Raw genomic sequence first — 283,953 nt, forward strand, 5'->3', positions numbered from 1 at the left:
CTGCTATAGACCCAGGTATGCATTTAACACCTCAAATGATCTTCAGAATGTTTATGTCTGACTTCAGAATTCTGAAATTTGGTTTTTGAATCTTGGAGGTTTCTTTCCTGACAGTCCAAGTTCTGGGGATGTAAAGCAATACAAAATGGAGTAATACAAGCGAAGGTAAGATGCCCCATCCCTGGCAGTGTTCAAGGCCAGGTTGGACACAGGGGCTTGGAGCAACCTGCTCTAGCGGAAGGTGTCCCTGCCCGTGGCAGGGGGTTGGAGCTGAATGAGCTTTAAGGTCTCTTCCGACACAAAGCAACCCGTGACTCTGTGATTCTGCGGTTTGACAGGAGCAGCCTGTAGGCTGAATTACGCATCAGACACACCAGAGTTGCGCTTTTCCACATCTGGGTCCAGTGGCTGCAGGAACAAAATAAATTTAGGGAGCAGCCATGTGTGTGACCCTTCCTCCCTTCAAAGTGTGAACTAGAAAAACCCTGAGACCGTTTCCTGCAAGCCTTGTTGTACAGTCTGGAAAGTACAAAATGGTCCATTTAATCAAGCGCTGGCATGGGCTCACAAAGCCCACTAGGATCCATCTCTGAGAAGAGCAGAGTCCATCCCTCACGGTTATAGAAGAGCTTTTAGGCAGCAAAATGCTACACTGCATTTAAGGGTTTTAATCTGATAGCATTTGGGGTTTTTGTTGTTTCACCTGCCAGTATTAAAAGCTCTTCATAAAGACCCTTCTAATGAAAGCATGAGCCGGCTAGTGAAGCCATAATGGCAGTGATGAAAAGTGAGTCAGATGTGATTAGAGAGGACTCTCACAACGGGCGTGTGAGTGCTTCCTGCACACGGCCAGGGAGCCCCGTCCTCCCTGCGCTGGCCTCTCGCTGCTGCACCCAAAGGAAGCTCTGTGTCCTGGGAACAAGATATCCCACGTTATGGGCACAGCAACATGGTACCAATAGCTAGTAACGTCTGCTTTAAAAACGTGAATTCTCTTCACCACTTACATGTTATCTTGTTCAGGACATAGATGCATAATTCAGCAGATTTTCTAACCAGAGTGTTTGCTTTTCCCAGCAGGGTGCAATTAATATATTATGAATCCTTTCAAAGGGGCCTACAAGGGTGCCAGAGAGGGACTTTTCATCAGGGACTGTAGTGATAGGACAAGGGGTGATGCGTCCAAACTTAAACAGGGGAAGTTCAGGTTGGACACAAGGCCACTGAAACCAAAGCTCTCCAGCCCCACAGTCCCAGCCATCAGCTCTGGGAAGGTATGAGGGGAGGATGATTGGGACTCTCAGTGTGTGCCCAGCCCTGCTCCCCTTCCCACCAGCAGCCTTGCCATCAGCCTGACTGGGTTCTCCCTGGCTGCACATGGTGCCTGTGTTGGTTTGCACTCTTCAGGAGGTGCATCAGGAGTTCTGGGATATCACACGTCCCTCCTCTGGGCCAATTTCAACCACATTTCCTATGAACCTGCCAATGAATAATGTCACACAGCTCTCTGTTATCTCACTTGTGTTTTATATGAGTAAGAACAGCTCTGAAAATATTGGTCAAAAATGCAATAGCCCAAACCTACAAGACAACTTTTCTGTGGCATCTATGCAAGCGGTGATGTTATTTTCCAAGCTGTGTAATGGAAATTCATGGGGCCGGTGATGCTAGGCACTTCCCTGACTCTCAGGCTTATTGTTTAAATTCAGCCTCAAGACCATCTTTTCCCTCATTGTGGCAAAGCTACTTAGTAAAAACCAACCTGATTCTTGAGCCCTTTTGCTCAAACTTAACATTCAAGGCAGGCACCAAGACTGAAAATCTTCAGACTATGCTGTTGGGCAAGTCAGCTCCCGGGAATCCTTTTGAAAACACTTTATAGATGATGCTGTATTTCATGTTCCTGTCTTCTCATGTTTCATCCACTCCTCTCCTTGAAGAAGACACAAGATTCACAGGCAGCAGCTCAGCCATCGGTCAGACATCGATTTATTCAGTGCAGTTGTGACACGTTTATGCTGTAGTACTTTCTCTGCCAAAGAAAATGGCCAAGCACCTCTGCGCTGCAGCGTGGCGATTGCCACCCGGGTTCCTTACAAGTAACGTGAGGTCTGCAGCCACTTCCTATTGTGGTTTCCTGCTCCTGAGCACTGCCAAACTTTCCACCTGGATGCCAGGGCTCGGGATCCCTTTCCAGCTGCGTGTGATGTGACACAGCTTTCTCCAGCACACCCTGACTTCGATGTAATTGCTGGGGGGCTGCAATTTGTGACTGTGCCAAAAACACAGCACCAAACGTTCCCCCTGCCCCTGGTTTTCCTTTTTCCTGTGTGTGAACATGTCGAGATATATCAGGACAGTATGTGTGATCAGCTCATCTCTGATACCTCTGATGGCTGCGTCCTGGTAGGTTCACAGTGCCTACAGTGCAACTTGGTGCAAACATTGTGTTGGGAGTTGCATAAAGCCTTAGAAGAAATTGTCCAGAGGCATCCAGGTGTCTCTGGGCATGAGCACATCCCACACTGCATCTACCTGTGTGCCACAGCCCACCGGAGCTCAGCAACTATCCCACACAGAAGGCATAAGTCTACAATTTCAACCTGGGTTTTATTTAATTGTATGTTTAATTTGTTCCTTCTAATGAAGAAGGGCAGCACTCACAATCGAGCAGAGCTTCTGTTGCTCCCCTTGCACCCCTACACCAGCAAGCATGCCACAAAGAGGAGACTTCACACAATGGACTTGCCAAGTTCAGCATCACTGGATGTGGCCAACTTCTTCTGCAGGTGCTGACCCACTCATCGACCTATCTGCAGATGTAATGCACTACTACAGTGTGGTGAGCATCACCATAGGACGGTAAGTCCATGCTTCCCTGGGTCAGCAGTACTTGGCACGTGGGTTTTTTTGCTATTGAATGCTGAGAATAATTTTGATTTTCCTTTATCTTAGAATCACAGAATCCCAGACTGGTTTCTGTTGGAAGGGATCTTAAAGCTCATCCAGTTCCAAGCCCCTGCCACAGGCAGGGACACCTTCCACTAGAGCAGGTTGTTCCAAGCCCCTGTGTCCAGCCTGGCCTTGAACACTGCCAGGGATGGGGCAGCCACAGCTTCTCTGGGCACCCTGTGCCAGCGCCTCAGCACCCTCACAGGGAAGAGCTTCTGCCTAAGAGCTCATTTCAATCTCCCCTCTGGCAGGTTAAAGCCATTCCCCTTGTCCTGTCCCTACAGGCCCTTGTCCAAAGCCCCTCTCCAGGTTTCCTGGAGCCCCTTTAGGCACTGGAGCTGCTCTAAGGTCTCCCCTTCAGGAGCCTTCTCTTCTCCAGGCTGCCCCAGCCCAGCTCTCTCAGCCTGGCTCCAGAGCAGAGCTGCTCCAGCCCTCACAGCAGCTCCGGGGCCTCCTCTGGCCTCGCTCCAGCAGCTCCACGTCCCTCTGGTGCTGTTGCCCCAGAGCTGGATCAGGACTGCAGGGGGGGTTTCCCCAGAGCGCAGCAGAGGGGCAGGATCCCCTCCCTGAGCTGCTGCTCACGCTCTGGGGGTGCAGCCCAGCACACGGGGGGGTTCTGGGCTCAAGCACACACTGAAGCCGGGTCATGGGGAGGTTCTCCTCACCCAACACCACAAGCCCGACTTTGCTTCTCGGGGTCAGTGACGCTCCCAAGCCCACCTGAGGCCGGGCGGTGGACACGGGGCTCGCGGCGCTGCCCCGGCGCCGATCGCGGGCGCGCTCCGCCCCGTGTGCGCTGCCGGGCCCGGTCCCCCCGCGGGCCCCGGAGCGCTCCGGTCACCGCGGGCAGGGCCGGGCGGGGGGCAGCGTGTCCGGCTCCCGCGGCCCCGCCCCGCCCGTGCCTCGCCGGCGGCCTCCCGCGGGGCTCCCCGGGCGCGGCGTTGCCCTTTTAAGAGCCGCGCGGGGCCGCTGTGACGTCGCGGGCGCAGAGCCCCGGCCCGCCCGCCGCCAGCGCCGGGAGCGGCAGCACCATCTGCGCGGTGCCCGGTGCCCGCCCCGCCGAGCCCGGCCCCTCCCGGGAGCGCCGAGCCCGGCCCCGTCCCGCCCCGCCGACCTGCCATGCGCCGCGGCCCGGCGCCAGCCTCCGCCGGCGGGAGCCGTCCCGGCAGCAGCGCGACGGCGGCGGCGGGCGAGCGCTGAGCGCCGCGGCCCCGCAGCAGCCGCAGGGCGGCCGGCCCGCCGCGGCGCGGATGTCCGCGGGCTGCCCGCGCCGGGAGCAGTCGCGCTGACGGGGCGGGCCAGGCCCGGCGCCCCGCTCGCCGCAGCGCCCCGCGCCCGCCCCCCGCGCTCCCCGCAGCGCTTCCGCCCGCCCGCCCGCCGCCGGCGCCATGGCGGGGAAGGGGCCCGCGGCCGGCGCCGGGGTGCTCCTGGTGACCGCCAACGTCGGGTCCCTCTTCGACGACGTAAGTACCGCGGCCGCGCGCGCCCCGCGGGGGGGAACCGGGGCCGAGGGGAGGGTAACGGGGGTCTCTGCGGGCGGCGCCGGTCCTAGCGCTCGCTGCCGCCCCGTCCCGCCCGCTCCGGTCCCGGCTGGCCTCAGGTGCTGCCGCCGCGGGCGGGTGTCCCGGTAGCCGGACGGTGTTTGCTGCGGTTGGGGGTGGCCCCGCTGCTTCTGAAGCCCCGAGCGAGGCGCCGGGTACGCGCCCGGCGGTGAGACATCCTCCTGGGAACGCCTTGTGTCGCGACAGCGACTTTCCGTGTCATTGCACGGTTTCGGTCGTGCCGGTGGTATGCCGCGGTCCTGGCCCCTCGCGGCGGCTCCTCCCCAGGCGCCCGGTGCAGGAGGACCCGGGGTCCGGTCCTGCCGCGGGCGGTAACGCTGCGGCCGGGCCGGGCTGTGCCCCGCGGTGCTCGGTGCGTTGTGGTGTGAAAACCCGGTGTAATTCCTGCTTAGTGCTGTAGTATGGTCGGAGAAACGTTTGGAATGTTTCTGGTCGCTGTAAGCAAGGCGGGTGCAACAGTTGGTGCTGGCGAAGGGAGAACGCTTGTACGTGTGTGAGTTAAGAGAGATCCTTACGGATACCTGGAGCAGCGGCCGGGCTCCAAAAGCCCCGGAGCTGTGCGCGGGTGAGGGCTGGCGCCCGGAGGTCTCTGGATCCGAGCGTGCGGGGAGGGTTCCCCGGGGTTTGCACGTCTAGCAGGGAGTTGCTGCCGTGTGTGTCGGGACCGGCGTGGCTCCGGGCGCCAGCCCTGCGTGCACATCTCCAGGCACCCTACAGCAAACGTGCTGTTCTCCTGCTCAGGGTTCGCTTTGGGTGCTGGAGGCTGATGCGAAGCACACGCTCTGGCTGGTGTGTGTGTAGTCAGCGGATGCAGTTTGTCATTTCACCAAGTTTAGTAAACTCTGACAGATTATTACCACAATATTTGCGCACGTGAAGTGTCGGTTTGTATGAAATGAACGCTGCGGAAATACTTGTAATTTTCCTGGTAATGGTGGTGGGCTTGTGCAGTGCCTGTTTGTGAGTAAAGCAGCGGGGGGGTGGCAGGACTTGATCAGCTCATCTCTGCTGTGTGTTCCCGTTGGGCATTGCTGTTGTGTGTTCCCCTTGATGATCACTGCTGTGTGCTCCCGTTACCGTGGCTCAAGCCTAAAGGCGATTCCTGCTCTGAGCGGAGCCCGCTGTGTCCGTGGCTGCGGTTCAGGCTGCTCTCCTGCCTTCTCCCGCTCAGAGTGCCCAAAGCAGCCACTTTCGAGCCCTGTCACTGACGAAATCCTGAGCTGTCAGACCAGACAGCTTCCTGGCTGCTGCTAGTTGGTGTTGGTGACTCGCTGACATTCCTGGAGCGTGTTTGTTGTTGGGCGTGCAGCGTGACCAGAGCGGGGAACGCTTGTGCTCTAACTAATGACTCTCTTGCCATGCAAAATGTAGCTTTCTACAGTAAAAAAACGAGGCTTGCTCGGGTGTGCTCTGCGGCGAGGTGGGGAGTGGAGGGGCTGCTCTGAGCGTTCCCGATTTCCCCTCTGGGTTGGTGCTGCTGGAGTCGGGACTGGCGACAGCGCGGTCAGTTTCTGGAGCAGTGCTGGTGCTGTTCAGGCACAGTAAAGATGGTGTTAGCTTGGTCTGTGACTTTTCTTTTGAGTTACGTGTTGGAGCTGTCAGTGGCTGTTTCTGCTGGTGGGGCCCTTCCTGTTCAGCTGAGGAGTAAGTTTCTGTGCTGTGTCCTGACATGATTTCAGTTATGAACAGGGACTCCTGCTTTGATAGACTTCACCTGAGCTGGGCTGGAAAACCATTTGCAGTTCCTTTAATCCATTTTCCATTTCCGATTTCAAATTTCAGTTGGAGATACATACTTAAATTACACACCCCACCTTTAGTCAAGCTTTGCTGGACCTCGAGGTAGGGTAAGGGTATGCATTTTCACAGTGCATCACAAGAGGACAGGATGGTCAGGTCACAGTGTCCCACACTAATGCAGTCCCACCTTCCCTTGCTCCAGGGATTGATCCATTGTGGCCAGCATCCCTCTGGGACGTGTCCCCGTTTGCAGCTCGGGGCTGGTCCAGGCTGGGGTCTCTGGGGATGGGGATGCTGCTGCTGAAGCTGCCCGGACCCTCCAGGGCCGTGTCCCGCTCCCCCTCACCCCACCAGCAAACCCTCGTGCCTTGGCTCTGCGATGGATCTTTCTCTGACGTGTTTAAAGCAGCCTGAACGTTACTGTGTGGCCGCAGCACGCATTGCACTTCAGATGCTCTGTATGGGCTCTGTTTACTTGTCTAGCACATGCTGTACATGCAAATGCTCTGTCGTGGAGACCAGTGTTTTACAGAATGACTTAAAATGCCTTTGGTAGGCAGTTTGCCTGGGTGGGATAGTCTTTCCTAGGTCCCTGGTGGTGTTGACCTGGCTACACTTCTACAAAGAGGAGAAAATAGCTGTTTTCCTTCTCTGGCTGCTAGAAGCAAGTTCTGATAACAGGCTGGTTGGCTCCTGCCAGCTATCTGCATCCACTAATAACCTGCTGCAGTGCTGACCTGGGAGCTCATGAATAAACATGTGAACAGTGGAGAGGGGCTGTGCCTGCGCTGCTTCGTTCCTCGAGTACTTTTGCTGCTTCATTAAAAACGTTAATGCAGTATTAGATCCACAAATATTCCTCAAAGTTTCACGAGCACGTGCATCTCATGAATATGAATGCTGTGATTTTTTTTTGGGTACATTTGTGTACTTAAGCATTCGTGCTGCGTAAACATTTCCTGTTTTTTATCACTGCATACTCTTGCTAACAGCAGAAGATGAAGTTCGGGTTACCTGTGGGTCGCTCTTTTTTCCCCCTCCTCTGATGCCCCTGTCCATGGCAGGGCATTGGACTGGGTGAAATGTAAAGGTTCTTTCCAACCCAACCCATTCTGAGACACCAGCCTCTCCCTGTTTCTTCCCCTCCACACGTTCCTTGCTCTCTGTGCTTCCTCTGTCTGCAGTGATGAAATTTCACATTGAAAACTTCACATTTACCTTTCCATGAGCCTACCACAGTAGTGGCCACAAAACCAATCTGCCTGGCACTTCACTGCTGTTACTGCATAGGATTTTAATGACTTTAATATGCTGTCTTTTTTTCCTGTCTGCTGTACCCTTTTCTTTCTCTCCAGTGAGAGAACACTTTAATGCTGTTTGGTTTTCCAACAGCATTTGATTTTTCCCCTGGGAGAGGGGTGTGAAGAGCTGACATTGAGGCCCATAGAGCTCGTCCTCCCTGGGGCTGTGTGTGGGTTGTGCTGACATGGGCAGGGAAATGCCTTGAACAGACCCATGGAAAACTCCTCGGGGGACACCCTGGGGCTCAGGAGTGATCCTGGCACTGTGTGGGGTGGAGAACCTTCCCTTCATTGCCAGTGCAGCAAGGGAGCTTTGGTTGGTTCTGCTGATGGAGGCAGATGGATATCCTTGCAGTTCAATTTCTGTTGTCTCAGTGCTGCTGCATGTTTAGCTGAGTTCAGTCACACATGCTGAGAGGCACCTGAGTGCCCACACTTGAAAACTCTGTCTTCCTCTGTTCCAGTTTAGGTGACTCTTACAATCTATGTTATTTAAACCTTTAGGGTGTTTAAATCTTTAGGGTAAAGATTTCCAACATGCCCATCAGACTTGGCCATACAAGTTCTGACACTTGTGCTTGGGTTGAAAATGGTTCATTTGTTCCAATTTCGTTTGAAATTGGAATATGAGAGCTGAAGTCACATAGGTGCTTCTGAAAACATTTCCTTCTGTCTTCATACCGCTGAATGTATATAGTTCTTCCATAATGGGAGGCTGATGCAGTTCTTGAATTCTCAGGACAAGCTTAGGCCAGGATAGAAGTATAATGATGACAAGAAAGAGAAAACCTAAACAGAACATGTAATTTTGTTAGTTTAAAAAAGGAAGGGAGAAAGTAGGTAAGGGAAGGAGTGTGGTGGTGCTGGAGTGCTGATACTCAAGATCTTTAAATGACTGACAACATTCCTGTCCTACCTGTATTTTCTTTGACCACACAAAATGCCTGCATGTAACAGTGCCAGGATGAGCCTTCACGTGCCCACGTGGCCTTAACCCACTCAACATCTGGTGAGAGTCTCCCTTTCTTGGACCGTATGCACCAAGGGCAGGGGTGAAGCATCTCGTTCCACGTCCTGGTTGTAGTGGTATTATAAGTATGCTTATTGCTTTAATTCTGAGTATGAACTTGGAACATCCTTCGCTTCTGTTTAGAGTTGAAGCCTATCAATTGAATTTGAAGTAGAAATACTTCCCATAACAACTTTTAAAACCAGCCTGGTGTTCTGATGGGTGGCAATCACAGTGTACATGTCTTTTTATCACCCCTGATCTTAATATTCCAATCCTGAAACAGTGGGTGTAGTTTTATTTTGATACTAGATATCTGTGGATTTGGCTGGTGTTGGGTGATAACGAGAAGGGGGTTTTGGCTTTGGGTTTGTTGTTTGTTTGGGTCTTTTTATATTTCTGTTCTTCCCTTCCCCCCTCCCCCTGCCCCAATTATTTGAGTTTTGTGAAATATTTCAAATGTGGAAGGGTGGAAAATGGATTAATTAGGGTTTGATTTTAAAATTAGTGCTAAGGCAAGGATGTTGCAAGTCAAGGCACTCTCTTTTCTTCAAGTCATAGCTGCTAGGTTGAGTGAAGGATAATGTTTGATTCCTTGTGACTTAAAAAAACCCAAACATTATTTCACTGCTAGGAAACACTTATTCCATCCTTCCTGTCCAGCCCTGTTGCTGTTATCTGGAGTGGAAGAGAAAACCAAACAAACGTGCCCAGCTGAAGGCCGTGTTTCTATGATGTATTTGAGTGCACAGGGAATATCTCTGCCTGATGTGGTGGGGCCGAGCCTGGGCTCAGCCCGGGCTGTTCATCGCCCTGTGTTGTGTGATGTGTAAAACGGTGAGCTCCTAACTTAAGAATTCCAGTTTAGGAATACATCCTGGTGTGCTTTCAGCCCAAAGAGAAGGCTCCTTAAGGGGAGGCCTTAGAGCAGCTCTAGTGCCTAAAGGGGCTACAGGAAACTGGGAGAGGGGCTTTGGACAAGGGCCTGTAGGGACAGGACAAGGGGAATGGCTTTAACCTGTCAGAGGGGAGACTGAGATGAGCTCTGAGGCAGAAGTTCTTCCCTGTGAGGGTGCTGAGGCGCTGGCACAGGGTGCCCAGAGAAGCTGTGGCTGCCCCATCCCTGGCAGTGTTCAAGGCCAGGTTGGACACAGGGGCTTGGAGCACCCTGCTCCAGTGGAAGGTGTCCCTGCCCATGGCAGGAGTTGGAACTGGCTGAGCTTTAAGATCCCTTCCAACACAAACCAGTCTGGGATTATGTGATACTCTTGAGTGATAATGTAGAAGGCCAAGGAAAAAGTATTTTCAGTGTTCTCTATTATGGGAACCCTAAAAATAAGTAATCTTGATTTTTCTCTTTATCTATTTCTGCACTCCTCACTTTATGTTTTCTGGTTATTTTTGTGTCATCTTCTGTCTCATTTTAATTCTTTGTTGTGCCAGTGCCACGGGTAACATTGTTGCTGCCTTCTGTTTGTTTGGCTTTCTATGGCAGACTCTCAAATCAACGTTTTCCTCACAGTTTCAGCTCTACTCATGCTTATGCTGTGTTTTAGCAGACTTTTTTACTCAATTCTAAACTCCCTCTGCAGGAGGTGCATTTTAGAGGTAGACCAGAATTTGGTACTTCCTAAAACTTGTTGAGCTAAGTGAAAATGGCAATGGGGAGGAGGAAAGTGCTTTGTTACCCTGTGCAGTGCTTGTGCATTTGAAACAAAAATATTTGTAGTAATTAAGGCATCTGTTGTGTCTTCAGAATGAAACCGATGGTAACACATTACCAGCAGCATACAGCTGTTGGGCCAGATGCGCAGCTGAGCAGAGCTGAGTGGTAGCCCAGCAGGGTGGTGTCTGGCTCTGAACTGCCCTCGCTTCGTGTGTAGTTCTGAATCTGCTGCTGTGAAAAGGTGTTTTGGTTTGAAACGCCTTCACTGCCTCTTGTTCCCTTTTAATTCTGCGGCTGGGGATGAGCTTGGGGACATGCATGGGCAGCTCAGGTGCGACAATGGAGTTACACCGGCTGTAGTGCTGTGCTGGCCTCTTGTTACTAGAGTGCTTTTCCTAGGTATACAGGATAATCTGCAACTATTCATACTCACCCTGCCAAAGACCTGCAGGATACCTGGGGAAGGATTGCACCCATTTTTGGTACTTTCTTCATTTCGTCTTTAAGTAGGTGATGGTGTCAGATATGTACAGTGAGAGCGATGTGCTCGCTTTGGTTTTGACAGAGGCTGCCTTAAATCTTTCTGCCTTGAAGAAGCTCTGAGTACTTGACCTGATTTATAGGTTCCCAGGTGTCAGCTTCGCAGGTAATTCAGCTCTTAGGACCCTGAGGTTGGGCTACGGAGAGCACACCAGTGTGTGCTGGTGGGGCTATTCGTAACCAGCACAACCACTTGGAGCATCCCCGTGCCTGGTGCTGGGGTCCAAGGGCGCTTCCCCCATGGGCTTGTATAGTGACTGCACAGGTCCTGCTCCCAACCAGCCCTTCGCTCTCACCCCTAAGGTATAATCAGTGATAGCAGAGAGTGGGTTGCAGAGCAAATTCCCCTAAGTATAAATGAGAATCAAGACCCAAAGCAGTCATAGAATCATAGAATCCCAGACTGGTTTGTGTTGGAAGGGACCTTAAAGCTCCTCCAGTCCCAACCCCCTGCCACGGGCAGGGACACATTCCACTAGAGCAGGTTGCTCCAAGCCCCTGTGTCCAACCTGGCCTTGAACACTGCCAGGGATGGGGCAGCCACAGCTTCTCTGGGCACCCTGTGCCAGCGCCTCAGCACCCTCACAGGGAAGAGCTTCTGCCTCAGAGCTCATCTCAGTCTCCCCTCCGGCAGGTTAAAGCTGTTCCCCGTGCAGTAAAGCAGTGACATGTTACTGTGCATCAGTGTACTTGCAAAATTTAAAAGCTCTCTGGTAATTTGCTGAAGACTGGAGCAGTGATGAAAGGGGCTCTGCAGAGGGTGGGGGTTTTCCTCCAAGGTGGAGCTGTAGGCTTAAAAAAACCACTTTTCTCCATAATAAAAAGTATCAAATTTTGTTTTTAGCAGATATTTTTACATTTTTCTAAGCAGCAGAGTTTGAATTAGGAGCTTGTACAGTGCTTGGCTTCCCTTAAGCAGGAGACTCAGAGGTGATGTGGTAGGCCATCTTTCCTCTCCTTTTGATTAAGTGCTATCATTAATAGCAAGAGCACGTATTTACATGAGGAAGTAATAGTGGCAAAGTGCAGTTTATAGTTACAGTTTTCTGTTTGTGTGGGTTTATGGCAGGTGGAGCAGAGTGAGTGTTTTGTAACTTGCTGGATTTCCACAAATTGCCAGTGTATCAGTGTGATGGTTTAAAAGGATTTAATTCCCAAAACATTTGAATGTTATGCAATAGGAGTAGGATACATTAGAAGGAATGCTTTACATGTGAATCTGTGGATTTATTAGCTTGGACAAGCATTTTCACAAGGGTCAAATCTTAAAGGTTTTGTTGCTGTTTCAAAGGTCTCATCATAAATTTTCTTACCACAGAGTTTGACTTCAAAGGGAGTTGCACACAGAAGAGCAGCCAAGCCCTCTGATTTCGTCATGTTTCTGAAAGGCTGATATGTTCACTACTTTTCATCTTTTTTCCCATCATTTATTTCATCAGGCTGGCTTCCGCCCCTGCAAATGTATTTCCTCTTTATCTCAAACACTTTCTTTTCCTTTCTTGTGCTGTGTATACTTGTCTCCTGTGCTGTGTATACTTGTCTCCTCCTGGAAGCTCTCCCCTCATTCCTCATTTGTTATTTAAAGTGAGGATAGGACTGAGAAAAGCGGTATTTTGGCTTGCAGTTTTGCATGTGCCTCAAAAAGCATCGAGAAGGTGAGTTTTTTACCCCCTGAAGCAGGAGCTGTTCGGCTGCAGCAGGAATTGGATGGATGCCTTCGAGAAGGATGTGATTTATTCATGCATGAAGAGCCAGGACAACTTCAGTGCTTCCAGTGAAGGAACTCCCTTGATGTTGCAAAACTATTCCACATGGAACTTTATCTTGGGCTTCAAAACGTCATTGTGATGCCTTGGATGCAATGAGCATCTTGTGCTCTGTCAAAGAGGCAGTTCCAGGAAGTTAAACTCAGAGTTTCTTCACCAGGATAGACTAACACACCATTCCCTGGCATCCATGTGAGAAGAAGAAATCAAATGACTGAGCTGCCATGGAGGACAGACTGGCTTTAAGCACATGCTCTGGGAGTTGTGTCCTCTCCACCAGCCACTTTGGTTGTAGGTTTACCTTGTACCTCTGCCCCTAAACTCTTACCTTCCTTTGGAAAAAAAGGAAGAAGGCAGGTCTGACTGCAACCAGTTGTACACTGTTGGTATGTGAAAGTTCTCAATGTATGTCTACATTAGCATGGTCTAATACTTCATTCACTATTTTCTAACCACCTTTTTTCACTCTCTTGGTAGAGAATAGGAAGTGGTCACAGAAAAACAAGGCTTTCTGCTTTTGGTGACTGCTTGGATGGCCTATGTAGTGATTTAGCATCCTTCTTGCATCTTTGATACTGAAGTGGCAAGGAGTCTTCCCCTAACGAAAATTCCAGGGAAGGATGTTATTTCATATTGTGGAAAAGGTCAGATTAAGCACAGTAACTGTCATACTGGGGAAGAGTGAGTATTAAAAGTGAAATGTTCCTTTTACTGCCTTTTTTCCATGGATGTATAGTAGTTACTTGACACTCTTAGTTGGTTTTATTATTCATATTTTTTTGTGTAAATGTGATACTTGATCACTTTCATTTTTAATACGTTGTTAGAGATTCAAGATTTATTGACAGTGATCATTGCTTTTAGATGATACTTTGAAGTCAGGTATAATTGATTGTTTTCATTAATGTCTTCAAGTTGTTAAGCACCTCTTCTCATGAGTCAGCCAGCTTTACCCACTGATATCCTTGAAAGCAGAAAATTAAAGCTAAGAGAAGGAATTCAAACCCCAGTGACAACACTGCAAGCTTTCTCTCATGGTACAGGTGGCTTACAGGCCAGTTGTTAGGTGATGTGATTGTTACTGATGCCAAGATATTTACCAAACTTCAGCTCAGCTTAAGCCCTGTGTGCTTGTGGTTCAAGGTGGCACTGACAACTGGGGGATGCAACAGCAAACGCAGAGCTGCAATGGGAAGAGCTTTCATTTCACATTGTGGTTTGTGGCTGGAAGGATTTTCACGTTGGATTTTGGTTTGTCCTAACAAGAACATCTTCTGGTCTCTTCTTGCACCTTTCCTCACCTCAATGAAAAGCCATCCTGCCTGTATTCCTTGTCAAATAGATGTTGTTAAATGCCCTGCTATATCCCTGCCTTTTCCTGACTCCTCGTTTTTTCCTGGTTTCATCTCAATTTCTTTTCTAATACCGCTTGCTCCCTGTGACCTTGGGGTGCAGCAGCCCCGGCTGGGGTGAGTGCTGGGCACGCTGCCTCTGGGCATGGCCTCACTGCCCGGTCCTGCCCCGCTCCACAGGAGCTCCAGCCATTGTGTCCCCGGCTGTTCCTGAGGCCTCGGGCCCCCTCGACTGTGTGACAGTGACCTGCAGAGGGGTGTGGCTTCTGGGGACAGGCCATGGCCTGTGGGACCCAGAGGGCCCCATGCCTCCAAGGCATTGAGGGGTGAATGGCTCCGGGGAGACCTTAGAGCAGCTCCAGTGCCTAAAGGGGCTCCAGGAAACCTGGAGAGGGGCTTTGGACAAGGGCCTGTAGGGACAGGCCAAGGGGAATGGCTTTAACCTGCCAGAGGGGAGACTGAGATGAGCTCTGAGGCAGAAGCTCTTCCCTGTGAGGGTGCTGAGGCGCTGGCGCAGGGTGCCCAGAGAAGCTGTGGCTGCCCCATCCCTGGCAGTGTTCAAGGCCAGGCTGGACACAGGGGCTTGGAGCAACCTGCTCTAGTGGAAGGTGTCCCTGCCCGTGGCAGGGGGTTGGGACTGGATGAGCTTTAAGGTCCCTTCCAACACAAACCAGTCTGATTCCATGATAGCCCTGGGCAGGAGGCGGGAAGGTGGCCACAACCTGATGTCAGGCCGGAGACAATCGCTGAGGGTGGCCGGGGGATGCAGCGATGAGGGGAGCAGAGAGGGAGCATCCATGTGAGTAGGGAGCACTGCGTGGCATCATCCAGGGCTTTCCTTCCCTGCAGAACCAAACAGGGTGCTCAGCTGAGGCGCAGGAGACCTCGGTGGGAACCTGTTTGTAAAGAGTCTAAAAAAAGACCTGTGAATTGCTTGCTGTTTTCAGAGCCTGTCAGCTGCGTGCTGTTCATCGACAGCTCCACGAGTGCTATACCAGCACGTTTGGTCAGTCTTCAGAGAGCCACTTCAAACCTGCTAATTTGTCATGGTTTGCTGATGCACATTCAGAAGCCATGGGCTTTTCAGAGGTGTAGGAGTAAAGGGTACTAAATGGCGCTGGAATGAGGTTGGTTGGGTGTTTTTCTTTGCAACACAAAATATGTGGTGTTAAATGAAGCACAGATTTGGAACCAACAGAACACAGAACTCGTGGCTGCAGACCGCTGTGTGGGGACTGTTCAAAGAGGCACCACGTGCCTGTGTTGTAGAGAAGTGGTGCAGCAACTGCCCATCCCTCAAAACAACCTGGAGGAAAAAATAACTGCTTCAGGGCAAAAGGTGTCCAGTTGTTGTCAGGAGGAAGGCTGGTCTAAGCTATGGAAGTCAGGGTTCAGTTTGCATTCAGCCACAGGCATCTTCCACAACCCTGGGCAGGAGGCTCTGGTTCCCCCAGGCAATTCCACCTCAAACTGCCACCAAAGGCATTCCTGTGCTTGTGACAGGCTCCGGACACGGTGTCCCAGTTCTCGGGGGATTTCTGAAGGGTGCTGTGGACATTATGAAGTTGCAGATGAGGTGGACAGTAGTAGTGGTATGCGGGCAGCTGGGGGTAGTTCCTTAGCCAGAGCTGTCTTCGTGATGCTGCCCTCTAACAAGGCTCCATGTCCATGCTGAACAGAGAGCTCTTGGGGTAACCGGCCAGCGTGGCTGTGAGTGAGAGCCAGGGTGACGGCTCATTCTTTCCCCTTTAGTTTGAGGAAGGCAGAGAAGCACCACGTACTGACTTCAGTGCGGCTTGTTTGGGCATGCACCACGTTTTATTACTGGAGACGTTCCTGCTGAACAAAGGCTTCGTTAATACAGTTTATGCGAACCTCCTGCTTAGGGAGAGGTGCCTTTGGTTTATGCAAGCTCAATGAATGACAGGCCTAGTAGACAGACTTCAAAAGTCTATCTTTACTTACAGGAGTAAGCAGAAGCTGGGAAAGGTGCTCTGTCTCAGTCTGCATTTTGGTAAGGCTTGCAAAGACTGTTTGCAGGATGTTAAGTAAGGTCACTTCTCTCTAGAAAGTTCTGATTTCACTTAAAGGCTTTGCTAGCACACCGCAGAGGAGCGGCCGATCACAGGCATTAAGTACCATGGGAACGTGCTCGTTTGTTCTACTGTGCACGAGGTGGTGCTGCCTCTACTTGTTCTCGCCTCATTTTCCAGTTTCCATTGCATTCTTGAAAAAAAGATTTATTTCTTTTATTGCCCATGAATGTTTTAGCAAGCCACCGCCTATGAATGGACGGGCTCTCGGGAGCAGCTGCGTACAGTGCTGTTAGTGCTGCAGCAGATGAAGGGTGAGCAGCAGGCCGGCTTTGTGGGCGGGACGTAATGCTGAATTCTTGCCTTAAAGCCTTTTCAGTGATCGTGTGGGAGCTTGTTTTGAAGGCTTTTTGTGTTTATTTTTTCCTGGTGTGGCAAAGTCTCTAATCTTAGAGGCTTTACCAATCCCAGTGGGAAAAGCGAAAGTAGTTTTCCCATAGGAACCTCTCAGAAATGTGTGCTGAACCCTCTTTGGTGGAGTTTGTTTACGTGTCAACCAAACAGTAGAAGAAATAGCTCAAAAATCACTTGAGGGACTTCAGGGTTCATTAGGGACCGTGAGCCAGCATTAGCTGTATTTCAGTTTCTTCAGGATTCTTGTTTGTTTAGGGACAGATTGCTGCTTTGCTTGGACTAACTGGGCAGTGAGGACCTGGGTGATGCTGGGCAGCAGCTGTGGTTGGAGCCATCATTGCAGCAGATGTGCACAAGGAAGGTTCCTTTTGACAAAAGCAGTATCTCTCTATGTCCCTGACCTCATCTTTCAAAATGTTGTGTAAAAGCAGCTATGCAAAGTGTGAGTGTTGCTCTAGAATTCCTGTGACACTTCTTTGTGCAGGAAGAAAAGGGGGAACTTCAATTTATTTTTAACTTCGGATGTTGCCAGGCACATGAAGAGCTGGAGGAACAGCGTGATGGGACCAGCCCACTCACTCCAGAGAACTGGACAGGACCCAGAAACCTTCTGCTAAAGCAAGTTTGTTTTCATGAACTGGCAATGTTGTTGTTCTGGGCCAGGAGGACAGACCTGATCCAGGCTTGGCTGCTGGCGAGAGCATGAAGCCAGTTCTCATTTGTCTTGTGGGATAGCAATTTTTAGCAAAAAGGAAGCAAAGCCTTTTCCCTTCAGCTATCCATACTAAATATTAAAGTATTTGTGATTTATGACCTCTGTGTACCTTCTATTTATCTCAACAAAGATCTGGAATATAATTTATGGGAAAGGAACTGATGCCATGTGGATCTACTTGTTCTCATAGGCCATCAAAGGCAACACAGTCTTACTGAAGTGAGAGTGTGGAAAATACACTGCATGCTGGGATCAGTGAGGCTGCGTAAGGCACATGAAGGGATGTATCCTCGACTCTGTAGGTGGAATTTTGGTGCAAGGCTTGCTTGTTTTGCTTAAAATAAGGCACTTTTGCCAAACTAATTGGTTTTTCATTTGTGTGTGAGTATTCAGTGTTGTTTGATGAAAGCTCATATTAATCAGGTAAAAGGTTGGCTGTGTTACGGTCGGATCAGTGCAAGAAAGGTGCATAAGGAAACACCTTCCTACTGCAAGGGTGGCCGAGCTCTGGCACAGGTTCCCAGAGGAGTGGTGGAGTCTCCACCCTTGGAGGTGTTTGGAAGCTGTCTGGAGATGGTCCTGGGCAGCCGCCTTGGGGTGTCCTTGCTGGAGCAGGGCTTGGACCAGGGGATCTCCAGAGCTCCCTTCCCCAGCCAGGCTGTGTGTGGCTCCCTGCAGCTAGGCATTATATGTGTTGGGGTTTTCCCCTTGTTTTTAGTTGCTGATGCCACTGCCCGTTGCTTTCCAGCACTTGCAGAAGGTGACTGCCTACTTCTCAGTTCACCTTTCTGTGACAAATCCTTGTTCCCTTTTTATCTGCTTTTCTGTTATGGACATAGGCCATTTCCAAATGCTTTGCAGAATGATTTTGGTCCAGGAGCTGAAACATGTGCGTGCTTTCCTGAAAACTTGAGGAAAAACATGCACGTTGTCTGTCAGCTTAAAAATGTCTCTAAATCTTCTGAAGGTTTCCTCATGTGCTTCACTAGTGTGACAAAACTGAAGCCTCCAAGTCAGGCTTCCAGCTCTGTTTTAGTTTTTGTTTGTTTGCTTTTCTGTTGACATTTCAGTGGCAAATAAATGTGCTGTTCTTGATTGCTTCAGAGCTGGGAAAGTGACAGAAGCACAGGAGCCAGTTTCAGGTGATTGAGGTGACAAGCAGTGGGTCTGCAGGGTTCACTGGCAGCTGATGATCGTGGTGTTTACCCCAAACAAAGTTAAAAGTGGAGGTGCACAGTGGGAGGTGATGCGATAGCCCTGCTGTCCCCGTCTGCAGTAACTCATCCGGCACAGTCGGGGTGCAGAGTACAGCTTCTGCTGGTATTTCAAACCTCCCTCCACCGTTTCCCTGTGCCGGCAGAGGTGGGATTCCTGAGCCGCGGAGCACATGGCAGTGGTGAGCTCGGCAGGACCGGGCTCGCCCGGCGTGGGGGGGACTGCCCAGCATCGCCTGCAGCAGCAGGGCAGGTTCAGACCCTTCCCTCTGCCGAGGGAGAATTCCACACCCGAGCTCAAGTCTGGCTGCTGCGTGGCTGAGCGATGGCCCTGACCCGCACCGTGTCCCGGTGCTGCGTGGCTGAGCGATGGCCCTGACCCACACTGTGTCCCGGTGCTGCGTGGCTGAGCGATGGCCCTGACCCGCACCGTGTCCCGGTGCTGCGTGGCTGAGCGATGGCCCTGACCCGCACCGTGTCCCGGTGCTGCGTGGCTGAGCGATGGCCCTGACCCGCACCGTGTCCCGGTGCTGCGTGGCTGAGCGATGGCCCTGACCCGCACCGTGTCCCGGTGCTGCGTGGCTGAGCGATGTCCCCTGAATGATGTCAGTGCTTCTCCCAAGCTGTGTATGACATGGTGTGGGTGAGATGTGGCCACAAGGGCCAATTGGCGATTTTTGTTATTTACCATGCCTTCAAATACATATTATTTGGGGGTCAGTCTCTTCTCCCAGGTAACAAGCAATAAGACAAGGGGAAACCCTGAAGGGAGCTTACAAGGGTGCTCGGGAGGGGCTCTTCATTAGGGACTGTAGTGGTAGGACAAGGGGTAACAGGTTCAAACTTAAACAGTGGAAGTTTAGGTTAGATATAAGGAGGAAGTTCTTTACAGTGAGGGTGGTGAGGCACTGGAATGGGTTGCCCAAGGAAGCTGGGACTGCTCCATCCCTGGAGGTGTTCAAGGCCAGGTTGGGTGGAGTCTTGGTTGAGAGGGTTTAGTGCAAGATGTCCCTGCCCATGGCAGGGGGGTTGGAACTAGACGATCTTAAGGTCTTTTCCGACTCTTAACTATTCTATGATTCTGTGAAACAGCCTCAAGCTGCACCAGGGGAGGTTTAGATGGAGCTGAGGAACAATTCCTTCCCCAAAGGGTGCTCAGGCATTGGAACAGGCTGCCCAGGGCAGTGCTGGAGTCACTGTCCCTGGAAGTGTTCACACACCGTGTAGCCGAGGCCTCCGTGCCATGGGTTAGTGGTGGCCTTGGCAGTGCTGGGAACGGTTGGACTGGTCTTTTCCAGCCTGGTTTGTTCTATGATTCTCCTGCAGGTTTTGCAGCCTCTGGCAATTGCAGGGCAGAAAGCAAAGCACCTCCTCAGGCTTCGGGAGCGGGGCTTTCTGCTGCTCTCACAGCACGTGTGAGGGGCTTTCCAGAGCCGCGCGGGATGGAGTGGTGCTGGGAGGAGAGGTGCAAGGGGGGCTGATCCTCCCGTGCTCCGGGGGGCTCACGCAGTGCTCCATGAGGCCTTGCTTCACCTCTGCCTTTTTCTGGTTTCTCTCTGTGATGGGCTGCTCGGGAGCAGGCGCACGGGCCCTGCTGCATGAGGGGAGCCAAGGCTGGAGCAGCCAGTGCTTCCCTGCACGGCTCAACCTGGAGCATGGCATTCCCAGGGCAGGTTGTGCTGGAGGCAGACAGTGGTCTCAACATTCAGAAGCGATTCCGAAGCTTGCAGGCCTTTCACAGGAGGGGATGTTCCCAAAATCTTCAGGAAAACTTGTAATACTTTTCCTTAGTGGTGAACAGCCTGCAGACACAAAGCATTTTGCAGCTATGGGAATTCTTGGTTGCAGGAATATGTGTTACCTGCTGCTCGCGGTTGACAGGCATGTTTTTATCCTGAAAGCCTGTGCAGGGCCATATCCTGAAGACACAGCAGTGGGGCGACCCCGTTGTGCTGTGCCCCATAAATGCACAGAGGGCTGCTCTGTTCTGAACAGTTTGTGATTTTTAGGTTCAGCTCCTGCAATGGGATCCAGAAGCAGGGACAGGGGCTGGAGGAGAGGAGGATGTTTGGCGTTCCTGTTTAGAATAATAGCCTTTTCACTGAGGTGTCACACAAAGATGGGAATCTTAAAAAATATCCTGGATAAGGGACATGTAAAATAAACAAGCGACAAATCCCCAACCAACCAACCCCCCCAACCAGTGAATGTTGCATAGCCTCGTACTTGGGAGGAATATTGTTACTGGGTTTTCTTCCAAATATAAGAATAAACCTGTGGTGAATTCCCTCTGGCATTGGTGAAAAGCTAGCTCTGCTGAAGAGCTGTAAATGCTTGGATCACTTAGCTGTGTTCCTTAGAGCTTTCCTTGAAAACTGGAGAACATGCTAGCTAGCACTTCAACTATGCTCGAATGCAGAGCTGCTGTCGCTGCCTTGCACGATGGCATCCGAGGGGGAAGCTCCACGGCTGCTCTGGATCTTCAGAAGGTTCAGTGGTATTTTAATTAGCTGTAAGCTGTGAAGACGTTATCTCGAGATCTCGGCGGAGCTTAGTTCTAACTTTGTCTTCACAGCTCTTCTTCCAAACCCTCTTAATTAAGTCTGTGAACTTAAAAGCTTTAAGAAAATGGAAATAGCAATAGCTGGTGGTGCTCATCAAAGGAATATATAAAGAATGGGAAAACTTCAGAAGTTTTTTTTTTTTTAATGTGGGGATTTCCAATACTGTTTCTGAAATGTGACATTCTTACAGATGGCTTATTAGACCAGTCCATGTGTTCTGCTTCACTTCACGCTTTTCCTTGCTTAAAATGGGTATCTTTCCCTTAATTGTATATTTTAAGCTAAAGAGCAGGAATTTTAGTGTTAATATATTAAATGTGTTTGTGGGCTTCCTGTACTATTTGCCTGGTGTTTCAAAACAATGTGTTCCTTTCACTTGTGTGCCCAGCCTGAGATATATATATTATTTTAAGTATAATATATTCTGTAAGATAACTGTGGGATTGTGCAAGTATTTTTCTCTGGAGCAATAAGCAAATCATAGTGTGAAAATACAGTGGGCAGATTCATCAAAACCAAGGCTGAGATTGGGGGATTTACTTTAGTAGGCTTTTCTATCTCTCTGAACACTACCTGTGACTTAGCACGGCAGCCAGACATGTGCTTTTTCCCAGGAATGTAAGTAATTGTGAATTCGGATGGCATTCTTGAATTCATTTTGGAAATGGATGCTGTCGGGTCTCTGAGAAAGGATGGCAGAACCTGCATTCCTCCCAGAGTGCTCAGTTCTGTATCTGAGGGGAAGATACCGTTTTGAGAGCTGTAGTCAGAGTACTGAGACCTTGGAATAAAAGGTCTCCTCACAGGTAAATGTACTCTGGAGCAGTTTGCCTTTTCAGAGACCTGTGGCCTTTGCCTGTTCCTGGAAGGTTTATATACTGCTTTACTTCCTTCAGAACTGGAAGGCAGCTGCATGAGTGCTGGGGGGAAGTATGTCTGCTTTTCTGTTGTGGTGGTGTCTTTGAGTTGTGAGTCTGCAACATTTTCCCTTGGATCACAGAGCCAAGGGATCTACAGGCAAATCTGCCTTTTAAAGAAAGTAGTAAACCAAGTAGGCTATGGGAAGTCATTTAAAAATAGCTGGAGAGGCTCCTTTGTGTAGATCTTGAGGTGACTGCTTCAGTGAAACGTTAGAGACCTTTCTTTCCATTCAGAAAACTCTGAATTCCAGCTATTTTGGTTACTGTTCGTGTTGGTGTGAGTGTTGTTGGGACTAACAGTGGACATGTGCTGTTGTGGTCTGGAATAAATGTGCAGAAACAGCCATAAGCCCAGCGCTGCTCCCTCCATTTGTGCCCTGTTATTGTCCTTCATCACCTTTTGCTAAGGCATTGCCCTGACAGCCTGGCACATGTGCTCTGGGTATGCCAGAGGACTGGATACCAGAAGTGCCTGTTCCCTGTGATGTGCTGACCAAGTGCATCAGTGACCAGGGGGATGGGAATTTATCTCCAGAGTTTAGAAATGGGGCTCACTTGGTTGTGTGGGGGTAGTTTTTGTGGTGGTGATTTTGGTTTTGGTTTTTAATACTGTGAAAGGGACTTGACTTCAGACAAGGAAGTTCAAGAATGTGAAGAGGTGGTGATAAATGCTGCCATGGTGAGCTTTATTTCACGTGTTATGAAATAAACATGAAACTCTTCAGTCCTTTTTATCCTCAGCTGGGTTTGAAAGGGTAACCTAGGCTTCATGGCAGTATGTTTCCTTGGAGCAGTGCTCTCCTGTCTGTCTGTTTTGCCCCTTTTCTCCTCCTTTTGTTGTTGCCTATACTTCAAAGATGGATAAAATTTAAATTCTCTTGTCTGAAGCTTGCATAAATATTTGAGATATATTGTAAGATCTACTACCTATTTAGAAATGGAAAATGGGAGTAGCAAGTGAACTGAGCTAAGTATAGTATTTGTGATTATTTAAGCTCCTGGCACCTGGAGAGCCTAGTGACAAGTAGAATTTGCAGTATAAATGCACCGTAAATGATAGGGTCTGCTGAGAAGACAAGGTCTTGGTATGGGAAAACAGAGTGTTTGTAAAACCTTCTCAAATGCGGTGCCTGATCCAGAGCCTGGAGTGCAGCAAGCGTTTACCTTGTGGAAAATGCAAAGCAAATGCCAACAGATGTGGCATAAACAAAGCTCATTTAAATCTGCTGCGCACCTGACAAGTGAGTAATTGCTGTGTGCTTGGTTAGCGAGCTGTAGGTGCTGAGTGCCTGGAAATGGATTTGTATTTATAGAGCTTGCTCCACAGTTGTGCTCTTTTCTTCTGGTAAAGTGCTGGTTTTTGTTTAAACAATGTGGGAATATAAGCAAGATGAGTTCAGTGGGTACCTGCACCGTTGCTGGAGTGTCCATGTCTGCACCAGTGCCAAACCCCAGGTAGTTTGTGCTGTCTGGTGCGCTCTTCCAAAATAACCCCAGTCTCCCACCTCAGTGCTGATAACAGAGGTGCTGTTTAGTGATGAGCGTGGTCTGAGGAGGAAATCCTGCCTATGGTGGTTTTGCATGTGAAAGCCTGGCAAGCACCAGTTCTTAAAAAGCCCATGTTCCTCGAAGGGCTCTGAAAATGAGTGTTTCTCGTCAGTGACCCTGAATATTGTACAATTGGTAGTGTAGTTCAACAGCTCAGTAGGTGTACTGATAAAAATGCGCTGTTGTCTCAAGTGGCCTATATCTAGACTGCCTTATTTCAGAGAGATTCACTCATCTCTGATAAATTGCAGAGCATGAAACCCAAGCAGGGGGCAAAAAGCTGCATTTAATAGTGCTTCAGAATCTCACTGGAATTTATCGCTCATCTTGTTTACTTCTTCGAGTGTTCTTCACAACCACTGGCAGCATGAGGCTTACCCTTGGGGAAAGAGGAGCTGTGCTGGTTCTGTTCTAGGTTTGTTTTGTGAATATTTCTTGAAATCTCTCTGCCCTCTTCCTTTGGCAAGGGTGGTGAGCTCTTCCCTGTGAGGGTGCTGAGGCACTGGCACAGGGTGCCCAGAGAAGCTGTGGCTGCCCCATCCCTGGCAGTGTTCAAGGCCAGGTTGGACACAGGGGCTTGGAGCAACCTGCTCTAGTGGAAGGTGTCCCTGCCTGTGGCAGGGGGTTGGAACTGGATTATCGAAGGTCCTTTCCAACCCAAAGCGTTCCATGATTCTCAGGCTCCTTGACGCTCCAGCTGTGGGAGGCGTCGCTGCCATCTGTGAACCCACTTTTCTTTCCTTTTTGCCCCTTTCTTTCTAAAGTTGCTGTTCTTTTTTTAACCTCAGTGCAGACGTTCCCAGCCGCTCTGGAGAAGGGACTTCATTCCTGACAGCAGCCATATGATGAGCTGAAAGCTGCTGCAAGCAGCTGGCTTCCTGTGGGCCGGAGCATTGGAGATAATATGGAAATGAAAACACACAAGTTTCTGGCTTTGCACCAAGTAACTACTAATTTTGGTAGTACAGCACTGTTCAGGACCAGCAGATCTGGAAACAGACCTTTCTGAATTTGTAAAACAGAATGGGTTGTTTTTAAGATGTTATTTAAAACAAGTTTAATGCTCTGCTAGTTTTTAAACCTGGCAAACAGCTAAAGAGAACAAATCCCCAGTGCAGTCACTGTTGGTTTTCTGCTTCAGAATGAGTTTCACTGGTCAGTATGTTGTGGCAGCGTATATCTCGTTCACACTGACGTCAGTTCTTCCTATCAGTGAGGAAGATGAACTCAGTCACATCCTTTTATTTAGTAAGCAAAAAGCTTAAAGTGCACTTCACTTCTCAACGTATTTTCATCATGTTTTGAACGTGGTCTTCAGTGGTTTAAAACTACTGAATCTCACAATTGCTTCTTGCAGCTTTTAGATAAAACCATGTGTGCAGGAGGTGTACGTTTCCCTATATTCCCTGTTGGTTTCCTAACTGGGCAGAAGGGGCATGGGACTGATGTTGGAAGCTGTGGCTGCCCCATCCCTGGCAGTGTTCAAGGCCAGGTTGGACACAGGGGCTTGGAGCAACCTGCTCTAGTGGAAGGTGTCCCTGCCTGTGGGAGGGGGTTGGAACTGGAGGAGCTTTAAGGTCCCTTCCAACACAAACCGGTTTGGGATTCTGCTGGGCAAACTGGTGTGTGTCCAGCGCCAGGCACCGCCACTTCTGTGCCAGGGCTTGTTTTGAGAGCAGGTCTAGGTGTAGGTTGGGTGGTCTCCAGGCATGGTTCAGGTGCTTACACGACTGATTCCTGACACCAAAATGGCTTTGGGAGTGTTTTAAATGTTAGACATGAACTTGTACTGATAATCTTTCATGAAAACGACTTGAAATTATTAACCAAAACTTTGGTCTTAACATATTTGCTTGATCTCTCACCTAATTGAGTGGATTTTCATTACATAGTGCAGGAACGCGGTGGCTGTACAAGGGAAGGCTGGAGTAGGAAGTTGGCTGAGTAGTTTTCTTTCTCTTTATATTTTTTGTAAGTTGACTGATCAGCCATTATGTCCAACACTGGCTTGTCAAATAGTTTTGCTTGTTTGGATGAGAGATTCGTAAGCTACAGCCTTTAGCTATGGAAGTAACTTAGTGAACCCTTAAGCTTGTCAGGGTGAGTGAAACAAACAGGACTTTCCACAAATGTGAACAGTGAACCAAAAGCAGCTGTTTTTAAAGAGAAACATCTCGGAATTGGGTTGGAGAGTGAGAGGGTATGTATTATTCAGGAAGGAAATAGGAAGCTTTTGGGTGAAGTTGTGTGTGAATTCTCTTACCCCTTTGTATAAAGGTAACCCACAAAGGTGATGTTTCCCTATATCTGCAAATATTTATTACATTGGATGGATTGATGTTTTAAACACAGTAAAGCTCTTGATGCAATTTAGTGTAAGTTTCCATATGGAAACTATGTCAAACGTAATCAAAGCAGACGTGCACAGTGTTAACAGTTATGCTCAGCAAATCCTTTAAGGCTTTGAGAAGACCTTGATGTGTTAGGGATTAATACACTGTTTTCAGATACTCGCTGAAATAAGATGTTTTCTCCTCCAAGCATAGTAATCCCTTGACAAGTGGCCTGTGAAAATAGCCACAACGTGTCACTGGTAAAGGACTTGCCGTGTGTTTTTAAAACTCTGCCATTCCCTTTCCATTCTCCTTGTGAGCCTCTCATGATATATGGGATTCAGATACACTTCATGGTGTTATTATAAGTAAGGTAGATTTCCAGTTGATCTTCAAGTGAAGCTGTTCTGACCACAGTTAACAGCCAGCTGCAGTGTTAGTGGATTTGTGAGTTTATTTCCTGGACCATCTTCATGGTCAACTGTTTACAAGCTGATACACCAGATTGTACACTGGTAGGGCAATATTTCTATTGTATTTTGCTTCTCTTCATCAAGCATTGTCCATGGATGCATGTACATTGAATGCAATTTATCTTCAGGCTCTGCTTCTTTCTCTTCTAGCTTTCCTCCCCGCTTTTCCCCTCTCTGGATAGCTTTACAAATACAGATTAAGGCTGGGCTTTGTAACATGTTTCTTTCCTTTTTTTCTTGAAACTGCATGCTGTCAAAGCAGGGCAATCAAGGTGGCACAACCAGAACAAGTTCAGCGGGATATCCAGGGCTCCTCTCCAGCTCTTCATCCCAAGATGCAGATTTCCACTGTAGTAAATACCAATGATTGCAGAGGCGATAGGATCAGAACCATTCCCTCTGAAGAGGGAAACGGGCAGGTGATGCGATTTCTCTTTACAAACACATAGGCATGGAGAAGAGACTGCTGAGAAGCCTCACTTCTTGCTGACAAGGCAAGAGTGGATTTGACTTGTCCTACAAGGCATTCCCGGTGGCAGTGACACCATTTCTCAGATGCCCAGCCAGCTTGTTTTATTCCTCTGCTGTGGGTTAGGCTGGTTTCAGGCATGCAGAGTGGCCTTCCAGAGCTCCCAGCGTTTCCCCACTCTACCCGCAGCAAAGCGTGTGGATTGCTTTATATGATCGTCTTCATTCTTATCTCACCTAATTAATTCCCAGCCCTTGGAAGAGCCCTTGGCAGTGGTGGTACTTCCAGCTCTCCTGCATCTGTTTTCTCTCAACAGTCTAATCTGCTGGGAATAGAAATATTGAATTTATTAATTCTGCAGCCTGTGTAAGGGAAGGTGGGGAGATGGATCGTAGGCTAGCTGTGATCTCCTGGCTCCACTTGGACTTTGTGAGAGCTGTCACAGGAGTTGTGTATGTACTGAGAGGAATGAGAAATGCTCTTTTAAAGAAGAGAGAGAGGCTGCCTGCTGGAATTATTGAAGAATTAGCATCCAACAGAGCTGCTGGATTTTGAGTCTACAGCAGTCTAGAAGCCTGCTAAATTTCACACGGCATCATATTCAAAGGTCTCATACGTGATACCACACAACAGATCCATCTGGAAATTTCCATGAAGCAAGGATTTTAATGAATGGGTCTGGATGCTCAGAACTTTTGGGGTAAGTGACCCTGTTGCTGTGGGCACCACGTGAGCCATTTGGAAACGAACTAAAGAACCAATACTTAACCATGAGCCCTGTGTACGTGTGTTAACTGCTGGTCCATGCAAAGTGGATGTGTTTCAGTGAGCACACAGGCAGGTGGGACCAGGCTCTACAACATCACTGATCTCCACCCTTGTACTCAGTGTTTGCTGACATTGGGGTTTTAAGTGTAAGGGGAAACCTCCTACTCTTTTTCTTCTATCCATAGACGATCCAGTCACGTTTAGACCTATAGGTCTAAAAGGTCATCACATCATGTTTCATTGTATATTTCTCCTGCGCCTTGTTCCTCAGGATGAGGAAATGGATACTGAGCTTTTTATGCTGGAAGAATTATTTAAAATCATTGCCACTATTGTTATTTATTACCTTCTTAAAACTTGACTGATTAAAAGTCTCTTGAAATCAATGAGTCTTTTAAGATCAGGTCCAGTAAATGGAGATAATGCTCTTCCTTCTCTGAATTCAGAGCTCAGATGGAGGATATGCATCTGTCACCTGGGTGTGCGAGGAAATGCAGAGGGATCTGGCTGGATGCAGTGCTCGCTGCTGAGTCTGGGCAGAGGAGGTTGGCTTTGTATTCATTTGCTTTTTATACTGATGATGTACTTTGGAAAAATAGTTTATTGTTTCAAAACCATTCTGCTACCCACTGCAGTGTTTGATACCTCATGCTGACAGAGCTGATAGCAGCCTTTCTATTGATCTTTGCTGATTTTATTTTTGTGAGTCTTCTATGCAGTGATTTTTTATTTTTTTTTTTTCCCTGCCTTTTTTCTCTCTTTCTCTGGGGATCTTCTTATTGTAGATGTCCTCATTTTTACGCTATACTACCCTTTCTCTCAGCATTTTCCCCGCTATTCACTGAGCAGTAGAGCAGCGGAACTGTCATTTTGAATCCCTCTTACTAAACCAGAACAAATCTTTTAGAAACTCACCAGTGACATTTCTTCTTGAACTCTGAAAGATGCAAAATGGGTCAGCTCTATGGTCAAGAACCAGCCAGCTGGGATGGTTGTGAGTCTGCGGTGCAGGAGGGCTGTGTACCTGCAATGGTGCTGGCTTTATGAATTGCTGGGTTGAACAGTGAGACAGGAAGTGAAATGGATTCAGAATAGTTGTTTTGCAATCAGGATTAATTGTTTATAAGCAAGAGTGTGTATTAATAAATTGGCACTTTAATAACAGTTTATGGAATACTTTATAATATAATGAATACTTCCTAATATAAAGCAATGGTTTCTGTGGGTGTTTGCTGTAGAAGAAGAGGGGATATCCTTATGTACTGATTAAAAATAATAATTTTTTGAATCCCAGCCTGGTTTGGGTTGGAAGGGACCTTAAAGCTCATCCAGTTCCAACCCCCTGCCCCGGGCAGGGACACCTTCCACTAGAGCAGGTTGCTCCAAGCCCCTGTGTCCAACCTGGCCTTGAACACTGCCAGGGATGGGGCAGCCACCGCTTCTCTGGGCACCCTGCGCCAGCGCCTCAGCACCCTCACAGGGAAGAGCTTCTGCCTCAGAGCTCATCTCAATCTCCCCTCGGGCAGGTTAAAGCCATTCCCCTTGTCCTGTCCCTACAGGCCCTCTCCAGGTTTTGTCCAAAGCCCCTCTCCAGGTTTCCTGGAGCCCCTTTAGGCACTGGAGCTGCTCTAAGGGCTCCCCTTCAGGAGCCTTCTCTTCTCCAGGCTGCCCCAGCCCAGCTCTCTCAGCCTGGCTCCAGAGCAGAGCTGCTCCAGCCCTCGCAGCAGCTCCGTGGCCTCCTCTGGACTCGCTCCAACAGGTCCATGTCCCTCTTGTGCTGTTGCCCCAGAGCTGCACGCAGGACTGCGGGGGGTCTAGTTTGCTTGTAGTTTAAGGCATGTGTACACGTGTGCTGGTGTGTTCCTCCCGGGCCGGGGATTTCGGGGCCCCTCCATCCAGTGACAGTTACATCAGCCGACTTCCCTCTCTGGTGAGTGCATGGTGACATCTCTGTGGTAACGCATCTCTGCCTTATACGGAACAGCAGTTTTTAGCAAGCGCAGTATTTTTAGCTCCCTGGGTTGCAGCAGCTCTCAAGGGTGGAGGGGGCCAAGCAGCATTGCCAAGATCTTCCCGGCAGTTGCCTGCTGTGGTTTGGGAATGCTGATTTCCAAACCTGCCCCCACCTTCCCATGCATCAGCACTTCTGTCCATGCCCTGGCATAGTGGGTCACAGCAGCAGTGGCTCTGCCCATGGCAGCTTGTGCTCCCACTGGCTGTGGCACCGTCCTTGCCGTGGAGATGTGTCCTGTGGGAATATCTCTGCACAAGCCCAGGGGGAGAAGGGACCTTCTCCTGGTATGGATGGTGCCAGAGATGGGCCCATCTCCACCAGTGGGTGTCCTGGAGAGGGGCCATGCACAGCAGGACAGAGGGACGCCTCCCACCTCCTTCCCGGAGGTGCTGGGTTTGTGTGTGGCCCCAAGGAGCTCAGCCACCGAGTCTGCTGGTCCTTTCCTGTGCTGGAGGTGCCACAAGTCCACGGCACCTTCAGAGGAGGGGAGGGCTTTCTGTGGGTTACAGACACCATCAGATGTCTTGGATAAAATCTGAGCGCTGGCCTTGGCTGAGGGCGGTGAGGGCGAAGGTACCCCAGGGATTGGGAGCCAGCACAGGAGCTGTGGGAGGAGCACGGGAACAGTGGGAACACATGTGTGCATTCCCCGGGTAGAACAGGGTCCTAAACTGCTGGTAAATCTTGGTACCGCTCTTTTCATCTTCTTGTAAGAAAGGGAGTAAGCGCCTACAGAAGCAGGATGTGGCCAGGACCCTGAGGACCACAGGGACCTCCAGCCCAATGTGATGCTGTGCCAGCATCTGAGCCTGACAGCGCAAGTGCAAGGTGGGGAGCTCCTTGCTTGAAGTCATTCCTCGCCCGCGTGCGTTCTGGTGGTTTATCAACACTTAATGTTCACTGTGGGATGTTGTCAGGAAGGTGAAAGGCGCTTTCAAACACAGGGGTTCACTCGTTGCTCTGATGAATTGTTTTTAGAATTCTTTCTCAATAGCACCTGAAAAGTCTGTGTCCAACACATCAAGAAGCTAAAGCTAGGTACCAGCAAACACCTTCAGAAAGGATACTTCTGATACTCTTAGGGTTTAATTTGATACCATTGTAATGAAGAAATTGTGTTCAAGAGCTAGCAATCTGGACATGAGATAAAAATATAAATCTGGCACTACGTGAAGATGGGAAATCAAAAGACTGAAGTTTCATGTTGGGAATGGGGTGGCTGGAGTTTCTTTGGGCAGTTCTCTTCATGCACGCTTGTGCTCAGGATGTTGGACCTCTTGCTGATTCTGGCTGTTGTAGAGCTGACGTTTGTGTATGTCAGTATCAAAAACCATTTGGGCATACACTGGATGCTGGGTGTTCACATCACAGGGATGGTTCTCTGTTGTTAATATAGCTGCTGGAAAGGACATTTTAAACCTTAAACTATTTTAAGCTCAGACTCTAAATGTAGTAATAAACCCCAGATCTGTAACCTGTTAAGTTTGTCTTCTGCCAAAGCTGAATGTCACTACATGTACCAGAAAGCAAATCATATAATCCCAGCCTGGTTTGTGTTGGAAGGGACCTTAAAGCTCATCCAGCTCCAACCCCCTGCCACGGGCAGGGACACCTTCCACTAGAGCAGGTTGCTCCAAGCCCCTGTGTCCAACCTGGCCTTGAACACTGCCAGGGATGGGGCAGCCACAGCTTCTCTGGGCACCCTGTGCCAGCGCCTCAGCACCCTCACAGGGAAGAGCTTCTGCCTCAGAGCTCATCTCAGTCTCCCCTCTGGCAGGTTAAAGCCATTCCCACTTGTATTATGACTACAGACCCTGGTAAAAAGTCTCTTCTTTCACATTGTGACTTGTGTGTTATTTGATTATACATTGTGTGTTCTGGGAACTAATATCATACCAGAATCATTTGATATCACTTATAAAATATTTTATTGAGAACTTAAAAGTCTCTCCACAGTTCAGAAAGACCAAGCAGATATATTTTCCTGTTTGCTGGCAGGATTCCTTCAGATACATATATTAATCTGTGCACTGTTGAGGACCATTTTTCTTTCTAATTTGATTTTGAGTATCATCACAGAAATGGGACATGCTCTAGAGGCAGACACTGAGCAAAGTAAGGGCGAGTTTAGGGCAGGTCTCTGCAGCTCATGGTCCCAGTGTGTGTTGTCCCCATCACCCAGCTGAAAAGCTGTACTGGTGGCATATGGCAGACCATGAGCCTGGGATGCCTCTGCAAGCCAAGAGGAGCTGAAGCACAAGTGGATGCGAGGTTGTGGAAAGGTGCAGCAGTGCCTCTGCTGCTGCTCACAAGTCCCCATGTGCAGAGCAGGGCCAGCTGGGAGACCTGATCCCAAATCACACCTGATCTGAGTTACCATTTAACGGTAGGGCAGCCACTGCTGACCAGTATAAACCAGTGTGCAGAGTGAAGAGCCCTCAGGGGCTGTGGCTGCCCCATCCCTGGCAGTGTTCAAGGCCAGGTTGGACACAGGGGCTTGGAGCAACCTGCTCTAGTGGAAGGTGTCCCTGCCCGTGGCAGGGGGTTGGGACTGGATGACTTTTAAGGTCCCTTCCAACACAAACCAGCCTGTGAGTCTGTAAGTCCAGAGGAACTGTGTCAGGTAAGGGTGATGTCTATCTAGTGTCAGCCGAATGAGAGTGGTTTGGGACTTTTAGGAAACTTACATATTTCATGAGATCTGAAGTAAGTGGGAGAAGTGTTTGGGGATTTGTACGCCGTAAGGAAAAGCAGAAGTCAAATCTGGGGATCTTTCATAGCTTGTGTTTTTCTGTTCTCCTGGTTGGAGCGTGCTGAAATGTCCCCATTCCTGCTCTGCTCATTTATAGCCTAACAAAGTTGTTTCCTTGGAATGGCAAATGCCCAAGAAGCAGTTGGAAGTCTCATCTGTAAGTTCAGTGCCTGTTACAGCTTAGCTCTGGATGCTGTGAAATTCTACATTAAGTGCTTTGTGTCTTTGTGGAATATAATGTGTGTTGGATGATGCAGGGTAAAATGCAAGCTGAACCAGGTAATGTTGGTAGGATGATGCAGGATTCAATGCTTTGAAAGCACCAGAATAGGCCTGGAGCCTAAGTCCTCAATCTTTATTATTACTATTTCTAAAAAATCTTTCAATTGCTATATTAGTTTTATTTCCTGTGGTGGCAATGTGCATTTAATGCATTAAATCACACAAGATGCTATGAAGTCTTCAGTTAAAAATGCTGTGCCTTTGCACTTTTATACCATCTTAGCAAGTAGAAGTGGTTTTTAGAAAGAACCAGTTGTTTTGAGCACCAGTATTCAGAGTCGTTCTAGTTTGCTCTTGTGGGCTAAGTGACCTGTTTTAAGGCTGGAGTGGACCTTGCCTTTTATTTCCATTCAGAGAAAATCCAGTGGGTTCACTCCTATCAACAGCACGCGGCAATAGGCAGGGTTTTGGTGGTTTATCACAGAAGATTGACAAGAGGGAATGTGTGGGGCTTTTTTGTATGTGAGAGCCTTCTGACAGTGAAGTAAAACCCTAATGACGTGTTTCCATTGCTCCAGAAGACACAAAGACTGTGACTCCTTAGTGCTTGTGGTGTTAAGTATTTGCTAATATTTTCACATGTTATGCAAGATCTGGTCAATGTGGGAACAATGATGCTTTTCTCCTTCACTACTCCTTCTGTTAGTAGTTGTTCTACTTAGTAGCTCCACTGAAGAGCTGTGAGCAGCAGTCTCTTATGTGAACAATATCCCTCTCTTCTGTGTACAACTGTTTCCAGGATCACCTCTGCTGGAATTGGAGGGTATTTTGTGAGGAACCTTGACTTTGGGTTTCAAGGCTGCTAAGTGAAGGGGTTTTGGATCTGTGAATGAAGCGTTAAAAAACCCCAGGCAGTAAGGCCCAGTTATCCAAGTTTACTGGGATACCAATGTGGTGTCTCCATGGTGTGTCCCCAACCAACTCCCGGCAGTGGGATGGGAATCTTGCCATTACAGCAACAAGTGTCATTCAGAACTCTGCCGGGGCCGAAGTTGCGCCTTAAGGGCTTGAACTCTTACATGCACATACACAATATATAGGCACATCGTTCCTTTTGGGTGAGTGAATTTGTGGGCTGTAGTTGGAATTCAGGTTGATTGGATAAAATTGCTCCCACGAGGGTCATTTCTACGAGTCTTTAGGTTAGAATTCATGATTAATTTTGTGTATGTGCTATGAATCTGTCTAGACTTTGGTCGTCTGCTTATAGTCACTCCTTTTGCCAGGCTGTAAAAGTAATATATTGCTTAAAAAATCCTAGCTGAACGGTAGAACAAAGCTGAGCTCATGTAATCTCAGCTGCTTTAACTGCTTTTTGTCGGTGTCATCTGATGTGTGCCAATGAGAAGCCCAACATGAAGGTTCAGGCAGCCTGCACTGAGATTCTGCTTTGAATCTTGTTTTCATCCTGAGTTATTTTATGGCTGTAGAGCTGCATGTGAAGGATACATCTGAAGGGACCTGTCAGAGCTGTGCTTTTGGTTCAGTGCAAACCTCAGGGAGTTCAACAAGGCCAAGTGCAAGGTCCTGGCCCTGGGTCGGGGCAATCCCCAGCAAAAACACAGGCTGGGGGAGACCGGATGGAGCAGCCTGCGGAGAAGGATGAAGGGTGTTGGGTGAGGAGCAGCTCTCCATGGCCCGGCTTCAGTGTGCGCTTGAGCCCAGAACCCCCCTGTGTCTGTAGTGGAAGGTGTCCCTGCCCAGGGCAGGGGTTGGAACTGGGTGAGCTTTAAGGTCCCTTCAACACAACCCAGTCTGGGATTTTATGTATTTATGCACGTGGTTGTTGGGGCCAGGGCTCGGGTCCATTCTCATGTGCACAGGGAAGGGGCTGCTGCTGGTCTTGCTGGGTCCATTCGGTTGCTGAGCCAACCCCCCAGAGCAAAACAAGGCTGCCGGGTGGGGAGAGGGAAGGTGCATCCTGAGAGGCTGCTTTAATGAGGATGCCAGAAATAACCAAGTGACTTCTCTACAGGGAAATCAGTTGCTCTGTGACGAGGGCCTCATTTTCCCTCGCCTGGTGAGATGCCCTGATTTCTGGTTTGTGGCTGGCTGCTGCTGCTGACTCTGAAGTAGCACACTGCAGCTTCATGCATCAGTTATAGGAGAAGATCCAACATCAAGCAGGCCTCTATATTCCAGAACCCTCCAAAGCCCTCAGGAGTGGTTACAACTTAATCATTTACTATCTTTTGACTGACTTTAACCAGTGTATACTGGGAAGTGATCATTATAGCTAATACCCTTCTATTAGTTCAAGACTGGAAATTTGAGGATGGGAGGGAAGTTACGGAGTTTGGTTCAGAAATGTGAGGTGTCTTTTGAGGATCTCTGACAGGCAAGTTACAGTTGAAAATAAGGGTAGATATATTTTGGATGTCTAGTCCAGTGATGTGGACCGGCTTGTGCCCATGCTCTCCATCACCTGAATCCAGCTGTTGGTACCATGCCGTATCTGTCTCCCTGCTGTGGGTACCGCCTGCTTCGTGCCAGACCCAAGGCCAGGTGTGAAGGGGCACATGGACAAGCTGGGGACCAAGGTGCAGCCCTATGGTCCCAATGTCCCTGGCAGACTCTGTTGGGAAAGATACAGCATTGCTTGTGGTGCAGGAAGGCAGCTCTGTCCTGCTGGGGATGGCTCGATGCAGGCTTAGTGTTCTCTTTACCCTGTGCAGGCTGGGTAGAACCTTTCTTCCCTGAAAATGCTGTCCTGGCACTCCTTGGTGGTGACATGGTGGCTGCCCTTCTGCTGCTTCCTGGCTTTGGCTTTTGTCTGCCTCCTGAGGGTGGGATCAACCCAAAGGAGGGAGGGGAGCTCTCTTGGCTGTCTTTTGGGATGAGCAAGGGTGAGTTTGCTTCACAAAGGAAAGGTGTCCCCTTGGAATATCCCAAAGCTGTGGGTGTGTGAGGGGAGACCTTTCATCAGCACCAGGCCCGTCCAAGGGGGAGACTTTGGAGGATGGTCTTCAAGACTTCATGGGGTTCCTCTTAGGGTAGCAACAGTGTTGATGTCAATGCCGTGCACCAGTTGAAGTAACAAGTCATGACACTGAAAGCTGGAATCACAAAGGTTTTTCTGCTTTTTGGGAGAGTTTGTGTTTTTTGGGGGTGTTTGGGGAGGGTTTGAGTTTTGGTGAACAAAGTCAGTTCAATCCTGCTTTATTCTAGTTGGCTTGCTGTAAAAGTTGTCATGGTTGTGAGAGATTCAGCAGAAAAAGCTCTAAATACCTGATGCTGTAGTGCAGGGGTGGTTTCTGTTTTACATGTCTGCTTCCCGACTGTTGTTCCATAACACCGGGCGGGTTGGAACTGCTCATGCTAACTTGCAGGGATGTTTTCCCTCTATTAAAAAGTTTAAAGACCATTGACAAATGTGTGTTTAAGCGTGTCCCAATATGTGCAGCTTGCGCCTGAAGCGCATCCTCGAGCTGTGGTACCCAGTGGGTCGGTCTCTGTTTTATCTCCCTCGCGTGGTCAGAGACAACTTGAGGTGTGTTTTCCCAGCGTGGCCTGTTGGGCATTCGGAATGTTTCAAAATATGAAAATAATCTCAGGGGGGAGAAGTCAGAAGAACTTTGTCCTTACTTTCTGTCGGAGTCTGACTTGAGCCTGGAGCCCATTTTCCTAAACAGGAAAAGAGCCCTTCCAGCGCCGGTCAGAAATGTTGATCCTCAGTGAAGCGCACTTCCTTGTGACAGAGAAAAATAGAGGTGTTACCTCACTGCAAACAGGATATCTCTTAATAGTTAGGTTTAAATATACAACATTTTCCATAGTGGCTTTGAATTTCTGGAGCCACGGACACAGAATAGCTCTTGGCTGTAATAGTGTTATTGCTGGCGGGCTGTCAGGAGACTTCCACCGATACCTTGTGGTACTGCTCGTTTGGGGTTTAGTGTCGAATCAAGCTACTGCTTCAGTAAATGTTGGTGGGAATTGGCGTTTGCTGCTTGCTTATACATGTGGTAGGGTTGCTTTATGCCTTGGCAGTAGCAGCTTCAGAGTGCCCTGGGGAGCACAACCCTCTGGGATCCTGCTCACCTCCCAGGGTCCATCCCTGCAGTAGATGCACCCTTGCTTGTGATTAGAGGAGGGGTTTTAAGATGGAAAATCAGTTTCCAAACTGAAGATGTCTTCCTCCACTCCCTAAAAAAGTCTGGTTTTGCAGTGACAGGATTCAGTTGATGGTGAATGTTGCGTTACAAAACAGTGATTTTCTTTAAAATACAAAGGACAAGCAAGACCCAGAGTGTTCTTGCAGTACTCGACTTGCATTTTAGTTGTCAAGCATGTGTTTGTTCCAGTCTAGTGTGTCATACTGTGTATGGATAGTAGGTCAGGAAGAGTTTAGTAATTCTGGGAAAATGTATGTAACGTCAGTTCTCTTGCTGCAGTTGTGTCTCTTATTTGGGTGAGAAATGCATTACAGTGAGAAAAAACATTGCAGAGATGTAACTTCTAAATAGAAAGTCTCTGTTACTGGCTGGGGAGTTACTGTGGAATCCCGGACTGGTTTGTGTTGGAAGGGACCTCAAAGCTCACCCAGTTCCAGCCCCTGCCACGGGCAGGGACACCTTCCACTAGAGCAGGTTGCTCAAAGTCCCATCCAGCCTGGGAGCTTGTAGCAACCTGTTCTAGTGGAAGGTGTCCCTGCCCGTGGCAGGGGGTTGGAACTGGATGAACTTTGAGGTCCCTTCCAACACAAATCAGTCTGTGAGTTTGTGAAACACAATCCCAACCCTACTGCGTATCCCTGTGTGTGCAATCAGTGCTCAGTTGAACATGTGGTTGTTCTGGGATCCCTGTTGAGTCACTTCAACAACCTTCAGGTTTCAGTTTTACAGTAGAGGGGGGAAGCCTGTAAGAGTATGAATATGGATCAGAGAGCCTGGGAGGGCTGGTGAGGCTCAGGGGTCTCTGCCCAGGGATGGGGCCCTGTGGGCTCCCTGCGCAGCCTGGTCCCATGTTCCATCGCGCTGCTGGGTGAGCACGGCATGTGGGGAGCTGGGGCTGGTGCAGCTCACACCGAAAGCACAGATTGAACCTTTTATCGGGGTATTCGGATCTAGCAGGAGTGGTCTTGAGAGGCTACAACTCCTTACAGAAACAGGCAAGAAGCTGTGGAATTGGGAGCAGACTTCCTTACAGCACTGAATCTTGTAGCTGATGTGCACTGGGCCCTTTCTTGTGCGGGTCAGTGTGGGAATATCTGAACAGAGCTTCTGCTTTTTGTGATTTGGAAACACTTCTAGTTCTTTTGCATGTGATTTTTTTGCTCTTGTGTCTGTGGGTTTGTGTATACCTCAGCCCAGCCATTTTTATTGTTGTATCTCTGAAGCTTTCTACCAACAGCATCTTCCCCAGGAGCTGCTGAATCTCTCCTGGTGTCGCACATGAGCAGTTCTATCTGCACTAATGCAGACGGTGTTGTTCTGGCTCCTCCAGTTCGGGCTCAGCCAGTCTTGCTGACACTTTGCATGCAGTGTAGGCTGATGGTCCTTCCTGCTTGCCTGACTGTTGTTCAGGTTGTTGCTTTGCATCCTGATGACTGTAAAACACTTTTCCCTACCTGTGATAAGTGCAGTCTTGCCTCACGTAGCATCTTTTCAGACTGCACTCACACAGATAATCTTCCCAGTCTGTCACAGATAATTTCACCTCCTCTTTTACCTCTTCTTCTATTTCACATTGTATGATTTTCAGATTAAGCTGCCTGGCTTAATGTAAAATTCCCTTGCTTTCTGCAGCCTTCCTAAGGCGATTTTTGGCAAGTAATAGCAGGAGGTTGGCTCCTGGTTGGATTTTACTGTTTGTTTTGGCCAAAGTTCCTGTCTCGATTGCTTGCTCACTGGATGTGCCAGAAGATAGGTTTTTGTTCTGTCCCAGGATGCCTCTTATGGGAAACCCTGTAAAAATCTGCAAAACTTTCTGAAGAACTTTAAAGGAGGCACTGTAGAAGTCTGACAGGAGTGGAACAGCCTCTGTACTGTGGAGAGCAGCCTTCCGTGCTGCCCTCTACCCTGTTCATCTCCCTGGAATCTTACTGTTTAACATTCTTATATAATCATGTATTTGCATATATATTCATATCTAAAAATTAGCTGGGGCATAGGCTGTCTTTATAGTGCCTGGCACGCTGGGGTGTGGTGCGGAGCTGGCACTCAGGACTGTAACTGAGGATTCCCTGTGGGATGGGTGCAGAGGTGATGTGCTGCTGAGCAGAACTGCTGATAGAAGATAACAGCGGGAGGTGAAGCTGCCGAGTGTTTACCTGGGAGAAGTGACATGAGAACCCGAGCCCAAACGGAGGCGGGTGGAGGATGCGGTCAGGTCGGAGGGGAGCACATCACCCAGACCTTGGGGAATGGGTGTCTGGGGCAGTAAACGGGGTAGCAGAACTTGCTCACCGCCTGCTTCAGTAGTAGCCAAGCTCCTCATTGCCTCAGCACAGAGCTGTAACCTCTGCACCTTACTCCTTACCCAGTTTACTGTCCTGCTCTACCCTCTATGATTTCATTTGCATGAAATTAGTGCATATAACATTATGCACATGTCAAAAGGATGTTAACATTAACAGATTAACAAAAAAAAAAGATTGAGGAAAAATTCCTCCAGTTTTTCTGGTCTGTTGGTCTGCAAGAAGTGTCCGTCATCCCCGTGAATACACTGCAGCACATCTGCATGCAGTCAGTGGCATCTGGATTCTACAGCTAGGAGGGTTGTGTGAACAGCACAGGGGTACGGGATAAGGAGCTTGTCTGTTCTGTGCCTTGCTGCTTCAGTGTCCCAAGAGAAGTCGGCTCTACTCACAGAAAGAAGGCTTTTACATCCTAGAAACAGCCTTCTCTCTGCCTGCTCTGTTCGCTATGGTGGTCAAACACAAACCATTCCATGATGGGATTCTATGATTTGCTTTCTGGCTGTTACACTTTACAGAGCACTTGTAACTTGGTCAGTTAACTTCAGTGGGTATGTTGTGAACATGGGGTTTAATTTCTGACTGCCTGCTGCCCTCCTTCCTGCCATCTGTGAGCTCTGCAGAAAGGTGACTTGGGCCCTGGTTCTGCAGAGCGCGTGTGTGAGGTCAGCTGGAGAAACAGGAATGCTCTAGTTCCATTTCCAGGGTTGGTTTTGCAGAGCTAGCTTGGACATGGCACAAATAGCACATCATTACTTGGTGGTACTACCCATCACTGGCTTGGGTCAGTTTCAGCCAAAAAGCTTCTTGCTTGAAGAATGGCAAACTGTGAGAAATGGAGTCAGAAAGCTGTGGAAGGGCAGTAGGTGTGATCCAGCACCAGCAGTTCTCATGGAATGCGGGTTTGGGTTTCAGTAGCCCTTTTGCAGCCGGGAGGGTTTTGCAGGCACTGGAGTTATTAAATACCTTTCAGACCATTACCCGCTGTCACACTTGTCTGAAAATAACTGAATTTGTTGATGAATGTGTCCACGCCGGCAAAGGCACACTCAGCTCAATCATTGCTTTTTCAAAAGTTGGCTAATAATGTATTACATGAAACTGTGTGTGCTCCTCAGAGTGACAGAAGCTTTGATGCTTCCCTCTCGTGGTGGCTGTAGCAAAGATATAATGTCTGTTGTATCCATACTGATTCTGAGGGAAAAATGGATGTTTATGAGATGTACTTTGTCCTGCTAAACTCCAGTTTAATGTAATGGTTTGTGAAGAGTTTGATGGGACACAAATAGAAATTGGATAAATATGTATCAATATTTAATATTTTAAAAAAGGAAAATACAATCACTGTCTATAAGACAGGAGGAGGAGAGCATGGCCTTTGCAGCATGGCATCAGAGCCAGCAGGTGTGGGGTGGGAGCAGTTGTGGTGAGTCTGCTGCCCTACGGGGGGGTCTGTGGTGGGAATATTGCCTCCTGCATTGACCTGTCAGTTCATCACTGAGCAAAAGTGTTTCATTTTAACTGTATATGGTAGGACAGGGAACAAATTGAGCTTCACTTTCCTCTGATTGTATGCAGATAACATTTATTGGACTTCATTGGGTGAAAGTGAAGATTTGTGGCCTGCATCTTCAATTTGAGTTTGAGCAGACGTGTTTTACATGAGCAATGCACTGACTGGGAGCATAAGTGGTGTCTGCGCAGGGGTGGGCTTGAAGCTTGTGCAAGAGGAGATTTCTGCAGCTAGAGAGAGGAGGGTGTTCTGGGGAAGGAAGCGGTGATGCGCGAAGCAGGAGCCAGAGCATCGCTCGGACCATGGTACCCTCTGGGAAGCTGCAGCCCCAGCACAGGAGCTGTACACGGGCGAGCTCCGGACAAGCTCTTTTCCCAGCCAGGCATTCGATGAGAAATAACCACACAGATGCAGCAGCTTCCAGTTTAGTTTCTGCTTCTGCTCATCTGTCCTCTGCGGTGTGGGCCAGTGTGATGGTTTGAAGACAGAACTGAAGTTCAGTGGCACCGCTGGAGCTGTGGGTTCACCTGTGGAGCCGGTCACGCAAACTGCTTGGGTTGAGCACGGTTTGCTGTGGGCAGGGTTTCACTTTCACAAGTGCATGCGCTGCAGATGGAGGAGATGTGCAGAGAAGGGGATACCGGTTACTGATGCTGGTGTTACGTGCAGTGTGGAGCGCTTCCCAAACTAGCAAGGGTGCAGGCTTACGGAGCTGCACTGTCTGTGTGCATGATTAAAGTGTCAGAAGTTTGTCGATGCACTAACACGAGGAGGAAGAGGCAGGCGATTGCGTGAGGTGCTCGCACGGTGCGTTTCTGAGCTCTGCTTTGGGCTATTGCAGGATTCATTTCAAGTGATGGCTGCTCTTCTCCAGCCCAGGAGCATTCTCTGTTGTTGGTTACTCCACAGTGTGTGTTCACCGAGCGCGTGCTCTGCGCCGGGCACGCCTGCAGAGAGCCTGCACCATCGGACACAGAGCATGCTGACGTTCCTCGCTTTTGTTGTCTGCCTGATGTTTCCTTCCTTGAGAATCTATATTTGGTGCTACGGAGCGTTCGCTGTGGCACAGGACTCGAGGCAGTTGCCTTTCAAGCAAAAGGAAATGGTTCTCTGTAGGGATAAGAGTGAATGAAGGGCAGGATTTCCCGTGGAAACTCACCCACATGGGCTGACTTTTACTTTGAACTCAATGGTGAAAAAGGCAAAATGAAAACCCTGGACAGTTTGCACCAGCACACAAGAGTATCTCTCCCCTGTAGCCACCTCCTCTGTACTTGTTGGCATGTTGCTGCGGCTCACATCAGCCCTTCTCTCAGAAGGGGGGAACAGAACTGTTTCAAACACACAATTTGGGGCACACTTGTCCAGAACTAAGGTAACTTCACTGTGTGATTTTAGTCACTGGTGTGGGGTGCGTGTGCTGAGGGTAGCACCCTCCTAACACTGTTTTTTGCCATGTAGAGCAGGGGAAACGCTGTACAGTACCTGTGCCGAGGAGCAGAACCGAGCTTTGTCAGTACGGAGCGCACTGGCGGGTAAGACGAGCTCCGAGAGCAGCAGATGTGTTCCCTGGTGAATGCGATCTGTTTTCCTCTCCCTTATTAGAGGCTCTAAAAATAGCCTGTCTTTCAGGATGGAGTCACTGAAGGGCCGAGCCTGTCCTGGCGTGGGTGGATATAGATGATATTTAAGGTCCTTCCAGCTCTGCGTTCGGTGAGTCTGAGGGGACAGGCACTGAGCCACGTGGCTGTGCTGAGGGTGAGGAGCCCTGCGGTGCCCGGGGTGCTCACAGCCACAGGGAAGCTGTTGGTTTCAAGGTGGATCAAAGCCACCCTCCTTCCTCCAGCATGGCAGGAGGGGTGGCAGCTGCCGGCCCTGCTGGGCTCTGGTCTGCCCGGGGCTGCTGGTGTCCGGCGGGTCCGAAGCCACCCTGGCACGTACCATCCCACCCCGCGCAGCGGTACCGGGGTGCAGGAGGAGGCAGGGCTGGGGCATCTCCGTGAAAGGCAGAGCCACAAACAGAGCCCACGGCTGGTGCGTGGAGGTGGTCACACACTGTAACACGCGAGGTGGAAGCCTGCTTCTGCTTGTTTCCTCATAAAGCATCTCCTCTCCCGGGTGTCCACTGAGCACATGCCTCCTGGTGGCTGCTGCCAGTTACCGACTCAGAGCACATGAGAATTATGTGTTTCTCAGAATCAGAGACTGGTTTGGGTTGGAAGGGACCTTAAAGCTCATCCAGCTCCAACCCCCTGCCACGGGCAGGGACACCTTCCAAGCCCCTGTGTCCAACCTGGCCTTGAACACTGCCAGGGATGGGGCAGCCACAGCTTCTCTGGGCACCCTGTGCCAGCGCCTCAGCACCCTCACAGGGAAGAGCTTCTGCCCAAGAGCTCATCTCAATCTCCCCTCTGGCAGGTTAAAGCCATTCCCCTTGTCCTGTCCCTACAGGCCCTTGTCCAAAGCTCCTCTCCAGGTTTCTTGTAGCTCCTTTAGGCGCTGGAGCTGCTCTGAGGTCTCCTTACACTCATGCTGTTCCTTGTACTGGGATGACAGAGCAGCTGCTGCACTGACCACATGTGAGTTTCAGTTTCTCAGCTCCTGTTGCTCCTTTAGATGTTATGAAGACAAAACCTAAATATGAGCTCTTCAGCACAGGGCTGTTGCTCCGTTTGATAGTGCACAAGGGCACTGCCAACTGCCAGTTAACCAGTGTGAGGGCAGAAGCGTGCTCACGTGTGTGGCAGAGGTCGTGATGGGGTGTGCAGTGTGGGGTGTGCCGTGTGCTGTGCACTGGTGCCGAGGGGCAGCCTCCGTCGTGTGCTCACCACTGCTCACTGTTTGGAGCGGGGCCGTGGCATTCCCAGCTGCCACCTCTTGCGTCACGGCCTGATCTGGGGAGTGTGATTAAAACTTGGAATATCCCAGTAACACGTTCCATACACAGTGTTCCTGCTTCCCTGATTCATGTGCTGGCCCATCTCGGTAAACTGAAATCTCTTAAAACCAGAATGAAGCGCAGTACCGTGCTATTTAACCTGAACTTGCCACAACTGTGCTAAGAACATTTGTTCTGCTCCAGGTCTGACAAGTTCCTGAGACAAACACTGCTGGAGGAGCAGCCCCCGTTCTGTTCCTGCAGTGTGGGTGATTCTTTGGGGCCGGGCCGGTGGTCGAGGAGGTGGAATTCCTCTTGGAGCCTGGCTGCAGGGGCTCGGCAGGTTCCTGACCTGCCCCGCTCCACAGCACCTCCTGAATGGGATCAAAGACCAAGTAGTGTAATGCCGTGTATGACACAGTCAGCTTCGTAATTAATGTCTGCCCTTTAGCTTATTTTTTAGGACTCCTAAACTCCTTATGAAGGCAGAATTCCTGTTGATGCTCATGTTAACATTGTATAGAGACTGATGGATGTGTTTCTTTATAGCTGGCTGGCTGAGAGCAGTGTGGGTTGTCCTTTACTTTTCTCCTTCAAAGCTAATGAAAGCTTTCCTTTCTGAAGGGAAGTTGTTTGTTTGGGGTTTTTTGGCCAGGATTCCCTAATCCCTCCTCAGGCAGCACAGCTGTGAGCCAGGCGCCGCTCATGGTGCGGGATCACATCCAGTGCAGCTCACACTGATCACGCTGCTGGGGGTCCTCACCCGGGAGCAGCCGGTGCTGTGCAGGGTCAGGGGAGGCTCCTCTGCTGGGCTCCCTCGCGGCATCACCAAAACGAGGTTGGCATTTCCACGTGGTGGCTCTGCAGAAAGCTGAGAATCACCTCTGTGGGTTATTGGGCCGTGGGTCAAAGATGGTCTTATTATAGAAACATACATGGAAAGGAGAAAAAAATCATACTGAAACTCCACTCTAGAGCAAATTGAAATTCATTTCTTGTATCTCCCCTCAGTGCTTTTACTGCTGGAATAGGATATAAACAGCTTTTGCGTGGTCACCTCTGCTATCAGATACTTACATTAGATCGCTACAGGTTTCTTTATTAGTGTGATGAAGTGCATTTTGGCATCCCCATGCCTCAATTGGCAGCCAGTTGACAGCCAGTCTTAGGGCTATGGTATTTTGGCTTGGAAGGTGGCACTGCTGATCTCATAGGGTGTGTTGGAGCCAGAGCTCTGACAGCCTGCACCTCGCGGGTGTGTTAGTCCTGGAATTGGTTCTGGGAAAGCCTTGGACTTTCATCCCTGGCAGAGCAGTGCCCGGTCAAAAGGTTTAGCTCATAAATGCGGGTTTCTTCTTAGGAAAGAGCATTTATTGCTCAGAGCAGTTGATGCACAATGCTGTATACTAGTGCTTGGAGGTCATGAACTTCAGCTCCTGAGCTTTAGCTCATGAAAATGCCTGTTTACAAAGTGAGCATTTACTGTCCAACCCCTGGTGCCCCCGGAACACATTCTACCTTGTTCATTTAAGACAATATTTTATCCTGGCCTCCTACTCTGCAGTTACTCCTGGAGTATCTGTGAAGAGGGCTGCCCCTGCCACAGCCAACGCGATTAACTGAACATGTCGGGTATTTTCACACCTCCATAAAGCCCAGCCTGCGGGAAGAACTGTTCTGATCATCTGCTTTTGTGGCTGCTTTCACTGTTGTGTCTGTGGCCTCATGAGCTCTACAATTGGAAACTTCCTGAGTTTTTAACTATGTCCCTGTCAACTTGGACATAGGAAAAGTCAAATGATATGCTAGCAGCAACAGCTACAGGGCAGATACACAACTCTCAACGTGTCTCACTTTGACTTGGCTCAGAGAGCCAATTCTTTATCAGGCTTTTGGTGACTGACAGGGATGTTCTCTTTTTCATCAATTCATGTGTAAGTTCTCTTGCTTACCTTGCTGGGCAGATCTCTGCTTGCTTTGCTCCTTAGAGGTCAGTAGAGGTTTCTTGCAGTGGGCAGATCCAGGGTCCACTCAGTGATGACCTATCAATTGCTCACAACTTGATTGCGTGGCTCCACGTGGTGGGTCCGTGCCCATCTCCTGCCATGGGAGACATGACTCAGGACAGCGTCGCTCCTGTCTGGAACAAGGCTTTGCAGGAAACACCCTCAAAAGCCTGGGATGAACAAACACGTTTCGGTTTCGCTGTTGGTGGGTGTGGAGGGATTCTTGTTTAGGTAATTTTTCAAAGCTCATCAGCTCTGAGGTTTTCCTTGTCATATTTGGGAGGAGGGCACTTGAGTGTGGTGTGGATTTCACTTTGGAAACTGGATCCAAAAAATAGGTGTTTTCATACCATGTACGTTTAAAACCCAGTTGTTGCAGACAACAAGGAATTATCCCCATAGTCAACCTAGGAGGAGGGTTTAAAGATTAATTTAAAACAAACAAACAAAGGAACCCCACAAGATAGACTGTGGTGGTGGTGACTATTGCCAGAGCTCTATTCTGTCTATCTGTGTGCAGGAACAGATTAATTTTATTTACACTCTCTTTCAGCATAATGCCTGTTTTCCTCCTGCCTTTCCAAAATCGGGACACAAGTCACTGGAAACTTGAGTGTATTAATGTGGTTAATCCCTGCTATTTGCTAACGATTATAGGTTGTGTGGTGCTGTAAATACTGGGTGTTGGATTAACTCTTGCTGTTAATACTCTTAACGTGCTGGTTATTCAAATACCCAGAGCCTTTAATCTTTAAATAAGATGATAGAGGTTAAATTTGGAGCGTGTTGGGAGCTTGCTAGGGTCAGGATAGTTGGGATTCATGGCACTCTTTATTCCAGCCTTTGTAGTTACTTGTAAGTGTCCTCAGGTAGTTACGGTCTCGTGCTCACATCTGGCTGGGTTCACTTTACATGGGGCTGTGGTCTGGTCCCTCTCATGCTCAGGGGCAGCCTGTGCCCCCCTGCAGCACTGCAGGGGCTTGGGCACATGTAGTTGTGGTGGAGAATTACTATTGGCCTGGTGCTATGTATCTTCAGAAAACAGCATTTAAAATGCTTTAACTTCACTTCTATAAGGTTATGTCTGGGTGTATGCTAGACTTGCATGACCCTGGTCTTATTGCTGTCAGATATACTGTATGATTTTCTACACAAACAGTTCTGGAAGTCTGAAAGTCTCGTTGCTCCGTCTCAGTGTAATGTAATCCTTAACAACCTGTTAGTTTGCTAAAAATAGCTATGAAAGAATGTGTATCTTCAATTCATTGTAGCTTGGGAATCTTATAATTGAGAGCTGAGCTTCATTAGTGTTGAGAGAAGTCTTTTTCTTTTGCTCTCTGGCACTGGATTGGCTAAGCCAGCGATAGACTTGGGACAGGCAAAACACTCCCATCCCTGGCAGTGTTCAAGGCCAGGTTGGACACAGGGGCTTGGAGCAACCTGCTCTAGTGGAAGGTGTCCCTGCCCATGGCAGGGGTTGGAACTGGATGAGCTTTAAGATCCCTTCCAACACAAACCAGCCTGGGATTCTAGGATTCTAAGATACTAACACTCAACATGTTTGAAATGAGTTGTTGAACTGGAGTCATGCTAAGTAATAGCATATCCAAGTCATGAGCTTCTCCTAATTTATCTGATTTTAAGGAGTGTGGATGGCACTGGCGGTGAGCCACAAGTTGAGCGAGGAGCAGGCTGGCAGAAGGGCTGTTCTGGGTTATGCTGACCTTGTGCGATGCGTGCTCTGAAGCTGCATTGCTGCGATGCACTGGGTGCAGTTCTCATCTTTGTACTTGGGAGTTACAAATGCTGTGTTACAAACCTGTGTGTTGTGTGTGATTCATGAGCTTTTTCCTGAGATTTAACTGTTGTTGTCAATGACAGATTGCCTGTAGTCACTGCCTGCAGTCACTGCCCTCTCTGCCTGTGGATGTATTAACCCACAGCCTGCACAAGAGTCCCCACAACCTCCCCTGGTATCCCAGGGCTCACGTTGCTGTCTTGGCTGTTCAGAAATCGGAGTTTGTCAACACTTGTGTGGGTTTCTGTTTGATGGTTGGTTTGTTTTAGGGTTTTCTCATAGCAGGCTGGTTTCAGACAGTGAGGTCTTCAGGGCTTTGGAGGCTCTTGTCCAGACAGGAGCCCTGTGAGCATGCGCTGCGATTACTGTTTAGGAGTTAAAGGCAAGTGACTCTTTCCCCTTCCCCATCTTGTGGTGTTAGAGGTGAGACTAATTCTGATCTTGGTACTACCTGGTATGTATGTATGTATGGTTTTACATCCAGCTCCTTTGAAGAGGCAGGCACTTGATCATTGCTTCATCACTTTCAGTTCAATTACATCATTCCTGCTGTTTCCCTAAGATGCAGCCAGGACAGTTAGTTTACTCTGTAGCAGGTTACCCTTCGCTGTGAGTTGTTTCAGGCTGCATTTCCTGTGTTTAGGAGAGCACTACTGGGTTTTGGCTGCCCCATCCCTGGCTGGGAAGGGCTGCCTCTTGGTGTCCTTCGCAGTCGTGGTACAGGTGGTTGCTGTTGCTCCTGGAGGTGCTGATTTCTCAGGTACAGGGTGGTTTGTAGGCACCTTCAGCTGTGTGGAAACACAGACCTTCAGAACGGGTGGTGGATCCTTTGTGGTTTTCTGTCAGCTTGCGATGGTGTTTGGCAGAAGCCGAGGCTTTGGGCTTTCCTGCTGCTGTTTCTGCTGGAGCTGGGTAATAACTAGAAAACCAGGTATAGCAGAGGCAGGGAAATAGCCTCTGTTTCGTAATCTTTCTGTGTGTAGACTGAAGGGGGCAGATTAAAAGGGCTCTGGGTACTGCCTGGGGCTGCACCCCAGAACATGTGGCTTCTGTAGGGCCCGCACGTTGCTCTGCAGCACCAAGAACCCCCTGGAGCTCAGGACTGGGGAATCCCTCGTGGGGCTCTTGGTCTGTTTGAGTTGGGCATATAGAAACGTCTGGTTGCACCCTCAGCCCAAGTGGGTGTGCAGAGCCCAGCACCAGGCCCGCACAGTGTCCCCTTTGGAGCTCAGTGAGTGTTCCCAAAGCGAAGCAAGAATCTTTTTCTTTTAGCTTAAAAAGTGAGCCTATTCTTCACTAAAAATAAACCTCACCAAATAGAACCTGCTCTCTATAATTCATCCTCTTTCCTCCATTTCCCTCTGAATGAAACTAAAAAGCAATTTTCTAGGCTGTTAATTTGGTTTCATTTTGTCCTTTCCTTCATTTCCTTCTGACTGAAGGCCTCTTACCCTGCCTAAATATGGGTTTTTCCTTTCTGCAAAGACTTCTTCCCTCTCTGAATATATTTTTGCAACAGGCTTAAAGCTTTCTCTTGGCTGTTGGGTGTAATTTGCTAGGGAATGGAAACGCTGGGGAGAAGAGAGGCTGCTTGACTGTTCTGTTTGAAAAGGACTCGCTTTGGGGATATTACTGACTCATGTGGCAGCCATGTGTTCACAAGACGACTGCGTTTCCTTATAAGCCTGACCAGTGCAGTAACCAGTGTGACGTAAATAGACTTCACATGGAAACTCGGCATGAAAAGAGATGGTTTTAGTGGGACTTGGAATTCCAGGAAAATGGCTTTTAATTGAAGGGAGCAGCAGGACGTGTGTCCTGTTATTTTAAGATGGACCCCACGTGGCTCTGCAGTCTGGAAAGAAGTCGTGCTTGTTTCAGGGGAAGGGTGCCTATTTGTGGCTCTGTTAAGTCAAGGTGTGTGGTGTTGGATGGAATGGTAGGGTGAAACCAGACCTGTGCTCCCCAAGGCCCTGGGATAGTTCCTAAGAGCTCATCTCAGTCTCCCCTCTGGCAGGTTAAAGCCATTCCCCTTGGCCTGTCCCTACAGGCCCTTGTCCAAAGCCCCTCTCCAGGTTTCCTGGAGCCCCTTTAGGCACTGGAGCTGCTCTAAGGTCTCCCCTTCAGGAGCCTTCTCTTCTCCAGGCTGCCCCAGCCCAGCTCTCTCAGCCTGGCTCCAGAGCAGAGCTGCTCCAGCCCTCGCAGCAGCTCCGGGGCCTCCTCTGGGCTTTTTCTGGACAAAGTTCTTCCCTGTGAGGGTGCTGAGGCGCTGGCACAGGGTGCCCAGAGAAGCTGTGGCTGCCCCATCCCTGGCAGTGTTCAAGGCCAGGTTGGACACAGGGGCTTGGAGCAACCTGCTCTAGTGGAAGGTGTCCCTGCCTGTGGCAGGGACTTGGAAGGGACCTTAATGCTCATCCAGTTCCAACACAAAGCATCCTGTGAGTCTGTGGTTCTGATCATTACTGAGCACAGCCCGAAGAACTTCCCAAGGTTCCGTGTGTGTGAGGTGGCCTGCGCCCGTCTGCTCAGCTCGTGAACCTCTCATTTACAGCAGGCAAAGAGTTCTAATAAACTGCACGGAACAGGCTCAGTGCTCCCCAGCACAGGGACGTGCGTGGGGCGGAGCGCAGGGGCCCTGGGTGCGAGGGCAGCGTGGTAGAGGGAAAAGCACTTGGTGCTCAGGAGAATGTGAATGGGCAGAAATCAGTTCATTGGTGAATGGGTATAAAAGGATTTAGCATTGATGAGGACAAGGAAAAGATTAATTCCAGTTACATTACGAAAAGAATGAGATAATTTAATGAAGGACAGAGCGTGGAGAGAAAGGATGGGAAGAAGGCCAAAGAGTCTGGAAGACATGAAATATAATGTGTCTATTCTTAGATGGAAAAGTAAGAGGAAGATAAATTATTGTTCCACTTGGTTGTTATCTCCAGTCCTTCAGAACTTGAAGTGGTCTCGTTTTATTGGGAGGTCGCTGGGGAGGAGTTTGAGGCAGGGAGCTGGGTTACAGGGTTTGACCAGAGTGATAAAAACAAAGGATGTGGTCGTGCTGTGGAGGCACCATGGGAGGAGCAGGAGCAGGAAGAGGGCACGGCAGCCGGGAGCATGGCAGGGCTGGGTCCTGCGGAGCCGGTGAAGTGATGGTTACCCTGAGCTGAGGGTGACGGGGGTCACAGCAACCGCAGGGGCTTAGCAGAATCCCCAGCCCTGCGCAGAGGAGTCTGTTGGCAGCCCCAGCGACCTCATTAGCACCTTGTCTCCCAAAATTACCTGCCAGGAGACTTGACTGACATCTCCCAGTGCTGTTCCTCCTGCTCCGAGCTGTGTTTCTGTCACCACTTCTTCAAGCCTTCACGTGGTCTGTGGGATCCCAGAAGGAATTAATCTGCAGGTGGGGAAGCTTCATTCTGCACCACTCATATTTCAGTGGGCTCCTGCCTCCTGCTGTCACCTGCTTCAAGAAACCTGGGTTGTGAGCCATGATGATCCATCGACCCCTCTCTTCTTACCTGCAATAGAACAACCCCTGACAGAATCGACTTGTTTGAAACTGGCCGCTGGGAGCTGGGCACTGAGCTGCAGGCCATGGCTGGTGCCCTGTTCCCTGCTGCCATGCCGGGGCAGGACAATGGACAGCGCTCCCTGGTCCCGTGCAGGCGTCCCTCACCCAGTGAGCGCTCCTCGCTGTGCTGCTGTGGTGTCTGTGTTGTGCTGCTCGGATGAGGAGGCGGGAAGGAGGAAAGGTCCCACAGCTTTGGGTGACTCGCTTCACCTCGTTGTACCTGGCTTAGCTCTGGAGTTATTTCTATAGCTGCCTCCCCCCAACACCTTGTTCTCTGTGGCTCATTAGTTTAAAGGGCTGTATAGGCAGCCAGGCTCTGAAATGAGGTGAGCCTCTGCTTACTGACCTGAATCCACTTCTCTTTGTTTGAACGCTGGCCTCTGCCAGCACAGTTAAAACACGGCAGCCGTTGGGAGGAGTTATGTGGGCAGGGTATGGAGCTGTGCTGTGCCTTATGCATAAGGAATCAGGTGTGGGTTATCCAGGCCGCTGGTGGAATGGATGGTGGCTTTTCGTCCTGAGCTGATGTTCTTGATGTACCTGGTGACAGTGCACAGCAGCTCCATAGAAAACATCTGCTGTGGCTGCCAGGTAGTGACTGCTGGGATCCAAAACAGGAAGAAAAGAAAGCCCTTTTAAAAACAAAACCAACCCCAAAGCACTGTTCCTCCGCAAGAATCTATTTGCAGGCTGCTCCTGCTTTTCACAAATATGTGGGTTAGTAGATACTGTAATAGCTCAATGTGGCAACAGGAGTGATATTAGCATCTTTTTTAATTGTTGCTTGTGGTTCAGAATGTGTTCCTGGTCTACCTTCAAAATGTAGGTGCTGTAGATTTGTTTCATGTAGGTTTGAGATGTTGAATTTTCTAGGGAGCTCCGAGTCTTCTGTAAGTGTTTGTATCTCCTCCAGTGGGAGGTACGGGTTGGTACAATGCTGCTCTCTGCACATATCTGTTATCCGAGAGTCTCAAAGCTGTCACGAAGACATGTCAGTAGTGTTGCCCATCTTGTCCCAGGCTGGCTAGTGGAGGCAGAGTAAGTGTGTCATTGGCTTTCTGCCATGATTCATCTTGCAGGGCCACAAGACAGAACGGTCCAGTGATCCCTGCTACATCTCCAAGCCTAAGAGCTAGGACCGTCTGGGTTTGCACTCCTGTTCACCTCTTCCTGCTGCTTCAGTGTGAGTCTGCATTAGTCGGTGATCTGACGGTGTTGCATTGCTGTAAATCCTAGCTGTGTGCCCTTGGCACTTGCCACAGGGGGGTTCCAGGGTGTCAGGAGGACTAGGAGCCTGGGAAACAAAATCCAGTAACCACTCATCCCCTCTCAGGAGTGAAATCACTGCTCCTCCTGGTAACGGGCCTTGGCTTTGGGTGCTGTGCTGGGGAGGGGGCCGGCACTCGTAGGAGGGTTGGGTCATGGCCTCGGGTTGCTGCGCTGTGAGGGGCCCCCATAGGCTGCTGGTCCAGGGGCTGCTGTCACTGCTTGGTTTAGGCTCCCGTTCTTCAGTAGTTGATCTGGTTGCTCAAACCCAACCTCGCTTGGCAGGCGGGAGCTGGGTGCTGGGGGCCTGGAGACTTGTCAGTTTCCCTCTGATGCACTGGTGGTTTTCCTGTTCAACCTCACAATGTTTCCATTTAGTCATGTAGCAAATGGGGGAACTTCCACCACTTGCAATAGTATTTAACAACAAAAGCAAGCGTGTGCTTTATTTTCTTCCCTGGGATTCCTCAAGTATAACTAACTTTAAATATTCCGATCGGTAGCAATTCTTTCTCCCTTAAAAAGCTGCAGCCAATATAAGTTATCACCAGTGGCTGTTGTCACCCTTATTCACAGCTTTGCACTGTGCTTGAACTGAAAAGCTCAAAACCTGCTCAATAAAAATCTTATGATTGTGTTTAACACAGACTCTGTCTGAAACTGGGTAAGGCTCTTGGTGCAGAGCCCTCTGCTTGGGTGTGTTGCCGTAAGTCCAGGTTTGGATTCTTTGGGATATCGTGTCCCTTGTCATTTAGCTCCTGTCTGTAAATAGAGGCTGAAGTGGGCTTTGGTTTTCTTCAGGGGCTTTACAGAAGTAACTGACTTATGACATTCTTAAAATTTAGATGGACCTCAGGACATCTTCTAACTGGTAGAAATAAAATAGAAAAGTGAGGGGTGTGTGGGGTTGGGTTTGTAACAAAAAATTGCCTGTTACTTACCGAGTAAGGCCACACTTTGTAACACTTTGTATTTGTGTTCTCAACACAAATACACAGCACTGCTCGCCTCTGCTTGTGCCTAACACAGGACTTGCTTATTGTGTTTCTGTAACTGCCAGAAAATGTTAATTTCTCAATCCCCAAGATCTTGTGTTATTGGTTGTTTGAATCTGGCCATTCAAAATGATGTTCCCAGTTCAGATCTGTTTTGTAGAGTGATAGAAAAACCCCAAATCAATAAATCCTGCCCTGTTTTTGTAACTCCAGGTTATAAGTCTCCTGTAAATCACAGTGGCTCCTGGTTTGGTTGTTTTGTTGTTGCTGCTTTATAAAAGCAACAGTCCTTACTGTTACTCGGTAAGTTGTGTTGGTATGTTCAGAATGAGTAGGAAAAGAGTTAAGTTGCTAAATACGCAGTTAATGGGATGTCATTTTGGGAAGGTCTGTTTATTGCTGCCTGGCTGCCTTCAGTTTTGATCTGTCGGCACCTTCCCTGTTGTGGCTGGGAGCCGGGCAGGGGCAGGGCTGGGAGCCCTGCATGGTTTGTCCCAAGTTGAAGCCAAATCTCAGGCCAAGATCCATCCCAGCTGGCTTCAGGCATGGAGCAAGGAGCCACTGCTCAGGCTCACCCAGGCCCTGCCCCAGCAGCAGCGTCCACAGGAGATACTGAGAGAGCTCATCACTAGGACAGGGATTGTTCTGAGGAGTGAAATCATCGCCTTCGCAACGTTTCAGTAACGTCTGAATTCCAGAATTGCCAAGGAGTGATCGACAGACGGGAGGTGGCAGAGAGCAAGGGACAAACGGGGTGCTTTTTCCCCCTCAGCTCTCAAAAAGCTTCTGTAGGCTTTGTAGGCTCAGGAGCTGCAGGACTTCTATAGGTTGTAGACAAAAATCTTTTTTTTTTTTTTTTTACTCTTTTCAAATCCGTGCAGCCACCTCTGGGCAAATCTTCATGCAACAAGAGTCAGTATACATGATTGAGTTTGAAGTTGTATCCAGCTATTTGAAATTAACATACTTGATGGGGAATAGAGCAAAGCAGGAATTCCATGTCTATTTGCCACAGGCAGCTGGTGTCACGACTGTTATTAAAAGGAGGATGTTAAGGCATCTCGCTGGTTTTCAGTTCAATACGTTTTGCTGCCTCCCACAGATCCTGTAGTTGCTGCTGCTGCTGAGAGAAAAGCCTGATTTGGGTTTTTATTCCCCGCTATGATGCAAAACTCATCCAGCAGCAGTGTTGTTGAAGATAGAACTCCAGCTAATGTTTCTCTTGTAGCTGTACGTTTGACATGTGAAGATCAGTTATCTCCCTCAAGATCCGTATCCGGGGTGGCCTGTGTTTCTGAAAGGGCAGAACCTTGTACTTAATGTACTTTTGCTGCTTCAGTTTTCGTAACTTCTGAGGCAATCTTGAGATGCTTCTCTCCCTTTGTCCTTGATTCTGATGTACTCGAGCATCTCACAAAAGCATGGTCGTTGCTCAGAGCCAAGTGATTAGAAGTAAATCCATGTAACTGGAAGCTCAGATTGCAAGAGCTGGTATCAGCAGGTCGTGTGCAGGTTTTGGTATTCAGCAAGGAACATGTACATCTAAAAGCACATATTTCAATATATATTGAGCCTGTTGATTTAATTGCTTGACAGTCTTGTATGTGTACGAATGTTGTGAAGCCAGGTACAAAATGTAACTTCTTAGTGAAAATCTGAGGAGAGGGGACTGAGAAACTAAAGGCAGAGGCTTATTGTTGGTGCTTGTGGACGAACATCCCAATGTCTGTGCTTTATTTTCTTTAATTGTGGAAAAAACACCCCACTTGAATGCACTAAGGAAAGCCAGTATCCCAGGCTGGTTTATGTTGGAAGGGACCTTAAAGCTCCTCCAGCTCCAACCCCCTGCCACGGGCAGGGACACCTTCCACTAGAGCAGGTTGCTGCAAGCCCCTGTGTCCAACCTGGCCTTGAACGCTGCCAGGGTGGGATATTGTTACAAAACACTGTTTCCAGTATCAGGATATTATTATTAAAATACATTTCTTTTATTCCTAATTTTTTGTTTTGTTTTGTTTTTCAGCCGGAAAATCTCCAGAAGAATTGGCTTCGGGAATTTTACCAGGTAAGGTGAAGCTTTGTTTCTCATGGAGCTCTGTGCACACTTGCTTATTGGCGTAATGAACAATGTGGAGATGTTTTGCTTTGTGAAGCTGAAGTCACGAACTAGTTTGTAGCCAAAACCAAGTGCCTGGTGCAGCCTCTGACCTCTACTACAATGGTATAAAACACTGGCAAGTTGAAGGATTTGCAGAAGCCTGGGATGCAGCAACCAGTCCCACGTTCTTCACTGTCTGTCAGCTTCACACATGATTCATCTGTTTATTTTTCTTCTTGCATCTTGATTGATTACTGCCGTAAGCACGTGATGTTCAAGTGCTGCCTGCGCAGCCAGTCCTGCTTTAAGCCTTTTCCATATCTTCAGGGAAGACTCTTCCTGTGAAGAAAATACAAATAAATAGAGGTCTTTGTTTGTTTGTTTTGATTTTGTTTGATTTAGGTCACTGCATATTTCTCTCCATCATGTTACTTATTTCTGCATCTTTATGGAGGAGGCTCCTGACCTGTTCTTGTCCTGACTTGTTTACAAAGCAGGGTGAGCGCTATGGAAACGCTTCCAAATGGCTTGTGGAAAACAGGAAGAGGAGGGGAAATAAATGAGCTGCTAGTAGTATCCTAGAGCAGGGACCAGAGCATGTAACTGGACATGGGCTGCCTTTGGTGCAGTGAATATTGTATATATAAATGTCCAAATAGGAAGAAAATGATTCTGTGACACTCCCACATGGCCATCAAGTGTGGGGTGTGGAGCTGGAGTAGAGCTGACCCTGTCCCTCAGCTGCTATGGTTTTGCTGTGTCCACCGTCCCCATGTGCTGCTGCTGGCAGAGAAAGTTGCAATTAAAAGGAAAACCAGAAAGAATTAGGAAAGAAAAGGAAGCGAAGGGTGGCCGGTCGTGCTGGTAGCGACAGGCAGCGCTGGGCGTGCTGGGAGGAACTGGGCTGTCCAGCAGCCTTGAACCCTTTTCCTCTCCGCAGCCTGCAGCAGGGCGGCTGGTTCCGTGTGTCCACAACACAGTAGGAAGTGGAATAAAACTTGATAAAAGCTCCTGCGAAGAGCTGCTCTGGCTGCCCCAGCAGCACCAGCCCCATCCCCGCAGCACCCAGCACACATGCAGCTCCACAGGCTGTAGTTCAGGGTTTGAATCCTGGTGGCTTTGTGCAGGGCCTCTGCAAAGTGCAGCTCACGAGGAGGGATGGAAAATGACTCTTCATAAACTGAAACCCAGAGAAGCCACAGACCACGAGTGTTTTCCATCCTCCTGAGGAACCTGGTTTGCGCATGTCGCTGTGTCAGTGCAGCTCTCGAGGGCCAGGTCCTGCACTACGCTCAGAACCACAGAAAGCAAATACAGTAGAATGTTTCTAGAGACTAAAGCCAGAATGGAAAGGTGTCTCTGGGTGCGTGACAAAGAGCAGATCAATGAAGGAGCATTTTGCTGGCTTGTTTTTTAAGTTCCAGTAAATTAAAGTAAGGGATTTTTAGTGGCTGTGATGTGTAAATTCAAGTCACTTTTCTGCATTATCATTGATGTTAGGTTCAAACTTAAACAGGGGAAGTTCAAGTTAGATATAAGGAAGAAGTTCTCTACTGTGAGGGTGGTGAGGCACTGGAATGGGTTGCCCAAGGAAGTTGTGGATGCTCCATCCCTGGCAGTGTTGAAGGTTAGGTTGGATGGAGTCTTGAGTGACATGGTTTAGTGCGAGATGTCCCTGCCCATGGCAGGGGGGTTGGAACTAGAGGATCTTAAGGTCCTTTCCAACCCTATCTATGTATATGCTGTATGCATTTCTGAGAATGTGGTAGCATATGGAGGACTAAAATAACATCTAGATGTCACATACTAAATTTTTTAAACCATTGATCTGCAGATATCCTACATCATTAGCAGGAAAAACAGGGAAAATCCGATGCTGTTAAATGAAACAGTTTGTCCAAGAAATACAAACAGGAGAAAATGTTTAAAACAATCTTTCAGGGCTGTTTTTAATGACAACTTACAGTGTGGCAGCCCGTAAAGCTTTTGCTGACAGCACAGTTGGTGCAGCTGGGACTTGTTGGTTTGTCTCATCTGGTTTCCTTGGATTCATTGGTGTCTGGTCTTGTCCATGTGGCACCTGCGTTTTGGGTGACAACTGAGTTGGTAGTTTAAAATTGACTGAACTGTCAAATACTGGGTGGTTTTCTACCAGTTCACTCTTACTGGCTGCTTTTCCCCCAAGGAAAAGTAAAACAAAATGAAGGAGGAGTTCAGCTGAACCCAGTTCCAGATATTTATAGGTACTGGCTTTTGGCATGCTCCCCAGAGCCGGGGCTGGTGGGGCCTTTCCCAGGCATGTCCTGTAGCACTGGGACAGCGGTGGCCTTGAGGCACCGCTGACAACAGGCTTCTAGGAGGAAAGAGCAGCCTGGGTCTTGGATACTTGCTTGTTTCCCGTTGCTAAATTTATAGTGCAGCTTTTCCTGCTCCCTGCTCTGCTTTTTCTGTGTGATCCAATGGGTCAATACATGGCATTCGTCTGGGGGCTTTGTAATGCTTTGCCGTGTGATATCGGCTGTAGGTGTTGTGTTCTTGTTGCATGCAGATAAACAAGAAGGCTTGAAGCCAGTCAGCTTTTGCAAGAAGAGGTGGTAGAAAGTCAGCATCTCTGGTAGTGTTCTAAAAGTGAGATGCGGTAGGAATGAGAAAAGGGCTCTAAAAAATCCATCCCCCTGTCCCTGAATGCTCAGCAAACTGATCAAATACATCATCTGATTAAAACATTGGATCACCAAACACATTCACCACATGACTGAGGAGCACCATGTTCCTTCTCCTGTGAATACAACATGAACTTTGAAGTCAGTGTATTTTAAATCACTTGTGAAGCAGAAAGAAACAGATGTCAGCCCTCCTCCTGTGCTCCTCCTTTTCTCGCCATGTTCTGTCCTCCTCCCAAAGATAGTGCATGAAGAACACGTTTGCTCATGTGATGGCCACCTCAAAGGTGAGACTTAATGCAAGTCGCATTTTGCAGGTATGTTATGCAGGAAGCTGATAATGTTTGAATGCTTGTGGAAGCCCTGGTAGCTGGCTGGTCAGAACAGGCTATAGGCCACCAGAATCTTTGGAAGGTGTGGGAATTATGTCTCAGTGGTTTTACAAAAGACTTAGTTATTTTTTTTCTTGGTTAAAAATAAGATAGAACAGAAGCTGTGGTTGGAAGATAAATGTCCCTGAAGACAGGGAATGCTGCTTGAGGATGAGAGGTGGTGGAATCGCCACCCCTGCTGGAAGTGTTCACAAACGGTGTAGATGAGGCCCTTAATGTCATGGGTTAGTGGCGGCCTTGGCAGTGCTGGGGAATGGTTGGACTTGATGAGCTTAAAGGTCTTTTCCAACCTGACTGATTCTGTGATAAAGTAGCTATGAGAAAAGATGTCCAACCTGCTGGGCATCATGTTTAGGGAAGGAGGAGAACAAGCAAGCCATTGTTTTGCTAAAAATCACCTAAATATCACACAGACATGGGTAAGAGGAGAAGGCAGTTCTGTCAGGAGTGTCTTTCTGGGGAGGTTGTTCTCTCTTGCCCATGCAGTGAATGCTGGCCCCATCAGAGGTGTTGGCTGTTGACTTCTGGCTCTGGGGTGGCAGCCGTTGACCTGCACTTGCACTAATCATGTGGGCATGGAGTGAAAGGCACGAGGTTGTCTGTGTGTTCTGGAACAGCTCTGCACCCCACACAGTTGGGTTGGTCTGAGCTGGAGAAATGTGTGAGCATTTTGCAGAGGGAAGCGGGATGGTTACCGCGGTTGGAAAGATGTCCTGTGGCTGCGGAGCCCCAGGGTGGGCAGGGTTTGCTCCAGTGTCTGGTGTTCAAAGCAGAAAACAGGATTTGTATAAAGATTACTATTTGTAAAAACAAAACAAAAAAAACCCTGCTAGGATCAAGATAAAAGTCTTGAAGCAAGTGTGTCATGTCATGGGGTAGGGAAGGCCCCGGGGAGACCTTAGAGCAGCTCCAGTGCCTAAAGGGGCTCCAGGAAACCTGGAGAGGGGCTTTGGACAAGGGCCTGTAGGGACAGGACAAGGGGAATGGCTTTAACCTGCCCGAGGGGAGATTGAGATGAGCTCTGAGGCAGAAGCTCTTCCCTGTGAGGGTGCTGAGGCGCTGGCACAGGGTGCCCAGAGAAGCGGTGGCTGCCCCATCCCTGGCAGTGTTCAAGGTCAGGTTGGACACAGGGGCTTGGAGCAACCTGCTCTAGTGGAAGGCGTCCCTGCCCGTGGCAGGGGTTGGAACTGGATGAGCTTGAAGGTCCCTTCCAACCCAGACCAGTCTGGGATTCTATGAAATCACAGTGAATGGAGGAAAGCTACCTTACGGGGATGCAGAATTCAGTGAGGTCGTAATGCTGGAGATTACACCTCATCTTTTGTATTGGCTAGTTACTGGTAACTTGAGTCTTCACTATTTTAGTTCAGACTCATCCTCTTTTCAGTAAAAACTCTCTTAATCAAAAACACACCTTGGAAACAAGGAGAGAAAGTGGCTGTTTTGAGGCAAGAGAAAACCGATTGTGAGAATGGTGGTTTGGAGCATTCTGTGTATGATGGGAACAGTTTGGTGCTTAACAGGAAACTGGATGATTTTATGAACTGGATTTATGCAAATAGAGCATTTGCAGAATATGCAAATCGATGTCATGCTCACCCAGGTGTGTGGAGTGCCCCTGTCCAGGCTCACAGCGTTAATGCCAGCTTGCAGGACAAAAATACAGGGGAACAAGAAGTTTCAAGAGCAACCAAAGAGCTGTTTGCAAGGGCCGTGGGGCTCATAGGAAGGACTTTTATTGATTTGTTTATTAAAGGTTTTTTTTTTTTCCCTTTCACCCCTTCCTTCCCCATCCCTTGTACTCTCCTCAGCTGCATTGTGCCTGGGGTTTGGGGTGGGAGGAGTTTAGCAGCTGGAGCTATTGAGAATCTTGGCTAACTTTAGTAACAACCCTTTTGTGTAGCATTCCTGGCAGACGGTCGTTTTAGATGAAAATGTGGAGGCAGAGGGTGATTTCCACCCCCCCCCTGCAGTTTTCCATACTGCTTAATGTGTCTGAGAGTGTTTAGAGCCTCTGTTTGTAGTAATACAGAAGTTAAAAGTTTACCTAAAAGCTAAAGGTCATCTTGGTGTTGCTGCATGGAAACTGTGAGTGTTAGTAGCCTCCTTAAAGAAAGGAGAAGGAAAAACAAACCAAACCCCAGGCACTCAAAGGCGGTTGTTTAATTATTTTAGTGGACTTAAACCTGTTTAACTAGAAAGAGTGATAAACACCCTGTGCAGACCCAGCAAGCCCTGGGAGATGGGAGCTTCACCTCACGTCAGGTTGTTGGGGTTTGTGTGTGTCTGATGTACGCTGCCCCCGCACCCAACAGCAAGGGCCGTGTGGGAGAGCCCTTCGCTGTGGCATTGGGTGACCAGTGTGCTCCTGCAGCCCACTCCTGCCTCCATGCCACTGCCGGGGTGCTGTAGGTGCCATGTCCTGAGGGAGCAGAGGCACGGAGAGTGGCTCTTCCGAGAACATGATTCAGACCATTTGTATTCTGCAGTGTACGTTCAAAGTAAATCCCTCTGCCTTACTAGTTTTTGTGTTGGCTTCTTTTGCTATAGTGTGCATTAATGGATAATTATAAAATGATTTTGATTGAAAGGGACCTTAATGCTCATCCAGTTCCAACGAAACTCTGCTACAAAGTCTTTGAACAACTTGGATCAAGTCTATCTGGTTGTTCATGTAGGCAGACTGTGGATAACAACCACATTTTTATTCATGGGGGACTGAATACAAGTGCCACAGGCAACCTTACTTGCAGCATTTCTTAATTGTAGAAGAGCACGTTCAGGTTTTAACGATGTTTCTTAGTCATGGCTAAGGTGTAATGTCAGATGTTTCATGTCAGTAGAAGACCCTGTCTCAGTGACAGGGAATTTCAGAATGCTTTAAACACAAATCCAACTGTGGCTGTCATCAAAGTCTGTTGAATGGTGTAACAAGAGCTAGAAGCTGGATTTATCCAAGCCAGGTTCAACGGGGCTTGGAGCAACCTGCTCTAGTGGAAGGTGTCCCTGCCCGGGGCAAGGGGTTGGAACTGGATGAGCTTTAGGGTCCCTTCCAACACAAACCAGTCTGGGATTCTGTGACTCCATGATAATATCAAATACAGAAATACAAGGAGCAGGCGTATGAGGACTAGCGCTGCTTGGCTGCGCACTCGTAAAACTGTTGGGGTTGTTCCTTCCTTTCTTCTTTAGAGTTACAGAAATTGTAAATACTTGGGATGCTTTAGGACAAACGCTGAATTGACTTGTGCGTCTTTCACAGGTCACAAAGAAACTCAAGCTGATGTTTTGACTGTATTCTTGTTATTAAAAAAAGAATCCTGGGTGTGGAAGGTCAAGGCTCAGGTTCCCCTTTGTTCTTGCTTGGATGAAGGTGTGACAATGAGAGACCCATCTGTCGCGAGCAGAGCTGCACAGCGCGGGGCTGTGTCCTCTCACGGCTCCAGCAGACTCGTCCCGCTCTGCCTGCGGCATGCTGAGCTCGGGCACCCCTCAGCATGGGTGTTATCATCCATCCTGTCCCGTGTCCGAAGAGACACAGACCTAAGGAATGGGCAGAGGACAGCTTCAGGGTTTTCACCAGTTTTATATTTGTACTTGCCTGTGTTGGAGCATCTTGCTTAATTACCTCTATCTGCAAACCCAAGCTCCAGTCGTGGCTTCCTTTGCACTATATTTTTGTCTAGAAATTGAGAATAATCCCCAGCTTTGCAAACACAGTGTGCTGCTGTAGATGCAAATTCAGTGTTTATGTGATCTTTAACCTCTGGCAACTGCAAGTTTTCAACTCTGAAGCATTCATTACTCATTATTATGTACCGTTTGTTCTTTCATAACAGTAGAAAACTAGTAAAAGGTAATGAAGCAGAGACGCTTGCTCTTAGTTGGAGGGTATTTATTATATGAGAGGATGTAACTAATATTCAGGTATGTTTTTGTGATTTAACCTGCAAGGAATGCCACAAAGACCTCTCACTGCTGCTAAGCCAGTGCTGCTTCCTCATTAAAAAATGGCATATAACTTTATTCTTCTTTAATACGTGCTATGATCAAGCTCTCAAGGATTTGAATGCAAACAAAAAACCTGTCCCCTGCATCTCAGTGCAGAGCCTGGAGTGTTTTCTGTAAGTTGCTGTCAGTGTTTCCTCCAGGCAGGACTCCACGTTCAAGGCTCCCTGTTACTCATCAGTCAGAAATGTGGGAGAGCTTCTGCCTGGATCTTATTTGAACCATTTGTTTTATTTTGTCTTATCAGTTATTAGTTCTATTAGCTGTGTAAGAAGAGATCTTGCTGAAGCAAACTGCAAACTGTAGCAGTTAAAGTGAGCAACACAATGTGCCAGCATGTTTTTGCTGCGTTCACAGTGAGCGGTTCCTGGATGTTGTTGCTTTGAAGCAGTAAGAGTTGGGTATGTTTGCTCTGCAAGATTAAATAGTTGCAACTGTTTCCTAATTATGGCAATTTCATAGAACTATCCCAGCAGATAAGATCAGAACTTGGAAGCCAAAAGTGATTTGGAGCAATAAAGCACACGGAGAGTTGGGACTGCATGTTATAAAGGACCACAAATGAGCTCTGCTACAAGTTCGACTTTACTGGCTGTGTTTGGTTAATATTTATCTCCAAGATAGTGAAGAAAATGATCCAACAGGTTAAACTTCATAAATAAGCTTGATTATTAGTTGGTCACCAATGGACGCTCGGGTACCCATCCCACTGCTGTGGTTCATCAGAGTTTAACACGTTTGAACATAGAGGAGCTGGTCTTGGACTTTGGTTTCCACAGCTTAGTGCAGCTCTTCCTGTTCAATAGCTCTTGCTGAAAATTAAAGTAGACATTTAGTCCTTTTAGGAAATTCTCCTGAATGTTGGTAGTTGTAGCCAAAACCTGCTTTTTGTATGTTCAGAATCACTTTGATGTGCATCCTGTCCAGGGCCACATTTGGTGTTGGACAAGATACACAAGAAAAACTTCCTCAGCAAAGCTTTATCTTAAGTGTAAATCTATAAAATCAGCTAGTATTAATGTAAGCTTTCGTAGTTACATCAAATATCAAAGGCAAAGGATGTGCATGTCCCTGCTGGGTAGAATTTGTTGGGTTCCAAGTGCTTTTTATAGCCATCTGTTCTGTAGTCCACTACCTCCCCAGCCCCCAGCTGGACTTGCCATTGGGTCCTGCTCCAACTCATTCTCAGTTCTTGCTGGTGACAGCCTGGTTTTAAAGCAAGAAAGCTGTGTATCACAGTTAGACACCAGCACTATTGAGCTAACTCAAGTGCACAAAGATCCACGAAGGCGGATGTGGGAGAAATACTTACTTTTTTTCCTTTATATAGTAAGGCTTGTTGGTGGCTGAGCTCAGAATGCTTCACCAAGCAGGTCGCTGTCGAGATTTGTTTCGATGATGGGGAAGCTGATGTACAGAAGAGGAAGTGACTTGTCTGAAGTCACTTGGAAACCAGCAGCTGTTCTCTCCTCTTTGCGAGTCTAAACTGTCTTAGGTTAGACATGTACTGCATTCACCATGTATTCCTGCTGGCTTTGGAGTTCATGAACAGCTGCCCGTCGTGTCTCGGGGCACCGGCTCCAGTCTCTGTTGAAGCGACTTGTTCAAGGAGGTTCCCAGGCCAGGATGAGCCACTAGCCAGTGGTAGGACCAGGTGTTGACTCCCCCTTTTGTGCCGGATGGGCACACGGGACATGTGCTTCGGGGAGCCCCCCCGGCCAGGATGGGCACAGTCACCCGCTGCTCACAGGCTGTGCGTACACTTGCTGCTGGTCCCTCTTCTTGCCCAAGCCAAGCGGCTGTGCTGCTGTCAGGAGGAGGTGCCCGTGAAGAGCAGGATGGATCATGCTTTGCCTTGTGCTCTATGGCAAAGTGTGAATTCATTGCCTTTGAGCTTGATTTTTCTAACGAGAGAATCTGCGTGGTCAGGGGTGAGGAACTGTGCACTCTGTCCTCCGATCAAATGACAATTTCTCTCTACCCTGGCTTAAACCAAGCATTTTAAGAGACCTTTTTACAGTAATCTTGGTCACTATTGATTTGCATAATTAAAAGCATGACTGCAAAGGTTTACTGTATCTGTCCCTTGTCAGAGCTGCAGGGTACCAGCAGCAAGAAAACGAGTACAGAAGCAGGGATATCCCTGTTATTTTTCTAGTTACTCTTCATCACGAGTGCTGAGGTTAGAGCTCTCTCAGTAACCATGCCCATCTCCTGCACATCTGTCTGCTGCCATCCCCAGCACTAGAGGGGGACAGGATGTTGTGTCCCCCCCGTAGCAAGCCCTGTCCCTGCAGCGCCAAAGCCTGCAGAGAGAGGAGTTAATTCATTGTTCTGCCCGAAGCAGCTCGTGGAAACCAGGCTGGTCCTCCTGGGAAGGGCCACAGGGACAATGTGGCCCTTGTGCTGGCGGGGAGCGCCGAGTGCCACTCAGTCACAACTAACAGCAACTCGTAATGCAGCTTTTTAATGTGTTACTACCCCGTGTGGTACTCGGTTATTCTGGACTGTTACCCTTTAAAAATGGAAATAGTTCTGAGGCTTGTGTCCATTCATTCACAAGATGATGATAAGACATGAAATAAAAGTTGTAGGACGTGGTATCAACAGGGAGACCTTTTTAGATGTGTTATTTGCAATGCTGAGTGTAGGTAATGCAGAGAAAAGTTATTAGGACAAAATAACAAGGAGTGTGTTTAAAGCAGCAGCAAACTTACAAATACTGCCTATTTGATTTGATGCCTGGCCACAAAAGCATATGTAGGGATTTTAGTATGGTAATTGCATCCTGGTGCTGACTATTTAGTATTTAAGATACTCGCGTTATGCAAGACTAACACTTAAAATAACGTGATGGATTTATGTGCCTCCTGCATTAGATACATGTGTATATATACAATAGTGTGTGTGTGTGATTTAAGTAAATGTTTCTGTAAATAAGATACTCTATAAATAAACCCATCTGATGTGACAGCTGATGAGCATTCTGCCATGAGCTAATGGCAGATACTTTCTAAAACTGAAAAACCCCAACACTTAACAAGGTGCATTCAAGTGTTTTGAACTCGGTTCCAGCTCTCAGGCAGGCAGATGTTTTGATCATCTCCATGGTGTTAGGTCCCCTCTGAGGTGAGCTGGAAGAGGTTAAATGCTTGCTTTAAATGCCAGGGAACTAAATCATAGCTTAAAAAAGAAAATATAAGCTTAAAAATACTAGATATAATTACTGTGTATTATGAGACTTTCATGTGCATAGCAAATGATGCTTCCCTAATTGCTGGTGACTGTTCTGCTGTTATTGCTCAGGTAACAGCTGATAGTCCTCAGAAATAGCATGTCTGGATTTGTCACTTCTTGTGTGATAATAGCAGTGGATACAACTCAGTTAATACTCATTTATCTGTCTATTTCAGGTTGTACATGCACACAAGCCCCACTTCATGGCTCTGCACTGTCAAGAATTTGGAGGAAAAAACTATGAAGCTTCCATGTCTCATGTGGACAAGTTTGTGAAGTAAGTGTGGAGGGTTGACCCTGGATGGTGCCCCCAAAGCTGCTCTGTCGCTGCCCTCCTCAGCTGGACAAGGGAGAGAACACAATGAACGGATTGTGGTTGGAGATCAGGACAGTGAGCTCATTCAGCAATTGCCATCACTGGCGAAACAGACTTGATGTGCAGAAATCAGTTTCATTTACTACCACTCAAATCAGAGTAGGATAATGAGAAATAAACCCAAATCTTAAAACACCTCCACCCCCCTGCTCCTTCCTTCTCAGCGGAGGGTTCTTCACACTCCTCCCCTGCCATGCCACTGGGGCACAGCCTGTCCTCCATGGTCTGCACCGTGTGCTGCAGAGGAACCTCTGCTCTGGCACCTGGAGCACCTCCTGCCTCCTTCCTCACCGGCCGTGGGGTCTGCAGAGCTGTTCCTCTCGCTTCTCTCTCCACTGCAGTTGCTATCGTGCAGCAACTTTTCCCCTTCCTTAAATACATTATTCCAGAGACACTCCCACCACCACTGATGGGCCTGGCCGTGCCTGGTGGTGGGTCCGTCATGGAGTTGGCTGGCATTGGCTCCATTGGATGCAGGGGAAGCTTCTAGCAGCTTCTCACAGAAGCCACTCCTGTAACCCCATTCCCGCTACTAAAACCTTGACACGCAAACCCAATACAGTAAGTAACTGGCAAGCAGTAATATGTAATGTGTATATAATTCTAAGCCAAAGTCATTAGACATGTAAAGTCTTAAAAATTTTTAAGTCTTTTTTGACTTCAGCATATTATATGACCTTCAAGAAGGAAGTGACTAGCCAGGTGTTTCTGCTTTGTATTTTTTAAGAAATCAGAAAACATAATAAAAACCTCCTCTGGCCATGTCCTGGCAAGATGATTGTGCGAGATGCAGAATATATATTTCCCTTAGTATCACCTCTGAGATGAGGCTTATTATCATAGAATCCCAGCCTGGTTTGGGTTGAAAGGGAGCTTAAAACTCATCCAGTGCCAACTCCCTGCCATGGGCAGGGACACCTTCCACTGCAGCAGGTTCCTCCAAGCCCCTGTGTCCAACCTGGCCTTGAACACTGCCAGGGATGGGGCAGCCACAGCTGGAGGTGTTGTGTCCAATAGTTGAATGGTTCTAGGTGTGAGAGCACACCGAGGCTCTGCCTGCGGACACTGTGAGGCTGCGTGCTCTTCAGCCCAGCGCCTGTCAGCGGGGGCACATCCTGATGGCTGGTGACAGTGGGAGCCCTGTTGGGGCAGGCGGTGTGTGAAGCCCAGCTCACGGGCACGCCGCTGTTGGTCAGGGTGGGGTGTTCAGCGCTTTGACTTGGCTGCTCGGGCAGAAGCACATCTATCTGGTGGTTGGGTCTGAAGAAGTAAGAAATAAATGAGGTTGTTTCTGTTCATGGGGTAGAGAAGAGATGTGGATGTGTTGAACTGTCATTTCCCAGCGGTGCCCGTCCTGCATCTCCCAGAGGGGCTTCTGGTAAATGAAGTAACATCCATAAAGCGGCCCCGTGTGCTGGAGCACACCCGGGGCAGACCCGGCGTGGCCCGGCCGGTGCTCGAGGGGTGCTGGAGCTGGAGGCCGCGGCGGTGCGGCAGCGCCCCCTGCTGTCGGCGGCGCTCCCGGCCGAGGGCGAGCCTTGTCCCGGGCACGCGGGGCCGGGCCGGGACCATGAGGGTCCCATCGGCGTGTGGGGAGGGAAATGACGGTGTGAAGCGCACACCACAGGCCTTTGGCGTGGAGCGCTGTGGCCCTCGGAGCGTTGAGTGCCCCGCGGCCGTGTCCCCGTGGCACTGCGGAATGCCGTCACTCCTGCTGCAGGCGCAGCCAGCCCGGTGCCGGCGGGATGCTGGCTGGACCACGGGAAGCTGCGGTCCCTCAAGTCCCTGCCACAGTGAGGTGAAGGCCCATGGTTTCTGTGGGGACACTGGGCACCGTACAGGAGGAAGAACGTGCTGAAGCAGTGCAGTATCTCAGCGTCTTTTGTTATACTTTCAATCTCTTCTTTCTCTTCTAGAGAACTGTTATCGAGTGATGCGATGAAAGACTATAACCGAGCTCGAGTTTACCTGGATGAGAACTACAAGTCACAGGAACATTTTACGGTAAATTTCATTTCACAACTTCAGTTGAACAGCTGGTGAATTTCTCCTGCTAAACTGTTTGGGGGTTGTGGATTGTTGGGGTGGAGCTGTTCCCATCACAGTGGGGATTGTGTCTTTGCTGAGGGTGTTTGCTTTGCAGGATGTGTAAAATGCTGGTTTCACAGATGTGCATCCATTTAAAAATGAGCATCGCAACATACAGAAAGTCTCTTCTTTTGTTTAAAATTATTGTTTAGGGCTTTTTTTTCCTCCAACAACTACCTTCTTGGTGGGTCAGAACCACCTTCCATTCAAGACAGCATGTTGTTGCCCGATGGTGTGAGAGGTGCCAGCTCTAGAGCGTGGTGAGCGGGTGACAGGGCTTGGTGAGCACTCAAGTTGTGTTACCTGCGTCTACAGCTGTTCCACGGCCTTTGTGATGCAAAGAGCCAGAGCTCAGGGTTCCGCTGGTGCGTGCGATGCCTAGGGAGATGTGAAAGCACATGTGTGGAGCTGCCTGTGTGAAGCAGGAGTGGCTCTGAGAGAGACCGGTGATTTTTTTCTCCTTCTCATCAGAGAGGAAGAAAACAAGATTATGAACTTTACTGAGCTTTGGGACAAATGTTGTGTCAGGAATGTTAAAGCTGTGTGCTGAAGCCCTAGCAGACAAAGGGCAATAGGACAGAACTGCGTGTTTCAGAGTTGCTTATGCTCAGAGTTGCGTCCAGACAAAGCTGCTCTGAGGGGTCTTGTTGCTGGGCTGCAGCTCCGCTGCAGCAGGAACCTCCTGATGTGGCAAGAGGAGCTGTCAGGGGCTCTTCATGACCCGATTTGCTTTCAGCAGAGGCTCAGGCTGGGTAATCTTCAGAGGCCCTTTATGGGCCAGACTTCTCTGTGATGATGGGGTAAAGGGCTAATCATCCATGATCTTCATGTGGGAAACAGTGTAGAAGACTAATGCAACCTATAACTAAATATCTATAACTTAAAAATGTCAGCCACAGTACTTTATTGTATTGAAGTTATTTAACACGGGGTTCATTTGATTTTGATGCCACTGTGGTGGATGAAAAGATTCTTTTAAGAGGCTGACAGCAATCCTAGACATAGAGCATGTGCTATTTGTCTGCACTTTGCAAAGTTCCTGGTTCAAGCAATAGCACGGTTTCTGGTTTCACATACTAGCATTATTTTCTAGGCACCATATTTTCTTGCAGGGTTCTCCAACCACCTTTGTAATTCTTCCTTTCCAGTCATAATTGTTACCTTGCATACCTTCTTCTACTCATCCTGTATTTACCAAGGCAAGGCCTTCCTGGTTTGTAAAAAAGGTGTCTCCTGTAGCCCCACATGAAGGACTGTTTGTAAATAGCACTTCCTGCACCAGTAAAGCTGCTGATAGAATCAATAAACAACAGAGTTACTGGGAAATAAGGATGAGCAAGGTGTCACTGTGCTGGTAAAATGTGTGCAGTGGAGAGAGGACTCCCTGGGAGTCTGGGAAGGAGCAGGCAGCAGGATTTAGAGGTGGTGGTGGGCAGACTAGAAACGAGCTGCCATTGCAGTGCTGTGGCTCAAGAAGGAGTGTGATCCTTGAAAGCGTAGCTGGTGGGGAAGGAGGGTGAGGGAGAGGGTGACTTTGTGCCCATGTACAGCCACAGTGAAGGCAGCATGGGTGTTCTGGCATCCAGCTCTTGCCTCAGAGCTTGTAAGAGCGTAATGAAAACGGGGGTGACTTGTAGAATGATATTTCTGGCTTTTTTTGTCTAGAGCTGAATCCGTTCAGTATGGAAAAGGGAAAAAACAGAAGATGAGCAATGGTTTAAATGCTGTGTGCTACAGGAATATTTTATACCTTCCTGTTAAACTTTTAGTAGTAATGACTTGGAACTAAGGCCAGAAAACCTAGAAAGGAGAGGATGCATGTTCGTGTTGAGCCTCTTAACCTTTTAACTTCTTATAGTCTGCTTGTTGGCACTTAATGCTGGCTGTCCTCAGATACAGTTCTGAGACTCCTGTTGTGAATCAGACATTCATAGAAAGGGTTTTTTACACGTGTGATTTGCACTGGCAGCTCTGCAGCTCCTCTGTCCAGCCTCTGTATGTGAGTGCCGTGGTGGATGGCTGGCTGAGCGGGGGTTTCACCGCTCTGCTGTGGCCATTTAGGGTAAAGTTTTAGTCTTATCTCCAGTGTGGTTTGGCTCGCAGGATGTTATGCGTCTCCCTGTTTCCTCATTAGTCCTGTTTGATTGCAAAGTTCTTTAACTTCTATGGGCTTCTTTCCATCCCTTCTAAGGCATGGAATTGGCAGCAGATGGTAGCCTGTGATAATTACCTCTCTGTGAACTATAAACATGTATCACATATATTGTTATATAATGCTATTTTCCTCAGAAATGGAGAAGCCCACATAGTTGCAGTTTGGCCAACATTCACCCCTGCTGCTCACATACCCCCTTTTCTAGCAGTTTTGGCATCGCTTCACCTGTAAGGCTTTCCTTGGCTTGGCTCCTGCAAAGCTACATCAGACTTTGCTGCCCGTAGTTCTTCAGCTTGGCTGCGTTAGGACTGACAGTGAGATCTGAGATAACATTCTCAGTAGCCTGTCCCTTCAGCATGCAGTATTTCTGTTCCCGTTCAAGGCAACAGGGCGTCCATGAGATTCTATTTCTCACAAGTGCTGAGACATAAAAAAACCAATGCGATAATGAGGTGTCTCTCATGGAGTGATTCGGTTTTAAAAACTCTAGTAATTTACTATGTATTAAAGATCAAAGTAGTTCATTTTGCATTGTCGAAAACAAAAATGAAGGTTAATACCAGGCATTTGTCATTTGTGGCTGTGTATACCAAATCTGGTATAGAACAGACTGGTTTGGGATCTGCAGGAAGAGAAAGGGAGGTGTCGTGACTAGGGAGCAAACTGTGGGTCAGTTGGTTGGTTTCATTTTGCTGTAGGTGAGAGGATGGAGCCATGTAGGAATTCATTGCACTCAAACCTTCCCAAGCAATGCACTCAACCCAAACCCCAGCCTGTGGGGTGAGGGGGACATGTGGGATGCTGCTGGCCTTCGGGCAGCTCCCAGCAGGTCTCTCTGGTCCTGGTGGGGTGCTGAGCTTGTGGCCTCCAAGGGAAGGGTTGAGGGGCAGAGGCAGGTCCAAAGGCTTTCCTCCAGGCCAGGCGTTTGGAGAGCAGAGGCTCGGCGGGCGAGCAGGGCAGCAGACAGGAGCACATGGATGCGGTTCATACCACACTTCAGAGCTGCGCAGCTCTGTAAAATTTAAAACCCATCTGAAGATTAATCTCTTGGCAGAAAGCTGCTACATTAGAGCTAATGCTTATCTGCTCAGGAAGATGACAGCGCCGGAGTTAAGAGCTCCCAACAGTTATGAATGAGGCTTGTGGGTGACAACCTTTGCAGGCATGACAATGGCTTCCCAGAAGCTTCAGATTAACTAAACGGGCAGCTCTGATCTGTTCCAGTTATGGCTGGAAATACTGCTGGCAAACTGGTGTGGACAAACCGACTCGTGTGCGAGCCAGAAATGTCCAGATACTCACATGGCTTGGCAGTGCTTTTTAAAGTCCTGCCTCTTGCAGAGCTCTTTAAAACCATGATGTAAAATGTCATCTAGAAGATCTTAGTAAATGATAAATAATTACCTTATAAAATGTAATGTAGTAGATCTTAGTTTCTGTTGGATAACTTCTTATTAGTGAAAATGACTGAAATAGGTAAAAGTCTGAGATGCTGAGAAGTTCAGTGCAATTGTTCTATTCATTTGTGAGTACACACAGTGGACTTCACTCTTAATCAGGCAGCTGTCTGCAGTGGTATTGACTTTTCCCAACGTCCTAGCATTTACATTCTCTGTGAATTTTACTGTACTTGGAATATTTCATGTAAAGGGTAAATTATAAATCCTGATGATTTTCTATGTGAAGAGTTACTCAAAAGTTCATCAAACCCAACTATTTTAACCTGTTGATACTTCTCAAGTAGCCTGAGTTAATTGTGAGGTGCTTTTATTCTGGAACAAGAGCATTCATACCAAAGCTGACCAGCAGCCAGAAATAAATTGATGTTTTCATCAAATTCAGAACTACTTTTGTATGAAAACATGTCGGTATAATCAGTGACATTTTTTTCTTGTAATTAGATCAAAGCTAGTTTTGTTTGGTGCCCTGTAGTTATTGATTTTCTGGAATATTCAATTTATAGACTCACGGACTGGTTTGTGTTGGAAGGGACCTTAAAGCTCCTCCAGTTCCAACCCCTGCCACGGGCAGGGACACCTTCCACTAGAGCAGGTTGCTCCAAGCCCCTGTGTCCAACCTGGCCTTGAACACTGCCAGGGATGGGGCAGCCACAGCTTCTCTGGGCACCCTGTGCCAGTGCTGCACTGGATTTAAGGTTTTATATTGTTTAGCAAATGCTTTTTTCTTTCGCTTTCCCTTCTTTTCTTTGTTAAAAGAAGGCAGAAGAAGCCCCTGGACAGCTTAAAACACACTCACTGTGGTGAACGTGTGGTTTCAGAAGGTTGAGAGAATTGTCCTTGCGGTAAGTCAGATCCTGTGGGCTCCTGGCAAACCAGTGCTCGTGCCGTAAGTTTTCGGGGAGCGTGTTCAGAGCTGCGTGGTGGCTGCAGCACGTGGCTGGGTTGCAGAGGATCTGCACAGCAGGGAGTTGCTTTGCTGCTCGGTATAGATTTGCTCTTTAAAAATCAAGAGAATCCTCAGCTGCCTGCCTCTTGCTCAGCCCTGCAGGTAACCTTGCAGTGAAAAAACACTGTTGAGCTCTACCTGTGATGTGCTGAAGTTTCTTCTTGCTCCTCCTAGTAAGGATGTGTTGCACTGGACTTAGTTCATTACAGAGCAGTTTTATTTTTGTTTCAAATTAAAAAAGCAAGATACTCCTCCAAGCTAGCGTTTCTGGCATTAGGAAGATGTGTTTAAGCAACACCAGCACCATAAACTGCAAATATTACTTTGCACTGCTAATAGAAATAAACGGAAAGGGGAGAGGATGCTGCGCTTGCATGGCTGCTGCCCTCTAAAGTTCAGGCTTTGTGAGATAGTTATTGAAATGAAACTTCCCTTAAACAACTACCCAGGAAATGGGCAAAGACAGGTTATTAATGGAGGATACAGCAGGTAACAGTCCACTTTTTCGGACAGACTTTCTCCTCCCACCCCCTGCCACATCGGTGGTTGGGTTATGGAAGAAGCTGAGATGTTTTCCCTGGTTGTTTCTTGTTGACTCCACGCACACTGAACCAATAGTTTTTAGATATAAAATGGCTCTTAAGCTAAGGTAGGTGAAGCACTGGGTGGCCTTTGCTCAAGTCATTATCCTTAATACCAGTGACCTGAGGCAGCGTGGCTGGGAGGGCCCCAGTGCTGAGCAGTGGCCCCCAGAATGTGGACGGACAACGCTTGTTCAAGTGTGTTATTTTACCTTAAAATTATATCTGCTCATTACTGGGAGAATAGTAAAGTTAATTTTTGTTAGATTAATGATACTTGAGTAATATTTTTGGTTGAGCTGAGATCGAATAATTGGCCATTAATCGAAAAAGGAAATTGAAATGAATTTATCTTGTACATAAATCCTGTCATTGTTATTAATGGCTCTTAGAAAATATCAGCCTGTTCCCAGAAATGAATGGTGTGCCCTGATTCTCCTGAGCTTATTAGCTGCGATTGGGAGGTTTGTTAAATAAAAGAGATGATTTAGGAAGAGCGACATAATTGAATGGAATATTGAGGGAATTCACATGCCTGATGATTTCTCGGCCCGTGTCTCCATTAACAATTGTGCGGCGTTGGAGGGTTTGCAGCTTTCCCCCAGGAGGTGGAGCTGAAGCACCGGTCTCCGCTGCTGCGTGCCTGGTCGGAGCCACCGCGACCGGACCCGCCGGGGCTGTGGGGGCACCGGCCTGCGCGGGGGCGCGGTGGGAGGCACCGGTGCCTGTGCGCGCACGGTGGAACCGCTGCCCGCGGGTGGAGGACTCACACCACAGCACGCACCGGGGTGGGACAAGTGCAGCCCTCCAGGTTCTGGGAAGGCAAAGGGCAGCAGTGCTGGTGCACGGGGATACTGATAATGGTCTTAACTTTGTAGGTGTACATCCGTGTGGCCCTCTGCCTAGCGGGAGAGTATGGAGTTTTTCTTGCCAGGCTTATCCTTTACCATAGTCTTAGTTTGAATTTTCTTCTGCTAATTTCATGAGCCTGTTTCAACCCCCTCCTTTCTTCCCTCCTCTCCTTTCCATGGAATTTTTGTGTATCATACAATCACCAACTGGTTTTTGTTAGAAGGGACCTTAAAGCTCATCCAGTTCCAACCCCTGCCACGGGCAGGGACACCTTCCACTAGAGCAGGTTGCTCCAAGCCCCTGTGTCCAACCTGGCCTTGAACACTGCCGGGGATGGGGCAGCCACAGCTTCTCTGGGCACCCTGCGCCAGTGAACTGAGTTTATTTTTATAACGATGTCTTAGAAAAATATGCCCAGCCAGGAGCAGGACTTCACCTCTGCTCTGAGAGGGTGGCATCAGAGGTGCTGTGCCTGGAGGGGTGTGTGGGGACAGGCTGTTTGCAGGCAGAGCCAGGGGAGTGTCACCTGCCTGTGCAGGCTTTCTTGAAATCAGCTCCTGAGGTTCTGAGGTTCCTCCAGGGAACAATCTTCTGGAACAGACAAGTCCACAGAATCCCTTCAAAGGTGCACATACCAAACCTTACCAGTGTTCTGCCATCTCCAGCCCCCACACATCACTTCTAACCACATTCCCCTCTCCTTCATGGTCTTTTTTTGTTTTCTTTCCAGAAATGAGTCAGTATAAACATTTTCAACTAAGTAACAACCTTTTAAACACATGTTATTATGTGAGTTCTTTGTGATTTTTTTCTTGGCACTGGAGCCATAGGAACATGTGTCGCTCCATGGGCTGCCAGAGGATGCCTGGGAGGCCCTCCCGTGAGATGCACGGTGAACCTCTGCATGGTGAGCCTCTGGAGACTCCCTTTCATGAGAGCGTTTGCTGCTCAGATGCTTTTTTAACTTTGGCTTTCTGCTAATTCCACTTCCTAGGTGAGAAGGAGTAAAACCATTTGGAAAATATGTTAGTTGTCCCTATGAAGGTCCCTAAAATGCCAGAAGCAAATGCATAGCCATGCGCAGAAGAGCCTTCTGGCGAGTCGTGTGTGGCAGAAGCAAAAGGGGCATCCAAGGCTGTAAGTGCTGCTGTAGCAGATGGAGGCAGTGCACAGTCAGGGCTCCTCGTGGTGACAGCTCTGTGCTGTGCTCGGTGGGGGCCCGGCAGCAGACCCCGGCCTCTGCTTGGCCATCACTGTATGGCATCTCTTCTCGCTGCATCCTCCTGGTGTTGAGGGTCCTGGGTGGAATACACATCTGGGAGGTTCTTGGAACCTACATCCCAAAGTCTGACCTCTTAATTAGCTTCTACCTTTATTTAATTTAATAAGTTCACAACGTGAGCTGGTGAATGCAGAAGTTCATCCCACTGCTTCTGACAAAGTTGTGGAAAAAATGGTTGCACAAGTACTGTCGTTTTGTGACATGGATGTGTATTTACAACCACCTGGAACCATGAGATCTCCCACTTAATTTCTTAGGGAACTAGGTCAGCTGTTGGATAATTCCTCTTCTCGATAGGAAGTGGGGTCGGGAGGGTGTTGCCACAGCAGTACCTTCCTGCGGTGCTGACTTGTCTTTTTTCCTGTGCATTTCTGAAACAAATCCAGAAGCTGTCTGTAGAGTCGTTCTTGCTGTGAGGAATTTTGTGCCTTATCTTCCACCTCTCCTCTGGCACTTCTGTGTAACTGCAAGGGGAGGAATAGTCACAAAACAGAAATCTCACAGATGAGTAGCCCAGTAACGCAGTCCTGGCTCAATTCCTGTTGTTCACAAATGTGCTAGTGCTGAGGAAATTTGTGATACAGCAGCTTCCTTATACCTGGAATCGTTGTCCTGTTTGTACTAGCTATAGATTTACAATTTATATGGGATTGCATTTTCTGTGGGCTGTTACATGCAGAATTTCATACTGCAGTCATGCAGAGCTGCATGTTTAGGAAAAAAGTGAGATTGTTTGTGGAGAAGAATTCTGAGCTGGTTTTGTAGGAACCCAGTGGTATAAAAATCAGCCGAAATACTTGAAATTAGATCACAGACTCAAGTTAACTTGAACACAAGGGGAAATGAACTATTTTCTGAGTTTCTAAACATTAAATCCAGGCTTTTGTAGTTGCTGGTGGAAAAATGAGGCTGAGACAAATCTTTTTGTTTGTTTGTTGTTTTGTTTTTTTTTTTACTTAACCGTGTCTGTCCTTCAAAGCCAGACGTGCTGTGGGGGTTGGTACCCACAGGTACCTTTGAGTGCGTGACCCCCTGCGCTTGTGCAGCACTGAGCTTGGCAGTCGCTGGAATCAGTGTTTCAGCTCAGGATTTGGCAGGCTGAGAGAGCTGGGCTGGGGCAGCCTGGAGAAGAGAAGGCTCCTGAAGGGGAGACCTTAGAGCAGCTCCAGTGCCTAAAGGGGCTCCAGGAAACCTGGAGAGGGGCTTTGGACAAGGGCCTGTAGGGACAGGACAGGGGGAATAGCTTTAACCTGCCAGAGGGGAGACTGAGATGAGCTCTGAGGCAGAAGCTCTTCCCTGTGAGGGTGCTGAGGCGCTGGCACAGGGTGCCCAGAGAAGCTGTGGCTGCCCCATCCCTGGCAGTGTTCAAGGCCAGGTTGGACACAGGGGCTTGGAGCAACCTGCTCTAGTGGAAGGCGTCCTGCTGAGCTCTGCGTCCTGATCCTGCCAAGGAAGGGGCAGGTTTGGAGGACAGTGCAGGGGACGTTAGACCTGAACCGCCTCAGTCAGCCTGTTCCTGGCCCCCTCACCCTCTCTTGCTTTCAGGAGTGTTTGTGGCTGGCAGGGTTAGGGTTTTGTTCCCTTTCTGTGGTGAAAGGGATGGCCATGGGGATCCCTCGGGCTCCTGCTGTGAGTCAGAAGGCACTGGGCAGCATATGCAGGTTTCAACTTCACCTCGGCACCGGGGCCAGTGGCACTGGGGTTCCTGAGCTGGTGAGGAGCAGGATGGGTGCTGGAGAGAGCTGCTCTGGTTTCACTGCAGGAGCATGTTGTGGTTTTGTTTACTTCTGCCCTGTTGCATATTTAATTATTGTGTGTTCTTACAGTAATTTGCCCTAAGATTTATGGAAAGAATTATGGGCTGGCTCGACGCATACTTCAAAACAGTAAATCCTTTCAATCATGTTCCATTAATTTGACAACTCTGCTTTTGACAGTTCAGTGATACTGCAGAGATATTCCTGAGGCTTTAACTCGGAGTCCTTTGCAGCCTAGTGTTTCTGCCTGTTTTTTGCATGACAGTTCTCAAGTATTATTTAGCCTTTCCCTTTCTTTATAGTTCACAGTTTACTTGTCAGCCTGAGGTGGGGGCCAGGGAGCTTTCCAATTAGCAGGAAGGAGAGTAGAGTGCTTGGTGTCCATCATTAGCAGCTCATCCACAAGTGACTTGCGGCCAGAGATTACTGACCATTTCCAGCCTCATCACTCTCACAGTAAAGAATTCATTAAATTATTAAGTATGGGGCAATGGGGTATCTTGTTTGCATTTATACATGGCAGGGCGAAGGGCAGGCCTGGGTGTACATTGCTTTTGCAGAGCCGCAACATTATTAACAGCTCTTTTCAAGTAAAGCGTGTGAGGAATTTTGTTTGTGCGAACAAAGTGTTTGGTTTGGATCAGTTTTGGCTTTCCCGAGGAGACGGGAGATTGGAAAATGTGAAAATAATTGCTTAAGGAATTATAAAACACTGTTTAAGGAACTTGCTAATGTGTTTGTCTGAGGCATTGAATCAATTCTTAAATGAGAGCAGCGTGACTCTGTAGAAAAATAATATGTATGCTATTTACTGATAGAAACTAATGGGTTTATTAGTGTTTGAAATAACGTTATAATGCAGTATTCATAGCCAGAAAGAAAGCAATTCAGGAGTCTGCTCACTCCCTTTCTATGAATACCGTGTGGCAGTTGGGTTTCACTGCAGAGCTTACCAGCTGTACACTTCAGAAAGGCTTGGAAATGCACCTCATTTTTCACAATTAAAACCAAATGGATAGGAGAAAAAGACTGTGTTGTGTTACACTACCCAATCATAACCTCAAGATACTACTGTCGATGTGAGAAGGCACTGAGCAGTTCTATTGCCAAGGGGAAAAAAGATGACTAAAGGCCAGCCCAGTTCTCAGTGAAATGGGGCCAGGCTGAAACCCACAGCTCTGTGAGCAGGGTTTGATGGATTTGGGCAGTGGAGCAATTCCCACTGAGAATTCCAGTTGGAATGGGGCTGTGGTGCAGCAGCGCCTCCTGCCACAAGACCCCACCGTGATGGTCAGTGAGAGTCTCACACAGTACGTTAAGGAGAAATCAATGTGCAGAGATTTTGGTGCTAGTATAAAAAAGGCACAGATGCACGCTCACCACTCTGTTAAATTTAACCATGTTTGCAGCGTACAAACCCAAACTAGAACCCTTTGACACTGAGGAAGTGTTTCCACTTAGTTTTAGAGGGCTTTCCAAGTGTCTATTGATCAGCATTCTCTAACAGCACAGAAATAATGTGTCTAATTTAACTGGCCACATGGAAGAGTATAGAAAAAACATTAGTTATCCCTTGAAAGGCTTGGAACATCGATAGAAGGACATAACATTAATGACTTTCCTATACACGAGCTTCAAAAATGGCTAAATGAGGAAGAAATTACAAATTTATTTTCCTATAATTTCAGCAGTTGTCTTGTTTTACTGCACCAGTAAAGCATTAAGCAATGAAATGTCACACGAGGAGTATTTTCCTGATAATTTGTCTGACATGCAAAGCATATAAAACAAAAGAGAAAAAGATGGAAATGTGGGGGTTAGCCATTTTGACAAATTTAGTGATTTTTTTGCTCATGGAGTCTGGCTGAGAGTCTGCTGCTTCTGTCCAAACAATTCCAAATCTTGCTGTTTCTAAGTGGCTCACTGTATCAGGAACATCCTGGTTGTCTCAGTTCTGGCCTTTACCCTGAACACAGGTAATTTATTAACATAAATGTACAGCAAAAATTACTTAGATCTACACTTTTGGTTTTTGAATAAATGGGATAAGTAGCAGGACTATTACCAGAGGTGGGTAGTAAAAGCCCAGGTTGGGAAGGGATATCTTGTTGTCGGTTCCCTTCCTTTGGTGTGTGGTATGGAAGTGTAGAGGAGTTGTGGATTGGTTTCATTCCATCCTGCCTTTTCTAGATAAACAGAAGGTTTCATTGGGGAGAAACTATTAAATCTTATTTCTGAATGAACTAAAATAACTGATCATTCATTCCAGACTCACTGGCTTTGCTCCTGGATTACCCACAAATCCTTCACAGACCGAGGTCTCCTATAGTCTCTCACAGGATTCTCGTCCTGTCAGGTGGGAGCTGAAGCTGGTCCCAGTGTTCTGGACCGCTGGAGCAGTGGGGTTGTACGTGGTGTCTAGAAGTGCATGTGCACCTAATAGACTGCTGTGTTCTTCCAGTTGGGCTATTCAGGTTGTGCATTTTGCATCCTTTAGGATTAATGCAGAAGCATTTGACATTTGTCCCAGAGGTTTGGAAAAGGCTCCAACGGCTGCTCCTCAGCATGCTTTTTTTTTTTTCTTTGCTAGAAGTAATTATTGCCAGAGGGGAGATTGAGCTGAGCTCTGAGGCAGAAGCTCTTCCCTGTGAGGGTGCTGAGGCGCTGGCACAGACTTTTCCCAGAGAAGCTGTGGCTGCCCCATCCCTGGCAGTGTTCAAGGCCAGGTTGGACACAGGGGCTTGGAGCAACCTGCTCTAGTGGAAGGTGTCCCTGCCCGTGGCAGGGGGTTGGGACTGGATGAGCTTTGAGGTCCCTTCCAACCCAAACCAGTCTGGGATTCTGTGATTCCTGTACCAGGGTTATGAGACATCCATTGTTTCTCTTGCCTTAAACTAGAAGGTATCTTTTTTTTCTATCTGCTTTGTAATAAGCACAGAAACAAATGCTCTAGAAATGGTAATGGCTTCCTGGGAAGTGCACAAGGATGCGATTAAAAAAAACCAAACCACAAAACATGTTTGTAGCAGCTCTGTGTTGAGGCACAGTGGTCCAGGTCCACGCGTTATTTGGGTATCCATTTTGGGGAGAAGGCAAGTACAGCTGTGGAGATGGGATCTGAGAGCTGTGGCGCAGCTCTGCCTTCACACGGCTCCCAGAGCGGAGGAGCTGTGCCATGGTACTGGGGCAGTTCCTGTCCCGTGCGGAAGCGAACGTGGCAGAGAGCTGCTGCCTTGGGTGAAGAGGCTGCCCTGTGCCTCTGACTGTTTAATGTCCACTGAGGGGTTCTGTGACCAGGATTTGCAGGCTGTGGGTCTGGAGTGTAGCGTGGGGGCAATAAACCAGGCTAGGGAAGGGGGATAAAACCAGCAATGGCATTGCTGATTGAGCAGCTCAATTAGTTCTAGCTCTGTTGCACATGCTTTAGACTTTAGCCTAAGGAATATGTTTTCCAGGAGGTAGGACCAGTTTCTGGTGGAACCTCTATTTGTCTTTTCGACAAATCCAGTGATCCATGTTTTCCAAGAGGGCCTTGGATCTATCCTTGGTCTTTCACCTTTCTCCCTGATGAGATACCAACTCAGTAGCTGGTTCCCTGTGACCCTTCTGCTAGCTTCCAAATAGCCTGAGAGCGCACCAGGATCCTGTGGCTAGTCACAGTCAGGTTCTGAAGTACTGCTTTTCTGATCTAACACCAATGGAAGAGTTAAAAATCTCATTCTTTGACCTGGATCCAAAGCTGCGGTTTCTTGTAATTGGTGCTTCGGTTTGTGATGGACAGGGATCAACAAACCAGGAATGTTTTACTGAGTTGCTGGGATTTGATTAGTTAATTGGGAGGTGGGGATCCTTGCAGTGAACTCCAAGGACCGTTCCTCTGAACAGTGTCACGGAAGCACAGGCGACCACCCGTGTATTCAGATTACTCGTTAGTCAGCCGCAATTCTCCTCTGCTATCCTGATTATCCTTCAGGATGTGCATCTGTCTGTCCTGATGCAGAAGAGGTGTGCCAGGAGGGCTGTGCGTGGGGCCCTGGAGTCTCCTTTCCCTGCCTTTGCAGGGCTGCTGGCAGTAAGAACCTGCTGGGCTTTCAGTTAATGTCATTAGATAATGCTGCTCCTCTGATACGACCTTTAGCTGCAATACATGATTTGGAGAAATAGTCCTGCATTTACTATTCACTTAGTATTCTGGAGCAAACCCCGTCAGGGTGACTATCATTTATTACTCTTCCAAGCACCGGACTTCATGAAGGCAATCTTTTAAAGAGCATGAGCTGCTAATTATGCTAAGAATGTGTTACTTTGAGCAGCCCGTCCACAGTGTCACATTTCCTTCTTGTCCCTGGTGCTTGTTTTCTAGGACACATGAAGAACAAAGTGAGATTTCCCCATAAATGCTGCTTTAGGTGTAGGTACTTCTCCCATTCAGGTATCCACCTAGTTTCACATGAGCTTTCTTTTTAAGGAATGGGGCTTGGAGCAACCTGCTCTAGTGGAAGGTGTCCCTGCCCGTGGCAGGTGATTGGATCTGGATGAGCTTTAAGGTCCTTTCCAGCACAAACCAGTCTGGGATTCCATGATTCTATGAACTGATTACAGCACTAAATGGCAAATCACAGCTATTTTATGGTGTCACAAATGACTTCCTGAGGATAGACATAACCATTTTGTGAAGAAAGCACTGGGAGGTGTGCAGTTAGTCCTTGGTTTGAGTTGCGTGAGGTAAAACCCACAGTTAGTACTCTTCTAAGTATTTAAAAACAGCCTTTCTTTTCCTGTGGCACTAAGTCAGTGTTTGTGTAGCACCTCAGTCGTCTTACCCAGGAAGGATGGGTGCCACTGAGGAAGGGAAGGTTGAACCCTAGGACTGTATGTGAAAGGAGCTGTTACAGTCAGCACATAAGGGTGGACCGGCGGTGGCAGAGTCCAGCTGGCATGCCGGTGGCTGTGGCAGTGCAGGACGTGGTGCCGTGGCTCTCGGGGAGCAGCAGGTCCCTCAAGGGCAGCAGTGGCAGAGCTGGAGGCAGCGCCCGTGGCTCTCCCGCCTGCCTCCCCCAGCGATCGATGGAGCCCGTTGCCGCAGGGATCCTCCCTCGGCTCTCCCCGGCCCCTTGCAGCCTGCAGAACAACAACCTGAAATTTATGGAAAATTAATTATCGATTACAGATGTGCCCTGGTTCGAGGAAGGTAAAAACGAATGGATGCGTTTACGACGAGGGACGTAATCCGCTTTATGAAACTGATTGTCTTTTACTCTGCTCCTTCCCTCCCTCTTTTCCTCTTCTCTCTCTGCCCGCCCCCTCCCCCTTCCCGTACGCCGGGTAAAAGACAGGCCTGATAAAGTGAGAGGAGCAAGATTGGTTTTCTAAGGGCACCGGGCCCTTCATGATCAGGTAAATCATGGGCTGTCTGGCTGCGGGGCTGGGTGATGACCTGCTCCCCGCGCCGTGGCACTGCACCCCCCTGCAGGGTGCTGTGATGTGCACCCGGGCGGCTGCGGGGGCTGCAGTGAAGGTGAAGCTGTCATATCGATCTTTTTAGCACTAAAATATGAGCCACTTTACTCCGCTCCCCAATGCTCTGATGTGAAAAATAATAACTCGGATCCAAATTAAAAATATTGATCTCTGGAAGGTGTTGAAAGTAAATAAACACCTTCCGAAGTTTTCGGGTCAGCCGAGAAATGGTATTCAGCAATAAATGTGTCGGCATGTCAGAATCCAGGGTTCTTGATCTGTTTTTCCTTTTGAATTGATTTTTCATTACTTACTTCCTGAAAGTGTTGGAATTTGGTCCTCCACCGTTAAATCCCAGTGTTTGGGCAAATTATTTCTTTGGGGCTTATGAGGTGCTCCTAATCCACTCGCTCATTGATTGATTGATTTTTGACTCAATAAACTTGCATTACCCTTGCTTTATTTAAGGCTTTCATCATAATTTTTTGTACATTTAGGCTTGACTTTTTTATTTCCTTCTAACAGATGAGCTGACATTGGTCTATCAAACATGTGGGAAAACAATTGCCACAAGGTTAATTTTATTGCTCGCTCCATGCATTTTAAGTAGGTGCCAGGTATTTTCCACTGTAGGCTGATAAATTGCAGTTGAACCACTAAAGCATAAGAATGAACAGGAGCACTGCAACAACAACAGAAACCCCATATAAATGCAGCACGTAGCATGAGCGTTAAATGGATTATTTTTGCTTCATTGGTTGAAGTTCATTTTACATGCAAGCAGAAATAGGCACCTGTAATGCGCTGAGCTCTTTACCTGTTCTCTGCTCTCGCGCTGATGCTGCAGTGGGTGTTCATTGTGGCCGTGGAGGGCTTCCTGGTTGGTGGAATGGTAACTTGCAGTAATGCGCTCTGTCAGAAAAGCTGCTCTCTTACAAACCAGCCAGTTTGGCTTTATGTAGCAGAGCATTTGTCGGGAGTAGATATGCTGGTGTTACTATTCTCTGGCAACTTAGGAACCTGGTTTTTAACATTGCTGTAAGAGTGCCTGCTCCACTCTTAAATGAGGTGGAAAACACAGAGTTGTGATGAGAATGAGAGAGGTTCCTTCCCATAGCACAGAGGGGTTTGGTCAGAGTTAAAAACCTGGGTTAAAAAGCCCTGTGAACAATTAGGTCTCTGCCACAGTCTCAAACCCATCCCAGTGTTCCTGCAGTCACTGCTCAGACCTTGCAAGTTCCTGTGTCTGTGACTTGGCCTCTTCGCATTCCTCCTTAGGTGTACTAGCCCCTGCCCCGTGGTTCAAGTACAGGTAAGCTCCAGTGTTTATTGTGTTTGATACAAGGAGACATGGTCAGTTAAAAGGAATAGAACTAGAGCTCCATGGGTTACTGTTGGAGCTGATGGCAGTGCAGTCGTTGTTCACTTCCCTGCGTAACTGCATTTCATCTCCTGGTTTTTGCTTTTGTTCACGTGCATCTTCTTAATGTCCGAGGCTCTGTGGAAGCAGCCAAGGGGTATTTTCAGTTGGATTCTCTCAAGTGTCTCCACGTGCAGGAGTTTGATTAGAACTCTTGGGGTTCAGACTGTTTTATTGTTGTCAAGTGTGTGTCTGTCTAGTGTTGATGGGGTTTGACACTCGGGTTCACATTAAGGCTGGCAGCTCGCAGCTCCTGCAATGCGCTTGTCCTGGGCAGTGATAATGGCGGGGTGAGGAGGGCCATCAGTTACAGCAGACAAGATTTCAAATAAGGCTTCAGAGATGAAGAATGAAGCCTGGACTGTGACATGGTGTCCCATGAGGCACCTGGGGCACAGTGATGATTGCTGCATGGAGCCTGGTGGGGATGCTGGCTGGGAAGGGAGCCGCTCCGTGCCCACAGCGGGGTCTGGGGTCTGCCGCAGGGAAAGGAAACGGGAATGTGAAGAGAAGGTTCGTCAATGGTATCGTGGTTTAATCAACCTTTTCGCTGGAGAAACACCAACAGTAAATGGCTTGTTGATGTGTCGGGAGTCCACAGCACTTGAGATCCCACCCCCAGCGTTTGTCATCTGTTGTGAAGTGAGGTGCTTTGGATCATTTTGGGTCAGCACGGGGAGGGACCATGTTAACAGAGAGCACCCAAGCATTAACTGGCTGTGGCTCAAAAGGAATGGGGGAAACAATTGCAGTGGATGATCTCCTTTCTGACTCTCCTGTTCCATTTCTGGTACAGAGCTCTGGAATCTCCTCTGCTGAACACTGTAGGCTTGAATTCAAGTTACAGGATTGAATATTTCTAAAGAATTTCTAGGCAGGGTGTAGGTCGCTCTCATGCCCCAGAGCTTTTGGGCACAAGCCGTGGCCTTCCTCCCGAAAAGGGGACAGGAGGTAGGAAGTGTTTAGCACTGGTTTTGCTGGGCTGCAGTTTGTCTTGCTATTTATAAGCTTTAGCAGGTGGTGGGACAGGCATTTAGATATGCATGTATCAGCTTTTCTAATGGCAGCAGTTGGGCTGTTGTGAATTTGTGGTGGCCCTTGTTGTGTTGTCCTGTTTCTGGTGATGTGGGAGCAGAAGCAGCAGACGGAGCCATGGAGCCTGACAGTGCTGGGTTTGAGGTCTGGGATGCAGGCTGCTTGCTGGCCATCACCAGCTCACTGACAGCTCACCGGGTCCTGGAGAAGCCACTTTTAACCTGCAGGATGCATCAAATGCTTTCGGATCACTTGTGATGAGGGGAGTGAAAAAACAAAAAAAGGTTTTTTGCTACTGTCAGCCTTGTAAATGCAGTTTGTAGCCTGTCATTCTCCTATGGTATGTGCTGAATAACAAAGGTCCTGGGTTTATTTTCAGGAACACCTTTGGACTATGGGTCAACTGATATTCTGAGAGTTTGTTCATAAAAGGTCCACTTCAGCAATCACACAAATGGAAAAGGAACAGTTCTGTAAGAATGTAGGCCAAGAAAGCAGTAAAATAGTAAAACCACAAGTTCAAATGCTATCTTGGCAACATAGAGATGGAGAACAAGAAAGAAATAACAACAGTCTTAAAAACATCTTCCTCTGTCATAGCTTTGCAGTCATTTTCCTGTGGGTATATTTGGTGGCTGTGTTTAGCACAGCAGTCACTTAGATGTCTTTCCTTGCCTATTCAGAAGTATTTCTAAGCGGTAAAAAACAATATTAGATATTTTCTGACTTCTGAGAAGAGTTCGTTACGCCCCGTGCTTCCCCATGTTTTCTGAAAAAGAAGTAAACCAAATCTGAGCGTGCTGAGGCGCTGGCACAGGGTGCCCAGAGAAGCTGTGGCTGCCCCATCCCTGGCAGTTGGCCAGGGATGGACACAGGGGCTTGGAGCAACCTGCTCTAGTGGAAGGTGTCCCTGCCCATGGCAGGGGATTGGAACTGGATGAGCCTTAAGCTCTCTTCCAACACAAATCATTTGATGGTTCTATGCAACTTTAAATAAATAAATAAAGGGACCCTTAAACTTTTCTGTGGAAGCTTCCCTGAGCAGATTGTGCAAAAACCATCAGGAATGACTTCAGGTTGGTCCTGCTGTGGTACCAGGGGAGACCTCCCCCCTCTCCCCCCAAGGCCAAATCCCTCTCTGTGATTCTGTTGTATTCAGAAAGTCAGAGGGTCCCACTATGTATTTGGGTGTTCCTATTTTCAAAAATCTTTTTATTTCATTGGCAAAAAGGAGAACTTCATATTTCATCATCCTGATAATACTAATGCATTGGTTTATAGCCATTGCAATACAAGGACATCACCAGCTGCTGTGACGCTGTGTCGTTACCTTCATCACCTCATGTTATCGAAAGCAAACTTCTACTGGTTATGATAGCAAAAAAAGCTGTTTAACTATTACCAATTGGTTCAATTTGTCCTTTTTAAGATCAGCGTTTTGGCCAGAATGTCTCTTAGTTCAATCACTTGTCACTAGGCTTCCTGAAAGTGAGACAAATCCGTAAGTGACGTGTTGGTGAAGGTTTGACCAAGCTGTGCTGTGGTTGAACCATTTATCAAGGCAAGGGACAGGTATGATTGAATGCTGTGTTGCAGCACCACACATGGGAAACAAATATTCCGCAAGGAATCTATTGCTGAGCAAACTGAAAGATTGTTGAGCTGTTAAAGGCTTGTTAGCATGTTCTGACAGCAAAGCTCTGGAGCAGTGAGCGTAAAAAGAAAGAGCAAAAAGTCGTAATGGCCAATTTGAGATTTAGATTTGTGGTTCTGGTCACTCTGTGCTTTCTCTGTAAGGACGCTCACTCCTCTTGCTGGATGTGGTGAGGAAACTGCTTCTCATACCTGTGGGTCTTCACTGCCTCCTTTGAGAGCCACCCCAACTGCAGAAATGTGCTCAGGGAGTTTATCAAGTTACCTTTGGTCAAGCAGCAGGAAAATCTTAGTAAGACAGGACAGGGTTTTTATCAAATACTGGTTTCCTTCGGGTGTTTGACTGGGCTTTGCTGAAGGGGCTGAACCCACAGCGTTTGGGTCTGACACGCTCATCTGCTGCTGCGCTAAGGAGGGTTTATCTGCCCAGGGCTGGGATCTGAGGTGGACACGTGTGCAGCTCAGGACAAAGGCTTACCGTCATCCCCATGGAGCCTCCTTACTACATGTTCTCAATGAAGCAAACACGCACAGTAGGTATGAAGATCAGATGAGATTAATAATCTGTTAATGCTCTTTGGCTTTGCTTATCTTCTCCCAGGTCAATAAAAGCCTAATAGAAAAAAATAAACCGATACTAGACATATTGTTAAAAAGAGAAGTTACTTTCAAACAGAGCAATCATGAGCATAAGCAAATAGCAATTTACTCCCAATGATATTGGTTTCGTTCCTACCAACCAACATTGTTTCTTTAAAAGCTTAGCAAATGAAATTTTAAAAGCAAAATTAAGTTGAACTGGGCTTGAACACTTTCTTCCCTTCACCAGCAAAGATATGTTTAATAGCTCTGAATGAATCTGTCAGTTATGGTGAATTTTACCAATGCTTTATTCCTAAAGCACCGAGATCCCTGATAATTAATAAGCTTTGTAAAGCAAACACAGGTCAACATGGGCATGATAAATGGAGCTATTATTGTACATAAGGAAACAATTAATTTGTTGCTCCTTATGGTCTGATGTCCATTAACATGCCCTACTAATAATGCACAACAGACAAGCTGTACTGCAGCGTGCGCAGGGTCTAGGTGATGTACAGAGCATTCTACTCATCTGTTCAGGCGCTGACTGAAGGCAGTGCTTGTCTGTGTCTCCAGCTAGCGAGTGATGAGTTCTCCCTCTGACCGGCTGGGTTAGGGAGCTGTCGGCAGTGTTCCTCGCAAGGAGCCGCATCCGCTTACTGCCAGGACTGGGAAACACAGTGCAGGAAAACAGCTCGGGCTTACTCAGTCCTCCTACCACGTTACTGCTTTTGAATACATGTTAATTCACTTGGCTGTAGAATACATGCAGGAGCATGGAGTTAGCGCTCAAGTCTGAATTCGGTTTTGGTGCTGCTTAACAGGGGCAACACTTTCAGATGTCAGTGCATGTACTGCATAAAACTGTCAGCAGCGTTCATCGCACTGGGGGTGAGAACAAGGTTACTTCATCCTTCCCAACTTCATTCTAAAAAACCTCCAAAGAATGTCTGATTTTTCTCTTTAAACTGTCTTGGAGAGCAGTAATCTCTGGCTAACACATGCTTATCACAGCCGATGGCAGCAGCCAAGGCTTCGTGCTTGTCACTAACAGGAGAAAAGGAAGAATAAAGCCGTGCTTGGAAACACCGGGGGAATCCCAAGCAGCAGTGGCTTCCTCCACTGGTTTGCTTCTGATCATGTTATTCAGAGATCACAATTGGGGTCTGGTTTGGTGCAGTAGCTTCAGAATAGAAAGTTTTCATAATTACCAGAGAAAATGTAATGAGCTCACAGTAACAGTCAGCGTGTTTCCAGGTTAAAGCCACCCGAACCAACAAAACTAGCCCAACCTGTTAGGTGTCATCTCCCCCTTCTGAACATGGTTATCTTAGTTTTGAATCTTCCAGGAGAAAGCTAATTTTAATTAAAGCAAATGGAAGTGAAGACTTTAATTTGACCTCTGACATGCAGCAGTTCCTACCCTTGCTGAGGCAGCGGTGAAGTGCCGAGCCTTCGGTGCATGCCTCCATCAGCGTCCTTCATTGCATTGCAAAATTCTCTTTGTGCTACGGGTAATGCATTTAATTTAAAAACTTAAACTTCTATTTAAAGTTGAGTTATTCCTTTTTCAGTCTTTGTTGTGAAGAACTGCGAGCAGTCTTTGGTTACCTCTCAGGGTTCCTGTCTCTTTTGACAGTTCATCTAAGGAAGTCTGTGATGTGATAGATTTTCTGATTTAATACTTGAGACACAGTAGATGTTTTAATTGTCTTCAGATACATCTTTCTTGCAAGTCCGTGGCAATCTGCAGTTTGCTTTTTAGAAACATTGATTGATGAATTCTGCTGTAATTTAAACTAAAAGTTAATAAGACAGGCCTACACGGATCTGATGCAGGTTATTAGACCTGTAAGGCACTTTAAAACATGCCATTTATTATTCAAAGAAGCGCAAGCCAAAAATGTTTCATGCGCACTAATAAAAATTCAATATAATTATTTCAGAGAACTTCAGGAAATGTGGACAGGCAGATCAACTGAATTCATTAAAACCGTGTCCAGTGACAGGAATGCTGAGTGACCCTCCTGGGGCTCCTCTTGGTACATCCTTCAGCAGGGTTCTGTTAATGCCTGAACCTCCCTGCAGGGCACCTTTCCACTGTTTCTCCTTGTTGGACTAAATCCATGGCATGGGGTGTTTCACTCTTGCTATCTGCTTCAAAATATCAAATATTGATGGCTCTGCCCAGTGTTTTGCCTCAGTTTCTGGGGTTTTCTGTATCCTGGAGTCCTGGAGATGAGCTTGAATAGCGATAGCTCGGCTACTTTTTCAGGTAGTGGGACTTGAAATACAAACTGAATCCTCTGGCTGTCTCATAAAGTTTCAGGGTTTCTATTATTAAAATCTTCCTCTGAAATAATAAATGACTACAGGCTGTCACAGCAGGGGCTAGAAAGGCCAGTGAGCAGAATGGGCTGAGATTTCATCTGAGCATAGTTGAGTTTTATAGATCTATTTATGAGATCCAATACTGTAATGATGTAATTTTACTTGTCTAATAAATGTAGCTGTACAAGCAAAGGATAGCAAACATTTCCATTGTGACCAAAATCCTTTAAACTGCAGCCACTTTGATCTTAGAGCTCATGCTATTTAATAAATGCTGGCTATTCTTCTAACAATCACAATTATTTAAAGGGTTTTCAAAAGGGATAGAGCAAATCAAATAAAACAATTACTGTTGTATCTCATTCTGAAGTTAAGTGTATTTTTTATGTGGGTCTTGTTTAGTGTCTCCTCCCAGTTTTCATCCATTATCACAATAATTGAGTTTGTAGCTGGAATTAAATTTATCAAATTGTGTTATCCTCTTTTGAAATTGGATAGGTATCCTGGCAGTAGGAGCTAGAAGTTAATCTGCTTTGCTAAAGCCTCCAGTGGCACAGCGGCAACAGGATTGAGAAGGCTCAAACATTTTCCTGTCACCCTGGACACGATGTAATTTCTCCTCAATCCCTTGTGCAAATAATGACATTTGAATCGAGCATTAACAGGCTTAATTACTTTAAAATTGTCATTTTAATTTACACTGATATAGTATTGATCATACAAGCAGAGATTAAGCTGTTCACTGGAGCAGATGATGGGGAATTAAACATTAAAGGGTCCTCGTGGGGCTGAGAGGCCGCCCAGAGAGTGCCAGAAGAGGAATGATATTTCTCCGTAATGAACTGGCGGCATGCAGGGACATGAATCTTTGGCCTACTGGAAAAAGGGAAATAATGGGGTTTGGGAAGCATTTGCAGGTTATTCATTCGCTGCCATGCACCAATTCTCCAGTGATTCATCCACCTCACCAACATTTATTTATCTAGCAAATTCAGGAGCTCTGACCTTTCTGCTAAGTACATTTAACATAAGACGGAGTGAAAGATTTCAGGTGTAACTTTTCACAAATATTAGTTATTGTTTCTTATTTCTGACTAATATTAAACAGTTATTTAATCTGCCATACATACTGCACCCATTTGCACAACTCACAATGATCAAATGGACTTCATAAAAAGATCCAAGTATTGTGGGATTAAATGAAGTCTCCTAAAGTCCTCGACCTCATTTAGTTACAGTCGGATTCTCTTCTTTGGTAAACCTGAATTAAAGTTAATTTGAAGCAGCTGACACAAGTTTACCTGGAAGATTGTGCAGCTGTAATAGTACAAGTGACAAGTAATCCTTGTAAGAGCCCTAACCTGAAAGTGTCACTGCTCTCCTACAAAGTGTGCTTGAGAGCTCCAAGAAGATATATGGAAGAGCTTAAGGCCAAAATTTTCATTTCCGTGCTCTGGATTTGTCTAATAATCTCTCTGAGCTGTGCTCAGGCAACAGGTATCGCCTGTTGATGATTTACTGCTTAAAAATCCAAAATCTAACGCAGATGCTAAATTACACAAAATCAGCAGTGTGTTTTCATATACAGCAACTAAATGGGGTCTTTTTTTCTGTAAGCTTGTTTTCCTTTCTGCCTCACAGGTTAGTTTTATCAGGGCTATCTATAAAGAGCAGCGTAACAAGGGCAGGTACCAGATGAGCCAGAGTGCTCAGCCATGACGATGCGAAATAGAGCATCTCCTCTGGAAACTGTCCTTTTCCCATTTAGGAGCAGGTAGGGCCAGACCCCAGCCCACTGACTCCAGGCCTTAAATTCCAGCCTGTTGGTAAATGTTCCTGAGGAAATCCATTGAAGTCAATGGCATCTGTGGGTTTATTGGTGTAACTTCTTTAGGATGTAATTTCTCCTGCATGTAACAAAGAAAGAGGCTGCTCCTTAAAAGTAAGGAGGATGGTGCAACATGGGAAGATGGATTTTCTTATTACTTATATTTTTTTCACTTAAACCAGGAAAATGTGTTGAACAAAAATAGAATGTATTGCGAGGTACAAAAAGGCATGGCTTTAGGTTCTGAAATACAGAGCAATGATTTCTGTTTGGTTTTTAAGAAAGCTTTCTTTGAAAGATAAGGAAAAATGATGTTTCTCTTTTTATCAGAAAGGGTGTTCTGGTTGGGTTTGTGGGGAAGGTTTTAGGGTTTGGGGGCTTTTAATTACAGACACAGGCATGTACCTGTATGCTCTCTTGTCCCTGTGAGTTTACCTGATGAATTGGGTTTTTTTAAAAATGTTTCCATTTGTGATGATTTTTTTTAATTCTCACATGTTTCCTGGGCTTTTTCATGTAGTGGGATGTATTTGCATTTTGCAGCCCTGCTCCTGGGCTGCTGTTTGCTTCCAGGTGCCAAAGTAGATGTTGAATACAGGTAAAACGGAGCGGCGAGTGCCGAGATGCGAGGGAGGCTCCACAGAGGTGAGGCGCAGCGTGGCTGCAGCTGTCCCTCTGTGCGAGCAGAAGCAAGGGAAATGGGAAGGAAATGGCAGCGTGTGGCCGAAGAAGGGGGTGTGGATGGCAGGGAAAGCAGCCGGGAAACATGTTGAAGCCTGGCGAGGTCTGTGATTATCTAGACAGAAACGTACATAGAGGGACAGGGTTGACTGATACTGTCCAGCCTGTACAGAAAAGCTGTGGCACATTTTGGTTGCTTTCAGGGTATTTTGTATTTCCAGTGCTTCACCTGTATGGAGTAACATGAACGTGATACTCTTGGAGGAGAGTGAAATGCACTGAATCATATTCTCAGCTGTATATATTTGATCACAAGTACTTCTGTCACGTACAGCATACGCATGGTGTGACACACCAGTTTTATGGGCTCTGTGTTATCTTAATCTTACAACTCTTAGAGAACTGAGACCAAGTTACAGTATGGGCAATATCTGCTGCGTTTCAGACACGTCTGGGGGATGTGTACTGTTTTCTCAGGTTCTAGTTAATGTCCTCGTTTTCCTGGGGCTGTGGGAGCAGTGTTGTCCCCCCTCTCCTTTTCCCAGCTGCACTCTGCATGGTCAGTTCTGTGCATCTGTGTGTACCTGTTGTCTTTGGCTCTGCTACATGGGGTATCTGCACAGTCAGAAAGAGAGGAGCATTAATGCTGTTTTTCACCTGTTAGTGCTGTAATTTGGTCTTTCTGAACGAGTAGGGGTTTGGGTTTATACTTGATTCTTGCAGGATAGTGTTTCTATTGGGACAGATGCTGTATGTACATGACATTGCATGTTCTGGACAGAGAATGCCCAGACACTAGTGTTTGCAGGAGACTACCCTGGGCTCATCCTCTCCCCGGTGAAGCTCCCACCATCACGTCCCTGCACCGACCACCCCAGGCCATGCTGACCCCCTGCACTTCCAGGGTGGGGGGAGTCCACCCCTCTTCTCATGCACCTTCACAAGGAACAGGCATGGAGGTGATCCTGCGAGGAGCCTGCCGGGAGCATGGCACATCCCTGGGGCTGACTCCACGTCCCTCGCATTGGCTCTACGTCTCTGTAGGTTGGCTCCATCTCTCTACAGGTTGGCTCCGCTCTCTGGGGCAGGCTCCCTGTCTTGGGTTAGCTCCACATCTCTATAGGTTGGCTCTAGTGTCTGCAGATTGGCTTCACATCTCTGCAGGTTGGCTCTGTGTGTCTGTAGGTTGGCTCCACGTCTCTCGCGTCGGCTCCATGTCTCTTGGCTGGCTCTGTGTTCACTGCATCACCAGCCATGCACATTGTTCAGCCCAGGTTCCGCGGTAGGTGGGTTGTGTGCTTTGGTTATGAGAAGGTAACAGTCTATCTCCAGTTCTTCAGTAGGCTAATGGATCATTGCAGACACTGATATAGACATCTGAAATATAATTAAATGGCCAGAATGCTCTATTTGTCTAAACAAGACAAAGCATGGAAGGGGTTCATTTGACTTGAAACACGTAATTAGCATAACCCTTTTGGATGCTTGTTTTATCATTTGCAATATAGTAAAAGATTGATTATTGTACTGTACCTTCTGAATTTCATTAATAGAATTGTTTTGTCCGCGTGATTAATATGTTGCCTCAACCTCAGAATAATCAGATTAAACTAGGTTTCCTTGTTCCTTTTGACTTGGAACATTCTTATTTCCATATGCTAACTTTTCACTAGGCCCCATGTAAATTGGCTTCTGGTGCATTTTGTCACCTCTGCTACATTTCCGCACGTGTCGGCTCTTGAACCTCTCCCAGTGGTGTAGAGGTGTTGCCGTTTGCATGTATTATGAGCTAATTAATTGCTGTCTTCTAAGTTTAGGCAGTGAGGGATGAAGTAGGCTGTTTGCACAACAGGTCTCGTGACAGCTCCAGCGTCCGGTATCCATCCATGTCAAAGCCTTCCAGATATTTTGGGTATTGTTTCACATCATGGATCCCCAGTTTTGAACATGTGAGCCGTAAGTCATTAACAGGTTTGGTTTAATTGCTGTCTTATCTTTGAAAAAACCCCAAATTACACAAAAGATGAAGCCTTGCTCTTCTCAGGAGTTAGTATTAAAGGTTTTCAGTTGAGCAGTAAGGTTTAACATTTACATGTTTGTGGTCCATCAGTTGTCAGCTGCACTCATCAGTGACATCCCAACAGCTAAAGAGGTTTTGTTGCGCTGACACCAACTGACCCTATTTAAAGGAATGTTTCTTTTCATTGAACACATGTAGGAGTAAAATCTGTTCAGCAAATCATCAAGTCCAGCAGAACTGAACTAGGATCGGGGCAGTCACTGTGCAGAGGAAAGGCTGGGCCCTGGATAAGCAGTGTGCCTGGCCACTGATGTGCAGAGGAGCTGCATTTCCCGAGCTGGCCAGGCGGGCACAGGCTGCTCCTTTGAGGAGAGGCTCTCAGCAATCGATTTGTGAAAGCTAGTTTCAGTTCTGAGGTTCATACATGCAGATTTCACTTGAAGCTGTCATCATCTGTGTGACGTGATAACAGCTCTCCAGTGTCAAGGCTGTGTTGTTTGTTTGCCTTACCTTCCATTTTCTCAAGAAAGGAGCATTTGCTGCGTGAATGGGAAGATTTAGACTTGGTAAAAAATAACTAAGGCTGTAGGAACAGTCAGAGTGCCATGTATTACACATTTGGAATCGCAAAACCAACCAGGTTGGAAAACGACCTTTAAGATCATCAAGCCCAACCATTACTCCAGCAGTGTCAAGGCCACCACTAAAACCATGTCACTAAGGGCCTCATCTACACAGTTTGTGAGCACTTCCAGGGACGGTGCCTCCAGCACTGCCCTGGGCAGCCTGTTCCAGTGCCTGAACACCCTCTGGGGAATTAAATTGCTCCTAATGTCTAGGCTAAACCTCACCTGGCACAGATTGAGGATGTTTCCTCTTGTCCTGTGACTTGTTCCTTGGGAGCAGAGACCAGCCCCCTCCTGGCTCCATCCTCCTTTCAGGTAGTTGTAGAGATCAATAAGGTCCCCTATAAGCCGTCTCTTGTCCAGACTGTCGTGTTCCTGGGGCTGAGAAGCCAGCAGTAAATGGTGGGGGGAAACAGTCGCCCGCAGGTTCCTGCCTTCCCTAAAGCCCCTGAAGATGTGAGATGCTGAACTGCAGAGCCTGGACACGCCGCAGGGTCTGAAGGCTGGAAAACCATAAATGTAACAGCTTGAATTTTCTAGTAATTCTGTCCATGCATATGAAACTTGGAGCTCTCAGCCACGTTCAAGAGGTTTTGTGGAGTCTGCAGGATGGGTGAAAGTGAGGTGTTCTGTGGCAGTAACAAATTGTTGTTACACTTCGAGGCTCTTCTCTGTGCCATGTACAAGGCAGATTTTTGTGTTAAATGTCACCTTTGGTATTCTGATAAAAGGTGAATGTCAGAAGACAAGCTTCCAAAAACGTGCTCCGAAGTCTCCATGAGCCCTTCTTCATGCCCCGCTCCCGGAGGAGGGACTGCTTTGTCCCTGTTATGGCAATTCTGAGATTGGCAAGACCATGGTCACTGGTGCTGCTCTCGGGGCAGATGTTGTTTGTCTTTTGCTTCTTCTGAAGTTTCATGAACACATTCATGAACAGCACTCATACAACTAGTGCTGGGAAACTCTCTGCTCTCTGGCATTCCTTTGGTTTCTGCTCAGATTGTCTTTTCAGTTATTGAGAATTATCATAGGATCCCAGACTGGTTTGTGTTCGAAGGGACCTTAAAGCTCCTCCAGTTCCAACCCCCTGCCATGGGCAGGGACACCTTCCACTAGAGCAGGTTGCTCCAAGCCCCTGTGTCCAACCTGGCCTTGAACACTGCCAGGGATGGGGCAGCCACAGCTTCTCTGGGCACCCTGTGCCAGCGCCTCAGCACCCTCACAGGGAAGAGCTTCTGCCTAAGAGCTCATCTCAATCTCCCCTCTGGCAGGTTCAAGCCATTCCCCTTGTCCTGTCCCTACAGGCACTTGTAAAATGCCTGTTATACTACAGATAGAGTTTATATGTATACGCACATGCGTGCATAAGTAGATGTGAAAAATACATGAACATTCAAAATTTCTTAACTACAAAACATGAATGAAGCATAATCGTGTGTTCCAGGATGAAGATTTAAGTTTCTATCTACGTGGATCAGTGTTGGAGGTTACTAAGTGTCTGAGTCATTGAACTTCAAGACTGCATTCATCACAGCTTCCTAGGCTAATAGAAATTCCTTCCCATTAAGTCAATAAGCGTGGTTACATCAGACAGCAGTTCTGTCTAGAAACTAAGATTAATGTCCATCATAAAAGTGACATGAAGAGACAACTTGTTTGATTTATACGGACTATTTTTGTCTTCTCAGTTTTAAAATCAAGTTATTACTTCTGTCAATATGGAGCTTTTCTTTCTTGCTTCCGCTGTTACTAAAACATTCTACTCAAATGGTGGGTTCTTTTTAATTCCAGTACGAACGTGTAGGATGGCAATCCCTACCTGCAGGGGACTGACGCTACAGTTGCTGGTATCCTTCACTTCTTTGAAGCAGCTTTGGTCAGTTGGTTTATTTTTTGGTTGGTTATTGGGTTTTCAGGCTCTTTGATTCAACTGTTGCTGTTTGCACTTTGGTGTCTGTTGATTTGTTTTCAAACCCAGATGTAAACGGGCAGCTCAGTGCGGCTCCTGAGCCTGGCTGACCCTGGAACAGCCCAGCAGATGCCTCCATCGTCTGAGCTGCTGGCAAAGCCACCTCCTAGCACCGGTGCTGGGCGGCCCTGCCTGCCGCCTCTTGCAGAAGCATTGGTGACACTGAGCAGGACCGTGTCTCCAGTTAACCCTGCTGGAAACTGTGGTGAAGTTGGGCCTCAGCTGCAGGCTTGGAGGCTTTCAGTTCTCATCTGCCACACTACCTTCTATCAGATTTCATGTGATTGACAGCACGTCACAGAGCCAAAGCTTTGTTTCTACTGTGGTCTTTTCGTTATTAATGGATCAACTTCACAAAGGGCCTTACCGTGTTATGCTGTTCTTGAAATGCTTGAATATGTTTTATTTACCATTTACTAGGTCAAAGCTAGAAAATAATGGTAAGGTGTTCATGATAGCAAGGCCAAAAGTAGGATTTGAGCAAGGCAGTGGTGACAAGTAACTCACTTATCATGTGCTTTCTAGAGACATTTGGGGTTGGTTTTCTTTTTTAGTTCTTGGGATTTTGTTTAAGTCAGGCATGGATATTGAAATGCTGCCTTTGTGGGGAAAAAGCCCAACAGGAATTAAGATGGGAAGCCTTTGAGCACAATTGTGTTGTTCCTAGCACACCATGAATCCCTTTGCGGCAGTTCGGTAGCTGAAGGTTCATCTGAGACTTTGAAAGGTAAAGCATTAATAGAAATGATGAATTACACTTCCAAGCAAGATCTGGCAAACATATTTGTAACATTTTCTTCCTAAGCTGTTTGTGGTGGTTTCTTTGTGAAATGAGCTTTTGCAGCAGGTCGGTGGCATCCTTCCAAGGTCCTCCTACCATGAAGCTGGATCCTTGGCATGCCCAGGGAGCTGGCAGGTTGAGGGACATTCATCCTGCTGCCTTGTTTGTCTTGGTGCTCTCTCCAGTGTAAGTAAATCAGAAGGTGTGAGCCAGCATTTACTTTATTTATCTGATGTTGGCCTGGTACAGGGGGAGCCTCACAAAATGGATTATCTGCTTAGGGGCAGAACATCAGCGAGTGTCTTCCCTACATTAGCAGAATTGCTGGAATCTCTTTTATTAGCATGAAGTAATGTCTTTGGGATTTCCATGTTGAGAAGGTGCACTGCTGGAGACCAAGCCTTTGCTTGGTCTTTGATTCTCATCATTGGATCTCTGAGACTAGTCGGGTCTCCCAGTTTTGAAACAAGGAGGAAGAGTAGAAGCAGGCTACAGTAAACTTCTTTTTATTCAGACTTTTTAGGATGTTGAGACAAAAGAGCTTTAAGGAGTTCTACTGTTTGCTGCCTGCATGACCACTGGATCAGAGGGGGACAGTTTCTCTTATTTTTCTTGGGGAGTTCAGTTTGCTCCCTGGCTTTCTTTAAAGAGAAAATGGTTCTTGTCAGTCATCAGAGTGGTGGAACCTGCAGGTCTGGTACAAACTTCATGCAAGTGTGCAAAATATTTGTTAATTGTAATTAGGCACGAACATATTCCTTTAAAAATATGATTTAATTGCCTTAAAGCATTGCTCCGGGTAGGGCAGGCACTTGTGCGGCTTGAGATGCAGATGTGGCTATTTTGGGGTGCACAGGGTATGTCAGCACTTGGTTGAACTTCAAACCTGGGCTCCGCACTGTGGCAGGAGTTTGCATCGGTGGCCCCAACAGCGACTTTAATTCTGCAAATCCGGGTACAAGAGAGTCCTCACAAATGTACAGAACGTGCTCGATGCTGTCATTGGAAAGATCAATTAAAGCTTTTCTCTAATTGTCCCCAGACATGGCAAGCTCCAGTTGAGTGGCAGTAGGTAATTTGTAAACTGGTTAGGTTCATTGTTGGCCATCTCTTAGAATTGATTGTGCTTTAATTCCCTTACATCTATCATGCATGTAATGTGATTCCCAATAAAAATTACAGAATTTTAATTGAAATTGAAAAGTTCTGAAAGGTAGAAATATAAATAAATATCTATTGTGTATGTGCATGCTCCAACTTGCATGGACATTCTGAAGAGATTTTAATAGCAAGGCAGGTTTTCCACATGATTGAATTATCAAGTGACTTGACTGAGTATTTAGATTAAGAGAGTATAATTTGGTTTATTTCATAAAGAAAAGCTTTACATCTTTATGTCCTTATTGATTTGCCAATACTATTTAATGAGTTTCAGTTCACAAAAGTTACATTAGTTGAAATACATCTTTTGGATTGGTAAATGCAGCCTTATCTTGGAAATTAGACCACTTGAGGAAAAAGCTGAGCATAGTTTAAAATGAATTATCACAAAGCAGTGCTCTTAAATGCACTTGAAGAAATGCAGAATGGCAGCAGGCATTCTTTATTTTATATAATTACTGTATGTAATTCCAGGAAAATTATTTTCTTTTCAGTATTCCTGATGTTTTCTTATGTTCACTGAACCAAACCTGCTGGATGTGTTTTCAGTTATGCTCTTGTTTTAGTTTGCATACACTGAAACACTGAAGGTTTTTTTTTAGGATTCTTCCTAATTCAATTTTCAGTATTTTAAATGAACTTAGTCAGAGTAAGCTTAAAGCATGGTATTATTGCTGCTTTGTTTTAGGTCATTATAGGGTTGGAACTAGATGATCTTTAAGGTCTCTTCCAACCCAAACCATTCTGTGATTCTATGATTATACCTTTATGGAATCAGTGCAGGAACTGGTGCAAAGGATGCAAGGGCTTATGTTATCTAATCACATAAATCATCTTGCCGTTCAGTGAAGTGAACCTGTTGGGAAATACATAGTTAGGGCCCTTGTAAGCAATAATAATTAAAAGACTTGTAATACACATCTTTGTCTCTTGCTGAAATGGCCGTGTACGGAGTAAAGACAGTGAAGAGTCAATGCCCTGAACTGAGTTTAGCTGCTCAGTGCCGGTGAAGTAACATTTCTGATTCTTAACTACAGCTCTGCAGTAACAGCACTGGATAAAAGAAATAAAAGCTCCCAGAGAGACTTTTTTTTTCTTTTAAGGTAAAATGTGTTGTATCAAGTCAGTGAAAGTCAGGAGGGATTCTGGTTTTTTAAATACAGGCAATTCTCATTGTGTATGTGGTTCAGTACATAACTGTGGGATGTACATGGGCACTGAAAGCCTTACTTGTTTGTGGTGGGTTTAGAGATTTCGGACTTTCTCTGCACTGGGAACATGGGTTTAGGGAGGATGTTAAGAGGAGGGTTCAAGTGATGCCCTCGGCCCAGGTACAGTTGCATCTCGCTCTGTGTTACTGACACCCTGGATTTCTTTTGCATGTGTCCAACAGCTGCCCGAGTTTCCAATACAGTGGCATTGAGTGAGGGTGTAGGTTTTGCACGCCGTGGTCTGGAAGCCCGGGCGAGGTTTGACAGTGATGGCAGTTGTTTGCAGGGCCCTGGCTGGTGCAGTCCCACTGTGAGACGCAGCCCCACGGGAGCGGTGTGTTTGCTCACGCGGCGTGCAGGGGTTTGGTTAATCTGGCTTCACCTCAGCGCCATCAGCAGCAGCTTCGGGCTGTATGAGCTCACCGTTAACAGGTACTTGATTTGCAACCACGTTACGCTTGCGACTGCTAGGAAGTCTGTTGTGCAGGTAGCGGGTCTCTGTACCTATAGGCCCAGAGCTCAGAGCAGGATAGCTGAAATTACTAATCCTGCCTCTGGGAGGTTACCATATCGTTACATTTTCCTTCCTCTTCCCATGCAAGAACGAGGATCCGATGATTTAAGTGTCCTCAAGGTGGATGCCCTTGCAAGAAGCTGTTCTGTCCCTCAAACCTGTGTCCCTCTTTTAAGGCCGTCTTGTTACACTGCAGTTCATCTTTGTTATGGTAATTTAAAAATCTAACAGGTTTATTAATCCTGCAGAATTTATTATAGTCAAACATGAGATATTATTAAGTTGCTATTGTACAAAGCATTTACCCTCGCTGTTGGAATGACTTGTCCTCTGCATTGGCAGACACAGAAACATTCATTTTGTTTCCTAATTAGGAGAGCTGCAATCAGGAACCATGACAGGGTTCAGCTCCTCGGTGTACAGCATGCCAGGTTCCATAGTGCAGGCTTTATAAAATTCTCTTTAATTCAGGAACAGAATATCATTAACTTTGTAAGTGGATGAATACAATGGACAAGCAATTTAATTAACTTCTAACATTGGATGTTGGACAGGAGACAAAATGAAATTATGCACATATTTCTTATGCAGGCAGTCAACCTTGAAAGGGGCTTGATTGTGATGGGTCAGACAGGGGGACAGCTTTGTCCAATTATTTGATGTTTAGTCCTAGAATATGAAATTTGAAATTTGGTACTTTGTAAATCAATCATCTCTTATTTTGAGGCAGCTACAAAGGTTCTCTGAGATACAAAACAACTGCCACTGACATGCTAAATACAACCTTTTACCACATGGCACTTTCCTATTTGGAGATGACCTGTGTAATACTAAATGAAATGGGCATTAATGCCTCCTCATCAAATTGAATTTACCATCTTGAGTGTCTTATGTAAGAATGTATCAATAAAATACTAAATTGATTCAAAGTTTTTAAAATTAAAATTATTTAGAGTCCAGTGACCATGGCTGAGCGCTCAGCTCTCCAGTCCCCTGCACCACAGAGCACTTTGCTTCTACCTTTTGGTTTTTAATGGATGAAAATAAGGTAAAACGTTAACCCCCAGCAGTGCTCCCATCCGATCAGGAGCCATCCAAGTTGCATCCCAGCTCCGGCAGCACTGCCAGGGACAGATCCTACCTCATCTAACAAGTCACAGAATCCCAGACTGGTTTGGGCTGGAAGGGACCTTAAAGCTCATCCAGCTCCAGCCCCCTGCCACGGGCAGGGACACCTTCCACTAGAGCAGGTTGCTCCAAGCCCCTGTGTCCAACCTGGCCTTGAACACTGCCAGGGATGGGGCAGCCACAGCTTCTCTGGGCACCCTGTGCCAGCGCCTCAGCACCCTCACAGGGAAGAGCTTCTGCCTCAGAGCTCATCTCAATCTCCCCTCTGGCAGGTTAAAGCCATTCCCCTTGGCCTGTCCCTCCATCCCCTGTCGAAAGCCCCTCTCCAGGTTTCCTGGAGCCCCTTTAGGCACTGGAGCTGCTCTAAGGTCTCCCCTTCAGGAGCCTTCTCTTCTCCAGGCTGCCCCAGCCCAGCTCTCTCAGCCTGGCTCCAGAGCAGAGCTGCTCCAGCCCTTGCAGCAGCTCCGTGGCCTCCTCTGGAGGGCCTCCATCTACTGACCAGAGCAGTGTGCCAGGGTTTGGCTGGTGGTGAAGGAGCCGCTGATTCATAGGAACAAAAAGACTGAAAGAAACTGCTCCAGGTTTCTTGCTGGGCTCATGTATGTCAAATGTTTACATCTCCCTTCTGCCCTTGCAGATCGGAGGAATGTTCCTAGAAGGGTATTCCACGTATCTGGTCTCTTCATGGTTATCAGGTACCTGTAAATAGATTAAATTCTGTTCAGTTTGGATCTGCGTTGTCCTGTGTCAGTGTTTCTCCTCAGCTTAAATAGTTCTTTCTGCTCCCCAGTGCTGCTCCTCATCTGTGGTTTATTTGCAGCTCTCCTTTGCTTTGCTGGGATAGAATCAGCCTCCTTTAGTCACTCCTTGTATGACAGGATCTTTTTCTCTAATCCTGGTGGCCTTTTCTCAGTGTGGCCAAACCTTCCATGTGGGTGATGGGAATTGGTGATGTGGTTCCAGATGGTGCACCACCATCACGCCCTGCGGCTGCGTTAGTGCTGTCCTACCTGCGGCTGGATCTGGTGCCATGAGATCACTTCTGCCCTTTCCAAGGCTGCTTCCTTTTGGTGGTGTGTGTGTGGTGCTCTCACTCCCACAGTGCTGGGAGGACAGAAGTATATGGGAATAAGGAATACATTTCTGGAAGAGGTGAAGTGCTGCTGTGGTCTCTGTTGCTATGGGCTACACTCCTAAAATGATTATAGAAATAAATGGGAAATAGAATATAGCTTGCTTCCTGAAAACTAGCATCCTGCACTTTGGTGTTCTCTTCTGCAGCTTGAGACTGAAGCACAGCTTCTCAGAGCCCGTGAGCTGTTACCAGTATCCACTGAATAAATCTCAATCTTTGTACAATATCTTCAGCTCTGTTTATCAAGAACTTAAAGCAGCCGGGGGAATATTTTTTGCTTTCCATGAGGTTTAACACTGAAATAACCATTAAGTACTTAAGCATTTAACTGTGTATCTCGTCCTAGGTACACTTACACTTATCTGTCTGCTGTGCTTACAGATACAACTCTTTTTTTCCTTTGTGTCTCTCCCCATAGGAAGAGCCGTGAGTGCTGAGGGCAGGGCCGTGTACTTGTTGAAGCTGTCAGTGGAGTCAGCAGCAAGGTTTTGGCTGTTTGATCACACTCGTTTCTTGCAGTCAGGCCCATTAGGAAGTTGCTGGGGCAGGATTGCGAGCATGGCCCTGAATTCCAGTTCTGAATCCTGTATTCAGGCAACCTCGCTCCGTACTGGTGTGGAGCCAAGTTGTGTGCCTCTTATCCTGATTGGGGCCTCTGGAGTGCTTGTGTAATAGAAATATTAAATAACAGTGTGATTAATGACTTTGTGAAGGTTCTACTTGGAGTTCAGGAATATTGATAAGTGGCCTTTTTCTAACTGTTCAGCATACATGCGCTTAACTCATGCTGGCTCCTTGGTCTGTCAGTAATCTTGGTTTTAAGAAAAAGAACCTCTGTATGATATTTTTATTAATTGAATTGATTTGTAATTAAAATGTTAAATCTTTCTGTGAAATATGTCAGCATCAAAAGTGGCACTAAATATTCTTTGTCAATGCAGTAGGTTACATTGCGATTTCTCATTTACTTCCTAGACTTGTTTATACATAGCTCAGATTTTCTATTTGTTGATTTTTTCTTTTTTTCTTAAATGAACTAGTGCCAAAATATCTTTTAAAATGGAACATGATTTTTCATTGCTATATTGCAGTAAAGAAATGATAACTAAAGGGTGGATCATGTCAGCTGAAATCACTCAGTTTGTTAGTCTTCAGAACAGGAAAATAAAAGCTCCTGGGATTTTGGTTTTTTCCTGAAAATGTGCTATTGATGATTGCTGCAAGCAGAGACCTCTCTGAGGCATCCTTAAAGATCAGGTCTGCAAGCAAGTTATTTGTTATGATGGTCTCTTAATGAAGCCTTTAAATTACCTGGGATTTAGATATCTTGGAATTTTTAAAACAGTTCCTCCAGTCTGTCATGTGGATGGGTCACAACCTTTGTAGAAACCTGAACAGATAAGCCCATCTGAAAATATATAAATCTTGGTATGAGTCTAGAAATGAATAGTACAAGCTATAAAACTGTACATGGGCACTGGTGGGTCAGTTGTTTCCTGAGTTACACTGAATTCTACTATGATAAAAAAAAAATAAATCACTATTTACTTTATAATTGCTTGGATTTTTTAGTGCTAAATTGATAGTGACTGTTCCTCTTGCTAGGTCAGGCATTGTTGGTCTCACACTTGAAAGAACGGTTCTGAAGAAATAAGAAGGAAAACAGGGAGCGAGTAGTGCTGGATGTTAGAGGTGTGTGTGCTCAACATTGCTGCTCAGCTGCAACATCACAGGAGAGATTGTGGTGTTAAAATCAGTTGAGGATGGTTAGAGAGCACACACCATGTTCGGACAGCTCCTTCCAGCTGGAAACATGGAAGTGTGAGGTTATTCGTTTGGCACAAAGTGGTCAGAAGAGTAACTTCACTGCCCAGCTGCAACAGCACGGCTGAGAGTTGGTCTGAAATATCATCAGCTGGTCCATAGAGCAAACAGATTACGAGCAAATTAGAAACTGTTAAGTCAAAACCAGCCTGTGGGAATGAATCTAGAAATGCAGAAGTGTCTTTCAGGTATGGGTCTGATGAACTATAGTAAAAAATGACCAGGATTTAGGTAGACCCAGTGCTAGGTGCCCTTTTTGTCCCCACCAGCTACACCTGTAGGCTTCTGCTCTCAGAGGTCTGCAGTGATTCGGCAGCGCTGACTTGGCCACTGGAGACAGTGCTCAGATAGTAGCAGTTGTGCAAGGAGGTGCTGCAGCTGCCTCTACAGCACAGGTCTGTTTGTATTGCAGTAGTTAACATTGGTTTAGGTTTTATGGACTGAGAGAGTCTTCAGCACCAATCCTGCCAGTGATCTTACTCCTTCTTCTCAAGTGAATAATTCCATTTGCTTAATGAGTCTCACGTGTAACTAAGCAGATGCTTTTAACACAGAACGAGTTACAGTGTGCCGAGAGTTTGTCACTATTCGGAGCCCATTCACTTTTACACTTTATTAACGGTGTAATTATTCAAATGCTACTGAAATGAAGCTGATGGCTGTGTTTGAGATACGAAGCTGCAGGAGCAGTGTGTGCTTGTTTGAACGGCCAGGTTCGGGCTCCGGCTGTCTGCACACCAGGTAGATGAGGCCTGCTCGGGGGAAGCTCAACAGCAGTTTAATCGTATGTACTTTAGCTGATAAGTCTAATTCAGGAAATGATAAATTGCCGGACACCTAATTTGTTTGCAGATAAAAAGTGAGCAACTATTTTATAATGGGTTGATCTGTGTACCCAGCCTGGTTTTTTAACCTTGAGTGAATAATAGACAGTTAGTGTTAATTTAGCTATACTGGATCAAGTAGCCTATGACCATATACCTTAACACGACTCGTTATTTGTAGTTACTATGTCGGTTGCTATTTAGATGTGTTAGAGCTAGCGTGCCCTTGGATTTTGGAGAGCGATGATTGTGCCAGAATTCACTTTTTTGAGGCAAACTAAGGGCAGGTGTTTTCAGGGTGTGTTTCTGAGGTGCCACAGCAGTCCCGGGTAGCCCATGGCTTGTTTCCTGCTGGAACCGTAGAGCTGTTCTGCTGTCACTGAGGCAGTGTGTACCTGCACACAGCACAGCAGTGACTGAGGGACAGCGGCGCTCCCTCTGCTTTGGCTTCGCTGTGTCCCCGCGTGGTCCCCAGGCAGGACCCCAGCAGCCCCCGAGCCATTCCCTCGGCGGGCTGTGGCTGGGGCACTGCGGGATGCTCCCCTCCGCACGCAGCCCCTCTCCTGGCCTGGCCGCGCTGCGAGGCCGCTGGGCCGCCCGGGCCCTGCTATTTCCCGTCTCAGCTTTTTCTGGTTGGAGTCTGTTGAACTCCACAGTGACATAAATGGATCCACGCGAGGCGTCCCCACGCAGTGCTGGCAGCAACGCTCGTGGAAAACCACCATCTTCCTGCCCGGAGCTGCTGCATCTTCGCGTTCGCTGTGTTTCCCCTCAGTGAAATGTGGCAGCTAATAGACTCCATTTTACTAATGGGAAACTAATACGTGCTCTTGATGGTCAGGTTTATAAATATGTAGAATATGTTTTTAATTGTTGTTAGCAAAACAGGCAGGTAGTCAATAATACCGGGCGTGACAAACACGCTGTTGACACACGGCACAGCCAAAAAGCCTGGCAGGAGATAAGGGCTTCCTGTCAGCGGTGCCCCGCGCCAATTAATATTCAGACATTGTCATGTTCGATGATAAATGAATTCCTTGAACTATATTGATATAGTAGGTTAAACATTGAAAAAGTTGGGTTGAACTTTGACTTTAAATATTCATTAAAGCTAATTATGGATTTTATGACCACATGAATTACAGTTTCTGTGTCATCATTGGCAATTTATTTTAGATATATTTAAAGCAATCTTTATATATTAACTATCACATTTAGTGAGGTAATGCAGTAAATGTTTACTCTGTACAGTAATTAAACTTTTATTCAGGTATTTCCTTTATGCATTAAATCTCCACAGCTGAAATGACGTACTTTAAAAAGAAATCATGTCAGTTAGCTCTTAAAAAAAGTACAGCTGTTTAAATCTTGAGACTTTTGTGGCAGGATCTCCATATGATCAAAGGAATGGTGCTTTTATCAGTGCCAGATGCGTAATCCATCAGAACCAATTTGTTTATCTTGCCATCAGCACCAGTTTTTCCAGATAGGTCTTTTGGCATGGAATAACAAATGAAATTACCAATATTGTACTGAAGATCATTCTGGAACCTAATTAAAGACAATGAACGTTCAACTTCAGTCTGCTAACAGGGAAAAGACACCTAGTTTTTGTCTCCATAGTATGTTTGGGGGGAGATGCAAAGCTCTTCTCATGTGCAAACTGTAAGTTAAATGTTGCTCCTTGTTTCTGCAGCCGGCAGTGCGGTTCTGTGTGCGGATGTGGGGGGAGCAGTCGGGTACTTCAGTCAGTCCTGGAAAAGGCATTTTGGTAGCAGCAGTGTTGCCATGAGATAGTCACCCGGCCTTTTCACGGGGTTCTCGAACATTTCCATAAGGGCCATTCTCACAGAACTTTCACAAGCTGGGATGTGTTTGATACTGACAGTGATATTGACAGTGGCTGTGAAATTAAAAGAGTTTGTAGGAATTCACAAAGGAAATTTTCCCTGGTCTACCTGTAGGTAGGATTTTGTGTGTAGGTCTGCGTGTGTGAAGCTATTTGACTTTCAGAGTCTTAAAGCAAAGCTATTTAGTTACAATGTACAGGGGAGACAGAAGAATAATCTCAATCAGTTTTAACATTCTTGTCCAAGAATTTGCTTTCTAAGCTATTTGGCCAAGCCAGCAATGCCTGTTGTTCATGGCTGTCCTATCTGACTTTTCATTGTGATGCTTTCTGCTTTTTTGTTAAGTTGTACAGAGATATGTATATATATGTATAGATACATAGATATATATGCATGCCTATTTACAATGCTTAAACTCCTCTCTGAAGCAAGATGCAAATACATTTAAATAGAGGCATTAGTGTGGTATTTCCTCACGGCCAGGGCTATGACTCTGAATTGTGTATGTGCCTATGGGAGCAGCCCAGCAACTCGAGCTCTGGTGAAGCCCGTTCTGTTTGGTCAGCTCCCGGCTTTCCTAGGAGGGTGGAAAGCCATGCGGCTGATCCATCCAGAGAAGTGCACGTGCGGTCCCTGCGTCCAGCTGAGGGCAGCAGCCTGTGCTGACCTCCCTCAGCTTCTAGAAGCTTCTGATGCTGCTGAGCACAAGGTGATTTTGGTGCGGTCACAGACCCAAGGCTTGCAGGTTGGAGTAACAAGTGAAGAACTTCCTGATCTGAGCCTAACTGTGGGCTATTCATCCATCACTCTCCGATGGATCTGCTGGAATACAGTTTCCATGACTAGTCTGTGCTCGCAGACTACTTGGAATACGAAGCAGAGCCCGCTGTGGCTGCTCCTGCTGCTTCCACTGCTCAGCCATGATGCGCGCAGCAGGGCGCACACTGTCTCCTGCTCAGTACTGGTGCAGTACCACTACGGATAGGCAGGAGCTGGTCGTGCGGTGTCTGAGCCTCAGCCTCAGAAATGAGGTTCAATATTGGCAGATTTTCTGATTCCCTGGCCTGCAGTCACTAACACAGATGTAGCAGAAACCAAGAAAGTAAGGTATGATACATAACATGACCTCTAAGGTTTCATTTTAGTGAAAGCTCATGCTTACAGATGGCATAGAATTTGTGCGAACAGCAGAATTAATCAATCTCAGCATCCCCTAAAGTGGAACAAATAACAGTTTGCTTTCTTTACGTTTGAAATTTTTAAAAGTTGAACTGTTTGGGGTGGTTTCTAATTTGTAATGGGTTTCTGTATTGTGTTACTTGGGGACTGTCTGTTCTGCTGCTGTATGTGCCACTACTTCTGTTTCCAAAGAATCTTAAAATTATAAATAAGAAAATAAAGCAAAGTTCTAGGCTTTGAATTGCTGTCATTTAACTTTATTGTTAAACTGCCATTTTATGAGAAATAAATTGAATTAGCGTAATCTCTGCAACAAAAGGGCTGAAGCATTAGGCTCTGAAAGAAAGTTTCTTCTTTCTTACAGTTCTCTGTGGTAGGCAGTGAATTGTAACTGCACTCGCCACTGTTACAAGTTAACATTTATGTACATAGACCTGATTAAGTCTGTAACAATGCGGAAGATCGTGATAACCGTAATTTCCGTTCCATTATAGTTCTGCTGCTTTTCAGTGGGGTGTTTAGAAATACCCAGCCAAAGCCTATCTTAATGTTAGTAGTATCAGTTCCTGAAACCCTGCAGTGCTACTTACCCACTATCAGAGATTCTTTGTGCACAGTTAGTTGACGCTCAGTGCTACAAATGCAGCCTATCAAACAGGCTTTTGCTCCATAATTCTTCAAAATTAGTTCCTAAAAATAACATTAGAAGTGTAAGAAGTCAAGCAGTGAGCACGTCAGGATGCTCAGAAATAAGGTTGTAGCTTGAGCACAAGTGGCAGCACTATTTTTAATGGAATTATGGCATCTAAATAGAAGTTTTAGAGCATCTTGGTTCTTCTTGGTTTAGAATCATAGAATCACAGACTGGTTTGTGTTGAAGGGACCTTAGACCTCATCCAGCTCCAACCCCCTGCCATGGGCAGGGACACCTTCCACTAGAGCAGGTTGCTCCAAGCCCCTGTGTCCAACCTGGCCTTGAACACTGCCAGGGATGGGGCAGCCACAGCTTCTCTGGGAAAAGTCTGTGCCAGCGCCTCAGCACCCTCACAGGGAAGAGCTTCTGCCTCAGAGCTCATCTCAATCTCCCCTCTGGCAGGTTAAAGCCATTCCCTTGTCCTGTACCTACAGGCCCTTGTCCAAAGCCCCTGTTCAGCTTTCTTGTCGGCCCCTTTAGGCACTGGAAGCTGTTACATTTGCTGGCCTGGCCCCATGTTGCTGGCGTAGCCCAGGATTTCCCGTTCCAGATCCCTTTTTCATTTGCTTTTACATTTCTCACACTTGAGGCACTGCGGATGGTATTTTCCAGGTGCTTGCCAAGACACTTCTTTTTTTTTTTTCTTTTGAAACCCACGTAAGGAGCTGAAATAAAGCTGTATCCTTATACTGAGTTCTTAAAGAGTAAGACATTATTATTATTGATGGTGGTGTTATTATCATTGTAATACTATGCAAGGTTGGATGGTGCTTGGAGCTTTAAGGTCCCCTCCAACCCAGACCATTCTAGGCTTCTATGAACACTACATAACAGTGTTACCTCTGTAGATATCAGATTTGGCCCTGTGCATTGAAGAAAGAGATGAGTGACTTAAAAGAATTCAGAAAGCATAGAGAGGGGAGAATGACTCAAGTCTAGAGAACATAACTTCAGTGCACTCTATTAAGTTAATAATAGCTTCTGATAAAGCAGAGTAATCATATATAACTAGATTTTATAACTGAGAACTCATCTAGCTGTTCATACTTCTCTTTTTTTGCGATATAGATACATATATATCAGATTCAAATTATTTGCATTTGATATGATAATTATGTTGTAAGCTTTTATCTAAGGTCAGCTCTCTAAATAAATAAGCAGGTAAGAGCTCAGCTGTGGTGTCTTTCCACTCAGATTTACTTTTCTTCATGATCAATCACACTGATTTCAGTAGAATAAAACCTTTGGGCACATAAAATGCCTGGATGATGAGAATACAGGGTGCTTGTGCAGTAGATGAAGTTATCTGCTACAGACCCGTATGATGAGATGCTGGCTCGAGCAGTTCTTATGAACGCAGTGGCTGTCTCCACCTTCACTCGTCCGCACAAAGCCAGGGTCCCACAGCTGAGCACCCATGTTCTAAGCCCGTTCCAAGCCCCTGGTTGTGATCAGCCTCACTGTAACTTGTTTTATCAAGGAGAATTCTGAAAAGAACTTCCTTCCATCTGTGTTTTCCCTTGAGGTGTTGAGCAGTTCCTGTGTGCATCCAAAGGAAAAGGGACTTCTACCATAGGATTTGCTGCCCTTCCAGTAACTGTAAAGTTGTGATAGTGTGTATTTTTCTTTCTTGGTTTTAACTGGCAGCTTCGTAAGTGAGTTTGGGAAAGTTATTTTTGAGTACAGTCGTTGAATTTTATCTGTAGCTTGCATGTGACTTTAAGACTTACCTGGTTTTAGCTCTCTGACAGGCAAAGTATACTTTTCTCTACCAGAAGAGTCTCTCTAACCATATTGCTATTAAAGAATAATCTGGTTTTAAAATCTCTTTAAAGAAAGACAGAGCATAGGAAAAGTCTTGAGGCAGCAGTGGTTTCTGTTGCTTGTTCCAGTTTCTTCAGTTTGGAATTAAATAGCGGTGGCGATGGTTTTATCTTGTGTCAGGATTTATTTTCCCTGGCTCTGTCCTGCTAAGATGTTAACCTCAAGTCCTCTACAGGAGTGTCTCCTACATTTTCTTACTTGCCTCCTCCATGTTATGAAGAAGAAAGCTGCAGACGTGAAGGAAGCTGGCTGGGTGGCAGGCAGCGTGCTCATCAGTTCCATGTGTGACAGTGTTTGCTGGTGGATGCACCAGTTTGTCAGGGAGATGGGCAGGACCTCATGGTTGTGCTTTGACAAATGAGCAGTGTTTAATCTCTGGATGTGCAGCGTCTCATAAATAATGCAGCAGCCACTGAACCAACACACTGCTCTGCCAAGAGGGTCTCTCTTGGAGGAGTGAAAGACAAAATGAAACTAAGTCATTGTCCTGGGTTCAGCTATAGCAGTCATTTTTCTCCTGCTTAGTAGCTGGTGCAGTGCTGTGTTTTTTAACTTTCAGCCTGGGAACAACGCTGATAACACTGATGTTTTTAGTTGTTGCTAAGTAATGTTTATTCCAACCAAGGACTTTCTCAGTCTCATGCTTTGCCAGGGAGGAGGGGAAGCCGGGCGGAAGCAGAGACAGGACACCTGACCCAAACTAGCCAAAGGGGTATTCCATACCACAGCACGTCATGCCCAGTATATAAACCGGGGGGAGTTACCCGGAAGGCCCAGATCACTGCTCGGGTCGGGCTGGGTATCGGTCGGCGGGTGGTGAGCAATTGTATCCTCTCCCCTTGTTATTTCACTAATCGTTATTATCATTGGTGGTAGCAGTAGTGGTTTTGTGTTATACCTTAGTTGCGGGACTGCTCTTATCTCAACCCGTGGGAGTTGCATTCTTCCCATTCTCCTCCCCATCCCTCCGGGAGCGGGGGGAGGAAGAAGTGGGGGGGGGAGTGAGCGAGCGGCTGTGTGGTTCTGAGTTACCGGCTGGGCTCAAACCACGACAGTTCTTTTTGGCGCCCAACGTGGGGCACGAAAGGTTGAGATAACGACAGATCTGACCAGAGTGTGTTTAATCATATTTGTGATAAGCATTCATTGTTACTACTCGTCACAATGGTGATTATTTGGCTCTCAGACGTGTTGCGCTTGATCTCAGAGTTTCAGCATGTTGTACCTTACTTACAGCCACTATTTGCTGTTTTAGCGTTTATCGGCTGGGGGGCCTGGGCTAAGGTTCTTGTTTCACTGTACTTCATGGTAATGACTTGTAATACAATAGACTCATTGATCATGAAACTGGTCTGGTTTGTGCTTCCAGCGTGGCCATCACCACTATACATTGGGAGGTATATAATGAAATATTTTAGCAATTGCATATCTTTTTTTTTCTCCTCGGGGGGTAAACTTACAAAGGAAGCATTCTCTTTCACCCCCCGTTCCCCCACCAGCCTATTTGCAACAGCAATTGAGAGTTCTGAAGGTTTTAGATGGCCTTTGAGTACCCTTGAAACCTGCCTGCTGATTGTGCTGGGGATCAGCATGTTGGCAAACATACGGAGTGTGTTTTACCCACGGCCATCCCGTCGTAGGAACATCCTATTTCGTTTAATGTCAAAAATTCAGCAGTATCAGGTTCGAATCTGGTCTAGGGTTAGACGACGATATAGGAGGACCACCAGGAGATTTTCCCTGAGGCTGGACAGTTATGAGTGGCAGGGTGTGTGGGATAGTATGGGCAAGTACCTAGGCCAGTGGGCCCCTCCAGTGCTTTGGAACTTCACCACTGAACAAGTGCAACATCCGGAAAAACTAGTAAAACACTTAAACGAGGTGTGCTGTCGTCCTGGTTATACCAGAGAGGGACAAATTTTGGCAACGTGCTGGGGCTTGGCCTATGCCTACAGAGCCCTGCTCAACACTATCCAGCACCTTCAAAGGGAAAAAAATGGCTCTGGATCTGATGGCAAAGCAACAGACAACGCAGCTATGCCAACTACAAGCACAGCAGCTACTCAGACCCTGACCACAACAGTCAACACAGCTACTCCAAGTACAGCAGCTACATCAACCCCAGTGACAAGCACAACAGCTACTCAAACCCTGACCACAACAGACAACGCAACTACTCCAACTTCAAATACAGCAGTTACACCAACCCCAGTGACAAGCACAACAGCTACTCAAACGCCGACAGCAACAGACAATGTGGCTACTCCAAGCACCGCAGCCACACCAACCCCAGTGACAAGCACAGTAGCTACTCAAACCCCGACAGCAACAGACAATATAGCTACTCCAAGCACCACAGCTACACCAACCCCAGTGACATGCACAGTAGCTATTCAAACCCCGACAGCAACAGACAATATGGCTACTCCAAGCACCACAGCTACACCAACCCCAGTGACATGCACAGTAGCTATTCAAACCCCGACAGCAACAGACAATGTGGCTACTCCAAGCACTGCAGCTACACCAACCCCAGTGACAAGCACAGTAGCTACTCAAACCCCGACAGCAACAGACAATGCAGCTGTTGGTGTTACTCAACTCCCAAGCACAACAGCTGCACCAACCCCAGCAATAGACATTGCAACCACTCCAATCCTAGTGGCAGACACTGCAGCCACTCCAACCACAGTGACAAACACTGCAGCTAAACCAAATGTCCAGTTTGTGACAATGTCTGTTGCCCCTGTAAGCAAAAGCAAACGAAAGGCACAAAGAGCAACCCGCGAAGCGAAGAAAGATGAAGACCCAGTGCCATTACTATATGCAACAGCACCTGAACAAGAGTTACTACTACGTGGGTCAGAGGAAGAGGAAGAAGAAGAAGAGGTCACTTCTCGACCCCGGACCTCAACCGAACTACGGAATATGCGAAAAGATTTCACCCGTCTTCCAGGGGAGCACATTGTCACCTGGTTGCTCCGGTGCTGGGACAATGGGGCCGACGGTCATGAACTAGAAGGTAGGGAAGCCAAGCAGCTGGGATCACTTGCTAAGGAAGGAGGAATTGACAAAGCAATTGCAAGAGAGAAGCGAGCCCTCAGTCTTTGGAGGCGGCTCCTGGCAGCTGTGAAGGAAAGGTTTCCCTACAAAGACGATATTACGAATCGCTCAGCCAACTGGACCACGATAGAGAAAGGCATCCAGTCCCTGAGGGAATCAGCCATTATAGAGATGATCTATCGTAGGCCGGATTCCAGGAACACATCCGTAGACCCAGATGAAGTCGAATGTACACGACCCATGTGGCGGAAACTTACACGGAGTGCGCCATCATCATATGCCCACACATTGGCATCAATGACCTGGAATGACGGAGTATCACCAACAGTGGATTGCCTGATTCGTCAACTCCGAGAGTTCGAAGACAATCTCACCCCTTCCATCATTTCAGCTGTGGAAAAACTGTCCCAGGAGTTCAAACAATTGAGAGACGATTTATCCGATCTATCCAGCTCTCCACGCGTACCAACCCATGTCTCAGCTATTAACAGAAGGCGCCCTACTGCTCGAGAAAGAAAATATACGAGGTACACGCCACGGGCCACCCTATGGTTTTACCTGCGGGATCATGGAGAAGACATGAGAAAGTGGGATGGAAAACCTACTTCAGCTCTGGAGCAACGGGTGCGTGAACTGAAGAGGAGAACAATGGTCAAGGATGATCCTCCCAGGAAAGCTGCTGCTCCAGTCTCTGGCGAGCAGTTTCCCAGATGGAGCGAAAGAGCTGATTTTACTCCAGCTCCTGTGATAAGGAATACTAATCCCTTTCTACAAGACAGAAGTGGAGAATTTTGTGATCACTATTAGAGGGGCCCTGCCTCCAGCCAGGTGGAGGAGAGGGATAATCGGGTTTACTGGACTGTGTGGATCAGATGGCCTGGCACATCAGTCCCACAGAAGTATAAGGCTCTAGTAGATACCGGTGCACAGTGTACTCTGATGCCATCAAGCTATCAAGGGGTGAAACCCATTTCTATTTCTGGAGTGACAGGAGGATCCCAAGCGTTAACTATGCTGGAAGCTGAAATCAGCCTGACTGGGAGGAAGTGGCAAAAGCACCCCATTGTAACTGGTCCAGGGGCTCCATGCATCCTTGGCATAGACTATCTCAGGAGAGGGTATTTCAAAGACCCAAAAGGGTATAGATGGGCTTTTGGTATCGCTGCCTTGGAGACAGAGGAAATTAAGCAGCTGTCCACCTTACCCGGTCTCTCAGAGGATCCTTCTGTTGTGGGGTTGCTGAAGGTCGAAGAACAACAAGTGCCAATTGCGACCACAACAGTGCACCGGCGGCAATATCGCACCAACCGAGACTCCTTGATTCCCATCCATAAGCTGATCCGCAGACTGGAGAGCCAAGGAGTGATCAGCAGGACCCGCTCACCCTTTAATAGCCCCATATGGCCAGTGCAAAAGTCTAATGGAGAGTGGAGATTAACAGTAGACTATCGTGGCCTGAACGAAGTCACACCACCATTGAGTGCTGCCGTACCGGACATGTTAGAACTTCAGTATGAACTGGAGTCAAAGGCAGCCAAGTGGTATGCCACAATTGACATTGCCAATGCATTTTTCTCAATCCCTTTGGCAGCAGAATGCAGGCCACAGTTTGCTTTCACTTGGAGGGGCGTCCAGTACACTTGGAACCGACTGCCCCAGGGGTGGAAACACAGCCCTACCATCTGCCATGGATTGATCCAGACTGCACTGGAACAGGGGCAAGCTCCAGAACACCTGCAATACATTGATGACATTATCGTGTGGGGTGATACAGCGGAAGAAGTTTTTGAGAAAGGGAGGAAAATAATCCAAATCCTGCTGAAGGCCGGTTTTGCCATAAAACGGAATAAGGTCAAGGGACCTGCACAGGAGATTCAATTTTTGGGAATAAAATGGCAAGATGGACGCCGCCAGATCCCCACAGACGTGATCAACAAGATAACAGCAATGTCTCCACCAACTAACAAGAAAGAAACACAAGCTTTCTTAGGTGTTGTGGGGTTCTGGAGAATGCACATCCCAAATTACAGTCTGATTGTAAGCCCTCTCTACCACGTGACCCGGAAGAAGAATGATTTCAAATGGGGCCCTGAGCAACAACAAGCCTTTGAACAAATTAAACGAGAAACAGTTCATGCAGTAGCCCTTGGACCAGTCCGGGCCGGGCCAGATGTGAAAAATGTGCTCTATACCGCAGCTGGGGAGAACGGTCCTACCTGGAGCCTCTGGCAGAAAGCTCCAGGGGAGACTCGAGGTCGACCCCTTGGCTTTTGGAGTCGGGGATATAAAGGATCCGAGGCCAGCTATACTCCCACTGAAAAAGAGATACTGGCAGCCTATGAAGGGGTTCGAGCTGCCTCAGAAGTGATTGGAACTGAAGCGCAGCTCCTCCTGGCACCCCGGTTGCCTGTGCTGGGTTGGATGTTCAAAGGCAGGGTCTCCTCTACACATCATGCAACTGATGCTACATGGAGCAAGTGGGCCGCACTAATTACACAACGAGCTCGAATAGGAAATCCCAGTCGTCCAGGAATTCTAGAAGTCATCATGGACTGGCCAGAGGGCAAAGATTTTGGGATGTCACCAGAAGAGGAGGTGACGCGTGCTGAAGAGGCCCCACCATATAATGAACTGTCAGAGAGTGAAAAGCAATATGCCTTGTTTACTGATGGGTCCTGCCGTATTGTGGGAAAGCATCGGAGATGGAAGGCAGCTGTGTGGAGTCCCCTGCGACAAGTTGCAGAAACTGCTGAGGGAGAGGGTGAATCGAGTCAATGTGCAGAGGTGAAAGCCATCCAGCTGGCCTTGGACATTGCTGAACGAGAAAAATGGCCAGTACTTTATCTCTATACTGACTCATGGATGGTGGCAAATGCCCTGTGGGGGTGGTTGCAGCAATGGAAGCAGAGCAACTGGCAACGCAGAAGTAAACCCATCTGGGCTGCTGCATTGTGGCAAGATATCGCTGCTCGGGTGCAGAACCTGGTGGTGAAGGTACGCCACGTAGATGCTCATGTACCCAAGAGTCGGGCCACTGAGGAACACCAGAATAACCAGCAAGTGGATAAAGCTGCTAAGATTAAAGTGGCTCAGATGGACTTGGATTGGCAACATAAGGGTGAATTATTTTTAGCCCGGTGGGCCCATGACACCTCAGGCCATCAAGGCAGAGATGCAACATATAGATGGGCTCGTGATCGAGGGGTGGACTTAACGATGGACACTATTGCCCAGGTTATTCACGAATGTGAAACATGTGCTGCAATTAAGCAAGCCAAGCGGTTAAAGCCTCTCTGGTATGGAGGACGATGGCTGAAGTACAAATATGGGGAGGCCTGGCAGATTGACTATATCACACTCCCACCAACCTGCCAGGGCAAGCGCTATGTGCTTACCATGGTGGAAGCAACCACCGGCTGGCTGGAAACATACGCTGTGTCCCATGCCACTGCCCGGAACACTATCCTGGGCCTTGAGAAACAAGTCTTGTGGCGACACGGCACCCCAGAGAGAATTGAGTCAGACAATGGGACTCATTTCCGGAACAACCTCATAGACACTTGGGCCAAAGAGCATGGCATTGAGTGGGTATACCACATCCCCTACCATGCACCAGCCTCTGGGAAAATCGAACGGTACAATGGGCTGTTAAAAACTACACTGAGAGCAATGGGTGGTGGGACTTTCAAACACTGGGATACACATTTACCAAAAGCCACCTGGTTGGTCAACAGTAGGGGATCTGCCAACAGGGCTGGCCCAGCCCAATCAGAACTTTTACGTACTGTAGAGGGGGATAAAGTTCCTGTGGTGCACATAAAGAATTTGTTGGGGAAGACAGTCTGGGTTATTCCTGCTTCAGGTAAAGGCAAACCCAGTCGTGGGGTTGCTTTTGCTCAGGGACCTGGATATACTTGGTGGGTAATGCGGGAAGATGGGGAAGTCCGATGTGTACCTCAAGGGGATTTGATTTTGGGGGAAAACAGCCAATGAACTCAATTGTACGCTGTTGCCTGCTCTATAACACTTTTATAGCCCACCAGCTGGATATCTTCAGGTCACCAGCCATTGACCCTGACTTCCCTCCGATCATCACCTCAACAAAGAATGAATTTTGAGGAAACCAGATGAGCTCAGCAGTGACCAGATGAGTTTGGCGGTATCATCAGCAGGCAACAACCCAACACCATGTACCGTCCCTCCTGCCCTGAAAGACTATTACAAGAGATGGAACCTGACATCATGGACTGGATGAGTTCAGCAATTTTACAGGGATTGGTCCATGGACTAGGGAACGATATCTTTCTCTGTGTGTGGGTGTGGGTGTATATATATGTGTATATATGGGACAGGGGTGATGGTGTGCTGAGAGATGTGGGATCTGAGCATGACGTGAATGGTATGGAATAAGGGGTGGATACTGTCCTGGGTTCAGCTATAGCAGTCATTTTTCTCCTGCTTAGTAGCTGGTGCAGTGCTGTGTTTTTTAACTTTCAGCCTGGGAACAACGCTGATAACACTGATGTTTTTAGTTGTTGCTAAGTAATGTTTATTCCAACCAAGGACTTTCTCAGTCTCATGCTTTGCCAGGGAGGAGGGGAAGCCGGGCGGAAGCAGAGACAGGACACCTGACCCAAACTAGCCAAAGGGGTATTCCATACCACAGCACGTCATGCCCAGTATATAAACCGGGGGGAGTTACCCGGAAGGCCCAGATCACTGCTCGGGTCGGGCTGGGTATCGGTCGGCGGGTGGTGAGCAATTGTATCCTCTCCCCTTGTTATTTCACTAATCGTTATTATCATTGGTGGTAGCAGTAGTGGTTTTGTGTTATACCTTAGTTGCGGGACTGCTCTTATCTCAACCCGTGGGAGTTGCATTCTTCCCATTCTCCTCCCCATCCCTCCGGGAGCGGGGGGAGGAAGAAGTGGGGGGGGGAGTGAGCGAGCGGCTGTGTGGTTCTGAGTTACCGGCTGGGCTCAAACCACGACAGTCATCCTTTTTGTTTAATGTATTGCTGCTTTTGTACTTCTCAATAAGGGCTTATCTAGTGGCAGGCTGCCTTTTTTTCCCTCAACCTCTGTTGAGTGCATCAGATGTATTTAAAGGCTCATCAAGTTCTCATTTAAAATTTATATATTTTTATATTCCAATATAAAGTCTGTTTACAACACTTTTTCATTTCTCACTTGACTTTCCTTTACTCTCATATGTAATTTCCCTCTCACTAACTGGAGGAAATTATGTGACTGTGAAGAAGTAGAAGGAAGCAGCAAGCTCACGGCATGCATAGGTGAGGTCTTGGCAAGGCTGCCGGGACATAAGTGGAGCCAAATGGGGGTGTCCCAGCTGGAGCCCCCCAGATCCATGGAGTGTTGCTGGACAGGGAGCAGGGCTCAGTGTTGGGAGGATGTGAAGGAAGGGCTGCAGCGGGTAGTCAGGGGATTGTCCCTGTTCAGGAAATTTTGTAAGCTTCAGGACAAGTTGGAGCTCGGGCTGTGTCAGCAGGTTGTGGCAGCCTCTTCTGCCCAGGCTTTTAGGTGCAAGTTAGACAGTTGTGTATCAGGCATGGCCTGAATTTGTAGCTTGCAAACCCTGGAAAATGTTCTGGTAGAGAAGTAGTCCTTCCTGTGATAATGGGGTTGTCTTTCCAAGCTGCCTTTGTGTGTCTCTCAGAGCACATCTGGCTAAAACATGCGGGTCTGGGATGCCCTGGGTGCTACCTGGGTGGTGGTGCTGGACCCGGTGAGCGGTGCCCCTCACTTCCTGGCAGGGTGAGCCTGCAGCCTTCCTTCAGCAGCCTCAGCAGGGGCTGCACTGCATTTCACCTGTGTGTGTGAGACCCACCTCTGGGCTAGATGGTCTCTTGCACTTCAGATCTTCAGTTCTTTGTTCTACCTGTGTAAGACACTGATTGCGATGAGCATTATTGTCACACTGCTGTGATGCGTGTGTCTGCACCACGGGCTGGTCATGACTGAGTTCCCTCAGGCCCTCTGTGAGCCCAACCCCCGCAGTCCGACAGTGGGTACACAGAAAATGTGGGATGCACAGTCATTTGGAGTGGCTTTCCTCTATCTCATGGGGTCCTGAAATCAATGGTGGGCCGACTGCTGTTCTCACCAGTCAGCCAGCACATCCTGATCAGTCTTGGGATGGATGGCGGTTCAGCTCGTGCCCCCATTGGGACCCAAGTGCTTCTGCCACTAAGGGGTATGCTTAGGTAGTATCCCAAAGAAAGGTGCTTGCTCTAATTTTCACCGAACCCTAGAATGGTTTGGGTTGAAGGGACCTTAAACTCATCCAGTTCCAACCCCCTGCCACGGGCAGGGACACCTTCCACTAGAGCAGGTTGTTCCAAGCCCCGTCCAGCCTGGCCTGGAATAATGGATTGTTGAAGATTAAGATCTCAGAAACCTTCAGAAACCAGGAAAGTACTTAAATATTTGTAAGGGAGAAGTACTAATATTCTGCTGAATGTGGGTGGACTTTGGTATGCTTTTAAAATGGATTTGCTGAGATGGGAGTTTATTTCTAAGACAGTAGAGATTACTGCTGTGCTGACATGCTTTACTCGGTCATGGACTATTAAAACTGTAGCACAATTCCATAGCTGGATTACGTCACTGTTTTGAGGAAAAACTAAAGAGAACAGTTACTGAGGACAAGATGAGCAGAAGGAGTTGTACATCCTGTCTAGATCCTAACTAGGAACACACAGTAGTTTATTTTCAATAGTAACTCAGATTCTTCATGTATTGTTGCGGGCACTGAACTCTGCTCATGGTGATGCTTGGAGACACACCAGTTCTGCCAGTGTCAAGAAACTTACCACGTATTCAAACCTCTCAGCCCCTCTGCTACTTGCATACCAAACATACAAGGCACCTGTATATTCTTTCTCTTCAGGTCAGTGCACCCAGGGAAAACACTCACCTCTGTGGCTTCACACCGACACTGGGAGCATCCGCTGCTCTGTACTGCTCAGCATCATAATTACTGTCCAACAGTTACCAGCATGGAAAGCTGGTACAAGCGGCACAAATATTCCCAACACTCCGGTCAGGTTTGTAGTGTTCCTGCCCTGCAGCTGGCAAAGGCAGCAACACTGCACAGCGTGGTAGGATGGAAGATCTGTACCTGGCTCTCAAACACTCTTGAATCTCTCACCCATCTCTCGTTTCTGGCCTGCAGTCTCCAAAAGCATTTGTTTTGCTCTGAAAGTGAAGCAGAAATTGTCAGGCTGCTTTTATAAAGGAACTGCAAGGATGCGTTGGGTGTTTGGGAAGGGATTGTATGTATTACTGATTGCATCCACCCGCTGGCATTTCTACCAGACCACCTGGGAATCCTGCCCTTACTGTGTTCAGTCAGCTGCCGGGGACCTTCTTTACAGTGGCTTATGAAGCTTCAGAGAAGCAGTAAAGGAAATGAATATTTGTATAGATCTTAGAAAATGTGAACTATTTATTAGTACTTCATTTCTGCTGGTTTGTTTTGTTGGTTGGTTGGATTTCACTTGGAAAGCACGATGATTTTTGGATTTAGTTAGCCAAAGTCGACATTTTTATAATTTCTTGTTGTTTTTACAGGCTCTGGGAAGTTTTTACTTTCTTCATGAATCTTTGAAAAACATCTACCAGTTTGATTTTAAAGGTAAGCAAAGGAACTGTATGTCGGTCATTGTTGTTTATACATCAAGGCAGCCTTTCTGATGGTAGTGCCTAGCAGTGGTTTCCAGGATGTGCGGGCTCCTGTCTGGTGCGTGCGGGTTCCCTGACGACAGACAGGACTTTTCTTACCTTTTATAGCCCTCGAAGAAGTCAGTGGAGCGGCCACAGGTTGAACACTGGTGCATTAATCATTCCCAGGCAGATAGACCTTTGGATCCATAGAGATCCCTGATGATTTCAGAAGAACTCTTAATGGCCACAGGGTTCTTCCCTGTAGATCAGATATAGGACCAGGACCTTAAATGTCCAGCTGTGATGGTCATTTTGCAAAGCAGTTGAGGTAGATTTATGGCTTAAATTACTTTGGAGCAGTGCAGGTCAGTAGGAGGGTGTCATTGGTTTTAACCCATATTGATCTCGCAGGTTGGAGGTCTTGCTAAATCTCCAAAGTTTAAAAGGAATGCTAGGCTATGGACATTAAATATCGGAAATCTCATAGAAAATTATTGAATGCTTCCTGGGGTGTATGTAGAAAAGATTATGTGAAATTTATGTTATTTCAGTGGAGAACTGTCTGTATATTAAATACAAAACCCTTCTGAGCTTCATTTAGCTTACTGAGCTGAATCAAATTAATACTACATCCAGCATCCCATTAATTTGAGACACTGCTGAAATGGTGGTAACTGTGGAGTGAACTGATTGTCTTAATTACAGAGATCCATTAGTTTTGTTCTCAGTAGAGACAGATTCTCTCTGCTCATATAATTGAGGGTACAGGGTCTTCCTTCCCTGAGATGTTTGAACAGTAGTTCTATGTATATAGCAATTCAAGATTCAGCCAGCATAACTCCACTGTCATCACTGGTTTCAATGCAGAAGGAAACTTTTAGCTATGTTTTAGACAGTTTGGAGTAGATTTTATTTCTGAGAGACCATACGGGAAAACTCAGTGATGCAGGGACTTCTAATGCGAGGTCATAGCCAGTCTTTCTCCCACACCAGTGCAGTTTTGCAGTCACTAAGGAATGACAGTGTTATCAGCTGAACTGCGTGCAGGGTTGGAAATACTGGAGGCAACTGGCATTGCAGGTGAAGCTGTGGGTCTGAGATGCTGTCCCTGGACTGCCCAGCCTGCTGGTCCACTGTTAGTAGTTTATTCGTTGTGCCATGTGAAGGCTTTGAGTGTCAGTGACATGAGAACTGCATCTGCACAACCAGTTCCTGAGCCCACAGCTTCATCCCACCCGTTCTGCTCAGAATTCCACCTAAAGTTCCCTCTGGCCGGTCATAGGGGAGGACTGCTCTAGTGACGTCCAAGAGAGGGAAGTGACAAGTCGTTTAGGAAAAGAGGAGCTTTCTGGGTTTGTTAACTGTTGGCTGACAGCTTATTAGCTACTCTATAGCTTTTAAAAGAAAGCATAAGAAGGAAAAAGTGAGAAAAGGAAGGAAAAAGTGAGAAAAGGAAGGAAAAAGTGTAGGGAAAATAGATGATATTACAGTATTGTCACTATTATAATTGCTATAAAGAAATAAGCAGACACTTGTTCCAGAAAATAAATGCTTTAAATGTTCAGTGCTTTGTTTTGCTTGGCAAAGCCTGAGCAAGGCCAGACAGGGTGTGAGCTGCACATCAAGAGGTGTTTGGCCAAGTCATGGCTTGAAAAGAGCAAACTCTTGATAAAAACCCAAGGAAGCGGTGGATCGTGTTATAAGTCACGCACTGCCTCTTAACGCAGAGCAGAATCAGTCTCCCCGAGTAGTGTTTGTAAAATACGAGCCTGAAGACTCCCATCTTTCAGGGGAAGTGTAAAACTTGCCTCTTCTCTCTTGACTATTGACATTTTCACAGTGTAGTAAGCCCTTAAATCAGAGGGAAAATCCAAACAGTTACAAACGTTCTCTGGACAAAAATCATTATGAAATTTTGGTTCTACTCAAAAGCATGCAAAGAATAGATGTTTATCTACAATTCAATATTCCCACAACATCACTGTATCTTTTCACTGCAGAGTTGGATGTGACTAATACAGTCTTTGGAAAAGAAAAAAAAGATTGTTTTTCAGTTCTCAGAAAACTTATTTGAGTTTTAAAATGAGAACAATTTTCTCCTACAGCGTCATGTATTATTTGCTACAGTGCAGGTGGTGTTGGACTCTTTTACAGTGGTCAGAGACCCAAACATTTGCTTACAAGTTAATCTCTTGGCAAGCTGTGTGTTCCAAAAGGCCATCATTCAGCAGCAGGGTTTGCTGGCCTGGGCATTAGCCCAGATTTCATCCGCTGCTTTGATTGACAGAAAGAATCTCCTTTTCCCTGATTTGGAATCAGAAATAGTGCACAGGTATCTTTATTTGGAAAAGACATGGCATGTAAATGAATCGCTGGGTCGTAAATAGCATTGATGTTAACACAGGGTGATGGTGAAGGGCCTCCTCTCTGCCAAGTGCTACCTTTTACGTAGGTTCTCACAACAGGTGCCCAGGGTCCTTCCAGTTCTGCCAAATGTTTTCTGTATCCTGAATGACATCGGGATTGTTTTGCTGACACTGTTAAACTTCTTGAAAGAGGCACATCCATCCATGATCTACCTACAGTAATGCCACATTAGTTTATCAGGGTATTTGTTTAATCTTCCTGAGGGAGCCAGATCTCAAAGTGATTGGCACATAGAGAATGATGCTTTTTTTGCCGTCTGAAGATATCCAGATACATTGCAGTAAATGCTTCCTCAGATTATATAAAATACTTTAGCTAGACAACTCCAAGTGACAAGGTTTTGTATTGCTTGGTATTTCCACCAGATACCCAGGAGAACTGGACAGTTCAGGGCCCTTGGTGATAATCGTTGTTCTGGAGTTTTTCTCTTAATGGTAGCTGTAAGATAGCTCCCAAATTCCTTGTTGGAAGAGTTAGGTAAATTAAGTCAGGTTCTTGACTTTAGACATGGCCATACATTGCCCCGATCAGGAGAGACCAAGTACAAAGTGGATCGAGAGGCAGAACCTTTTGATCATGAGCTGTATATATCCATAGATCGATTGCTAAGGCTGAAGAGTCTGTGCTCCTTCTGTCTGTGATGTGTCCATTAAAGATTTTGGAAAGTGGTGGGCTTTACCACTAAGTCTCTTTGACAAACACAGCACCCGTTCCAGGTTTAAATGCACATGTTGACCTGTGCTGATAGCCAGGAATGGATAGTCTGGAGGTGGGTGACTACAAGGTCACCAAGCAGCCAATACGGGATTTGAATGGAGTGAGTCCAGTTCATCTTCTCCATATACCCAGAGCAAGATACTTTTACTTTCTTGGTTTGAAATAATCTGATCAGGAGAACTGGTTCAGAGGCCTAGTATCAGTGAAGGCCATTCAAAAATAAGACTCTCTTTTACTCTAAGGGTTTTCAAGTGTCTGAGTTCAGTTGGAGTTGTAGGTATTTGCATCATTATGAATACCCAGGCTTTTTCAGGATCTTGCTCAGTAAGAGAATCTTGGGCAGGAAGTTGCCCATCAAAATAATGTGTTAAGTAGAAAATTAATGTCCTCTTTTTTAGTCAGGTTTCTCCTGGCTGTTTCTGAATTCCATTGGTGTCTCCATTTCTGGTTTAGGATGTAACAGTAAGAAATTTCTATTCTTCCTGTTCTAGACCACTCAGTAAACCACTTGGGTTTGCCCCATCGTATTCTCTGCTACTCTCTTGTCCCCGAGGGAAACATTCAGTCTCTTCGTATAACCATAGAATTCCAGACTGGTTTGGGTTGAAGGGACCTTAAAGCTCATCCAGCTCCAACCCCCTGCCACGGGCAGGGACACCTTCCACTAGAGCAGGTTGCTCCAAGCCCCTGTGTCCAACCTGGCCTTGAACACTGCCAGGGATGGGGCAGCCACAGCTTCTCTGGGCACCCTGTGCCAGCGCCTCAGCACCCTCACAGGGAAGAGCTTCTGCCTCAGAGCTCATCTCAATCTCCCCTCTGGCAGGTTAAAGCCATTCCCCTTGGCCTGTCCCTACAGGCCCTTGTCCAAAGCCCCTCTCCAGGTTTCTTGTAGCCCCTTTAGGCACTGGGAGCTGCTCTGACGTCTCCCTGGAGCTCTATATAAGAACTTTTTTTCATGTTTCTTGTTTTGTCTCAGGGCATTGCAGTATTTGAACGATTCAGTGGGTGACTGGAGGATGTCACCTCTGTTTTCAGAGACAATTGTTAATTAAAAACCAGCCTACCTCAGATCAGTTCCACAAGAGGAATAGGCTGCTCTGCTTGTGGTCAACTCATCCTTCGTTAGGAGCTCCCCCAGCGTTACAGAGTCAGTTCTAGAGTGAGAACCACACTAGAGGCCACAGCCTGCCCAGCAGAAAACTCAAGTGTGGCCAGACACTAAGTCAACAATGATGGTCAAAACTGATGATTTAAAGGAAAAGGCAGAAAGTGAGATAACCTAAATCAATAAGTACTTGTTGGATGGATAAAAGATGTGATTAATAATGTGTTACAGATGTACATCAGTTGATGCTTGGGTAGGCGGACTTAAAACCTGAAAACAGGGGATGGTGGATGAAACATACGGATAATCACTGCTCCTAAGTAACATTCTGTACCTGAATGTGTTTTGCATTAATTAATTTCCCTGTCAAGCACCCAGCATGGATTGCTGGATGCTGGCTGAGAACACAAACAAGCATCTCCTGGAAGAACCATGCCAGAAAGTTTGAGTGCAAGGGTGTGCAGAGACCTGGCTTGTAATTAGAGCTCCAGCACTGTACAGTGCTCAGGGTAGTAAAACTACCAGTACCCGTGGCTGTCTCACCTCTAGAGGACTGAAGCAGAGACTCCAGTTTGTATGTGGTTAGTGGGCTCTCTTTTTAACTCCACAACAGCTCAATGCTCGTGTATTTTGGCCGAGGCCCTAACACCTCTTTTGCAGATGCCACTGCTTTGCCAAGGAGTGCTGTAAGCTGCATATGATGCTAAAAATAAGTCTGTTAATTTTGGTTTATGTTTCTTCCTAGCTAAGAAGTATAAAAAGGTTACTGGCAAAGAAATCTACTCTGACACTCTAGAAAGCACGCCGATGCTGGAAAAAGAGAAGTTTCCACAGGATTATTTCCCTGAGGTATGCACAATCCGCGGAGCATTCCCAAATACTCTGTTTGATCCTGATTTGCTCTGGTGACTTGAGTTGCTACTCCCAGTAGTGTAAATAAGGTCAGAATCGAGTCTTGGGTTTTTATTTGTTTCTCAGTTTCTTGTCACCTATAATGTGTGTTTTAAGTCATTGCATGGATTTACCCAAGTCAAATGGAGTTCTTTGTGTAGTTGGAAACCCTTGTGAGGGAGGGAGACAGTGATGAAAAGGCTTGTTTGTGCATTTAAAACCAAGGGAATGGCCCACAGTGCCAACTGCAAGTCCGTTTCAGGGAGAATTACTCCTTGGCAGGGGGAAACATGACTCTGAATGGATTCCATTTGTATTCAGCGGGAGCCGCTCCGGGATCACAGCTGAAGCAATGCTGGTTCCTGTTTGGTACAGTGAGGAGTCGCTGCAGTCCTGCCAGCCTGTAGGAAAAGGGGTTTCATTCTGGTGCAAGAGTTCACCTGACTTGAAAACATATTGATGTGTTCCTCTGGCACTGCCTTGCTACTCCCTGGTTTGGTTGTTCTCGTAAGAACTGGGGAGTGCTGTGTGTGTGATGGTGAAGATGAAGGTCTTGTCAAACCCAGCAGCATAATCACAGCTGAGGACTTCCTTCCGCTGCCCCTGCAAGTGCAGTTGCACATGCAAGCAGTCTTTGCCTGCAGTTCTCTTCTTTGATGCTTACTTTTATTTGCTCATTTTTAATTTCTTAAAAACATCTAGAACATGGTGTTCAGTGGTTAGTGTTTACAGGCCAAGTGAACAGATTTATTGGATTTGTTTTACATTTGTGCATCAAACAGGCATGTTACTGCTTTAATACAAGGAAGAACTTAATAAACTCTAAAAATTGATTTAGAGTTTGTAAATATACACAGAGCCATTTACACAGTGCACGTGTGCTTGGGAGAGCGTCGATGGGTAATTATGGGGTTCATGGCATGTAGGTTATTCTTTTCTTTGATACTGAATTATTTCTGTATCTCCGTGCTGGAAGGGAAGCTCCCTTGCCCTAATTTTTACTAGCTTTTACCTCCTGTGAATCAACATCTTAAATACTCCTATGAAGTGTTCCATCATTTTGAAGGCCCTTCAGGTGGTTACTCAGCTATTTGTTTTTCTCCTCCATCAGCAGTAAGCTCTAAGCTCTAGCACTGTGGGTGATTGACAACAGGGTAGGAAACGAACAGTGCTGCTGAATGATTTGATTGTAATACTGAGAGCACTGAACAGCAATAGGCCAAATTATGGATTGCTCACTGGTACCAGGGAGAACAATTCCCATCGTTATTTTCCTGCTGTTGTTTCATCATCAGACTGGCAAATGTGTAACTTGCTCAGCATCATCTGTTACGCCTCTTACACGAACAGCTCCTCGCGGGCTCTTGGAGACGTGGCTGGGTCCAGTGGCTCTCCCACACTGCTGTGGACCAGGGATCGTGTTCATTTTCTGCTCAGCGATCAGGTGTTCGCACACTGATATTTGGAGCAGTAGCTCCTGTATTCAGTGCACTCTGCAGTGCTGCTTTAGCTACAGGGCTATGAGGTTCAGAGCCCAAGAAGCATCTAAAATAAGAACCTAAAGCACTGGCACAGGGTGCCCAGAGAAGCTGTGGCTGCCCCATCCCTGGCAGTGTTCAAGGCCAGGTTGGACACAGGGGCTTGGAGCAACCTGCTCTCGTGGAAGGTGTCCCTGCCCGGGGCAGGGGGTTAGAGCTGGATGAGCCTTAAGGTCCCTTCAACCCAAACCAGTCTGCGATTCTATGATAGACACATTTCTATTTTTAAAGCTAAAATTAATCTTGTTGTTTTCTTCCTTGAGAAGTGTTGACAATAATGATGCTAATTCAAAGACTACAAAATAATGTCTAGTTTGAGAACTTGAGTTGTCACAGCAGAAAGCGTGAGCAGCATATCTCCAAACATCACATTTACATGCTCTTGTGTGTTTTAGCCACTTCTCATATCACAAGTACAATGTTTTGTGTGAGAAACAGTTTAAGACTGATTTCTTTTCTTTTTATTACTGCTGCTTAAGGATGATCTAAAAGTAATTACAATGATTGAGGCATAATGCAATTCAAAATAATTACAGCCCACTGCATATAAAACTAACAAAACTTTCTGTCTTGATTTATGGCTATTCTTGGCTCGGCATGAGACTCAAATGATGCCTCTGGGAGCAACACTCCAGATAATGTTAGGCCATTTAAAAAAAAGCAGATTTGTGTAGTCTATCAGGCCTGAGTAATTTTTTTCCCCATAGTGAGAAATTGGTTGTTATCATAGATCACAGATACTGCTCAAAGCTCTTGTGAAAGATGAATTAATTTCACTAATGCTTTAATGCAAACCTTTCATGGAGAAGGCTGTATGGTGATAACCTTACTGCGGTCTCTCCTTTCTCAATGATGATTTATGTTGTCTTTTAGTAGATGAAACTGGCTGTATTCACAATCCATCTGCTGGCTAAAGGAATCCTATTAACAGAGGATCTGAGAAGAGACTTAATACTGTAAGGTGAAAGATGTGGTACCCCCTTTCTGGGACATGCAGTAGGAATTTTTTCTCCTATTTTAAAATGTAGATACCTCTGTGAGAGTGTACAGATGATCTATATCAGCTCTGTCTGGTTTTATGCTGGCTTACAGATGGTGGAGCAGCTAGTGACTATTTGTTAAACTGAAAATAAAGATTGTGGCTTTGAAATGTGCAAGAAAGAATTTTCTCTTTCCTCCTTCCCAAGCTATCATTCTTTAAATTCTGTTTCCAAAAGGCTCTTCTTTCCAAATACTGTATTTGGAAATATTAAAGCACATCAGTGATCCAAAATACATAATACATATGTTGTTCAGCTGCAGTGTATATCTAAGGTGAAGGATGACATTTTTGTATTTAAGGTGTTAAACAGTGGTACGACTACTGGGCAGTATTAAGTCCAGAGCCTACTAACCTTTGCGTTCTTAATGTTAAATAGACGAATTGATCTTAAGGTCTTTTCCAACCCTAACCATTCTGTGATTCTATGAAATTATTAACAAATTAATTATTTATTGAAATTAAAGGAATTAAGTAAGAGTGTTCAAGTTATGAGTAAAGGTAATTTACAGGTTGGTGTGGGGAAATACACAAACTACACAACAAAACCATTGCCATTCTGTGTTACAGAGGCATTGGTGTCCGTGCTTTATTCTGCCTAGGCAGGGTGACGTTCTCCAGTAAGAGCTGAAGTACCTCCCCGATCTTCTGTGCTGGATTTTGCTTGGCCGAGTGAAAGGTCCGAACCATCATGTTTCCGTCCACCACTGCTGCTCTTGTAACTACTTTAAGTCATATGCTCCACCAATAAGGTGGCTGTATAGAGAAAAGCTAAAGAAAATCTTAATTGGAGGAGAGACTGGTGACATGCTGAGTTAGGCTTATCCTGTCCATAGCAGCACATTTGTTGTGAGATCCCAGTTTGTCATTTTGGGACAAGACATGGAACCTCCTGATGGCATTTCTGTGTCATGTTATCTCTGTGCTGCTGTTACCTTCATAGTATAAACCTTATTGCTGTAATTATCTCCCTTTAAAGACTGTTTTATAAAACAGGGTTTGTAATGAGACTTTGCATTCTCAGAAAGAGTGAAATAAGCTCCAGAGTCACTGTCATACGTGGGGTTGGGCAGCTAAAATTTAGGTCTGTTGTTTATACGTCTTCAACCCTAAATTCTGCTGTTCCAAGGAAAGGAATTCTTGGAGACTGAAATGTTATTCAGGGAGTTTATTGAAATACAGGAGGAAGAAAGAAGGTGCCTTGTGAAACAGAAGAAATCTCTGGCAGTGGATGTGAAGTGTGGGAAGAGGCGGGTGTCTGTGTTGCACTTGCACACACAAACCATTATTCTAGCAGTTTCTGGCAATGATGTAGATCATTGCACCTCAGGGGCAGGGCCGGGCCGCTCTGACCTCACACCATGCTCTGCAACCCCTTCATCCCCTTGGTCCTTCGTGGTTGTCTAGCAGGTGAAGAAGGGACCCCTGAACCTCTGCCCCACCACGTGGGTACTGGTACCCGTTGCTTCCACAGGCCTTCTGCCACTTCACATGGTAACTCGCGACTTTCTTACATTGACCTTTCTTTCAAATGTTGCATGATTATTGTATTTCTGCCCTAAAATAACTTCTAGTGAAGGAATTGGGTATTGCTGCTGGTTGGCTCCTCCACTGGTGACATGTATAGGAAGAAGCTGTCAGCAGTGATGATTTGCATGTCCCATGGTTTGGTATGTGAAAATAAGTGGAGCAAGTGTAGATTTTATCATATATTTCTTATGTTTGCATATGTCATGCACAGATACTTAAATGTTTTCTACCAATAGATATATTCTTACTAAATTCTTCATACTGTATTTTCTCATAAATAAAGGGTTAATGAAAGCATTATGTGAAAAAGCAAATTATCAATTAAATAATGACACTACATAATAGACTTTGTCATTAGATAGATTGACTTCATGTCCTTCAGCTCTCACGATACATTTTTTAATGAGTGCCATAGATACTTTCATTTGCAGACTCTTAAATTTATGTAATGACTTCTAAAAATCTTTAGCAGTAAAAACATAACTGATAGTGCTGTTACAATGCTTGATGGTGTTCAGAGCCTGAGTTGGGCTTGAGTTCCCCATGTTCTGCATGTTACTCTGAAATACAGGGAAATTGGAAAGGCACTTTGGGCAGTTTGTATACAAACTCCTAAAAACACAAGAGAATAAACTCTCCAGTTCTGTACACCGATCTAACGAAAGAAAGGAGGTAATTTTGGGGCAGGAACTACATTCTGCATGGGTTTTGTGAGTAGTTGTCATAACACACACTCCTTTCCCTGGCTAGTTAAACACTGAGGATCGTCTGAGTCTGTGGAATGTGGGTTCCTGCGTGTGGCTCGGAGGAGGGGTTGCTCTCACCCTGGTGACAGGGGCCTGTTGGTGCTGAACGTTCTTGGTGCCTCAGTTGTTCTGGCTGCTCATGTGCAAGATTGCGGGTCTTCCTCAGAACTGGGGTGTTCCTTTAAGGAGCTGCAATTACACTGCAGTCATTGCCACTTGAATACGTCTTTCCTTCGTGCCCCTGCTTTGTATGGTTGAATAAACCCTTGCTGGGTCACTATTTAATTTGATATGGTCCCTCTCAGTAAAATGATGGAGAAAAGATGAATTAAGGCTCTGTGCTAGTCGTTATCAATCATGGTTTGTGTGCATTACTTATTGCTCACAGTGCTTTTTGACATTAGCCCTCTATAACCTCTCTCTTCATGTTAATGTTGTCTGGAGGTCCTTTTACCCGATGTAGCAGAGGTTATTTATGTAGGTGGTGTTTCTAGGGGGTTTTAAAAGGTCAGCGCGATCTCCTGAGAGACTCTATTCACAAAGAAAAGGCTGGTGGAATGTAACTACAAGTTTTTAAACCGTATTCTTTAAAACACATTCTTTTTTTAAGGACTTCTAACAGAGAGATGTCAGAATTTTGGTTACATTATTAAATTTTTGGCAAAATAACCTCTAATACATCCTGCCTCCCTTGAAGCCATACGTGCAGTGTACGGGTGAGGAAACACCACGCTTCTGTAAGAAATTCTGTATTTTGCCATGTCGTGAAACACAGACTGTGTTGCAACTACCTTTTAGTCAGCTTGTATCAGTGCAGGCTTGTGTGAAACAGAGTAAGGCAGCAGTGCCAAGGTCGAGTGTATTTACACAGGTCTTGCTTGTGCTGGTGAGGTCATCAGTGGCAGAACCAAAGTACTGTGGGATGGCCACTGGAGAAGGGGATGGTGATTGACAACGGGGCTCTCGGTCTCGTACACTTTGATTGCACAAAACCTTAAGCTAACTGTACATGTGTGAGCCGTGGCAGCAGGCAGGGCACAGCAAGGGAGAAGGCGATCTGGCTGGCAGCATTGTGAGGCTCCTCACTCCAGGGAGTTCCTGAGAGCTGAGAACACATGAATATCCCAGCCGTTTTCATGAAGGATCCCAGGTGGCCTCTCCTCAGGCGTGGGAAGGTGATGCAGCAGATCTTCCTGGATGACCAGTTGCATGGACAAGGGGAGTGCTGTGGATGTTCACAGACTGATTTATGGGTTGGAACGGACCTTATAGCTCAACTAGTTCCAAATCACTGCCACCTTCTACTAGAGCAGGTTGCTCCAAGCCCCTGTGTCCAACCTGGCCTTGAACACTGCCAGGGATGGGGCAGCCACAGCTTCTCTGGGTACCCTGTTCTATCAAGGCCTTTGATGCAGTCTCTCACAGCGTCCTTGTAACCCAGTTGGTGAAATGTACTGGGTAGATGGATGGAAAGTTGCCCAACCACCAGGCTCGCAGTCCAGCTGGCAGCAGGTTGCTGGTGGTGTTCCTTAGGGGTCCACGCTGGGATCTGTACTATTCCACACCTCTGTTAACAGCGTGGACACCAGGATGGAGCGCACGCTCAGCTTCGCAGGGTGGGTGTCAAGCTGGGGGAGCAGTCAGAACGCTGGGGCAGGGCTGCTGCTCAGAGAGACTTCAACAGGCTGGATAAATGGTCTGACGTGAGCCTTGTGGGGTTCAGCATAGGTTAATGCCAAGCCTTGTCCCTGGGGATGGGATAACCTCATAGTGGTACAGGCTGGTGGTGACTGCCCAGAAAACAGAACAGGACCTAGATCTTGTTGGATAGCAACTTGGACATGAGCCATCACTCTGGTGGCAAAGGAGGCCAGCAGCATCTCAGGATGTGCTAGGTTCCAGGAAGAGGCGACTCCATCTAACTGGCACTCTAAGGCCACGTCACATCTCCAGTGTCTTCTTTTGGAGCCCCTGTACAAGGCAGACGGGCAAACTGGAGCAAGCAATAGCAGAGGCACCTCTGGGGCTGGAACACAGGATGTGGGAGGAGAAGCCAGTGAGCCCTGTGCTGCCAGGAGAGGGGGAGATGGGCCGCTGGCTGCAGTGGCCAACTGGCGGCTCTTGAGGGACAGGGCCTGGCAACTCTGGGTAGCAGACAGGGACAGGACAAGGGCAGCAGTTGTCGGCTACAGCAAGGGAAGATGTCACTAGATCTGGAAAGAGATTTCACCATGGGGGTAAACAGCAGGAGAGAGGCCCGGATAGGTTGTGGAACCACTGTCCTTGGAGATGCTCAAAACTCAGCTAGATATGGCTCTAAGCCGTGTGATCCAGTTGGCCCTGGTTTAGTGTTACATCTTTTGAAGTACCTATTGTGTTGCCAAAGAAGAGAACAGCAAATGAAAACTGACAGCTTGATTCAAGCTGTTATCTTGGGCCTCATCATAGGCTTGGACTATTTGATTTTAAGTTCTATGTATTGTGATCCAGTAATTAAAAGCTCAATATAGTTATTTTTAAGACTAAAATGACAGAGCTCCCCTATTTTGATTGAGATTAGATTTAAGCCAGTTTTGAATGGTTTTAGCATTGAACTTTTTTCATTGTTCTGTTTTTGAATAAATGTTGACTTTTTGCCAGAGCTCAGCTCCTGGCTGTGCTGTCATGAGCATCACAGAAACTGTGAACAGAAGAGACCTCATTGGATTATGGGATTTGTAGTTCAGCCGTGAAAGCCAACGTGTTGGGAGCTGTGGTGTGTCCGCCCTCAGGCAGCGTTCAGAAGTGAGCAGAGCCACTGCTGGACTTATGGAAGAGGTTCTTTTTCAGTGTTGACATTAAAAATACTTCCAGTCAAGTAGATATTTACAGGCACCACAAGGGTTTTCTCACTACAGCTGCAGTTTAGGAAAAGTCAGCAGTTGTGCTCCTCTAAGACAAAAGTAATAAGGATTTGTGTGAGTTAGTTCCCCTCTGAATGCAGCCATCAGCTGGATTTCAGAGGAGTGAACCATTAGGATTTTTTCACTGAACACGACCTTCTTAGACTTAGGCCAATGCACTTGCTTCCAAAAGCCCAAATTCTTAAAAGACTTAAGAACCTATAGGCACCAACAAACAACTGATGTTCGTTACTAAGTATCTCAGAAACACCTATTCCCCCGTCTGTCCATCTGTGGTTACAGAACTGCTGCCATCAGGTCCAGGGGACCTGGGGGGTGGAGGTGTAAACTTGTGTGCGCTTGGAAGAGAAGTCCCTTTGCTCTGTAAAACCCTTCTGGGTTTAGGAGGTTTTTTCTCCTTTTGTTTGTAGGAAATCTTTACATTTAGCTGAACATGTGTTTTTTTTTTTAGTTTATCTTATTCCATAAAATCATTGAATTATTTAGGTTGGAAAAGAACTTTAAGAATATTCTCTCTTAATGTATGTCCCATGAGCTACAGAAAGCCGGCTAGAATCACTGAGTGGCTGGGTTGGGAGGGACCTTGAAGCTCATCCAGCTCCAAGCTCCATCCATCCTAGCCTTGAACACTGCCAGGGATGGGGCAGCCACAGCTTCTCTGGGCACCCTGTGCCAGCGCCTCAGCACCCTCACAGGGAAGAGCTTCTGCCTCAGAGCTCATCTCAGTCTCTCCTCTGGCAGGTTAAAGCCATTCCCCTTGTCCTGTCCCTACAGGCATTTGTCCAAAGCTCCTCTCCAGGTTTCTTGTCAGCTCCTTTAGGCACTGGAAGACTGTTACAAGGTCTCTCCTGAGACCTTATCAGACCTTATCTTTACTGAGATATCAGAAATAGTTTTCACATTCAAGCTTTCAAAAAGCTATTATTTATTCAGTAAATAAACACTTCAAAATCTTCATAGGCCATGTTTTGAGTGCAAGAACCCCAGTGGGAAAGGGGCCGTGGTAAAGGAGAGGTGTTATGTCTGGTTGGTCTTGATGGTGGTTACCATGTTGGTGCCTGAAGAGGGAGGGAGGTGGGTAACCATCATCTGCAGGGTGGTGAGAAAACAGCCCATGTGGGTGTTGTGAGGCACTTCACCCCCTCAGCACTGGCTGGGGCTGCACAGTTCTGTGAGGTCTGTCTGTGCACGGGGAGGTGGGTAAGTCCCTCGAGAGGGCCGTGCCTCAGGAACACCCCCTGAGTGGCGGGTGCTCCGCTCCAGCTGGCACTTTATTCATGATGCATCTTTTGCTGCAGAATCACAGGCATCATTCCTTAGGCCTCTCTGGTGCAATATTAATTACCAAGAACATAAGCGTAGCCCCACATCCATTGTTAACCATGAATAAATAGGATGCAGAATCATGTCTTTTTGTGGGAGGTTGTAATTTATGGCAGTGGCTTAGGAGTGGTGCTGGAAAAATCCTTTTGCTGTATCATAAGTGCCATATGTTGGCACGAGCTGATTTGTGGCTTTCTCGCGGCTGTTGCTGTTTTGATAAATGTAATGTTTTGCCATTATTTAAATTCCCCTTAACTTTTATAGAAATACTGTGTGGGTTGGCTCAGCAGAAGAAATAGCTTCTCTAGCACAACTCATTCATTTTAATTTGATGTAAATCTCTGCTGACACTTTACAGTCCAGGTAAAATTACGAAGAAGCCAAGACATTTGTGTATAGGCAGGAAGAATTTGCTGGTTTAGGCTGAGCATAACTACGGTTGTAAAGCTTTCCTAATTGGTTATTTTTCATCTACAAACAACTACCAGGGCTTATATTAATTCTACATGTAAGTCTATAACTGCTGCAGGGCCAAGAATATAAATAATTCCAGGATTTAGAAGAGACACAGTGTGTGTTTCAGGGCACCTCAATCTGTGTCGTGCACATTAGTTACAGCATATGGATAACTTTGGTTTATTTTATTCTCTGTGTAAGTACATTTCACTTTCCCAGTAATCCTTTGCTTAAGGTAACTGATTCTTATTTGCTTATTTTTCAGTGCAAGTGGTCCAGAAAAGGTTTCATTCGAACAAGGTGGTGTATTACTGATTGGTAAGTTGTATCTTTAAGTTGCATCTGCTTATGTGTGTTATGTATGTTTTTGTTAACAACCATTTCCAAGAGGTATTCAGACGTATAGATTGGTCTGTTAATAGGACAGATTTCTTCCAAAACAGTTGCCTTGCTTTATTATTTATTGAACACATCATGCTCAGTAAGTTGTGATGGTGCGCAGCAAAAAGTGATGTTACTATTCGCATGGATGTGCTGTCAGTGTGGGATAACTCAGGTCATAAAGCAACCTCTCAGTCAAGCATCGTCAGAAATCTTGGTGTCTGTGTCCAGGGCCACAGGAGCCAGCGTGGAGTTTAAGCTCACACCTGACACAGCCGAGGCTTGGGTGTACGCAGCCCTCACCTCTTGAGGAAAGAGATCGTTCTCCATGAGCTCCTGAAGCCAGCACTTTAAGCCCAGTCCAGTTTCCACTGAAGTCAGTGGAGGGACACTACCTTTAGTATGCAGCGTTTTAAACCAGTTTCTGCTATATTACTTTTAGTGGAACAGAACTTTTAATTTGTTGTATTCAGGTTGCGATTCACATTTTGAAGTCAAGGCATGGTCCTGCTCAGTGTGAGGTTCCTTAGTGTCATCCTAAGGTAGAATGAAGCACCTGGCAGCCCCGTGCAGGGTGGGATGGAGAGGGAGCAGGCAGCAGCACACCCCTTGTCTGGGCGCTCACAGCCAGGATGCTGAGGCATCCCACTGAGCAAGGCTTCCTGAAGGCCAGTGTAACCTGGCTGTTGTCAAAACAGAGAGTTCCTCATAGACCTACAGAACAAACAAACATTTTTTGCTCTGGGGATCACCCAACAGTGGCAGAGGTGGCGGCTGAGGGAGCTAGATGAGGACAGAAGGTGAACATCATCCTGGTGCTACACACTAGACCACTGTCTGTGGAAGAAGCAGTGCCAGCCAGTGTCGGCAAGAGGTTTATCTCACAAGCTATTTACTACCTTTGTCTGAAAATGCTCTCTTTAATAGCAGAAATAGTAGTAATAGTAGTAGCGTATGTTGGGGGAGCAGCTGGCTGCACAGAACACTGTAGCTGAGAGAGCTTGGAAATTTTCCTTAACACCAGGAGAGCCCAATAAACCCACAGATGGTTCAGGTTTCCCTAGTCCTACCTGGAAGTCTGACCTTACATCTTTGCCATTTAGTCAGTGTTGGTCTTTACTGCTTATGTATGTTCTAGTCACCTAAATATATGTGAATGTTCAACGTTTTTGCCTTCCTCCTGTGATCGTTTCACTTTTTAAAATCCTACGTTTGATTTGAAGGCCTGAGGGGCATTCACACGGGCTGCCTGCTGAGTGCTGAGCAGTGCTCTTGCTGCTTTGCATTGGCATCTGTATTAGATTGAGCAAACAGCTTGTGAAAAATGAACAAGCAGCAGGTTTTCTCCCTTTGCAGACTCGTGACGGGCAGGCAGGCAGCTCTGGGAGAACGTAGGTTCATGGTAGTTTTTCCAGATCTCTGGGACATGGCATGTGATTCCAGCAGCAGAAATCTGCAGAAGCGGGCATTTAGCACCAGTTGCTAATCTGGCCTTTGCTCTTATACCATGACTTTTCCAGGCCCTGTCTCTCCTGTCCTCTTGGATTCCCTCTTTGCAGAAAAAAAAATGTTGCGAATTTATTTTTAGGCCTTTCCAAGAAAAAGCAGCTCTTAGAGATAGGTTTAAAGGAAATGTTCTCTTGTAGGTTGATATTGCAAATTATAGTTCGTAGAAGAGGAGTGTAGCTGGCTGTTCTGATCAGATGCTGTACCATGCTTATGATTCCTAAGGGCGTATCGGCAGGTAGGAGCAAGGAGGTTCCCAGCTCTTTCTGTGAGCTGTGTGTATTAGTTCTGCATGTGGAGTAGTCTGTGGTCCACATGGTCCAACAACATCTCAGATGTTTCTAAGGAGGGGTGAAAGGGACAAGTTCCTGTGAACCATTTCTGGAGAAGGAAAGTGAAATATTATAGCAAATGCAGAGGGTTAGAAAATACACCTGCTCAGGTGTAAGTGCACAGTGTGTCTGTCTGTGGTGTAATGAGGGTCCAAACCCAGTCTGTGCACGTCATCAAAGTTCTGGCCATTTTCATAATCCTGACTTTTTATTAAACATTTCTACATGCTGGTAGTTAATAAAAATATAGGCAGGAGAGAATGCTCCTGTGCGAACCCTTGAGGGGGCTGTGGATTTCCCTGCACATCATTACAGAGTGTACCTCATGGCAAACCCAGAGAGCTTCCAACAGCCAAAAAAAGTGATCTTAACAGGTTTCAGAGAACAGCCCCTGTCCTCCCCTGTGATTCAGTGACCTGAGTCCCTCTGTGCATCCACATTTGTCACCTCATTATTTTTCATTAGATTAATGTGGATGAAGAATTAAAGAATCTTGGGGCACTCAGATTTCATTTTAAGAAAAAATGAGAGTGCTACATAGCTGCGGGCACTTCATTTTGCCTTTTTTTCAGCATCTTGAGTGTAAGGGGGTGGCATTTATTTCTATGCCAGTAGTTCTTAGTGTTACATGTTAATAGGTGCACGGTAGTGCCCTGAATGCATGACAGTTTTCAATACTATTTACATATATAGTTTATATTTGGTAGGGGGGTGGAGTAGAGAATACATTTATAAATGTAGGTATGGCACCACCCTGGGAATGTTGGCAAGTACATCAGAAGCCAAAATCAGCAGTCAAAATTGGTTTGATATTTTAAAGGAAGTAGGATTGCAAGCTTACAGTCAGGGAAGTGCATAGCATTGTGCTTCAAGAGGAGAATTCAAATGCACAAACACAGTATTGGGAATAACTGACTCATTGCCTACAGTGTAGAACAGGATCAAGGGAGGAGTTGTAGAATATGTCTCATGATTATCTTACTGAGTCGAGAATGGTGGGAGTATTGCAGTAGGAGTTGGAAAGAGCAACCTCTGGAGACTGGTTGCTGGCTCCCCCGCAGAAAGGGCAGAAGGAAATCGGTGTCATTACTTGTCAAGACAAGTAGTATCATGAAGGTTTGAATGTAAGGATGGGGAAGTTGTAGGTGGAAGGTAACACAGTGCCTGGAAGAGCAGCTCTCGGCTGAGGAGTGTTGCTGTGGCCATCAGTGTTGCTCCCAGGAGTGTCAGACAGGAAAACCAAGAACCCACTCAGGGCAGCTGACAGGGCTCCTGTGCCCACGGAGCATGCCTGTGCTGCCAAGGGCAGGAACACAAATGAAGCATGCTTGGACAGAGAGCTTGAGACCAGCCCAGTATGACCACCCCTGTGTCCTGCCTAAAAATGTCACTGAGATTGGACTTGGTCAGCGCTGTGGCACTTTCATTTTGCCTCCATTCTTCCCATAATGTCTTTTCTCATTTTAAGTGCTGGCAACTTTCATAGAACCATAGAATCCCAGACTGCTTCAGGCTGGAGGGACCTTAAAGCTCCTCCAGCTCCAACCCCCTGCCACGGGCAGGGACACCTTCCACTAGAGCAGGTTGCTCCAAGCCCCTGTGTCCAACCTGGCCTTGAACACTGCCAGGGATGGGGCAGCCACAGCTTCTCTGGGCACCCTGTGCCAGCGCCTCAGCACCCTCACAGGGAAGAGCTTCTGCCTTACATCTAACCTGAACTTCCCCTGTTTACAAGAAGTTTAAAGATATCGATTCATTTATACCCAAGACATTTTTTACCCTTGCCAGTCCAACACTAGTGTAATAATTATTACTAGTGTTCATGGAGCCTACCCAAAATGTATTTTTTGAAACAATAACCACAATTGTGCCCTCAGAGTCAAGTGCAGCAGCTTTTATAGCACGTAGCAGTATTATGTGTGTGGGAGCTGATGGGGCACCCTGCTTTCTGCAGGTGCTGCGGGGACCTCCTTTCCAAAATACAGTGTTGTCAATGCTGTTCCCTGAGTATCCCTTTTGGAGGTTCAGTCCCTCAAGGCAGGAATTGCTGCATGCACTGGTTGGTTTGAGGGGTTTTGTTAGGGGGATGTGGTGTCTCTAGGTGAAAAGAACATTCCATGTTTCTAGTTCCATTGTGACTTGCCATGTCCCATCACTAGAAGATGCAGACCAGGTCTGTAGGACACAAGAAGTCAGATATAAAGCAGAATGCCAGTTTGGCCGTAACAACTGGACAGGTTTCTGTTTGCCACTCGGATGTGTCCTGCCTGCCAGCAGTGGGAAAGCAGAGCTCAAAGGACAGTTTGCCTTCCAGGTGACTCCCAGCCGGTGAGAAGTGACACCTCTGTTGTGATTAGCACGGGTGACAAAGGGAAACTCCTCTGTCTGGGTGTGTTTATAGCAGAAAATTCCTTCTACAGGAAGGTTTTCTGCCACAGAGAAAAGCAGGACTGGGGGAAGTGATTTAAGGTACAAGAATACATTTGCATACAGCTTCATTGTAAGGTCAGCATCATTATTATTGTTAAAAATACTGTTACCAGCCAAGTGCTGTGCAAGCCATGCAAACGCCAGTCCCTGTGCCACAAACCTTACACACTGATAGCGAATGTATGTTGGGATGTAGTTATGGATACCTATCACAGTGGGAAAACAGGATGGACGCATAGTGATCATAGGGAGACCTGCTCGAGGGAGTCCAGAGGACAGATGAGGAGTTGCAGTGATATGATTTAGCCTTTAATGTCAGTAAAATACTCCTGTCGGTAGCTTTTCATTGTGTTTATTGCAAAGCCACAGTTCTGCTGTATAAACTTGAAGTTGTTTGTTTGCACGTTCAATTTTGTTTTGCATACACTTTAGTGAGAGGGCACCTCTTGATTTCTGCCGCCTGTAACTGACAAACAGCTTTTCCTTTTCCTGTTATGCATGTTTCAGTTAAAAGCCTCGATGCAGTCATCCTTGTCGAGGAGCTGCTGTAAGTTTGATGATAGTGTGTGACGATTTCCTGGTGAGGAGAGCTTAATTTTATACAGTCTGTGTGAGGAAATACATGAGAGCAAATACAGTGTGTGTTGTTATGTTCAATGCTTTGCTGATGCAACAAATGGTTTTTTTCTTTTATCCTGAATCATTTTATTTTTTTTTTCCTTTTTTGTCATAGTGCCTTTGACTTGGTAAACATTCATCTTTTCCATGATGCTTCCAATTTAATTGCTTGGGAAACAAGCCCATCGGTTTACTCAGGAATACGGCATAAGGCTCTTGGCTATGTACTTGATAGGTATGTATTAGCCTTTACTAGCCTCTTTCAAACTTCTCTGTTCATAAGCAGCATATAAAAGATGTTTCAAAAGGCACACACAGAAATGCAGAGGTTTTTGTGCTGTGCACTGACAATGGTCACTTCTTATGGGAGTTTTCTAGATGGTGCCAATTACAGATCAGTTTATGCCTTTTACTCTGTTAAGCTAAATTACTGAGATTGGAGAATCAATCTGAAGTCACCAGAACTTGTAGAGCAGAAAGCAGGTTTGGTTTTCAAATGTGTTAGTTAGGTGAGCTGCTCTACAGTCTGCGTGGAGTTTGATAACACTGCCATGAAAGTATGTTTTCAGTTACAGAACAAGAGACTAAATCCAGCTGGAAGGGACCTCTGGGAGTCTCTTGTCGATCCTCCTGCTCCGAGCAGGGCTGGCTTCAGCATCAGATCAGGTTGTTCAAGGCTTACCCAGCCAAGCTTGGAAAAGCTCCACGCACGGTGACCTGTAGTGTCTCTGGGCCACTTGTTCCTGGGTTTGGCTGCCCTCGTTGTGGAGCTTTTTCTCCCTCATATGCTGACAGGATTTCCTATCACCCTCATCTTTTGGCATGTGTCACTGGGCAGAGTCTGGCGCTGTCTTTTCTGTAACTACCAAATAGATGAAGCCAGCAGGAGAATCCTGCTGGAGTCTTCCCTTCTGTAAACTGAACAAATCCAGCTCTTCCACCCTCTCCTCATAAGCCATGAGCTCCCCCCAGCACTAAACCCTGTGCTGTTCTAATCTCAGGCCTAGCTGAGTGCAGTAGGCAGCTAATCTTTCTCAAGCAGCAGCACGGCGTTTGTGTGCAGTCATTACCGTTATTAGTAACATGTGCTACAGAGTTGATTCATCTGGTGGGTGGTACAATACAGGGGATAGGCCCCAAAACACCCAATAATTTACAGCGGCCCTGATTAGCAGTTATAAAGTCGGGGGAAAAGAAGACAGCTTTTTCTCGAGCAAAGAAGTGTGATTTCTGCATGGGCACATGTGCTTTGGCAAAGTGAACAGGCATTTATTCCTCTTGAGGTACTGCTTGACTGCCTGAGAAATAGAGCTGGGAAGTGTCTCCTCAAAGCAGCCATGGCAAACACTGTAGATTTTCACTGGAAGAGGTTCTGAAACGTGGCATGGGGCATAAATACCCTTTCAGTTACTTTCCATCCAAAGTTTTATTTCTTTCTGTAAGTTTTATCTTCTTTGAGGCAGATAGTTTAGCAGAAGAGGCTGCTTTCCCCACTCTGTCTGAAGAAGTGCTTTTCCTGTGCACCCCAGCAGAGGGCTGAGTAAGAATTTCTCAAAAATAGGCTTTTATTTTCACTTGGGGGGGTGGGGAGGGGTGTGATACAAGGATAACGAGGAAAAATCCAGTATGTCTGCTCTTGTATGGCTTGTAAAACCTGTCCAAATCGTCAGAAACTACTGGGGGCACTTGGGAGGTTTGCAGGCTGGTAGAATGCGGTGGTTTATAAGAGATACCTCTAAAGATCTTTATAAAAAAGGGGACAGACACAGTAAGATCCCAGTGCAGTTTGAGAGACAAGTTTTCGGGTCCTGTCACACACAGCAGTGTGGGAGCGGCCTGGGTTTATCTCATTTTTTCTTGGCTCCATTGGTCTCCTCTCCTTTTCCCTTGCTTTGCACGAGGGAACTGTAGCAAACCTGTGTAAACCTCCCGCATTATTTACTGCACACTTGTTTACAGCTTGCACTGTGCTTCAGGAGCCAGTGTTGGCTCTGGACCTCCCACGATGCCCGGGCAAGGGTAAGGTAGCAGGATGGTGGTATTAGTGTCAGCTCTGGGTCAGAGATGTCAGGATGGTCTATCATTAAAATGTGACACTGCCAAAACCTGCCCCAGCTCCCCTGTCCTCGGGGCTCCGGTTGCACAGCGCTCCTGTGAGCTGGCATTCAGCGCAATTGTGCATTGGGAGGGAGCAGCCAGCCGCAGATCCGGACCTCCGCAGCGCGGTGATGGGCTGCCTGCCACAAAAGGGGAGTTCTGTAAGAGCAGTGAATAATGGGAACCCCCTTTCATCGGCAGCGCTAACCTTTTGGCAGCCACCAGCAAACTCTATTCTGATCCCCTGATTGGGGAGGACAATACACTGGAGCTCGCTCTGAATGAATGCTGCCACCAACAGTGTCCCCATTCAGAGGGTTTTGGGAACCATCTTTGGCCATTGTCTGCCATCACCCCTTCAGACAGTAGGAAAAGGGAAAGTGAGAGCGTCTATCGGGCGAAAGTACTTCTTTTCTTGGCTTTAATCTCTCTTTAAAGCTTCATAGATCTACATTTCCAGCTGAGCTACTGGAACTATGCAGTGTCAGATAAATACAGAAGAGAGAGGTTTCAAGCTGAGCTTTTAAATCCCCTTATCTGCATGAACTAATAATGCAGATTTAGTGCTGTTAAAAACAGAGACTGGTAAGTCTTTTCCTTTAAAGCCTTTAAACTGCTAAAGAGCATTTAACAGCAATGCAGTTCAAACCCAGTGAACAATACTGAGAAGGAAAACAGTTTAATGAGCTAAACCTTCACTGAATGAAGCAGAAACACCTTCTCACAGTTGGTTTGGGTCACTGTGGGAGCAAGGGAAAGCACAGTCCTGCTCCTGTTGCATCTTCATAAACATGAGTTTAGTGCAGCCTTTTCATGTAAGGTAAAAGCCATCATAGGAGTTTGGAACACAGAAAAGAGTTTGCAAATAAAGCTCAAATTAATTAGTTTCACTGTTAAAGTGACCAGGGTAGTTGGTTTCCCCAAAGTTATTGTAACTCCGAGGTTTTAACACTGGAACTGTGCAGCATCCCTGAGTTACTGCAAGGGACAGGGCTGCGGGGACAAGGAAAAAGTGCCAAGTGAATGATTTCAGTTTGTCACTAAAAGTTTTCTCCTGAGGGAATCTATTCATAGTCGTAAGAACCTGCGTGGGGAGTAGGAAGGCTTGATCTGATAGTGATGTTCTGAAGTGGTTCAGCTTTAATAATGTTAAAAATGAATTACAGAGTGAGAAGATTGTGTGCAGATGGCTAGTGTGCTGGGCCAGACTGGTTTCAGCATTTGCCATTGAGCAAGTGCAAAGAAAATGTGGTGTTGGACAGATGTTTTAAAGACTAAGAGAGCTGGAATTACACTGGTGTGAAGCAAATGCTTGTGTATTTACAAACACATACACAGTGTGTATGTACAGAATTGGTGTGTGTGAGGAGTCTTGGTCAATGCTAATATAAACCCAAACTTAATTCCCAAAAGTCAGTTACATTGTTCCAGATAGGCACAGATACAGCCAAAACTGATTTTGCTTTACAAATGGGAATAAGAACACCTGCTTCATATTTTGTGGGGCAAAAAAGTTCTTCCAGGCCCAATTTGGGTAATTCCCACATACAGTTATCCCTGTTTCCATAATACTTGGGGGTCTGTGTTTTCTAAAGTCAGAGGGTTTAAGCTATACACGAGGAAATGTCATTTACATTTTACTTTAGTCTTTCTTGACCTGCTGTAATTGATGCTTGTGCATGTGTCATATTAATTAATCATATTGGCCTATTGGTCATGTCCTTTAGACCCTTGCTGGAGAAAAGTGTCCCCTGAATTAGTGGCCTGGCCAGGGACTGAGCCAAAGCCGTAGCCCAGGGTCCTTTAAAAGTATGAGGAGCGCGTTCGCAAAGGGCAGGATGTGAGATGTGAGCCTGATACGGCGGGTCCTGCTGTGCAGCCATTTAAACTTCCTGAAATTATCTGGAGCATTCAGATCCATAAAATGAATGTGGTTTTTTTTCAAGAAAGTGACAGTGCTCTTCTGTTTCCCTATTGAAATGTTCCCTGGCCTAGTTCAACAGAAACATTTTTACATTACAACTGTGAAATCTTGGCATAAAGCTCCCCTTTGTGCCCTTCATTATTTTCTCACAAATATAGTCCATTGTCACATAGCTGAAGTTAATTTGATCAACATTGGGACATTTAACTTTTATGTCCGGTCAAAGGAGCTGTTTCATGCTCATTTTGGGTATTCAAAAGAAATGATTGCCAGAAAAATAATGTTACTATTAACAATTCAGAGCAATTAGTTTCCCAGGGAGAGGCGATGTGATGCACCGGCTCCACACAACTATTCTTTGTCATTTTATGGATGCTCATCAGTCAACTGTCACATCTTCTCAAAGACCCCTCCAATCTAAATGTTTCTCTTTGGGCTTTTCCCAGAACTAGCAGCTGAATGAGCAAAAGAAAAGCCACTTAGTTTCTAGGCAAAGGAAAACTTCACTCCAAAGATCTGGGTCATTTGAGAAGATCCTTGGAGCAGCTCCTTTGGGGGGATTTTATTTTTGGTACTTTATTTTTTGCAGCAGTGGTTTTAACTCCAGTCATGCACCTCGGGATGGTTAGAGGAATTTCTGTGTATTCAGACAGAATGCGCAAATAAACCTTCCGCCCAAATGTCTGCTAACAAAGGTTTAAAACCCGAGACCACATTCAAAAAGACAGCTTTTCATTAAACATCCTGAGACTCATCTCATTCATATGCACTCATCCCCCCCCTTAAACTAAGGTTAAGTGCTCTCAAAATTAGCCTGTTTGTATAATATGCTCTTTAAAGAGTAAATCCAGCAAAATTGTCTTGTTACTCTCAACCTGTCAAATACAGTCACAGACACTTTTTCTTTGCTCCGTGTTTTTCTCCTAGCTCGAGCTTGTGCATGTCTGGTGCAGTTGTCCCAAACTCCCTCCCGTGTCCTTTGGTCACAAACACATTCTGAATTTGAGTTAGGGCGTATTTTTAGCAGAAAAACAATTTTGCAGTTGTGTGCATTGTAACAGAAAATACACGTGATTATAATGTTACGGACATGAGGAATGCATTTCCATAAGAAATGAGTGATGATTTCTGACATTCCTGGTCAGTAATTTTGCCCTTATTCTGTTGTTTTCAGCATTTGGGCCTTTTTTTAGTATTTCTTTTTCTTTTTGGCATTAATTAGTAACTAAACAGGTGACTAATATATTTGCAGCATTTAATATTCAAATTTTAAATTAAAGACCTGGGGTTTTTTCTCTCATGATAAAAAGAAACCTGTGCAAGCGATAGTAGATTTGGAATCAACGGCTGAAGAGTCAGCAGTCCAGAATCCAGCAGTCCAAAATCCAAAATCCACCTTTAAGAACTTGCAGGTGTCACACAGAAAGGTGTCGCTTAAAAAATAGTGTAGATGCACAAAGTCACTCTTCACTTTGCCGATGGGAATAGAACTGTGGCTCTTTCAGGAGGAGTGGGGACATAAAAGCTCTGCAGGCTCCTGAGGGCTTTCCAGCAGTTGTTGTCACAAAGCAAGCTAATGGCCCTGCAGTGTAGATGGTGATGAGGGATTCTGAGCCTGCCAGGAGCTGGGGGTGCTTTTGGCAGTACCGAACCTCCTCCTCATCCTTCATCAGGGTTTTACTCCGCCCTACCTGCTTTCCAGTAATAGGTTCTCCTGCAGCCGCTTCAGTTGGCTCCCGTGTCGTTCAAGTAGGACATAACTGGTGTAACTACAGGCTGGATTGGGTGTACTGTAAAAAATACTACTCCTGTGAGAATTTGTGTAATCAAATAGAGACAACTGAAGGAAAGAGAGAGTTCCTCTTGAAAAAGAAATGGCTGCAAATCACTTGTTGCCTGCTTGATTTTGCTCTGAAAGCAGCTTTATAGAGGAATGTGCACAGTGCGTCACGTTCTCATTGAGTTACATTTCTTCTTTTACTGTAATTTGTTCCTCAGAGAGTCTGGAGCTAGATAAAGAGCAGTCATTAGTGTCTAGCTAAAGGTGACACTCACATCAGCATTCATTGTGGTTTGTGTCTTTTGAAATGTTCTCTCGTATGGCCATATCATCTTCCAGGATAGCTGTGATTCAATTAAGAAGAATCTATATGGGCTGTTGATCCAATTCTTATTCATTTGCAGAGAAATGAAAATAAATTGCTATTGTGATTTTATTTACAATGCTTGCTGTAAGATGATGCTATGAGCTGATAGTTATAAAATGGAGAAATGGCTGAAAGCTCCATTCTGCTTGGTTTGAGCCTATGGGCAATGCGTGAATAACCATATCCCAACGTTTGCACTCCCATAGGGAGGTAGGAGGTTGTTGTCTCTGGGTCTTGGATTTATGTCCTGGAAAGACACATATTTTCTCCCCAGCAGGTAAATAACCAGATGCAAGTTACAGCATTTTAGCCTCTTATCTATCTGTCCAAGTGCCGAGATAGATGTAGATGGACTTGGCAGATGTTCTTCATGGACCGACCAGTAAATAGCTGTAACTGCCTCACATTCTGTGAAAGCTTCTTTCTCCTTCCATTGTTGTAGGGTTGAAAATGCAGCTCAGATGATTCAGTTCTCACTCCTGTATCTCTATATCCACCAGAATTGCCTTTATTCAAAGCTAAAGTTGACAGCTTTCATTTTTTTAACCGCTGTGGTCTGTTGAAAGAGAGGGTTTTCCCTTCTTTTTAGCACTTCAGATGTTTCTGCCCATTTTGTTTCCTCTCTCAGTTCAGTAGTTCACTGCAGTACTATTTTCAAAGGGATAAATGCCTAAGATAAGGAAGGCCAGGTTGGACAGGGCTTAGAGCAACCAGCTCTAGTGGAAGGTGTCCCTGCCCGTGGCAGGGGTTGGAACTGGATGAGCGTTAAGGTCCCTTCCAACCCAAACCAGTCTGTGATCCTCTATGGTTCTAGCAATTAAGTATGTGAAATTTCTTGCTAGCTTTTCTCAATGTCAGGTATTTTTTAATCCTTTGTGTGAAGACTTTCTGTGTTCCCAGCAGTTTGTGTTACCCCGTTCTTGAAGTGGTTGCAGTGCTATCTACACTTTTAGTGCTAAGTGAACTCAGGAGTTCTGTTTTCCTCCCGACATCCAAGCCATGTAGAACAGTAAGCAAGAATTGCGACGTCTTGGTCTTCATGCAAGTTAACATAGAGCACTTACCTGCTGCCTGCTTGTGACCAAGTGTTACCAACACTGAGGATTTCCAGAAGTTATGTGGAAGGATTTTTATCTTCCATCATAAAGGAAGACTGAAAAAGACGAGCAATTTCTCTGGTTTCTTTTTGTTGTTTTCTCTTGCATCAGATGAAGAGCAAGAAAATGTCTCTGTAACACACCACCAGTGCCGTAGCGTTGTGTTCTCCTGTAGCAAAATTGACAAGGACTTACATCATTATACATGGCTGCTATTTCATTAGGCGAATGTCAGTGTCAGGTAAGATCATGGGTTTGTCAATATAATGAAAATACCAGTCAAGTGAGGAAAAAGTCACAATTTTCCAGCTCTAAAAATTGATTTTTATTGCTCTTCTTGTAATCCTTTCTTTGGATTAAGTATTTATTATTGATGTGGTCTTTCTTTTAATCTTAATAGCTGCTGACATTGTAATTAATTAAAAAATACAACATTTTTGCCCAAATGGCACTATATTGAAATTAAAAGCGAACATCACATATTAGTTAAACAGCCCTGGCAGATGTCTTGAGTGCTAAGATGATTGCCTAAGCTTCTTGACAATTCCCTTCATCTTGCTGTATCCTGCGTGACCTTTTGAGATGTTTTGGTGTTATTAATAGGTTTTAGCTATTATATCAGAAAGAACAAGGCACAAAAATATGATAAACTTTATCTTTTTAATGGCAGCACTACAACACCTCAGGCATGCCAATGAGGGCACTTATGTCATGGCTTTTGAGGCACACTTAGATAGTCACCAGATAACTTCTATTCAGAACTGATGGGAATTTTTCTGGATTTTGTTTCTAAATATGTATCTGAGAACACAAAATGGTGGGAGCTGAGCACTGACTGTGCTGCAAAGGGCTGGCAGGGTTCTGTTTCAAAGACTTCTCCAAAACCTCTGCTGGAGGTGGATTCCCTACAGGACCAGTTCTTGAGCTGCAGGTTGCAAGCTGATCTCTGTGACTAAAACTGATCAAGGAAAAGTCACAAGGATAGGAACAGCAGAAATCTGAAAGGCCACACATCAGTCCTGTGTTCCTGTTCCGTTTAAGCCAGACCCAAACATTTCCATTCTCTTGATCGTATAATCCCAGACTGGTTTGTGTTGGAAGTGTCCTTAAAGCTCATCCAGTTCCAACCCCCTGCCACGGGCAGGGACACCTTCCACTAGAGCAGGTTGCTCCAAACCCCTGTGTCCAACCTGGCCTTGAACACTGCCAGGGATGGGGCAGCCACAGCTTCTCTGGGCACCCTGTGCCAGCGCCTCAGCACCCTCACAGGGAAGAGCTTCTGCCTCAGAGCTCATCTCAATCTCCCCTCTGGCAGGTTCAAGCCATTCCCCTTGTCCTGTCCCTACAGGCCCTTGTCCAAAGCCCCTCTCCAGGTTTCCTGGAGCCCCTTTAGGCACTGGAGCTGCTCTAAGGTGTCCCCTTCAGGAGCCTTCTCTTCTCCAGGCTGCCCCAGCCCAGCTCTCTCAGCCTGGCTCCAGAGCAGAGCTGCTCCAGCCCTCGCAGCAGCTCCGTGGCCTCCTCTGGCCTCGCTCAAGCAGGTCTCAGAGCTGATCTTCAGTTGCTTATCATAAATGTGGCAGAAGACAGGTTTCGCTGTCGCCGTTCCTTGACTTTCCACCAGAAGTCACTGCAGGAGTTGTTACTACTTCTGGCATTAGAGATAAAGAAAGTGTGTTTAACCTCCTTATCTGCAGGTCACCTGCTACCTCCATACTGCTCTTGGCTCCCACCGACGGGATGGTCAAGTCACTTTCTGCCGCCTCACCGGTAGCCTTGTGGTGATGCTCCCGGTGCTGCACGGTGCCTCCGCCAGGCCCAGGCTCCTGCGCCACATGCAGTGAGGTGCCGACGGCTGGCTCGGCCTCAGTGGTCCCTGGGCAGCTCACCATCAGCCGACACGTGAAAAGGTTTGACCATCCCAGGCAGAGACAGGGGCAGCGTGGCCTTTGCTGGTTTGAGATCAAACCAGAACCTTTGTTCAATGCTCCGCTGAGGTCAGCAACAAACCAGGTTAGCAGTTTAACCTGAGAAGGGATTGCCACACCGAGACTGGGCTACCCTCTCCTCAGCGTACTTAGTTGTGGTTTTCATACTCCCTTACTTACGAAAGAACATTCCATATAGGCAGTTGTTCATTGTAAAAGCAGCTTTTGTACCTTTAATGCCTCTGCGTGGGTTGAGTGCCAAAATAAAGGCCTATTGGAAAGAGAATACCTTGCCTCAAAAGTTGTGTGAGAAATAGGCAAGTGCTCATGTTAGCGAGTATTCAGCTTAAACACATTTAGTTATTATAAAAATTTGCTCACTGAATAAAATATGGCCTGACCTCTGGATTGTTTCTTCCCAAGCAACGTGACAGTGTCCCTCCTTCCGCTGCATTCAGCCTGCCGGGCCAAGCTGCAGGGCTGCCTTTGGTTTTGTTATGTTATTGTTGTGCTTAAAAAAAAAACAACAAAAACCCCCCTCGAGCCCCTCTTTTCAGCACTGTCAAGTGAGGATGAATTGGCCAGGGAGGCATGTTTATAGACTGTGTGAAGAACTTTGTCTTTGTGTGGGAATGCTGGTGACACTGGTATGGCTTGCCTGAATGAACTGCGATGACGCGGGTAATAAGGTGTCCTGCTGAGCGCCGCAGCAGCCTTTCTCAGACCTCCCACTTAATGCCATTCAGCTCCAGCTCAGTGTAGCTAATTTTTCCCATTCCCTCAATTCTTTAGGCCTCCTTACAAACAGAAAAGTCAACTTTCACACCGAGGAGAAGATAAGTGCTTTAGGAAATAATCGTGTAAACAGAATGTTACCTTCTGACCTGATGCTGATACCTTGGTCTGGGACAAAACCCAGCTGGCTATTGCATTAGACATGGCTATTAAAGGAATAATGCTGCTGATCCTCCTTACAAAGTGCCCTGAGAAATGGTTTAGCCAAATCACAGTGCCTCTTGTCACACTGAATCATGTTCAGCTGCTCTCCTCCATGACCAAATTGCTGATATTTAGTGGCTTCCTTGGGGTCTCCTTTCTTGCACCAGTATGGGGGGGTAAGTATGAAAGCAGGCAAAAGTCAGTCATGTTTCTCATTGCCCTGTTGTTTTCTGGCTGAACTTCAGTGCTTTGAAACGTATATACAGTACACCATGTAGCTTTTATAAAAGAGGATGCATTTCATAAAGTAACTCCGATTGTAACTACTATAATGAGTACTTTACAAAAGGATTTCAGTGATTCCAATAACATGGAATTGTTCATTTTAAGATTGCATTAAGCAATTCCTTTTGATGTTCTGTGCAGAGGCTAAAATTAGTAACTAGACCCAGATTTCCAGTAGTACCAAGGAGAAGAGGAACCTCTGCCTCTTACTTGTTTTATTTAGTCTTGGTCAGAATATGGCATCCAGATCCAAATGGCTTTGAAAAAACTTACCCTTCAGAGTGGGTTTAGCTGACACTGCCATCCAGCCTGGGAGGTCTGTCTTTATGTCAAAACATGACATATCCTGGGCTCCGGTACCAAACCTGAGCATTTGCTTATCCTGTGGTGTTTGTTTGACTTCTCTCGAGGTTGCCTGTTGTGCAGGTCGGCCCCTGCTCCGAGCTGGGAACTCTTCGCTGTGGTCGGCCAGGCTAGCTCAAGGTAGAGCACTTCAGTGCCATGGCTCAGGGGGGTTCAGAGGCTCCTTGGAATTCTTCTGGTGCCCCCAGAATTACAGACAGATTTTGTCACAGGTCTTTGGGAAAATGCATCAGGACTGCTGTGCTGAACAGCCCAGATGAGTGGAGGTTGCTCTGCTGGAATCCTCACTGATACAGCAGAGCTCATGCACCACCAGTGCAGACAGAGTGACTTCTTTCTGTGTTTGCAAAGCAATGGCTTATGTCCACTGTGAGTCACCTGCAGTTATTAGACCAAAATAAGAACTAAACATCTATTTTGCAGCAGAGAAATTGTTGTAGTAATTTAACATTAGTTTGCACCCTTACCAGTGACGTTTGCTCCTTAAAAAAATATATGAACCATGGATCTGACTCTTCAAAACATTTCAGCATGTCACCAACTTTAACTGTAAACCTTACTTGACAGTTACTATTGCTGGAGAGTTTCCCTCTTTCACTGCCCTGTCATGTCTGTAAAGCTATTTCTAGTTATTCTATTTCCAGAACTTTTTGGGGTCTGCCTCTTCTCAAAATACAACAAAACTTGAAAACAAGCAAAGAGTAGCCCAACCCGTCCAGAAGACTTTCAGTGTAGAGCCAGCAGTTAAAGATGTAGAACTAGTTTGAAACTGGCAAAATAATGAAGGTAATGTTCTCCAAGCGTGAAGAGTCTGATACTGTTGTCAAGGACGCCTTATGCAGTTAAAAGCTATGTGTTTGGGGAACTAGTAGAAGAGAAATCATCTATAGCATTTATATTTGTGGGCTTTAAAGTTTAACAAGGTCACTAATAAAGCCAGTCTAAGTGTGCATTTTTTCCAGTGGTCCTTATTTGCCATATTGAACTTGTTACTTTGATTTCCGCGATGCACAGAAGTAAGAGATACTTCTTTGGTATGTTCTAAGTGCAAATAAACTCCTTTCTCATAAGCGATACCTTCTGGAGCAAGAACAAAGGATCAGAAGAGTGAAGGTGTTCTTCCAGCCTTTTCCAAGGGAAGACTTCTCTTTCTGGGAAGCAGGGGCTGTCAGCTGTGTGAAAAGTTTTCTGTTTTATTTGCATTGCATTGGATCCATCCTGCTTGCCCGTCACCTCTCGATGGCCCTGCAGAGCTCACAACAAGCAGCACTAGTCACGGCACTGTTGATCTCTTGTTTGCTCTGGCATATGGAGTTGTGGAAGTGTTTTGTAGCATCTCTACAGTCATAAAAGAAACTTTTATCCGAGTCACCTTTTTGTCACAAGCCATTTAGAAAAGTTGTACAGGAAAGAGCAGAGCCTTGAAGTGTGCTGGAGCTCTTCAGGGTCATCTGGTAGCCAAGGAGTGCAGGGGAAAGGAAATGGCACTGAGTCCTGCCACTAAAACGGTGAGATTAATGCTGATGATATAGGTGGCTGCTTGCTTTTAATATGATTCAGATTTATCACTCCATTGACTGATTCATGGCAACATTTTTTAAAGGCTTATTTGATTCATGGTTAGAGGAAGGGTATTGTTATAGAAACAAATAGCAAAGCAGGGCAACACGGAGTTTGGAGCCTTCCCAGGTGATTTGCAAGCACTTGTGGAAAAAAATTGTCTTCCACATTCTTGTGTACTTGTACATGTGATGAACTGAATGTGCTTGTGACTTAGAAGGTGGAGACAAGGGAAATGGAAGGAACACTTGGGTTTAGCTCTTGCTCCTGTCCCAGCACCCTCACTGCATGTGCCAGTCCTGGCAGTGTTCCGCAGGCTCGGTTCCAGCGCCGGGTGTTTTCCCACATGTTCCTGGGGCAGGAAATATTGCTGTACTCTTCTGTATTGCCATCTCCTGTGCTGACTTGGGGTCTGGTTCTAAAAGCACAATCAAGAAGATTAGTTCTTGTGCCATTGATTCAGTGCAGTTGTAGGCACCAGTAAGTGTTTCAGAACAGAGCTATCAGAGCACCACGCTGCTGAAATAATTCTAAGGTTTGGGAACTCTTGAACTAATGGTAAGTTCCAACGGCAAGGACAGTGGATTGCATACATGTATTGAGTCATTTAAAGCATATTTTATTAATAAGTATCCCAGATCATTTAATAAGTACATAATTTGTACATTCCTGCTGTACCGTTGATAATTCCACCATACACCCCAACTTCAGCATCCATGAAAAGGACGTAAGTCAGAAGCCACTTAAAGCATTGTTCTTGAGAAGCAACATTTGGACTATTGTACTTCAGACTGTCACGAGACACTCTTCCTAAAATGTCCAACATGACAAACTACAAGGGGAGCAACTGGTTAAAATTATCAGTTTGAAAGCTGGCATTGATCTGTACGCAAATCACGTTTAAATGGGGTGATGTGCAAGACTATGAAATGACTGAATTTTAATGAATTGATCAGCAGCAGACTAATGAGCTGGTTGGATCATCAGTTAGGAGACATTTTAACTGGCTATTTTTGGAATGGTCTGTTTATTTGGAAAATCCATCTTTGCATAATACAATCACAGGCATCATTCTCATAATACCAATTTGTTTTAAGAGGCCTTCTCTAGACCTTGATGTCATTCCTGCAATATCTGTCATTTCTTTGTCAGCAGTAAATGGCAATGAGCAAAGCCAGAAGTAAGAAATGAATCAGGAAAGTTGGCAAAGCAAAATCGGTTTTTCTTATGTGGAAGTTGCATCTCAGATTTTGCAATGATAGTGTTAGCAAATTGTGGTAATGTAAATGGTTTAACTTTTAAGTTCTCATTTTCCTTTAATGTGCCATGAGAGCACTAATCAAACTAATGTTATGTACAGGTCAAGAGTGGCAGGTTGTTCTCGGGGCTTGCTGGGAGCTGACAGTAGACAGTATTTATTAACAGTACCTGCAACAATTTGTCAACTGAATGGAGGATTTGGAGATCTTCATACAGCAAAGGATAAGTCTTTGCAGAGGTTTTGCTTCAGATGATCGCTGCCTTAGGTCCAGTTAATTTTTTGATAGAATAATATTCCAAAGCAATTGATGACTGTTGACTGAGAATGGGAGAGGATTTTAAGAGGAGCAGCAGTATCTCACTGTAAGTCCAATGTTGTATCTTTCTTTATAGCTTGGAAAAGTCTAAATGGATGTAATGTGTTAAAACTTCTGAACCCATTTGCCTCCTTGCTGGGCAGTGTTGTGCTAGAAGCCTGCTTACTGTGTGTGACTTTATAATCCTTCACCTATCTATACAGATCCCTGCCTCTGGGTCTGCTGGGGTTCCTTGTGTCATAACGCTTACGTATTTATATACTCCAGAATGTACACAGTGCATTTGTTCCTTATTTCTTCTATAATGTACACCCAGTGTACATTGCAGTTTTGTGTGTGTTTTGTGTGTGTATTTTCTTTGTAGCTGTCGCATTTCAGGTGTTTCATACCTTCCTCAGCTACTGATAGGAAACAAGTGGTATTGATTCCTGTTGTGAAATGAAGTGTGAATCAGTGGATTTCCAAAAGTGAAGATCCCTGGAAGTGTGTAAAATTGCACATGGTTAGGAGTACCAGACAATCATAGATAAGTAATAATACGATAACAATTGTTAATTGTTATTATTGAACTGTTAATACAAGATTTGGAAGATGAACAGTAATGCCTTAGCTCCCTGTTTTGTACTGAGCAAAGGCTTGAGGAAAAAAGTCCATCTTCACATCTGGGAAGATCACCTTTTAGGTGTAGCTACAATCTCAGTAGGATCTGCTTTGAACAAAAAGGAGAACTGTCTTTCAGAGAACTGCAGCTGAGCCAGGGAAAACCTCATAGATGAGCCTCCACTAGCTGTGACCATTGATGTACAGCCCCAACATGTCACTTGTCATGCAGTCATTAGTGTACTAGCAAATGCTGGTAAACATTATGATCACAGTCTTACAGATAAGTAAACTCAAAAGTTGAAGTAATCTGAACTCACCACCAGTCTGGGGTTTCTAATTCTTAGCTGCCCAGCCCAAAGCCACATAACTTAAACTTCCAAAGATGTGGAGTACCTCTGTGATGCCCTCAAGATCTCTGTGATGCCCAAGTGCTGCTTCTGCATCATTTGTACTAACTGCTGCAAAGTTGCTTTCCTCCACATTGCTCTTTCAGCCAGACGAGAAATGAAATACATTATTTTGCTGGGGTTAGAGACAGAATTGCCTAAGCAAAGAAAATCAGCCCAGAAACACAGTTAACATATTGTTCCAGTATAAACAGGTAGTTTTGGTCTTCGCAATAATTATTTCTGACCTGTGCTTAGACATAACACATGTGTATGTGCGCACCCTCACATCCATGTGCAGCTGAATGACACAATTGTTTTGGTTTTTTTCCAGAATTATAGATCAGCGGTTTGAGAAAGTTTCATATTTTGTCTTTGGAGATTTCAACTTCAGACTGGACGCCAAAGCTGTGGTAGAGGTAGGACTTTCCTTCTGCTTCTCTTGTAGATTCTACCAACTTTTACTTATCAAGTATTTTTTCCTATGGAAAAGTGACTTAACAGACTAATCTTAATATTGACATCGGACTTGGCTAAGAATACTTTTAACAGGAATATGTGACAGGTAACTAAGGATCACTTTTTGGGAACCTGCTGGAGCAGTTAAGGGATCACGGCTGGCACACTGCCTTCCTTCTCGGTGGTTGTGTGTGAAAGGAATTTCGGCTGTAGGTGCAGAGTCCATGTCACCTGTGCATGGTCCTGTATGTGGAAAGGAGACCATGTGGGGACCATTTAAGGTGAGACCTGGAGGTTTCACAGTGCATGCAGGAGTCTCTTCCTTCAGAGGCACGTAGATCTCTTGTTTGAAATCTCTTCGGGCTCCAGCACAGGGGACCATATTTCTGTTCTATGCTTGTGACTTCTGCCATATGTTTATAGCTCACAGTGAATGTCACAGCCCTTTACTGCCAGCAGAGTAAGTGCTGGTTTGTATTTCTACTCTGTAGGGGGAAAAAGAGAGACATTTCCTAAGCATCTGTGATAGAACTCCATGCTCTAAAAATACCAGCAGACATTTGTGCAAACCTTTGTGACAGTAGCATTCGGTGTGGAAGGGTGACTGGAAGATTTGTATGAAGCCAAAAAGAATGAAGTAAACCTTCTTCATCATGGGTTGAGATTACCTTGACTGTACTGCTAAGGCTCAGAAATGATATCCAGGTTGAAAACAAATTTAATCTCATGGTTTTCCCGCTGGAATTTTAGAGATACTTTAATGTCTTTTTGGTGTCCTTGAGGTTAGGCGTGTGTCTTCTAAACCAAAAGCTTTTACTTGGTAAATCAAGCAGTGGGAAATAGGTGCCCCAGTGTGGAAGGCTGGTTACCCCTCATATGGATGCGGTGCAGTTCTCCTTCCTTACAAGGCAATTAGTCCTTCAGCTGCTGAGCAACAGGGGTTTGACGTTACAGCACTGCCTCTGCAGCTAACAACTTTCCTTCTTGGAATTCTTTATACATGGCAGTAATTTAACCAACAAACTTAAAACATAATTGAAATTAAATCCAAGTCACTGATTCCGAGTATGCAGCTTCATCTTGCATATGTTAAAGACAAAATCCTGCTCTGCTACACTGCGGTTATCAGAGTTATCAGCAGTGTTTATAGATTGTTCTTGAAATACTTTGCCTGTTTGGTTTTCATTCACTAGTGGTGCAATAGTATTACTGAGAAGGCTCCTTTCTGAGCACACCTCTATCAGTCATGCTGCAGCAGAGTTATCTTCTGCACCCAGTACTGGTGAAGGGTGCTGTAAGTTTCTTCTAACTTACCAACTGCCTCGCGGGCTGCAGGGCTGAATGCAGAGGATGCTTTGTTACCAGTAGATTAAGATTCTTACATTTGTATCTGCGAGTTTCAAAGTGATCCACTTCTAACAAAATAACATCACTAACCACAGATGATGCATACGGAGTGAGCTGCACAACAGGTAGTAAGAGTTCAAATGACTCTTAGTCCTGACATGGTGCTTTTTGCCTGTGAATGCTTTACCAACGTCAATTAAGGTGGTTGAGTTGAGCACACGAGGTGTGATTTGAAGATGAATCAGGTTCATTTACCCATTCTTCCTAAATCAGGTATGTGCATGTGTGAGTGTAAAAAGCATTGAGATAATGTATCTTCCCTGTTGCTTTATTTGAGAAGTAGCATACCCAGTTCATTAACCAGAACTGCACCCAGCTACTTTGCAACATTAATTAAACATAAGTAAAGTTGATCTTGAAACTTCCACTTGTAATGTACATGGTTAAAGTAATACTGAGCTTTTTTTCTGTAGTCTTCTGCACTTGGTACGGTTTATAAACTGGTATGTCAGAAGATCCAAGAGATGTAAGAAGTGGTTGTCTCATACAGTTCACTATAGAGAAGCGATGGTACAGGCAGTGTTTCCTTGACAGCATCTTAACAATGGAACAGTCGTGCATGGTTCCATAGTAAGGATGTAGCACTCTGTTTTCACAGTGAAGTCTGGGCTTCTAGGAGACAGATCCTTTCCTAAAGTGTCATTTGGAAGGGCAGAGTTACAGGCCACCTCTAGTTGGAATTATTCTGGATAGGACCTAATGGTTTGATGGTGTGTAAGATGTGTAAGATCCAATCCCAGATCACTTCACAAACTGGTTTATAAATGGTGCTTCTCAGCTGTGCTGTTTTTCCAAAGCTGGCAGAGGGCTATTCAGCAGTGTAGTTAATACTACATTTTAAGGGTTAATTTTAAGGGGTTTTAAGGAATTTTAAGGGTTAATCCATTGACCTATCATCTTTGTATGTATTACTGAATTTATCTCTGCTTTTCTTGCTGACCTTTGAATTCCCTCTTGAGACTGCAATGTGCTGAATGCTTGGACAGTAAGATCCTACCAGCAATTCCTGTGTTGTGGAAACGTAGACTGTGCTTATACTAAACACAGAGAATAAAGTCTGTTTCTAAAGGATTACTCAATTAAGCCATTGAAAGAGAGAATCTGAGAGCTGTTTCAAGCGTGGAGTCCAGACACTGAAGTGCAGTGTGCTAAATCAGATGCCAAAAATGTTGTGCTTATGAATTCAGAATTAATAGACGATAAATCATTAATATATAACTTATTAAACATTATATGTGAACCTTAATCTAAAGGCATATTGATTTTCTTGCTGGGAAAATCTGCTTTACTATTGTTGGAGTAATCCGGGGGGGATCAATAAAACAGGTAGAGGCTTCTGGCCATGTGTGCATTAACAAGGGCATTGTCCAGGGGATAAACTGGCAAGAAAGAAGTAGGATGTCTGTAGCATAACAAGCATAGCAAATACAGTTGGTTTATAGTAGATCTGAATTATAGTTTGAGCATAATTTGTAGCTCAGCGTGATGATATTCAGAGACATACCTACAGCTCATCCACTGAAAGCATTTTAAAGCTGTCCTGCAAAGGGCCAATGATAAGGTTCTGTTTCAGTCTGGTTTTCCTGAGCTGATGCATGATTCAAAATACAGGGAGCACAAGAGGAGCTGGAACCACCAGTTTGGTTCCACCAAACGCCCCACACCCTGGCGTGTGCCACGCATCAAGGCATCGGGGGCTCTGCCAGCTCTTAGCCGATGGTGCCCATCGTGGCTTGGGCTGAAAGACCTCGTGTGATGCCCGATCCTCCTTCTCCCATGGACAGGCTAAAGCCCCCAGCCACTGAAAATAACTGTACGGAAGTGAAATGCTGGTGAGAAATTATAAAGGTTCAGCATTGCTCTAGTGATAATCACTAGGGCCTGATCCTGATGCACCCTTCTGGGTCTGTGTAGCTGAGCTGCGAGGTCAGCCCCTCTCCCTAAGGGAGATAAACGCCACTACTTGGTTGCTGTAAAACATCCAGAAAATTGAATCATAGACTCTCAGACTGGTTTGGGTTGAAGGGACCTTAAAACTCATCCAGTTCCAACCCCCTGTCACAGGCACGGACACCTTCCCCTAGAGCAGGTTGCTCCCAGCACCGTCCAACCTGGCTTTGAATCTTCTGTTGGCAGCCTTGCTCTTGGAAGGCATCACCTTTTCAAAGGTCCATTGTGGACCTGTTCAGGCCAGCAAATTACTGACCCTTCTGCACTCCTGCTTGTGGTGTTGGTATTGTGGTCATTCAGTGCTGAACATCCTCAGTTCGGCATCCTTCGTGTAGAAGTATTTCGAAAACCAAGCCTTGTAAGTGGGAAATGTATTTAGTAAGGCAATACAAGAGATTTACATTTCGCCAGGTTTCGATCATTTTAAGGTATGCTCTAAGACCCTTTTTATTTATTTTTTTTTTCTGGTGGTCAGATAAATTCAGTTAATCCTCCAGCTGCAAAGTTGGACAACTGTTTTGTGCTGTTTCAATTCAAAGATTTGCCTACTAAATTTCTTTTAAATACTAGCTGTTTGGGGTGGTACAGCATTCTAATGATTTTCCCACTGCTGCCAGGTGTCTTCCAGCACATCTACTCCCAGCATGTTCTGGAAGTGTTTACGACATATACAAAATTACTGTAAAAGTCTATATTAGTTTGACTGTGTATTCTAGTATGCATTGGCTTCTCTGCAATGTCTCTAATACAGGTATTGTCACAGAATTTCACAGAAGCAGGAGTTTCTGATGTTTCTCTGTGTACAAGGTGGTTCTCCTACAATTTTTCCAGAAGTTCTGCTCTCCCTGTGTTTTAAAGACAATTCACGTGGGTCACTGGAGTCTTTGCAGTTATCTGGAATATGTTGCAAACTTACAGTAGTGTGTGTGACAAAGGTAGATTTTCTGTTTCTGGAAAATTATCTTCTCGAATTGAAAGGAGAGTTGATGAGGTGGCTTTAAGGAGAGCTGCAGCAGCAGTGAGGTGTGCTGTAGGCTGAATAGTCCAGAAATTGAAAAATGATTAGGAGTTATTTGGTTCTTCAAAAAAGGCAGGAGGGTAAATGCCTGGAGGTTCTGAAATGAAACAAGACTAGTTGGCTCTCAACCTAACAAAACTAGGATACTAAAATCTCTGAAGCACGTTAAGGGTAAGAAGGGAACTGAAGTTTGTGGAGGGATAAATGAGAGGTTTATTACAAAGACCTCTGAGGAGGACAAGTTCTTTTTTTGGGGATGAGAAGTCAAAGGATTGAAGCTACTGCAAGTGAATGCATGGAAGAGGTAAGTCAACTCAAACTTAAACAGGGGAAGTTTAGGTTAGATATAAGGAGGAAGTTCTTTACAGTAAGGGTGGTGAAGCACTGGAATGGGTTGCCCAGGGAGGTTGTGGATGCTCTATCCCTGGCCAGGTTGGACAGAGCCTTGGGCCACATGGTTTAGTGCAAGGTGTCCCTGCCCATGGCAGGGGGGTTGGAACTAGATGGTCTTAAGGTCCTTTCCAACCCTTACTATTCTATGATTCTATGATTTTAATTCTCTTCTGTCAGTCCCTGAGAACAGCAGCTTGATACCTGCTGTGGCTGTTGTTGACCACACAGGCTTCACGCTGTGATGTGTCCAAGCCATTCTCATCTCCACTTTTACCATTATATATATTTCACTTTTTTACATTGAAACATCTTATTAGCATCTGGAGTTTTCTGTAAACTCTACAAACACTTGCTAGTGTAAATGTGGAAGCATAAATCTCTCCTTGTCTCCTCCTTCATGTGGATCTATGGAAGTGCAAGTGGGAGGGTCGTGACCCCCGTCAGTAAATTTGCAGGGCTGCGAACGCACTGGCATCCCGCGCGGGTTGTCATTTGGTGTCTTTAACATGCAGAGGTGCCCTTTCCCCTCTGTTTGTTAGAGCAGATGTTGGAAAAAGAGTGTTTCCAGTCTCATCCGTTTGCCCAAGCGCTGTGCTGGCACTCGGAGGCTGCTGCTGTGCCTCAGTGAGGAGCTGTCTCCTCTCACCATTCCCCTGCGCCAGCCCAGAACATCACAGCTTCGGCTGCGGTCGTCAGTAGAACTATTTCTCCTTCTGTCCTTCTACCTCAGTGAGTCAGTTTACTAGTCTTGCTCTATTTAAATTACCATTCAAGTGTCAGGTGGGCTAAAGGAAGGACGAGTATTTTTGCTGTCAGCTGGCCACAGTAATGGTCTATATTAACCTTTGAGGAGTACTGTATTTTCATATTTTAAAATAAATTAGTTATCCACTAAAATCCTTACCTATAAATCTTTCTAATCCAATTTATCCATCTTAGGAAAGTACAATCAGGCTTAATAAACCGGGCTTATTCTAACTGGTTTGGAATAAAAACCTGTGTCTGTATGAGACTGCTGATTCAAAAGTCTCTTAAAGTTCCTTGTACTTCCAAGAAGAGAAGAAGGATAATTATGTGCTCCTCGGTGCCAAGGATTGCAGCTCAGGAATACGAAGTTCAGTATGCAAACCAGAGGTCTTCAGTAGAAAGTCATATTAATCACAAAATCCGTTGCTCGAGGTAAACCATAAGCTTCACTTGTATCCAGAAAAAAAGTTTTCCCTCACTAAAGGTCACCTTGTTAGGGCTGACAGTAGCTTGCTAAGCTGCAGAGGGATAAAGTGAAGATTTATAAAGGTTGCAATAGAAATGCTGTTTCGGGTTTCCAGTCATTTTGGCCTATGAAAAGCCTTCAAACTCTAGCTGCAGAATATGAAGCAAAATCCTCATCTTAAAGCTAGGAATTCGTGCTTGTCCGTGTTGCGGTTTAAGCCCAGCCGGTAACTCAGAACCACGCAGCCACTCACTCACTCCCCTGCTTCTTCCTCCCCCTGTTCCTGGAGGGATGGGGAGGAGAATCAAAAGAATTTAACTCCCATGGGCTAAGAACAGTCCAGTAACTAAGGTATAATACAAAAGCGCTACAGCTACCACCAGTAATAATAATGGTAAGGGAAATAACAAGGGGAGAGAATACAATTGCTCAGCACCCGCCGACCGATACCCAGCCCGACCCGAGCAGTGATCTGGGCCTTCCGGGTAACTCCCCCCAGTTTATATACTGGGCATGACGTGCTGTGGTATGGAATAGCCCTTTGGCCAGTTTGGGTCGGGTGTCCTGTCTCTGCTTCCTCCCGGCTTCCCCTCCTCCCTGGCAGAGCATGAGACTGAGAAAGTCCTTGGTCGGAGTAGACATTACTTAGCAACAACTAAAAACATCAGTGTTATCAGCGTTGTTCCCAGGCTGAAAGTCAAAAACACAGCACTGCACCAGCTACTAAGGAGAAAAATGACTGCTATAGCTGAACCCAGGACAGTCCACTACCCTGTCTACTCAATGGGTTACATTCAGCCAAGGTATTTCCTTTCTAACCTCTGCCAAGCAGCTGTTTGATAAACCATAACTGGAATTGCTGATTAAATGTTTTTTAAAAGGGAATAACTACTCATTAAGAGGTTGCATATGTAGCTACATCATTCACTTGCATTGTGCCTCCCTGCCACCTGCAACCATTTGGCTGTATATTACCTAGTGAAAGAGGAACTTCATTCTAGCATGACTTGTTAGCCTCTGCCATATTGATGCTCCAGTGAATCACATCATTTTCATTTGGTCATACAGTCTTGGCACAATATGATGGTCTTCGTTTTGAAAAGACCGTGGTGGCATCATATCTTTTTATCAAGTGAGCTTCTGCCAGCAAAAGATGAAGGAGCATTCCCTGTTAGTGCTGTGATGTCTTCATCTACAAAACAGGGCCTCCGCCTGGGATGCATCTCGCTGTCTCTTGAACAAACATCCTTTGTTCATAAAACAAAAAAGCTGATGATCAGCTTTTCTGTCTAACAAATTGATTTAGATCTTACCCAAATGTGAGGAAATACTTTAAGTTGGAACATGTTTCACTACGGAGTCCTGTGCTTTGTGCAATAACCAGGATCTTTGCAAACGCCAGACAACAAACGAGCCGTTGGTGATTGTTATCAAAAAGATGAACAACTACTTCGGCAATTAGCTCTGATTTGGGAACCTGGTTCTCAGTGAGGTGGTTGGGCTGTGGGTGAACATGGAGACGTGATTCCCTTCTCATCTTCATATGTGTGCTTCCCTCAAGAAAAACGGGTCGCCTGGCAGGATGAGGCTCTTGCTGTCTTGCGGTATTGGTGTCAGCACCAGCCATCTTGCTATGTTGTTATCACTTACTTGCAGAAGATGCTTTGAATACATCAGAAGTACATGGCAGAATTGCATATTGCTTTTTTAAAACTTCTGGCTCTCTTTACTTTGACAAGTGAGCATTCAGGAGAAATCAATAATGTTTAATTGTATTAAAAATACTGACATAGCGTTAAAAAGTAAGTGTACATAATTGTGGGCATATGCAATTCTGCCTCCCTAACCAAAACCAAACCAGACATTGTTCTCTTTTCTAGGCAGTGATGTGCAGATGTCTGTACATATACATTTAAGATCTGAGCTGTGTGGTAAGCTCTTATAGGTCCTGCCGAGTTCCTCAGCACAGAAGTGAACCATCTGTTCTGTGACAGCATAACATGGCATCTGAAGCACTGAAGTATTTTTAATGCATGATCTGTATCATTGGAAGATTGTTCTGTTTAACACAGTTAAAGAGCACTTGGTCATTCTCAGAATGCTTTTAATACCCTCCTCTTCCTGTAGCTTTTAGAGCTGGGCAAAGGAGGAGGCACAGGTATGCAAATGCTGCAAGCAGACCCATTCCTACAAAAGCAGTAAATTCATTAAAGGTTGACTAAACTGAAGCAGGGCTATGAAACCTCATTATGTCCTGTTAAATCTTTAAGTAGTTATGAAGGAAAGCTGGTAATATAGTGCTACAAATCATGCAAAAGAGCCCCTTTTTACACGTATGAAAGAAATTGTTCTTTCTTTCTTGTGTTCTTCAGTTAATGTGGTCTTTTGCTCCATAGTGGCAGCTGGTTTAAAAGTGTAATAGGGTTCCCTGCTTCCTTCAGTAAAGTGATAGTAAGCCAACCTTATAAAAGAAAAATGGCATTGCTTTATTTCTGAAATAAACCTGCATATCATGAAATGAATTGTTTTAATAGCTTGCAAGCTTCAGCTCCTGTGTTCATTCCAGTTAGAAATGTGTGTAAGATCCTCATTGGTTTTATCTTCTCAAATAGCTCATTGTAAATAGCTTTGTCTTGTAAAGATTTTAACTTTCTTTACAAGTTAAAATAGTTCTAGGAAATGTTGGAAACAATCTGGGTGAAATGAAAATGTAACAAAGATTTATTAAATGAAAAGGCATACAACTTCAGCTCCATAAGGACAGTTTTATTAATGAATGTAAATTGCAGCAACACATCTGAGGCACCTGCTAAACGTTTGGTATAAATTACTCTCACAGACATTGTGATGAGTTTCATATTGTAGCCAGACTTATAAAAGCATGCAGATTGCTTCCCCAAGGGACTGGATATTTACTTAACAGTGTGGTTAATTGCAATTATTTATTTTCCAGTGATTACAAATGGCTTCTGCATTAAAGATATATGTGGCTATTAGGAATTATTCAATTACCTCTCTTTTTCCCAGTAGTCTATGTCAAACCTGAGCTCGGATTCCCAGAGGAAGTCAGTAGCATATTAACTCCGTATGTTCCTTACTTTTTGCTGGGGCCAGGACTCTAGTCCTAAGTGCTCTCAGCAGATCTGGTTTGAGAAACACTCATTACCCGGCCCTGCAGCTGATTTTTTGACATCTCGGCCGGTACTGATGCTGCTGCCACACTTACTGGCAAGATTCATAGGAGGTTAATTAAATCCATCTTCAAAACAACGAGGGGCCAATGAGCCATATCCTCGTTGCAATAGTAAATTAAATGATGCAATTGTTTCTACTTCCATCACAGGTAAGGGGAGAGATGAGTGAATGGATTGTTCTCCGGCTGCCTCCTCTGGGGCCTGGGAGGGTCTAGCAGCATGTGGTCATAAACCTGCTTTTAATCTGTGGCTCCAGGACAAGATGACAGTGTTATCAGCAGGCGGAGGTCCCGCAGGCGGCTCCGTCTGAAAGATGACACTGTTTAAAAACTGAGAGGAACTCCATGCCCAGCAGGGCTCCGCAGCTCCTCCTGCTTCAGATGCAAATGGATACAAACACGGTTATAGAGCAGAACAGAAAAGATGATGCGTTGATCAACCTTGGCATCGCTTGGGTAGTAATTAAAATGTACACAAATTAAATACAATTATCTGGCACTTTCTAATAGTGCCGAGCGTCATTAAACTAGTTAATAACGGGGTGTGTGGGCTCGGCTCTGGTGCTGTGATTGTTCGGAGCGCATGCCTGACGCCTTGGTGGCCGCGCTGGCAGCTGGGGGGCCGGGCTGGCACCGGCTGCCGCGGGTGACGGCGGTACCAGCGGCGCCCGTCTCGGCAGCGCGCGATGTGCCGCACACCGGCCGCCCGTCACCGGGCACGGGCAGCACCGGGGACCAGCCCCTCTCACCGCGGGGATACCCGGCGACCCGGCCTGGGAGGCGGGAGGGGGCGAAGGAAGCTCCTGCAGGGCGTGCGTCTTGCGTCAGGGGCTCGCAGGTCCTTGCTAGCACGAGGAGCTGTGCTCCTGACAGAGCAGCGAACATGATCTGGAGGGAGACCTTGCAGCGCTCCTCAGGCTGGCTGGTTCAGGGGCTGAGACTTCGTTCCCATGCACGTAGAAAACTCGTCTTGAGAATGGCTCAGTTAATACTAAGCCAGATATTCACTGCAGGCATCCGCTGCAACCTTCCCAGGATAACAGTGCTAATAGGGCTGCAGGTTAAAATTTCTGCTTGGTGATGTACCCATTAAGAAACAGGTCCTGAGATTTGTTTGCCAAGCCTTTGACAGTGCGCAGCGTTTTTATACCTGTGACAAGTGGAGCATTCGAGTGGGAATGCAGGCAGCACTTCATTGCATGCTGGTCTCTGAGCACAAGCAATCCATGGGTTTAATCAGGACAAGAGGGCTCATGGTATTGGAGGAACTGTAGCTAGAAAAACAAGCATATAACCAGCCATTCATAATATCCTGACTGGAAAATTATTTTTATGAAAGCAGGTTTAGTTTGAATAGTTCAATGTAGTGCTGTAATGCATAGTGAAAGCCTGTAATATTTAACTAAACCGTAAAATTTAACTAATGGAAGCCTAGAAGGAGTCTTTTCGAAAAACCACCATGTAGTATAAGATGGTATTTTGTTTGCTTATCAACAAATTGAGAAGAGTTTGATATCCATCTGGCAATGAAGGAACAGGATCCTGTCTGCCCCTGTACCATACACAGGAGTTCCTGTTGCAGTGGCAAGTTTTATTCTTGGGCTGGAGTCAGAAATACAGCAAGAGCTGCTGAGCCAAATACACAGAATCTCTGGGTATGAGTGCAGCTGAGTTAAAACATTTTTTAAATGGTTAACATATTTTTACCTGAAAACAGTAATTCTCAAGAGTGAGAGAAGAGTAACTGAGGAACCATGGTCCATGTTTTGTGAAGCAAGAAAACCCTTATTCTTATTTCGATTTGGGCACACGTTTAGTGTTGGCAGAAGAAAAACCCTATAATTGCTATAAAGCTTACACTGGCACCTCCTTACCACTGACTCGTGGTAAATGGAGCAATACTTATGCAGAATGGGCAGATTGCAGTGCCTCAGGTAGACAAAGCGTATTTGTGGTAGGCCTTTTAAGTGAGTCAGGCAGCAAACACCTTTGTGTTCACTGTGGCATTCAGAGGTTTGGCACGTAGTTCAAATCCTGATCATTGTGGCCACCTTATCTGAGCTGTTGTGTAGTAAGAGAGTCTTCAGATTCGTATGGCTTGGGGAGTTGCATGCAAATGGTACAAGAGGCTTTCTGAGGAAGACTCGCACAGTGGTAGTGGAGAACTTCTAGAAGATTTGTGTTGGATGCAGATCTCCACCATATTCTGTCATTTTGTGCATTACTAAAGGAAATGTTGATTTTCCGATCCACATGATGTATTCACAAATGTACCTTTATTGATATTGATAATTCAGACAGCAATTGTACTTTTCTCAGAATAGGATTTCCCATAATGTATAATTTTTCCCGGTTCCAATTTGAGATGAGAATTTGACATATCAAAGCAAAATACGCAGAATGACAATCCAGGAATCCGAAATCAGCTGTAGTAGTTGTGATCATTTTTAAGTTGCTGCTTCTCAAAAAAAATGAGTAAGAGCTTCCTGGCCAGTTGTGCACTAATGCAGGTACTTTCAGTTGAGACCTCTAAAGATTTTCTTTTCCTCCTGTGAGTGAACCAGAAATGGAAAAGAGGGGCTAGCACGTTGACATCCCACTCTAACAGGGTGTTTCGAGACCAGGTGCACATGCTCCAGCCACCCAGAAAGAGCTCTGGGTAGCTCTGAAGCAGTCACACCCCACCCCACACTCCTTGCAGCCACACTCATTCTGATCCTCATGGATAATTTTAACCTGCTTAGATTCTTTGCAACCGGGGATTTTCTTAGGCGGAGGGTAGGACTTAGGAATTAATCTGAAGAGTGCACAGTAAGTTATCACAATACACTCCCAGTTGGTGCAGCCAGATGACAAGCTGTGAAAGCGAGAAGGGAAAAACGCTTTGGGAAATGCCGGCCGGCCCTGACATGGGGAATAATTGATAGTAGGATCGGTGGAGGATTGGAGAGATGTGGGCTTGTGAACTGGTTGAAGAAGCTTAGGTTCACAGTCAGGTTCAGAGGATAGTTTTGGTGGTTGTGAGGGTTTTATTGGAAGGTGGAATGAGTGGTAGGAGTTTGGGCTGAGTGGTTAATGAGACAGTCATGATGTTAGCTGATGAAGAATCATGGGTTTGGGTTGACCTGTGACATATCACTGGGGAGGGGAAGGTGGTGTTCTCTCTAGCTTAAAAGGCTGGTGCTGGTACATAGCTTGTGGTGGAGGACTGAGGCTCCAGGGCCTAACATTTTAATGCTCCTGTACCTCACGTGTGTGGTGTGATGGGCTGACCCCTTCTGTGGTGTGGGCAGTGACTGCGACAGCCCTAGAGAGCAGTTGTCAGAAGGCGGAGGAGCCGAGGCTTTCTCCTCAGGGTCAGGCCTGGGCCATCTGCTTTCGGTCTGCTCAGATGTGTGTGTCACATGAAGAAGATGGGCTCTCACAGGAGCTGCAGCACTCAGCCAACAGGCAGTGCTGTCCCAGCAAATAGCCACCACGTCTGTCTAGCAGGGGGCAGATTCAGATCTGGGGAGCACAGCAGGGGTTGTGCCTGTGAGTCCCACTGGAAGATGGGTTTGAAGGAGAGAATCCTCACCCGGCTGTACCAGCTTCATAAACCTACCCCATGTCATCTTGTCACTAGATCCAGGTAACCAGTATGCAGTAAACTGCATTATTTTAAGCTTCATGTCTCTGAGGCATGGGGGAAGAGAAGGGTAGTGTTATTTTGAATGTCCCCCTTACCCAGAGGCCATTTGTTTCAGCTATCTGCTGAAAGGGTGCAGGGGATGAAGTGATGGTGTTGGAACCATTCTTCTGCCTCTCACTAATCCTGCCTAAGGACTGAGGGAGCACTGGGAGTGCGTCTTGTGCGTGCTGTGTGTTCGAAATGGTGTCACCTCTGTCCTGTACTGCGTAAAAAATCTCTTAAATCTACAGTCTGACCATGGAGGTCAAGTTAGTTTCTTCTTACACAAAGCCCAAAAGGCTTTCTTAGAGCCTTTTGGAGGGAGCAAAGAGCAGGAAGGGGGCAGGATGCGAGTCCCTGGCAGTGACTGATACCTTATCTCCTGTGAAAATGTTATCATCCAATCTCTATGTTCTTTGAAATCTAATTCTGAATTTTTGCATTTCTGCTTCCACAAGAGCTCTGTTAGGATGCTATTTACAGCTATTACAGGCTTTCACAAGGCTCAATAATACGTAATAATGTAATCGGTAAAGCCATTAAAGGGTTAAAATGAATTTTATGAAAAGAGATTATAGGATCTTTATCACATGTTGTTTATCTGATCAACAGTTAACAATTTAAGACAGTATTATTCTAGTAAAAAGAAGATTTGTTTCAGATACTGACATAAACATCCCCTCATAATAGTGGCTTTTCATTTACTGCATTGCAATGTACCATAAGCTTAAAGGCACAACAGCTCCTTTGTGTGTCTCAATAATGCTTGTCCAGAGTGATGTCAGTCAATTTTTGACCTATACAGTCTGATGTTATTCTCAGCAATCACAGAATAGATTTTTTTTTTTTTTCATTAATAAGACTATGCCAATAAAATCCTTGAAAATTCTCATGTTCCTTTTTTGGTACCTTCCTCTGGAAGACCAAGGTGTGTTACCCACGTGGACATTTCTGCAAAGGCATTAGGATCTTTCATGTGGCTTCTACTGGCTTTTGTTGCTCCCTTGTGTTATTTTTTACATACCATTGGGTAGTTAGAGGACCACTTCATGTGCTGACTTTCCAAACACTTTTTTAATGTGCTGTTTCAGGGAGATAAGTAACTGCTAATGGTTAAATAGCACTTTCTAGTAGAGGCTGAAAATCTATATATACCTAGAGATATATATAAAAACCTCTCTCTATATAAAACCCTGTATACGTGAAGTGGCATCCTGGTAGGAGTAAATTCTGAGTTCAACCTCCGCTGTAGCACTCCAGGGTCCCGGAGGTAGTCCCATACGGAAAGTATATGAAGGGTCAAGCCCTTTGTGCTCCTTGGGAGCTATTCCTTCAACGTGGAAAAAAGGTCTATAGAGTGCTCCAGGATTCATTCAAGATGCACCTGGATTACAGCACCATTGCTGCTCATTGCATTAAGCCACTCTAGCAGGCTTTTTGTGTGGCACTCAGATCACCTTGCTTCCACAGAGACAGTAAAGAAATGCATGTCCTGGATGAAGTCTTTATGGAAATCACTTTGTGTTTCTGTAGTGCTATTTCTAGATTACTTTTATCCATATAGCTCTAATGCTTCCCTGAAAATAATATAATTCTTTATATGCTTTCGCCTGAACACAGTGTAACTGCGGTACTATCATTAAGCTTGCGGAAGCACAAACTTAACCTGGATAGAGTTGGACTTCCATATGGATCCTGTATTTCCCTGTCATTTGGGGGGTTTTTGAGTCCCAGAGTCCCTGCAACACAGCCCCTCAGCTCCCCTTGGAGAACAGCTCCAGAGTGCGGGTGCCACTGCTTGCTTTCTCTGCCCTTCAGTGTGAACCATAGAAAGACCACAGGAGGTGGCACTGTGCAACCCAGCCACTACCAGTGCTGGAGGAAAGTCAAGTATCTGCTAAATGCTTGAGTGACAACAGCTGAACTCAAGCACACCAAAGGTCCAGAGTGTACAAGAGATTTAAATTAGAGATTGCCAAAGTGGGATGGAAATTTGTTTTCCTGCTGTCCACCGGGTATTTTACATTATATAAAATGAATACTAGATGATAATGGCCAATCTGGTCGCTTGTATTGATTTAATTCAATAAGCAGCTTCACCTCCACCTTTTGCATGCACTTGGCTTAAAATATATGCATTATGAAGACAGTGATTCGAAGTCTTTAGGAAATCAATATCAAAACAGGATTCTGTTCTTCAAATACTGACAGCAGAATAACTCTAAGAAACAATGGCAAACAATAAAAGCAGGGATAGACAAAATTAAGGCTGTGGTTCTATTGTAGCTAGTCTCTACAGAAGTCTCAAGCAGTTGCCAGATACTGCATATTGTATGTGTTTTAGCAAATAGCTTGCACCGACCCCTTGCTGTCAGAATTTCTGGTTGAAAACCTGTGCCCATTGAAAGGAAAGGCAATTTTTGCCAATGGTTTCTCTGCAGTTGGCTGTTTCACTGAATTTTTTTGCCAATAATTGGCACAGGGTTTTTTCAGCCATGAGTGTGCCCTGGGAAGATACAGAAGGGTGTATGTGGGCTGTTACCATTAACAGTGCTCCTGCCTTCAATAATTTCCCTAGAACGATTTTCCCTAGAAACCTGACGTCACAGCCTGTAATGTTACAGTATTTAAGCGGAGCAGCTCTGTGTGCTAATTTATTGTGGGTTTGTGATGGTAATTTTAAACTCCTTTCATACTGGCAGCTGAATTTCCTGCACATTTAGTGTAGTTCCAAGAATTTAAAGGGTGTCTTTTATGGAGTAAAACATGTTCCAGTTAGTGCAAATCATACTGGTTGCTTAGTTGCTACAGACCTGAAATCAAAATGTTATGGATAGTTCAGTGCTGCAGCATACAAGCAATACTGTGTTACTGACATTCATTCAGAAAAAATATTTATAAATGCCATTCAAAACCCTGGTCTGTTTGGGTTTTCCCACTCTGAAATATCTGAAGGTGGTCCCGAAGTCTGGGTGTAGTGAGTGTCCACTGCGTAGACAGGAGAATTCCTTTTCAGCAGGTGTGGAAGGCCCATCAAGTAAAACTCTTTCAAGTGTTACCCACTTGTAAACGTCACTGAATAAACCAGCACGATTTATTTTTCATATCCGCCTTTGCTTTTTGCAGTTTTAACAAGTGTGAATTTCACGAGGACGTGGGCATTGCAGGTGCCACGTTTGGGAGCTCTGTGCATGTCTGATAGTAAAAAATTCAGAGTTAGTGTTTTCCTTGAATGGACTGGCAAGCTTCTTACCTTGCCATATGTCTGTATGAATCCAGTGCTCAGTGTGTGTTGATGTGAGGCTGCCATGGACTTGGGCAGAGAGGTGCCTGGGCAAGTTGTGGACATTCTGCAGCACAGGGCAGCTTTGGTCAGTATGGAGTTGGATTCCTCCCAGATCATCACTCCAGCAGTTTTGTTGTTCCTTCATTATTCTGTGATTTCTTTCTCTTTTCTCTAGTCAGGAGTATCATTTGCTGTGTTCATTACTTCTAGACATTTAGAGCAGGATCAATATTTTACTGTATCTGACCAGGTTTCCATTTAGGAAGTAGGACAAAAAAATTACATCTTCTATTTCATCCACTTAATAAAACTGAAAATGCTGCTTCAGAAATTGCAGAGATCTTCTGCGTGTATTGCTGCTCTACATGCAGAAACAGAAAACGCTTATCACATGAAGATTATGAAGCATACAGTAGTGTGTTAGTAACGGAGGAGCTCAGCTGGTAGATGTGGTCAATTTTAATTGTCCATCTGTAGCCAACAGTCTTTAATGTTGGTTTAGAACAAATTGGGACATTGCAGAATCCTAAAAGAGGGATAAATTTGTGCCTGTAGTTAAGGGGGAGGAAAGGAGGGAAGCACTGAGCAAGCTTCTCACTAGCTGAAAGCTCATTAGCTTGACACTCATTTCAGGCAAACTAATGGAAAAGTTGTTAGCGGGAAAAAAATGAAAGATATAATGCAGTCACAAAATATGCTTGAATGAGGCAGTTTGTCATGAGATTAACAACCTGGATGAAAATGGTGATCAAGTGATTGCATGGCAGACCAGGTTCATTGGGAAGGTACCATTGTGTCACTGCGTTGGGCTGTGCTTGCATGTGCAGAGCACTGGGGAGTTCATAGTAGGCAGAGCAGCAGGAGACATTGAAGGTGACAGCTCAACCTCAGCTCCCATGGCAGTGCCATGACATGTGCCATTAGTGCATATTTAGGTGCATTTTACACGTGGCTGCAGAGCTGGGATATTGACATCCATCAAACATCTTCATGTGCTGAAAAAGCATGATTTGGCACGAGAGGAGAGTAAGGCACTCTATCTTTTTCCCAAGACCCTAGGTCAGGTCTGGATGCCAGAGGAATTCCTTTCACAGGTATCAGATTTGCAGAACCTGGCTTCTTAGACCTCCATTATATTGAACTTCAGCAGCCCTGGCTGGTAGTTCCAAGCGGGTTTCCCAGGAGTTTGCAGTTGGAAGGCTGCTGTCTCCATGTTCTGCCGTGTTTAGAGCAATGTTCCCTTTTCTTTCATGTCTGAGTGATATTTAGAAGGTACCAATAGACAATGTCAAATGAAAAATCATGTCTGAGAAATTAGCCACAGGAGTGATTCATATGAGGTCCTGTTCTTGGAGCGACTGCCAGAGGAATTGGTGGATATCCCGTATCTTATCAAGAGCTAATGTCTTTCTGAGGATTTGTTCAGTGAAAGGTGCCATTTGCTTCAGTTCAGGAGGAAATTGGTGCAACGGGGTGGTCTGTGCTATATATGATGAGACTTGACAAATGCACGGTCACTTTTGGGTTGAGTTTTGACTTGTAATTTCTTAAAGCTTCTTAAGCAGACTTAGGTATCTCCTGTCTCAGCTCTGCTTTTCGTTCAGGTTATTCCTGCAGAGTTTCATGCTGGTGAATGAAGATTCCACTTCTTTATTTCTTTACCATATGCATCTCTTTGATGCTAATCATTAGCAAGTTAACACTGCACCTGACCACAAACAGCTGATGAAACACTTCTTTTAAGTTATCCACTCTGTTCCTGGCAGAGACAATCAATACGTAAAATCTATGCAAATGTGAGAGTTCAAGTGAGGGCTATCCTGAAGGGGACTTAAGCTATGCGCCTGCCTTTGTGCCAAATTTTCCAGGAGTTTTTTTCTCCTGTAATGAATACATGTATTTTGTGCATTGGAGCATGGCACAGGCCTTTTGGATGGCAGGCTCTGCAAGAAAGAGGAAGAGAGTTTTAATCACAAAAGCACAAACTTCAGTCAGAGAAGTGATTCTGCACTTTGTTTCATTTGTAAATGGTGCGTATTGGCTTTTGTGACATAGAACCCAGGTCCAATTCAGGACAGGGCCTCATGGATTCTTTACGTAGGACTTTGTGAGTATGAAATTGTGCACATGAAAGAGAAGGAGATTGAACATAATTTGTTCCAAGAGCTGGCTGGAGATTTTTTCCAATCAAGATTCTTTCAGCATATTCCTCTTTGTTGAGCTATAAGCAGCTTTTAAAATAATAGCATTAGCCGATATTTCAGGACTTCACTGGGTGTTCCCAGCTATGGTGATTAGTTACAAGAAACGAGAAATGCCGGTATTGTAACCTTTTAATGGATATGGGAGACTTGTAAACTCAGTTGAGATCTGAGCAATTTGTAGATTTCAAAATGAGCTGTAGAGTTCATTGAAAAAGAAAAATGCATCATTGAAATTCATGGGGCCACTTTGGTTTTCTTTGCTGAGATTTATCATTGAAAGCCATATTGCTTTCCCTTTGCCTTTATTTAAAGCTCTTCAATACATTGTTTTTAAGGTCCATTTCTTTTACAAGCTTTTCCTTTCAGCTTGCTCAGGGTTTCAGGTCCTATGAACATCTGTTTGTGCCTAAAATCAGCCAGGACCTGGACTGTATCCTGCCCCCCTACCCCCTTTTGTTTCCAGAGGCTATTGTTTCCGATTTCATGCTATCAGAGGGGCTGCATGTTTTCCTGTGTGAAGTTGTCAGAGAGATAAAAGCACAGGAGCAGGGTCACATTTCGAGGGATGGGCATGAAAAATTGGTAAAATGTATCTTGAGGGCCACCCACAAGACTTGCTTGAAGAAATTCACAAGTAGAGAGCAGAATGATAATTCTAGAGTTGAGCAGATTCCAAAGTGGAATTGGTACTGGTGAAATCAGTGTTTAATGCACAGAAGTCTCTTAGTCAAATTTACGCTTAGCTGATTTATTCCTCTGCAGTAGCTTGGGAGTCTCTGGTTGGACTTTGCTAGGAAGGAAATGCCATCATCTTCATTATGGTGTCTGCCCATGTCTCTTCAGCAGGAGGATGAGATTTAAAGCAAGTGTGTTACACCTCTCAGTCACCATCAATCCACTGGCAAAAAGAGAGACATAGGGGAGGGCCTCTACTTGTCCAAAATGACCACTGTGATACCAGACCTGCAAAGGATACTGTAGGAATGGTAGTAGAAAGACAAATAGTGCAGCTTAATTAATTAACGTAACAAAATCCATTTTCCAGGAGGAAAGCGCGGCACCAGGCTTGTATCAGGCTATAGTTTTTAGTACCGTAAAGCATGATTACACAAAGAGGCTTCCCATTTGGTCTCACCTGAATTCCAGAAGTGGCACCCAAGTTTTAAAGGATGCAGAATAATTCCATTGGTGGCAGGAGGAAGGACATCTGCAGTGAGATCTACAGCTGCCTTGGACAGTGCAACAGAGCACTCTCCACACCTGTGCTAACAGGGCAGTACTAAGAGCTTACCTGTATTTAAGTGCTAATAAGCCAGTTGAAAGTTCTGTCCATCCTTAACATACTATCAATACAACTAGATCAGGGTTTTGCCAGTTCATGTGTCCTAACAGTCTGAACTGTTTTCATTTAGGTCTTGACTAAATGTAAAATGAGAAGGTGGTTTTAATAACACTGGTTTGGGTCAGCGATTCACTAAAGAGTTACTTTTATTTTAGGAGCTTATAATGAGGGTTTTGTTAAAGTGTGTGACAAGGAAACAAACGAGATATTTGAGTTGTAGTTTTTCCATGGGCAACCGTTAGATCAGGAATACCAAGCAAGGCATTATCTTGCTGCCATATAGCTTCTGAGTTAGTAAATGGTGTGTGTGATACAAATCAGTCTAATACCAGAATTTTAAGGGAATACATTTTTTTCTATAGCTTTTTCCCGAAGATTAAAGCCATTATTTTTCTTAAATATTTTTTTCTTAAATTTGCAATTTACTATGAGAAACTAAATTCATTTTTTGTGGAATTTAGCAATATTTTTGGCTAAATTCAGCCAAATTTTGGAAATTCAGGGGGGCACTAATATGCAGGTGGTTTGGGGTTTTTTTGCACTGTTTTTGTAATATAGGAGAAAAAATACTAAATACAGAATCACAGAATCTTAGAATGCTTCAGGTTGGAAGGGACCTTAAAGCTCATCCAGCTCCAAGCCCCTGCCACGGGCAGGGACACCTTCCACTAGAGCAGGTTGCTCCAAGCCCCTGTGTCCAACCTGGCCTTGAACACTGCCAGGGATGGGGCAGCCACAGCTTCTCTGGGAAAAGTCTGTGCCAGCGCCTCAGCACCCTCACAGGGAAGAGCTTCTGCCTCAGAGCTCATCTCAATCTCCCCTCTGGCAGGTTCAAGCCATTCCCCTTGTCCTGTCCCTACAGGCTCTTGTCCAAAGCCTCTCTCCAGACATGTTTTAAAAGTACAATAATTACTGAATGTATATCTTTGTGGCAGTATTTGTAGAGATTAATTCATCTATAAATAGAAAAAGGAGAAAGCAACACACAGCCAAGTGTTCGACAGTTCTGCTGGTGACTAAATAAAAGCACCAAGTGGGTATTTGTAGCTAAGTAGGTATTTGCACTTGTGATCACTCCTGGTTTAGAGCCAGTCGCAGCTCCCGGTGCTGCAGTAGGTGCCTTGTCCCAGTGCCGGAGCAGGTCCAGCACGCGCCGCAGTGCTGCCAGACCAGCACCAGCAATCACAGACCCTGCAAGGTTCCTGTTGTGTACAACAAGGGTTACCCCAAGGGCCATGCAGGGCACCTTGGGCTGGGCATAGGCCACGTGTGCAGAGGCACCTCTGCAAAGGACACCCAAGCGCAATTTCAGTTTGGGGGGGAAAACAGCTGTATGCTTATTTACCAGCCTGTATGCTCACTTATCAGCATGCTGACAACCACACTTCCATATCTTGCATCGCATCCAGTATTACGGAGAGGAATTTTAACTTCTGTTGTGAATACTGCTGGTAACATCCATTTCTGGTCTCATGGGTATAAATTCTTTCTGAAATCACAGCTTTTCCATAGCAACAGTTCTCTTTGGCATACCTGTCTGATTTTGGCAGGGTGAAAGAATTTACTTTGTTTAGCTTTGTCTCAACAGGGAAAAGAGCAAAGGCAAAAGTAAAAATTAATCGCACATCTTAAAATCCATTACAACATCTCCCTTTTTTCTGACTAAAAGTGAGTGAAAAAGGCCTCTCTAGAGGAAATAAAGAAGAAGTTATTACAGATTTCACTTTTTTGTAGAGTATGAAAAAGCTTTCTGTATGTTAAACAGTCTTGTGGACATCTGGCATGATTGGTTTTAATCTGCTAACTAAAAAGTCAGGATTAAATCTTGCTTTACACCTCTTTGTATTGCAGTCAGTAAAGTGACAGAGCTGCTCTGAAACAATGGCACTACTTATTCCACCCAATATGCCATGTGGTAGATCACCCCCTTTTTCAGCACCACTTCTCTGCGAAGACAATGAAGCATCTGGTGGGGTTTTCCTGCGTCCAAGATATTTTTTGTCCGTAATTTCACTCAGCCAGTCTGCTTAGCTCTCCCTTGGTGCTACTTTTTGAGACAGGGCTTGCCAAACCCAGTGGCAAGAGGTCAGGAGGCCAAAGTGATGAATTTTTATGTGCCTGTTCCTTGTGTTTCTGCTCAGTCATGATTCTTTGCGCACTGTGCTGCCTCTGAAAGGGAGCCACAGTGAGCAATTTGTCCTCCTGGGCTGGAGAGAATGGGGAGGCAGATGAGTTAAAGTAGCATGTATGACTGCGGACAGAGACGCACACAAGCGTTTTCTTATGGCAGAACAGAATACTCCTGTCACTATTCAGTGCGAGAGAGATTGGGAGATTTGTAGTCTGTTGGCTTTCGATCAAGTGACAAATGAATTTAACAGCACTTAAAGATACAGCAGAAAGAATAGCACTTCACCAAGTGGTCTACAGCTGTTGGCTTTAAAATGATGTTGTGTTAACACTTTTGAACTTGCATTTATCCCCCTCTCTGTGTAAGTGGGAGCTCTCTGTACTTCTCAGCATGTCTGAATCAAGTTAAAAATGTTCACCTGTGTTTCAGAAATCCTGTAGAATAGGCTTTCTGGTTGTTTGCCCAGTTGGGTCCCCATCCCAGTCCATCCAGAAGGATCATTGGTCCATCTGAGCAGAGGACCACAGAAGCTTCGTGTCCTCTCTCAGTGGTGCTCGAACACCCGCTGGTGCCGGTTAAGCCACAGATTGGCATTCGTGGCTGGGTTAAATCTGTCCAGATCCCCAGCCAGCCATGAGAAGTTGCTGTTCCTCCAGGCCTTCTCTCTCTGATCAGCTGTGCTGCTCTACTTGCTCAAGGGCTGCGCTGCCTTTTGTTGTTGGCCAGCAGCTGAGCTTTGGACTCGGGCACTGGAGGCAGTGTCCTGGAGGGAATTCTGAAGATCAGGATAGAACAGGACAAGACAGGATTGGAAGGGGTCTAAAGCTCCTCCAGCTCCAACCCCCTGCCACGGGCAGGGACACCTTCCACTAGAGCAGGTTGCTCCAAGCCCCTGTGTCCAACCTGGCCTTGAACACTGCCAGGGATGGGGCAGCCACAGCTTCTCTGGGAAAAGTCTGTTCCAGCGCCTCAGCACCCTCACAGGGAAGAGCTTCTGCCTCAGAGCTCATCTCAATCTCCCCTCTGGCAGGTTAAAGCCATTCCCCTTGTCCTGTCCCTCCAGGCCCTTGTCCAAAGCCCCTCTCCAGATTTCCTGGAGCCCCTTTAGGCACTGGGAGCTGCTCTGAGGGCTCCCCAGAACCTTCCCTTCCCCAGGCTGAACTAGCCCGACTCTTAACATCTCTTACAGCTGTCAGAAATGAAACATGGGAGCAGTAACATGAAGTACCAAGAATTTAAGCCAACACTTAACAGAATTCTTTGGTGCTTCTTGACTCGATTCCAGAATGGGACAGGGTTCACAGTAACTGGGGTCTGTCAGTGTTGTTCTTGGCCGTCCCATGGCACTGACAGGTGCACTGCCCACCACGGCTGCTGCCAGTGCTCCATGCAGTAATTCCATGTTATCTCACTCAGAACATAGAGCAAGCCTCAGAAACTCCCATGCAGCATTTTGTTCCACCAACTAGCACTGCCAAAAAGAGTTAATTCCAGAGTTTTCCCCTTAAATTAACAGGAGTTTTGTACCAAATCAATGACGTGACACGGTTCAGGATCAAGGCTTGGCTTCTGAAGAGTGACACCCTTTGGCTTCCACAAAGTGGAATTAAAACAGCAGGTGTCATCTATGCATTGCGTGATGCACTCTCATTACACTGTTTAATAGTATTTTTGCACTTGTCTGCTATTAAGCTTATCCTCAGAAATGAAAACTGGAGCTGAGTTTAAAAACCTGAAGTGTCGGGCAGTTCTGAAATCAAACCACTTCCCTACCTAAAATCTGTGTAAAGCCTTTATGCCCTTAGGCAGACACTGGCTGCTTCTAATCACAAAGTAAGAAATGCAGAGAAGTACAAAACTTTGTTTTAATTTCTGTGATGCACAATAGCAAAATAAATGTCCCTTAAAGAACGAGGGAATTGAAGCTGTTGAAGGTGAAGGTGACCTGCATGAGGCACGAGTGTGTTCTGGGCTGCTAGCAGCTGAGGCCTGTGCTCTTGCCAAGTCTGAGCACGACTGTGAGACAGATGTGTGCCCTCCACCTCATCAGATAACCTCAGGTATGTATACCAAAGTGGGAGAGATGTTAATACTCTTCCATCATTTCCCATAGATGGGAAAAGAACACCCTCCCTCTGAGTTAACTTCACTCTTTAATTCACCTATTCCCAGGAGCACTTATCCACACATTAAAATACATGCTTTTTGGATAAAATGAATGAAGGATATCTATGTAAAATACTGTGCAAGATGTGGACCCAAGGTTTACTATAATCTCCCTGATAAGATGGTCAGATTGACTGGCAGATCAGTACCTGTATGACACATGCACAACATCCAGTAAAAAGACAGGAAACGCATAAAAAGCTGTTGTGGGGTAAAACAGTTGATGTGGAGAGCAGGCAATAGGGTAGCATGTTCTACTTACTGCATCTCTTCACCACCCCTGGTATGGCAGCTTTGTATCCTCTCTGATGTGGTTACCGATGGTGTAAAGAATGAAGGGTGCTGAGGCGCTGGCACAGGGTGCCCAGAGAAGCTGTGGCTGCCCCATCCCTGGCAGTGTTCAAGGCCAGGTTGGACACAGGGGCTTGGAGCAACCTGCTCTAGCGGAAGGTGTCCCTGCCCGTGGCAGGGGGTTGGAACTGGAGGAGCTTTAGTCAGGCATTGGAACAGGCTGCCCAGGGCAGTGCTGGAGTCATCGTCCCTGGAAGTGTTCCCATACTGCATAGATGAGGGCCTCAGTGCCATGGGTTAGTGGTGGCCTTGGCAGTGCTGGGAAACGGTTGGACTTAATGATCTTAAAGGTCTTTTCCAACCTGGCTGATTCTGTGATTCCCTTCCCACCCAAACCATTCTAGGATGTGCTCACAGGTGGCAGAACTGGGGCTGCTGTAAACTGCCTGCAAGGTTCAATCAGTCCTGGAATGAATACAGGCACCAGAGACATGTGATTGGCATGGATTTGCCGTCAAAAGACAGACCGTACATTAGCAGAAGCACACCAGAGGCTTCACGCTCCACCCCACCCAGCCCCTCAGCATCCCACTGCCCTGGGCGGGAGCTCACCCCTCTGGGAATACTCAAAGAGAAAGCAGTTTTGCATCTTGATACTCAAGTGGCTTCTCATTAATGCTTTGTTATATTTGTTCTTTATTCAGCTAACATTTATCTCACTGCCAAGTTAAATTCCTGCTCCTGGAAGCTTATTAGTATTAAAAGCATAGTAACTTCTCTGAGACCTTATTGCTATTTACACACAAGTGAAGTTAACACAAGTTAATATACAGTCTGAGGGATATTTTTTCAAGTAAAAGCATGTGTCTCATCAGATGGTTTTGATTGCTTTCGATTGGGGAATTCGGCTCTGTCATTTCCTAATTGTTTTCATCAGCTCTGTGGCCAAATGCCTCTGCACCCTGTGTAGAGCGAGCTAAAGCAGGTCTCCATTTCAGTGGCAAGTAGTTAAAAAAGCACAGTGTTACCCATCCTGGAGCTAAACACACAACTTCACTGACTCAGAAAGTTACCCTTGCTGTGGAGGAAATCACATCGGCCCCTCAGACGTGAGGAGGAGCCCAAACAAGGCAGATGCTCCTGTTATTCCCAAAGTAACAAATCTTTTACCTTGTTGGTTGTTCCAAATACAGTTTGCATCCAGATGATAATAACAAATTGTTTGGTTTTCCTCATTTAGTAAGTGTCAGATTAATTTGGAGTTTTGAGCAGCATTTCAGAAGCAGCATTTCACTGTCAGATGGTACCTGTACCACAGTGTATGTAACCAGAATAAAACCAAGTATCTTCTATTTAACTGATTTGGTTGCTCAGGCCCTTATTTCAGCTGGCTCATGTCAGATTCTTCAGACTGTGCACTTCTCTCCTGCACTTGTAGCAGCACACATGGCTCAATCTGTGCAGCTTCTGGGAAATTGCAAGTGCCAGTTTTATTTTTTTTAAGAAGAATTCGAAGTACTGGGAAGTCCCAAGGGGGGTGTTCAGGTCACTGGGGAGCACATCCTCAGGATCAGTAGAGGAGGCGATAGGAAAGCTGGAGCCTATATGTGCGTGGATTTTTTTCCTTTCCCCAGGGCTCCCCCCCACCCCCGAAAAGTTTGTTGCAGCAGTGACAGACACTCAGGGGCTCAGTCACACGTCGGGAGGGGCCTTGGGAGCCTGAAGGATGCTTAGAAAGCAGGAGCGCAAAACCAGTGAAACACGAGGTGTGGTTTGCAGCAGAGGAGCGCTGTTGGCAGGGGCAGCAGAGCAGGTCACAGCCCTGCAGAGGCTTTCCATATAGACATGAGAGAAAAAGAAATTCTACAATATATATTATGGAATATTGTGTGTGGTTTACATATATAACACAATTGTTTTAATGCCTTTATCTCTTTTTACTGTAAGTATGCAGAAACAGTCTAAAACATTTTGATGTGATATATATCTATGGGAGCAGCTGTATTCTGATGTAAATACATTTATGCTGTAAATCAAAAGGTTTCCAGTTTCTGAGGATTGCAGAGCTTAGAAGAAATTCCAGATTTGTCTCTTGCCAATGTAAAAGCCCTTCACTCCTTGCTTTGCAGAGCAGGACACTTTTATTACATTCTAAGGCAATTATCAGAAAACTTCTTGCTATGATTTACAATTTGATGACATAAATGATTACAAAGGATTATTTAAAAAATACCGTGGAGCTTCTACCTATGGACATTGTGTGCGAAAGTGGGAGTAAGACCCAGCAATGATGGTTAAGCGCAGGCTGAATACCCAGTTCTCCTTCGGCTCTCAATCCCGCTCTCCTGCAAACTTTTTAACCAGATGTTGTTTCCAAAGAAAGATGTTTTTAAACAGATAACATGGGTAGAGTTTTGATATCTGATTTCCCCTCTTCTGACTTTGTAAAAGGGTACCTTTGAGGGAATACCCAGAAAGAAATAGTGTGTTTTTATAGCATTTTGATTTCCTTTACCAGCAACAAAAAAATCCCTTCATGAGTAGACTTGTCTCAAAGGGCACATGTTCCCCAAAGTTTTCTGCTTGGGTGACTACGACTTTGTAGAAATTGAAAGGAGTTAAAAAGGAGTGCTCCAGCTTGTATAAGAAATGAACCTTTGCCCAATCACTTTTTGTCTGTGAATAAGGTAACGTTTTGTGCATGTGAAATTTGAAAGCAATAAGGTATGTGGGTCCTTTCTCTGTATTGGTTCTCAAGAGTCGATCGCGGGTTTTTTCTTTGGGAGCGGGCCTGAAGTTGTGAGATAAAGCAGCTCAGGAAAAGAAAATGTTCTCAAGCAGATGCCTTTAAGAGACAGAAATCATGAATTTCTTGAATTGCAACCACTCCGGGGGTGGCTACAATGACTTTTTGACAGTGACAGTAACTCTGCCTTGTCTTTTCGAGCCCTTCTTTGGCCCATTCACTCTGGAAAGCTGCTTAAGCGCCCTTAAGCGCATTAGCATTTGGATGCTCGGGGACCGTATTGACCCTCATTTGGAAAGTTTAAATGAGTGAAAGATGGAGCGATTTGTTAGGGCTTTAGAAACCAGCTTTAGAGAGCGGCGGGTTTTCCGCTTTGGTTTGTTCGGGTGCTTGTTCTAATCTGGTGCTCTGGTTAAAGGCGAGCAGACTGATTTGTGACACATGAGCCCAAAGCGCTATTTTTTTGGGCTTGACCCGATTAGCTCATCTGTGCTTTGAATTTCAATGGCCCACGTCAGAGGGAGCGCTTTGGGAATGGCTCGCTGGTGGATTACCTCACCGGGTCCGCACCGACACAGATGGCAGAGCAGTAGTTACGTGTGCGACGGACAAAAGGGATCCTGCGGGATGGGGAGGATGCGAGGGATGTGCTGGAAATAAGTGGTACCGGACGTGCAGATAAGTGGTACGAGACGTGTACTTCCCTGGTGGCCCGTGTGCCTCTCCTCCTCCTCCCAGGCAGAGGCAGGTTCAGCTCCTGCCAGCCCCTCACCTCTCTCCTCCCAAGCCTTTCTTAAAGATCCCGCAGCAGGGGTGAAGTTCTCAAAGGCAGCTCACAGCTGTGTGCATGTCACCAGCACGCCTGTCTGATTTCACAGTCACTTTCAGCCCCATCAGTGCTGTGAGTGTGCCAGGGTCTTTAGGATAAACCCAGAGTTAGATGTTTGTAATCTGTAGACATGGCACTGCTTTTTGTGGGAGAAGAAACAAGAAATACCTGTCAGGAAGGGACGTTGTTTATTCATTGAGATGGAGAATCGGCCCCCATTCAGTTCACAGGCTTGAAGAAAAGATCAGATTCAGATTTTATTTTACAATGAAATTGTCCTTTAAAGATGCAATGGCTTGGCTTGTTGCTTTCTGTTTGTACTGTGGCAACACACAGTTGTTATCAATGATCGTTTCTTAATCATAGCATCACAGACTGGTTTGGGTTGGAAGGGGCCTTAAGGCTCATGCAGTTCCAACCCCCTGCCACGGGTAGGGACACCTTCCACTAGACCTTCCAAGCCCCATCTAACCTGGCCTTGATGTCTTTCTAGCAAATGGGGGCAAAAAGTCCATTGACAGATTGTTCCTGTTGTAGCACTGGTCACCTCAGCTGAGATCTGAAATACCTGCAAGCAGGTGGATTTTTGTTTAAATACATTTGGCATGTATTTCTTCCCTTGGAATAGATTCAGAATTGGGAGCTAAGGAGTATGCTGCAGCTTCATGGCATTGTGTCTGATAGATACTGCACTTCTAATAATGAATCTCAATATAAATATACATTTCTATTTGTGAGACAAGCATGTAGTAGGATGTGTAATTCTACTACCCTATTACTACAGAATATACTTATAAGTGAATATTATGCACAATGAAAATCTGTTGTCTGGCCATTATGAAAAGGAGTGGAACAGACAGAGCAGGGAAGTCACCTTGTTGCCTCTTCTTGACTGAGTTATTTTCTTTATTGTGCTTTCGTTAAGAACCTCCAGCAAAATAAGCTTTTGTCCAGGATAGTCTTTGGCAATGTCCTCATCCATGGCTGTAGGAGGATCCTGTCAGCACCTCGTGCCGTGGCTGTAGCAGAGGATGCTGAACTGGCTTGGGGTGTGGGTGCTCATCTTCACTGCTTACTCCCTGCCTTCGAGTAACACCAAGGTTTTCTCAATTCCCCTTCCTTGTGGTTTCCAGCACGAGGCAGATGGGCTGGGGCAGAGTTTCTCACCACCCACTAGCTTTGCCTGAGCACTTGGTGAAGCCTGCCCGCCCCTCAGTTCCGATGTAGTCCATTTCCACATTTCAAAGCACTTAACATACTTAAAGCTTCACTAAAATTACAGGTTCAGTGAATCCAAAGTATGTTTTTAAGTTAAATACATGCCCAAATGCGTTGCTGAAAGCTCCAGGTTTCCACCTGTTACAGTGCAACAGAGCAAGCCCTTCAAACAACTTGTTCTGTGTTATCTCTGGGCAGCTTTGATGGACGCTGAAACCAGGCCCAAAACAAGTGAAAGGCAAGGGAACTGAGGCCTGGCACTTCCTCGAAACTCATACGTCTGTGCCTGGTAAAGTGGTGATTGGTGATAAGTTTCAGGCACCTAGTCCTCAAAATATCCCATCCCTGGAATGTTCCCATCCCTGGCAGTGCTCAAGGCCACGTTGGACGGGGCTTGGAGCAACCTGCTCTAGTGGAAGGTGTCCCTGCCCATGGCAGGGGGTTGGCACTGAATGAGCTTTAAGGTCCCTTCCAACCCAAACCAGTCTGGGATTCTATGATTTTGTGGTACCTAGAGATGTGATGTTGCCTCTTATTTGAAAGGATGATGGATGGGGAATTCGCTTTCCAGAGTAAACTGTGACACTTACTGTCAGGTTGCATGAGCGTTGCTTGGACTTTGAAATTATACTTAGAACATGAATTGAAAAGACCAAAGTATTTACAGTCAGGAGGCAACCTGCAGAGCTGTCATGCCAATGCAGTTATCAGCTTTTAAGAACGCAGTGCAGAAACGAGCAGGGCTGTGGTGTCATTAGTGTAGGAAGTGGCCTTTGAGGATGTTTACACCTGATGTGCGATACAGCGTCAAGACCTGTGAAAGAACCTGGGTGCATGGTAGTAACGTAAATGAATATTTGCCTTATCTGATTGGCATTTTCTTATTATTGCCTATTTCTCTCCAAAAGTAATAACGGGTTTTAAATCTACCATGAGGGGAAGTGACTTAAATGAGCAATGCTTTGTGCTTTGACCTACAGTGGATGCTGTTCTCAGGTGTGCACTGAAGATACAGACATTGATACAGTTCAATTAAATGTGGCCTTACGTTGTGTATAAAGCAGTTTCCCTCTGTCCCTCTGCTCTCCGTTAGACGCTGTGCGCGAAGGCCACGATGCAGACCGTGCGGGCGGCTGACACCAATGAAGTGGTCAAGCTCATATTTCGGGAATCTGATAATGACCGAAAGGTAAACAGCGGAATGCCCTCTGTCCCCTGGGTAAACAGAAACGCTGTCAGCACTCCTTCCTGCTCCACGAAGCAGGAATATAGTTGTTTCCAGCTGATAATTTAACGGGAGGGGAGGGATCTGGATTGTCACACCTAATGCTCAGTTAATTGGATCTCTGTAAGTGATTGCCAGTCACCCAGGCTGACAAGGAGCTTTAGACGTGGGGAGCTGCCACGTGGTTTTCAAGGGTTGCATGTCTCCGAACAGGTCGTTGCAGCAGCTATGCACTGGGGAGCTGAGTCCAGGAGCTCCACTGACCTTTCTCCTGTATATTTTTTCAGGTTATGCTACAATTAGAAAAGAAGCTCTTTGACTATTTTAATCAAGATGTATTTAGAGATAACAACGGCACTGCGGTAAGTTCATTGCTAAACACTTTTGAAGGAATAAGTTGGAAACTCCCATACAGATTGTGTTTCTCTGCCAGCCCTTTCTCCTTATCAGCCCTCTTGTCTACAGAAGAAGAGAGAATTCATCTAACACAGTAACTGCTCCTCACTTAGCCAGTTATCTTGCATACAGCTTCTTAACTTTGGCATCTCTTCACCTTCTTTTTCATAGAAAAAATCGTAAATTAAATGTACATGACAATACATTTTTCTTCTCTGTCCCCTGGTCTGCATTTCTTCAAGCATCCTGTTTCATTCCTAGCTCTTCATTGTGCACCACAGTAAGTCAGGAAAAGCCCTTAATGCCAAGCTGTTCTGAAAATACCTGGGTCTGCTGAGCATACAAAGAATAATAAAAACACATGACTAAATAGAATAGAAAGCTCAAAGCCTGCAGCAGGCTGGCACTGGTTGGGCAATCGTATAGGGCTTCCTATGGGGAGAAGGCAGACAGGAACACTGATATTCTGAGCTGTAATGAGGACTGTGATTTTTCTGTGAAGAATGGCTTTGTATCTTCTTTAAGGTGGTTTTATTTCAAAACGTAGCCGCTTCACTTTGGAAGGTCTCTGTATCACTGCTTGCAGCTTTCTCAATTTCATTTGAGGTTTCTAGGAGTTATGTGTCTAAAGGAACAACATTAAGCATCAAAAAAAAGCCCAAAACAAAAATGAACAGTTACAGTTGCGCACAGATAAACATCAGGAATGTGCACATTGTGTGTGGGAGCCTTATTGCAGATGTCTTGGGGCAGACCCTCTGCTTGTGAAAATTGGACTAGCTTTGCTGTCATCAGCAGAGCTATGCTAGCGTGTGCCAGATCTTGTGTGGAAGCCAATGGCATTGGTCTCTTGAGTATCCTGAAATATATAAATAGGGCAGGTTGCACTAGACAAAGAAAACCTGCAGAAAACTCTGTGTGTCAAAGCCATCTGTTGACGTCCATCCTGCTTGTTGGACTGCTGTCCCTTCTCACAGCATGTCTGTTGTGTGGGGCATGTATGTCTGCAGGCAGCACCCCTTCAGAACACAGCTATTGTGAGATAGCTTGGTTTGGGTTTGCTTTTTTAAATTTACAAGGTGGATGCATCCTTTGGAAATACGGGACATTTCTCTTACTGATGTTTTGCAGTTTGGGGGATATTTAGTTCAAAGTAATAGCACTAATTCCTGTTTCCATACTAATCTCGTCCCAGTCCCAGATTTTCCTCTACATGTATGATTATAATTTTTTTTTTAACTTTTTTTAAACCCATCAGATGTGTCATTTTTCTATTTTCCCGGTACGCTTCTGAAGCAGAGCAAAGCTACTCCTGCTGCTGCCATTTCCCACATCCTGGTGGTGCTTCCAATGACTGCGGTTGCCTTTCCATACCTGGACATGGTGTGGGAAGGCATAGGCAGAATCTCACTTAAGCACATTCCATTTCAAAATCAGCAGTCATTTCATTCATGCATCAAGAAGCAGGAAATCTTCCAGATCAAACATGGAAGGAAAAGATAAACGATATAATGAGCCATTGGAGATAATCTAATCTTCATGGTCTAGTTAAACACACAGCACCATGATCACTAAAAACAAACTACCTATCTAAAAGGATAAATGTCTCTGTGCCGAATTCAACCCAAAAAATCCATCGCATCCTTCATCAACTGCCGGTCTTGTACCAGCCTGACAGAAATTTAATTCAAGCTGGCTCCTGAAAATAATTATTGTATTTTAAGAGTAGTAATCATTGGTCGGGACATGATTGAATGTGTCCATGCCTATTGACTTTTTCTATGATTTATAGCTTTGTTTAGTCGATATTCCCATCGAAATTGTATAATTAATTATAAGTGGAGCTGTCAGGTCTGCAGGATGGAGTGCCCTGATGAGTATTTGGGAAGATTAAATTTTCCTTAGCTGTACCAATGCAAGGCTTGGGAATTTTCACAGCACTCTGGCTGTTGGATAAAGATGTTTTCTGTGTGTTTAGCAACTGCTTTAGCTCAAAATCCATTGATTTTTCTGAGGGTATTTTTTTTTTTATCAGTGTGGTGTCTCTTCAGTAACATTGGAATGTGTACAGATGTGACAAGACCTAACAAATATTTATTATCAACAGGCTACTTTATCATTGTCCATACACAGTTATTCCTTCTTTTTTACATTGTAATCAACAAAAAAAGAATCTTAAGATATATTTATAAAAATGAGTATTTTTTATGAAAAATGTGGTATAGATACAAATTATCCGTTCAACAGAAATTCACTTTGAAATGTATCCAGTAATCTGTCAGGTCTAATTTTTCCAAACTAATCTGTGGCTTATCCAGATTTATCCACAGCTTATTCCAAAGTTAGCTTAGCAATTACCTGTATTTGTTATCTCCAGGCGCAGCATCCGTTCTGTGTCATTTTATTTCAGAAGGGAACACCAGATTTATCCAGCAGAGTTGAAATAGAAAAAGGACAAAACAATTGTAGCAGTAATGCAAAACCATCTTAATATTTAATTAGCATGTTCTGAATTGTACATCAAAGTTACAGTGCATCAGGTGGACCAGGGTGTAACTCCTGTAACTACAACAGAACTGTTGTGTCTGGTACTACAGAGAGGGATGTTACAGAGCGGCAGTGAGAAAGGTGGGACAAGAGGAGGCATAATAAGCAGAGTTTCACCTTAGTGTCAGGCACGTTCCAGTTTAAGTTAATAGAATGCCAAACTGGTTTGGGTTGAAGGGACCTTAAAGCTCATCCAGCTCCAACCTCCTGCCCCGGGCAGGGACACCTTCCACTAGAGCAGGTTGCTCCAAGCCCCTGTGTCCAACCTGGCCTTGAACACTGCCAGGGATGGGGCAGCCACAGCTTCTCTGGGAAAAGTCTGTGCCAGCGCCTCAGCACCCTCACAGGGAAGAGCTTCTGCCTCAGAGCTCATCTCAATCTCCCCTCTGGCAGGTTCAAGCCATTCCCCTTGTCCTGTCCCTACAGGCCCTTGTCCAAAGCCCCTCTCCAGGTTTCCTGGAGCCCCTTTAGGCACTGGAGCTGCTCTAAGGTCTCCCCTTCAGGAGCCTTCTCTTCTCCAGGCTGCCCAGCCCAGCTCTCTCAGCCTGGCTCCAGAGCAGAGCTGCTCCAGCCCTCGCAGCAGCTCCGTGGCCTCCTCTGGCCTCGCTCCAACAGCTCCACGTCCCTCTCGTGCTGTTGCCCCAGAGCTGGATCAGGACTGCAGAGGGGGTCTCCCCAGAGCACAGCAGAGGGGCAGGATCTCCTCCCTCGACCTGCTGCTCCCACTCTGGGGGTGCAGCCCAGCACACGGGAGGCCTCTGGGCTCAAGTGCACACTGTGAAGCTGGGTCATGGGGAGCTTTTCCTCACCCAATACCCCCAAGTCCTTCTCGTCAGGTTGCTCCATCCAGTCTCCTCCAGCCTGTAGTTGTTGGTTTTGGGTTAGAAAAAGCTGAGCTCCTCTGATTTGGTGATGGGCTACAGCCAAGCCATGCTATGCAGCACGATTGTGTCCTGCTGCTGCAGACACGTGCCCATGAACAGTGCACAGAGAACACAGGAGGCTTCTCTGGTCTGAACTGGTTAGTCAGTTAAATAAATATATTGTAAGCATGTAAGAACTTGTGATGACTACAGGGGAATTATTTAATTATTAGAAATAGTTTTATAATCTTTAACCACAATCAGGAATGAGAAGTGCTGCATACATTTCTATCTTTCCTATCAATCATTTTAAAGAATCAACCCAGATAGAAATTAACATGCTGTCCCTAAGATTTTGACCACAACTGTGTAATGAATGTGATCTGTGAGTTTGTTTTAGGAGTTGAGCCTCGTGTTATTCCTGCTAAAATCATAATCTCCTTTGTCGCGGAGGTTCGTGGGAACTGGTGACATATTACAAAGCTGAGCTGACAGTGGCTGTCCCTGTGTCCTGCTCTCCTCTGCTGCCTGCAGCAGGGACCATCCCTGGGCAGCCCTGACCTTAGCTGCTGGCAGCCGGGAGAGGTTGGACCAAGGGTACCAGCCCACAGCAGCTCCTGGGTGATTGATGGCTCAGAGGACACTGGTGGTGTCAGTAGAGTTAATACCAACACAGACTCAACATGGTGACGCAGGAAAGCCCAATGATCTCCAGCCTAGATAGTCATGGAATTGGTTCCATTTCTTATCTTAATTGTTATTACAGTGGGGACGAATAAGCTACGAGCTTGACGTTGCTGTCAGTGGTCCTTCAGCAGACCTCTTGCTGCAGAGAACAAACGGTAAACTTCTACAGAGAGCACATTCTTATTCAGTTTCTATGTTTTGAACAGTGAACTCAGCCTTTGAGGTTAGATTCCCTTTATTTTGTCTGTCTATTTAGTTTCAACTGATATAATATGAGGAGAAAGCTATAATGTGCCGTAAAAATGGATTATCAAGGTCTTGTTCTATGCCAAGTAATGATTTAAAGTGATCTGTTATCATGCTGATTAACTTAGGGGTGTTATTACAAACAGTTCAGGCAAACATACTTTTTGATTATGAATAATGTATTTGTGGTTTTATTAATATTCCCAGGAAATCCTGAGATTATATGCAAATTGAACAGAAAGGTTTAGTCCATGAGGCACCTTTATTAAGCTTTTTGTGAGAATATGTGTGCTCATGAAGGTTAAGGATCTGGCATCACTGAAAATGTATTAATCAACAGACAAGATACAGCGCAATGCACTCTTCCCAATGGCCTTGGCTCTGACCCTTTTAAAGATAATGGGAATACTGTCCACTAAGAACTAGATTAGGACGATCAAGTGCATTTCATCAGGGTTTGACTTGAACCATGATCCCAGAGGTGAAAAGGCAGAGGTTTATCCACTGAGACAACCAGCCCCTGTCCAGATAAAATCTTGAATATGATGTATAAGGGCAAATTAGGATAGAGGAAGGAAATTGATTGCTTAGGACCATTGTTACCTAGGGCTGGTCATAAGGAAATCTTATGCATCCTGAAACTGCCTCTTTTATTTAAGGTGGTCATCTGAGATGCCTGATTTTTATAAAGTACTAGTAGGAAGATGGCTTTGTGCTCTATTCCGTTACTCAAAAACAGCATTCCCACGTTTGGAATTGCATTTGCTTAAGTTAGTGGTTGGTTGATATGTCATTGGATAAACTGCAAATGAGTAATGACAGAGATATGAAATATTATCACTGAATTGTTCTCACTAGCAAACACAGGGCAATTAGGATAACCAAAATCTGAGCATGTGACATACCTAAAAGGGCTACAGCCTTCACTGGAAAAGTGTAAGGGGGTACATAATGGGAAAAGATTGACAGCACTGTTTTGTCTAAGTCAGTGTTCAGGTATTACAGGACCAACAGACACCACAAGGCAGTGAGTGTCTTTTCAACTACTGCAGCACATGCACCCTGAAAAGTGTTTGTATTAGGCCCTGGTGCTGGTTCAAGCCCTGAGCCCGGAGCACGTTCCTCAGCTGAACATGTCACCGCTCGGGAAGGTCAGCACCACGCCACTGACCTGCTGTCATGGCGTGGAGTCTGTGCTGAGCAGGGTCTCTGGTCGTGGTCCTCACACTGTGCAGCTGCAGCCACCTCCAGCCCTGCTCACGATGGGTGTGAGGAGCCTGAGAAACGTGGGGAATCGGGCAAGGAGACAGAGATGGGAGCTCTATTGAGACAGAGCCAATAGCAGTCTCCATTAATTATTCTGGCAATCAATAGACACCAAGGGAAAGTGTTGCTCCTTCCAGGCATTTTGAGCTATTTAAATACTTCTGTTACAGAAATACTATCTTTAAATGTATTTTCCAGGGCAGTTTTCTGAAAAAGTTGGAGTACTTCCTAGAAAGTGTTCATGTCCTTTAAACCATGGGAATGTCTCCTGAGAGAGGGAGGTGTATTGTCAAAACAGGGTCTTCCTGGGGAAGCTTCCACTGAAATCAAACTAATACAGGCACAGGGAGTCTTCGTGCTGACAGTCTTATACTGCCCATGCCTATTCTGATGCTAAGAAAGGTGTAGTTGGTACGGTTTCTCTGTGTGCCACATATCCACATTTATGGAGGAATTTATGATTTGACAACACTGCCATTCAGGATGTACAGAAAAATTCTCAGAAATACAATAATATACAAGAGCAGTGTAAGTGGTACATTTATAGTCAATAATTTTGGCTTTTTTTTCTGTGAAACATGATTTTAAAGAATGGCTTTATTAAGATTCAGAATACACAGTAATGGAACATTTTACAAAGTCTTAGCTGGAGAAAATAGTCGCTTTCAAATAAGGCTGGGGAACTGCTGTGTGTGACATCTTCATGGGTAAGTGTAGGGATCAGCATTTCCACAGACCTTCATCTGAAGTCAGAAGACTGCTGAATCAGTTTCTAAATATTTTTCCTTGACTGGAGAGCTGGATGAAATCACTGTATTTCCAAAGTCGCTTGGAAAAAAATAATCGTGTGCTACCCCAGCTTGGCAGAGGAGGTTACAGTGACCAGTGCCCACATACTTTAATTCTCTAAGGTCATTTCTTTATGCTTATTTCCTTTTTTTGGTCTGAAACTTCATTTCCCTTTCACAGCTGTGAATTCTCTGGTGGGCCTTGGAGATGGATTTGATAAATGCTGCTAATATCACCTTCTGATCTACCAACGCTCTGACTTTGGTCTGTAGGTCTTGATGAGTAATTGCTGTTGTTCTACTCCAATGACTGAATTAAGTTGCCCTGTTTAAAAGGGTTCATACGTGTGTGATTTTAGCCAAGGTGGCCTGTTGCAGCACACCAGTGGACATTGACCTTTCAAGAGTGCCTCATTGCTTAAAATGAAGCAAGCAAAATTCCTTTGATTGCTCCAGCTGGCTAAGCTCTGTTATAATCCTTTGATTATGTTGCTTACCATCAAGCTACATAATACTTAAATTTAGTATTCTAGATAACAGTTATCTTTGCCCAAAGCACCCACTGCTTCACCACATACAGCCCCATGAGCTATAGGGACGGTGGCCTGCTGCCCGTCCAGCCAGCCCTGCTCAGCCTGTTCTTACAGAGCTGGGTCCGGGTTCTGCAGGCAGTGCCTGTGCAGGACCACATGGCCTGGTATTGTGCATTGCCCCCTCCTTCACCCTGGCACAGAAATGCACTTGTACATCATAGTGCTGGGGGGAAAAAGGAAGGAAAGTTGAAACTCTTCAGCACTTCGACAGCACAGTTCCCTGGAAAAACAACAGTTTGGTAATTCCCTTAGGAGGTGATGGGCACTGCAGCTGATGCAGGCAACAGCCCTAAATGCTTTCAATTCTACTCAAATTAAATAGGGAATATCCCTTACTGCAGATGCAGTCATTCTTTAATTCTGTGCAAAGAACTTCATTGATACCAAGCCAGTCCCCCTGCAGGTCAGTAGGAGCTTGAGTACACAAACTGACTGATGCATTTGGCACATGAAGTTTGCTAAATGGAAATACAGAACTTCAGACTGCCAAATCCTGTCAGTAGATTTAACCTGGTTTTACAATTCATGTTCTGCCCCATCAGTTTTTCCTCTCGGCCACAGGCCAGGGGATGCTGCTTGCCCATCCTGCATGGCTGCGTTCCCCGAGGCACATCCCCTTGTGTCTCATGGGTATCAGCCAGCTATAGATGTGCTACTCATATGTATGGGTAGTATTTTCATGTGGAAGACATTAATCAAACGTTCATGTTGGGCTGGTCACTGAACATTTTAGAGCACATATCTTGACGTAACATCAGCAGCTCAATGCTTACAGCAGATAAAACATTGCTCCTGCATCATTCTTGCTATCGCTTGGGTATAAATACATTGGTGAAATTATGTTGAGGGAAAAAACAGTCTTCTGAAGTGCCTGTGACATGCAGTTCTGGAATTAACTTCCAGCCACAGCATTTTAAAATCTGTGTAATTGCTCAAATTACCCCAGCACATCATGTAACGCTTTAAAGATTTGGTTCTTAAGGATGATCTTAGAATGAGTGAATTAAATAGAACAATATATTGATTTTTAGGCTCTGAACTTAATTTCTTTGTCATTTTTAAGGCATTTAGACTGACAGACACACTGATGTTTGCTGTTATAGCAGTGACATTATTCACAATGCTGTTTAGTGTACACCATGGAAATAAGTGAGCAGTTTGTGCTGAAAATGGCCATGGTTAGAGGATGGGGGGGGGGGGGGGGGTGTTTAAATACAATGTTATATGCTTTAAAAGTAAGATTCTGGCTGCTCCTCAGTATCATCTGGCCTATATTCATTTTCATACATTTTCTGCAGTGCCAAAGAACTCCAAACACCCATGTGCCTGTCACAAAGCAAGTACAATCAGATGATCTCAGGTCCTGTTCCTTCTCTAAGTTGCATTGAGGGAAAATGATATTTATAACTGTTTGTGACAAGACCTCGTGACCACCGTGGGTTTTCACCAGGAATCTTGCGTTTTGAGATTATAGGCTTAAATGAGAACCCAAGTGCTCCTAATACCAAAAAAAAAAAAAAAAAAAAAAAGTTATAGTTAAAACATGCTCTTCTGCTGAAAAATGAACCAGAGTTTTCTCAAAACACACGGTTCAAGTTTCTGCCCCAGTGCCTCTACAGTGCCAGCAGGTAAATACATGAAAGCTGTTCAGTGGCTTCACACTGCACAGACCTTGTCACTGCCCTTCATGAGAGCCGCAGATGTCTCTCTGCACAATTTGTGGGCACGTTTGAACGGGAGGTTACAGGTGCAGTGGAACAGTCACTTAATATCTAGGAAAAACAAATCATTTGTTAAAATTGACTATTTAAAATAGAGCACGAAATAAGTCTGTGCAAATAATCCAGTGAAAATATTTGTTTTACACGTGAGGATGAGTTGTCTTCAATAGGCATTCCCTAAATACTTCTTCTAGGCACCTAGTTGGGCTTTGACATCCAGCCGGGTCATCTGGAGGTTTTGGCTTTGTCGTTTCAGGGAAAAAATGTCCCTCCACCTGGGGAACTCGGGGAACCGATAGAGAGCAGAGCACACAATACAGCCTTGTTCCTGTTATCTGTCCTCTCTGTCACAGTGTCAGCAGCTCATCTGCACAGCACAGGCACAACTGAACGGGCCACTGCAGCACATAAACATATCCGAAACTTCTTTGGATAATAACACACATCTGAAGGCTTCGTGCCCTAACCCCCAGCCTTCATTTAGTTTGCAAGTATCATCAGAGCAAGAACAATCTGAATGTATAAAATGTTAAAAGTGTGAATTGGCATGAGAGGACAATGCGTCTATTTACCACTGCCAGCCCTTGGAATGCCCATGAGTAATTTATACCATTGTGTTCTGTGGAGCATTGTTCTGTTATTCAGTCCTTGCAGTTTTCACACTCCAGCAATAGCCTTCTTTCTCCTGATGCTCCCACTCTCCTGCTCTGATCTGTCTACTTGGCAACAGTAGGAAAAATGTATTTGCACTGTAGTAATAGACATATGCTTCAAAGAAAAGTTTTAACTGGGGATGGCAGATCTTTTCCTGTGCTAGAATCGCGCTGGACAGACAATATCTTTACGGTGGAGACGTGAAGCAGGAAGGGGATAGTAAGGTTTGTTTTCGTAGCCACTTCGTATGTATGCATTGTGGCTACACATCTATCTGCGCATGCTTAAATACAGGATCACAGCCCGGAAGCACACAAGGTAAACCATTTTTTCTTGATATATGTTGAGATTGCTTCAGTAAGGATAGTGGCTGGACTTCCCCAACATTTTTAGGATTGGGCGTATTATTAGCTACATACCATAAGTTTCCACACAGATGTTTACAAATGTTTATCCAAACATCTGGAATACTAGGGCTTTTGATCAGATATGAACACGTGCACAAATTAGCTGCAGTTATTTGTATTGCAGAATCTTTCTGTGCATCGTCACCGCGTGTGGTGTGAGATGCACTAAAACAGGAAATGCTGCCCATTACTTGGCATCCTGGTGTAAAAGGACGTGCGTGTAGCAGCATAGCTGCTAGAAACTGGAGAAAGCTAGGAGCCTGGGAGAGGAGCTCCTGAGCAGTGCAGGTGGCTCAGGTAGCTGCTTTTCACACAGATAATTAATGTGTACAAGTAGCTGCTAATTGCACATTTCAGGAATGATTTATGAGGTGGCAGAGGGGAAAGAGGGACACGATCCAATTTCTTTGGGAACCTCTGCCATTCATACAATGGTATCAGCGCAGCTGTGAGATGGGACATGATTAATGAACAGTGGGCAAACACGCTGCCGTCCTGCGGGATGCTGCTTGCATGACGCCTGTCAAAATAGAAAGTGGCACCAAGAGCGGCGACCAGCAGCAAACAGCGCAGAGTGTGAGCTTTGTGTCTTGTAACTCACTAATTCACTCGGATGTCAGGCCTAACATCAGCCGTGCCTCTGAAATAAGGTCGTTTATGTCCATCAGAACAATTACTGGTGTAATGCGGACGATTATCATTGACTTGTTATGAGCAGGTTTGTGTTTATGCACAAACAATTGCAGGTATTTATTTTCTCTGTAGAGGGCCAGGGGAAAACAAATTAGGCAATTACTAGTGTTTATACAGGACATTAAATCTAGACTTATGAACATCTCTGTTAAATATCTGCCTCCAGTTCTCTGTCTTGACTGCTGCCTGGGAACATGTTTTGCCCAATGTCATGTACCCCTCTTTCTGCTATCTGACATGCACCACCCAAAATAGGTGTGCAGAACCACTGCTTGTCTTTGTTTAGCAAGAGTGATATGCACATCCCTGTGTTTATTGTACCATCTTATCTGAGCTAAAGATAATATAAAGTGATATGATACTTTGTGCTGGCATTTCTGGGGGCTGCTTAGCGTATCAGTTTGCTGTGCTTCTGTAACGCTGCTCTGGTTTATCTTTGAAAAGATTGCTAATAAAATACAAAAGTTCACCCATCTTGAAACAGTAAGTGCACGTATAGGTCACTGCTGTGAAGAGCCGGTGTTACGTGTTTCACTGGGGAGGAAAGGAACATTCTGGCCACTTTTCTCAACAAACTGTTTAAGTATCAAAATAGTACTGTTTTGCACTATGTTTTTAAAACTATTGTATGAGGGATACACCTCAAGCTGTGTAACCAAAGTCTCTGTTTGTTTCCTTTTATATAATGTAGTATTTTTAGATTACTTTAGCTCAACATTAAAGAATGAATACATTTATTTCTATCTTTTATAGCTTTTAGAGTTTGACAGAGAGCTGTCAGTCTTTAAAGACAGATTGTATGAACTGGACATCTCATTTCCTCCCAGGTAAGATTCATTTATAATCCATTTCATTAACTAGCTAAAACGCGATTGTTACTGGCACTGTAGGTAAAGTGTGAGTGTTCCCATTCATATTGTGGCAATGATAATGCTCTTCGTTCCTTTCGTAAATGTTTGGCTTTCCCACACCCCCCGCTGCGGTGCAGTTGCATGCCGACGGTGCGCTGCAGCTCCTCGTTCGGGTGATCCTGTCCTTTAGGGCTGCTCTTACATCAGGCCTGACGTGATTGTGCGCTGAGAGATGTGCAGCTGCTTTGAAGCACTGGACCCAGATAACCTGTTAACGTACTTTATTGCAACCATAAAGGCAGTCGTTGCCTCAAGCTGTTGAAAAGTGACTGACAGCAGTGGTGCTCTCTGGGAACAGACCCGGTGCGGGGAGGCGCAGGGTGGGGGGCAGATCCCAATGCTGTTGCTCCAGAGGGTCCAAGAGGAGTATTAGGAAAGAGGACGGGAACTGGGATGCTGCTTTTCAATTTCAGTAAGCACGGTGTATAACTATTACAGTAATTTGGCTTTTTTAGTACACATGCATGATTTTAATCAGCTGTATCCCTTCCATGAACTTTAGCACGAGTAGACAAGCATTGCTGTCATACAGACCCAAGGCTTTTGCACGTGCTGGTCCTGGTCAGAAGAAATCTATGCAAAATTTGGTAGTTTTAAACATGTGTGGCCTCCTTTCCAAGAATGAAGAAGTCAAATCTCACAGTTGCTTTCAAGGGAAGGAAATACTGCAATTGCAAAGAAGTTTAAAGTCCCAGAAATCATAGATAAAAGCATACATTTTACATACTTTTTTACTTAAATATTGCTATTTTGTTCTTTATGGGTGGGTAGAAAAGTATGATGTTTTGGCGTACACTAAGAAAAAATCTGGGAAGCTTGCCTTTTTGTTATCATAATCTCATTATTTCTCAGCAGCCAGCTGCGATACTGATTATATTGATCCCTTGGGACAATGGAAGTATGCATGGAGAGGTTACCACTGCTCGGAATTGTTCCTATTGATTGAGTTCGGTAGCAGAGGCCCAGCAGTGTGTATGGCTCCGAGTGTATTTCATGAGCTGTGTACCTGGTCAGGGTAAAAGGAGGTGAGGGGAAATAGATAGGAGTTTTTAACCAGAAATACTCTTCTACTTGATCTCACCAACTTAGGTGCTTTCAGCCAGAACGAGGTTTGGCAAAACCACGTTGCTGCATGGATGGGTTGCAGATGCCCCAGACGTTTCTGGCAATATAGTTTGGTGTCATTCTGCTCTCAAGCAGAGATCAGGCATTTGGTGCAAGTAGTGTTTGTATCAAACCTTTACTTTCGATCTGTCTGAAATGATGCGAACATCTGGTCAAGGTATAAACACTGGAAAAAGTGATTTTCGCTGATACGTCCAAACCTCAGTAGAGATTTCTGTTACCATTTTAGTGGTTGAGTTTGTTGCAAATTGCAGCTACACTGGATACAACCCAGGATTTTCCTCACAGCTACCAAGGGCCACGCCCTGTGAGGCTGTGGGCAAATAATAAGTGAGCTTTCCTCTCCTTTACATCCCATTGGAGCAAGTAGTGATGAGAGACCTCCACGAATGAAATAGAGGTGAAACGAAAGCTGGAACCGAAGTTCTACAGGAGCCACCCGGTAGCTGCTGATGTTGCTGTAAAACCAGCAGTGAGCTTTGGGGGTATGGATGGGGAGGACCATATGAACAGGAGCAAGGGGAGGTAAATTAAATATTAGTCAACTGCATTGGTACTCTCTGTTGCCTCACTATCTGAATACTTTGGCACAGAGCATTAACATCCAGATGATATATTTCAATACCATTAACATTTAAGCTACTGTGTGCCATAGAGATCTGTTGTCTAGAACACAAATATTAAATGAAGTGCTACACCGTAAATGAACCCCTGGTAAAAATACAAAACCAGATGAAAATGTTCTATCCCAGGAATCCTGATGGATGAAACACAGATTTTGACTTTGTCTAATTGATGTAATGAGTGAAATGAAAGAAATACCCTATAATAAGAGCTAAGTATCATCTCCCCTCCCCTGCCCACATGCTTGCGGACTTGGCTAGGGAAACCGCAGAAGCAGGTTTCTGAGGCCATAGTGCTGTCATCAAAGAGGGCAGTCACCAACTTCTGGTGGCAACTTATCCCCTTCTATCTCAATTTTATTACTTGTTTTTATTTGCTTGCAAAACTGAAGCCAAATCTACCTTATAGCCTTGTTTTGTTTTGTACACACCTCCAATATTAGAGATTAAATATTGCATTAAGTACAGCTTTGGCTTGCAGAGTTGAAAGTCGAGGCAACTGAGCCCTAGCTGTCATTGACCAGCATTACAGGATGTGATGGACTCAGCTCCTGCATTCAGTCTCCTCGCTCCTCCAGAGCCAGGGGCCATCGCACACACACTCTCAGCATGACGCCTGCCGTGTGCATGTCAGGATGGCTCTGCGGAAGCAGCACCCTGTCTCCAGAGCTGAGATACCCCTATCTCACAGCAGCTGAGATAGCTGCTGATAATCCTGCCCAGGAAAGCAGCCAGCAGTCACATTACTCTTGCTGCTGTTGTCTTCCAAATAAGATGAAAACCCAAGATGCTGACCACTTCTTGCCATCAAAGATCCCATAACATTTTTGCAAGAGCATAAACTTCTAGACACATGTTCTGGCCAAAGTCCCAGTAATTGGATTCCACCTCCCCAAATGCACTGATTCTTTAGCTGAATTTGGTGGTATTCTTCACTTCCTGACCCAAACCACTGCGCAGCATGCTGGTGCCGTGCTCGTTGCTGCTGCCCTGCAGCACTGAGGGACGCTAGGCTCAGCTGTGGTCTGCAGACCACAGCTCCTGAACTTGCTCAGATGCTTGCAGGAAAAGATCTTCACTGCTGAGGTAGAAGCAGATACTCCTGAGCAGGATCCCTGTCCAAACAGAATCATGGAATCACAGACTGGTTTGTGTTGGAAGGAACCATAAACTCGTCCAGTTCCAACCCCCTTCTTACAACTAAGTGATAGTAATAGTAAGAAATAGTAGTGAATTTTTATATAGCGAAAGCTGGCACCTCCTTCATGGCATGGAGGGGATGCTAACGTTGAGTTTATGCAACACAGACTTCTTTGAACTGAAGCAGAGAATGTGGATAAAATATGAGAATATTGCTACAAATTCAAGATGTAAAACCAATGAACTAAACTTATGCACATAGAAAGAGGAAACTGGCTGTACATTAGGGTGCTTTTTTTCACCCATCCCTCCTCTTGTTTGGGAACATTTGGCACAGGAACCCTGCTGTCTCGTCCCTGGTCCTTGCACAGGCACCAGGCTCAGTAAGAGTCTTGCCTAAGTGAAGTGCTGCAGGACTGGGTTCATGGTAGTTATAGTTAGTGCAGGTCAGCGTCCTGGTTTTGTTCATGAAGCTGAGTACATTGGTTTCCCTGGAAGATATAATACGATTTTTTTTTTCTGTATTCCAATAATGACCACAATGTGCTATTAACTGCAAAACCAGGTATTTTGAGCGGGCAACAGACTGGTTTTAATGCAGGACATTTTCTTTTTAACTTAGAACCTGTTCATTCGTGCAAGAAAGAAATGAAATGTGCAACCTAAATGTCTTGGTTTCACTTCCTAATAGTTTTTGTCCATTTTCCCCTCATTTTTGTGTCCTTCTGGGAAAAAGAAAAAAGATCCATGTCTTACCATGTCTCAGCTGCCTTTATGTACTGTTTGTAAATATGAGTGTGATATATATTAGTCATGTATCTAGTCACACTAGATTATGTGTTTTTAACCAAAGGAGGCTATGATCAGTCCTGCATATTTAGAAACTACTTGTTTAAGCTTCTTAGTATTCTTAGCCAGAAAGCATATGGTGCATCCATTTGTTCTGCACATGCAGCAAAGCAAGCCTTTTTCACTGAGGGGAGAGGCAGAGAAAGCCCCAGTGCTTTTTGTGTCAGACTTATGGGCTTAATTAGCGAGCTTTTTGAGGGCAGTTGTAAGCAATTGTAATGATAGCCTTAAAGTAGCTCTTCAGAATTTGTTTTATACATGATATTTTAATTATGGTCCATTGATTCAATCTGTGAATTGTTCTCTACTTCTGTTCTTGATGCATGGTTTACGATCTCACACCATGGGATCCTAGCCAACAATGGAAGACAGAGTATCTCAGCTAAAATGATACTAGTACTACGTTTCACATCTCTCAAAAAATGAACAACCAGTTAGGACCGTTTTCTCTTTCTTTCATTTGCTTCATCATTCATGTATACAATGAATTGCCTGATTTGCGCACAGAGCTCTACACATGAATAGCACGGTTGCATTCCTGTCTTAATTGTAAATTTTTCTCTCCACAAGCATGCTTGATATTCAGTGTGCTCTTGAGATAAATAGAAAAGGTCACAGCCCTTTAAGTTGCAGCAGACTAAGTTTCTTATACATTCATTTTTTATCAGCATAAATTGTTTATTCTCTGGACTTTATCACAAGATTGTACCAACACACTACCATAGCTGTCCTGGGGTTGGTGCTTTTGTGGTTAACTTCGGTGGGGCCAGAATTCCATCCTGAGCAGTTTTGGTTTGTTTTCATGCCACTCCTAGAGCAGCATCGCACCGTGATCCAGACACCTCAGGTATGAATATGCCTAGGTAGAAGCACACTGCCCTGTTACTAACCCATGGCTTACCTTGCTTCCCTGTGTGATGCTACATGCAGCATGGGATCCCCAGTGCTGGCTAGGGACCCGACGTGTCCGCTCTTGGACATCCAACTTCAGTTCTTCATAAGAGGGCCTTGTTTCGAATGAAAACCACTGGTTTTGTAGCATTAACATGAGCAAAGCCCCAATTACAAGGATAAGTAAGAAACCAGCCTGTTTTCGTGGCACCAGGCATTACGGTGAATGTGTGAGAGACAAAGCCTTCCTTCGAGAGGAAACCCTGGAGTTAAGCTAGCTCTGGCCAGTGTGGTCATCGAGAACCATGGACAGTGAGGCCAGTCCTGATTTCTCATGCCTTAGTCCTCATTCCTGCTTATTTCATCAGCACCATCACACACTTGTGCACTGTACAGATCTTCTCTTCAAGACTGAGAACTTGTTCATGTATAGAGGGTGACCAGAATTCTTTTTCTCTCATAGTGTTTTCTCAGGTATGACTGTACAAGTATTTCAGGATTTAATTTTAAATTTGAGTCTGTGTTTACAAAAAATGAGGGTAAACATCTTGCTGTTTCAGAAGGTATGTGGAAGTTTTGGTATCCTCTAAGTGCTCATGTGCTTCAGAGTCCAGACTGAAGAAATAATCAAATCTGGTTCTTGCATATTCTCAGTTTTCACTTAAAATTATGGAAAAAAATTGTATTATAATAATCTGAATGGAGAGTGCGTTTGTGTACGTTGCTGTGTTTGGTTATGTTAGTATATCTGCATCTTTTACAATGAATTTCTCTGTCCCTTCTCCTTAATTTCAAATGAAGCCATGACAGGTAGGAATTTATTTTCATACTGGTAAGAATTTTTTTAAAGGAAATCACTTCACTCTTTGAATGAACCTTCTTATAAGCGAGTCCTTGTCCAAAATTCTTACACTCCTTTTTAAAAGTTAAAATTTTTAAAAGCACCGTAAGTTCTGCATAACATCCCATTGGGTTGGAACTAGACGATCTTTAAGGTCCCTTCCAACCCAAACCATTCTGTGATTCTATGATTAGTAAGTGAGAAAACCGAAACAAAAGGCATTTTTCATGTGCTTTCTCCTAAAATGATAAAATACACCCTTTAGAGTACAAGAACATGCAAATTGTCTGTTACAAAAAAGAAAAACCTTGAGATTCTTCTTACCTTTTTATTTAAGAATAATTTGAGATTATTCTTACCCTTTATTTAGGGACCTAAAGTTCTTCAGTTGTCAGACTTGTTTCCAGTTTTCCAGTTTTTACACTGAGATAGCATTTCAATAGAATCATAGAATCATAGAATAGTTAGGGTTGGAAAGGACCTTAAGACCATCTAGTTCCAACCCCCCTGCCATGGGCAGGGACACCTCACACTAAACCATGTGGCCCAAGGCTCTGTCCAACCTGGCTTTGAACACCGCCAGGGATGGAGCATCCACAACCTCCCTGGGCAACCCATTCCAGTGCTTCACCACCCTCATTGTAAAGAACTTCTTCCTTATATCTAATCTAAACTTCCTCTGTTTAAGTTTGAACCTGTTACCCCTTGTCCTACCACTACAGTCCCTAATGAAGAGTCCCTCCCCAGCATCCTTATAGGCCCCCTTCAGATACTGGAAGCTGCTCTGAGGTCTCCACGCAGCTTCTCTTCTCCAGGCTGAACATCCCCAACTTCCTCAGCCTGTCTTCATATGGGAGGTGCTTCAGCCCCCTTATCATCCTCGTGGCCCTCCTCTGGACTTGCTAGTCCTCTGGACTTGCTAGAAGTAGTATTAGAAGTGTTGACTTCTTTGGTAACTACAGAACTCCATAATGAAATGGTATGTTGTAATATTTCTCTCGTGTTTTGTTCTTCTGCACTGTATTCACAGCTGTGGTTTCATTATGCTCTTCCTAGTTCATGCACCCTATGCTTTTTCTATAGTTTGTTGCCTTTCTTTTCTACTACAACCAGTAATCAGGGAGAGCACTTAACTCTTATCACCAGTTAGAGAAAGCATCTCAGGAATCATCATTCACAGGTCTTGGCAAAAAATTAGCTCTTCGTATATTTCCGACTACTGTATCATGCTTTTTAATACCAGCTTTTAGAAACTGAACTGTATAATAACCTTTTCTTATTTTCTTTCTAATCGTTCCTAAAAGTAAATTTTTGTTGTTGTAGTATCAAATAAAAAGTCACCTTTTAATTCTGTAGAGAGCAGAGACCCTGTGCTGAGTCAAGAATACTTTAAAATAGTTTATTTTAAACTACTGACTTCTTGCTTGTCTCTAAGCAGATAATCCTGTAAAGAAATTGAAATATAAATTGAAATATATATTGAAATATAAATTGAAATATATATTGAAGTATAATTGAATTGATGTCCCCACATCGCTCTATTTGCCAGGTCTAGACAGCCATGGAGAAAACAGGAACATCGCTGTTCCACTGTCTTTTCACCGTTTGGTGTTTATAAAAGAACTGAGACTAAACTGATGCCCTCCATAACAAGTTAATGCAAATCTTCCACACTTTTTGATCCTTTTGAGTGAGCACCCACCTTTGTTTAAAGTCTCTGTGGGAAGGTATGTTGGCTGTGTATTGCAAAAAGCTGCATAAAAACACAGTGTAGCTAAATTAATATAGCCTTGTCGTCCTGGCTTAAATCACTAAAAGCCAGGACAGTCAATTCTGTATTTAGATGAGCTATTTTTCAAGGCTTTCTAAGTTTATAATGACCCTTAAAATTTATTGTGGGTTGAAATGTGACACGAGAGGTTTCAAAACAAGAAGTAAAATGTTTATTCCCTTTGATTCACAGCAAAATTTCAGAAGAAAAGCACCCTGTCAGGCTTGTTGCATGAGTATTTTCTTACCCATATAGCATATCTGCTTGGGGTTATTCATTTTGAATACAGCAGGCACAAGGTCAAAAACATGAAGTATGAAAGGAGAAGATGCTGTTGCCCCATGGTCCACCATCCACCTGTAAGTGGAGCAGCAGAGATTAGTTCTGCTCCCGGGGCCACTTCTGCATTTCCAGAAAACAATCATTGGATGACATACAAAAAACAGTTCTGAGAGTGGAGACCAGAGGCTCAGCATGGTTGGTAAGATGGCAGGTGAATGAAAGTTTTCAGAATTACCATTTCGGCCTTGGTTGGGTATAAGTTAAATTGAAGTTCTTTGGTTCTATCTAGCCATTAGTCCACAATTTGACTTTTCTTCTGCCCTTTTGAAACAGCAGTTCACTTGTAAGTTTTCAAATTACTAGGCAATATACAAATGGTGTTTGTTGGATTATACCCAAATGCGTTAATATTTTTAATCATATGTTAATTTTGGTAGATTTAGATCATAATTATATATATATTATAATAGTTCTATGAGAATTCATAGTTACAGTGTATTATAAATTGAATTTGTAGCTATGAATGGAATGGTGTTAAGGCAACCCAGTGAATTCATGTTAATGTATATGCAAGTGGATTTCTGCAGGGTCTTGATGGACTCCATGTTAGTCAAGGTTAGCTTCAGGACTCTTCCGAGTCAACTGTGTGTCAGAAGGATTCCAAAGCCACTTCTGAACTCTTCCACCAGCCCCATCTAGAAATAGCATTTCTGCAGGCATATTTACGGAACTCAAAACCAAACAAAGCAAAACTATTGTTCTTCTCCAGTGCAAAACAGCTACAGGTTGGGCAGAAAAGAGATTCAGAGCAGCCCTGCAGAGAAGGACTTGGGGGTGTTGGTTGATGAGAAGCTTAACATGAGCCAGCAGTGTGCGCTCACAGCCCAGAAAGCCAACCGTATCCTGGGCTGCATCAAAAGAAGCATGACCAGCAGGTCGAAGGAGGTGATCCTGCCCCTCTGCTGTCGTGAGACCTCACTTGCAGTACTGTGTACAGTTCTGGTGTCCTCAGCATAAAAAGGACATGGAGCTGTTGGAGCATTTCCAGAGGAGGGCCACGAGGATGATAAGAGGGCTGGAGCACCTCCCATATGAAGACAGGCTGAGAGAGCTGGGGCTGTTCAGCCTGGAGAAGAGAAGCTGCGTGGAGACCTCAGAGCAGCTTCCAGTATCTGAAGGGGGTCTACAAGGATGCTGGGGAGGGACCCTTCATTAGGGTCTGTGGTGATAGGACAAGGGGTAACGGGTTCAAACTTAAACAGGGGAAGTTTAGGTTAGATATAGGGAGGAAGTTCTTTACAGTGAGGGTGGTGAGGCACTGGAATGGGTTGCCCAAGGAAGTTGTGAATGCTCCATCCCTGGCAGTGTTCAAGGCCAGGTTGGACAGAGCCTTGGGCCACATGGTTTAGTGTGAGGTGTCCCTGCCCATGGCAGGGGGGTTGGAACTAGATGATCTTAAGGTCCTTTCCAACCCTTACGATTCTATGATTCTATGATTCTAAAACTGTAATTTAGGTTAAGACCATATGTCTGCTTGATCTTATGTGAATTCTTCATCCTGTCCTGTGTGACCATCCTGCTGTGGCACGCAGGGAGTGGTGGTCAGGCCGTCACCCCTCAGAAATACTCAGAACAAAGCCTTGACAGTACATAGTACTGACAGCCTTATTAGGAAAGCTATCTCTTATCTCCTCTCTGTTCAGCAGGGCTCTTGATATCTAGGCATTTTTCTAAATTCCTCTTCAATTCTGAGTTCCTTTTAGTTCCTAATGTGCTTAAGTTGTATCGGCATACCATCCTGTGTAACCCGTGCATCCCAGAGAGGCTTTCTAGTGATGCAGTGAATGAACTTCCAAGGAAAAACCTCTCAGCCTGCTGCCTGTTGACCTGCAAGTTCTGGAGCTGTTCTATCCCCAGCACGTTCTTGCACTTTGCATTCAGGATCACCAGTAACCTGCCAAGGGAAAGCTGCAGAAAGCGTAGCATCCTGCTCTCCCAGCCACTGGGGAAAGCAGCCAGAGTCAGTTGCTCCTCTTCCCAGTCAAGAGGTCAGCCTCTGCAAAGCCCACTCTTTCCCTCTTTGTCATCCCTGGGGCTGAGAAAAGAAAAAGTACCAAACCACGCTGCCTTCCACAACAGCAAGTCCTTCCTCAATCCTCCTGAAGTGTGCCAAAACTAAAGGCGGACTGGAAGAGGGATCACAGCTTGGCAAGAAATCGCAGGCTGCATTACAAGTCTGCTCTCTTCACACAGCATATAAAGACCCTTTCTAACAGAGTATTTTTCAGACATTATTCACCTGTTCCTATACTCCAATATTTTGAGGCCTTTTACTTTATATAGTGAATATTCATGTTTTCATCTCATTACCCTTTGTAATCTAATGTAACCCATAGCAACCTTAGCCATTGGAGACCAAATACAATTCAGAATGTTAAACTCTGTAAGCTCTGTCAGTCATGGGCTGGACAGCCTGGTGTGAGCAAATAGCAAGCCCAATGTGAGGCTGGAAAAGAGCTTGCGGTAAGTCAGCAATCACTGCAAAAGGCAGTAGGTGTGAAAAAAGAAGTAACAACATTTTGGTTGGTCAATATACAGGTGGGCAATTGTTGCCTTTATCACTGCTCTCCATTAATTATTATAATTATTCTTGTAGCTGTTGTACAGCAAAGATAGGAGCTGACTTTAGCAGGAGTTCACACCCAGCTACAAGGTTTGCTTTCAGATAAGTCTGCATGCACAGTAATCTCATGTATTAATCATTCTCTTAAAGTGACCTATTCTTGTTTGTTGTTGCATTAGGCTGTCATGTAATTTACTGGTTGGACATATGTTTGTGTCCTAGATATCCTCTGTGTGATACTTTTCTCAAGCAGACCCTCTGCATTGGCAGTATCTTGCCTTTGACACCTCTCACCAGGAGACAGACTGAATCTCATTTACTCTTGGAACAGTGTTTCTCCTTTGGAATTCTCTCTGGCTGTAGTCCCTTATTCTACCAGGATCCTGTTTAGTCTGTAATCTACTTATTCTCCACCATTGTATTTTGTCCCATGACCTTTTTTTATTCTAGTAGGTGGCACAATGATACATATATTTTTTATGATCCATTTTGCACTACAGAGTGAGCCAGTCTGCTCTGCACAAGGCAAAGCCATCTTGGACACACTCACTTGTTCTTTCCCTTCTGCAGAGAACATCCAGAAAAAAGCAGCTCTGCCTTTTGTACCCGGCCCTGTGGGAGCCATGGTACATGTCCCAGTTGTCACTTTTGGGTGTGAAACGGGAAGACAAGATGATGGTTTAGATTTCAATGGGCTGCTTTACTTACCAATGTCCTCACCAACTGCCCTGTGTGTTTTCAGAGCACACAGATCTACTCCCAGGACTGGTGCAGTACTCCTGGAGCAAACAGGTTTCCTGTTTCTTAGAACGTTACCTCAGTAACAGTTCTGGGTCCTGCTGTCCCACAAAAGGGCGACTTAGTCACTCGAGTAGATTAAAAATTGTTAAAGCACTAGATGATTTTTATGCTTGCTCCATCGCTTACTTTTATAACACGATTTTTCTGCCAGTTAAGTATTTTCCACCAAATCATAGAATCATAGAATGGTTTGGGTTGAAAGGGACCTTAAGATCATCCAGTTCCAACCCCCCTGCCATGGGCAGGGACACCTCACACTAGACCATGTCACCCAAGGCTCCGTCCAACCTGGCCTTGAACATCACCACGGATGGAACATTTACCACTTCTTTGGGCACCCTGTGCCAGCGCCTCAGCACCCTCACAGTGAAGAACTTCTCCTGTTTTAGTTGAAACCCATCACCCCTTGTCCTATCACTACAATCCCTGATGAAGAGTCCCTCTGCAGCATCCTTGTAGCCCCCTTCAGACACTGGAAGCTGCTCTGAGGTCTCCACGCAGCTTCTCTTCTCCAGGCTGAACAGCCTCAACTTTCTCAGGCTGTCTTCATACGGGAGGTGCTCCAGCTCGTTTATCATCCTTGTGGCCTCCTCTGGACTCGCTCCAACAGCTCTATGTCTTCTTGTGTTGAGGACACCAGAACTGCACACAGTGCTGCAAGTGGGGTCTCACGAGAGCAGAGTAGAGGGGCAGGATCACCTCCTTCGACCTGCTGGTCATGCTGCTTTTGATGTAGCCCTAGATTTTCTTTTGGTGGCTACACACCTACAGAAGCCCTTCCTGTTACCCTTATCATCCCTGCCAGACTCAATTCTAACTGGGCCTTACCCTTCCTAACCTGAGCCATTGCTTCCCAGACAATGTCCCTGTATTCTTCCCAGGCTGCCTGTCCTCGCTTCCACCTTCTATAAGCTGCTTTTTTCCTTCTAAGTTTCCTCAGCAGTTCCTTATCCATCCATGGAGGCCTCCTGGCCTTCTTGCCCCATTTCTTTCTTGTCAGGACACAACACTCCTCAGCTTGGAGCAGGTGATCCTTGAATATCAACCAGCAGTCTTGGCCCCCCTGCCCTCTAGGGCTTTATCCCATGGAACCTTACTGGGCAGGTTCCTGAAGAGGCCAAAGTCTGCTCTCTTGAAGTCCAGGGCAGTGACCTTGCTGCGTGCCCTTCTCACTGTCCTGAGGATCTCGAAATCCACCATCTCGTGATCGCTGCAACCAAGGCTGCCCTGGAGCATCGCATTCCCCACCAGCCCCTCCCTGTTGGTGAGCACAAGGTCAAGCATGGCACCTCTCCTTGCCGGCTCCTCTATCACTTGCAAGAGGAAGTTGTCTTCCACACAATCGAGGAACCTCCTGGATTGCTTGCATCAGGCCGTAACGTCCCTCCAAGAGGTATCAGGATGTGTGAAGTCCCCTATGAGGACAAGGGCCTGTGAGTGTGAGGCTGCTCCTGTCTATTGAGAGCTTCATCCACAGAGTCCTGGTCAGGCGGTCTGTAACAGATCCCCACCATAATGTCCCCCATCGCTGTTCTCCCTTAGACCCTGATGCACAAACTCTCTGTTGGCTCATCCCCTGTCCCCAGACAGAGTTCCATACTCTCCAGCCTATCACTAAATAGCAACTCCCCTTCCCCGTCTGCCTGGCCTGTCTTTCCTAAAGAGCCTGTAACCTTCCATTCCAACACTCCAGTCGTAGGAGCCATCCCACCATGTTTCTGTGATGCCAATGATATCATATCCCTGTAGCCGTGCACACATCTCTAATTCCTCTTGTTTATTCCCCATACTACGGGCATCTTCCTCACGTTAAACTAGTACCACTCTCACCATCATTCTGAATTAATTTCCGAATTAAAATAGGATGTTTCTTTAATCTGTGAGGAGCTGGATAGGATTACCCAAGTAAGTAGTTCTGTTTTAAGGAATTGTGGCAAATGGAAAAAGAGGAATATCAGTGATGTAAAGAAGTTCCAAGGAGTGAGCATTACTGTATGCAGTGTCTAAGTTGAGGTTTACAGACCAAAGCAGAAAGTAAAGCAAAAAGCCTATGGCCTTTGCTGCTAACCAGGCTGTTCACTGCATTCTTGTCTGAAAGTGCTGTTGAAAAGCCCGGTAGTTGGAACCTGAGCCCTGTCCCAGCTGCTGCTCAGCTTTGCAGGGTTTATTTTTTGCCCCCCATATGAGAATTTGTAAATTACAGCCAAATGTAACTTACTCTAAGCCAAGCCCATTCCATATAGGACATTTAGCTCGGTCATGGTTACATGCAGTAACATCAGACAGTTCTGCTGAAATAAGCCAGCACTGGGTCCTTCCCAATAGGCTAACATTATTCATAATTACATTTATCCACTTGTAATATTAGTGTATTACATACACTTAGTGGAGTACAGCATTATTGTTATTAAACCAATAGAGCTTGTCATTGACTGTCCACTCGCTGAGGCATTGCTGCTGCTGAATAACTGATTTCTGTCAGCTGGCCTCTCCACAATGCTCATATCGAGCACACAGGGTGATAGCCAGTTGCTCTTGATGCCCCTCGACAGATGGATACCCCCCAGAGGGGCACCAACGGCTGGCAGGGTGCTGCAGGCTCTGCCCATGTTCACGGGATGTTTGTGATGGGCAAGAGGAGATTTCCTCTGTGGGGAGGGTTCTGGGGGAAAGGAGAAGGAAAAGGCTCTGCTTTTCTTGGTTTTATCTGGAAAAGGTCAGAGTTACACTGGTGGTACAGAAATGTTAACTCTGAAGCATGTCATAGACATGTATTTTCCAAAGAAGTATGTTCAGCCAAAAAGCAATACGCCTGACATAAATCCATAGAAAAGATCCAGAGAAAACGCTGTGTGGTTACCCTTGGTTTGTGTTGTGCACAGAGTTATGGCCCCCAGTCCTGTTTTCCCTCTGTCCCCTTTGCTGCTGTCACCTTTGGCTGTTGGTGTGGTCACCATGGTGTTAGTGTAGCTTTTGCAAGGAGCAGCTGTTCAGCACATTGTGCTTTAACTGTTGTGTTTGCAGGACTGTTTACCCTCCTCATTTGCTTTAAGTGAGCCACACATTGTGGCAGTTGGCTGGCAGAGCACTGTGAGGGCTTGTTAGTATGTTGGTACTTTTGAAGCAGCTAATTTAATCCAAACAGCAACGTGTCTTATTGCTTAGCTTTAACTATCTGCTGCCGAAGCTGAGCATATGAAGATAAATTACATGGGGTCATTTGTTAGGGAGAGAACTAGGGAACCCAAATCTCCCTTCCAGATTCAGGGAAATATAAAATGATCATTCAGTTTTGAGGGAGAAATGAGTGATCTGGAAGCTGACAAAAATGCGATGTCATACCTCAATTGGTCAAATGACATTTTCTTGAAATCACACTCATGAACCAGCTCACACTAATGCTGAGCTGGGACCTTGTCAATTAAAAAGGCAAAAATATTTTTATCTATATCTTTGGCCTTACAACTTTCAAAGCACCCAAAGCTTGAACAGGCAGCCTACATTGGCTGTCCTTGCTTCTGGTAAAAGCATCTTAGACAATCTGAAAATGTGTCAGAGCTAAAGGTAAATAGGTCCAACATTTTCTGGCAAAATACAAAAATAGTAAATAATTTTCTGATGACAAGTGGTTGGGATGTTTCCCCTTTTGAAGTTCTCTTTGAATATTGTATGTAAATAGAAAGAATTAAAAGGTAGAGAAGGTTTAGTAAATGTGAGGACTCATACCTGAGTTCAAACCAGACCAAATCAAGCTGTCTCAGCTCTTCCCATGAAGAGCTCAGTTTTCATTGATCTTTATAATCCCAAATCTCAAATATTTTGTGTTAGAAGCAGTTCAGAGATGAAAATGTGGGGACATTTAATAGATGAGAACAAGTGGTCTTTGAGTAGGAGGTTATTTCTGCTCCCTGAAACACAATAGTTTGCGTAAACATCTGTATGTCGATCTAGGCAGGGGATGCGGTTTTTCAGGAGGACCTGTATTGTACTAAAGAAGATTACACAGCTGAATTTTTCCTACTGCTGGCTAGTGCATGCTGTCACGCTCCCTGCAGCACTCCTGGGGTGCCTTGCCCATAGGAAGCAGGATCCCTCAGGCGACACAAGGGGCCTGGCAGCAGCGGGGCATGGTCAGTGTGCATAATGCCGAGCTGGCAGGCAGAGCTGTGCATGAGACGGCCTTGAAAGGTACCAGCAACCCAGGGTGAATTCGCTGTTTTCTGTTAGAAAGTACATTTCACCCATCTTAGTAGCACATTTCATCCATTCTTGCACAAGGCAAGAGTTCATTAGGAGCATTTCTCCTGGCCGGAGATGCCAGTTAATATGTTTATATACATGGCATTGTTCGCTAGTGTTTCAAGTCCAGACCCTGCTAATGGGATGGTTTGTGATGTCAGGAGACCTTCCACCCTGCAGGAAGTATTTCTGTGAGGGTGTCCAACCATCTTTGACAATCCCTGCCAGCAGCAGGAGCGCAGGGATATTAGCGATGCTCTTACGGTTTATTTTCCCTAAACAGTTGCCAAGTAGCTCTCATCCTTATTAACTGTAATACCAGTAGTTCATTGGACAGCCTGCTCCTTATCCAGAGTTAGGTCACAATTCCTCAAAGTGTTTGGTTAAATTTCTACGACGTTGGGCATTATATTAATGATGTTGCTTTAACTAGTGCCTTTCGGACATTTTATTCAGAAAACCCACCTGGCATTAATCCTGGTTAAGTAAAATGAGTGCAACTGAAACAGACGTTTGTGAAATAAGGTGCACAAGCAGCTGGAGAAGCATCTTGAGGAAAAATAAATCCTGAACAACTGGAGGTAAATCATACAAGCCTCTCACTTGGCTGCTCCAGCTCCAGAACTGCTGCCTCTCCCATCATCCAGAGGCATATACAGTCAAATATATTTTGCATAACTCTTGCATAACTGCCGGCATACACCAAGAATAACAGAATGGTTTTGCTATTAGTTGTTCAGCTACCATAAGAGGTTAAGGTCCTAAATTTTGACTTTAACACTGTTTTAAACAGGGCAGAAAAGTTGTTTCACATGGAATTCTTCATTTCTCCATTTGTGTTTTCAAATATGTATAATACAATGTTTGTGTGTGTGTGTGTGTGTGTGTGTTTTAAAAAAAAAAGGTCAGTAACTGTACTGAATACTAAAGGTAGGAAGTGTGTACAGTCTTATCTATAGCACCTATATGTGTTAGCATTGTATCTATTTATCATTTCTGTTTCAGGGGTACCTAGAGGCCTCTATCTATTGTCATCATTTTTACATGAGCACTCGCTATTCTTTCTCAGGATCACTGTTTTCTGTACATTGCACAAGATAGATTGTGATTGAGGCAGAATGATGGTAACAGGAGGAAAAAAAGAGACATCCTTTCCTGTCCAGTCCTTGGCCCGGGAGTGCTGGTTCTCCCTTTCTGTCTGCCACAGTCACGGTTCTGATGGTCAAGACTAATAATGCATGCACAGGGAGGTGGCACGATGCTTGCTCTCCAGCAGATTAATACTGGAATTTTTAACTCTGGATTACTTGGTGTAGAGCCCTTAAAATGATCCGTATCAGATCTGCAGTTGTTTTTATCAAGCCTGTAATCGTTTATAATGTTCATCAATCAGAAGATCTGTTAACTAGAATTATTAACCGAGTTTTGAATTAAGAACTCCGAGTTCCTTACTTGCCTGGAAAGAGTGTATTAAAAGAGGCTGCAGATGTCAGCAAAACAGAGCTATTTTAATGCACTTGATAGTAGACAGTCTTATGCTTCACATATTTGGGAAGATGTGTGTTACAAGAACAGTTCTGCTTTTTGCATGCACACAAATTTGAATTTACGTTATTCTTTAAGAGACTGTGCTTTATTTCAAAGAAGCAGGTGAGCAGTGGGGCTGAAAGGAAGGAAAAGAGGGGGTAAATCGTGAAGCCATCCTAGAGAGTACAGAAGGTTAATAGTCAAATAGAAGCGTGTTCTAGCACTCTTGTATCTTGGTTAGCCCATTGAAGTCAGTGGAAATATTTTCCAGTTTCCTGAGTCTGTGCTGTCCAGGCAGTTGTTGTATTGCAGGAGCAAAACAAGTGTCATGTCTTATATCCCGCTTTTCCCAAAATACATGCTTCCCTGTTAGTTGTCCTGTTGAATGCTCCGCAGCCCTCACGGTTGTGGGGCCAAGCTGCCAGCCTTGGGAGATGTCCCTGTGTTTGCAGGGAGTGCAGGAGCAGTGCCAGAGGCTGCATTCTGGTGACAGGCTTTGTGCACAAGACAAACTGAGCCAGGCCATGTGTGGCAGTTCTGAGGCTTCGGGTGTTTTCCTTGTGTCTTTGATTTTTGCAACATCATCTCTCTTATGGCAGCACCAGAAGCATCAGCCTGGCTTCCCCAAAAGCTTCTGCATCTGTCTGTCTCCTTTTTTGCTTCTGTTGACTGGTTTTAAATCCCATCAGCTGGTGGGAAGGCATCCCAATGAAGTAACATCATGTAAGACACCAGAGTATCCATAGGGGAAAAAAACCTTACAAGTGCTCCAACCATATAAAAGCTTCAAAGTTCACAAGAAGATGATACAGTTCTAGAAGCAGTCACGCCATTTTCATTCCATTGTTCACTTAACTACTGAACAGGATGATGGAGATAGCTACTGGAGTGTGTGTTGTGTAAAGTTATTCTGAAATCGCGTACATTTAGCACTATGTTTCATGAAAATTTCTTGGGTGACAGTCCTATTCCAGAAACCTCTAGTACAACTTTTATTTGCAAAAATCTGGTTAAGATAAATGGCGGTTCAGTTTATTATAATAAACTAAACTCTCCTGTCCCCGCAACCTGTTAATCATAGAATCATAGAATCATAGAATCGTAAGGGTTGGAAAGGACCTTAAGATCATCTAGTTCCAACCCCCCTGCCATGGGCAGGGACACCTTGCCCTAAACCATGTGGCTCAAGGCTCTGTCCAACCTGGCCTTGAACACCACCAGGGATGGAGCATCCACAACCTCCCTGGGCAACCCATTCCAGTGCTTCACCAAGTCACAAAGAAGCATCCCTCCCAGCAATTCTAAGTCATGACCACTTTTCCAGCCCATCTACAAAAGAAGCCTGCTTATTCCAAAGTATTTGTGAGCCTTCTAGAGCATGAAGTAGAAGAGAAAATAGTTTTGGGGGCATAGCTAGTTAGGATTTTGTATTACATCTATGTCAGCATTTCACTGAGACTTGCACTAGCCAGAGAGGCAGTGGTGGGGAGGGAGAAGCCTTACTCCTTAGTGTGTGCAGCAAGACAGAGTGCTCCATGCTTCTGGCCTGAAGGAAGGATGCTGCCTTATAAAAAGAAGAGCTTGCCCCACTTTATTGTATTAAATTATCACCTACAGATCATTTTGCCTGGATAACTTTTGCAGCATTTTATTTTCATCTCTGTCCCAGCAGCTAGAAATCTGATTTGTCAAAGATATTTGTAAACTGCAGTAACTTCTTGACTGGGCGATAAGCACTAAAGACCTTGAAAAATTGGCAGAAGTTTTCACCCTGTGAAATGTTAAGATCAATAAGGCAAATTGATAAATACCATTTCATAGAATATGGGCTCTCGGATGAAATGCTCCAACACAGCGCAGTAACAGATCATTCCAGGTACAGAACATCATACTTTAAAAGCCATACAGTTAATGCTGTAAAAGGAAGGATTAGATGAGATGTGATTGATTCTTATACCTTATGTCATAAAAAGTAGCTTCAGCTGTGTGGGCTTCTTGAGTAACTAAAGAAAGAGGTTACCAGAAAAAGTCAACCCTTAAATTGCAGACAAAGAGCTTCTACTACCAGTGGTATTACATCATCAAAGTATTTCACAGACACTCAGAAATAAGCTGTGCTTCTGTACGTCAGTGAAGCAGCAAATTGAATTCTCATAATATGTTTTGAAAATGAGTCTTGTTAGGTTTGATGAGGTGGAAAAGGTACTGAGATCACTGGTTTGTTCCAGTACGTTCAGTGCGCTTTCCTTGGATGTTTGCCATGGCTAATCTTTTTAATGGCAGTGTAGCTTGTAAACCCATTTGGTAGAAAGCTATATGTCTCAGTTTTAGAGCATCCCACGAAGCAGGGTGGTAAATAAGTTTCTCTTCAAGCATGCAAACCCTTTTGTTACAATACCAGAAATGCTTTTTTAACACACGTCAGGAAAACCTCAGTATTTCCTTTATGAATAAAGTGATGAGCAGAACGAAATGCAAATGTCATTTTAAATACACTCAACATACTTATATAGATAATATGCATCAGCCTTATGATGTATTTATCAAGGATAAACTTCAGTTCATTCGGGACCAATATTCAAGAAATTGAGTCACAAACCCCCCGGCTTTCCCCCAAACCGCTCTTTAGCTGCTTCCCCATGCCATTTTGGAAATGGTCTGGGAAAACAGAGGGCCTTGCAGCATGCTGAGCCATCATCACTTTCAAAGTTCTGTCATACTAAACATTTGGATGAAAGGGGGAAAGCATTGGCCTCGGGCTCCCGACAGTTGAACCAGAATTTGCCACTTCAGGTCCTTTAGGTGATTTCAGCCTGTGGACTCACACAGGCATGTTGAGTTAGCTTCAAACTGTTCTGTAGGTTAAACTAAACAGGTTCTGTTGCCTTTTAAAGGTAAGTTATAATGCACTGGAGATCACATAGCCCATTTACAATGACCCCACAGCGTAACTACCATTTAATCAGCTTCTATTCCAGATGCCTTTACAAAACGATTTACATCTTGTTAACACAGTTTCATGTAAAGGTACAGAATCTTATCATTGTCTTTAAACCATATTCCCAATTCCTTGGTTCTGCAGAAATCCCCTGAAGAGCCTGCTTTTGTGTCATACCTTCTCTTCTATCAGGCTCAGAGAACCCATACAGGTGGGGGTTGTATACAGCTGCAGAGATCCCAGTGCTCTGAACTGTTTTCTGATAAAACATTCCTGGATAGCCATCCTTGAGAGAATCCTGCCAAGAAATCACATGAGATGAACTTTTTTTTCCCTAGGTTTCCTGTTTCATCTTCTCTTTATTCATTTTCCATAGTCATAGCCAGCAGACTGCTCTGGACTGGAGTTGTTGAAATGATTTTCATACTTTCACACAGATAAATAGTTTCCTGTCTTTAAACACTCTCACATGCAAAAATGCAAAGTAGGAGGGGAGAGTTCGGAGACTGTATGTGTCTTAACGTGTTGGCCTGAAGAAGGGTGATAGATATAAGAAGAGAAATAGAGAAAGAGCACATGAGAAAGAAAGGGGGAGGAGAAAAGAAGGATGATAAGTATGAGAAGAGTCTAAAAGAGCTGCTTTTTGCCAGTGACATTTTTTAATTGATGTGGTTGGTTGAGCCAGAGGTTTTTGGCTGCTTCCAAGGAGTTGCTGATGGCTGTGATTGTGATTTGTTTGCAGTTACCCATACAGCGAGGACTCCAGCCAGGGAAAGCAGTACATGAATACGAGATGTCCAGCCTGGTGTGACAGAATCCTGATGTCCCACTCAGCCAAGGAGCTCATTCTGAAAGTAAGTACAGACCTGCAGCCGCGCCACGCCTCCACGTGTGTTTATCTTCAGCGGAGGTAGGTAGGGCTGATACACTTCTGGTTGCCCCTGAATTTTCAGTTGCATGTAGCAAACACCAAGCTGGGACAGCTTACCATGGCAGTAATGAACTGTTAGGCGTCCAGTGCCTCCCACCCAAGAATGCGGGTTTGTCCCAGTTCACCCGTTGGCAGTTACCAAAGCACAAGCTGTTACAAACACCTCCTGTGGTACCTGAGCTGCCAGCGCTGGCTGCTGTCGTCTCTCCTGGGTATGTCAGTGCTGCCCTGGGGTGGAGAGCACTGGGAAACTTGCCTCTTTTTAAAAAAGAATAACCAACAATCAAAAACCTCATCACTCCCCAGTCCACTGCGCAGCAGCACAAGCAGCAGTACTGCCCTTGCTAAGGGTTCAGCGCAGACACAGACAGAAGCAGGAGCAGCTGCTGGCTGAGGAGTAATGCTACTGAAAGAAAAATCTGTATGGCAGCAGCTTAAGGGACCTGAGTTATAAGTGTGGTAGATTTAGGTTCCTTCTGTTGCTGATGGTGAGAACTGGATTTCCCAAGAATATGTCAGATCCTAGATAGGCCAAATCTCCTATCACTGTCCCATGAATGAAGGCAGAGTCTCCAGCAGGTAGGCTCCTAACCTTGGTACACTAATTAAGTGCCTAAATTTAGACATTCCATTGGAGCTTTGAAAATACCATTGTACAACATTTTTAGAACCTATAGTTCCTCTTGGGGTTTTAGTGCATAGCAGTACGGTAAACTTGGTGATGCTCTATCTAAGGTTAAGCTTGGTGATGCTCCATCCAAAGTTGATCTAGATAGAGGTCAGGAGCCTTTCAGTTTTCCTTTTTCCTTGTTTTCTCTCTCTCCTGCTTACTCCTCTCTGCTCTCCTCCTTTTCTTGGAAACACTGAACCAAGTCAGCAGTTACATATGCCAGCTCACACTGCCTCTGGTTTTCCTGTGTGCTTGCTCATGGCAGCTGGGGAGCCATCCTGTTTACACTAGCTACTAGTTGTTGTAAGGGACCAAGAACACATCTGGAAATAGTGTATGATATCAGGAGATCTCACCCAGGCCTTTCTGCCCTTAGTTAAGCTTTCCCTCCTGTGCCAGCTGCGGCCACAAGCACGACACGAGGGTGAATGTGCTGTGACCTGCAGTGTTGAGGTTATCCTGCTGACCAGGTTAGCTGACTGACTGATAGAGAACAGACTTGCCAAACCCAAAATTGCCCAAAGCCATACGTCTGTCCATATGTTCCTGGTATAACTAAAGCAGTTTAATGGGAATGAATTGCAGAAAATCATCTTTGCAAAGAAATCCGTATTCTGCAGTTTCATGGCTTGGTTTTTTTTTCTGTTTAGATTAATGAAACCCTTGAAACTTGCTCTCCTGAAGTTTATAACCTTCTGTTTCTCTCTCTCATCAGGGTTATTTATCTCATGATTAGACTGTTTGCTTTGCAGTATATAACTCACTGAAAGGCTGAGAACATTTTTTCCATAGCTACTCAGATTTCCATTCAATGTACTTCCTCACTTATTGTAATGTGTAAGAAGTGTCTGCATGAGAGCTTGAGGTTTCACCCAGAACTTGAGACAATGCCTCTACTACAGTATTTAATTAAAATACCGTGAAGCTGAGAGGAACACAGGCTTTAAATAGTAATGTCAAAATCAGTGTTATCTGATCTTGTTAGACAGAAATATCTTATGAAAAAGTGAGACTTTACCCAAAATATCAAATATAGTACTTGGTGCCCATGAAATTCCTAAAGAACAAAGGTTTAAAACTATGGAAAGAGTGGCCAATGAGGGAAGATTTTTTTTTTTTTAAAGCTATGAATAAGGAAATAGAAGTGTACACAAAGGCTTGAAGAGTGTAAACAGTACAGAGGGAAAGGAATTCTTTCAGATTATCTAGGGGGGTATAACTTCGATATAATGGGAGAAAATTAAACAAAGGAAAACCAACTTAGAGCATTACAGAAACGTGTAACTGTGAGGGCACTCAGCCCAGTTCTTAGTCTCCGTGGACCAGAAGCCCAACAGTTGGATCATTCAAAGTTATGTTTAAAAATGCATATAATATTGTCCGTGCATTTGCAAATTCTGAGCCTGCAGCGTCGGACATCTCCGGAAGCGCGTATGCAAGGTTACAGCTGGGGATGAGGCCACACTGGCACGATGGCTTGCCTCAGGGAGTCTGTACCGAGAAGGGAAACAGCTTACCCAGCTCAAAACCAGGCTGCAGGTCTGGCCCATAAAACTTAATGGAAATATTCAGCAGAAAAGAATGCTGAACTGATAGAAGAAAGGGCAAAATGACCTTACAGGTTTCTGTGGTCCTGCACAGCAGGCAGCGTTTGCCTTGCCTTTGAGAATTTACTCCATTGCAGAGGCTTTGGAGCTTTGAAAGGAACCGTGAAGAAAGTAAAAGCAGATTTTAATTAACTCATTACACTATGGCAAATCCTTCAAATACAAATGTATATGAAATTGTAAAGAATTTTTGGCTGTAGCTAGGTATTGAATATTCTTAGGCAGGTAATTATTTTGCTGTATTCATTTTTCTTACAGGCAAATAAAGAATTTCTTTTTTCTCTTAGCAATTCTATATTTCATTTCAAACAAAACTGTAGTAAATCTGCATTTTAATCCCATGTAAAGAAAGGACAGGGTGCACAAATTGCCACACTGTACAGTGTGCTCAGCTCCACAGTAGGCATTACAGATTGTACAGACATGGGCTGTAAACAGCTTTCATGCAACATCATCTATCATGCCATGGTCGGTTACCTCACCATCATGTTATTTTATGCTTCCTGAGCCCTAAAACACCAAAGGTTGCCCACTGCTAGGGAGCTGCCTTGATGCCTGATAGCATGAAGTAATGAATGCTCAGCCAAGTGTATATTGTTTCTGCTTGTGCACCGCTGTAATTTGTTTATCTGTCTAAAGATTATGCAGTTGAAAATCCACAATTTTATGCTGCCTTTGTAAATTATCAAGTCACTTTTGATGAATGTATCCCCACTTCCGATGCTGGTGGCATTATGATCTTGAAATATTGGAAAGTGCTCATGCATACAATGCAGAAGGTTATGTTTTTATATTTTTGGCAGACAACCGTGCTATAAAGTAAATCTGACCTTAAGCTTCCTTACTGCATTAAAGATAATTCAGTTTTAACTTTATAGTCTTAAATGCTGCTGTTTATACAAAGTTAATGCCCAGTCAAACTTGACTGATTACAGATGAGAAAGTCTTGACTGTTTCATACAAAATAAATTAGTATTGCCAACTGCTTTAAAACACATCTATGATTGTATTAGAGACTTGAGAGTGTGCAAATTGCAGGTGTAATTAGCTCATAGGAATTGTTCAGCATAATAAGAAATTGTCTTGTATGGCAATGGGTTTGTATTTATTCCTGAAGTACTGTGCTAGAGAATCAAAACAGATTCTCGAAATCACATTTATTGCAAGTGGCAGAAAAATGAGTATGTTTTATTATTCATTAAGTTACAAATGCTAAAGAAGTCAGTGCATAAGGATAGAGTTCAACATGGAACAAAGTGAAAGCAATTCATAATGGAGTCTGGAGGAATGTCATCTTTCACTTGCTGGTTTTCTTAAAGTTGATGCTTTTTTTCAGATGAAGAAGTGTGTCTCATAGAAAGGTTAAAGATTATACTCATAAACAGTAAATTCATTCCTCTCTCCGAACATTTAAAATCACCTACATGGTGAAATCAAATGCTCTTAGAAGGCAATGTGGATTGCTTTTAATTTGAAGAACAACATCTATCGCACCTCAGTCGACAAAAACTGTGTGGTGGTGTTAAAAAAGGACTGGCCAAGTGCACGGGCTGCATGTCCCTGACAGAAGGCTGGATGCATCATACCCGAGTCATTCATTTCATCCACTCAAGTGTTAAAATGTCTTGAGGTCCCAGAAGCAAGGAGTAGGTGCAATGACTTCGTGAGTTATTTTGCATGGACAAATTACACAAATGACTGCAAACAGCACTGGATATAAAAACTCATTCTACATGGTCTTTCTCTGGAGAAGCCAAGTGAAGATGTGTTAATGTTGCTTCGCTCAGAAACTGGTTTGAACTATTTGCATAAATCATTTCTGTGTTTCTTTGTGTTTGTGTAATGTGGAGAATGCCTGAACTGACCGGGGGTTTGTTGTGTTTCTGTTTTTTTAACTAGTCAGAAAATGATGAGAAGATAGTAATATATGACCACATTGGGCCTAATGTCTGCATGGGGGATCACAAGGTAAATAAACCAAACTTCTTAGGTTGTATCTTCTAAGTCTTTCTCATTAGGAAGAGGAATGTGTGCACTAGTTTCTGCTAACTCTGTGTTTAAGTTTACTATATCTCTGTCCTATTTTTAATTTAAAGACTTGAAAATGTTTTCAAGTTGAATTCAACTGAAAGCAGACAGTATATTAGAGTAGGCACTTGTATGAAATCAAATAAAGAACAAGATGATGTGCTCTAGGCTGGAAGCACGGTACAATACAAAATGAAGAGGAGCAGCAGCTAGATGTGCACTTACAACTCTTGCTGTAAAACAGAAGTGTTTTCATTGCAATTGAAAACCCAGTTTTCATTGGGTTATCAAAATTGCTTCCGAAGCATAAATTCCATGAAGTTGGTGCCTCGCTGCTCATTAGTAAAACAACATATTGGCAGCTCCGAGACAGAATTTTACAATCTTCTCTGCTGCAGGTACCAGGTGGGAAACCTAGTCAGGAATCCATCAAAACTGAGTATTTGATTTCTTTGAAAAAAGCTGCTCAAGGAGGAGGAGGAAAGCTGTGAAAGCCCATATTAAAACAATATAAGACCTATAAAAACTCATGTAGAAGCTTGTAAACTATATGAGAGCAGTAATGTGTCACACAGCAGTAAGGCTTTTGAATGCTAATTCAGTGACGGATGATGGGTAACCATGTGCATATGCATGTATCCAAATTCACAAATACATGCCTGTATTTACTTTCATGGTTAAGAGCTCTTGTGAGACAGTGGTGGTGTTCTAAGGAAGAATGTGCTTAAGATATTTGTCCAGATACACCCAAGTCAGGTTTTAAACTACAGCAGTTTACTCAGTGCTGCGGTGAGATGGGAAGCTCAGGGCCTCAGCAGCTGCAGGGCATCCAGCTCACAACCAGAAATCTCTTTTCCTTGTCACTAGTGTACCTAATGCAGATCTTTTTAAGCGTGGCACTTGCAGTGGAGCTGATGCAGTCAGTGATAAGGGGGAGTTGTGTCTGGGACCAGAGCCTCTTCCTGTGGAAATCAGGGGCAAATTTCCCTTTAGACTTCAAGGAGAGCAGAGATCTGTAGGGAGATGATGGAGTTATCCTGTGCATTTTGTAGCTAGATTTATCAGAAAAATGCTTGCACTGTTTTGTTCCCAGTCATAGAGGAATTTTTGTTGTGTTTACTGCTGACTGTAAAAACATAATGTTTCCATTTCAAACGTGTAACTTCTATTTTTCCCTGACTTGCTGCAGCCTGTGTTCCTGTCCTTTCGAATAGCTGCTGGGGCAGGTAAACCTATTGCAAATGTGCACAAGTGTTGTGTCGTGCAGTGATGTGGTGGTAAATATCATTTTTTTTTCCTTTACGTTTATATTCTCTACAACATTTCCCCTGTGTTTATTTTTCTTTTTAAAAAACTGCCAATTCTGCAACAGGAAAAAGATGCCAACGGAACGAGAAGATTTTCCGTGAAGCCAGCCTGTAGCAGGAGGGAAGGAGCACGCCGCGAACCGAAACACTTAATCCTAACAGCTGTATTGATAAATCAAGTCCCGAGTGCCACATTTTTAGACTGCTGATCGTACACTATGCTTCAGCATCTGGACTCTGTTCGAGAAAAGCCTCACATACCTCACTGTCTTGTATGTTCATGTGACATCAAGTAGAAACGTGGAATTATTTTTTATATGTATGTCACGATTCTGTTGCCAAAACTCTAAATAGACAGCAGAGATGTTCTGTATTTTAGATTTCATGACTTTCAACTTTTAGTAAGTGTTTGTCAATGTGGAAAAGCATATTATGAACTTCTAAAGGTGTCATGCCTAACATTATATATCTTTACCACTTTGGGGTTTTGTACATTGGATTGTATAGATAGAGCTATCGATGGTTTTAAATGGTATTTTCTTTGTTGACCAAGGCTTATGGTTTGTGTTTTTAGTTTTAGTATTTTTTCATTTTTATAATTTTTTTCTCATGTTATTTACTATACTGCCATGTTACATGGTTTTTGAATCACACAGCAGCTGCTTTCTATACATACATATATGTGTGTGTATATATATGTATGTATGTGTATATATACACAGATATATAAATAATTTATAAACCTGACCAAAACTTACGCTAAATATACTTTCCAATATGAATGCTTGAGAGTGCCATATCAGCAGTTAGTGTCTGAGTCCTAGCAGGTTTAGTTAAGTGTACATCAACAGCCAACATTTATATAATAAATAATATATAGCAGTGCCATCCTGGATACAGATATATATATATAGCATACTATATAGCACATATATTAGCAGTTTCACTTTGTTACTCCTATAATCCCTTCTTTCTATGTAATATTAAGGATTGAATGTGAAGTTCTTAGCTAGGTTTGGGTGTAACTTTCCAGAATTTTGTAAACTGATTTTGTCCGTCTTCTGTTACTGTTTATGGTGCCAAGTATTCTACATTGAAACAATAACAACACGGGAGAAGAGAATAATAGTCTGCTTCAGGTAGCAACTGTATTGGACACAGACTGTAATTATACAGTGTTAAAGGAAAAAAAGACGACTGTAAATTTTCCTGGTTAGTAGCTCGGTGCAGCTACAATATAACCTTGTTACGAACATTTTTCTCCCACCACTATATAAAACATTAAAAGGTGATTAGGGAGTCTGTTGATGAAACACAAATGTATGTTTTATTGATTTAATTTAGAACACTACAGAGTTCATGGACTGCGTGATGGCATTAGATTGATGCTTGATTTTGGTATAAATCACTACCATTGAAAATGATTTGATGTCCGCTTGCAGAGTGTGTTCTCAGCAGTACAAGCTGGGTTTCTGTTAAGTGCTGTTGCCCAGCGGGTGTTGCAGCTCTGTATCGTCGTTGTGCCATGTTGCATTATAACCACACAGTAATTCTATTTAAGCAAGCTCAACTCATGATAACTTCGAAGGCCTTTAGAAACGAGTACTCTGGTTCTCAAGCAATAAAACTAATCATGGTGAATGCAGTTGTGTCTGTCCCTTTAATTTGGGCATTGGGGATTACAGGGAAATTATTAAATAGTCACATTTCTTATTAATGAGTTACCTTTTAATCTCCTGCCAATTAACGGGGGTATTTCTCAGATGAGAACCCGGGTAGCAGAATGCAGCTCGTAGAGTTAATCAAAACACAACACAAACCGAGGAAAAGGCGTTTTGGAGTTTGCATTGAAGCGCTGATGCACGGGTTGTTACTTGATTTTGTGAGCTATTCAGGAGATGCCAGTGCCCAGCAGCTCGATGAATTTGCCACTGTAAGCTCCTTCCTGACTATCTCCGGGTGGAGAAAACCCGCTGCCTGGTCAAGCTCGGGATGGAGCCTCGTTCATAGATAAACTCACCACAGCCGTAGACCGCGAGGCTGTAAATCCGGACCCCGTCCGGCTGCAGGCGCTGGGTGGGGGTGACCTGTCACAATAACTCGAGGAGTCTCAAACTGAACCCGCAGAAACTCGTAAAACACAACTTTGGCGTTGAGCGACCCCCGGGCGGGGCTGCGGGGCCGTTACCGGCAGCGCTCCCGCCCGCAGCCGGGGGGGGCTGCGGCCCCGCGACCGCGATCGGTCTCTGCGCGGCCCCAGGGCCCTACTCCGCGAAAGGCCGAACGGTCATCCCCGAGCGCAGGTGCGGGAGCTCCGCGGGGCGCTTTAATTCCGCTCCCAGGCAGGCGGAGAGCCGCAGGTGTGAGTGATCCGACTTCCAGATGCGGGTGGGCTTTATCTGGTCTTTCCCCCTTAAGCGCCGGGAGACCAGCTCCGGTTCGCCGCTGCGGTTGCAGCGGCCTGTCTCGGAGTGCTCAGAGCCGAAGATCAGTTTATAAACTTGATTTACTCCGTCCGTAACCGCGGTGCAGCTCGAGCGAGGTCCCGCCAGCCCCTGCTCTCAGTGAGTAACGATTTGCAGGACCACCCGTCCCACCCCCCGAACCGAGGATCTGCCCCGACAACAGGCGAGGAGCTGCCCGGATCCGACGGAAACAAAACAGGACGAGCCAGACCAATGGCCCGGGGGGGAGCGGCGCAGACGGGCGGGGGCGCCCGGGCCGGTGGTCCCGGTCCTGGTCGGTGCGGGGGGAGGCGCCGAGCAGAGCCTCTGCTGCCCTTTCCGTTAGCGGGATTTGTCCCGACGCAGGCGGGGGCCGCCGCCCCGCAGCTGCCGGGAGGGAACGTCTCCGTGCGGGGCCGCGGCCCCCGCGCAGCCACCGGGGAGCAGCGGCGGTGGGCACCGGGCCGCACAGCGGGGCTCGCAGCTCCCAGCCCCCGTTGGGCTGGCAGGCAGAGGCCGCAGCCGCCCACGGTGCGGGGAGCCCTGGAGCGCAAACCCGGCCGAGCGCTGTGGAAGGCGGCTGCGGGCAGCACCGGGACTCATAACCGGCCCGCGGTGCCCGGAGCGTGTCACGGCCATCCCCGGGGCCGCTGTCCTCCGCCGGTGGAGCGGGGCCGGCCCGCAGTGCGGCCGTTGCTTTTGTTCAGGCTGCGAAGCAGTAGCTCAGACACGGAAAGAAAAGAATGTCGAATTCATTAAATTAAAATATATGGCTAAAAGGCAGCGCGGCAGCGGAGCGGGCTGGCACCCGCCGGCCTTCCTATATGCCCGCGCAGCTGCGTGGCAGCTCGACGGCTCCGCCGTTACCTGGGTCTCGTTATGGGCATGTCGTGACCGCGCCGGTAGGTGCGGGGCTGCCAGTGCCGGGTGCGGGCCGGGGGCTAGGGGGAGGCGAGGCGGGAGGTCGGTGTTTGCGGACCCCGCCGCCAGATCAGCAGGTTCGCCTCCGGGTTTTTTGCAGCGGCCGCTGTCCGAACAGCGCGGTGGGACGAGTCCCTTCCACGGAGCACAGCGCATCGCCTGCCAGCGGCCACCGAAACGCTTTCGGTGCCGGGAACCGGCGTGGCCACGGCCCCTGCACACGGCAGGTTCGGGGCTGCACGTTCAGTCCCGTGTATCTTCTTCCCGGGGGTGCTCGGGGGGTCCCAGGTCCGCGTTCCAGTGAGGCAGTGCCCGGAGCTCTCCCAGCTCAGCCCACCGACCCCAGCGCATCCTCGTACCCTCGCGGAGCGGCGGTGCCGATGTGAGGGACCTGCCGGGCCCGGGAGCGCCCGGTCACGGCCCCGCCACGGCGGAGGAGCAGGGGAACGCCGGGCCTGCAAGTCAGAGTCTCCAGGAGAGGGCCAGAAACCGCGCGGCCCCGCACTCCTGGAGCCTCCGCTGCTAAGCCCCGCGACCCAAACCGAGGTAATGCGGGAAGAAACACGCTAAAGGAGAAGCTTGTTAAATAATTTATTGATTTATACAAAGTCTTTCCAACCCGCGTGGAGACATTATTTGATCCCAATGTAAAATCAAGTGTCCGTTTTCCTCTCGTGCTTTTTTTGGGTTGTTTTCTCTCTTTTGATATTATTAAGCATAAAATCCGGAGGCAGGAGAAACCAAACCGCCAAAACACAGAGTAGAGGGAGGGATTGAAAGAAAACAGCCATTTTTTACACTAGAAATATACATCACAAAATCTGGAATTTACTATATACAAAGCGGCTGAGCTCGGATTTGGTGACCCATACAAAACGTAACAAAATCTGATTGTTAGGAGCAGGAAATCAGCAAGAAGGTGAAAAGAAGAGGAGCAAACCTCAACGGGACACAAAACAAAACCCAAAAACGTTGGAAAAATTCCTCTGAAATTTACACCGATGAGAGAGAAAATAATTTCATAACTTATTCTGTAAAAAATATATACATCTCACATACATCTTGGGCTGTACAACACCCCGCTCTGCCATGCCACCGCAGCCAGGGCCCTCACAAGGTGTCCGAGCTGGTGCTGCAGGGGCTCACCAGGGACAGGGCCGTGGGTTTGTGCTTCTTCAGTAGCCGCGTGATTTTTTCGTCGTCGGAGTTGGGGTCCAGGGGCTTGTTGTACTCCTCGTCATCCTCATTGTCTGAGCTCTCCTTCAGCTTCTCCGTCTCCGAGTCGTGCTTCTTCTTCGCCGAGGCCATTTCCGCCGCGTGCCGCTTCCGCCACTTGGTCCTTCTGTTCTGGAACCAGACCTGGGCACCGGCACCGGGCGCGGCTCAGTCCCACCGCCCCGGAACCCGACACCCCCCACCTCGGGCCAGGCCGCCCCGTCCCGCCGCTGCGACAGCACCGGCAGGTGACGAGCTGGGGACACCAACACCCCTACCCCGGTGACCCCCCCGGGGATGTCCCCAGCCGGGGCCGTGCAAGAGTAAAAGCTGCGGATTCTGTTGAAAACGGGATACGGTGGCCAGAAAAATAAGTATTTTGGGTTCCCAGCGCATCTCAACAGCTCGGGGCTCCTCAAGTCGTTGCCAAATAATTGCACGCTTATGCAAGGGAAAGCCGTGCCAGCTGCTGGATAGGATCTGCCCTGAAAACTGACCCGTGGGAAGCAGTTACCTGCCCGGTTTTTTCGGGCAGGGTGTGGGTTATTTTTGAGGTTTTGGGGGTGTTTATCTGTTTAGAGGTTGGGGGTTTTTTTTCCATTAGTTCGTTTTGTTAGTTTTTATGTTTGTGGGTTGAGGGTTTTTTTGTGTTCAGATTTGTTGGGGGGGGGTTTGTCCTGGTTTTGGTTTTTTGTTGGTTTGTTTGTTTTTGGGTTTCTTTTATATATATGAATATTTCCTATATCGTTTGCAGCACAAAGCACTCTAAGCACCAAATAGGTTACGTAGAACTTGGGCTAAAATCCTTATCCGATATCCAAACGTAATTTAAATTATAGTTGACTTTAAAATAAACGAGCCGTGTGGCTGCCGTTCTCCTGCTCGGTGACAATCGATGCCGAAGCCAGGAGCGGCTGCGCTGCCCCGGCTGCGGCGGCGGAATCCCGGGCCCGGCCCGGTGCGCCTGCGGGACCTACCTTCACCTGGCTCTCGGTCATCCCGAGGGAATAGGCGAGACGGGCCCGCTCCGGTCCGGCCAAGTACTTCGTCTGTTCGAAGGTTTTCTCCAAAGCAAAAATCTGCTGCCCGGAGAAAGTCGGCCGCGAGTGTTTCTTCTTGCCGTCCTTGTCCAAAACCATCCCCGTCTGAGCTGAAAGCGGAGGAAAAACGGCTCCGTCAGAGCCCGGGTCTGCACCGGTCCTAGCCCGGTCTGCGGTGAGGCTGCCTCGGGCCGAGCTGGCTCCGAGCAGGATTCGGTGCAGCGAAGTCCCGGATCGCGGCGGCCGCCCCGTCCACCGCGCCCGCCCGCCCCGGGCCGCGCTCCCCGCCGGAACCGGGCGCACTTACCGGGACAGGCGAGCCGGGGGTCTCTCCAAGGAGAGCCCTGCACCACTCCCGGCCAGAAGATGGGCGGCCGCCCCGGCAGCTCCGCCAGCGGCTTCGGGTAGCGGGAGACGGCGGCGGGGTTGAAGTACATCCCCGCCGAGGCCGCCAGCCCGTTGATGCGGGGCAGCCCGCCCAGCAGGTTGCTGGCGGAGCCCACGGGCCGCCCCAGGATGTCGCTTATTCCGTGCGGCGTCCCCAAGGGGAGCTGCGTATTGAGCCCGCCCAGGGCCGGCGCCTTGAAGCTGGAGGGGTTCTGCAGGGCGTAGGGGAAGAGGGAGGTCTTCATCTCGGCCATGTTGTGCAGCGCGGCCAGCGGCGTACTGCTGAGGACGAACGCGCTCTGGCGATTAGCATCCATCTGCCCCACCGCTAACATTGGTGGTCATCAGTGAGCGGGGGACCGTCTCCAACCGCGCCGGCAGCTGCAGCCCCGAGGCCCCGCGCTGGTGGGACGGTCCCTCCTCAGATCGCAGTATCAAAACAGCAGCAAGTAGCAAAGTTTGCCGGGAGCAGGGGAACCGCGGCGCCGCTCCGCCCGCCCCCGCCGCTCGGCGACGCGCACCACGAACGTCCAGGCTGGAGAGTGGCGAAAGCCAAGTGGGGGCCGGGCAGCGACCCGGTGGAGGTAGGAGTCTCGGCGAAAAGAGCCCCCCCCGCCGGCAGAGAGTCCCGGCGGGCTGCGGCGGCTGCGCTCTGCGAGGGATCCAGCGGGAGACAGAATGGGACGGGACCGGCACGGCTGGGCTGGGCTCCGCGCCTCGCCTCGGCCGCGTGTCCCGGCGGCGGCGGGGACCCTGCGCGCCGCGCCCCGGGGTGCAGATAACCGCGCGGGCACCGGCGAGCTCCGCGCCCATTGGGCGGCCGCCTCCCCGCGCCGCCACCGCGGCCCAATCGGCGGGCGCCGAGCGCCCCCACCCCGACACGTCACCGCCGGGCCGGGCGGACCCCGGGCGCCGTGGGAGCGCGCGGGGCCGCACGTGGCCGCGCCGCCGCCACCGGGACCCCCCAGCCGGGCCCCGGCCCCTGCCCCGCCTGCCGGGTCAGCCCCCTCCGCTCCCGTCCCGCCGCGGCGGGCGCTTCCCGCGGGGCGGGGGCCTCACTGGGCGGCGGGAGCCGCGCTGAGCCCGAGACGGCTCGGCTCCGGCAGACCTGCTCCGCCGCGGCGGAGGCGTCCGCCGAGCTCTGCTCAGGGGTGGGGAACGGACGGGCGGACGACGGCTCTGTCGCGCCGGACAGGTCTCCCTCCGAGCACAGGGAGCGAGCCCTGCTTCCCGGCCCGCTCACCGCGGTGTCGGTCATCGGTTTCCGGGGCGCGGCAGCCGTTCCCTTGAGTTAGAGTGGAATGTCTGTAGCGCGGTGCTGAACGCGGTGTTTTGTGCTGGGAACAGCGGCTGCGCTTCAGTGGGATTTGCCCAACCCCACCAGCACCGGAGAGGCCTGGCGGGGACCTACAGCCCCCGGTATGCGGAGGGGGAACGGCCGACGCCTCATCGCGGAACGAAGCTCGTTCGCACAAATAAAATTACCGTAGGTATTAATCGAGTATGTGCTCACTTGCCAAGAGAAGAAGAGTCCGGGTTTGAGGTCTCAATAGAAAATAATCCCGGGAATGGGGTTTGCAACCTATTCCTTGTCTCACAGCTTCCTGCTCCTGCCTTCTTGATGCACTGTTAGCCAAGGAAAAGATTTACGACAACAATTGGGGAACTAAAACTTTTCCCGGTGTTCACAGAGTGAACATGAATCGGCTTCGCCACATCAGAGCAGTTACTAAAACGCGATGTCCCTTGGCTGTCGCGATGTCTGTCATCAGAACCGTTTGCAGGTGAATGGGGTTTCGTTTAATCTGAACCAACAGCCCTAATGTCGGTGTAAGTTTGGGAAGTGCTTACTCGGGCTCGATCAATGGTCTGTATTTTCGATCGCTGAAGTTGGACGTGATGAAACACCGTGTGTGTCTTGTTATGTGCATCCTTGTAAACTGCTTAACGTGAAAACGTGAGATTAAAAATGACGCTGCCCTAAAGAAGGTTTAATAAAAGACTTCATTGCCTTTTCCTCTCCGTGTTGCAAACAGCAGCAACAAGGAGTAGCAGAGGGTTTATCACGCTCCTTATGAAGCCCCTCGTCCGTTTCTGCTGGCCGTGCCCCCCGGCTCGGCCTCACGGAGACGCGGGTCGGTGCTGACGGCAGCCCGGCTGCGGCGCGCGACCGGCCCCCGAGAGCCGCGGACCCGCCCGGCGCTCCTGGGGCGCGGGGTTGGCCCGTCTCGAAGGGGTAGGAGCCATCGCGCCGCCCCGCCGGGGGCTGTCTTGGTCTGCCTGTGCCTGTGCCTCTCCCGGCCGCACACCGCCGGGATTCCGCCGCGGCGGTCCGTGGTCCTCCCGCGTCCCGCCGCTCGCCCGCCCGCGGTGGAGGTGCCCGGGGCGGTGGAGCGCGTCCTCCCTCCCGGCCCGCGGGGTTCCGCCTCCGAACGCCCATTGGCAGCAGCGACCGCTTCGGCTCCGGCAGCGAGAGGGAGATCGGGCGCTAACTCGGACACCATGAACCGGCAACCGTTCCCGAGGAGCCGGCCCCGCCGGGACTCCATTGACTTGCACGGGACCGACGGAACAGGGTAAGCGCACGGCTGCGCCGCTCCGCGCCGGCGGGGCACGGCTCGGCACCACTGCACAGCTGCCCCTACAGGCTGCAGGACGGGGTGGGCCGGGGAGCTCCCCGGGTGACTGTGACCGTCTCCGTCTCGCTCCCGCTTCCCGTCGCGCGCTTCCCGGCTGCCCCAGGCACCCGCGGCGGCTCCGTGGCTCCCGGGGGCCGCTGCCCCGAGCCCCGGCCAGCCCGGCCGTGCGAGTCCCGAGGGACAGAGCCGAAGCCTCCCGCTCCCATCCTCGGGTGAAAACTAAATCAGTGCGCTGTGGCCGGCCGATAATCCATATCCGTCATCAGCGACGCTCGTAGCACATTAGCGGTACGTTTGTCCTGTTAATTGACTTTTCTGCAATCTAATCCCTTCGAGTTTTTCCAGGTGGAAACATGCGGGGTTTATCTCTGCAGACCCCGCGGCACGATGAAAACACTTTCGTGTCTTTTCTGCCGGCCTTCCGATGAGGGGGGCACCGAAGAAGGATTCCCACCCCGCTGCCCGCCGCCCTCCGCAGGAACCCCGAACAGGCATCGCCCGTCCGGCCCCGGTTCCAGACTCCCCTTGCTCGGATCCTGCTTCCCCCCGCCCCAGCGCTCCCTCTCCCCGCTGCCGCTGGGCCCCTTCCTCTCGGCCGGGCTGCCCCCACCCGTGGCGCAGCCCCGGCGGCTGCCAGGCTGCTCCGGGCCAGTGCGCTCCCTCGGCTCCGGTCCCGGCCGGCTGGTGTCCGTCCACCGCGCCCGACAGCCGCTGCTCTCGCCCCGGGTGACCTCGGTAAAACAACCCGGGATTTAGCTGCTCGGGGTACGGGCCGTCCCGAGGAGCCCGCTGCCCGGCGCGGTGCCGGAGCTCAGTGCCGCCGGTGCTGGCGGGCATCACTCCCCGCCGAGCCCGCTGCCTGCGGCCGACACCGTTTTGGCAGAGGACTTACTGAGGCAGAAATAAACGCCCCGGAGCCGTTTCTGATTACAGGTGCGCTGCGCTGATGGATGGGCGGGTCTGGGACCTCTAACCCCGCTCGGGCGAGCGGGCACTTCGCGTTCACCGTACAAGACGCCGCTTCCTCGAAGTTAATTTCGGCCGAGGAGAACGGGCACCGGGCCGCGGGCAGCGCGGAGCCCCGCCGAGGCACCCCCGCATGCGGGCCCCGCCGCGAGAGACGGGCCGCTCCCGGGGCCGGTCCCCCGCCCGCAGCGGGGTGCACGGAGCGGCGGGGGCGCGGTGGGACGGTGTTCGTCCTGCGGGACCGGCCTTGCCTCGCGCCGCTCCCCGGGCCCGGCCGCCTCTCGCCGTGGGCTGGCGGCGCCCCCTGGCGGCCCCGTTTCCTCCCGCCCCGGCGCTCCCCCGGGCCCGCCGCCCCCGCCGCGCTCAGCCCCTCTGCCCCGGCCGAGGTCGTGGTCGCGCCGCCTCTCCTGGCCCTGTCTCCGGCCCCCTGCGGGAGCGGGCGCATTGTGGCGAGCGCCGGGCGGTGAGGAAGGGCGCCAGGCCGTGAGGAAGGGCGCGGGGCCCGCGGTGCGATGGGACCCGGGCGGAGTCGTGATCAAGCGAGCACAATGTGTGCACCCGCGGCTGTTCCTGCCGAAATGCGGCTGCGGGAACGGGGCGCCGGGCCCTCCGGCGGTGCATCCAGGCCGGGGCTCATAGGGCTGTGGTTGATAGCAAAGGTTCACGAATGCGCTTGGGTGCAGCTCCAGGCTGGGCAGGGGATCTGTTTACACCGCCTAAAGAGCGTTTTGGTTTGTCCCTGACATGAGTAAAGTTTCTTACAAAGAGGACGGAGGCAAAACTGAGATTAGTAACATGAAATTCGTCCGAGACTTATGCACTGCGGCACACCCGGAGTGTCACAGTACATTGTCTAGTATTAAATATAACAGGACAAATAACTTCGGACAAGTTCCATTTGACCTTCCGATTCTCCTTTTTTGTCATGAAGACAAGCAAAGTACCGTTTCTTGCAGCTTTTATGCAGCTGAAAGTGTCTGAGAGGCTTTGGGCTGAGAGAAAACGAAATCAGTAGTAAGGCTAGTCTGTGTGTCACATTTATGGGGTGTAACGCGTGTCCTTTCCGTCTCACTTTTATGGACTGCAGAGCAGGCAGATGCGCGGCACATGGACGAATCCACTGCTGTGTTGCCCATTACTCCAAAGTACAGCTGTAAATGCCTGTGTCAAACACAGTGACTGGGGAAAGGGGATCTCGGGGCAGCTCTCTACACAGGCGTCCTCTCCTGAATTGTTCTGCTGCTGGTGGAGGTAGGAGTGAAGCTGGGAAAACAGTGTTGTTGGATGGAGTTAGTGACAAGGGAATAGGAAAATCCACATTGATGCCCTGTGAACGCGCTGTCTGCCTGTGTCCCTGACGCTATGGATGCTGCTGCTTCACAGTGTACCTGAAAGAAACCCTTGTGTTTAAAAACGAGAGGTGTTTTGGGCTAATAATGTAGTCACTAGAAAACAAAGTTATTTTAGACTAGATGATCTCTGTTGAAGCATCTTCACAGGATGATGTATGTTCTGGAAAAGGCCGTATTTAATATATTTCATTATGATCCTTGGCACAAAAAATAGGAATATGCTAATGGTGCAGAGCTGAGGGTCCTCATCAGTATGGAGTGGCGTACCAGAGAAACTGGGTGACCTTGAGAGCAGTGTAACAGAAATGTGGAGAAATGTAAAAGTGCAAAAATGAAGTTACTGCCTCAGAGTAAGGAATTATTACAGTATTGTACTTAAGGCAAAATACAAACCAACATTTCATATAGCTATGGCAGGATTTAGACTCTCACATGCAGGAGAGGGATTTGCAAAATTTTTTCCCCATGGGCTTGAAATTGCAAAGAATTAGAATTCTAGGATGGTGCATGCTTGACCACTTCACCAAAGCCATTTAGCTGCTTGTCCTCTGTCCACTTGAGACTGCAGACTAGGGTGAAGTTCCAGGCAGATGAAGACAATCAGCTATGTAACAAGGCATTGGATTTAACAATCTGGGAAATCCCTTCCTCTCAAACTCTCATGTTCCATTTTCTCTGTTGCTCTGTCCACTCACATGCACTGTCTCTCCAGCCTTCCTCTGGAGAGGCACACAGAGCCCAGGAGAGCAAAGGGCAGCTGCGGAGGAAACCAGCCTCTAGCAAGGTGCATCTGCAGGTGGAAATGCTCAATCTGCTAGGGTGCCTGAGGGCTGCCAGCATATCCACTGGTAAGTCACATGTACCTGACAGTTTTGACCCTTTGAACATATTCCTGGGGGAACAGTTGGACTTGATGATCTTGAAGGTCTTTTCCAAACTAGTTGGTTCTGTGATTCTATTTCAGAGCAAAGAGTCTCATGCCAGCTCTGGATGTAGTCATGAGGCAGACTGCCGCCCACCCCACCTCCCCACCCCGTATTGCCAGCATCAGCTCTCTCACATGCTCTGAACAAGAGGGAAGAGCTCACGGTACACAAAGATTCCCAGGCAGGGCCTGGAGGAGTCTGTGAGCTTCCCAGCTCCCCCTGTCCTGCTGATACATCGAGCATCTTTCTGCTCACAAGAACATTTCCTTAAAACTCAGTCCACTGGCAGAATAACCCTGATGGGGAGCAGAACGCACAGTGCAGAAAAGTGGCTGGTTGGGGGGTCCTTGCGAGCCATAGTGGGAAGGAATAGAGAGAGAAGTGTCAGCTGATGCATAAAGTCTATGGATACTGTACTTTGCCATCAAAGGGGAACATATTTGCAGAGGAAATACAGTTTTTCCCTTTTTTTGTTTTGTTTTTGTTTGTGTGAAGGCCAGCTGAGTAATTCTGTTTGTGCAAAGATGTCCAATAAATAAAGAAACTTTCCATGATTGTGTGAAAATCAATTCCCAAGAGATATGGAAAGAAAACCAGCAACAATGTGCCCTCATGCAAGAGTTTGTGCTTAAGCTGCCTGGGGTTTTTTGTTAGCAGTCTCTCATTATGAACGGTACTAAGTATCCTTTTAACAACTGCTGCTAGTCCGTATTTTTAGAGCTTTCTTATACAATGCTCCAAATTATATCCTTAAATTGGAGTATTGTGTTACAAGGTTGCATAAATAAAGCCAACTGAGGACTTGTTTATTATGGAGACTTCAGTTTGCTCTAATGCACCATTTATTTTTGTGAGGCTGGAAGGAGTCTTTTCCTAAATCTTGTATCATTCTTCTGCTTAACAATAAGTCATTACAGAGTCTCCGTGCCAAAGGCTAGTTATCCCCAGTGGTGTTTAAGTCTGGAATTCCTAGTTGGAAAGTTTGTAGCCTTGTGTCCTTTGCCAGTGATATTTGAGAATTAATTATAGTGCATTAAGAAACTCATTTGCAAACTGTCTTGCAACTAAGGGTTGCAGTTCCCCCTCCACAGAATCCAATCTCTGATCCTCTGCTGTAAAACTGAAAAAACCCTCTCTGTAATAAAGGGTTTATATTTTGTTACTACCCTTCTAAGCTGCTACAGAGTTAGATGACACCTCTGAAGATGTCTCTGCAACCCAGTTGCAGGGGTTGGACTAGAGGACCTTTGAAGGTCCCTTCCAACCCAAACTATTCTATGATTCTGTGATTGCAGCCAGAATATTGCTGCTGTTTGGCCATTTCTTTGCCAGGCCCTGAGTGCCCTAGATTGGCCCTAAACCAGCCCCACCTGGGGCCTCCCTCCCACACCTCTAACCCCTTCCCTAGGAGCCCCTTTAGGCTCAGCCTGGGCCTTTGCTCCTGATTGCCTGGTTTGGGTGCTGAGGGACTGTGCCCCATCAGTGGGAATGTTGCTCCCATTGCAGCTACTGCTGGCTCCCAGCATGTGTCTCAGCTCAGCTCTGAGTGTGGTGTCCCTTGCTGGGTTTGTCCTTGAAGACAGCAAACGTTCAAACTGTGCCGAGGATCTTGTGGCTGTGGTAGGTCTGGAGTGGGAGTTTCGTTGCAAGGCTAAATGAGAGTTGTTGAGCTCCAAACAAAGGATGCAGTGGCTGAAAGCAAAGATCTGTCTTAAAACAAACCTGGAAGTGGATGTGGAGCTTTCCCGTGGGTTGTTCTGTCTGCAGTGCATCTGAAGTAGGCAGCGTGTTTAGTTATTTTACCATCTAGGCAGCTGAGTTTTATGATGCTTTCAGAAAGCCATGAAATTCACATATTCTCTGTCTTTTTGGAGTATCATCCCCCTTCCAAGAGGTGTGCATGTGCTGCAGTTGGGGCAGAGGCAGCAGCTGGCTGGGCCTGGTAGGAGCCTGCCCACAGCAACACTCCACTGAGAGCAGGTACAGGATGAGACCTCACCTAGGGTTTTCAGCAAGCCAGGCTGGACTAAATGCTGTGCTGTTTTCTCTGGGCTGTCACTACAGTGAGGCAAAGTAAGCTAGGTTACTCCAGCGCTACTGTGACTACAGCACAGGTAACCCGTTCATCAAATTGTCTCTGTCAGAAATCTTAGGTTTCTTCCAGGCTGGGAAATACAATGTATAGATTGCTGGTGTGAAGCAGAATTCAGGATGATTATAGTTCGGAGCTTGTGTGTGCCCAAAACTGGGAGAGGGAGCATGATGCCATGGTGAAGGACCACTTTTCTGTTTCTTCTGTGGTTTGCCCTTCCCAAATAAGAGATTAATTCTGCAAATCACAAGCAATTACTTTGTGCCATACTGCTTCCCTAACAAGTTTCAGAGCTTTTTTATGGTTTGCCTATTACAAATGAATGGTTGTGGCTGTGTGAAGAGGTTATTTAGCTTTCAGAAGTTTTCCTGGCTTAGCAAAAGAGCTCAATAGAAAGCTGAAGCTGTCAAACCTTTTTGTCTCCTCCTTTTTATTTCTTTTATTTTTTTTTTTTCTTCTCCTCTAGGAACAGTTTGGATCTAAAAGTTGGATCTTTGTTTTCTGTTCCTAACCCATGCCTTGCTGGTAAGCCTATCAAGCACATAGATGAAACTGCCTTTCAGAAAGAACAAAAGGAAAAGGCTCAGAATGTGTTGCAACCTTGTGCCTTTGTTGGGTTTACTCTATTTTTAAGGCTTTAATCTCATTTTTGAGAATTATTGGAGTGGAGGGAGTTGTATACATGAATCCTTTCAAAACTTGCTTCTGCTGAAGACTAGAGTGTGATTTTGAAGGTATCGTCAGCAAGTTTTTAACACCTCTGTGTGAATTCATTGGTCTGCTTTGGATTTTAAGCAACAAGTTTTTGAAGCTCTGGTAAACATGAATTAGGTTTAAAGAAAGTATTTGGCATGTTAAAATTGCCAACAACTGCTGTAAATGTGGTCATAGGTGGAAAATAGTGTAGGCATAATTATGTATAAATTTTTTAGGACAAGCAATTGAACAGCATTTTTGCAGGTGAAACTTCTTAGAACAAAACTAATATTGATAACTGCTTATGTTAAATCTCTATCTGTTGCGTCTCATGGGAGACACTCTTAACAGTGACAAGGTGAGCAGCATTTATTTTTTTGGTGTAATGTCCTTTTCAGGACATTACTTCAGGACATTACTGGGGGATTTCTTCCCCCAGTGGAGCCAGAAGTCAGTTTATGGTTGACTGAATTGCCAGTGCAGCTGCCAGTAGATCGCTGGTGTTGCTCAAGTTCCCAGGTCTTTGATTGTATATGTTGTTGTTGTTGTCATTGTTGTTCTTCCCCCTCCCCCGCCTGGGAACCCTGTTTTACATGTTGCTTTATTTTCTGCCATTGGCTTAGATTATTGTTAGGAGCACTGCCTTCTTGAGTCACATCAGACCTGAGTGTCCACGAACCCCCCCTCCCCCATCCCTTGTTCCACCAACGATGGTTTTTTCCTACTTGTCTCCACTCTAATAGTTAATCCTTTTAATGAGAGAAAGCTACAAGTTATTCTTTCTAAGTGAGATAAGCCTTTGTGAGCTCTATTTTATCTAACCAAGACTGGGAAATCGTTTGCCCTTATTTGTATTAAACAGATGTATATACTTTACCGCAAGTCATTAGTGCTATAAAGAGATTGCCATCCTATTGATAGCCTAGATGGGGGAATTCAGGAGTAAATTGCCAATAAATAAAGAGTGTGCTTGCAAGTACTATTGATTCTCTCTGAGCCACAGAGAAGTGTTTTGTTAGTAAAACTCTTTCTGAATGTGCAAATGAGGTTAAAAAAATAAGGAATTAGTGATTACTGAAAGTATGGAGGGGAGTGTGGGGATGGCTTCAGGTGAGAAGCTCACACTGTTTTTCTCTGAAGGGTACAGATTGTGAAGATAGCTGCTAAAAATGTAACAACAAATCTTCCGGCCACCCTCAGAAACCCTGGAGGTGATCACTAGAAAGCTGAAGGGTCAGCACAGCATTTCCTGGGACACAGCTTCAGAGTGGTAGGAGGGTTTCCCAAATCACAATGGAAGGAATATAAAGTATCATTTGCATAGGAAGTGAAAGACCAGTGGGGTCCAGATTCCTTTTGTCCTGTTTGGATTTTGGAAGGGTCTGGAAATTACTGCTCTGTGCCATCTGGGGAATGCTTTAAGGTGCATTGATGGAGCCAATTCAGGAGCAGGACCAGAGTGTGGTTACAAGCTGAAGGACAGCTTAGTCCTTCTGGTGGGAGCTGGAAGAACAGCAGATCAGTCAGATCCGTGGCTGCTATAATCATGGTGCTTGCTCTATCTTGTATGTTTTCTCCATATTCATCTAGCTTGCTGAAAATTAGTGTTTACTAAACTGTTTTTCTAGGAAGACAATAGGACAAAACTGGACGCACAATACGATGAAGCTATGCTGCAGTAGTGGTCTTTGCTGAAACCATATTCAGTGATATGATTCCCATCACCTTCAGTGCACATATTCCATGAGGTAATTGATATCTGTAAGATGACAGGCCATCCCTTAAAGAGTATCCCAACAGAATAACAGATTATAATCTTACAGAATCTCTGGAAAACCTTTTAATTGTGGTTGATTAGAGGATTTTGTCACATTTCTTTAAAGAAGACATAAACCAGTGATAAATTCTGGGCATACAGCAAACATTTAGTTATGTGATACACAATACTGGAATTACCCTGAATGTGGAGACATAGAGCAGCTAAATAAAATTAATGTTACATAGCTACTCTTAGTAACAAAAAATTTTACTGGACTGATGCACATTAAAGGTGCTCTGTGTCTGCAGGGAACTGATTTCTTTGGACTTAATTTCTTCTGTAGGAGTGGAAATGCAATTTATCACCTAAGATTGAACACCAGGAATATATTTTTGGCAATGACAGCCTTTGGAAGGCTCATTAGAAATGACAGAAAGTTTCAGGTTAAATGACGAATTTATCACATACTGGTTTTCTATGCATTTTTCCTCACTACGAAGCAGTATTACATGTGAACATATTTCAGAAGCTACCTGTTTGGGGTTTGTTTGGTTTGGTGTGGTTTTTAACACATATCTTGGGCTTTCTTCTGAAATGCTCTTACAGAGTGCATTACTTCTTCTCCCTTCTGGTTTTATCTTCGTTTCTAGATCTCTTTCCTTCTATCCATCTTTGTTCCTATAATCAGTAATGATGTTATTTAAGTTTTCATTGGGAGATTTGTTAGATTTCTTCCATAGATATTTACAAACGAAGAATGTTTTTTTAAAAAATCAGGAGTTGTCAAAACACTCAAGAGCAGAGCCTTCCTTGGAAACAAAACTGCTTATGCTGTGCTTTGCCTTCCTGTGTAACTTTCTTCCATATTCATCCAGCCTGCTGAAGATTAGTCATTTACAAAGCTGTCTTTCTAGAAAAGACAATAGGACAGAATTGAATTTACACCACCTGAGGGCACTGTGATACTATTTCACTTCTTTTTAAAGAAAACCACAAAGCATAGTGCTTGAAATAGTTCCCATTTTTCTTCTTCTTACGATCACTATCAACTACGTGAACAAGTGTTCTGAAATGAATGAAAATCATTTAAGAAAATAGATATGTTGTGGTAGGCAGGTATCTTGGAAGCAAGGTCATCCTTTTCTCATCCTAGGAAACTAATATTGTTTCCTTATGCTTACTGTAGGATAACAGTAATTTTAAATATAACGCTATTATTAAATGATGTGTTATTAGTGTGGCAGTGATTTCAGAGTGCCTGGTTCAGCTGCAGTTTTAGTTGCTTCCAGTTGCTGCCCCTTGTCTGCACCCAGAAAAGTGCAGGGTGGGTGTAAAAGTACCGAATAATGATGCTGTGTCCATGTGCTTATACCACTTAACTAGAACATGGCAAAGTGAGAAATGAGAGAAGAAGCTTCCTACATGGACACTCTCGATTTGGCTTACTTTCTCAGTCTTGCCAGGCTTGCCTTCTGTCTCTCCTCTCTTCTTACACTGCCATCTCTCTCTTTTCCTTCCCCTTTACTGTTTTTTTTTTCTCTGTTTGCTCTCTAGTGACTTGATTTTACCATCCTGTTATTTTCCCCACTCTACAGTGCATGGAGAAGGTCACGAAGCACAGTTCAGATAAGAAGGGCTCTGTGCAGGAGAAGAGTTTCCCTGCCAGGAGGCAGATGGGCTCCCAGATCGTGCAGCCTCAGTGCTGGCCCGTTCACTCCTCCCTTCCAACAGGGAAGTGGCTAAACTCTTCTGGATGTATGTCCACTTGAAAGCACATCCTAGAGCCTTTTTGTTCTGTTTGTACAGTGAAACCTTCATGTTCATGATGGAATCACTGCTGTGATTTTGTGCATTTAGACTTTGTTTTAGAGTGTAGCAACTCTAAAGAGTTCATTTAAGAGAGAGTCATCAAAGTCACAACGTTCAAGGAATTAGAGTTGCACTCTCCTAGGGACTGCCCATGCAGTTAACACAGTCCCACAATGTTACCAACACTGTGTTTTTTTAGTTTGGGTGTTTTGGTGATCCAGGAGTACATTCAGGAATAATTCGATAGATAATATATTCTTCAATGAGCCAACTAGACTGACCCAAATAATACTTCTACTTTGTGCATGCTAATTGGATTGATAGAGGAATGCTACTGGTTCTTTTGCACTGAGGCCAGAAGGGAATGAGCTTGACTGTTTTTTCCGTAAGAGGATTTCTTGGTGGTACTAATGGAAAATAAAAAGTTGTCAGATAAAGTTATAAAAGTACACTGGAATGACTCGTATTGAGGAATTATCCTGTATTAAAGAAAAAGGAAAGTAATTAAAGGAGTTTAAAAGTTGCAAGTTTAAACAGAACTCAACCCTTAAAAATCATGGTATGAACCCTGTATTAGGGACAAGAATAGAAATTGGAGTTATCTAACAGATCTAAGCTCTTCCAACAGAGCAATTCCTGTAAACCAGAAACATAACTTGTATAAGTAGTCCGGTTGGTTCATATGCTTAAAATTATCTTTATAGATACTTGAGTATCTTGAAACAGTGAGATATTAACTTCTTGCAGAGGCTTTCCCTTCCTTGAAATCTGATTTGTCCAATACATTATTTTCTTATATTAAGGTAATCAATAAGAATTGATTACAATTATGTCTTTAAAATAATGTCTTTTACATTCTTGAAATCTGACTAGAAGGCCAGTTTTTGCACTAGTGAGAGAGTGAATTATTTTGGAGATGACTTTTGGCATGCTGTGAAACATGAACAATATGAGTGAAAGGAAGGCTGTACATCATTTTAAAGTCCTGTTGAAGCAGAGGTACAAAGAAAGTACTCCAGTGACTGGGGGTGTCGTGACTGGAGTGCGTTTGCCTGTCCAGCCTCAGTTCCTCTTCTGAAATGCTGGTCTGTAGAGAACTCTAAATGAGGAAAGGCTGAGAAGAAGATAAATAAGAGTGTTTTGAGGATCTCTGCCATCTAAAAAGTTGTGCATTCTGTTCTCTCGGGGGCCTGAGATGGAACTTACAGGTGAGAACTCCCTTGGCGTAAGATTTGCTAGTAGTTCAGTGATTTTAGGTTTTGGCTTCAGATTTTTAATTTTTAGTTTCGAGGTGCTTTAGTTTTTAGTTTTGTCTCAATGTAGTTGGAAATCACACTATAGTATAATTTATGGGGTTAGATACAGAAATAAACCAAGACTATAAGCCAAAGATATACTTACTCATAAAAATCACATGGAAAATGCGGAGATAGTATAATCACAAAAGCAAGGTGGGGAACCAAGATTTAAGTCCTTGTAACAGGAAGACAATAGCCAGAGACATACTTCTATGCTTGCTAAAAATAAAACCTCAGCTTTTCATAAGCAGATGTGAGTTGATACAGTGGCAGGTATTGATACAAATGAGAAGTCCAAACCCTTTTGCAAAACTCTAAAGAATAGTAGTTGGGAGTAGGAAATATGAAGGTGAAGATGCAGTGATATAAGGGTCCTGCATCCTTTAATCTTTTTTTCTCAGCTCTAAAAAAGCTTTTAGGAGGAAAGACTCCATGTTCTATAGCAATAATTGATTGAATGAAATAAATGTTACTGTATTTTTACTCCTAGCAGGTTTTTCCACATCTGATGTTAGCTAACAGTTGTCTTGTGATATTCTATCAGCATGGACCGTAACTTTTTTTTCCACGTGTACACTATATGTAGAATCACAAGCCTTAACTTCACTTTGACACAATTTAATGTGCGCTTCCTCATGTGAAATGCCCAATACCTCTTTTTTATTTATTTATTTTTTTCTTCTTGCTGGCATTATTTTTTTCTTACTTGATATCCAATTTGCCAAATGAATGCTGACATTAATCCTCTTTTCTGCGCTGTTGCTTCACCTTATTCCTCACTATGTATTCAGGTTTTCTGGGGTCATTCCCCTCCCCACCACCCTTTGTTTTGTGTTCTGTAAAGATGAAAATTTGGATTTATTTATACTGATTAAAATAATTCTGAATAATTTTTCATTCATCTAAGTTCAGATACACTGGATTGCAAATATTAAATATATCTTGTAACCACTTTAATTGTCGATGGTAGAGAGAACTCTATATGCACTCAAGTTTGGAGGGAACAAAATGACAAATAAAATCTGTCACTAGAAGGGGGGTTAAAAGACTAAGGAGCAGTAGTTATAAGAAGATACAGAAAGGATGGTTCAAAAGAACCTTCTCAAAGGAAGAAAAGATTGTGGAAAGATTTTGTTACTTTTTTCTCCAAACACAAACATTTAGAAAATGGCTACTTGAACAGGAAAGGTAATGAAATGGCAAATGAGCCATCTGTAAATGTGAGGGAGGCAAAAACGTTGTGTATTTTGAATAAAAAAACCCCAACAAACCACCTTTTTCTGTAAAGGCAATATTTCTCTTGAAATACGTGATATCCTAATTTATCCACAGAATAATATCAAGTAGAAGATGACTGTTAGCTCTCCTGCTTAGTGCATGCCTGTTAGTGCAGTTAATATAGAAAATGAAATATTTTTCTATGTATATGCATACCCAGCATAATGTAGGAGACAAACTTATGCTGTCTACAAGCCTGCCAGTCTACCCAAGCTAGTTCCAAGCTAGAAGTCGCATAACCGTGTTAATGCTAAATCAGATTAACGAGACCTGCTTACCAGTCATTTATGGAGTTGCATAATGTGGTGAGTTTTTTCCATGAGTTAAGGAGCTTACTTTGTGCTGGATCTCAGTCTTACCCTGTTCTGAGTGGACATTTATCTGTGTTCGTGACAGCCTGTGCTTTTTGCATCTCCCCATGACCATACATGAAGATGATGTTCTGGGGTATAATACTTCTGATGGAAAAGTCAAGCAGATAAGGGCAGTTATCTTTGTACACTGCCTTTCGCTATGGCAAATTCACTGTTAGTTCACCCTGCATCCTTGCATAAGAAAGCCTAATGTCTCTCAACACACATTTCCAAAGCACCCATTAACAGAGGTGTGGTGGGATTTCATGCAGTTTGTCTGCAAGATTTCTACATACATTCTGAAGCTGTCCTTGAAATTATTGCTGGTTTGAACCTGAAGGAATGTTTAGCAGATTTCCATCTACAGTTCCACAGTACATGACTCCTCTAGGTTGGTGATCAGCTTTGAGAGCTGCTGGCAGTCACTCTCCAAACAGCATTCTTCTGGCCGCGTGCTGGGTGCCAGCGCCAGTAGTGAGTGTTGCGATCTGTGTCATTCCCACAGCAAAAGAAAGAGATGCTGGCAGTGGTTCTTTGGTATATTCTTTCTAATTCTCTGCATTCCATTTTCTCTGCTAAAGCACTGACGTAATGGGAGTAAACTTTGGTGAAGGAATTTAGTGGCGTTTGGATCAGCTAAGCCTTCTTTTTTATGGGCTACAAGAGATGCTGGCTTTTTATTTAGGGCTGCAATAAATACTGTGGTTTAAAAAATAACCCTGAACAATCTGATGCATACAGGAATATGTATCTGGGGAGACATTTATGTTGGGGGGAAAAACGAGTCACTGAATGGATAAGTGATTGTTCTTTCTTCACAGAGCTCTATGTATGATGTGCAAGTGACATATGGGCTGGTTTATATAGTACCTTAAACTCAGCAAAGCAGCTTATGGTTGTCTCTTAAAGTATCTCAGTTTTTATCTTAAAGTATCTCAGAACATTTCACTTTATTCTCATAAGTTCTCAGCAATAAATGCTCTTTCTACTCCAGTACAATTTAAAAAAAAAAATAAAAATTAGCTAAAACCTAATTCAGCTGTCCAAGAGAGTACATAGAAGATGCTATGCTGTCAGAAAACTCCTATCATAGGCAATTGTAAGCTAGATGGAAGATGGGAAAATTAATTGTGATTGACTCTGGAAATACCTGCTTCAGCTCAAATGTAATACAGTGCATGAATCAGTGATTTAAAATAGTAAACGAAGTCTATTTTAATGACTTCATCCTTATGGAGCAATGTTATGTATATAATAATTAAAATAACATCATAGTAGTGTTGATAGAAACTGGCAGCCAGAAGTTGCTCTGCTCTTACCACAAGTGCATAACTTGATTGCCGAATCACTCACAATGGTGGTTTCATTTCGCGTGTCTTTTGCATTTCGTTTTCCACCAACTGTTTCAGCTAAAATGATCTGATTCTGACTTGCAGGTAATCATATCTTACAACTGAGAAGCTGTAGAGCTTTGCTTATAGCTACTGAAAACTAATATGAAGTTTCCCAGGGAGTCATCACCTGAATGTAGGTGATCTTATAGGAGTAAAGAATGACCCTTGCTCATTTATTTTCAAGGATTGTGACAGACATCCATCCTCAAAAGAAGAATCTTTAGGCCTGGAAGAGGCTGGAGGTATTTTCCCACAGCTTTGAAGTGTTACCGCCAGTATGCTGGCTGTCCTGAAAGTCATTCTGATACGTTGGCCATGCCCTTTTCAGTGGATAGGATGTACATGTGTCTAACTCATTGTCTTCAAAGCATCTGCTGCTCCAGGAAATGGGTGTATAACTTTTAGCCTCTGACACTGTTTATTGGATGCAGCATAATGTCTTTTGGCTTGTGGAGGGGCTTGAAATCAGTCTCTAACATTCTGGCTGGGTACTCAAGTTGCTGTCCAGTGACATTGGAGATAAACACTGGATATTTGGATAATAACTTCTGATGTGCTCTAGAACTATCTCCATGAGCATGAAAGCATCCACAAGTGTATTCAGTTTGCAGAAGTGGAACATATTAGCCCTAGCTGGGGAAACCTGGCAAGCACAGTGAAGCTTTGCAGCTGTATGCAGCTATCTGAAAGCAACAGCAGTTGAATATTTACTTGTAGTGCAGGAAGCATAGAAAAGCCACTTTGATCCTTTGCGTTTCAGACTGATTTTTTCAAAGTGCTCAGGAAGGAATAAAAACGTTTTATGTAGACTCTCTAATACTCTTAATAAAATACTCTTAATAAAATATCCAGTATTACTATTTAGAGCAGAATCTACATATTAAGTCATGTAGGGTCAAGTCAGGGTCAGCTTTTTGAAGTCCATATTTGCAATTAACTTTCAGCAATGCTTCAGTTCTTATTCTGTTAAATTTCATCAAATTAATCAGAGCTTGGATGAGGTGTTTAAGGGAAAAAAACATTGCTTTTCCTTTTTAAAAGATCAGCAGTGAAGGTTAGAAGCAGCTTCTGCTCTGTACCCTTCCTTTTCAAATCTAATGAGCCTGAGGTTCTGCTAGGCTTTTGAACTTGCTTTCTCCTTGGTCATAGCCTCTATAGCAGTGGATCATGGTAAAGAACAGCTCTGACAACCTATGGATGTACCATTGCAAAGGATAATTTTAGGTAAAATGTATTTGCTAGGGTTAGATGTTGGCAGTGCAAAGAACTTGAATGGATGCAGAATCAGAAAGTCAAAGGATTGAGACAGGCAAATGAGTGGCACACATTCACAAGGAGATTTTGCTCACTGTTTTCATTCCTTGTCATTCTTTCAAAACCCCACATCATTATTTAATATCCTTCCACAAAAATGCCTGGATCCTCTCTCACTTTACATAAGACACAGAATAGCTGTTTAGTACCAATACTTGCAAAATACTTTTCCAAAGCACTCAGTTTCCTTTTGGGCTTCTTCCATGTTATTTTTATTTACTAGGTACATTGCAATAACACCAATGTGTGCAGTTATGAATCTCAGTACTGGTCTGGAATGTGTAGCTGCACCATGTGTGGCGTGTCCATGGTGTCTTAATGCAGATGTGAATACTGATGGAAGTGGTAATCCCTATTTCTTGGGTTTTGATTGATACTAATATGCTATAAGTCATGGAGAGAGAGACCTGTATGCCTGAATATGCATCACACAGCTCCTTAGAATGTGTAAGGAATACACTATGCATAGTTGGAGACTGCATTTTCTTCTTAAGCTAGATGGGCTGGATTGTTCTGCTTCTAAAAGTGCTAGACTGTTTCTATAGCTGATAGCAGAGTGTTAGCTCTGTGTGTCAAGTTAGATAGGGAAAATTAACTACAAATGACAAAATAAAAGCTCTTTCACTAGCAGACAAATTCTTACATATAGATGCCTGCTGCAACTAATAAACCAGACATCAAGTGCCTTCTTAGCCCCTGAAGTGGTGAAAGTTTCTGGAAATGTAAACATTTCTGAAGATAGTGCTGAAAACTAATCAGTGGACAAATCACAGCCAAGAGAAAACGAGTGAATTCAGACAAGGGACCTAGTTCTTACACTATAATCAGTGGCTTGCATTACTACTCAGTTTTCACATCAAGACAATTTTCTTCTTTAGTTTGAATTTGATATTTTATAGAATCATAGAATTTGGGTGTGGGTTTGAAGGGACCTTCAAAGTTCATCTAGTCCTAACCCCCTGCAATGAGCAGGGACATCTTCAACTAGATCAGGTTGTCCAGAACTACATCCAGCCTGACCTTGAATATCTCCAGGGATGGGGCATCCACCACCTCTCTGGGCACCCTGTGCCAGTGTTTTACCACTCTCATTGTAAAAGATTTCTTCCTTACATCCAGCCTGAATTTCTCCCCTTTTAGTCTAAAACCGTCACCTCTCATCCTATCATGAGTCCCTCATCCTATCATGAGTCCCTCATCATCAGCTGCCAGATGTTTCTCCTAATGTCTCTTCTGCTTTACATGAAAAAAGTTTTTATTTCCTGTTTGTGTAGCAAAGAACAGAAAAGAGGCACATTATTGGCTCAGCGTAATGATTTTATATAAAATATTTGCACTTATATAACTATAACTGGAGAAAATCTTAGTTATAAAATACTTTGGTAAAAATAATTTGTGTTGAACAAAACAACATTATGTTAGTCACGGGTTGGTGACCCAGACATGAAACTTGCTTCTCTGTTGAACCCAAAAATGTATTTAATAGATGATTAAATTGCCGAGGTGAGTATCTCCAGAGAGGAGCCTTCAGCACCGGAGCGGGGGGAAGCACAGCGTCCCGGAGCCTCAGTTCGGAGCGGCAAGAGCCACCGACGGAGCCTCAAGTCCTCGACAGGACTCGCCCAGGAGCCGGCAGCTCAGCTCACGCGAGCAGCGACTCGCAGAGGGCGGCGCCAGGAGTGGCGGCACCAGCCCCCAGTGGGGAAAAACCCATCCCAGGGGGCGCGGCGAGCAGGGCGTGGCGCGGCAGTTGGCGCTGCAGTTGGCGCAGGCAGGGCGAGCGGGCAGCGGGCGGGATGGTGAGCACTCGCCTCAGGAGCAGGGCCTGCTCGGCGAGCTCTGCCCCGGCGGTGGCCAGCGTAGGCACCCAGACAGAGCCGATGAGAGGGGAGGCTGCGGCGCAGACCTCGGAGTGTAGAGAGTGCCTCGACTGGTCTCTTGGGGCGAGGGTGCGCAATGGACAGGGCTGCACTCGGTGCGCCCTGGTGGAGATCCTCCTGCAGCAGGTGGCTGAGCTGCGGGAGGCTGTTGGAGAGCTAAAAGATGCCAGGGAAGCTGAGAGGAAGCTGGGCTGCTTGCTCCAGGCCCAAACTGTGCAGAGGCTGCAAACGTCCAGCATTGCTCATATAGGAAAGAAGGAGGGCAGCAACCCAGGAAGCTGGGAATTAGTTACGAGAAAAACTAACAAAAAAAAGAAGGAAGAGGAGAATTAATGACAGGGGGCTTCCTCCTAAATCTGATGTCCCCACCCAGAACCGCTTCGCAGTTCTGCAGGGGGCTAACGAGAAAGAAAGCACCCACCACACCTAATGAGCATCCTGCTGATGCACCAGTAAAGAGGATCACTACTGGTGCCTCCAGGAAAAAGCAGAGGGTCATAGTAGTAGGGGACTCTGAAAGGCACAGAGCACCCATCTGCCGGCCTGATTCAGTCTCGAGGGAGGTGTGTTGCCTGCCAGGGGCTTGGATCAGGGATGTTGCTGAGAGGCTGCCTGCTCTGGTAAGTCCTGCTGACTATTACCCCCTTCTAGTGGTCCATGTGGGTGCTAGAGATATAGATAGCAGTAGCCTGGAGAACATTAAGAAGGACTACAGAGCCTTGGGAGAGGTGGTTAGGGGCTCTGGAGCTCAGATAGATAGTTTTTTCATCGATTCTCCAGGACAAAGGGGAGGACCTTGAAAAAGCTAGATGCGATTGGCAGGTTAATAAATTGTTAGAATGGTGGTGCCATAGTCAGGGGTTCGGCTATTTAGAACATGGGGCTCCATTTGGGAGGCCAGATCTACTGGAGGCTGGTGGAGCTGGTCTGACAAAGAAGGGGAAGAGCTGTTTTGGTAGGAGGCTTGCCAGGTTGGTCAAGAAAGCTTTAAACTAGATGTGTTGGGGGAGGGGAGCATTGATCCATCCCAACACTCCTGGTCAGTTGCCAGCACCTGTAATAAATGCTTGGAGCGATGTAGAGATGTTCCAGCTGCCCCAGCCATTGAGTCGGCTGCATTTGGAGCTCGGCTAAGGTGCCTCTATACAAACGCCTGTAGTATGGGGAACAAGCAAGAGGAATTAGAGGTGTGTGCAAGGCTACGGGAATATGATGTCATTGGTATCACAGAAACATGGTGGGATGGCTCCTATGACTGGAATGTCGGAATGGAAGGTTACAGGCTGTTTAGAAAAGACAGGCCAGGCAGACGGGGAGGGGGCGTTGCTATCTATGTCAGTGATAGGTTAGAGAGTATGGAACTCTGTCTGGGGATGGGTGATGAGGTAACAGAGTGTTTGTGGGTCAGGATCAAAGGGAAAACAGCAACGGGGGACATTACGGTGGAGATCTGTTACAGGCTGCCTGATCAAGAGGACTCTGTGGATGAAGCGCTCTACAGACAGATAGGAGCAGCCTCACGCTCGCAGGCCCTTGTCCTCATGGGGGACTTCAACCATCCTGACATCTGTTGGAGGGATGGTACGGCCCAGCACAAGCAATCCAGGAGGTTCCTCGATTGTGTGGAAGACAACTTCCTCTTTCAAGCAATAGAGGAGCCGACAAGGAGAGGTGCCATGCTTGACCTTGTGCTCACCAACAGGGAGGGACTGGTTGGAAATGTAACGCTCCAGGGCAGCCTTGGCTCTAGTGATCACGAGATGGTTGAGTTTGAGATCCTCAGGACAGTGAGAAGAGCATGCAGCAAGCTCACTGCCCTGGACTTCAAGAAAGCAGACTTTGGCCTCTTCAGGAACCTCCTTAGTAAGGTTTCATGGGATACAGTCCTAGATGGCAGGGGGGCCCAAGACTGCTGGGTCGATATTCAAGGATCACCTGCTACGTGCTCAAGAGTGTTGCATCCCGACTAGAAGAAAGTGCAGCAGGAGGGCCAGGAGACCTCCATGGATGGACAAGGAGCTGCTGAGGAAACTTAGAGGGAAAAAAGAAGCTTATAGATGGTGGAAGCGAGGACAGGCGGCCTGGGAAGAATATAGGAGCATTGCCTGGGAAGCTAGGGACCAGGTTAGGAAAGCTAAGGCACAGCTAGAATGAAGTTTGGCGAGGGATGTGAAAGATAACAGGAAAGGATTCTATAGATACGTAGCAAATAAAAGACAGACTAGGGACAATGTGGGCCCTCTCCAGAAGCTATCAGGAGAACTGGCTACCATGGATTTGGAGAAGGCTGAGGTTCTTAATGACTTCTTTGCCTCAGTCTTCACCAGCAAATGCTCTGACCACACAACCCAAGTCTTGGAAAGCAAATGCAGGGGCTGTGAGAATGAAGACCTTAGGCCCACTGTAGGAGAGGATCAGGTTCGAGACCATCTTAAGAACCTGAACATGCACAAGTCCATGGGGCCTGATGAAATCCATCCACGGGTCTTGAAGGAGCTGGCGAATGAAGTTGCTAAACCACTGTCCATCATATTCGAAAAATCCTGACAGTCAGGTGAAGTTCCCAATGACTGGAAGAAGGGTAATATAACCCCTATTTTCAAGAAGGGGAAGGTGGAAGACCCAGGAAACTACAGACCAGTCAGCCTCACCTCTGTGCCTGGCAAAATCTTGGAACAGTTTCTCCTGGAAAACATGCTAAGGCACATGAAAAACAACGAGGTGGTTGGTGACAGCCAACATGGCTTCACTAAGGGGAAATCCTGCCTGACCAATTTGGTGGCCTTCTATGATGGAGCCACGGAACTGATGGACAGCGGCAGAGCAGTTGATGTCATCTACCTGGACTTGTGCAAAGCGTTCGACACCGTCCCGCATGACATCCTTGTCTCTAAATTGGAGAGACATCAATTTGATAGATGGACCACTCGGTGGATAAAGAACTGGCTCGATGGCCGCACACAAAGAGTTGTGGTAAATGGCTCGATGTCCGGTTGGAAACCTGTAACGAGTGGTGTCCCTCAGGGATCGGTGTTGGGACCGGTCCTGTTCAACATCTTTGTCGGCGACATGGACAGTGGGATGGAGTGCGCCCTCAGCAAGTTTGCCGACGACACCAAGCTGTGTGGTTCGGTTGATACGCTGGAGGGAAGGGATGCCATCCAGAGGGACCTTGACACACTTGTGAGGTGGGCCGATGCCAACCTTATGAAGTTTAACCAAGCCAAGTGTAAGGTCCTACACCTGGGTAGGGGCAATCCCAGGCACTGCTACAGGTTGGGCAGAGAAGAGATTCAGAGCAGCCCTGCAGAGAAGGACTTGGGGGTGTTGGTTGACGAGAAGCTTAACATGAGCCGGCAGCGTGTGCTTGCAGCCCAGAAAGCCAACTGTATCCTGGGCTGCATCAAAAGAAGCGTGACCAGCAGGTCGAAGGAGGTGATCCTGCCCCTCTGCTCTTGTGAGACCTCACTTGGAGTACTGCGTACAGTTCTGGTGTCCTCAACACAAAAAGGACATGGAGCTGTTGGAGCGAGTCCAGAGGAGGGCCACGAGGATTTTAAGAGGGCTGGAGCATCTCCCGTATGAAGACAGGCTGAGAGAGCTGGGGCTGTTCAGCCTGGAGAAGAGAAGGCTGCGTGGAGACCTCATGGCAGCCTTCCAGTATCTGAAGGGGGTCTATAAGGATGCTGGGGAGGGACTCTTCCTTAGGGACTGTAGTGGTAGGACAAGGGCTAATGGGTTCAAACTTAAACAGGGGAAGTTTAGATGATATATAAGGAAGAAGTTCTTTACAGTGAGGGTGGTGAAGCACTGGAATGGGTTGCCCAGGGAGGTTGTGAGTGCTCCATGCCTGGTGGTGTTCAGGGCCAGGTTGAACAGAGCCTCGGACCACATGGTTTAGTGCAAGGTGTCCCTGCCCATGGCAGGGGGGTTGGAACTAGATGATCTTAAGGTCCTTTCCAACCCTTACTATTCTATGATTCTATGATTCTATGATTATGGTTTGCCTGCCTGATTTTGGTCAGGATATTGTGATTGAGCCCTGACTCACCTTGTTCAAGTTGCAGAACAGCTCTTTGGTGGTAGCAATACTTTTTCCAATGCACTGAGTTCTCATTTGGGCTCCTTCCTACTGCAGTATCTGCAGGGGCTTAACTGGCTTCTTGGCTAAGCCTTGTACTTGCCATGGAAGTGGCCTACCTCATTGTCCAGTGTAAGCCCTGCAGCTTCTCTTATCGCTCAGAAGCTCACTTTCTTTTGTTAGCATTGCCAATAGGAAAATGTCTGGGACTTGGTCGTGTAGATCTTTGTGCCTCTTGGCCAGCTCTAGCCTGCTATGAGCAGTGATGCACAAACCAGGCTGAGACTGCTCCTGCCTGTGGCTTCGGAGCAGCTTTAAAGGCAGAAAGGTCAAACGGCCTGGTGGCCAGTTAGATGTGTGATTCAGATTTGATTTTTCTATATATTCATGACCACTGATTTATAACAATATTTAGCTGTTGCTCAGCACTTTCTATAAGTGCATCTAAAGCACTTTATAGGGAGGTCAGGCTTCTTGTACCGATTTACAGAAGGATAAACTGAAGCAAGAGGTTCTCTCAGAGTAAAGCAAAGGTATCCTAGAAGTAGATCCCTAAGACTGGACTCCTGAGGGCTTTATAGCCGGCTACAGAGTGCCAAAAGTTTCTGACAGTCTGCTCACACAAAGAAATTTTGCATTCTTCAAGCAACAGAAACCAGCTGGCTCTGTCACTGTCCATCTGTGAAACTCTATCACTGCAGCCTAGTTCACTCTGCTGTTGGTAGTGGTGGGATGGGTGTTATTCCTGAAACCCTTCCCCTCACGCAAAGTACATTTCAGAATGATAGGTCTCTCCTGGATCCCAGGGTAGAGGGCAATCCCTTGGAAGAGAGCTGTGAGGGTTAGTGTGAGCTATAAGGGCAAAAGGGAAAAAGACTCGTACTCGCACTGGGGGAAAAGGACTTTTCATTATTCTGCTTTAAAATTCTGTGGTCACAAATTTCTCTGTGGTAAACTCATTTCCACTTCTACTGTGAGAAAGCAGTCTGTAGTCCTTGTTGTGCCTTGTGTACACATACCTGGATTAGCTTTAAACTGGGTGTTTGAAGTGCTGTCAGAGAGTGCAGGATTTCAGTTATCATGGAAACACTCAGGGCCCAGCTACCTGTAAGCCATTGAAAACTGTGCTGCAGTTACTAGTACCTGAGCTAACACGCATATCGGTATGTGCAAAACCAGGCTTCTCCGTTAGACTTAAAATCAGTGTGTTTTGTACATATCACTGCAGCCATACACAGATTTGGAAGTTACCTTTACAGCAGTCATTATAAATGCTTCTGAACAGGTAAAATATTTAAAATATTTAATTTCTGGATCACGTGAGATAGTCAGACTTATTTAGAAGCAAAGAACATAACTCCTTTGCAAAGAAAATGAGTATCAGGAAGATATAATTCAAACTAATGGATGCAAGCCAATATAAGGCTGAAACGGACATGTGTAACTTCTGTGTAGTTGTGTATGAACACCAGCAGCTATCTGATGTACTTGTGAAGGACAGTTTATAGAAGATGAGCAGGCACAAGAAATACTCTGCCATCAGTCTGAGACCTCTGGAGCTGTGCATCCAGCCACTGTCACACAGGAGCATTACAACTTGCATGAAGACCAGCACTGGGTAAGGTTAACTAAAATGCTTAATAATGGAACTATCCTCCTCACCTCTCAGCTGTATTCTTGCTATTTTTCTCTGAATTCAAATCCCTGTGATAGCTGTCTCTTCCAGAGGATGCTCATTGGTGGGAACATAACAAAATGTGAGGTAACAAAAAATGATTTCCTACCAAAACTCTCCCCACTTTCTATACTGAGGAAGCTCAACAAAGACTCTAAAAGCTCTAATAGAGGCTTAAGGAACTGGCACTGACTTTAGTGAGACCTTCGTGCCTTTGAAAATCTCCCTTGCAGTGTACAGGTCACTGCATATAAACCTCACAAAAAAAGACAAAGCCATAGATTTGCAAAAGGTGAATAACAGGTAAAAAAAGGCTTGGAGATGTGTCTTGAAAGACTTATCAGCAGTTAAACTGAAGTGTCTTGACGTAAAAAGGTTTGCTGCTTCAGCATTCTACCAGAGAACACAAATGAGGACAGAGGAAGGTGGTTGAAGGGAAACCAAACTGCTTGCTCTTAACCAGGGAAATCTGAAACGAGGGATTGCCCTTTGAGGGTCCAGTGATCACTTGCAATCACTATCACCTAAGAGGTGAGTTAATTGGAGCAATAAGTATGAGGCATGTTTATATGGGAGCAAAGTCAGGAGGAATATACAGTACATAAAATGAGAAGCAGCAAGTTGTAAGGAAGAGCTCAAACAACACATCAGGCTTGTGTGATGAAAGCCTGCCACATGCTGTAGCACCAGGCTACAAACCAGCAGCAGAGCCAGCATCACACCCAGCTACCTTTGACTTTTCAGCTCAAAAGGCAAGGTACAATTTCACAGCCACACTGACAGGGAGCAGGGTACAGCAGCACTCAGTATGGTGCTTACGTGCTCGCCTCGGGTAGATGTTATCAGGACCTCTTGTGACTGCGCTGGGACTTTTGGTGTCTGGTCTGTCTTTCGATTTCACCTTTCTGAGATTTTTTTTTTTTTTTTTTTGTCCAGATTCTTCATTAATAATCCCCCAGTTGAGACAATAAGGGGGAGAAGTCTGATGGTTGTACTGCATTGATCGATGACTGTCAAATGTTTTTGTTGCCTTCTGGTTCCTTCCTTCTTCCAAGAACAGCTGCTCCTCTTCCTCCACTTCGTGGCATCTCTCATTTAACACTGAATAAAGCTTTCATGCAGAAAGTACATTTTAGAAAATATGGTGCTGTACAGCACCAACCCCCAGTGTTACATGAGCCTGATGTTCAGTTTCCTGCAGCAATGGGTCCAAACCCCCAGGACTGGCTTCAGGGGTATTTAGTTGACAAGCAGTCCTTGGAAAGGACAAAGGCACGAATTTCCTGTTCTCAGGAGGGCAGGATTGAATTGGGTCTCTGTTGCTGAGAAGCCCAGAGTCACTCTGACCAGGTCCAAAAAAATACTGGATGTAGGTATGATCGATTGTCTTCTGTGGGAGCCGGATGAGCATACCTCATCCTGGATGAGCCTCAGCGCTTTGCAGCACCATGTATTTTGTGGTGCATTTTTTTGTGGTTTTGTTCTGGGGTTTTTCATAGAATCATAGAATCATAGAATCGTAAGGGTTGGAAAGGACCTTAAGATCATCTAGTTCCAACCCCCCTGCCATGGGCAGGGACACCTTGCCCTAAACCATGTGGCTCAAGGCTCTGTCCAACCTGGCCTTGAACACCGCCAGGGATGGAGCATCCACAACCTCCCTGGGCAACCCATTCCAGTGCTTCACCACCCTCACTGTAAAGAACTTCTTCCTTATATCTAATCTAAACTTCCTCTGTTTAAGTTTGAACCCATTACCCCTTGTCCTACCACTACAGTCCCTAAGGAAGAGTCCCTCCCCAGCATCCTTATAGACCCCCTTCAGATACTGGAAGGCTGCTATGAGGTCACCACGCAGCCTTCTCTTCTCCAGGCTGAACAGCCCCAACGTTCTCAGCCTGTCTTCATATGGGAGGTGCTCCAGCCCTCTTATCATCCTCGTGGCCCTCCTCTGGACTCGCTCCAACAGCTCCATGTCCTTTTTGTGTTGAGGACACCAGAACTGTACGCAGTACTCCAAGTGGGGTCTCACAAGAGCAGAGTAGAGGGGCAGGATCACCTCCTTCGACCTGCTGGTCACGCTTCTTTTGATGCAGCCCAGGATACGGTTGGCTTTCTGGGCTGCAAGCGCACACTGCCGGCTCATGTTAAGCTTTTTGTCAACCAACACCCCCAAGTCCTTTTCTGCAGGGCTGCTCTGAATCTCTTCTCTGCCCAGCCTGTAGCAGTGCCTGGGGTTGCTCCGACCCAGGTGTAGGACCTTGCACTTGGCTTGGTTAAACTTCATAAGGTTGGCATCGGCCCACCTCACAAGTGTGTCAAGGTCCCTCTGGATGGCATCCCTTCCCTCCAGCGTATCAACCGAACCACACAGCTTGGTGTCGTCGGCAAACTTGCTGAGGGTGCACTCAATCCCACTGTCCATGTCACCGACAAAGATGTTGAACAGGACCGGTCCCAACACCGATCCCTGAGGGACACCACTCGTTACAGGTTTCCAACTGGACATCGAGCCATTTACCACAACTCTTTGCGTGCGGCCATCGAGCCAGTTTTTTATCCACCGAGTGGTCCATCTATCAAATTGATGTCTCTCCAATTTAGAGACAAGGATGTCATGTGGGACAGTGTCGAATGCTTTGCACAAGTCCAGGTAGATGACATCAACTGCTCTGCCGCTGTCCATCAGTTCCGTGGCTCCATCATAGAAGGCCACCAAATTGGTCAGGCAGGATTTCCCCTTAGTGAAGCCATGTTGGCTGTCACCAACCACCTCATTGTTTTTCATGTGCCTTAGCATGTTTTCCAGGAGAAACTGTTCCAAGATTTTGCCAGGCACAGAGGTGAGGCTGACTGGTCTGTAGTTCCCCGGGTCTTCCACCTTCCCCTTCTTGAAAATGGGGGTTATATTACCCTTCTTCCAGTCATTGGGAACTTCACCTGACTGCCAGGATTTTTCGAATATGATGGACAGTGGTTTAGCAACTTCATTCGCCAGCTCCTTCAAGACCCGTGGATGGATTTCATCAGGTCCCATGGACTTGTGCACGTTCAGGTTCTTAAGATGGTCTCGAACCTGATCCTCTCCTACAGTGGGCCTAAGGTCTTCGTTCTCACAGTCCCTGCATTTGCTTTCCAAGACTTGGGTTGTGTGGTCAGAGCATTTGCTGGTGAAGACTGAGGCAAAGAAGTCATTAAGAACCTCAGCCTTCTCCAAATCCATGGTAGCCAGTTCTCCTGATAGCTTCTGGAGAGGGCCTACATTGTCCCTAGCCTGTCTTTTATTTGCTACGTATCTATAGAATCCTTTCCTGTTATCTTTTACATCCCTCGCCAAACTTCATTCTAGCTGTGCCTTAGCTTTCCTAACCTGGTCCCTAGCTTCTCGGGCAATGCTCCTGTATTCTTCCCAGGCCGCCTGTCCTCGCTTCCACCTTCTATAAGCTTCTTTTTTCCCTCTAAGTTTCCTCAGCAGCTCCTTGTCCATCCATGGAGGTCTCCTGGCCCTCCTGCTGCATTTTCTTCTAGTCGGGATGCAACACTCTTGAGCACGTAGCAGGTGATCCTTGAATATCGACCCAGCAGTCTTGGGCCCCCCTGCCATCTAGGACTGTATCCCATGAAACCTTACTAAGGAGGTTCCTGAAGAGGCCAAAGTCTGCTTTCTTGACGTCCAGGGCAGTGAGCTTGCTGCATGCTCTTCTCACCGTCCTGAGGATCTCAAACTCAACCATCTCGTGATCACTAGAGCCAAGGCTGCCCTGGAGCGTCACATTTCCAACCAGTCCCTCCCTGTTGGTGAGCACAAGGTCCAGCATGGCACCTCTCCTCGTCGGCTCCTCTACTGCTTGAAAGAGGAAGTTGTCTTCCACACAATTAAGGAACCTCCTGGATTGCTTGTGCCGGGCCGTACCGTCCCTCCAACAGATGTCAGGATGGTTGAAGTCCCCCATGAGGACAAGGGCCTGCGAGCGTGAGGCTGCTCCTATCTGTCTGTAGAGCGCTTCATCCACAGAGTCCTCTTGATCAGGCGGCCTGTAACAGATCCCCACTGTAATGTCCCCCGTTGCTGTTTTCCCTTTGATCCTGACCCACAAACACTCTGTTACCTCATCACCCGTCCCCAGACAGAGTTCCATACTCTCTAGCCTATCACTGACATAGATAGCAACGCCCCCTCCCCGTCTGCCTGGCCTGTCTTTTATAAACAGCCTGTAACCTTCCATTCCGACATTCCAGTCATAGGAGCCATCCCACCATGTTTCTGTGATACCAATGACATCATATTCCCGTAACCTTGCACACATCTCTAATTCCTCTTGCTTGTTCCCCATACTACGGGCGTTTGTATAGAGGCACCTTAGCCGAGCTCCAAATGAAGCCGACTCAATGGCTGGGGCAGCTGGAACATCTCTACATCTCTCCAAGCACTTATTACAGGTGCTATTTTGTTGTTGTTTTGTTTGTTGGGGGTTTTGTGTATGTGGGTTTGATTTTGTTTGTTTTTTTATATATATGTACGAGTTCCACTTAGTGGTTTCTGAGAGAAATTTTGACACTATAAAATAAATGGCTTGCTCAGCTGTACTTCATAAGAGAGCAGGGGGGTTTCAGCCAATGCATGCATAACTCATTTTTGAAAGCTCTCATGATCATTATTCGTTGTAAGAAAACATTGCTGTGAACCCAAAAGTGAAGACTTTTTGTTTAAAATTTTTTATGACACTAAATGTATTCACAGCATTATGATATAGTTTGCTTAGAGCATTTCTTGGTAATTTTGTCTGCACTGGGAATAAGCATAAAATGCAGGATAGCTTTTTTATGTTTGAAAAATAACTAGTGCTGAGCACTTTTAATGAAGATTTTGTGCTGTTAAAGGCCTGAAATGTAGGGAGGGGGGTATTTTTCCTAATTATACATAAAATCAGAGGAGAAAAAAATTCCTACTGGTTCCTTATGACCAAGGTTTACACCGAAAGGCCAGGAATCCCATGGATGGCCTGGGTCTAAGTTCACCTTCTTCATGGTTGTGTATTCGTGATGCAAGGTTTTCAGTGACTTTTCCCTCCTCCTGCTTCTCTACCTCTCCTGCCTGTGCACTGCCTGCAGCTGAGCACCATACCACTCTTTCCATCTTCTTGGTCTCCCCCGCATGGCTGCATCTTGGTCCTCTCTCTTGTTTTGGCTCCTGTGCTGTGAGGCCCTTCTCAGGGGCACTTTGACATGGTATGCTGATAGAAACTACTGGCTGCATTTCTCATTTGTTTTTAGTAGTGTTATATGTATGGCTCTAGTGAGTTATATCTAGACATGGTGTATTTGGGGACAAAGTAAACTTACACAAATGGGCTGTCTTCTGTGTTTGTCAGCCCATACGACTACTTTAGAGCAAGTCAGACAAGCTTAGGAAGGAAGAACGGAGTGTCATGTTTATCACTGCTGCTCAGTAATGGCTTAAAACTTCGATGGAGATATGCAGTGTTGAGGCTTTGAAAAATGTTCAAAAGTCATGGGAAGCTTGTGACTCTGGATGAAAGCTTCCTTGCTTGCTATGTAACTATTGATCTCTTTGTAACTCCCGCAGACAAGTACATTGTCAATTTCTTTGACTTTGCTACTGTTTTCTTTTCATGTATATTGCTGAATTATCGCAGCTAGTTGCAAAATGTAACTTGTTTTTGTTTTCATAATATTCTTCAGGGTGAGAATGTTTAAAGAAGTGATGCTTAGTTTATTACATACATTGAACATTTTCTTGCACATTCTTCATAGACTGAGGCATGTATTATCTTCAAATAGGTAATCAGCAGTTATTTTTAGGCTGTGATATCTGTGTCTCATGATGGTTCAGGAATATGCCACACAGTTTTGCATTATTTGAGTACAAAAATCTATTATGCGGTGGTGACAGAATGGATTCCCAATGCACAAAGCCAGCCTGTGTGTTCACCACACAAAAGACAGGTTAGGACTTATCTTCCTTGTACCTTGCTCCAGAACATAGCTACTGACAATCTCTGTGGACTATGAGTTACCCAAGGAGAACAGTAATTTCCAACAAGCTAAAAGGTGGTGTGATTTAAAGTGTTTATCCACTGCGGACCGAGTAATGCTGCTGCTGCTGCTGCTGCAGAGTACAGCCTGGGAACACTGGACCGCCAAAGCACAGTGAGGGCAAAAGGTGCACCTGCCTGGCACAAGGTGCTTTCCTCAGCACTGACAGTGCCAGTCAGTTTGATTGAGGCTCCTGACAGAAAATCCCCTAGTCAGTGGTTGTCAGCAGAAGGCTTCTGTTGATCTACATGGAAGTTGATTGGAGTCTTAACTATTCCAGTGTTACAATGCACGGACTTCTCCAGCCTTGTCTTCTGCTTTCTTATTTTTTCCTCAGAGATTCTTTCCTAACAAGGGATTACTTTCATAAGACCTTTTATCTGGCCTCTTATATGATGTTTCATTAGCATTTTATCAGAGAAAAATCAAATTTAAGAACAGTTTCAGTGAGAGAAATTTCAAATTATGTTTACATTGAAAAAGAAACCTGCAGATATGTGAGGATAAATCCTGTAAGACACCCACAAGCAAAGATGCTCCATGATAGACCAATACCTAGATGTGATGCTTCGTCACATGGCAGATGGGGATTTAGTGGTTTTCCTTTTTCCTCGGGAATCTGTGGGGTGGGTGCTAACACTCAGAACACCCTCAATCTCATCTGATGAAACTTAGCTATGAAAGAATAACAGACTTGGCCCCAAACAAGTAGAAATAAAACTGAGTAGAAAGAAAGAAAATGCTATGTTTGATTTATATCACACTAATGAGATGCCATTGGCTGGATAGTGGCTCTTACTGATTTTGTTCCATTGAAGAATTGCTTTGGAAAACTACCTGAGGAACTGGAGACAGTCCTGAGGCTGATACCTGAACCCAGAGTCTACTAATGTGCACGAATGTTCAAACTCAGGTTTTAAGTAGACAGCTACACACTTCTGACCTTGTCTGTGAGGTCTTTGTTAATTTAGAATTGATGGCAGTGCTTGCATGAATCTTCATGAAACCAATATTAGAACCTCCGATCTTTTATTGTTTTCCTTGAACGAGTAATAACAAAAGGAAATGAATGTCTGTTGTCTTTTACCAGGCATGCACAGCTGCAGAGTGAGAAAATGTCACCTCTCAGTTGGAGGGAGAGCACAAGTTACTTTGTGACCCGCTGCTGTTTGAGTTCTAAACAAGACAAAAATTGGACTTAGCTGCAGAAATTAAGTTTAAAGTTGAATGTTGTAGAAAGAGATTGTGATGACTACAGGAGAAATAGAGAGGGGGTTGTTTGTTTGGTTTTGTTCTGCTTTTTTTGTGCGTAGAGGCTTCCTCTTGCTGCTGTTAGGTTAACTGTTCACTGCAGAGCCAGCACAAGCCTTCCCAAGGACTGGCAGCTGCTCTGCCAAGGCTGGGGACAGATTAATTTTTGGAAGCAGTTCTCATTTTGATACCACTTCTGTCTTCCACAGTCTCCAAATTCCCAGCCAAGGCTGGCCCCAGTGCCTTTCTCCTGTGTGAGCCTCAGTGCCTCTGCTCCATCCAGAGGCTGGTCATCCCAGTGACTGCACCACGCAGGACTGCTCCGTGCACCCCGGTACTGTTTGGGGCTGGCTGCCCTGTGGTCACAGCCCTTCATGCTCCACCAGTGCATGGGAGAGTGACGTGCAGCATGGCTGGCCCTGGCTGGTTGAGAGGCATCTCTGGCATGCCTCTACCTGTCTGCCAGATGGCAATCCTAAATGTCACCTGTAACTGATGCCCCCACTGCTCCTCAGTGGGCTAAATCAGCGCATACCACATATGCTGATGTGACTGCTGGGTTAGAGTCCTCACTGCATCCCAGTCTCTTTTAGGACTGCAACATAGAAATATTTGTTAATTGTTAAATGTCTGACAGCCAGTGTTACAGAAATTAAAATCTAGAAAAACTTCTACGTATCATCACTCTAAACTCACTCACTCTTAAGAGGATCTGGATAATCACTTAAGGGCATGTAGTGATACATTTTGCAAGGGCCTGTAGGGTCACAACAAGGGGAATGGCTTTAACCTGCCAGAGGGGAGATTGAGATGAGCTCTGAGGCAGAAGCTCTTCCCTGTGAGGGTGCTGAGGCGCTGGCACAGGGTGCCCAGAGAAGCTGTGGCTGCCCCATCCCTGGCAGTGTTCAAGGCCAGGTTGGACACAGGGGCTTGGAGCAACCTGCTCTAGTGGAAGGTGCCCCTGCCCGTGGCAGGGGGTTGGAACTGGATGAGCTTGAAGGTCCCTTCCAACACCCAGTCTGGGATTCTATGATTCTATGATGATGGTGAGAATCAATTTGAATATCGACTTTTAGGCTGGGATGAAACTAGTCATGCACAATATCATAGAATCAAGATGTCAATTTCTTTATCATATTTCCAGTGAATGCAGATATGACAAAAAATGCAAAGCTGCAAATTGTATTCTAACTTTAATTTCTTCAAAGATTTGGTCTCGATCTAATGCTGAGTTTATGGAAAATGCCATTTACTGTCTTTAGGGACTGCAAAATAAACAAAATGTATTTGATGTATCTAATAACAAGCTTTTTTTAATGATGGTTATTAAGGCTAAAGATTCTCATGTACATGATCCTCTTTAAGATTTCTTGCATGATTAAGTCCTCTTTCCTCTGAATGAGGATTTCATAATAGAAAAATCCTTTTAAATAAGAATTCTCATGTGAACAATTTTTTTACTTGGAACTGCCAGGTGAAAAACTGGAAAACAATTCACACTGATCATCTGAGGAAATACAATTTCTGAGGAAAACCAAAACATTAAGGTGTTTTGCTTATTGTGACGGTGTCAGCTCTTTCAGTGACTATTGACTTTATTGCTTACTGTTAAAAGAATGATTTCTTTTACTGGGGTATTAATGGATTAGTATCATGTGAAAGCAAGTGGGTGAAAACTTAAAAACTTGTGGAAAAACTTTCATAGTGACAGCAAAATAATTTAAGTCAGAATCAGTAAAAGCGTGAAATTATTGCCATCTTCTTAACTGCTGTTACGCAGAGCCCAGGGAACCGAGTTAGCTGCACTTTGCAAAGTATCATAAATTAAACAAAGTCTTGCCTGCTCAGATGAGGCCTCAAACTGCAAGATATTGTTAGCGTGTCCTAAGTAACTACAGCCTGCTAACAAATTATTTCCGTTTCTGATGCTCAGTGTGCGAATTAGTTTCTTATTCAGAGTATGTTTTGTTTAGCTACCAGCTTTGTTATACATCACTGGTTGCTGAAAGTCCTGTAACTATGCTGGTATCTTTCCCAGTGTAAAATGCCTCTTTTGTACACAGCTTTTATCTCTGCGCCCATTCTTTTAATGAGCTAGAGGGCAAAATATTTCCTCCAAGTCACTCAAAAGGGCAAAGACAGAATTTTTCCACTATGACAGTTCAGTGTTTTCTGAGAACAGACTTCAAACATGGTAACTGATGGCTTTCAGTAACTGCAAGAAAATAAAACTGCAGCTAAAAAAACAGAAATGGCTGGTGGAAATCAATTTCAAAAGACAGATGCCAACATGTGGAGTACTCTCTGTACAGGCAAACTGACCACCTGGAAACAGATGCTTCAGTGGCACAGCCCGATCCACTAAAAAAGCCCACTCTACTAGTGGTTTCGGGTTTTTTTTTGCATTGGCTCTTGGATCTTCAGGCTGGTTTTTAGGCAATGTATCCACCCATAGAAGCTTCTGAACAGGTTGTATGAAGTTACTTTACAATATCTTTATAATATGGTGCTGCACAGGAGTAAGACCTCGCTCCTCTGCCCTCACTTCTGATGTAATGTTCTGAATGGTTTTGGTTTAGTTAGGCAGCAGGAGGAGAATATTTGTCTAAATTTCCAGAAATTTAATTTAATAGAAACCCCATTTCCTATACTCAGGTTTCGACAGGTTCTGAAAGGATGTGGGCCTGTATTGAGAATAGGTTAATGAGATTTATCACTGCAGTCCTTTAATAGGGTTCTCAAGCAAAGTCTGCCATTAGGTTTTGCAGGTGCTTTCCTTGAACCTCTCCAGGCATGAGAAGGTTAAGTAGTTAGATTGAGACCAAATCTTTGAAGAAATTAAGGTCAGAATACAATCAGATTTTATTTTTTTTCCAAAATAGAAGTTAACTTCTGGGGTGGCCAGGTCAGTCACCAAGATGGGCACTTATGTATGACACAGAAGCCAGTTTGGTTCTACCAAAAGTGAGATCCTTCACTTCAGATCCCTACAAAACATCTGAAGAGCAGAACATGCTGCTTGCTTTAATTAAATGTGATTAAACCAAATACTTCCTGGGGACAAAGCAAATCTTTCACAGTCACTTTGGGAGTGAAGGCCACTGCTGTCATTAGATGGCAGCATCATGGGACTGTCTATCCCATGCTCAGAAGCTGAGAGAACCAATTCCAGTGCACCACTGGAAATATTACACTGACATTATAGCTCATTTCCCTGTTTGTGTCTTGTGGGACTGGTAAATTCAGGGCTAATTCCCTAAGTGCTACCTACAGTTTCAGGCACCAGATTTTTTCTCAGTTAGCACCATTCCTGTCATCCTGATTTTTGTCTTACAGGTGGAATTACTATAGACATATTACACAAGTGCTGTTAGTTACACATCCTCTTCACCTCACTGACTCTGTGTTCCCTGCTTCACCAGCAGCAGTTTAACCATAGCCTGAGGCTGTTTTCTTGTTTACTAACTTATCTCTTCATATGAAGTGTTAGTCAGGAACACCCTTGCCAAGGAGGTAAGTCGTGCTTCAGTTCTGTCCAAGAAAATGAAGACTGAAGTAGAGCAGATGTGTGAGATAAGATGAACATGGGCTCCACAGTTTGCATGTGCCCCAAGTTTTTCAGTATATGTAAGTCTAGGAAAAGGAATGTGGCACTAATGGAAAACAAGACCTTAATAAAAGGAGCTAAAGATCTTGTGATGTAAGGCTGGAGAACAGCTGTCTCTTTAAATGAAGGCTACAGACCTGAGATGCTCCTGTTCTCCCTGTGCTCATAAGGCAATGCTTTGTCTCTCTACGTTTATCTGATACTGATTTCAGAAAAATGTCTCAAAACAAAATTGAAAAAAAAATAAAATTGGGGGTGGGGGGAGTGAGGGGAGGCTGCATTGCAAGAGGGACAGCAAATGTCGAGCGAAGGAGCAAGTGCAAAGCCCTGATGCTGGAAGCAGTGTAACTGCTGTTAAGTTGTGGTAAGAGAGCATGTTGCAGAGAATCACTTTCAATGACAGAGTTGACCTGCTGAAGAAGTAAAACAAGCAAACCAGCCAAGTAAGACAGCATAGGGGTATTTTCAAAGGATTCTAAACAAAGAGGAAGCACAAGAAAAAGAGAAGGCATTTAAACTGTAACCAAGATCGTAACTCATACAAACAACTTGAACAATATGACGGCATAAAAAAACAACAAAAGAAAATAGTTATCCAGTGTTTAAAAGGGATGTCAAAGTACAGTCAACAGATTTGCAGCTTAGAAAAGTCCAGATGCTACCTTCTCTGTTGTATGCTAAATCCAGAGTTCTAGTTTCATTCTGACACCTGCAGGAATTTAAAGTCATGTAGAATTTCAAACAACATAATATTCAAACTTGATTTTAAAGTTGTGGTCAGATCTTCTGTTGTAGTATGCAGCCAGTGGAACTGTGCTGAATCGTGCCATACAAAGACTGGCTGGAGGCATTTTAATGTTGCTGTGTGTTGATCCTTGTTTTATTTATGGCAGTTTTTAATATTTCTGTTTAATAAGTATTATTTTTAATGAGTATTTTTATCAGATTTGGTCTGATTAAGCACTGTTTCTTTCCTTTTCAGCTGAGGATATACTAATCATTTAAAAATACATTTGTTATTTTGTTTATGGTAAGTAGGAGTTTGGGGGGTTTTTTAGTTACAAATATTCTGAATTTTTCTGATGCATATTTCTGCCAGTGTCCATACACTCTTTTCATTCCATTCCTGTATGCCAAAAATTTTTAACCTGTGTTAACAAAGTGTTTCATGTACAGACCAAAGCAAGTATGAACTCAAGGGAATGTATGGGCAGGCAGTGTTATTAATTTTCACTCTCAGTCCAGCTCCTGTTTGTTTATGCATGTGTTGTATACAGTGTGTGTTCAAAGCGTGAACTCCAAGATGGGAACCGGATTGCTTTTGTATTTCTGGCTCTGGTTAATACACTGAGGGTCAGATTAACAATTACGGTCCCCAAGAATTACCTCACGACACAGCTGAATGATCTCCATATTCTTGGGGTATCAACCTTAATTTGTAGAATTATTACTGACAGCCATTTAGAATGGGAGTGCTGGAATATCTGTCCCACTATTGTGTCTCATTAGGGTGCAAAGATGACTGAGCTACTCACCTTTGGAAACAAACGCAAGTAACCCTAACTGCTAATGATTATTAAAAAGTTATTAAATGACATCCAGTCGTTTTTATCAGAAATATATGAACAGCTACGAGATTTTCTGCTGCCTGTTCTCATAGTGTGCTGATTTTATTTCTTTTCATGTATTTAAAAACTCTGTATTTAAAGTATTGTTGTGCATATTTGAGATTTTAGCACTAAAGCTGCAGTTATAATCATTATGCCTTCATCAGGAATAATACAGGTTCTGTCTCTGATTGATAGAAGCTGAAATTCCACTGAATAACATAGAAAACTTACTTAATTTGGAGCTTCGTTTCTGAGGCCATAAGCTCACCTGAGCTGTGGGCAGGAAGTGTAAGTGCAGTCTCACTGCCCACTTTACAGCTGCTGTCGTTGCCCAGCATTAATCTTTTCAGGGCTGCCGTCTTTCAAGAACACAAGCCAAGTGGGAGTCTTTCCCTTGCTGTGTTCCCAGCAGCACAGGACAGGAGGACGATCACTCCACCCTCACTATTAACAGAAGGAAAATTTCATTTTTACAGTGCTAAAGGTCAAGGAGGCTTCATTTCCTCCCCGCCTCATCCCCCCAGAGCAGGAATGATCTGAGGGGTATTTGAGCGCTGCTGCTGGCTGTTGCAGAAGGAGGAAACCTGCAGCTTCTGTAGCGGGGTTTTATTACAGACAGACACAGCTGCAGCAGGAGAGAGGCAGGAGACTGCTGGCAGAGAGGGGCAGAAGTTGCTCTAAGAGATTTTCCTGCTCATCACTGTTCCCACATTCAGTGCACAGCACTAAACTTTCCTCTGACCAAAATTTTGTCTTCTGGACTATTCTGGACTATTACTGGAAAGTGAAGGCATGGAGAGTTTGTTCACACTTCTGCTGGAGACAGCAAATTTCTCCTTTTAATTCTCAATGTTATTTAGAGGTTAGAAACTCCAGTATTACACAGTATTATTTTTGCTAATGAGAGAAAATGGATGCATTCAGAGCACCTGAAAATGAGTAATTTTTGCCCAGTTCCTCTGGTCCTGCCAGATGGGATCCCTTCCGTCGTCCTTTGGACTCCATCCAGCCCTGGCACTTCAGGCTTCTGGCATCAGTAATGTTGGTGGTGACCTCCCTGTCGCTTGCCGAGAACCTGGCTGTGATCCTGGTAACTTTTAAGTTCAAGCAATTGAGACAACCTGTCAATTATGTTATAGTCAATTTGTCTGTGGCTGATTTCCTGGTCTCACTGACTGGTGGCATCATCAGCTTTTTAACGAATCTAAAAGGTTATTTTTATATGGGATACTGGGCTTGTGTCCTGGAAGGATTTGCTGTCACGTTTTTTGGTAAGCTTCATTTTGTTTGTAGTTGTATGTTCTTTTCTTTCACCTTCCTTCAATGAATTCTAGTCGCTATCCTGCAGCTTCCCAAATAGCTGACTTTGCATGCTTTTAACTCGCTGGTTCTTTCCCCAGTTAAATATATTCTCTAGTGGATCTCATGTGTGAGTTAATAACGTGTATTACTATCTCTGTCACATAGCAGTGGCTTGTTGCATGCACACTGATCACTGAATATGTTTAATATAATGAGGAAAAGCATGCTAATAGACTAACAGCTTTGGGGGGACGAGAGGGTTGGGTGAAACAGTGTCAGGGAAAAATTCTCTGTGTAACTATTTTCAAGGTTTCTATTTAGGTGCGTGCATGTATGAATAAATAACAGAGAGAGAAAAAGAGTGAGTAGCTGCTTTTAGACTGTGGAAAATATCATGGAAACATCTTACACTAGCTACCTGCAGGGTTATAGCAATGATACAGCTATAACAGTCACTCCACACACCTACCTCTTTTTGCGATTCCTTTTCTTGGCTTCGTTTTGCTAACTACACAGAAATTATTAGAAGTACTCTAACAAGGGAAATCCTCACCACACGGATCGCTATGTAAATACATCTCTGCAGAAGAAATGGAAAGTTAGTTTTAAATGGGTTCTCTACTTATAAGAGACATTCCTGCATCCCTGTTCCTGTTTCTAAAGCTTCATAGTAAAGACAGCCTTCTGACTCTTGGCACTGCTCTGAATCAAATGCATTCCTGATCTGCAGCCTGAAAAGGAGCCTCAGGTTGCTCTCAGCCTGGTTAAGTTACACAGAGAGGGAATGTTGGCAAGGGACAGTGGTGTTAATCAGTCTGTAGCATGTAAGCCATGTCCCATGAATAAAGATCAGGCTATTTCAAGGTTTTGGTGGCCAACCAGGTGATATGTGCCTGATAAACTGATAATTTGTTGTTGTGGGCAGCTGTCTATAGGTTGGAGCTTTATGACAGTCTGAAATATGACATTTCTTGCAAAGATAATGTTTTGAAGATATATTTTAATTTGTTTATTTGGAAGCTACACATCGTTTGCAGCTTTTCAGAGTAGAACTGAACGAAAAAAAGTCGTCATTGTCAGTTAAGTGGCCCAATTGGCTGCTTGGTTTTGTAGTCATTGTGCTGTAGACTGACAAATGAGACAAATATGAAAATCTTGTGCTCTTAATAAATGTTAGAATAATGCACATAAATAGCACATCCTTTTATAAACTTGGGTTGAGGGAAGAGGTGATGAAGAGGTGCCTGATGTTGTGGGTGGTCAAACACTGGGACAGGTTGGCCCAGGATGATTGTGGATTCTCCATCCATGGGCATACTCAAAACCCAATTGTACTTGGTCCTGGACAACCTGCAGTATGGACTGTGCTTGAAGGGGAGTGGTGGTGTTGAACTAGGTGACCTCCAGAGGTGCCTTTCATCCTAACCAGTTCTGGGATGTGAGATGGTGTTTGCTTTTCAGTGAATCTTCTCAAATTTTCATGCTGGCTTTGTTTTCTTCTTACAGGCATTGTTGCTCTCTGGTCTCTTGCTCTATTGGCTTTTGAGCGGTACGTTGTGATCTGCCGCCCACTGAGAAACATGCACCTGAGTGGGAAGCATGCAGCCGTGGGTATTGCCTTTGTGTGGACCTTTTCCTTCATTTGGACCATTCCACCAGCAATGGGTTGGAGCAGTTACACCACCAGCAAGATTGGAACTACTTGTGAACCTAACTGGTAAGGCCACTCTTGCAGGGTATGGTAAAGGAGTGCAACTTGCAGCTCAGGACATCTGAGAGGCAGGAATTTAAAGGAAAGGTTTAAAGATGATGTACATCTCTGCAAAAATGGATGTAAAGGAAATTGTAACAAACCTGAGCAAAATTCGCCAAGAACAGAATTAAAAATAAAAAAAAATCTAAGGGAAATCTAAAGGAGGAGCTTCCACCTCTAATGACAATAACAGTCCTGCACCTTGTGGTTTTTGTCAGGATTCACAGAGGACAAAGGGACAGGTTTTTTAAAAGACTGGGAAAAGCCCTGAGCAACCTGGTCTGATCCCATAGCTGACTCCACTTTGAGCAGGAGGTTGGGCTACATATCCCTTCCTCCCCAACTGTCCCACAGTTCTAGGATACTGTGGTCATAGGATCCTGTCCTAGCCCATGGCCAGGGAGGTGGCCCAGGGCTCCATCTGGTGATATGACTAGAGATGTAAAGGGGCACTTTGAATGAAACAGTTGACAAAAATACTAGTGATAGCCTTGAAGAGCAAAATCAGTGTGTCAAGAAATTACTAAGAACACAAGTTAGTAATACACACATAATGTATTTTGTGTTTTATACAGGTACTCAGGAGCTTATACGGACCGTACATACATTATTGCATTCTTCACCACCTGTTTTATAGTGCCTTTATCTGTGATTTTGGTATCCTATGGAAAACTTATGCAGAAGCTAAGAAAGGTAAGAAGAAGCACTTATAAGTAAAATTTCACATGTGTGTATGCAAACATTTTGAATTTTTGTGTTCAATTTTCTATAAAGATCAGACAAAAGCAGATCAAATTTCCAGGCAGCAAATGCTCTCAGTTATCATCCCTTATAATGTAATTATCCTTATGCACAGAAACTCATGTTGTGGTTAGACTTTTCAAAGTGTGCAGTTTGCAGTCACTTAATGCATCTCATTAGCCAAATCTCATACCAATGAAAGAATGTCTGCCTCATAACAAAAGAAACTGAATGACCCAGTGTTGGCCTGATTGCAATTGTTCTTCAATTCGGTGATGTTTCTTATGACTCAAACCAGGTAAATCAAAATTTAGCTTAAAATGACTGTAGATGTTATGAGTGCTAGCTAATACTCTTAAACACTTACATGCAGAATAAGTCGTAGCATAAATAATGTAATGCTGTGTAGTAAATAAAATATTAGATTGTCCAGGAACATTTAAAAGACTTGAGAAATGCTTTTGAATTTTATTTAATTATTAGGTTGACTTGATCTTAAAGAGTATATCTGCAACAAGTGAAAAAGAAGACAATAAAATAGGAAAATTCCTATTTGGGACAGGATTTGGGACAATATTATTATTTCTATTCATTGCTATTAGCTGCCTTGTCTTATTACTTTAGTAATAAATTCAGTAAATTTCTTCAATTTACTGATGTTATGAAAGTATTTGGGATAACCAAATGCTCATATTTATTCTCAGTATCATTTTCTCTAAGTGAAACAAGCAATCCAGGAGGTTCCTCGATTGTGTGGAAGACAACTTCCTCTTTCAAGCAGTAGAGGAGCCGACGAGGAGAGGTGCCATGCTGGACCTTGTGCTCACCAACAGGGAGGGACTGGTTGGAAATGTAACGCTCCAGGGCAGCCTTGGCTCTAGTGATCACGAGATGGTTGAGTTTGAGATCCTCAGGACGGTGAGAAGAGCATGCAGCAAGCTCACTGCCCTGGACGTCAAGAAAGCAGACTTTGGCCTCTTCAGGAACCTCCTTAGTAAGGTTTCATGGGATACAGTCCTAGAGGGCAGGGGGGCCCAAGACTGCTGGGTCGATATTCAAGGATCACCTGCTACGTGCTCAAGAGTGTTGCATCCCGACTAGAAGAAAGTGCAGCAGGAGGGCCAGGAGACCTCCATGGATGGACAAGGAGCTGCTGAGGAAACTTAGAGGGAAAAAAGAAGCTTATAGATGGTGGAAGCAAGGACAGGCGGCCTGGGAAGAATACAGGAGCATTGCCCGAGAAGCTAGGGACCAGGTTAGGAAAGCTAAGGCCCAGCTAGAATTAAGTTTGGCAAGGGATGTAAAAGATAACAGGAAAGGATTCTATAGATACGTAGCAAATAAAAGACAGGCTAGGGACAATGTAGGCCCTCTCCAGAAGCTATCAGGAGAACTGGCTACCATGGATTTGGAGAAGGCTGAGGTTCTTAATGACTTCTTTGCCTCAGTCTTCACCAGCAAATGCTCTGACCACACAACCCAAGTCTTGGAAAGCAAATGCAGGGACTGTGAGAACGAAGACCTTAGGCCCACTGTAGGAGAGGATCAGGTTCGAGACCATCTTAAGAACCTGAACGTGCACAAGTCCATGGGACCTGATGAAATCCATCCACGGGTCCTGAAGGAGCTGGCGAATGAAGTTGCTAAACCACTGTCCATCATATTCGAAAAATCCTGGCAGTCAGGTGAAGTTCCCAATGACTGGAAGAAGGGTAATATAACCCCCATTTTCAAGAAGGGGAAGGTGGAAGACCCGGGGAACTACAGACCAGTCAGCCTCACCTCTGTGCCTGGCAAAATCTTGGAACAGTTTCTCCTGGAAAACATGCTAAGGCACATGAAAAACAACGAGGTGGTTGGTGACAGCCAACATGGCTTCACTAAGGGGAAATCCTGCCTGACCAATTTGGTGGCCTTCTATGATGGAGCCACGGAACTGATGGACAGCGGCAGAGCAGTTGATGTCATCTACCTGGACTTGTGCAAAGCTTTCGACACTGTCCCACATGACATCCTTGTCTCTAAATTGGAGAGACATCAATTTGATAGATGGACCACTCGGTGGATAAAAAACTGGCTCGATGGCCGCACGCAAAGAGTTGTGGTAAATGGCTCGATGTCCAGTTGGAAACCTGTAACGAGTGGTGTCCCTCAGGGATCGGTGTTGGGACCGGTCCTGTTCAACATCTTTGTCGGTGACATGGACAGTGGGATTGAGTGCGCCCTCAGCAAGTTTGCCGATGACACCAAGCTGTGTGGTTCGGTTGATACGCTGGAGGGAAGGGATGCCATCCAGAGGGACCTTGACACGCTTGTGAGGTGGGCCGATGCCAACCTTATGAAGTTTAACCAAGCCAAGTGCAAGGTCCTACACCTGGGTCGGGGCAACCCCAGGCACTGCTACAGGCTGGGCAGAGAAGAGATTCAGAGCAGCCCTGCAGAAAAGGACTTGGGGGTGTTGGTTGACGAAAAGCTTAACATGAGCCGGCAGTGTGCGCTTGCAGCCCAGAAAGCCAACCGTATCCTGGGCTGCATCAAAAGAAGCGTGACCAGCAGGTCGAAGGAGGTGATCCTGCCCCTCTACTCTGCTCTTGTGAGACCCCACTTGGAGTACTGCGTACAGTTCTGGTGTCCTCAACACAAAAAGGACATGGAGCTGTTGGAGCGAGTCCAGAGGAGGGCCACGAGGATGATAAGAGGGCTGGAGCACCTCCCATATGAAGACAGGCTGAGAACGTTGGGGCTGTTCAGCCTGGAGAAGAGAAGGCTGCGTGGTGACCTCATAGCAGCCTTCCAGTATCTGAAGGGGGTCTACAAGGATGCTGGGGAGGGACTCTTCCTTAGGGACTGTAGTGGTAGGACAAGGGGTAATGGGTTCAAACTTAAACAGAGGAAGTTTAGATTAAATATAAGGAAGAAGTTCTTTACAGTGAGGGTGGTGAAGCACTGGAATGGGTTGCCCAGGGAGGTTGTGGATGCTTCATCCCTGGCAGTGTTCAAGGCCAGGTTGGACAGAGCCTTGAGCCACATGGTTTAGGGCAAGGTGTCCCTGCCCATGGCAGGGGGGTTGGAACTAGGTGATCTTAAGGTCCTTTCCAACCCTTACGATTCTATGATTCTATGAAACAAAACAGAAGGCAAATGCATAGAATATCTTATTTTCTTGTTAGGAAATACAGATTGGAACATGCATACTGCAGGTTACATCAGCATTCCTCTAAACGGATTTTTCATGATTTTCCCCCGAATGCATTTGGGGGAGAGAAGGTTAAGTGGCTCGGGGAGGTTGATTTCAGTGTCAAACACAAGAAGTGTCCCAGATTGAATGTGAACCATACCACAGGCGTGTTGCTGCTCACAGGTGCTCATGGTGAGGTAGCAAAGAGTCTGGTGGTGCGAGGGTGGGGGACATGAATTACAAGACATTGAAATACTTGAAGAAAATCATTGTTGATGATTCAGGCTCTCCTGAGATAACTTGTAAAACTACGATTCTGTTATTCTGAACATCCAGAACTTTTATCAGTATTTTATTTTTCCCTGTCCAAACCTACCCGCAGTGGAAATGGAATGGAGAGAGCACAGGCCAAAGTGGCCCTGGTGACTGGGCATGAAAGGGAGGGATGTTAATCCAACAGAGGGGGCGTGCAGCCAAGCATCCAGCACTATGATGGGTCTGCCAGAGCAGTGGCTGATGTGCTACTCGGATGCTTCAGCAGGTGCACAGAAAGGGCCATTTACTTCCTCCAGGATAGTTACTTAAGAGGCTGCAAATTAAACCAAAAGCAGGTGAGATGAGATAAAAAGGAGGCAGAGAAGGAAAATGTCACTGTCAGTCACAGCAGAAGCCAGTGAATGGTCCATCTTGCCATTTGGGTCAGGTCAGGATATCTTCTAGAAGACTGATCTGTGCCATATAGTGGGTCCCAGCATTGGCCCGGAGCGACTGTCTTGTGATCTCAATGGGCTGACTTTCTCACTCCTCTTTCTGTTATCCAGAAAGAATAGCAGCAATATTAAAGAAAAGAATAAATCACACTTCTCAGGAAGTTGTGTGTTTCCCATTGCCTTTGCAGCTCAGAGGCCTGGCAGACCACACAGCTGGGAGATGCTGGGGCAGCCTCAGGACATCACATCACAAATGATTTAGGCATAGCCTGTGCTAGCCCTTGCCTTTGGCTTTTGCTGGCTTTTGCAGTGATGTAACAGTGTGAGTCGGCTTCTGTTACTCAAAATAGCTTAAAACAAACTCTGGTGTAGAAAAGCCAACTGCCTGGAATATATTCTTTAAATTTATAATAAATTGCCATAAGGTTATATCTCACAACTAAGCTAAATTTTTCAAATCCAACTGCAGTGAACAGAGAGACCCAAGCACCAGAACTGGTGTCTTGATGTTTCCAGCCAACCCACTTCCCAGATTTTGACTGCCATTTCCCATGTTTGCCACAGTGCAGACTTGGTCCTGTGTGGCATTGGTTTGTCTTAGAGAAGTCTGCTAGCCCCTCAGTCCCTGTGAGCCCAGCTTTACAATGCCAATAGTAGCTTTCACTACAACTGCAAAACTAATGAAATAAAGAAACCTTAGGAAAAGATCTAATTAACAGTTTACAATGGAGATAAATTATTATGGCACTATTCCTTTGTTTGCAAGATGGTTCCTTATCAGTTTCATGTTCTCAGATTTAGAAAGGAGGCAATCTACTGCCATCCACAAAAAGCCATAGTTGAGAAAAAGGCCAGGCTGAAGTGAGACAAGGATGAAACAGCCAGGAGATTGTGCAGCCGATGTAGCTCCGTTGAAGCTAGTGATGTGTGGCAAATCGTATCACCCAAAAATGTAGCCCTAATTGTTTCATATTTTTAGAGGTAAGTTATTGTCATCAGATGATACCAGTTGCTCATTCTGTCAGGATCATTGTTTCTGAATAGAGGCCAAATCTTGTCTCTGATCTGACTTAAAAATCATTAGGATTACTTTTCTCACAGATGGAATTTAAAGGTATTTCTGCACTGCCTTGAGGTGGGCTGATGCAGCACCCATGAAGTTATCTGAGCTAGATTAACTTTTGTGAGGCTAGGCAGCAAACCTGTGCCACCACTTCGCTGCTTGTGGCTTGGCTGAAGTCTTGGGAGTGTCTCTACAGGCTACAGTTGTGCCCGACTGCAATTAGATTGCTACACAGAGGTTGCCCTAGTAATTGCTTTTTGCTCTCACTTTGAAAATAAAAATATAAAGATACTTCAGCAAAGGCAGTGACAATGTACAGTAATTCATGTCCCTCAGCAGTAACACTTGACACCCTGTGGTCCAGCAACAGCATCCTTATGTGCTGTCATACTCAAGAAGAGTAGGTCTTTACTTCTAGCATGGCAGATTGTTAACCTGCTCACTAAATTCACTGGTTGGAGGCCTTGTTGTTTTCTAGAATCTTCTATTCTTTTCTTTAAAGGTGTCAGATACACAAGGCAGGCTGGGAACTACCAGGAAACCTGAAAGACAAGTGACTAGAATGGTGGTTGTTATGATCATTGCCTTTCTAATCTGCTGGATGCCGTACGCCGCCTTTTCTATCCTGGTCACTGCATACCCCTCCATTGAGCTGGATCCTTGTCTGGCAGCACTTCCAGCTTTCTTTTCCAAAACAGCTACTGTTTATAATCCAGTTATTTATGTCTTTATGAACAAACAGGTACTGTATGCTCTCAAAATGTCTTTAACACTGATATTTTGTTATTTTGTCTTGCTTTATAATGAATTATTTCTACCTATCTACTAGGTAACTATGTTAGCTTTTATGATATGCTAGCATTGCAATATCCAGCGTTTAGAACTAAAAAAAAAATAATGACTGTAACAGGCATGTTAATAAACTTGAATAGACTTATGCTATGTACCTACTAAAAGTGATGGCACCAAGCAGAATATAAGCATGTAAGTGAAAAGAAGAAAAATAGTAAAGTGATTGTTGAATAAGAAGTGATGAATACATTTATTTTCTCAGTGCTGCAGAGAAAGCTATTGCTCATCTCGCATGCTATGGACAGTACCCTGATCTCCCAGTGCGTGGCAGATGTCTGCTGGTTTTCCCTTGCTCATAGATATGAACAGCATGGAAACAAACCGTCTTTGAATAGCTGGGTGTTAACATATGAAAGCAACTCATGAGCCTGGAGAAACAACCAGTTCTGTCCATTAGATGTGGTTAGTAACAAGCAGAAGAGGAGACTTAGTTTTTCGAATAAGATTTTCCAGTAGTCTGCGTCTTTTTAGAGCATTGTTATTTCTCAGTTTTAGAGTTCTTCATGGTGGTGCAGGCAGATATATTGTATGGGGCTATTTCTTTATACTCCCAACTGACTCAGAAGAGAATTTCCAGGAGTTTTAGCTAAGACACAGACTGCTTTATAGAGATATTGTAAAATTCCACATGTGTTTTGATTGATCTTTTTTTCAACTTTCTAGTTCAGGAAGTGTCTGATTCAAATGTTCAGCTGCAGTGCCATAGAAACTGCAGAGTCCAACATGAACCCAACTTCAGAGAGAGCAATGCTAACCCAAGACAAAAGAGGCAGTGAGACGTCCACCATGGCAGTACGTAGCACCATTTCTAAGAGGAAAAATGGAGATGAACACAGCAATTGCTGATCTTCTGCTTAGTTGGCAGCTTCATAAAACAAAATCTGTCCCATGTAGTGTGGGAGATATGATCATTAATGCAGTGCCAAAGCATATTTCCTTGTTACCGTCACTTAATACAAAAAACGTTGTCAGTAGGGACATTAAGCTCCTGCGGATACCGGCTTTTGAGATTCCAGGGTCCTGAGTGAAGTAAGAGTTTCTTGGCTCTGCAGTTGCAGTCAAACACCCAGCCATAAGGTGAGTCCCTTCCTCCACTGTGTGCTTCTTCCCAATCTACAGCCTGCTTGCTCCTGAAAATAACATCAGGGCAGCCCAGTGTTGCTGTGCTGGCATGTAGCACAGTAAGGATAGGAGAGTTTTACGCTGATGATGGCTCCTTGGTCAGCTGGACAAAAACATGAACTGACACAGGGCTTCAGTAATCTAATGGACAAATAATATATATCACTCAGGTGACTCAATTTCAAGCAATGGAGGTTCCGAGAGGAACGGGTCTAAGTGTTTTTCTGGTTGGTTTGGGAATTTTTACTAAAAAAACCACCAAACAACAAATCAGAAAAAGCCTGAGGCTCTGCACTTGTGTCTCTTCTTGGTGAAAATCTTAACGGGCCACTGAAATCTCCAGCAGCTGGACAAGCCATCCAGACTCTCAAGCACTATTTTAATAAAACAAGCCCTATCAAAAGCTGTTCATATCATCTCTCTGCATTCCCTCTTTGTCAAGAAAATATTCTGTGCTTGTGGCAACTTTTGAACTAAATTAATTTGGACGAGATGATTTGAACTAGATGATGTTTTAGGTGCCTTCCAACTGAACTATTCTATTAACTGAACTTTAGTACAGGAGTTAGCAGGGTATAGGAAAGTGCTTGAGGAACGGCCAGTAGCACAGCTTAGAGTTGTGAAGCTGAGCTTTGTGGGACAGAAGTTTTCCCCCATATGTGCCTGCACTGTGCAGAGCTGAGATCTGTTGCGTTCTTGAGACCATGTAGCTCCAGGTGACAACTATTATTTCTGTTTCTTAGCACTTAGAATTTTCAGAAATCAGTGTTTAGAGAATACAAATATTATGTACATGTTACGCTGGAGCATGCTGATGTCTGTATTTCCATTTGCACATTTTCACTTTTCTCTCTCCTGAGCTAGGACGTGCCTCTCCAGAAAGCATAAGCGACATCCTAGCCCAGTAGGCAAGCTGCAGCAGCCAATAGCACCACACTGCTGTGCTCCTTTGAGGAGCAGTTGTGCCTCTGCCCCTGCAGTCCTTACATTCCTGTTTCTGCCTAAGTCATATCCTCCTTACTTTTGGCTGAGCTACTGATCCTGGCATGAATCATTAACTTTTTATTATACCTTTGATATCAGAAGCAAGGAGTACAACAATGCATTTTCTGTAAATAGTGAAAAAGAACAGAATTTGCCAGCTTTCCATGGCTGTATTCCATCTCGTATATTTAATTCACACAATGACATGCAGCAATATACTTTTAGCTTTAGCAGAATATCATGCACATGCAAAGCCAAACTACGCCATGAGTGTAATAAAGACAGACTTCTGTTTTAAATAGCCTTTGGTGAACAGCGTATGGAATGTTGCTAAGACCTGGCATATCAGATTTTGAGTCCTATGTAAGATCTGTACCTTCTTGAATGGCAGGCTGTATTTAAGTGCTTTAGTATGGAAATCCATTATTTCTAGATAAGGCATTAATACAGTGTGATATTAAAACAAATGTTGCTCCACAGTGTCATAGAAGCTACACTAGCTGCATACAGTACAGGCCTTAGCAATAGAAATGTGATATGGAATGAATCATCCAGTGTTCAGTTTTACTTCAAAAAATTACAATTTCTTTACACAGAATAAAGACATTTTGTTTCTACCAGATTTTTCCCTCTCTCTTTATTTTCTAAGTTACAGTTTGAAAAACTGTAGTGCCCTGAAAAGAAATGAAGGCTACCTGAGAGATCTGTGGTCACACCTAGCGCCAGAGCAGTTCCTGGCTGAGTTGGAAGTTGAGAACCATTCCTGCAGCAAATGAGGGTGTCGGTGGATCAGGGAAAGGTAACACCAACAGACAGACAGTAAAAAGCATATCCTGAAATGCTGGTATCTTGCAAAGGCTGACTTCTTTGTGGTTCTTGTGCTCAAGAGGAGACAAAACGTGCAGCTCCCAGACAGGGGTGGAGGGACAGGCATGGGCAGTGGGGACTGCTTGGCCACCCATTCCTCTTGCGTCCCCTTGCAGCATTCACACCAGTGGACCTACAGAATAATTCAGCCCCATACGTCTGCACAGCCATAGCATTCCAGTGCCTTTTGCTTTAGCTCTGTGAAGGCAATCTAATTACTTAGGCAGCAATGACAGTAACGTGCGAGAAAGCAAGAGCTCTTCGCTCCTCCTTCCTGTCATCAGCCTTCTCGTGGAGATTTGTTTGGGTTGGGGGTCCCACGTTTGCAACCCCCACTTCTGAAGGCAGTGTGGAGCTTAATAGGGGGGGGAGGATAGCCTGCTTCAGGGAGTAGTGTACCTGACAACCAAGACAAACAGGTTATAATAGGTAAGTCTGGATACCTGCTTTAGGCAACTGCTGAATATTTCTTTCATCAAATATTCAATTTCATCATCAATTATTCAATAAGAACTTTTTTAAAAAAGATCCTTTAGAAGTGCATATGTAAAATGTGATTACTGTAAAGCTTTTCCTTAACACTCCAAGTGGTCAATTTATTTGGCCCTGTCTTCCTTCCCCTTTACCCAACCACCCATTGTTCTCATAGCATTGTTCTCATTTAGGACAAGAGGAAACGGCCTCAAGCTGCATCAGGGGAGGTTTAGATGGAGATTAGGAACAATTCCTTCCCCAAAAGGGTGCTCAGGCATTGGAACAGGCTGCCCAGGGCAGTGCTGGAGTCACCATCCCTGGAAGTGTTCCCAAACTGTATAGATGAGGCCCTCAGTGACGTGGGTTAGTGGTGGCCTTGGCAGTGCTGGGGAACTGTTGGACTGGATGATCTTGAAGGTCTTTTCCAACCTGGTTGATTCTGTGATTCTATAGCACAGCCTTGAGTCCAAAGGACCCAATTGCACTTTTTGTTTTGCATCTTAAAAAAGCATGAGACAGCTCTTCGGACCTTTTCCACAATGTGTCCTTTGATGAAGAAGTTAGGAAGAAATGATGGTTGACCATGCAAAGGGTGAAACACAGGACTGACATGAAGCTGAGCTACTGGAATTACCCACTGGAGTGAATGAGCCAAATCAATTGCCCTGATTTTTTTCTAGAATCCAAGATCCAAAGAGGGGAGTTTACAAATAACATCATGAGCTGCGTATGTGAGAATTCACTGCAAGACATCTGTGGTCTTTGTATTAATCTCACAGGATTTCATGAGGTGATGGTCTTTTACAGTACGATTTTGGCCTCAGTGGGTTTGAACCGTTACAGTGCTCAATCTTAAACCCAAACTATCAACCTCATTTTGACAGCCATGTCCTTTCATGATTCATATTCTTTACCATTAATCCTGTGGGATCTAGAGCAGAAAAGTGAATATATATATATATATATATATATCTCCTTTTTTAAATATTTTGTAAATATCATGAGAAGGTAGGGTAAGGTATTAAATTTGTATACATATTTTTGTGCTCATTAGTGTGTTAAAACAGTGAGGTAGAATCTGAAAGCAAAAATTCCTGCATTTAAGAAGACTTAGATTTTCTCTTTCAAGGATATGTTGACCTAGGTTAATCACATGTTAATGGTGCTGAATGTATTAAATCATTGAAGAATTGGCAGAAGTGTTAGTATTTAATTAAAAGCAACAGAATTATTTTATCTCCTGAGAAGGTGAGGATACATATAGATTTGTAGCACAAAATAAAGCATCAAAACTTAAGTAATGGCAAAGAAAAATAAATGCAAAATGCATGGAAAACCTTAGAAAATAGCAAGTTAAAATGAGAATTGCCACCTTATAATTGGCTATCTCATCCTCAATGCAAGTCACCCTTGGTGAAGTGGTACTGATGAGCCTTTTAGAATATTTTCACTTAGGAAAACCTGGTTTGCACCTATAAATTGAGGACATCAGTTTGTAGAGATAGCCAAAGACAGTGTCTCCAACTAACAAGAATGGAAGCACATCCAGTTAATACACTAACAGGCAGCGTGAGGTTAGCTGTAGGTCGCATTGCCATTGTGCGTGGTGGGGTGGATCGTCTGACATCAGGCTTTGAATTACTGCACTCAAAACATTAGAAGGAAGGGTATTCATAGAGAAGCTTTAGGGCAGTGCTCACATTTCAGCCACAGAGCAGACAAATAAACTTGGCTTTTTTATAAGGGAGAACTACAGCACAATAGGAACAACACAGGAATCCTTAGACTGAAAGAATGTATAGGAATACACTGAAAAGTCAGGACATTAAGCCCTGCTTCCTTTTGCCTAGTCATAAGCAAGTGCTAGAAAGAGAAGGCAAATTTTCTCCTGAAGCCCGGTTTGGGAGTCCATACTGCCCATCCACCCGCAGCGCTCCTGCCACAGCCACCCAAATACCTTCAAGGTCAGAGGTTCTAACAGACTTTTTTTTTGTTTGTGCAAACCCAATTGCCACGTGCAATTTTTTTCCAGGGAAATAGTTTTGCGACAACTTTCAGGGACTGACTCTTAGAAGAAGATTTCTTTAACATTTGTTTAGAAACTGCAGCATTT

The 283,953-nt window shown here is 45.6% G+C and overlaps 3 protein-coding genes across 5 annotated transcripts; 2 read left to right on the forward strand and 1 right to left on the reverse strand.

The window, feature by feature from the left end:
• The first annotated feature begins 3,931 nt into the window (after window positions 1-3,931).
• On the forward strand, window positions 3,932-226,392 carry INPP5A (inositol polyphosphate-5-phosphatase A). 3 transcript variants are annotated; one of them, XM_030486241.1, is made up of 16 exons: window positions 3,932-4,415; window positions 54,850-54,891; window positions 65,401-65,501; window positions 67,517-67,604; window positions 121,107-121,170; window positions 126,194-126,297; window positions 136,140-136,192; window positions 141,257-141,376; window positions 156,379-156,463; window positions 186,654-186,749; window positions 187,073-187,147; window positions 198,400-198,473; window positions 218,950-219,061; window positions 223,315-223,383; window positions 224,633-224,720; window positions 224,816-226,392. In XM_030486241.1, exons 1-15 carry the CDS (start codon window positions 4,341-4,343, stop codon window positions 224,711-224,713), a joined length of 1,239 nt encoding a protein of 412 aa, XP_030342101.1. In that variant the 5' UTR covers window positions 3,932-4,340; the 3' UTR covers window positions 224,714-224,720; window positions 224,816-226,392. The 3 variants fall into 3 exon arrangements, with proteins under 3 accessions (XP_030342101.1, XP_030342100.1, XP_030342099.1); XM_030486240.1 differs by having other exon boundaries at window positions 3,950-4,415; window positions 224,633-224,669; XM_030486239.1 differs by lacking the exon at window positions 3,932-4,415 and adding an exon at window positions 49,668-50,140.
• Window positions 226,393-228,684: 2,292 nt separating this feature from the next.
• Window positions 228,685-231,092, reverse strand: NKX6-2 (NK6 homeobox 2). The gene is made up of 3 exons (XM_030487511.1): window positions 230,678-231,092; window positions 230,308-230,480; window positions 228,685-229,474 (listed from the first exon to the last, which is right to left on the reverse strand). Exons 1-3 carry the CDS (start codon window positions 231,090-231,092, stop codon window positions 229,226-229,228), a joined length of 837 nt encoding a protein of 278 aa, XP_030343371.1. The 3' UTR covers window positions 228,685-229,225.
• Window positions 231,093-269,704: 38,612 nt separating this feature from the next.
• On the forward strand, window positions 269,705-279,239 carry LOC115608792 (opsin-VA-like). Its single transcript, XM_030488116.1, is given in 5 exon segments — window positions 269,705-270,065; window positions 271,603-271,813; window positions 272,425-272,542; window positions 278,044-278,283; window positions 279,057-279,239. Coding segments are annotated over 5 exon segments (1,113 nt in total).
• Window positions 279,240-283,953: the final 4,714 nt, after the last annotated feature.

The sequence above is a fragment of the Strigops habroptila genome, chromosome 5, assembly GCF_004027225.2.
Source record: "Strigops habroptila isolate Jane chromosome 5, bStrHab1.2.pri, whole genome shotgun sequence".
NCBI lineage: Eukaryota > Metazoa > Chordata > Aves > Psittaciformes > Psittacidae > Strigops > Strigops habroptila.

Coding starts and splice junctions, on each gene's coding strand:
- INPP5A (XM_030486239.1), top strand. CDS start 50,042: ATGTGGTCGTGCTGTGGAGGCACCATGGGAGGAGCAGGAGCAGGAAGA. Junction 136,193..141,256: donor AGGTGGTGTATTACTGATTG/GTAAGTTGTATC, acceptor TTTTTGTCATAG/TGCCTTTGACTTGGTAAACA. Junction 219,062..223,314: donor CCAAGGAGCTCATTCTGAAA/GTAAGTACAGAC, acceptor TTTTTTAACTAG/TCAGAAAATGATGAGAAGAT.
- NKX6-2 (XM_030487511.1), bottom strand. CDS start 231,092: ATGTTAGCGGTGGGGCAGATGGATGCTAATCGCCAGAGCGCGTTCGTC. Junction 230,481..230,677: donor CCCCCGGCTCGCCTGTCCCG/GTAAGTGCGCCC, acceptor CTCCGCTTTCAG/CTCAGACGGGGATGGTTTTG. Junction 229,475..230,307: donor TGACCGAGAGCCAGGTGAAG/GTAGGTCCCGCA, acceptor GCCGGTGCCCAG/GTCTGGTTCCAGAACAGAAG.